Source organism: Budorcas taxicolor, chromosome 20 (assembly GCF_023091745.1).
Source record: "Budorcas taxicolor isolate Tak-1 chromosome 20, Takin1.1, whole genome shotgun sequence".
Taxonomy (NCBI): Eukaryota; Metazoa; Chordata; class Mammalia; order Artiodactyla; family Bovidae; genus Budorcas; species Budorcas taxicolor.
In genome coordinates, this window is record NC_068929.1 from 17,017,633 (window position 1) to 17,305,990 (window position 288,358).

At 37.8% G+C, this 288,358-nt stretch overlaps 2 protein-coding genes across 3 annotated transcripts; both read right to left on the bottom strand.

The window, feature by feature from the left end:
- Positions 1-497: 497 nt before the first annotated feature.
- On the bottom strand, positions 498-42,634 carry SREK1 (splicing regulatory glutamic acid and lysine rich protein 1). Of its 2 annotated transcripts, XM_052659202.1 has the most exons (12): positions 42,404-42,634; positions 32,256-32,389; positions 26,488-26,603; positions 20,016-20,180; positions 19,691-19,869; positions 18,505-18,635; positions 17,517-17,631; positions 11,931-12,050; positions 11,180-11,566; positions 6,971-7,066; positions 1,913-2,057; positions 498-855 (listed from the first exon to the last, which is right to left on the bottom strand). In XM_052659202.1, exons 1-12 carry the CDS (start codon positions 42,562-42,564, stop codon positions 706-708), a joined length of 1,899 nt encoding a protein of 632 aa, XP_052515162.1. In that variant the 5' UTR covers positions 42,565-42,634; the 3' UTR covers positions 498-705. The 2 variants fall into 2 exon arrangements, with proteins under 2 accessions (XP_052515162.1, XP_052515163.1); XM_052659203.1 differs by lacking the exons at positions 32,256-32,389; positions 42,404-42,634 and adding an exon at positions 26,885-27,078.
- Positions 42,635-89,611: 46,977 nt separating this feature from the next.
- Positions 89,612-214,455, bottom strand: ERBIN (erbb2 interacting protein). The gene is made up of 27 exons (XM_052659006.1): positions 214,171-214,455; positions 170,077-170,124; positions 163,692-163,889; positions 160,475-160,592; positions 149,922-150,000; positions 147,381-147,470; positions 145,212-145,268; positions 141,008-141,071; positions 138,486-138,560; positions 136,120-136,264; positions 134,702-134,774; positions 134,266-134,395; positions 133,841-133,956; positions 132,302-132,371; positions 121,211-121,310; positions 117,556-117,677; positions 116,036-116,209; positions 114,793-114,978; positions 111,243-111,357; positions 108,948-109,131; positions 105,701-107,246; positions 101,632-101,775; positions 98,926-99,045; positions 96,356-96,565; positions 95,186-95,278; positions 94,625-94,699; positions 89,612-89,767 (listed from the first exon to the last, which is right to left on the bottom strand). The coding sequence occupies exons 3-27, from the start codon at positions 163,878-163,880 to the stop codon at positions 89,660-89,662; spliced, it is 4,383 nt and encodes a 1,460-aa protein (XP_052514966.1). The 5' UTR covers positions 163,881-163,889; positions 170,077-170,124; positions 214,171-214,455; the 3' UTR covers positions 89,612-89,659.
- Positions 214,456-288,358: the final 73,903 nt, after the last annotated feature.

Below are 288,358 nucleotides of genomic sequence, written 5' to 3' on the forward strand. Positions count from 1 at the left end.
ATGTCATTAGTACTCCACACAGTTCTTCTTCCTTTTGAAAGAGAACAGTAGCATGCATTGTCAGTTGGTTTGTAGTCCACTTATTTAAGCAACTTTAATCTGTAAAACTATTTTAAAGAAAAACCACTGTCCTAAACTGTGAGCAAAAGAAAACACAACAGTGAGAATTTAACACAATCACTATAAATCCTGTGAAGTAAATGTTAAAACTTCTTACAAACTCTGCACTTACAAAGGTGTGTACATATTTGCACCGATTTCAAGCACATTATCAATCTGTATATATTGAACTTAAAAAAAAGGTAAAATAATACAAAATCAGTTTCTAGCATTTCTTAAAAGAGCCTCCAAAGCTTATCTCCAGTCTTTATGGATGGTATAACAAATTTAGATCTTTAATGTCCCATTTATTTGTAATGGTTCTTGGCAAACACTAACAAACCACGTGACAACGGTGTCGGCCGCCATGGCAACGCACAGATTTAGCGGATGAAGAGTTTGGGTCACACCTGTTATTTTCATGATGTCCATGCTTTGTTTTCTTACTCAGTATCAAGATGGCCACAAAGTCACCTAACAACTAGAAACGCCGTTAGCTCGCATCTTTATGCTCTACTGGATTTCTTCACTGTTTAACATCTTGTTGAGAGAATTAAAAGCTTTGGATCCTATTCCAGCGTGTGTTTAGAGGTGCATCTGCCGGGCCTATACTGCTTCTGCTTTGGCAGAGAGGCTCTCTTCGTTGGGCTGACAATTCCCATTTTGCTGTACTCTGTTTTCCTCAGTCCTTGGTGCATCCTTGCCATCTACTTCTTTGCCCACGCTTGAATCTGGTTCTTTATTGTGCTCCTTCTCCTACAATGAGTATTTAGGTATATATTTAATATTTTTCTCAAGAGCTGCCAGCTATTACATCTAGTTCTGGCTAAAATATGTAACTTTACCTTTTGTGAATTAGTCAAACTGGGTATTTTCTCCCATTTACCTTTTCAAATAAATAGTATATGCAAACATGTATCGATATGTCCTTTGTACTTCTGAGATGGAACAATCCATGGAGACTCATTGGAATAAAATAGGTACAGAGAAATTCTACAGAAGAATTCAACAAATGTTGCTGCCTGACTTGAAAAAGTGGAAGAGATCTGCTCAAAGTAAAACAGTTCCCATAGAGGCCAGGATAGACTTATAATCTGGATACCAAATAAGCAAAAACAAGGGAATGTAGAAAAGGAAGTCACTGTTCTTCCTACCAAAGACTGTTCGAGAACAGTCCAAATTCAGTCCTCAACCAAGAATTAAAGAGAACATGTGGAACAGTGTCTGGAATGTATCAAGTGCTCAGGAGATATTATCAATGTTACTGACAATGATGATAAACTTCTAGCAGTATGGGAATAAATAAAACTGTAAGATGAAAGCTTCAGACCTCATAAAACACAAATATTACTTACCAGTATAAGGAAAATAACCTAACTCACAAGTATTTACAATATTTATCCCCCCGAAAAATATCCTTACTTGATGGAATTTGGTTTCCATTAATTATTCTAATTCAACAAACCTAACGATTGGTATATTATCACAAAACCAATAACATCATCTGTCAAATTTGCTAAAACAAATGCAGGGAGGAAAATGGCAACAAGTAGAAATATTCCTGTACACTGTTAAAATTTTTACTGTATGCCATTCTGTGAATAAGGAATGCAACTGTCTACATTAGTTAACATTAATTAATTCTTATCTTCAAAAACTAGGTGAAAAAACTACTGATACAACAAATATTAAAAAAGTAGTACCAAAAACACTGTTGCCCTCAAGGAGCTTTGTCTAAAGTTACTACCTCTATGAAATAAAGAACAATCTCATATTTATTACTTAAACCCTAAAGATGGAAAGACCTGCTTACTTTAAGTGAAGTATTGTTCTTCTCCACCTTGTCCTTCCCTTCTCTATCATTAGAGTTCTTTCTTGTAGAAGCTGAACGTTCTCTCTCTCTTCTTTCACTGATGTGGTCCTTTTCTTTTTCTCTCTTTTTATCCTTCTTATTTCTGCTATAAGAGTATTAATAATGTCAGTTAACATCTTAAAAAGTAAACACCCAGTATATTGTTAATTAAATATTCTTACCTAATACTAATGCATTGTAAACAAGCATATCAGTAATCTGGTAGACCAAGTAACGTAAATGAGTCCTATAACCCACCAATTCAAGCCCACACCGTTAACTTTTTAAAGACATACAGTCATTTCTGCAGAGGCACAATTCTGTATTGCCAATTTCTTAGTTTTAAAACATTCAAGGTTTATTTATATACTGTCATTAGGACAAAACAAAATCAAATACATAATACTTTTACCCATTTTTTTCAAAGCAAAAAATGAATAACCAGAAAATAATAAAAAAAAAAAAAGATAAAAGAATCAGATAAGGCTGAATGACTTCTCAGGCAAGACTGCATGACTTACAAAAACCTGGAACTTCAAATAACCAATGACACCATGCGCCCTCCCTCCTCTCATCCACAAAGTCCCACCCACTAATCCAAGAGCAAACGCTAAGCAGAAGATGGACTGAACGCGTTCCATTTGCAAAAACAACATATCCCTAAAATTAGAGGGGAAAAAATGATGCACTTCATATCAGAAGCATAACAAGACATCTTCAACTCAAAATAATTAACCCTAATATAGAATTATTTGTCTTAATTATGAGTAGCTTAAAAATAAACACAAAGACCAGGCAAACAAAAACACTTAAGAAACAGACCCAAATACATATGAAAATTCAATAAAGCATCTCAAATCACAGGGAAAAAGATGGTCATTTATAAATAAAAGCCCTGGGTACAATTGGATTATTATTCAGAAAATGATAAAAGTGGGTCCGTATCTCATTCACATAAATAAATCCAAATGGATTAAAGACCTACATTTTTTTAATGAAATAATACAAGTACTACAAGAAAACATAAGTAAATTTCTCTCTAACTTGAATGAAAGCAAAGATTTTTTAACCATAACTAAAATTCCAAGTACAATAAAAGATTCATACATATGTCTACATAAACTTTTGCAAAGCAAAGCAAAAAAACACTGCTAGCATATTCAAAAGAAAAATGACAAACCAAGAAAAATATATTTACAACATACTTATGTATATAAGTTTATCTTTACATAAAACTCTTAAAAGTCAAAGAAACAACTGCAAAAAGAATGAGATTCCTTAGCAATATATTTAACCAAAAGGGCAAAAAATTTGCAAAAAGAAATAAATTCATAAATAAAATGGAAACACACCCCATGTTCTTGAATCAGAAGACTTAAATAGAGTTAAGGTAACAATAGTATTCAACGTGATCTACAAATTCAATGCAACCCCCATCTAAATTGCATTAGCACTGTTAGCAGAAATACAAAAAGCCCATCCTAAAAATCATATAGAATCTCCAGGGACATCAAATAGCCAAAACCATCTTTAACAACAAAATCGGAAGACAGTTCCTGGTGTTAAAACTTATTACAAAACTACAGTAAGCAGAACTTTTCTTGGTGGTACAGTGGGTAAGAATTTGCCTGCCGATGCAGGGGACATGGATTTGATCCCTCATCCAGGAAGATTCTATACGCTGTGAAGCAACCAAGCCCATGTGCCACAACTGCTGAGACTGCATGCTGCAATTACTGAAGCCTGCATACCTAGAGCCTGTGCCCCCAACAAGAGAAGCCACCACAATGAGAAGCCCATGCACTGCAACTAGAGAGCAACTTCCACTCTCTCCAACTAGAGGAAGCCCAAGCAAAGCAAAGCAGACCCAGTGAAGCCATGAATAAATACCTGTACACAAATGCTCACAGCAGCATTATTTACAACAGCAAAAAACCCAGCAATAATACTAAATGTCCATCAACTAATGAATGGTTAAACAACAAAACCTGGTTTTATCCATTCATTGGAATATTACTCATCCATTAAAAAGGAATGAAGTACTGATTCATGCTATAATATATATGAACCTTGAAAACGTTACATTCAGTCAAAGAAGTCAGATACAAAACCGCACATACTGGGAGTCTACATGAAATGGCCATAATAGGCAATCCAGAGACAAGAAGTAGGTTAGCGGCTGTCTGGAGCCATGCAGAATAACTGCCAATCGGTACAGGCTTTCTTCTAAAGTGAAAAAAAAGTTGTGGAACTAGCAGTGATGGCTAAACAAAATTGTGAACTCTTTGAGAAAAATGCAACAAAAATTACTAAACATCACTTAAATGCACATTTAAAAGGGTGAATTTTATGTGATGTAAATTTCTTCGCAATTTAAGAAATTTTAAGTCAAAATGGAACTGGGGTTGGGTAAAGTCACTGACCATATAAAGACACACACACAGTATATATTGTGAATGCTGTCTTTTGGAAGAAAAGGAAAAATTTAAATACATGTATCTGCTTAATTTTGCAAAAAAGAAACTCAAGGAAGGATAAAACAATTTATCACTTATAGAAAGTGGATGTTAAAGTAGAAGGAATCTGGAAGGAAGTGAAATGTTCTAAATATATCTTTTTGTCTAATTTGACTTTACAGTTGATAGAAGTTTTTACTTTCGTGAGCAAAGTATTTTTTAAAAATCTGTCCCACCTCCTCAATATCCTACACCTTCCTTTTGTTCTCATCTAAAAATAATAACCCACAAATAAACAAAAGATCTCTGCGGGGAAGCACATTCCTTCTACCCTGGGCAAAACCTTTTATAAATTTCTCTTTTCTCTACCTGGAAAACTAACTGAAAAACTATGACCTATTAGGAAGATAGTGGGATGAAAAAATATATATACAAAAATCACTAACCTTCCTATATATAAACCTAATCTCCAATTATATGACATAATGAAAGACTTTACTCACAAGAACAAAAAAGCAACATATATCTAAAATTAGACCTTGAAAATGCAAAAAATCTGTTTGAAATAAACACTGAAACATTCAGGAAAAACACTAAGGATGGCCTGAATAAGTAGGCCATTTTCCTGGATAGAAAGACTCACCTTCATAAAGTTTTATTAATAAATCTATTTATCAATTTCCCCATTAATAAATTTAATCATACTATAACACAAATTATCAGTAGGTTTTACTTCTAGAACACAGTCAAACTAACTCTTAAGCTCAAACAGAAAAATACACACAAAAGAATGATCAAGAAAGCTCAAAAAAAGAGAAATGAGAGGTATGGAAAAGTGTGTGTGTGTGTGTGTGTGTGTGTGTGTGTGTGTGTGTGTGTGCGCGCGCGCGCACGCACGCGCATGTGGGTGTCAGCATGTGGGTGCGCTCAGTCATGTCCAACTCTTTGTGACCCCACAGACTGTAGCCTGCCAGGTTCCTCTGTCCACGGGATTCTCCAAGCAAGAATACTGGAGTGGGTTGCCATTTCCTACTCAAAGATATATTCCCAACCCAGGGATGGAACCCGCATCTCTTATGTCTCCTGCACTGGCAGATGGATTCTTTACCAACTGTACCACCTGGGGAAATAAAGACCTTACTAAATATTTAGAAATACTATACAATCCGTATAATTAAAAGCACGGGGCACTACTGGTACACAGTCATCAGTCAAGCCAATCCAATACCACATAAGGCCCAGAAACAGACTCCAACACAAACAGAAAATTTAGGATATGACAAAGCAAACATGGGATAAGTGTTAAGAAAATTGGGTTTTTAATGATATTGGAAAACAAAGAAGCATTTGGAAATATAAAATCATATCCATGTGCAATATTGCAAACAAGGAAAAACTAATGGATCAAAGATGTAATGCAAAAATTAAAAGCATAAAAGCACAAAAAAGCAATGAAGGGTTTACTATAATCTTGGAATAGGAAAGACTTTTCTACCTGTAAGACTCAAAATGGAAAAGTCACAAAAGAAAAAAACTTGAGGAATTAAACTATATAAATCAAAATCTCTATAAAATTAAGTCTCATAAACAATTTCCAAGAAATGACAAACTAGGAATAATAACTGAAACCAAGTCACTGAAGAATCATCTCTGCAATACAGAAAGAATTCCTGAAAGTAGAAAAAATAAAAACAGACCCCATAAAAAATGGGCAATGTATACAATTCATAGAAAAGGAAATAAAAATGGCCTTCAAATATATGAAGAGATGGTCACCTTCACTCTTAAGAAAAATGCAGTGAAAATTACTTTATACTGGTACCATTTCTTATCTATCAGATGGACCAAAATCCACAACTCTGGAAACAATCTGCAGGAGCTACAGGGAAACAAGCATCTCAAATTGCAAGCTGCCACCAACCTTTATGAAGGACAATACAGAAGGAAATATCTCTCAAAACTACAAAAACACTCACCCCCTGGCCCACCAATACCATTTACAGAAACTGTCTCCACATACTGGTGTCATCCACAAATTAGCACGTGCCAGGGGCACTTGCCATCTACCTCGACAAGGATTAAATTGCGTGCTGCTGCAGCCGCTGAGTGAATTAAGAGAACCTATTCAGTTACTGTGGGCTGGTTTCATAACAGACAACGGAAGACTATGCAGTTGTAAAAAGGGATGAGCAGCACTCTGATGAGTACAGAAAGTTCTTCTGGTAGTTAAGTGACAAAAGCAACTGTACAACAGTGTACATTTTGCACTACCTTTTGAGGAAGATGAAAAAAAAACATTATATATTCTCATCTGCTCCTATATACAAAACTGGAAGGATATACCAAAAAAACTAATAAAGTCGTTACTTGTGGGGACAGGATAGATGGACACATCATGGAAGTTAAGGTCTATTCATAACTTTTTGTATCCTCCAGATTTCTAAACCAAACTAATATATTACATGTTATTCATTCAAAATATAAAGTTATAAAAATAATAGACTGAAGAGAGAAAACTTTCCCCCTGCTTCCTCCTCAGGTCTAGAACATGCTTTCAACCTACCTCCTGGGGGATGGAGACCTAGAAGATTTCCTTTTTATGGTTTTTGATGTTCTTGGTGACCTGGAAGAACTCCTGCTCCTCCTCCTACGCCTTTCCCTGAAAGTCAAAAATATCATTTTAAAAACTAGTAATTCCAGTAAGATTAATTCAAATACACAAAAGCAAAAGGGTCTGGAATGCTCTCAAGTGAAGAGTATTCTCTAAAAGTCAGTTTAAACTGTCTTTCATGAAAATATTCTATTATCTAATTTTAGTACAGGTCAAATGATGAACCATAAATTCAACAGACGAGTGAAAACATCTCTTAAGATTTCATATTAGAAAAGATGATCTCCTTTACATGTGATTTGGACGCAATTTCTAGAGCAGAAAAGATATTAATGGATGTTTCATATTCTCTTTTACGTTAAACATACTTTCTTCCTCAACACCTAAAGCACGCTGCTTTCCAGATCCTCTGTCATGCATCTAGCTCCTTGCTGCCCCACTGTGGACTGTTTTGGTTTTTTTTTTACAAGTTAATAGGCCCTTTTCAAGAAGTGAAAGATAAACAGGCTTGCAACATACAGACTTTCTAAACCCAATGCAGAATGCCTCTTTAAGGAGTATTTACATTAGTTCATTTCACAGATAAAAACTGCTTTTACCCACTCATCCACCTATCACTTCATTATTGTTGTTCTAGTCATTTAAAATTAAGCACACAAGTTACTTAGATATAAGGAAATTACTTAAAAACTGGGATTTAAATATGATGAAGTAAAAACTAATTATTAAACAGATTAAAATTATTAAAAACTTTATTAAAAACTATTTTGCTAAACATATTACTGAATGACATACTTTTAATAATTTTATGTGTGTGTTCTGTCACTAAGTCACGTCTAACACTTTGCAACGCCATGGACTGTAGCACACCAGACTTCCCTGTCCTTCGTGATCTCCTGGAGTTTGCTCAAATTTATGTCCACTGGGTCAGTGATCCTACCTAACAAATTACTTCATTCGTAAGAGTGGTCAGCTTAGAAACAATGAACTGCAAGAAGTCTACTCGGGTGATGAGGTATGACGATTTATTTCTTAAATGACTAATGTAGCCAACGATCTATCTCACAAGAAGCTTTGATAATAAGTGGCCACAGAACTGAAACAACCAAATCCTCTAGACTTCAAGTTCTCCTTATATGTCAGTAAGCTGATTCTAGGCTAACGAAATATTTTGTGTACTTTTTTCATCTATAAAATAAAAAACTAGACAATGCTTGTATGTGGTATACACAGTAGATGTGAAGACTGAAAGAGTTCAAGAACTTTGAGAACACAAATAAATTTCTGCTCTACCTAAGGTTCTTGCCTCCATTACCTAATTTTATCTCCAAGTCACCTCAAAATTATACTTGCTACTGTGGAAATTAGATGACATTATTCCATTCAATCAATACCATTCTGTAGCAGTACCCCTCTCCCCACCTCACACACTGCTGCTGTTGCTGCTGCTGCTAAGTCACTTCAGTCGTGTCCGACTCTGTGCGACCCCATAGACAGCAGCCAACCAGGCTCCCCTGGTCCCTTGGATTCTCCAGGCAAGAACACTGGAGTGGGTTGCCATTTCCTTCTCCAACGCATGACAGTGAAAAGTGAAAGTCAAGTCACTCAGTCGTGTCCAATTCTGTGCAACCCCATGGACTGCAGCCTACCAGGCTCCTCCGTCCATGGGATTTTCCAGGCAAGAGTACTGGAGTGGTATGCCGTTGCCTTCTCTGACTAGAAGTAACTTTTTTCATAGCGTAAGAATGCCAGTGTATCCCATTTTATACAAAATGGCTCCATCTTCATCAGTGTAACTCTTTACTTGTATTTCAGGAACACTGTGTCTGGGTGGACATCTAATAACTACCAGTTAGTGGTATTGAGAGCCAGGCTTGACAGACAACAATCCAGAATATCAGTTGGTGAGAAAGAAGCTATCAGCACTAGTAATAAGAATTGGACTTAAACAGGCTGACGTTTAAATTTTAGTTTCACACTTAACCAGCTGCATGACTAAGGTCATATTACTTAATCTGAGTCTTAGTTTTCCCAGTGGATAAATGGAGACAATAACTCAGGTCTCACTGCGCTGTTAGGAGGATTAGGGTAACATCTGTAACGTCCCAAGCCTAATGTTTGGTGCACAGTAGGTGCTCAATCAATTTTTCCTCTTGCCCTTTGTTGGTCTCATCCTTACTGACTGTAATTTCAAGCATTAAAAGTTCTTAAATATCAAAATTTTTTCTTTAAAAAACGTAGCTCAGAAGACAATGATGGAAATAAAAACATTAAGTGGACTATTTTTCTGAGCAGTTAACAGGTTTCCTATTCACTAAACAAATCAGAGCGCTTGTAAGGAAGAAAAATGCTAAAAGAAATTTTAACTCTTCCTTAAGCTCTTCTGAAAGCATGAATCATTTCAAACAACTGAACCAACATTAGTCAGCATTTATTCTCCAGGCCCCAGAGGTTATCTAAGGACTGAATATGACTATCCACACTTTCTTAAATATCAAGCAACTTAAAATAGTCCATGAAAAAATTAAATATTTTGAAGTCATCAGAAAAAGTAAATTCAAATGAATTTGAAAAGAATCAGGACACTACTTGGTGTTGTGAAAGGCAATGTCTAAACATAAACATCAAGAATGTGTGAAACACAACCAATAAAATAACTGCAGTAAAGACACCGTACGGCTTAACTGATACCCACAGCAAATGAGTGAAATTATTCAGGTTTTGTTTCAATGTGCTGAAATATAGCAAAGATCTACTGATTTGAAGTTCCATTTTAACATATACTGCTGCTTTCAACTTTATACTTCTGAGGCATTTTTTAAAAAGCCAGTACCAAGTACTAGTTAGAGTCTTCATTTAAACAATCACTAAAAAGAGAAAGAGCTACTGTACTACTACACTTCTAACTAAAGTGCAGAGCAGATGGAATATTTCCTCTGAGCTTTGGTTTCTTCATGTTTTAAAACCATGATAACAGTCTTCTCACAGGCTTACTGTGAGGATTAAATAAGATTAGTCATGAAAAACTCCGCTGAAACACAAAATCTGGCATATGGTAAAGCACTCAATAAATGCTAGAAATTATCTTCAATTAAGTAACCCAAGACTAGCATTAAGAATAAGCTATTAAAACAGAAAGCAAAAACATTAGGAAATGCACGTGCCAGTCTCAAATTATTCTCTATGAAAAACCTTTCAAAAGTATCTTTAAAACTTGCTAAAATATATTTTTAAGTATTTTTAAGATACAGTTTTTAACACAACTTAGGAACTTCCATTTGTTTATAGTCACAATATCATCTGAAGCAATGGATACAGGTTGAGATAATCCTGAATTAAGGAAGGGCCTTGTTTGCTGCTGTTACTATGGCAACCTGCTGCCACCTGGTGGCAGTGTGCGTGTGTGCGTGTGCGTGAGGTTGCTTCAGTCACATCTAACTCTTTGCAACCCTCTGGACTGTAGCCCGCCAAGCTCCTCTGTCCATGGGATATCCAGGCAAGCATGCTGGAGTAGGCTGCCATGCTCTCCTCCAGGGGATGTTCCTAACCCAAGGATCAAAGCTGTGTCTCGTATATCGTCTGCACTGGCAGGCAGGTTCTTCACCATTAGTGCCAGCTGGGAAGCCCTGATGGCAGTGCACCGATTAACAGAGTTCTAAGAAAAAGGGGAATCCTTAACAAATAAATGAAAACCAAAATTTACACATTACACATTCAACAAAATAGCACAGTAAAAATGAACTTAGATGACAAAAAGGACTAATACTGCAACCTTAAAAATAATTTTACATATTAAATTTACTACTCATTCCAAAGAAATACAGAAGCCTAATAAGCAGTCAACTTTTCCACATAAAACCAAGTCAAAAATAAAAAGCTTGCCCCTGCCATCCACCCTCCAAGAAAATAAGCAGCCACAGCAACAGCAGTCACTGTTAACACTGCCAAGTTAAAGGAGCAGATTACAAAGGACAGCTAACTTTTCAAATAACTGTGCCCAATATTATCTCTTCCTCCTCACTGGTTCAATACTGTAGCAATCCCTCTGCAAAAGAAATGTTCTACCATTATTTTACTGATTCCATGTATAACAATATTTTCCCTCTCACTTAAAACTGTCATCAATGAGCCTCTTGGTAAAAAGCTGAAGCATTATCAAACCTGCTGGAACTGCGAGATCTTCGTGATGCGTTGTAACTTCTGGGTGGTGTCCTGGACTTTTTATCCTTCTTTCTTTTCTCATCTGTCTCTTTGGATCTGTCCTTTTCTCGTTCCTTTTCTTTGTCTTGTTCCTTCTCCTTCTCTTTGTCTCGTTCCTTTTCGTGGTCTTTGTCCCGCTCTCTCTCTTTGTCCTTCTCTTTGTCCTTGTCTTTATCTCGGTCCTTTTCCCGTTCTTTATCTCGGTCTTTATCTTTGTTTTTACCCCGTTCCTTTTCTTTTTCACGTTCCTTTTCCCTGTCTCTTTCCTTTTCCCTTTCCTTTTCTCTATCTTTTTCTTTCACTCTTTCCTTTTCCTTGATTTTTTCTCGGGTATCTTTTCTTTTGTCCCTTTAAAAATAAAAATAAATAAATAAATTTACAACTAAAACAATTCTACTCCCCAAAAAGGACCTCAATTGTTTCCTCAACAATTATCAAAACAACGGATAACAGCTATAAGACATTACATACATATGTCTACATAATTTCTATGTACATGAAGCTAAATGAAACAATTACCAGGCTGAATTAAGTAGTCTGGAAATCTCATGAGTCATACTAACCATCCGATTCAAATCAATGACAATCGACATTAAATTATTACTTAAACGACTGGAAAAAAGTTCAATTTCTTTCATCAAAATTTTAAACTACAACAGATTTTTAACAAATGAGGTCATGAGAAAACTACCTTTAAATTAAAAAAACTCACCGTGAACGTGAGCGACTCCTTGACTTTCGCCTCTCCCTTGATTTAGAGCGTTTTTTATGAGGGCTCTTAGATCTACGTCTATCTTTTTGTCTTGAACGTGATCTATTGTGGGATCTACTCCTAAAGAAAGATAAATTGTTAGAGTATCAAAACTTAGTCTCAGAATTTCAATTTCAAATGGGAGAATTTTAAAACCAAACTTGACAGTATTTATCAGTATTTTTAAATTCTCTTTACATAACACTTCAGATAACTTATTGACATAATTTACTGGAAACTTTACCAGTTTATTGCCCAGAAAGACAGAAACACAAAGACAGAAATAGAGAAAGAATTTAAGCTATTTCTTATGTCCGACTTAAGCTGATGGTTTCGGGTGTGACCTTCCTTTGCTAAGTATTACATGCTTCAATTAGTGCAGACGATTTCTCTCGGTCTATATTTTCATATCATGAATTGTCTTTAACTCTTGACTTGCATGCAATATGACTGCTTGTGGTTATAACTTATCTTGACAGGGAATGGTGGTTGTATGGCTCAATGGTTTCTATCAACAGCCGTGTGCTCTGTCATACACATATTAAGAAGAATGAGTGAGAAAGCACAGTACTAATGATGGTGCTAGTGTGACAGGAGACCAAACGTCTTACTCATGAGTGAAAGCTACATATAATCAAATACTCAATTTGCAAAGGCCCTGATTTTATAATCACATATAGAGAAGTATTAAAAGAAACCATTATTACTAGAATTCTTGGAGGAAAAATAACTGTTCTTCCAATTCTAAAATTCGCTAGGCTCTTCTCCCAACTAAATAGCACATAGAAGTGACATTTTTCATACTGAGGTATCCTAGGAACTATTCATTAAAATTTGACAGAACTGAATGCATACAACAAGCGATGAGACTCAGTTGCTCTGGAGACAGTCTGGCTCTGACACTCAAGTTCTGCCACACAACAGCTGAGAGAACTCTGGTTAATCACTTAACCTCTCTAAGCCTGAGTTTCTTCATCTAAAACTGGAGTAAAAGTCATACCTACACCTCTTATGACCATCATAAGGATTAAAACAGATGATGTATGGAAAACTGACAACAGTTTCTGGTGCAGAATAAATGGTTAAAACTCCTACTCTCAATATCTACATCATCATCAACAATTAACATTAATGAAAAATTATTCCAAGAAGGTAAAATGAACTTCTGTAAGTATGCCTTACATAATTAAAACTCATCTTGATGGTAATATTTTCATGAATTAAGTTAAAACAAGTTTATAAAAGAAATACATATAGTTAAATGCTTATAGAATGCTATGAAAACAAAAAATTCTCCAAACAATCCTCAATTAATAATGAAATCTTGTTCATAAAACACGTTTTTCAGTTGGTTAAAATTTGTTTTCCGACAGTTACTCTTCAACTGGATCATTCATCTATTACATGGCTTTTAAAATTAAACTTTTATCTTTACGCTATTCAGTCCCTAAATCATGTCCAACTCCTCATGACACAGGAAAGCACGCCAGGCTTCCCTGTCCTTCACTATCTCCTGAAGTTTGCTCCAATTCATGTCAGTTGAGTCAGTGATGCTATCTAACCATCTCATTTATCTTCATATCACATTTTAATCCAAGAAAATAATTATTAGTTTGTTGAAATCTTTATCACTAACAACCTATGAGACACTAGGGTCAAGTAGTAGCTACTAGGGAAAAACTACAAAACTTACAACATTTTTAAGTCCATTTACAGACATCCACATAGGGTAATGTTTTACAGGGCCTTTGCCTCTATGTACTTAATATTCCTGTCAATTTTGCTAAAAAAAAAATAATAATTTTTTTTCCCTCAAACAGTGCTTTCCAGTCTTAATTAAGAAACTCTTTTAATAAAAATTAACCATAGCCCTAACAAATAAAAGTTAATAATAAAAAAGCACTCACCAAAAAAACAAACAAAAAAAAGAAAAACAAAACACAAAAAAGCAATGACCACTTGGCTTCCCACTTTACACTGTGGGTACTCAGAGTTTGAAACTCACTGCTCAAGAGTAATTATTGTATTTTAATTTTGACAATAAAGATTTCATGTCTGTATCACCCACTAGTTGCCTTTAAGTATTCTGATTAGGAAAGCTAAAAGCTTTAAGTCAAGAGCAAAACTACTCCAATCAAAGATAAAGATGTAAGCCATCATTAGCAGTTCTCATTTTAGCATAAATGTACAAAATTGCACTTACAGGTTAAACTGTAAATAAAGGGCAACTTACCATTATGTTGCATCAAAGCTCATTTGTAAGTCAGTTGCTTCCCATTAAAATATTATAAAATGTCTTACAGTTCCTATGCTGGTCTGTAAAAGTTACTTAACTTTACAATAGAGTACTACCCACCTTTTCTAACCCTGTCCCTATGAAAAAAAAAAAAAAAACAATAAAAATTTGGACAGAGTGGAAACACGTCTTCCCAGTTCTAGCCAAGATAATAACAAATAACTCCTTACTCCCTCCTACAGAGAGAAGGGAGGGAATAGGGAAAAGATCAGGGGAAGGTTCTAGAAGTATCAGAACACTGCTGCTGCTGCTAAGTCGCCTCAGTCGTGTCCGACTCTGTGCGACCCCATAGACAGCAGCCCACCAGGCTCCCCCATCCCTGGGATTCTCCAGGCAAGAATACTGGAGTGGTTTGCCATTTCCTTCTCCAATGCATCAAAGTGAAAAGTGAAAGTGAAGTCGCCCAGTCATGTCCAACTCCTAGCGACCCCATGGACTGCAGCTTACCAGGCTCCTCCATCCATGGGATTTTCCAGGCAAGAGTACTGGAGTGGGGTGCCACTGCCTTCTCCAAGGTAGAAAAAGATGGGCCTTTGAGAAAGGGGATCCTGGAACCTCCACTCTTGGCTAGGTCTAGTGGGCCAGAGAAAGAGCTGAATGTGCCCAATCCCACTAGAAGGGGAGGGGAACCACTAAATGTCTACATTTCCTACAGTGGAGAGGGGGAGAGAGTTCCTTAAGTCCAATGTTTTTGGTTGAGGAACCCTTTTTTCAACAAAATTCACCCTCTTTTACATTTCTTTAAGATTTTATTAAAGGCTTCTTGTATAAGAACAGTATATGCTGATAAAAAAGACATACAGGCATACCTCGAGAGATATTGTGGGTCAGGTTCCAGACCACAGCAACAAAAGGAACATCACAACAAAGCAAGTCCAAGGAACTTTTTGGCTTCTCAGTGCATATACAAGTTATATTTACTCTACAGTGTAGTGCATTAAGTGTGCAGCAGCACTGTGTTACAAAAAAAATAAGTACATACCTTAATTTAAAATGGGTTGGCCAGAAAGTTCATTCAGGTCCTTCCCTAACATCTTACAAAAAAACCTGAATGAACTTTTTGGCCAACAAGATTTAATTGCTAAAAAATGCTGATCATCATCTGACAATGCAGGACTGCCACAAACTTTCAATTTGGTAAAAAAAAAAAAAAAAAAAAAACAGTATCTGTGAAACCATAATAAAACCAAGTAACAAAATGAGGTATGCCTGCATGTGAGCCAGCCAAGAACAATTAATTTCTCACTCTATATCATTACACAGACCTCCATGAAACTCCCGTGAATAAAAATAATTAACAAGTTTTTAACCCTCCACTAACCCTTGGAAGGGGAAAATATCCAAATACACTTAAAATGATAAAAGTAAAAACCTTAAAATAGATAAATTACATGTCTCAACAGAGAAAGCTTCACAGAAGTTATCAAGAAAATAATGATATTAAATCATTAAGTTCTGCTTTTTTCCAGCTACAGAATACAACTAACATATTAGATTTGGAGTATGGCTCTACTAACACAAATTAAGAGTCAAGTCACTGGTCTTTCTCTTCCTCAGAAAGTTATTACTCTTTCACTCACTCCTATACTTTCTTGATCTCCTTTACTTTTACCACTCTGTCAACCTATAGAAATATCCATAACCTAGTACCACTGAGTTTCTGCTACACTGCCTCCTTCCTCGTACATGAAAAAATTTGCTTCTATTAGACATGAATTTGCCTTACTGTACAGCCTTGGATGGAGAGTAAAACCATATTCCAAAAGGAGTTTTGGAATCTAATAATAATAGGGAAGTATACACCAGTACAGCTAAAAGTACAGTTTACTAGTCTAATTAAGAATATCTGCAATTAGAGACTACCATACTGAGTGAGATAAGTCAGAAAGAGAAAAACAAATACCATACAATAACACTTACACGTGTAATCTGAAACATGATAAAAACAAACCTATCTATGAAAAACGGAAATAAAATCAGGGACAGAGAGAACAGTATGGTGGTTGCCAAGGGGAAGGGGGTGGGAGAGGGCAGGAGTGGTAGTCTGGGATTAGCAGATACAAACTGGTATGTCTAGAATGGATAAATAAGGTCCTACCATATAGCATAGGAAACTGTATTCAACATCCTGTGACAAACCGTATGAAAAAGAATGTATATATATGTATAACTGAGTAACTTCAGCTGTAGAGCAGTAATTAACACAACATTGTAATTCAACTACACTTCAATAAAAAATAAATTTTAAAAAAGAATATCATATTTTCCTATCTCATTGCCTCAATCTCTTTGATTAGCACAGGAAATTAAGACTAAACTGAGCTTGCTGATGAAGTTCAACAAAGAACATACTGGTCCTTTTTGCCCTCCCCTGAAATCCTTCTTCTCTAATACTCCCAACAAGCATGCACACACACTTTTCTCTATCTCTTCTCTTCAGAGAGTATGAATATGTATGTACATATAACGTACGATTAGGATCCACTGTATGCATTTTCACATTTCAGTAACAGCTCCCTCCTCATCTTAAAGAAGACAATAAAACTTATTATGTTAGACCTGATTCTTAGGTTACTTTCAATCAAGTTTATATTTTGAGATCCCCTTTGCACCACACTCAACATATTTTTAAAAGAACATTAAAATGACAAAGCCATGCTCAAAAATAATATAAACAGAATAGAAACGACGTTTAAGCACAATACAATAGTTGCCATTAAAACTGCAAGTTACTCCTATGTTTCAGGTCCCTAAGTGGGTGGAGGCAGCTCTTAATCACCAAGAGTACAAAGACGTAAAGTACTTCATTTGATGCAGAGTACTGCAGAAAGGCAACTACTTGAAATCTAGATCTGGGGTAGTACTTCCCAGACCTTGAGGGGAACAAAAAAAAAAAAGCAACTTTACCAGTACTTTCAGCACCATATGTTCCCTTTTCCCAACGTGAAGAAAGAAAAATTTCTGCCAATTCTTTATACTAGTTAATTCTTAGAAAAGTCAAGAACAGAACATCTTAAGATAAAAAACCAACTTCTAAAACTAAAATTAGTTGAAAGTACGTATTTACTAGATGAAACTTCATTCTTAAGTACAGTGCTATAATTAAAGCAATATCTAATAGTAACCATACTTTCTGGTGAACACGAGTGAAATTTCTAAACTCTGAAACTTGGACAAAAACTCAAGAAAATCTTAACCATGGTAAATACAAAAACAAAAAACATTCAAAATATGACAGCAGAAATTCTCACCTGTGTTTTGACTGCGACCTTTTCCTTCGAGAACGGGATTTTGAGCTAGACCTGGATTTTGAACGAGTGTGAGAACGAGATCGACCGCCTTTTCTTTCATTGCTCTTTCCAGACTCTGGGAGGAAAAAACCACTTTGCAGTGTAAGCTCAGAACAGTTAAAGATCCCAGTTAATAATCAGGCACAAGTGGAATGTACCACATATAGTGCAAGGGGCCTACTCTCTGTACATCCTCCTCCTGTGCAATTATCCTTCAGAAACATCCAAGAAAGTCATTGCATAAACTCGTTGAGTGCAGCCACCCTGCAGCAGTACATATAAACCAGATGATTATAAACAGCTGTTCGTAATATTTTGTTGCTGCCATAATGTACGATTATAACATGTCTGTAATTCCTATGACAGTGATTTTAAATCCTTTTTCCATTTATTTTCCTAGAATTGAAGTTTAAGTTCTGAGTGCTAATTTAGAAAATTTGCTCAAATGTAAACCATCTAGACATTTTTAGGTTGGATTTTTATAGTTAGCAACACAAAATATTGAAGAGATGTTCCTTTACCTTGCTAAAATAGTCTCTATTTTTCCTAAATTGTGGTCTCTGTTGTCTATTTTTAAAATTAAAACTTTGAAGGAAAATGAAATCTGCTTAATCATAACATTTAAAATATATTTATTCTGTCTTTAGTCTCACAAATAACATTTGCACTTTGCTTTAGGCAAATCAGTTCTGTACACTGATTTTGCTATTAAAATATAAAGAACTGATTTAACTCAAGCTAATGTACCTCAATTCAGTATCATGGAAAAAGACATTTGTGCTAAACAGTTCTTCAACCTTTGGTGCTAGTTAAGTCACTTACACTTTCTTGAGTTTCAGTCTTCTTATTGTAAAATGTAGGGACTGAACAGATAATTTCTAAAATTCCTTTCAGTTCTAAGAGTCTATGATCATCAACTATGGCCTTTGTAGCAACGCCGTGGCCTTACCTGGTTCAATAGCTGCTGAGATAAAGGACTGAGCCTCTCGCACTCGCTTCATTACTTCTTCTAACTCCTTAGCTGCAGCCTGAGGTGTCATCTCAGGGGGTTTTACTATTGCATTGTTGGAGTGATTTATTCTAAATTAAAAATATTAGCATATCACAAATACACACCATATTTTACAAAACCTGAAACAATTAACTGCTTATAAGGTACACATATTTACAAATCTGAGGACATCTCAAAAGCACATGAATAATAATATAGCTAAATATAGAATAACCAAAACCAACCTCAAAACCATGATTCATCTCATTTCCATCTGCCATCATCACTTGCTAACAAAGGCAAAAGCAAGGGGAAAAATCAAAAGAAAAACTGAACCCTAGCTAACTTCTTTGACAACCTGAACAGACCAGGACAATAGCTTTACCACGCAGCTTAGAATTAAAATAAATTAAAATGGTAACACCAGTATTAAAATGAGTCATTTCTATTCTTATATTATAAAAAACTCTCCCTTCATGGCTAAGAGTGGTTTCTCTGAGGCACATAAATGAATTTGGTGTGTCTCACTTTAGCATGGTGAAAAGACATTCACTAAGAACATCATTTCTTATCCTCTAATAGCAGACTCCTGACCAAACTGCATAGTTAAGATCATTATCTACAGAATTCAAATGAAATTGTCGCCTCAATAATCTACATGAAATAGAATTTCTGGTCTTGAGTATCTAAAAGGCTCTATCAATTTTTAAGTTTGTAAACAAGAATGCAGGCAAGCCTTAAAATGTATAAGTTTTAAACATTTCTGAGATTTTGGATTTACCAAAATTCTATTTCTATATCACTGTAAATTCAATTCATATGTTAGATTGCCCATTAGTCTAGCATAATAATGCAAAACTAACCTGACTTGTTAAAGCCTATGGAAAAAGAGCTACAATCAATATGTACAGTAGAAATATGCTAGTATTAAACTAGACCTTATAAACTAGAAAGTAACATGTCTTCAAATGCGACTTTAAAAGCTAAAATGGTAAATATCTCATGTGTTTCATTTATACTTAACACAGTCTTCCTTTCCACAAATTGCCAATTACTATTAAAAAGAAAAAAAAAACTTAATTACATAAAAAACACTTTAAAAATTTTCAGAATCATTAAAATTTCTTTGTTTAGTGTTTCTTACTTCAGTGGCCTGTCTCCAAACATAACTCCATTAAAAGCAAGGGCCCTTGGTACAGAATTTTGGTCTGCAAATTCCACAAAAGCAAACCGAGTTGGCTGAGTCTCATCACCTGCCATCCGAACAAACTTCACTTCTCCAACTTGTTTAAAAAATTCAAGTAGCTGATCAGCTGTGGTTGTCTGAAGAAACAAAGTAATAGTTTTAATAAAGTATATTCTTCTTTAAAAAAAAATCTGGTAAATATTACTTTACCAACTGATATGATTTTTAAAAAAGGTAAAAAGATAAAAGGTCCCAACACTCAATTTCTTCTTATATTAGTTACCTGGGAATTCAAATTGCCAACGTAGACTGTTCTCCTAATTTCATCAATTTTAGAAGGATCCACATTCCCCATCAGTGGTGGCTGTGGTATCTCTCCAAGGGTTGCAATGTTGGGGTCTAGTGCTGCTGCTGGTATAGCTCCCAAACTGCTAAGGGAAACGCCCAGCTATAAAAAATAAACGTAGCACGTAAACTGCCATTCTCAAGAAACCGAAAGAGAGGATATATGTACACATAGAGCTGGTTCATTTTACTGTTCACTAGAAACACATTACAAAGAAACTACACTCTAATAAAAGTTAATTTAAAAACAAAACAAGCAAACAAACGAACATTACCAGTCTCTCATCTTAAAGAATACTGATCAATTCAGTAAGACTGGGAAGAGACTAGGGACTCCTAATTTAAGCCAAGTGTGTGTATATATATATAAAAAATAATCTGAATTATTCAGGATAAGGTCACAGTGGTTTTCAAGGTAACAAGAAGTACAATGTATTTCTTAACTATCTGGGTATTTTAATTCTAAACTTAACATTAAAAACAAACAGCGAATTCTTACTTTTTTCTATTAAATGGTAGTTTTAGTGATAGAGAATTCTATTCTTTTCTGTTGACCAATCATGATACAATGATATTAACTGAATAACAGTTACATAGTCACAATAGTAAAAGATCAGTTTTCACAATCATTAACCAGACAAAAAATAAAAGATAATTACAACTGCAAGCCACAGGGAAGCATGATTAACCTAACAATATAAAATAATTACATACAACTTGGGGGATTAACTAGAGTGATGTTCTAAGTGCAAGTGCGTACATGCACATGTTCTCATCTGTCCAGCCAGTCTGTCTTTTGGTTGGTCCATCTAATCCATTTACATGTAATTATCACTATGTATGATCCTATCTGACCTTTTACACAGTTCACTATGTATGATCCTACTTGGCCTTTGACACAGTTCATGACGTTCTCATGGCAAGTATACTGGGTGGCTTGTCATTCCCTCCTCCATGCTGAAGCTGAAGCTACAGTATTTTGGTCATCTGACACACACAGACGACTCACTGGAAAAGTCCCTGATGGTGGGAAAGATCAAGGGCAGAAGAAGAGGGCGTCAGAGGATGAGATGGCAGGATGGCATCACCGATGCAATGAACTGAACTCGGGCAAACTCTGGGAGATGGTGAGGCACAGGGAGGCCAGGCGTGCTGAAGTCCACGGGGTCACAAAGAGTCAGACAGGACTGGGCAAGTGAACAACAACAATGATCCTATTACTTTTTTTTTTTTTTTTTTTTTTTTTAGCATTTTAACTGTTTTGAATTTATTCTAGTAGGTCTTTTCTTTCTCTTTTGTTTCCTGCCTAGAGAATTTCCTTTAGTATTTATTGTAAAGCTGGTTTGGTGGTGCTGAATTCTCTTTTAACTTCTGCTTGTCTGGAAAGCTTTTCATTTCTCTGTCAAATCTCAACAAGAGTCTTGCTAAGTAAACTATTCTTGGTTATAGGTTCTCCCCTTTCATCACTTTAAATATATCACACCATTCCCTTCTGGCTTGTAAAGGTTTCTATTGAGAAATTAGCTGATAACTTATGGGAGTTCCATTTTATCTTGTCATTTTTCCTTTACTATTTTATCTTCATTTTTAATTTTTATCATTTTGATTACTATGTGTTTCAGTGTGTTCCTCCTTGGGTTTATCTGCCTGAGACTCTCTCTGCTTCCTGGACTTGGTTGACTACTTCCTTTCCTATCTTAGGGAACTTTCAGCTATTATTTCTTCAAATATTTTCTCAGGTCCTTTCTCTCTCTTCTTCTGGGACCCCTATAGTGAGAATGTTGGTGTATTTAATGTTGTCCCAGAGGCCTCCTAGGTTGTCCTCATGTACTTTCATTTGTTTTGCTATGTTCTGTTCTGTGGCAGTGATTTCCGCTACTCTGCCTTTCGGGTCACTTATCCATTCTTCTGCGTCAGTTATCCTATTAATTCCCTCTAGTGTACTGTTCCTCTCCGTGTGTACTTTAGTTCTTCTAGTTTCTTGGGAAACATTTCTTGCATCTTCTCAATCTTTTCTTCCACTCTTTATCCAAGATCCTGGATCATCTTCACTATCATTATTCTGAATTCTTTTTCTGGAAGGCCGCCTATCTCCACTTCATTAGCTTGTTTTTCTGGAGTTTTACACTGTCCATTCATGTGAGACAAAACCCTCTGTTTTTTCATCCTGGTTAACCTTCTATGGTGTGGTTTTGGTTCTAGCCACTGAGGTATTGTGTTCTTGCTTCTTCTGTCTGCCCTCCGGTAGATGAGACTGAGAGGCTTGTATAAGCTTTCTGATGGGAAGAACTGGTGGCGGGAAAAACAGGGACTTGCTCTGGTGGGCAGGGTCATGCTCAGTAAAATTTTAATCCAATTACCTGCCAATGGGGGTGTTCTTCTCTGTTTGTTGTTTAGCCTGAGATGACCCAGCCAAACACAGGCTCTATGGTTGGGTTAATTGTGACATCCAAGAGGACTTACACCAAAGGGCCCTTTCCAGGACTGCTGCTGCCTGTGTCCCCATCCCCACAGCAAGCCACTGCCAATCCACACCACCACAGCAGACCCTCCAACACTAGCAGGTAGATCTGGTTCAGTCTCCTGTGGGGTCACTGCTCCGTCCCACTGGGTCTTGGCATACACAAGATTTTGTTTCTGCTAAGAGTGGAGTCTGTGTTTCCCCCAGTCCTGTGAAGTCCTGTAATCAAACACCACTGGCCTTCAAAGTCAGATTCCCTGCGGATTCCTAGTCCCTCTGATGGATCCCCTAGCTGGGAAGCCTGACGTGGGACTCAGAACCTTCACAACAGCGGGAGAACTTCTTTGCTATTACTGTTCTCCAGTTTGTGGGCTGCCCACCTGGTGGGTATGGGATTTGATTTTATCATCATTGTGCCCCTCCTACCATCTCATTGTGGCTTCCTGTCTTTGGACGTGGAGTATCTTTTTTTGGTGGGTTCCAGGGCCACTCCAGTACTCTTGCTTGGAAACTCCCATGGACGGAGAAGCCTGGTAGGCTGCAGTCCATGGGGTCACTAAGAGTCGGGCACGACTGAGTGACTTCACTTTCGCTTTTCACTTCCATGCATTGGAGAAGGAAATGGCAACCCACTCCAGTATTCTTGCCTAGAGAATCCCAGGGATGGGGAAGCCTGGTGGGCTGCCGTCTATGGTGTCGCACAGAATCGGACATGACTGAGGCGACTTAGCAGCAGCAGCAGCAGGGTCCTCCAGTGGATGGTTGTAGCTAGTTGCAATTTTGGTGCTTTTGCAGATGAGTGCATGTTCGTTTACTCTGCCATCCTGAACTGGAAACCCTGTCAATTATTACCTTTTTGCAGTAGTTTTTAGTTCAAACATTAAGAAACATGCTTTAGTGTGAATTTAAACTTGAAAAGATAGATCTGAGAATCTGAAAATGAAACATTCTGCAGAATCATGAGAAGACTTTTTAAGAAACAAAAACACTACTTTCATTTTCACCTGTGCAATTTAAGTCAATTAAGTTAACCAACTATATACTGTTATACTGTTGCAAAACTACTAAAATTTTAACAATACTTTCTAAAGGTGAAACTACTAGTTTGTGAAATCAGTATCACGCTTGTCATAGCAACCCATGTGTGATCTTTTTAAAACATCAAATCAAGTTTTATCTCTGCTTAAAACTCTTTAGAATAAAATTCAAACTTCTTTCTGAGGCCTAAAGAGCCTTACATAAGCAGTGCCCTTACCTGCCCCTCTAATCTCAAAACAACTACTACCCTACCTCCCTAAACCCCTACCCTGCCATCAAACCATTCTATACCTTGAACACACAAGTTTTTCTCACTTAGGGCTTTTTACCTGGCATTCCATCTACCCTAAAAAGCTCTTCCCTGAGCTTCTGCTGGCTGAATTCTTCAACCATCAGGTCAGTCATCCTCTCTAAGTTTTCCCTGACCTTATGGAGAGCCACATTTCCTCTCTACTGCATCACTGTTTTTTCCTTCATAGTTTTTATTAACATAATTTGTGGTATCTTGCTGCTAACAGACCTTAGATTTGTTGCTATCATCATTTCAAGTTATCATAACATTGTAGAAAATATCTTTAGTTCAAAACGCATGAATGATCTAGCCTCTTTCCACGTTGCCTCTAATGACACTCCTTTTTCTCCTATCTCATCTCTGATAGTCTAACATTCAGATGATTGAGGGTCACACCTTCAATTTTTTTCCTACTGTGCAAGAGAATTATTATATACAACTAAGCTAAATCACAGATATGAGTCTTACTAGTTCTGCATGCATTTTAAACAGACTTTTCCAGGTATTCCTAGTGGTCCACCCTTTGACTTAGAAATTTCTTCACTGGGACGTATAATTATAGATCTGGAATGGGCTTTTCCAAATCATCTAATTCAACCTCTTTGTTTCTCAAATGTAAAGATCATTCAGTCTTTTTTTCTTTAGAAAACTTTTTTTTGTCTCTCTCTTCTTTGCACTATACCATTCTTCAACACTTGTGCCATTTGACATGGTAACTACCAATTACATAGGGCTATCTGAATTTTAATTAAAATTCAGTGCCTCAGTCACACCAATCAAATTTCAACTGCTCAATAGCCAGACGCTGCTAATGGTTTCTATACTACATAGCAGAGATTTGGACATCTCCATCATAGCAGAAAGATCGACTGGATATAGCTGCTCTGTAACAATACAACTACCCTTCTTCAGATTAGTCTCTACTCTGGCCCTGGTCCAAACAACCTAAATATTGGATTAGCCAAAAAGTTTGTTCAGGTTTTTCCATAAGATGTTATGAAAAACCCACACAAACTATCTGGTCAACCCAATACTTAAGATAGCCCGTTCGGTCTTTGAGGAGATAAAGATGATCTGGACTCCCAATATAAAAACTTCTGCCTTCTGACATAGAAACCTCAGCCTCCCTGAAGATAACATAGACTTAATCTTAATCTCCCTATTAAGAAGAAACCTTATGAAAGGTTTCATTCACTGTTATCAAAGAACAAATCTTTTTAATGTCTAGAAAAGAATAAATAAATATTCCAAGGCAGAAATATATTTGGTATATCCAAAAAACAAGGTCAGTGTGACTGAAGTAGAGGGGAAACAAGTAGGGAAAAAAGGTCAGAGAAGTAGCCAGGAGCCAAATCACAATGGGCCTCCTTTCCCGTGTTTTATAACTTCATGAAGTAAGTTATATAATAATAGATTTCTACAGCGGAATTAAAAGGAATCATTTCTCATCAAAGCAACAAATTAAATAATAAAGACATATACTGTTGATAAACAAACCTAAAAATGTTCAAAATAGCAAGACAGTATTTTCTGAGGAGAGGGGGAAAAAAGACAGTGATTCAGGAATTAATCTTAAAAATGCCAAAACATACCCAAACTCAAATTTCTAAAAAGCCCAATTCAAATGATCAGATTGTTTAAGTAAAAAGCACTTTTCCCCCATGGATCATAACATAGGTCTCCAGTAGAACAATGGCATGTAAAAATCCCAAAATCTTGCACTTCCAAGTTTCAAAAATCACTTCTAAAACTTGGATAAATTAAGTAACTATAATCATAAAGTTTACTGGTTTACTCTTTAATAACCCAGTACCACAAAGCTAAATACAACTTTCAATTAAAGTGAGTTGTGCATTTTGTCTTGGGTTTATTTTTGCAGAAAAATGACTCTTCTTTTAAAATAAATGACCGGAGTCTTTTATATATACCAAGAACTCAGTAACAGCATGTCTTTTTTTTAACACCACTTGGAAATCACAGAAGGGGCATTAAATTACACTTAGTTAAAGAGAAACTATTTTTACCATGTTACATTTTCTCAGTATCAGACAAAAGCTTCTCTGAGATGTTTTTTTCCCATTACCAAGGTAGTAAATTATTTCATATTTTTCAAATGAATTTAGTCCTCCTGAACTGGGAAATACAGGTACCTAGACTCTCCAATTCCTCATGCTATCTACAATGCTTGGTTCCAGCAACTGATTTACTAATGAATAATAAACTTCAGTTCTCAAATTTAAATGAATCCCCAATTACTTCATAAGCAATTCCAAAAGGCATTTCACGTCAGTGACAACATGAGGAAAAAATTAGGCAGACATTTCAATCAAATCCTCACCATTTAAAAAATTGTATTTAAAAAAGAAATAGCGACTTGGCTGGTGGTCCAATGGTTAAGACTGCACTCCCAATGCAGAGAGTGCAGGTTCAGCCCCTGGTTGGGGAACTAAGACACCACATGCTGGGTGACGCAACCAAAAAATAAATTAATAAAAATAAAATAGAAATAGTTTTCTAAGCTCTTTACAAAAAAAAAGAACTTTCTAAGCTCTTTACTTAGCCGATTACACAGTTAAATGTTCACCCCTTTTAGAAGAGGGTGTATCATCTCATACTTACTGTAGTTAAGGGATTTGGAGTCGGTATGGGAAGCAAGCCTGCACCAGGCATCAGACTTGTCATGGTTGGAGCAGGAGCCAATAAAGAGAGAGCTTTGGCTTCCTCTGGGATTTTACCTGCAGAGGCAAGTTCCAAACATTACAGAAAGCAGAAACACCACACAGCTTTACACTATGATTTTACAATTACCCTTGCACTTAAAAAATAATAATAATAAATGAATCTATCAGATCCATATAAAGAAATAAATAAGAACTTAAGTCTTTCCTTTTACCCTGCTCTACTAGGAAAAATAAAAGTGAGCAAAATTTCAAAGACTAACAATCTCATTAATGGAATATTATTTTAAAAACTGAATAATGTAGACAATTATTTAACACTTTGAGCTATGGGTCACCTGTACTGGAAACTTAATGTTCATGAACCAAACGATATCAAGCATGGACGCTTTTCCAGGACGGTGTTTTCGCGGTGATCGAAAGTTGTGTTACACATGACAACCGTTCGTGTTGGCTGCATCACTAATAGCACACAGAACATCAGATACAGAAAAGAAGAACATTTTTTAAAGTTTAATCCCCAGAAATGGCAAATAACCAAATTAGTCAAAAAAAAGAAAAAGAAAAAAACAAATATGTGCGAATTGAAATTTATTCCCGAGTGTCCCTATCCTGTTAATTTAAACTACCTACTTGTGATGCAAACAATTTTGATAATCTTCCAATAGGCTCCGTTTAATTTCAAGTAGACAGAAAAAAACAAAAGCTACTGCATGTAACCAGCTTCAATTGAAAAGGAAGCCTACACCCATTCAGTTAACAAGGCATCTCACCAACAATGTCAGAGATGACCAAAAGAATCCAGTTCCAAAGAATACATACGCCTTGGGAAACTATCATTTTTGAAAATAACTAAAAAAACTTTCCTGAGTCTCAGGAAACTTCTTAAATTACTGACTTTTAGAACCAATTTATGTATACTTATCTGAAGAGGGGTGGTTAATGCCTAAATGTCTTCCTTATAATAAGCAGCTTAAGTGCCTAATAATAATAACAATAACATTAAAATAATCCTAGACACTAAGAAGAAATTCCTACAAGTAAAAAAATGAAAATTCACTCTGAATTAAGTCCATCAATTTGTCATTTAATTACTGAATTCTAATCAATCAGTTTTGATAAAGACTATGACTTTCACATTTTTTTCTGCTTTCTCTTAACTCTTTGAAAAAGAAAATTTCTAAGAAAAATTGACTATACATAGCAATTTCAGAAGAACTACTCATACATAATTATGTGTTATTTGACCAAACATTTCTATTATGAATTCTTCAAAGTAATTTAAAACACTGTACAAAGTCTCATCAAATTGCAACTAGCATATGGAGTAAATTTTCAAGAAAGCACAACGCTGGGTTTCAGCGGTAAAATTCTACTTAATACAACCAGATGTGCAGGGATAAATCTCTAAAAACACTTACTGAATGCACTTCTAAACGTGGATGGAATTCAAGATGAATTTTAAAATTTGCTTTAAATAGTGGTTATACCTTATTCACAGGAATAGAAAAATTACACTTTCTTAGCTTTAGCAAATGTCTGTCTATTCTAAGTCTATATAACCTTAATTTACTAATTTCAAAAACAAACTCATTTTATTATTTCAGTAAATTCTGCATAAGCACAGATTTTAACATGCATAAAGATTAAAAGGTGGGAGAATCTTACTTGAAGACATCAAATAATAATTTATTTTGTATTTATTAGTTACTAGCATTAAGACATGTATCTGTATACCCACATATATACTATACTATTTACACTGCTATCAAACCTATTTTATCTGTGAAAAGTTAAGTATTCTTTCTTTTTTAAATATCTCTAAAACCTGAACACATCTTGATAAATCAACTGAGATCCTAAGGTACAAATCCTACACTTTACTACCCTAATTCATGCACCTAAAAAACAAAGAATTCCAGTTTAGTAATGTCTCAATTTAAGATTACCTGTTGATTAAATAAGAAAAACTATACACACAAAATAGTGCAGAAAGACTATAACAACAAAAAAGGGTATTTAACCTAGGCCAAAAGCTGATTAAAGTCATTCATTCATTTTTGGCTTAAAAATAGTTGTCAGTAGGATATCTGACTCTCACTGACTCTCACAACATAATGAACTATTGCAAATATTAAGTCTAACTAAAATCACAATATTTATTATTCTTATTACCATTAAAGATAATCTAAAAGTCCCATTGCTTAATTTCCAAGATAAAATTCTACCAAATTTATCCTCCAAATACTATCAGAATGTATAAAAGCATAAAGCAAATTAAGTACTTAGCATTTTTCCCAAACTGTACTCATCAAAGACAACTGAGAGGAAAACAGTCTCTCTCATGCATCCTAATCTCAGAATCTATTTAGAAACAAGTAATTTCTGAACATTTTTCAACCAAAAATTCAAGCAAAGAAATACACACGCAAGTAAATATTCAACAGTTTCTCAAGTATTCATTCCCCACATAGGCAACTAAAAGTGTTTTGTTTCTAAATCAATGTTCTTTTCTATAATAAATATCATAAAAGTGAAAAGTCTCTTCTTGTTCTCTACCCCCAGATTGTTATAAGAAATTTACTTATTTTCCTTGATGACTGTACTGTGTATGCCTAAAATTCTAAGGGAGAAGGATGAAAATTCAAAGTTCTTAGTTGGTCTTTATGAGAGTTGCAGATGTGGCAGAAAACTGCAAAAATGTTACACTGAGATAAAAAACGTGCTCCTAAATAAGAATCTCACCACTGTTTTAGTGTTTCGGGAACAAAATGTAACCGATCCATTTATAAACACCAACTGAAACTAGCACTGAGCTTCACGAAACTGTATATTAATTTACTGTGAAAACTTATTTTATGTTGAGGATGAGTTCTACTAATCATCTCCCAATATAATTTGCAATGCAATGTTATGAACTCTTAATGGAATACCATTTACAAAGAACTGGAAAACCAGCTCACAAGTTAAAGTGAAAGAGATTTAACAAAACAAAACAAAACAAAACAAAAAAAAAAGGGACAAAATAAAGAAAAAGAAATGAAATTAAAGTAAAACAATAAAAAACAGAGACAGGGCGTCCATCTTCTGCGGTTCAGACTCCGATCTCATTTCCCCAATGAAGGTTTCACTTGACGGCAGGTTTAGTGGCATGGCAAACAATGCCTAACTCAGGCAAGTGTAACAGGTCTGCCTTGGCCAGTCTAGTCATCTAATAATGCACAAATATCACATAGAGAAAACATACAAAACCAAATTAATAGTCAAAATCCATCTACCAGAAAATGTGGACATAAACTTATGACTGATGATTAGGTTGACACCCTATCTTTGACCTTATCTTTTTCTAAGTGTTAACATTTATAAAAAGAAATCTGAGATGCACGCAACAACAAAGAGAGGTCATATCTGGACGAGTATAATGAAAGTAAAACATTTTATTTTGAAGTGGCATGTTTTATTAACAATACCTAATGCTTAGTATGTATGGAACTATTACACATCCAACATTACTTAAACAGCTTAGGATCTTCTCACGATACTACCATCTGAATTAAAAACGAACAAAAAAACAACAGCAAATTGAAAGAAACTGAAAAAAAAGTCTTACAACTTTTTTCTATGGCTCTTTCACTTCTTTCATAATGCTGTTTCTATAACATCAAGGAAAGAATACAATCAGTGAAGTAAACAGAAGACTGCTTACAGCAAAGCAGTACATCTCCTCTTACAGAACTTACTCCACTGGAACTCCTTCCTTTGATTTACTTCAAATTTACTTCCCTATCTTTTTTAATACAATATATTATTACTTTGCTTGCAGTGCATAATCAGATCTTTTAGTAGCTCACTGTGACATTCTTCAGGTTCTATGAATTCATCTCTGTTGCACTAGTTCAATGAAAAATGTGTATCTGAATGTTTTTCCAATATCAATTTATAGGTTCGTGTTCTAAAATACAACTAAACTGGAATAAAAATATGAATTTTCATGTTCAAAAATAGCGAAATTTTGTCTCAAAATGTTAATACTAAAAATATTCAAATCATTACAATAAATATGCAGTTAATTCTATCAAGTAAAACAGACAAAAAAAGGAACCTCTATATGCCCATAATCTTGAACATTTATAACAAACAATAGTCACTTTTCAAATACTTGAAAAATCCTATGGGAATACAGCAAGGTTCCAGCAGAGCCACACTAACAAAAGTCTTCCTTCCAGTTCAAATAATAAGCTAAAATCACATAGATCTGTGCTGCTGGTGGCATAATTTTTTGATACACTTAATATTCCCATTAATAAACCTTCTACTTATTTTTTTCCCATGCAGTTTACTTGGTATGAAATTGGTATGAACTTGGTATGCAAACTAAACCATTACCAGCTCTTTTCTCACCTTGTTCTCCAATTTTAGGGTCGTTGTACACTTACAGATTAGTAGATAAGAATAGATTTAAGCAAATAATTAACTTCAGTTCATTTTTATTCTCCCTACCCTACTCTAATCCCCAGGCATGGGAAAAACACTTTCAAATTTATCTGAAAAACTCCAGAAGGTCCTATTCTGGGACTTCAAAAATAACATCACTGTATCTGACTGTAATGTTTTTGACATCCCAGAACAGGCATTCTGAAATATGCAAAAAAACTTGAAAGTGCAGCAAACTGTTTACTATATACTATTTTAATGTTAGCCTGATTTCTAAAAATGGTTTTAAAACATTACATATGAAAACTCATTAGACTGTTTCAGGTAAAAATTTTATGTTGTAAAACAGTTACCACAAGCCACCAGTGAAAATATATTTTAAAGACATTTAAATTATAATAACCAATTATAAAATCCATGTACATATGCTACAATCAGTGCTCTGAATAAAAGTTAATTACACACCAGAACTTTCAAATTCAGCACAGCCTATTATATGTTACTGGCTCTGTAAACGTTAAGTTACTAAAAAAAAATAAGCATTAATAATAATTAGCTCTTAAAGCAGGTTAAGTCATAAATTAATGAATTACTATAAGGCCTTTGGCCTTGTTACCCCTTCAAACAACTACTTCCTTGATGGATGCTTTGGAAAATTGTTTTCCATTGTTTCTCCTTAACTGCCATCACCACCCCCAACCCTAGCCCCACCCCCCCCAACCCACCAGCCAAAGAAGTCAGTAAAATAAATTTCAGTTGCACAGCAAACAATTACAGTGAATAAGAAATAATGGTTTCATTAAAAAAGTAAATTACCTTAAGAAGATACTGTAAACCTTAAAATATGAATATTTTTCTTTAACATAATCCACCTAACCCCCACTTAGCAAAATGTGTACACTGTTTTTATTTATAAAATTTCATTAACACTGTATACACAAGGGCAAAGGATCACTTATTTACACATTTTAAATAATTTCCTCTACCAATTTAATTTCAGAAAGCTTGCTTTAAACTTGCAAATTAAATACAATAAAGCAAAGTAAACCAAAGAAGGCAAGCAATTAAAAAAAATTTTAATGTCTAGCTATCTCAAATATACATAATAAAGTAACCATTTTAATATATTTTATTATTAGGTAAAATCCTTTCCATCTCCAAATTTCATTCTTATACACACATACCATATCTACTTGCCAATTTCTAGGAAAGCCAGTGGTAGCAATGGACAGGACAGAGATTAAAATAACTTAAAAAATCATATGAGATACCAACCTTCTGCACAAGGAACAACTATCAGAGCTCTGTCAATAAAAACCGTGTTAGTTAGATGCTGGGCCACACCAACACTTGATGGATCACGAAACTTAACATAACATACTTTGGAAGAAAAAGCAAGAGGTGCGTTGCTGCAAGAGAAAAAGAAAAACAATTGGACTAATAAACATTAGGCTGGTTTTGTCATTTTCATTTACCGTTTCTTTTTTAGATCTTTACATAATCAAGACAGGAATTTCTGCTGCTAAGGCATGAAATACCAGAACGTAGTCTTTTAGATCTTTACATAATCAACACAGGAATTTTTGTTGCTAAGACATGAAATACCAGAACTTAGTCTTTTCATAGTGATTTGCTGCAAAGACTAAACAGAAATCTAGACAGGCCTATAGCCCTGTTTGTTAAAAATCCCAAACTTAACACATTCTTAATTTCAGTGAAATGTGAAAATAGCTGACTTAACCCAAGGATGTTTAATTGGTGCATCCACATCAATCAGCAAAATCTCTTTCAGAAAAAAAGCCCCAACTCTCAAGACTTCAAATTTTGTAACTACTTTCAATCCTCCCTAACATGATTCCTGACATTTAAAATCATTAAAAGCTTCACAAACATCTAAAAACAATCAGATAACCTGGAATTAAAATTAAGTTCTTTTGCATATACTAGACTACTTCAGACTAGGCAGCATTGTGGTTTTCCAGACAAACAATTCTACAAACAAAATTTATATATCTTATAGGCAAAAGAGAATAGATTCTTACAAGTCCTACTAGATTTAATCTAGGCAAGACTACATTAAAAAGAAGCCAGACACAGCACAGATGAAACCAATTTTTCCATAATATGAATCCATCATGTTAGAGTTCAAAATACACTATATCCTCATAAAGAATCATTTTCTCAACCTACCCATCCTGCTGCCGCTGCTAAGTCGCTTCAGTCATGTCCGACTCTGCGCCACCCCAGAGACAGCAGCCCACCAGGCTTCCCCGTCCCTGGGATTCTCTAGGCGAGAACACTGGAGTGGGTTGCCATTTCCTTCTCCAATGCATGAAAGTGAAAAGTGAAAGTGAAGTCGCTCAGTCGTGTCCGACTACTAGCGACCCCATGGACTGCAGCCTACCAGGCTCCTCGGTCCATGTGATTTTCCAGGCAAAAGTACTGGAGAGGGGTGCCACTGCTTTCTCCGATAACTGTATTCAATTAAAATCTGTAATTGTCTTTAGCAAGTGAAAAAAGGCACAACCTAGATATACAGCTAATGTTTAACATAAATGTACAATCCTTCAAAACATTCAATCTGTCACACTAAAAAAGTAAGATCATTTGAAAAATACCAAATATGACTTGGGCAATAACAGTAATTTAGTTGACAAAACAGGTCAAGGAAGTTGACTACAATCAAGATGAGATTTAAAGTCTAATTATCTAATTCCAAATCTCACGTAACCTTAATCATTCAGTTAATCAAGAACTTTAAAGCCACTTTAATGTACTATCTAATTTGTAATTCCATAAATATCCATCACTTCTTAAAATTAAAAACTAAACACAGCAAAAAATCCACTTTGATAACAGCTAAATGTAGTTATGATATTAACCAAACACTAAGATAAAATATATCTGCATTTAGAACTTGAAACTATATGTTGATATATTACTATTAACATAACTTAATCAGGCTAATCAAAGCCGCTAAAATAAAAATAAAACTCTACCTCTTTTTCACCCAACTGAATTCAATTCTTTCCTGCCTAAAGCCATCCAATTTGAGCTTCAAGCCAGTCCTTTTTAACCTCCCCCTACTCAACACATAAGTGAAGCACTGTATGGATTTGTCGTGAGATAAACACGTCTGTGGGCTTCCCTGGTGGTGCAGTGGTAAAAAACCTGCCTGCCAAAGCAGGAGATACGGGATGCATCCCTGGGTTGGGAAGATACCTGGAGAAGGAAATGACAACCTACTCCAGTATTTTTGCCTGGGAAATCCCATGGGCAGAGGAACATGCTGGGCTATAGTCCATGAGGTCACAGAAGAGTCAATCGTGACTTAACGACTAAACCGCAACAACAAACACGTCTGCATCCAGACTTAACTCACCTCTGTATTACCAAATCACCAATTCAGGCCTTCCTAAGAGCTCTAAACTCCCGTATCTAAGCGCCTGCTGGAACACTGCGTGGTGATGGTCACCGGGCCCACCACGGAACTTATTCTTAAATTCATCATCTTCCTCTATACCAATCCAGCACTTTGTCCTAATTTCATATCTCAGTTAAGGATACTACCACATCACCTAAGTCAGAAATCTGGGAGTTACTAATGTGACCATCATTAGTACTGTTCACCAAATATTTCCAAATTTCCTTCTGGCTACATAATAAAATTCTATTTCTTTTTTTCCTTGAAGTTAGGTATAGCTGTGCAATTTGGTCAATTAAATATGAGCAGAACTGAAACGTATTCCTATTCAGGAGTTTTAAGGGTCATTGCTCCATTCTGTCCCTCTGCCACAGTGACCAACAACATCAAAGAGATGGGTGGCTGATACATCAGCTTCATTACCAACCCCATCAATTTAGTATAAGAAATAATATTCTGTTTTTATTAAACTACTGAGATTTATGGGTTGTTTCCATCCTTGATCCTTCCTCCTTCTTTTTCATCCAATTGGTCTTTATATCCTATGAAAATGGCCTCCCAAATATTTGTCACATTAATTCTTAAAACTCAACATTTCCAAAACTACGATCACGGCTTCCAGTCCCATCACTTTCTGGCAAATACATGGGGACACAATGGAAACAGTGACAGACTATTTTCTTGGACTCCAAAATCACTGTGGACAGTGACTGCAGACATGAAATTAAAAGACACTTGCTTCCTGGAAGAAAAGCTATGACAAACCTAGACAGCATATCAAAAAGCAGAGACGTCACTTTGCCGACAAACATTCGTCTAGTCAAAACTATGTTTTTTTCCAGTAGTCATGTATGGATGTGAGAGTTGGATCACAAAGAAGGTCGAGCGCCGAAGAATTGATGCTTTCGAACTGTGGTGCTGGAGAAGATGCTTGAGAGTCCCCTGGACAGCAAGGAGATCAAACCAGTCAATCCTAAAGGAAATTAACTCTGAATATTCTCTGGAAGGCCTGATGCTGAAGCTCCAATACTCTGGCCACCTGATGCGAAGAGCCGACTCTGGAAAAGACCCCAATGCTGGGAAAGACTGAGGGCAGGAGGCAAAGGGGGGAGACAGAGGGTGAGATGGTTGGACGGCATCACAGACTCAACAGACACGAATCTGAGCAAACTCCAGGAGTAGTCAAGGACAGGGAAGCCTGGTGTGCTGCAGTCCACGGGGCTGCAAAGAGTCAAAATTCTTTCAATACTCTCATTATCAATGCCTTCATTCAAGTCCTTATCATTTCTCACTGGGATTACTAACCAATCACACTGCCTCTAATCTCAATTCTATTTAACAATCTTCCACAAAAGCTGTTAGAATAATCTTTCTAAATCCTAAATTTCTTCATGTCATGCTTAAATTTCCTCAGAGACACCCTTCTTTTCTTGCCTCATCATTTTAAAAATGCAGGCATAAAAATACTTGCTGTCCCCAAGACACATTCCGCACAAACAGAGCTGCCTTTGTGCCTGCTATTTCACTTGGCTATGATGTGCTCTCACTCCCCTTCCACTTTTCTTCAAGGCTCCAGTTTCAAAGTCTTCTGGAAAGTCATTTTAAAATATCAAAGTAACTAAGTACCCTCTTACATGTGCTACCAAGACATCCTATATATTTTCAGCAGTTCCCTTATGTGAAACCCGGAACAGACCTAGCAAGCTTTAAGACACAACTGATCAGTCACATGGCACAAGGGCCCATTTCACTGGCTAACCCCAAACCTATAATTTGGGAGGCCTGACCAAATGAACTTGAACAGTCACATTCTCTCTTGGGCTGGAAAGTTATTTAGAGTGTGGGTCTGGGCCAGCTGCCAGATGAGTGAGTACAGAACAGGTCTGCAGAGAAACTGAGCAGATACACAAAAACAACCAAGCTGACAATAAATCCTGACAGGAATAAGCAGACAGTTGCCCTGGATGCTGATACCTTTCTGGTTCCCATTCCCAGTTTCCCTGAGGCCTAGTCTGTATTTTACTACTTAGGGAAATCATCTTTTTAACAATGTCTCTTCCTGAGCTAGATTAGTAACACCTTCTGTCCGTGGCAGCCACCCCCCCAAAAAAAATCTATGATTATAAGGAGCTGTGAAGACCCTAGCAATTGCAACAAGTATAATCTCTTTTAGCACTTGAAGAAACTAACAAGCTACCACTGAAACTGTATTTCCTAAATTGACAGATCCTTCTGTAAAAGAATGGAAACATAAATCATCACTGTTGTAAACTATAAACAATTCCAAATACGCCTACTTGAAACATATCATTTCAAATTTAAAACACCCACAGGAATAAGAAATGTGGGACTGGTTAATAAACCATATGCTATGGACATTTAAGAAGCCCAAAACCTGGTTAAAAGATGCCAGTCTGTTCTGAACAGCATTACCGTAAAAGAATGGATCCTAGTGCTAAAAGCAATTTGCTTCACCATCTCCAATTACCTTCCTTGCTGCCGCTACGTCGCTTCAGTCATCTCCGACTCTGTGCGACCCCACAGACGGCAGCCCACCAGGCTCCGCCGTCCCTGGGATTCTCCAGGCAAGAACACTGGAGTGGGTTGCCGTTTCCTTCTCCAATGCATGAAAGTGAAGAGTGAAAGTGAAGTCAAGTAAAATCAACACAGTATCTACTTTATAAAAATGTAAGTGAAAGTGAGGTCGCTCAGTCATGTCTGACTCTTCGCGACCCCATGGACTGGAGCCTACCAGGCTCCTCCGTCCATGGGATTTTCCAGGCAAGAGAACTGGAGTGCGATGCCATCGCAAAAATGTAAACATACAAGCTTTTCAGGAGAAGTAGTAACACTACTTTATTTTGAATATTATAAGCTAAAAAGATACAGCGTGTGTACATGCTCAATCATTTGAGTCATGTCTGACTCTGTGACCCTATGGACCACAGCTCACCAGCCTCCTCTGTCCATGGGATTCTCCAGGCAAGAATACTGGAGTGGGTTGCCATGCACTCCTCCACGGATCTTCCCAACCCCAGGGAACGAACCTAAGTCTTCTGTGTCACCTGCACTGCAGGCAGATTCTTTACCCACTGAGCCACCTGGGAAGCCAAAAATGATACAGTGGCAAGCCTAAATACAGATACCTCAGCAAACAACTTTGTATTTATATTTATAAACAAATATATTTCCAAACGGAGAAGGCAATGGCAACCCACTCCAGTACTCTTGCCTGAAAAATCCCATGGACGGAGGAGCCCGGTAGGCTGCAGTCCATGGGGTCACGCGAAGAGTCAGACACAACTGAGTGACTTCACTTTCATGCACTGGAGAAGGAAACGGCAACCCACTCCAGTGTTCTTGCCTGGAGAATCCCAGGGACGGGGGAGCCTGGTGGGCTGCCGTCTATGGGGTCGCACAGTCGGACACGACTGAAGCGACTCAGCAGCAGCAGCAGCAGCAGATTTCCAAATCTTATATTTAGATCTTTCTCTCTAGTATATCCTATGCTACTAAATAAGGGTTACTTTTTTTAAAATTAAATATGATTATCATTTCAAATGTAATCCTGAACTACAGTTTTAATTTTTAAAAGGTCTAAACATATTTCTCTAAAAAAAGTAACAGTACTCAAATATAGCAGATTTTATACTGACCTCATTTGTTAAATCACCTTTTGTTTTTTTAAATAAAAACCTTCTACAATTACTTTTCAAAAAAAAATCAGAATTTTTCACTGAAAGTTTAATGCAAAAATCACAGAACCAACTTTTTGAGCATCAGTTAAATTTATTGGCCCCTAACTGGTTATCTGGACTTCCCAGGTGGCACTGTGGTAAAAAATCTGCTTGCCAATGCAGGAGCCACAGGAGACTCAGGTTCAATCCCTGGGTCAAGAATAGCCCCTGGAATAGGAAATGGCAACACACTCCAGTATTCTTGCCTGGAAAATTTCATGGACAGAGGTGGGGTAACAGTCCATGGGATGGCAAAGATTCAGACACGACTAAGCATGCACACACATAACTGGTTATTTAATTTTTCACTAAACATGGTGATAGCACTGTACAATCTTTAAAAAAAACTCAATGTGTTAACACCATGATTTTCCAACACTTTATTATATTTCTAGACGTCCTCTGAGAATCTATCAAAAAAGATATAATGCAAAGCGTGGATAAAGTATGTAGTTTTATGTATGAAAATATTAACTGATACATAACAATTTCTCAACAGGTCTCCAGTGATACTCTGGATGGCACAATTCTCCTTTCTATAAGATTTCCTTATGATTTACTGACACCCACTAAATGCCAGGGGCCCTCCAATCACTGTGGACAATCAAAAATACACATTCTCAAATACTTCTAGCTAAAACCCAATGGCAGAATTTCAAACACACACATATACACTTGAGACTTTACATATTATTACAATAAATAAAACACAGCAATATGAAAAAATGCTTACTATGGGCTGAGTAAAAAAGTTGACAGCAACAGTATATATATATTCTTTTGACTACACTAGATTGAGATAAAGGATTCCCCGATAGCTCAGTTGGTAAAGAATCCGCCTGCAATGCAAGAGACCCTGGTTCAGTTCCTGGGTCAGGAAGATCTGCTGGAGAAGGGATAGGCTACCCACTCGTCTTCTTGGCCTTCCCTGGTGGCTCAGCTGGTAAAGAATCCACCTGCAATGTGGGAAACCTGGGTTCGATCCCTGGGTTGTGAAGATCCCCTGGCGAAGAGAAAGGCTACCCACTCCAGTATTCTGGCCTGGAGAATTCCATGGACTGGGACTCACATAGTCCATGGGGTCACAAAGAGTCGGACAAGACTGAGCAACTTTCACTCAACTCATTCATATTAAGATAAATGCATATAAAAGGGACTGAAGGGAAACACATGGAAATGGAGAAAAGCTTTGATAGCGCCCTACGGTCACTGGCAGTGTTCCATTGTCTCTATTTTTCATAATGTGACTATACAGGTTATACTTTTAGCTATTTGACAGCTTTTACCTTATCAGTGCTTTTGAAGACCAGAGAAGAAAAGAAAACCCTCAAGCCAAAAAAAATCAACACGGGTTGATGATAGAAATGAGGCTAGGTTACCCTATAGGTATTATGTACTTGAGGGGGCATAGGAGAACTTCTAGGGCGCAGAGAATCCTACCCATGTGCTGGATGTGTTCACTTTGTGAAAATTCATCAAGCTGTATACCCTTACCCATGCACTTTTCTACACATTATACCTCTATAAAATGCTTACTGAAAAAAAGACAAAAATTTCTTAGCACTGTAAACAGGTTTTCAAGATGTATGAGATTCATTTGTACTAAACACTACTAAATTGCACTAAATTAAAAGTCTGGATATTTGTCATCTAGCAGCACAAATAAGAATTTTTAATATTTACAATGAATGTCTACTCCAATTCTTAAATGTTTAAATAGAAATTGAATTACGGCCTCATGCCAAAAAAAGAAAATTTAATTTAAAATCTGAATTTTCATATTAGCAATTGCATCCTTAAAATGTAAATGAGAAACTATTCTCACATTCTATTAAAGAAATATAGTTCCAAATTTAAAACAAATCAATTTCTACTCAGCTTTCAAAGATTAATCATAAAATACCGTTTCCACAATACTGAAAAAAGAATTCTGTCTTCAAAACACCTACTACTATTGCATATTTATACATTTCAGCCCAAATTTGCAAACAGAATGTAAGGACCAGCTTATGACAACTTAACTACAGAGCAAACAGAAAACACACCACTAGGAAAGCATGTTAATACTTGTGAAAAACAGGAATAGGAACTGCAAATATAGAATAACTGGTCAAAGATTTTGCCTGGCCTAGATGTATTACATTTATGCTACAATTTTGCAAAATGTATTACAGCTGGTGACACAGTAACTCTGTTTCAATGCACTGTTTAAGTAACCAGCTTTTTTATTCTTTTACACTTTAAACTCCAAGCAACTAACACCTGATTTCAAAAAATAGCTCATTTTACTAAATGGCAGATAACTGGCAGCATATTGCCACCCAAACGCATTTTTCAACCACGTGAGTGGTGTTATGTTCACAATGAAGAATATTCTGTGATGTATTTCTTCTGCCCATAAGACACATTATCACAACCTTGAAAGCAGGGTTAGCTTACAAAGGTTTATCTACAAAATATTTTACTATTTGATTCCAATTTGTTCAGAATACAGAAACCCTCCGAACAGTTCTCAATTATTCAGAAATGTTCTAAGTGTTGAAATGAAGAGAAAGCTTAAAGCACTTTCAAAAGTTATATAAGATAGCCAAAGCTATATATGTGATGACGAGTCAATAAAGATGTATGTGCACCCACTTATGAACTATTTTTGGCAAAACTGTATTACTGAATCTATTCATGTGGAAACAATTTATATAGCCAAGATGAATCATTTTACAACACAAATTACAAGACAAAATATCAATATCATGAAAAGCTTTTAAAAAGATGATTGGGGAAAAAGAGCGGTGTGAGGGGGCAGAGGGGGAGTAGTCATAGATTAAAGAAAATAATCAAACGTACTGAGTGATCTCTTGATTATCTCTAAATCAGAAAAAGAAAATGGAGAAAAGGCGTCAGACTAATTGAAAAAATTTAGATGTTATATATTGTCAATGTCAAATTTCTTGGCTACATTAACAGTACTGTGGTAAAGTAGGTCATATACATAAGAGATTTTCATTTACTTGTTGAGGAGTGAATAGTCAAGGGATGAGGGTGGGTGTGTGCGTGTATGTATGTAAAAGTGGGTAGTGGGAGACAGAAATCTGTGGCTAAATACAGATGAAGGGAACATGGGAGTTATTCTTTCAGCATTTCTGTATGCATGAAATACTTTGAAACAAAAATGAGAAGAAAAACTTAAGTAAAATTTAAAAATCCAAACACCAACTTTTATCACTATCTATGCAGCAGCAATGCGGTATAGTTAGAGAAACCTAAAGGAAAATAGATTTACATGCATCACTATGAAATACCCCAAAAAAATCAAACACAATTTTTTTAGTAAGAGAAATCTTAGGCTACTATCCCTTTCTTCAAAAGATTTTGACAAAATGAACAAAACACTGAGAAATTTTCATATTCTGGACACTAGTTTTTAAAAGTTTATGCCCGTAAGAAAATAAACAACCCTGAAACCTCTTACGAATTTTGTTAGCTGATATTACCGTACAAGGGAAATCTTACGTCAAAGTACACTACCTGGGAAGTGTCTGAGAAGAGTGAATGCCATCCCAAATCTGGACTTCTATAAGTATACAGCAGGAATAATCCTGCACAGATTACTGTTTTTTTCTGAAAGGTTTAGGGCAGTGTGACCTTCTAGGAGGAAATTTTAATCCGACGCCAAAAGGGTGAACAGACATGAATCTTTTAACATGGATGGGCTCGGTTAGATTAACCTCTGAAGACGCTAAATTGGTGAACACAGGCCTAGAACAACTATAACCCTAATTCTATTTGTCATCAGCCGCAGGCTTCCCTGTCAGCAACAACGGCCCGACACTGAGGCCCTAAGAATCGGACAGTTTCTCAGGCGCAGTCTCCGCGCTTTTCCATTGCAAAACCCCATCAGGCGCTTGCCATGAGGACTATTCCGGGCCCACCTGCGGCCATCTTAAGTTAGGGAAAAAAAGGGGGGAGGCCCGGCACTGAATTCGAGGACTCGGCGACGACCACTGGCCGGGAGGCACGAAAAGGCAACCCCTCTACGTCCTTTGTAAGGATTCTGTGCAAAGATTAACCTCCGAAAGTCGACTAACAAGGAAAACAGAAGCCGGGGGCTGGGGCCGCGGTGCCCCAATCAAACATGGGCACCAAGGGAAACCAGGTGGTCACGTGACGGGGCAGCGCGCCCCCGTCCGCGCTCTCCCCCTCGCCTGGGTTCCCGAGGTCTCGCTCGGGCCCGCGCCCCTCCCCCAGTCGAGCTCAGGACTTACTCGGGCGGGTAGAGCCGCAGCTCCTCGATTTCTCCTAGGAAGGAAAAAAGCGTCCGCATCTGCTCGCTCGTCACCGCAGAGGACAGATTTGTCACCTGAATCACCGCCGTAGGGGTGAGGCCGAAGCCTAAGCCCAAGCCGAAGCTGCCGGCGCTGTTCATCCTGATCCGCGCTGCCGCTGCCTCCCTCCCCAACGTCTTCAACGCGTCAGCGACGGAGCCGGGAAAGCGGAGATCGCGCGGCCGCGAGCGCGCTCCCGCTGGCGAATTCACGGCCACGGGCAGGTCTAGCCGCCCATTTCACAACTCCCCTGCTCTCCGGGCTGCGCGCGCCAGCCGGAAGCGTCGCCCTGGCAACCCGGCGGATCTCGCGAGGCTGCTGCCTGGGGCTTCCGGTTGTGTAAGGCTGTTGGTCCTGCTGCATTTCTCCCCGCCAAGATTTTGATTGAGGGTTTCCCCGGTTACGACTCCATCAAATTCTTGTGCTCCTGTAAACACAAGAGACCCACCTCTTTCCAGTCTTTATAGTAGCTAAGACTGGGAAGTCAAGAGACCTGCTGGTGCAAACCTGTTAAGAAGGGATGACTCTCGAGCATCGCAGTTAACTAACTTGGCTGAACTATAACGTGTCAGTATTATATTCACGCAGCTCCTCCTTCCCACCTATATAAAAAAAAACAAATTGACCGGCGTCCTAGTCATAGAAAAACTTAGAAAGTTTTACGAAACATGTAAATTTAGACGGAATTAAGGAAGAAGGCAGTATGATGAAGGCTATGAGGTTGTCGTTTGTAACATTTTTTAGTTCATTCCGCAGGTGAGTGTTATGTATCGAACAGACACGAACACATTAAGGACAGTTACAGAAGATCCACACAGACTTTGCAACCTAACGAGACGCAAGTAACAGTAGTATGTGAAAATAGGGCAGCTGTTTCCAAAATGCCATCCGCAAAACCTGGAAGGTCCTCAGGGGCCTTTTCAGTGAATCTGTAAGGTCAAAAGCATTTTCACAATATGAAGACTTTATTTCCTTCACTTTGTTGAGAATTGCACTGACGGTGTAAAGCCAGCACCTTAGCAAAAATCAAGGCAGTGGTGTCAAACTGCACAACTACAGTGAGTCCCTCTACATATCAGCTTTTGAGTTACAAACTTTGAAAGATGCCAAGTGTCCCTGTATGCCAGATATAGTGGCAGTACTACTACACTTTACAAGGTACTGTATTTTTTTGTGTGTTTATTAGCTTTTTATGTATTATTTGTGCATAAAGTATTATAAACCTCTTACAGTACAGTACTATATAGTCAGTTGCATTAGTTGGGTACCTAGGCTAACTTTGCTGGACTTATAAACAAATTGGACTTAAATGCTCTTAGAAGAGAACTTTTTCTTTATTGGGGGACTTATGTAGTGGAATTCGAGGACTTTCCTTTGGCTCAGAGGTGAAAGAATATGCCTACTATGTAGGAGACGCGGGTTCGATCTCTGGATCCGGAATATCCTCTGGAGGAGGAAATGGCAACCCACTCCAATATTCTTGCCTGGAAAACCCCATGGACAGGAGTCTGGCGGGTTCCAGTTCATAGGGTCATGAAGAGTCGGACACGACTGAGCGACTAACACTGTAGCGGTATTTTGTATTCACCTCCTTGCACTCATAGCATACACAATATATGATTTTTTAAAATAAGCTAGTTTAAGAATGCCCTTGACAGACTTCCCTGGTGGTCCAGTGGTTAATAATCCGCCTACCAATGCAGGGGACATGGGTCCCTGGTCAGGGGAAGATTCCACATGCTGTGCGGCAACAAAGCATTAACGTCCAAACTGCTAAGCCTGTGCACCCTGGAGCTCACGCTCTGCAGCAAGAAAAGCTGCCACAGTGTGAAACTTGTGCACCCAAACTGCCGAATAGCCCGTGTTTGCCACAACTTGAGAAAGCCTACGCACAGTAATGACTCTGTGCAGCCAAAAATAAATACATAATTGTCCTTGTAAAAAGTAGTAAAAATTATTAATTTTACTAAATCTTCACTTCCTAGCATACACCTATTTTCTTTTTATAAAACCTTTTTTTTTAATTTAGTTTTTACTTTGTTTTTTTGGCCTCACTGCGCAGCATGTAGGATCTTAGTTCTTCAACCAGGAATCAGACCCCACCTACACCTTCATTGGAAGCCCTGAGTCTTAACCACTGGACCAACAGGGAAGGCCCCCAGCTCTTTTTAATATGTGAAGAATTGGGAAGTACTTCTGCTGCATGCCCAAGCAGGATGGACATCTCCAGAAAATGCTCTTGTGCGATTGTTGGAGTTTTCACTCAAAAATGCAAATTTTTAAAAATTTGTATCCACCATCTAGAGCTTGACAGCTTTCTAGTATTTAAACGTTTCTGCTAAAAACACGACTGATATTAACAAAAGTGTTTTTTCACATTATATAGTGATTATAATTGCCCATTTGAAAATCTCTATAGCTCATAAGGCAGTTTTCAACAGAACCAATACATGCTATTACAAAATTAAAAAGAGTTATCAGAGTGGAAGATGGACCCATAGATTTTACTGTAGCAAAATACAGAAAGTTTACTGATATGGTTTCAGATTAAATCCACATTGTAATTGCACTCTAGGAAACCACCACATGTCCAGTTTGGGATAGTTATCAATCAAGATATCTCATATCATCTAGAAAGACAATGAAAATAGTTTCCCCTTTTCCAACAACTTATCTGTTTGAGACCAAATTTTCTTCATATGTTTCAACCTAAACATATCACACAGATTGAATGCACAGATAGGGAAATCCAGCTGTCTTCTATTAAGCCAGACATCAAAGAGCTTTGAAAAATGTAAAGCAATGCCACTCTTAAAGTTCTTTTTGGAAAATATCACTTTACCATAAAAATGCATAATTTAGTTCCACAGCCATTTGGGAGCAGGCTAAAAAATTTATCATTTATATAAGTACATAATGGGTTTATAATTATTTTTAAATGGGTTTTTAAATATTGAATTTTACAGATTTAATTTCTAAGGTGATAAATATGTACAGATACCCCATAAATCTTCTAGGGTCTTCAATAATTTTTAAGAGTATAAAGTGATCCTAACACCAAAATGTTTGAGAATTACTACCAGAGGGATCAGCACAGGGAGAATTGGGAACATACACTAGGCTGCTTAAACTTAGTGCCAATGGAAGGCTTCCCAGAAGAGATGCCATTTGCACTTAATCTTGAACAAATAGGAATTTTCCAGGCAAGGAGGGAGAGAGGAGCAGTGACAGACTTTCTAAACTGAGGTGAAGAATATGCAGAAATAGATATGAGAGCCAGGTGAGGTCCGCAATATTCAAAGTTTAGTATTGCAGTCCAAAGGCTGAAGAATGACTAGAGATACACATGAAAGAATAAGCCTTCATGAAATATACTGTTTGTCATACTGAGAGGGTACTTTATCACTAGTTGTTGGGAGCCACTGAAGATGTTTGAACAAAAGAGTGAATATGTCAGATTCCTAAAGTGATTGCCATCACTTAGAAATAGAGGTATGTTGAAAAGGTGGAAACTAAAGATAAAAGGGACTGGTTCAAAGGGTAAGTGATGGTAGTAATGAAAGCAAGGAACAGTTCTAAATCGGGGGATCATTGAACCCTTTTAAAAATAAATGAAGTAAAAGCCATTGATTCAGAAAAATATATATGTACATACACTTGGTTTTAGATACAATTACAAGTGCTTTTTGATCTTCCTTAAGCCCAACCATAGATCCCAGTATTAACTACCACTTGTTTAGAACACTGGTCCTCAGACTCTCATGTGCATCAAAATCCCCTGAAGGGCATGTTAAAACAGACCCAGACTGATGGGGACTTGCCCCGGCGGTCCAGTGGCTAAGACTCCGAGCTCTCATTGCTAGGGCCTTGAGTTAGACCCCTGATTGAGGAACTAGATCCCACATGCCACAACTAAGACCCTGTGCAGCCAAATAAATAAAAATAAATATTAAAAAAAAAAACAGACTGATGGCTCCATCCCCAGATATTCTGACCCCATTTTGAGCACCACTGGTTTAAAAGGTTATAAAACATTATTTAGTAGATTTAGTAATCTACCATTGATGGTAAAGCAGAGGGAGGATTTGTTTCTGGCCTGAGGGACTATGTACTAGTGCCATAGTTTAGGACCAGAAATAAAAAGGAAGAGCAGATTTGTAGAGAGGAAGGAAAAAATATTGAAATCCATCATGGACAAGTTCCTGAAATGAAATTTAAGGAAAATGTCTGGAACAAAGATAAAGTGAAAAAGTGAAAGTGAAGTCACCCAGTCGTGTCTTACTCTTTGTGACCCCATGGACTGTAGCCTGCCAGGCTTCTCCAGTCATGGGATTTTCCAAGCAAGAATACTGGAATGGGTTGCCATTTCCTTCTGCAGGGGATCTTCCTGACCCAGGGATCAAACCTGGGTCTCCCACATTGCAGTCAGACTCTACTGTCTGAGCTACCAAGTATGTGCTTTAAACTTGAAAGCAGATACAATTAGCCAGGCAAGAGAAATGCATTGAATAACATTCAAAGGACAAATACAGCAAACAGCCAAAAACAAAACCAAGCCAGGAGGGAAATTAGAAAGGAGGATAGTCACAAAGGTTAAAGGAGGAAAAAGTTTTAATGGGATAAAATGAAGAGAAGGGAGGAAAGAATGATTAAAAAGAGTCAAATTCTGCAGGGATGACAAAATCACGAATACAATGGGCCTATCTGTAGATGTAATGTGACTACTCAGGCAAAAACGACATGAACCAGTTCAGAGAAGCAAAGGTCACAGTGTCACTATTACTTCCTCTGATTCATCTATGAATCTCTCAAAAGGGTATATAGTTAACAGCTGCTTAAGTAGGTATTCAAAAAGGGGAGATACAGTTTAAGTCTTTCCCAATCCCTGTTTCTCAGCCACCTAGTTTCCCTTTCATGGGAAAATAAATTACATTGTTTGCTTAACATTCCTCTCGGTCAGATACTCAGCTAGGTGCCTAATTGTTGTTGTTTAGTTGCCAAGTTGTGTCCAACTTTTTTGCAACTATGGATTGCAGCCCACCAGGTTCCTCTGTTCATGGGATTTCCCAGGTCAGGATTCTGGAGTGGGTTGCTGGTTCCTCCCTCAGTGATCAAACCCGCGTCTCCTGCACTGACAGGCAGATTCTTCACATCTGAGTCACCAGGGAAGCCGTTAAGTTGCCTAATAAATAGGTCATAACAGAAGAATTTCAAAGTAACTACATCAAGGCTATGTTTTTTTCCAGTATTCATGTATCGATGTGAGAGTTGGACTATAAAGAAAGCTGAGCACAGAGGAATTGATGCTTTTAAACTGTGGTGTTGGAGAAGACTCTTGAGAGTCCCTTGGACTGCAAGGACATCCAACCAGTCCATCCTAAAGGAGATCAGTCCTGAGTGTTCATTGAAAGGACTGATGTTGAAGCTGAAACTCCAATACTCTGGCCACCTGATATGAAGAGCTGATTCATTTGAAAAGACCCTGATGCTGGGAAAGATTGAAGGCAGGAGGAGAAGGGGACAACAGAGGATGAGATGGTTGGATGGCATCACCGACTCGATGGACATGGGTTTGGGTGGACTCTGGGAGTTTGTGATGGACAGGGAGGCCTGGCGTGCTGCAGTCCATGGGGTCACAAAGAGTAAGACACGACTGAGCGACTGAACTGAACTGACATATACACAGAAGAGTGTTAAGACCAACATAAAGAGAGGTTTTTTGTTTTTTTAAATTAATATGTTTATTTCTCAATCATGCTATCTATCCTATGTTCCAGGGAATTCTGCTCCCCGTAGTTCCCACTGTATATTAACAAATCTGACATACAAGACAGTTTCTTAGCCTTTAGTATAGAATGTGGTCTTCTAATGAACCAAATTAAAGAAAAAATTTTTCCTGACCTATTTCAATAAGTTTTGGAGGAAACATCAAAGAAACATTTACTAAAACTTTTAAGGAATAAACATTCTTATAGAATTTATTCCCACAGGGATTCATAGGAATATTTGCAAATTTTAAGAGCAGCCATGTTATAGTCTTACCCTGTTTGACTATTTAGACCTAGCTGTCCTTCTTAAAAACTTAACAGAATAATAAAAATCGAAGTAGAATTTTCCACTATGAAATGCCCAAAGCTCTTCACTCTGCTGTCAGTAAAGTATAACTAGAAATGGATTTAGTACAAGGAATGCAACATGTTAATCATTCTTTTGGGTTTTTATGGAGGCTTTGGGGGTTTATGGAGGCTTCATTACATAGTCATGATTGATTGAATTACTGGTCTAGCCCCTGTCTCCTCCCCAGAGGTGAGTGAAGGAGTTGGGGGCAGACACTGACAGTTCCAATCCTCTAATCTTAAGGTTGAGTTGCGTGGCAACCAGCCCCCATCTTTAGGTTATCTAGATGCTTTGCTCAAAGTCACCACAGTAACATAAAAAAAGATACTTTTGTGTTTCTCATCACTTAAGAAATTCCAATGGTTTTGGAGCTCTGTGCCAGAAAACAAATAAATGTGTCTCATTATAAATCACACTATCACACCTACCCTAACTAAAGATTTGTATATGTAACTGGCTTCTGGTCATCTCCCCCTGAATGTCCGAAAAACTGTTCAAACTCAAAATGTCTGAAAGTGATCCATTTGTATTTACTGATGCCTATATCAAACCTGCTGTAATTTTGTACTTTTCAATGTCTTTACTTGTATATGCATGAGTTAGTCGCTCAGGCATGTCCGACTCTTTGTGACGACCCATGGACTTTAGGTCCCCCCAGCCCCCCAGGCTCCAGGCAAGAATACTGGTGTGGGTAGCCATTCCCTTCTCCAGGGTATCTTCCCGACCCAGGGACTGAACTCTGTGGGCATATTCCTTACTGTCTGAGCCACCTGGGAAGGCCCTTTACTTGTACACATTCCTTCAAACCCTCACCTGCCTTGCATGTTATGCTTTAGCCTTGTTAGGCTACATCTGTTTCCTCCAAGGTATCCCACTGTTATTCACACTTGTTGCAGAATGACAGTTGACCACATACATGACTTAATGCAATTCACAGAGCATTGTTCCAGACACATTCCAATGAGTCAATGAATGCTTGGCACTTACTGCTGCATGGACACAAAGGAAGAGACTGATGTCCTAAACACTCAGTTGCCCTTTCTCTCACTGCTGAATCCCGGCTAGAAGACTGTGTTCTGACAATTCTTCCTTCAAAAGGGATGCGGCTTCCAGGAGTTAAAATGTTACTTGAGCCTTCTGGACTCTGGGCTCTCAGATCCTAATCTCCTGCTCATCCCAGTGATAGCAGGAAGAGTGAAATTGGACCTTAGGGCACCATCCAGCCAAGATTAATACAGTTCTAATCACTTTCTTGTATTTTTTTCATATGATCTACACAGGAAATTGGGGGGAAAGGGGTCTCATTAGCAATGGTATAACTACTTTATGTAGGGAGACAATTTTTAATAAACAAAAACTTTCTTCTGATTTATGAGGGCCAGTAAACATTTTCTGATTCATGATATGTTTTAGCAGAAACATACTCCCAGTTTTGCCCCCAAACATTATTACATTCTTAGCTTCTGTTTCTCCAAGAGTAGGAAAACATTTATAAAGAAATAGTCATACTCCGGCTGATGCTTGCTTGCTTGTTTTCCTTCTAAAATGCTAAGTTAGGTAAACAAACAACAGAACTTTAAAAAATATCTTCTGCAGCCTATTTGCTTTGCTTTCACAACACTGCTTCCTCAATCAGGAATGCTGTAACAGTTTGATGGGCCTGCTACAACAAAGCACCAGTAGTTTTCCCATTATCTGTGGTTTCAGTTATCCACAGTCGATTGCATTCTGAAATTATTTAATGGAAAATTCCAGGAACAAACAATTCATAAATTTTAAATTGCACATCATTTGGAGTAACGTGATGGTGTCTCACACCAGCCTGCTCCATCCCACCCAGGACGTGAATCATCTCTTTGTCCAGCATACCTCACTCAATTAGTCACTTAGTAACAGTGTTGGTTATCAGATCAGCTATTATGGAAATGCAGTGCTTGTATTCAAGTAACATTTATTTTCTTTAATAATGGCCCCAAAATGCAAGATTAGTGATGCTAGATATTTGGATAATCTCTTATGATGCTTAATTATAAATCAAACTTTACAATTGGTGTGTATGTATAGGAAAAAACAGCACATATAGGGTTCATCATTGTCCTCAGTTTTAGGCATCTCCTGCAGATGGACCGTATCCCCTATGGATAAGGGGGGACAACCATATTACAAGCTGTGAATAACTGGCTTTAACAATAGCAATGTATCATCTCACAGTTCTAGGAGCTAGAAGTCTGAGATTAACATGTCAGGCAGCCTAACCTCCCTCTGTAGGCACTAGGGAGGACCTGTTTCAAGCATCACCTCTAGACTCTGGTAGTTCCTTGACTTTTGGCAGTCCAAAATCTCCATGATATTCTTCTTGTGTGTGTCTCTGTGTCCAGGTTTTTACTTTTTATAAGAATACCAGTCAGGACTTCCCTGGTGATCCAGTGGCTAAGACTTCATGCTCTCAAAGCAGGGGCCCCAGTTTCCATCCCTGTTCAAGGAACTAAATCCCACATGCCACAACTGAAGATCCCACACAGCTAACATTCAGCACAGCCAAATAAATCAATTAATTAAAATAAATATTTTTTAAAACTTAAAAATTTTTTTTACAGAATTAAAAAAATATTAAAGAAAAAGAATACCAGTCATATGGGATTAGGGGTTTGTCTTCTGGTGTAACTTCATTTTAATTACATCAACAGTGACCCTATTTGCAAATAAGGTCACACCTTGAGGTACTAGAGATGAGGATTTCAGCCTATGAATTCAGCAGCCACATGGTTCAACACATAACAAATGCGTTCCCTTGTTTGTTCCCCTGGAAATGCCTGCTCATTTTTCATGGCTCACAACATCCTCCATGAAGCCTTTCCTATCTTCTCTGGGCACTGTGAACAGTCCCTTCCTTTGTGGCCACACTGGGCCCTGTGCTACCTCTATCACATTGATTTATGCATTTTCTAGACTTTCTTCCCCTATTAGACTATAAGTTGCTTGTGGGCAGGGACCTCACTTGCTCATTTTTCACCCCTTAGCATCTAGCAGAGTGCTTGGACATAATTAATGTTACATAAATATTTGCTCTTTGAATGAATGAATTGAGTACGAAAGTGAAAAAAGTGAGTTAGTCCTTCAGTTGTGCCTGACTCTTTGTGACCCCATGGACTGTAGCCGGCCAGGCTCCTCTGGCCATGAGATTCTCCAGGCAAGAATACTATAGTGGGTTGTCATTTCCTTTTCCAGGGGATCTTCCTGACCCAGGGATTGAACCCAGCTCTCCCACATTGCAGGCAGATTGTTTACCAGCTAAGCTACCAGGGAAGCCCAGGCCAATTTAAATATGAGAGGCTTGCTCATGCTTAGTCACTCAGCTGTGTCCTACTCTTTGGGACCTCATGGACTGTAGCCCATGAGGTTCCTATGTCCATGGGATTTTTTTCCAGGCAAGAATACTAGAATGGGTTGCCATTTCCTACTCCAGGAGATCTTCCCAACTCAGGGATCAAACCCGAGCCTTCTGTGTCTCCAGCATTGCAGGTGGATTCTTTACTGCTGAGCCATTGGGGAAACCCAAATAGGAGAAGAAAACAAGCTAAATCCTCAGCATCTGTTTCAAAAAACAGAGAAATGAACACAGAACTTACTCAATTGCACTCAGCATTTGAGACACCCCATGCTGTTCCTCAACACAAATAAACTCTTATTGATCTAGACCGATCCAATATCGTTACTGCTATTTAAGTGTAAATAAATTAAAATTAAATACATATAAGAGATTCAGCTCACCAGTCGCACTAGCCATATTTTAGTGTTCAATAGCCACTTTGTGGCTACCATACTTCAGAGCACAGATATAATATGTGTATAATTTCAGTAAGTCCTGTAGGACAGTCTTGGTCAATAAACTAATCTCAGGGAGATAATCTTTTTTCAAAGACACAATTTAACAGTATTAATTTATCTTTTTATATGACAGTACTATGTTTGTTGTTAGCAAAAAACAAAAAATGAGTATGATTACTGTGATCCTCATTTCAGTGAATTTTTTAAAAATGTTTTTCCTAAGGAGAAATTTGTTACAAATTTGAAAAATCATCTAAAGCAAGCAGGAAATGTTTTACCAATGAAATGCTTTTTCACTATTAGTTTATTAAACTGACAACTTAGGTACCTGTGAAATTTATGGCTATCAGGCACACATGCTAAACACTCTGTCAAAGGTGGAATAGATCCCCAATTTGCTTACAAAACGTGTCCAAACTGAGATCTCTTAATTCAGTGTTTAAGATGAGTTTAAATACACATTTAGGGAACTTCCTGGCAGTTCAGTGGTCAAGACTTTGTGCTTTCACTGAAGCCACGGGACTCAGCCAAAAAGAAAAAGAAAAATACTCGTTTAGTATTTAGCTGTGTTTTAGAATCTTATGAAGCACAATTAAGCTAAAATAAATTACATTTTTTAAAGTTTATAAACAACCTCAGGAAAACTTTTACTACAATCAGGTCAGATAGGATCTGGGATCTGGTGAAAGTCTGGAGGCAAACAATTTCCCAATAACATATGGCAGAGCTCCCTCGGGCTTATAATTAGACCATAATAAAACCGAAGGTCACCTTATGTGTCACAAAGGGTGCTTGTGGAAACACTCAAGATGATCACACTGAATTACAAAATGGATATATTTATTAACTTACAGGCAAAGAATATTGGAGAGATTAAGAAAAATCATTGTGTATAGAAAATAACTTTCTTGTATAGGAAATTCAAAACCATAATTATGTTAATATTTCAATCCTTTTCAAAAGAACTGCCTTAAATATCATATTTGGTTTTGAATTATACGCAATGCCTGCTTTCATTTTTCCCAGCTTTACTTAGTTACAATTGACATAAAACATTATGTACATTTAAAGTGTACAAAACATTGACTTAATGCACATATATTGTGTAATTTCTCTCCCATAGCATTAGCTCTTGCCTCCATAGTATCACCTAATTATTTTTTCTATTTGCGGTGAGAACATTTAAGATCTACCATCTTTATTATATTTTTTCCTTTTTTTGTTTTCTTTAAATAACCACATGTCCTAAATGTACATTTTTTGTCAAGCTTTGCAACAGTTATTTCATACAGATATTTAATACTTAAGTTATCGTCTGTTTTCCTGGTAAGCAGATTTTCGAGGATTACTTTTTTGTATTATCAAAAAACACATTTGAACTTAGCATTTTAAAAAATTGCAATTTTCAAGTATGCAAAACAGTTTTATTAATTAGAATCACCATGCTGTACACGGGTGCACATCACTTTGTCAACAAAGCTCCATATAGTCGAAGCTATGGTTTTTCCAGTAGTCATGTATGGATGTGAAAGGTGGACCATAAAGAAGGCTGAGTGCTGAAGAACTGAAGCTTTCAAAATGTGGTGCTGGAGAAGCCTCTTGAGAGGCCCTTGGATAGCAAGGAGATCAAACCAGACAATCCTAAAGGAAATCAACCCTGAGTATTCAGTGGAAGGACTGATGCTGAAGCTGAGGCTCCAGTGTTTTGGCCACTTGGGGAAGGAGGACAGCTGACACACTGGAAAAGACCCTGATGCTGGGAAAGACTGAGGGCAGGATGGGGTGGTTGGATGGCATCACTGACTCAATGGACATGAATTTGAGCAAACTCTGAGAGATACTGAAGGACAGGGAATCCTGGCATGCTGCAGTCTCAGTTCAGTTCAGTTCAGTCGCTCAGTCGTGTCTGAATCTGTGCGACCCCATGAATCATTGCACTCTAGGCCTCCCTGTCCATCACCAGTTCCTGGAGTTCACTCAAACTCATGTCCATCGAGTCGGTGATGCCATCCAGCCATCTCATCCTGGGTTGTCCCCTTCTCCTCCTGCCCCCAATCCCTCCCAGCATCAGAGTCTTTTCCAAGGAGTCAACTCTTCCCATGAGTTGGCCAAAGTACTGGAGTTTCAGCTTTAGCATCAGTCCTTCCAATGAACACCCAGGACTGATCTCCTTTAGGACGGACTGGTTGGACTTCCTTTCAGTTCAAGGGACTCTCAGGAGTCTTCTCCAGCACTACAGTTCAAAAGCATCAATTCTTCGGCACTTAGCTTTCTTCACCATCCAACTCTCACATCCATACATGACCACTGGAAAAACCATAGCCTTGACCAGACCGACCTTTGTTGGCAAAGTAATATCTCTGCTTTTGAATATGCGATCTAGGTTGGTCATAACTTTCCTTCCAAGGAGTAAGCATCTTTTAATTTCATGGCTGCAGTCCCCATCTGCGGTGCTTTTGGAGCCCCCAAAAATAAAGTCTGACAGTTTCCACTGTTTCCCCATCTATCTGCCATGAAGTGATGGGACTAGATGCCATGATCTTAGTTTTCTGAATGTTGAACTTTAAGCCAACTTTTTCACTCTCCTCTTTCACTTTTATCAAGAGGCTCTTCAGTTCCTCTTCACTTTCCGCCATAAGAGTGATGTCATCTGCATATCTGAGGTTATTGATATTTCTCCCGGCAATCTTGATTCCAGCTTGTGCTTCTTCCAGACCAGCGTTTCTCATGATGTGCTCTGCATATAAGTTAAATAAGCAGGGTGACAATATACAGCCTTGACATACTCCTTTTCCTATTTGGAACCAATTTGTTGTTCCATGTCCATGTCTAACTGTTGCTTCCTGACCTGCATATAGGTTTCTCAAGAGGCAGATCAGGTGGTCTGGTATTCCCATCTCTTTCAGAATTTTCCACAGTTTATTGTGATCCACACAGTCAAAGGCTTTGGCATAGTCAATAAAGCAGAAATAGATGTTTTTCTGGAACTCTGTTGCTTTTTCCATGATCCAGCAGATGTTGGCAATTTGATCTCTGGTTCCTCTGCCTTTTCTAAAACCAGCTTAAACATCTGGAAGTTCACGGTTCATGTACTGCTGAAGCCTGGCTTGGAGAATTTCGAGCATTACTTTACTAGCGTGTGAGATGAGTGCAATTGTGCAGTAGTTTGAGCATTCTTTGGCATTGCCTTTCTTTGGGATTGGAAAGAAAACAGACCTTTTCCAGTCCTATGGCCACTGCTGAGTTTTCCAAATTTGCTGGCATATTGAGTGCAACACTTTCATAGCATCATCTTTTAGGATTTGAAATAGCTCAACTGGAGTTCCATCACCTCCACTAGCTTTGTTCGTAGTGATGCTTTCTAAGGCCCACTTGACTTCACACTCCAGGATGTCTGGCTCTAGGTGAGTGATCACACCATTGTGATTATCTTGGTTGTGAAGCTCTTTTTTGTACAGTTCTTCTGTGTATTCTTGCCCCTCTTCTTAATATCTTCTGCTTCTGTTAGGTCCATACCATTTCTGTCCAATATTGTGCCCATCTTTGCATGAACTGTTCCCTTGGTGTCTCTAATTTTCCTGAAGAGATATGTAGTCTTTCTTATTCTGTTGTTTTCCTCTATTTCTTTGCACTGATCACTGAGGAAGGCTTTCTTATCTCTCCTTGCTATTCAGTCTATGAGATTACAAAGAGTTGAATATGACTTAGCAACTGAACAACAGCAAAATTGGTGGTGATGGTGTAGTTGCTAAGTCATGTCCAACTCTTGCAACCCCAGGGACTGTAGCCTCCTCTGTCCATGAGATTTGCCAGTCAAGAATACTGGAATGAATTGCCATTTCTTTTTCCATGAGATCTTCCTGACCCAGGGATCAAACCTGCATCTTCTGTGTCTCTTGCTTGGCAGGCAGATTCTTTACCACTGAGCCACCTGGGAAGCCCATCCTGAACATTAGATCCCCACAACTTATTTGTCTTATAACTAGAAGTCTGTACCCTTTTACCAGCATCTCCCCATTTCCAGGCAAACTGCCTGGTGGCTCGGCCAGGAAAAAATCCACTTGCAATGTGGAAGACCTACGTTCAATCCCTGGGTCAGGAAGATCCCCTGGAGAAGGGAATGGCAACCCACTCCAGTATTCTTGGAAAGTCCCATGGACAGAGAAGCCTGGCAGGCTACAGTCCATGGGGTCACAAAGAGTCAGACACAACTGAGCGACTTTCACCCCATCTCCTCCCCCCACTCAGCCCCTGGTAATCACCATTCTGCTGTCTCTGCATGCTCAGCTTTTTAGATTACACATGTAAGTGATATCATACAGTACACACACTATCTCACATCCTTATCCAGTCATCCATTAGCAGACACTTAGGTTATTTCCATATCTTGGTTGTTGTGAATAATGCTTCTATGAACATGGGAGTGCAGGCATTTTCAAGACCCTGATTTCATTTCTCTTGGGTGTATACCCAGAAAAGGGATGGCTGGATCATTTCTAATCTCTTAAGGAATGTCCATACTGTTTTCCATAGTGGCTATGCCAATTCGAATTCCAACAACAGCACACAAGAATTCCCTTTTCTTCACATCCTCACCAACACTAATTATCTCTTATCTTTTTGGTGTAAGGTCGTATCCTCTTGTGATTTCGATTTGCATTTCCCTGATGATTACTAATATTAAGCATCTTTTTATGTACCTGTTGGTCATTTGTATGTCTTGTTGGGAAAAAATGTCTATTCTATTCCTCTGCTCATTTTTTAATCTTTTATATATATATATATATATATATATATATATATATATATAGTAATGTAGCATATGTATATAGTAATGGGGTTGTATGAATTCCTTATATATTTTACATTTTAACCCCTATCAGACATATGATTTGAAAAGATTTTCTCCCATTCTGTATGTTGTCTTTTCACTTTGTTGATCATTTCTTTTTCTATGCAAAAACCTTTTAGTTTGATGTAGTCTCATATATTTATTTATTTGGTTGCTTATGATCTAGGTTTCATATTTTAAAAATCACTGCCATGACCCATATAAAAAGGTTTTTCCTATATTTTCTTCTTGCAGTTTTATTATTTCAGGTTTTATATTTAAGTCTTTAATCTACATTGAGTTAATTTTTGAGTGGTGTAAGATAAGGATCCGATTTCATTCTTATGCAAGAGAGTATCCAGTTTTCCCAAAACTATTTATTGAAGAGATCTTCCTTTCCCTATTGTGTATTCTTGGCTCCCTTGTCAAATATTAAGTGATTGAGTATGTGAGGATTTGTTTCTGGGCTCCTGATGCTGTTCCATTGGTCTGGGTGTCTTTTTTTTTAAAGTTTATTTGTTTAGCTGTGTCAGGCCTTAGTTGTGGGGTGGAGGCTCAGTAATTGTGACACATGGGCCCAGCTGCCCCAAGGCACAAAGGATCTGTTCCCTGACCAGGGATCAAACCCATGTCCCCTGCATTGCAGGGCAGATTCCCAACCACTGGACCATGGGGGAAGTGCCCTAGCTGTCTACTTTTGTACCAACATCATACTTTTATTACAATAGCTCTGAGTATAGTTTGAAATTAGGAAGTGTGATGGCTCCAACTTTGTTCTTCTTTCTCAGGATTACTTTGGCTATTTGGAATCTTTTGTGATTCAATTCAAATTTTTAGGATTATCCTATTTCTGTCAAAAAATTTCATTAAAATTTTGATAGGGTTTACATTAAATCAATAGATGACTTTGGTATGAACATTTTAACAATATTAATTTTTCTAATATTTAATATTAGAATATTTTAGATATTATTTTAAATATTTGTTTAAATTAAAATAATTAATTTTTCTAAAATTTAAAAAATCTTTCCATTTTTTGTGTGTCTTCCTTTCTTTTCATTAAAGTCTTATATTTTTCAGTGTACAGATCTCTCATACCCTTAGTTAAAATTATCCCTAAGTAGTAATATTTTATTACTTTTGATGATATTATGAGTGAGCTTGGCCTCTTTATTTCTTTTTAAGATGTATGGCTGTTGGTGGACAGAAATGTAACTCATTTCTGTATGTTGATTTTGTATGCTGCAACTATACTGAATTCACTATTTAGTTCCAATAGTTTTTTTGTGGAATCTTTAGAATTTTCCATATTTAAGGTTATACCATCTGCAAACAAAAATAATTTCACCTCTCCTTTTCTGGTGTGAATACCTTCTATTTCTTTTTCTTGCCTGATTGTGCAAGTTAGAACTTCTAGTCCTGTGCTGAATAGGTGTGGTGAGTTTGGGTACTCATTTCTTGTCTTAGAGGAAAAGCTTTCAACCTTTCATCATTACTCATTATATATGAGTATAATGTTGGCTGTGGGTTTGTCATGCATGATCTTGATTATGTTAAGATACATTTCTTCTATACCCATTTTATTGAGTGTTTTTATCATAAAAGGATGTTGCATTTTATCACATGCTATTTCTACATCAAGATAGTCATACGATTTTTATCTTTCATTCTGTAATGTGGTGGGTTTAATTTATGTTTGTTGAACCATCCTTGCATACCAGGAATAATCCCACTTTGATCATAGTATAGGAGACTCTTAATGTGTTGAATTTGGACTGAATTTGGTTTACTGATTTTTGGTTGAGAATTTTTGCATCTATGCTCATCAGGGATATTGTTCTGTAATTTTCTTTTCTTATAGTGTCCTTGTCTGGTTCTGGTATCAGTATATTGCTGGCCTTACACAATGAATTTAGGAGTGTTTCCACCTCTTCAGTTTTTTGGAAGAGATTGAGAAGGACTGATGTTAATTCATCTTTAAGTGTTTGATAGTACTCTCCAGTGAAACCATCTGGTCTGAGCTTTATGTATTGGGAGGCTTTGAATTACTAAGTCAATCACTTTACTAGTTGTAGGTCTGTTCAGATTTTCTGTTTCTTCGTGATTCAGTCATGGTACTATCTATGTTGCCAGAAGTTTATCTGTTTGTTTTAGGTTACCCAATTTGTTGGCATATGATTATTCTTCTCTTTCCCAAGTCAATTCATAGAGACTGGAAGAGGGAACTGCAGTGTCCAGAAAGTCTGGGGGAGCAGGGGGCTCACCCTGTTCTTTTTTTCCTGGCCTGTCGAGAGGAACTCTTTCTAGGTGGCCAATCCCCTCTTGGTGGTCAGCTGTGCTGGCTTGATGGAGGGAATGATGCAGGCCAAATGAAGCTATCTCTCCTCCCCGTTATGGGGGCATTCTCAGGTCTTTTGTTCCACTGTGTTGCCAAAATTTCTGAAGTGAAGTCCAGGCTGCTCCTTGTTCATGCACTCTCTTTCTGAGGGATTGCTGGGGGAAGGCAGGGAGCCTGTGGATAGAGTCTCCCACGTCATCATTTGGGTCTATAATTCCTGCTTTCAACTCCTCTGCTAATTACTGGTGCTCAAATATTTGCTATCACATTTGGTAATGACTGACTCGAGACTTTTTCCCTGGAACATTTAGAAAAACAACAATTACCAAAAGTTATGATAATAGGGGAAGGACTTTCTACAAAGCCACATTCTGACCTTTATATAACATTTCTGTAGTGGACAATCATGGGATACATATAATTTTGTAAGTTGTCTTTGCTACTTAACATGATATTTATCTATGTTGCCTTCCTATTTTTCTATGCTGTTTTCTTGTCTTCCTGATTATCATTTTAATGATTTATGCAATAGACTAAGTACTTGGTTTATTTAATTATTCTCATATTATGGCCCACTTGGGCTGCTACAGTGTTTTGCTTTACATATAGTACTGCCATGAACACCAAAAGAACTTCGTACTGTTCAGTGACATCATGGTTCTCACTTTTGTCTGACAACAACCAGTTAAAAAGCCAAAATGCTACTTTGTAACCTGTCTCTTTTACATTCAGCAGAATTTAAAGCAAATTAGGCAATAAAAGCTTTTGAAAATTGTCCAGAAATAAATAATATCTAGATTATTTCTTATTGTTAAAGAATGCTTCTTTTTCTGGATTTTCAGAATGATGGAAGAATTTAGAATTTTGTTGTTGTTACTAACCAAAATAAAAGATGCCCAGGGAATTTATTAAATACAAATAAACCAACATTTTATTTTTCTAATGTACTAATCCAGTGGAATCTTTCCCTCTTTTTCAATATACATTATGTGTTAGTCGCTAGATGTGTCCAACTCTTTGTGATCCCATGGACTGTAGCCCGCCAGGCTCCTCTGTCCATGGAATTTTCCAGGCAAGAATACTGGAGTGGGTTTCCATTTCCTCCCCCAGGGGATCTTCCTGATCCAGGGTTGTATTTTATAATAAATGCTTGATAAATGAAATTCTTAGCTTCTTAGTAGTATCTTCAAAGTGGTAGCACAAATAATGATACTTAAAAATGGAAGATTACCTACTTCTTTATAACATTCTCTTAACACAGTAGCAAGAAAGTTTTCAAAACTATTGAGGGGGATTTCCTGGTGGTCCAGTGGTTGACAGACTGCCTTGCAATGCAGGGGACACTGGTTGAATCTTTGGTCCAGGAAGATCACACATGTCTTGGGGCAACTGAGTCTGTTGACCACGACTGCTAGGCCTGTGCTTTAGAGCCGAGGAACCCCAGCCACCAAGCCCATGTGCTGCAGCTACTGAGGTATGCGCACCCTAGAGCCCACGCTCCACGATGAGAGGGAACCCAGTGCAAGGAGGAGCCTGCACACTGCAACCAGAGTAGCTCCTACCCACAACTAGAGAAAGCCTGCTCACAGCAGCAAACACCTAGCGCAGCCACACACACACACACAAACCTTATTGAGGCAGAAAAGCTGATATTCTGTACCCTAGCATCTGTATCAGCAAATAATACTTGAAAAATGTCATCAGTTAAATCCAATCCATTTTTAAACCATGAATATGGTAGTTAAAGTAGAGAGTCTTTGCCTTTGTTCCTGAAGAAAATGAAACATGCTACTGGGTTGTAAAGAAACTGAGGATAGAGAACAGATGGGATTTTTGGCACAGGGTAGGCAAGTCTGACTGTCGGCAGCAGGAGCTGGCTAATGCTCTAGCATACAGTGCTGATAATACCTCAGTCAGTTAAAGAAGTGCCATCCAGGATTTGCCTGTCAGAAGACGTCTTAACTACTTTTTCTTAAAGCCAAGAGCAGATTCATTATAACCCTCTCTGGGGCTCAGCAGCCAATTTTGGATACACTTTTGACAGTCGGCTGATGGCAGTTTTTCCATGAATATATTCTCATGCTTGGAAATGTTGCTAATGTGAAATGTTGCAATTTGTATGATACCAAGTCACCATCTGAACAGCACCCGCATAATTTACTCATCATCTACAAATATTTATTGAACTGAAACATGGAGTGCTTTAATATGTACATAACAAAATTTTTGTTTTCAAAGCATGACTGGTCGTGCTGCAAGTCAACTTGGGGCTTCCAGTGAATGCCCATAGCTCGTTCTCCTACATCTCTCTTCTTTTCATACTCTCTCCCTCAGTGAAAACCAAACTCATCTTCACAATGGCCTAATAGGCCCTACACAAACATCCCATATATATCTGATCTCCTGACCTCTTTTCTCTCTCTTTCTCTCTGACTCTTTTCTTGCATGGATAAAGTGTAAAATCCATTGTGGAGCACCAACAGTCTGTTCTACTGTGTAGAAGTAGAAACACAGTACCTGCTGCAATACCCGCTGCAATGCCAGAATACCAGAGTGGATATAAAAAATTCTTCCATCAAGGGGTTTCCAATAGTTTTGCCAACAAGACTAAATAATACACATGACAATATGAGAATAAATAAATTGTTACTAAATTATGTGATATAAATTTTAAATACGAAATTCTTGGAAAGGTCAGAGTTCAGATAAGGCATGATGAGGACTGTTTCCTTGTGTCCTGACACCGTGATGATGGTAACAAACTGGAGGCCTCTAACACTCTCTCTCTCCTACTACTTTTCCTGAGTGCCAGGCGGCATTTCCAGATGCTCAAAACTAAGCAAGTGCAAGACAATCTATTATTCCTGGTTTCAGTTAGTGGCTTTACCATCTATCTTCCAACTGCAGTCAGAACTTGTCCCTTGATTTTGCCTTCTAACTGCCTTGTCTTCCCGTCCACATTTTGTCAACCTGGCCTTGCCTAAGTATGTTGTATATAGAGATCCCCTCCTCTAACTTCCATTTCCAGTACCTTGGCTGGTGCCAGTGTTGTCATCTCTGTTTTGAGTTTTACATCAACCACCTATCCATGTCACTAACTCTAAGCTGCTGCAGCGTGGTAAGTCGCTTCAGTCGTGTCCAACTCTTTGAGACCCCATGGACTGCAGCCCGCCAGGCTCTTCTGTCCATGGAATTTTCCAGACAAGAATACTGGAGTGGGTTGCCATTTCCTTCTCCAGGGGATCTTCCCGACCCAGGGATCGAAACTGTCTCTTACATCTCTTCCATTGATAGGTGGGTTCTTTACCACTGCTACTACATCGATTTTTATATACAGCAAAGTAAACTTTCTAAAGTTCAAATCAAATTATTTATGTCACTTTCTATTGTTCTCAAAATAAAATCCTTTGCATAGCATCAATGGTCCTGCTTGCTTTATATATCTTTTCTGGGTGACATTCTGGATGTTCTCATGTCTGATGGAAGGGTGCTTTCCCTATCAACACACCTAACAAGGCCTGCCAGAGCTAGTATCAGTCAGGAGGGTCTGATCCAATGGAGTGGGGAGGGGTGGGCGACTTTGCAAATGTGGTTCTAGGTACAAAGTTAAGGCCAGGGCTTAGACTCTCAAACAGGCTCCTCTCCAGCTCTTGGAAAGAAGATGTAGAAACTGAACTATGGCTAGATGTATTAGGTTTCTACTGCTGTGACTACAAACTTAGCAGTTTGAAACACCACACTTGTACTATCTCACAGTTCCTGTGGGTTAGGAGTCCCACCGATTGCAGTCAGTGCAGCTAGGCTGTGTGCTCATCTGAAGTTTGGTGTACTCTTCAAGCTCATTAAGGTTCCTAGCAGAATGCAGTTCTTCGCAATTGTTGAACTAAGGCATCTGCTCCTAGAGGCTGCCCCTCTCCATAGGCAGTTCACAATGTGGCCACTTCTAGGTCAACAGGAGAGCCTCTCTCTTGCTTCATGTCTCTTTTTCAAAGAAGGCCTGGTGTCCACCTGCCTGTCAATCTATCTGTCTATCTGTCTGTCTGTCTCTAACAAATATCTTGAATTCTGTAACTCTTCCATTTTATTATCTCTTTGTCTCTTATACTAGCTATAAAAACACAGTATGAAAAGAGAATTTTTCTTTCCTTTCTTTCTTAATAACATACTGACTGGATAACATGTCATGCATTAACTACTGCTATTCTTATTTCACAGGCTGGGAAATGAGGTACAGAAATGTTGAAGAATTTCCCTAGGTTCACACAGCCAGTGTTGGCTAAATGGTAGCTCTAGAATTCAAGACAGCTGGAGAGGGGACAGTGGGTAACCTATGCCCTACTGACAGTGGCTCTGCAAGAATGCTTGGGAAAAAGTAACTGGAGACAGAACTTGACTTTCTCCATAGAAGGAGATGTGGAAAGATTAAATTAAATCATATAACCATCTTTAAGTGTACAGTTACGTAGTGTTTACTTGCATGGTTGCACAACAGGTTTCTAGAAATTTTACTTGTAACATTGAAATGCTATACTCCCTCACACTAAATTAGCCCTCCTCCCTTCGTGTGGCCCTTGGTAAATATTAATGTATTTTCTGTTTCTTTTTTTAAAATTTTTTAAATTTAAATTTATTTATTCTAATTGGAGGCTAATTACTTTACAATATTGTATTGGTTTTGCCATACATCAACATGAATCCGCCACGGGTGTACATGTGTTCCCAATCCTGAACCCCCCTCCCACCTCCCTCCCTGTACCATCCCTCTGGGCCATCCCAGTGCACCAGCCCCAAGCATCCTGTATCATGCATTGAACCTGGGCTGGCAATTCATTTCTTATATGATATTATATATGTTTCAATGCCATTCTCCCAAGTCATCCCACCCTCTCCCTCTCCCACAGAGTCCAAAAGACTGTTCTATACATCTGTGTCTCTTTTGCTCTCGCATACAGGGTTATTGTTAGGATCTTCCCGACCCAGGGATCGAACCCAGGTCTCCCACATTGTAGGCAGACACTTTACCATCTGAGGCACCAGGGAAGTCTCTAAATTCCATATATATGTGTTAGTATACTGTATTGGTGTTTTTCTTTCTTGCTTACTTCACTCTGTATAATAGGCTCCAGTTTCATCCATCTTGTTAGAACTGATTCAAATGTATTCTTTTTAATGGCTGAATAATACTCCATTGTGTATATGTACCACAGCTTTCTTATCCATTCATCTGCTGATGGACATCTAGGTTGCTTCCATGTCCTGGCTATTGTAAACAGTGCCGTGATGAACATTGGGGAACACGTGTCTCTTTCAATTCTAGTTTCCTTGGTGTGTATGCCCAGCAGTGGGATTGCTGGGTCATAAGGCAGTTCTATTTCCAGTTTTTTAAGGAATCTCCACACTGTTCTCCATAGTGGCTGTACTAGTTTGCATTCCCACCAACAGTGTAAGAGCATTCCCTTTTCTCCACACCCTCTCCAGCATTTATTGCTTATAGACTTTTGGGTCACAGCCATTCTGACTGGCATGAAATTGTACCTCATTGTGGTTTTGATTTGCATTTCTCCGATAATGAGTAATGTTGAGCATCTTTTCATGTGTTTGTTAGCCATCTGTATGTCTTCTTTGGAGAAATGTCTATTTAGTTCTTTGGCCCATTATTTGATTGGATCATTTATTTTTCTGGAATTGAGCTGCAGGAGTTGCTTATATATTTTTGAGATTAGTTGTTTGTCAGTTGCTTCATTTGCTATTATTTCTCCCATTCCAAAGGCTGTCTTTTCACCTTGCTTATAGTTTCCTTTGTTGTGCAGAAGCTTTTAATTTTAATTAGGTCCCATTTGTTTATTTTTGCTTTTATTTCCATTACTCTGGGAGGTGGGTCATAGAGGATCCTGCTGTGATTTATGTCGGAGAGTGTTTTGCCTATGTTCTCCTCTAGGAGTTTTATAGTTTCTGGTCTTACGTTTAGATCTTTCATCCATTTTGAGTTTATTTATGTGTATGGTGTTAGAAAGTGTTCTAGTTTCATTCTTTTAGAAGTGATTGACCAGTTTTCCCGGCACCACTTGTTAAAGAGGTTGTCTTTAATCCAATGAATATTCTTGCCTCCTTTGTCAAAGATAAGGTGTCCATAGGTGTGTGGATTTATCTCTGGGCTTTCTATTTTGTTCCATTGATCTGTATTTCTGTCTTTGTGCCAGTGCCATACTGACTTGATGACTGTAGCTTTGTAGTAGAGCCTGAAGTCAGGCAAGTTGGTTCCTCCAGTTCCATTCTTCTTTCTCAAAATTGCTTTGGCTATTCAAGGTTTTTTGTATTTCCATACAAATTGTGAAATTATTTGTTCTAGCTCTGTGAAAAATACCATTGGTAGCTTGATAGCGATTGCACGGAATCTATAGATTGCTTTGGGTAGTATATTCATTTTCACTACATTGATTCTTCCAATCCATATACATGGTATATTTCTCCATCTATTAGTGTCCTCTTTGATTTCTTTCACCAGTGTTTTATAGTTTCCTATATATAGGTCTTTAGTTTCTTTAGGTAGATATATTCCTAAATATTTTATTCTTTTCATTGCAATGGTGAATGAGATTGTTTCCTTAATTTCTCTATTTTCTCATTATTAGTATATAGGAATGCAAGGGATTTCTGTGTGTTGATTTTATACCCTGCAACTTTACTATATTCATTGATTAGCTCTAGTGATTTTCTGGGGGAGTCTTTAGGGTTTTCTATGTAGAGGATCATGTCATCTGCAAACAGTGAGAGTTTTATTTCTTCTTTTCCAATTTGTATTCCTTTTATTTCTTTTTCTGCTCTGATTGCTGTGGCCAAAACTTCCAAAACTATGTTGAATAGAAGTGGTGAAAGTGGGCACCCTTGTCTTGTTCCTGACTTTAGGGGAAATGCTTTCAATTTTTCACCATTGACGATAATGTTTGCTGTGGGTTTGTCATATATAGCTTTTATTATGTTGAGGTATGTTCCTTCTATTCCTGCTTTCTGGAGAGTTTTTATCATAAATGGATGTTGAATTTTGTCAAAGGCTTTCTCTGCATCTATTGAGATAATCATATGGTTTTTATTTTATTTTTCAATTTGTTAATGTGGTGTATTACATTGATTGATTTGCGGATATTGAAGAATCCTTGCATCCCTGGGATAAAGCCCACTTGGTCATGGTGTATGATCTTTTTAATGTGTTGTTGGATTCTGATTGCTAGAATTTTGTTAAGGATTTTTGCATCTATGTTCATCAGTGACATTGGCCTGTAGTTTTCTTTTTTTGTGGCATCTTTGTCAGGTTTTGGTATTAGGGTGATGGTGGCCTCATAGAAAGAGTTTGGAAGTTTACCTTCCTCTGCAATTTTCTGGAAGAGTTTGAGTAGGATAGGTGTTAGCTCTTCTCAAAATTTTTGGTAAAATTCAGCTCTGAAGCCGTCTGGACCTGGGCTTTTGTTTGCTGGAAGATTTCTGATTACAGTTTCAATTTCCGTGCTTGTGATGGGTCTGTTAAGATTTTCTATTTCTTCCTGGTTCAGTTTTGGAAAGTTGCACTTTTCTAAGCATTTGTCCATTTCTTCCACGTTGTCCATTTTATTGGCATATAACTGCTGATGGTAGTCTTTTATGATCCTTTGTATTTCTGTGTTGTCTGTTGTTATCCCTCCATTTTCATTTCTAATTTTATTGATTTGATTTTTCTCCCTTTGTTTCTTGATGAGTCTGGCTAATGGTTTGTCAATTTTATTTATCCTTTCAAAGAACCAGCTTTTGGCTTTGTTGATTTTTGCTATAGTCTCTTTTGCTTCTTTTGCATTTATTTCTACCCTAATTTTTAAGAATTCTTTCCTTCTATTAACCCTGGGATTCTTCATTTCTTCCTTTTCTAGTTGCTTTAGGTGTAGAGTTAGGTTATTTTTTTAATTTTTTTCTTGTTTCTTGAGGTATGCCTGTATTGCTATGAGCTTTACCCTTAGCACTCCTTTTACAGTGTCCCACAGGTTTGGGGTTGTTTTGTTTTCATTTTCATTCATTTCTATGCATATTTTGATTTCTTTTTTTATTTCTTCTGTGATTTGTTGGTTATTCAGCAGCGTGTTGTTCAGCCTCCATATGTTGGAATTTTTAATAGTTTTTCTCCTATAATTGAGATCTAATCTTACTGCATTATGGTCAGAAAAGATGCTTGGAATGACTTCAATTTTTTTGAACTTATCAAGGCTAGATTTATGGCCCAGGATGTGATCTATCCTGGAGAAGGTTCCATGTGTGCTTGAGACAAAGGTGAAATTCATTGTTTTGGGGTGAAATGTCCTATTAGATATCAATTAGGTCTAACTGGTCTATTGTATCATTTAAAGTTTGTGTTTCTTTCTTAATTTTCTGTTTAGTTGATCTATCCATAGGTGTGAGCCAGGTATTAAAGTCTCCCACTATTATTGTGTTATTGTTAATTTCCCCTTTCATACTTGTTAGCATTTGTCTTACATATTGTGGTGCTCCTATGTTGGGTGCATATATATTTATCATTGTTATATCTTCTTCTTGGATTGATCCTTTGATCATTGTGTAGCATCCTTTTTTGTCTCTTTTCACAGCCTTTGTTTTAAAGTTTATTTTATCTGATATGAGTATTGCTACTCCTGCTTTCTTTTGGTCTCTATTTGCATGGAATATCTTTTTCCAGCCCTTCACTTTCAGTCTGTATGTGTCCCTTATTTTGAGGTGGGTCTCTTGTAAACAACATATATAGGGGTCTTGTTTTTGTATCCATTCATCCAGTCTTTGTCTTTTGGTTGGGGCATTCAACCCATTTATGTTTAAGGTAATTATTGATAAGTATGATCCTGTTGCCATTTACTTTATTGTTTTGGGTTCGAATTTATACACTGTTTTTGTGTTTCCTGTCTAGAGAATATCCTTTAGCATTTGTTGGAGAGCTGGTTTGGTGGTGCTGAATTCTCTCAGCTTTTGTTTGTCTGTAAAGATTTTCCTGCATATTTGAATGAGATCCTTGCTGGGTACAGTAATCTGGGCTGTAGGTTATTTTCTTTCAACACTTTAAGTATGTCTTGCCATTCCCTCCTGGCCTGAAGAGTTTCTATTGAAAGATCAGCTGTTATCCTTATGGGAATCCCCTTGTGTGTTATTTGTTGTTTTTCCCTTGCTTCTTTTAATATTTGTTCTTTGTGTTTGATCTTTGTTAATTTGATTAATATGTGTCTTGGAGTGTTTCACCTTGGATTTATCCTGTTTGGGACTCTCTGGGTTTCTTGGAGTTGGGAGATTATTTCCTTCCCCATTTTAGGGAAGTTTTCAACTATTATCTCCTCAAGTATTTTCTCATGGTCTTTCTTTTTCTCTTCTTCTTCTGGGACTCTTATAATTCAAATGTTGGGGTATTTAATATTGTCCTGGAGGTCTCTGAGATTGTCCTCATTTCTTTTACTTTGTTTTTCTTTTTTCTCTCTGATTCATTTATTTCTACCATTCTATCTTCTACTTCATTAATCCTATCTTCTGCCTCCATTATTCTACTAGATGTTGCCTCCAGAGTGTTTCTGATCTCATTTATTGCATTATTCATTATATATTGACTCTTTTTTATTTCTTCTAGGTCCTTGTTAAACCTCTCTTGCATCTTCTCAGTCCTTGTCTACAGGCTATTTATCTGTGATTCCATTTTGATTTCAAAATTTTGGATCATTTTTACTATCATTATTTGGAATTCTTTATCAGGTAGATTCCCTATCTCTTCCTCTTTTGCTTGGTGTGGTGGGCATTTATCCTGTTCCTTTACCTGCTGGGTATTCCTCTGTCTCTTCATCTTGTTTATATTGCTGACTTTGGGGTGGCCTTTCTGTATTCTGGCAGTTTGTGGAGTTCTCTTTATTGTGGAGTTTCCTCACTGTGGGTGGGGTTGTACGGGTGGCTTATCAAGGTTTCTTGGTTAGGGAAGCTTGTGTCGGTGTTCTGGTGGGTGGAGCTGGATTTCTTCTCTCTGGAGTGCAATGAAGTGCCCAGTAATGAGTTATGAGATGTCAATGGTTTTGGAGTAACTTTGGGCAGCCTGTATATTGAAGTTCAGGGCTGTGTTCCTGTGTTGCTGGAGAATTTGCATGGTATGTCTTGCTCTGGAACTTGTTGGCCCTTGGATGGTAGCTCAGGAGATGAGGTGTTTGGCGAGTGTGGTTGCTGTGACTTATCACCTCCCCGGTCCCTGCCGCTCGGTTTTCTGGGTGTACAACCGGCACACCTTGTCAGGCAGATGTTGAGTATCCAGAACCCCAAGAAGTCTTAGTTAGCAAAGAAGCCTGCTTGCAGTTTGGTAGATAATGTCTCCCTGGGGCTGCGATTGCCCCTTTCCGGCTCTGGCTGCCTGTCACCAGAGGTGGGTGGTCTGCAGCCGGCTATTTCTGTTCAGTCCTTTGTTCTGTGAGCGGTCCTGGTGGTGTCTTAGGTTAGGGCTTTTCACATGTTAGCTATCCCACAGTCTGGTTTGCTAGCCCGAGTTAGTTCACTCTGATTGCCCTCAGGGGCCAGATCCGTACTCTAAGCAATTCAGCTCGCGCCTCCCTGCCCAGCCCATGCTTGCTAGTGGCGGATGCAGGTGTCTGCACTGCTTCTCCGCTGGGGGGGTTACCGCTGGGCTCGTAATCTGGGGGTGTTAATTATTTATTTATTCTTCTTCCCTGTTATGCTGCCCTCTGTGCTTCCAAGGCTTGCCACAGACTCGGCAGTGAGAGTATTTCCTGGTGTTTGGAAACTTTCTCTTTTTAAGACTCCCTTCCCGGGACGGAGCTCCGTCCCTACCTCTTTTGTCTCTTTTTTTGTCTTTTATATTTTTTCCTACCTCCTTTCGAAGACAATGGCTGCTTTTCAGGGTGCCTAATGTCCTCTACAGGCATTCAGAAGTTGTTTTGTGGAATTTACTCAGCATTTAAATGTTCTTTTGATGAATTTGTGGGGGAGAAAGTGATCTCCCCATCCTATTCCTCTGCCATGTTAGGACCGCCCCTGTTTTCTGTTTCTATGATTTGAATGATCTGACTACTTTAGAAACTTCATATGAGTGGGATTATACAGTATTAGTCCTTTTGTGACTGGCTTATTCCTCTCAGCTTAATGTCCTCAAAACTAATCCATGGTATTACAGGGTTTCTTTCCTTTTAAAGATGGCATCATATTCCATTGTTGTTTATGCCACATTTCTTATCCATTCATTTGTCTATAGAGATTTTGGTTGTTTCCACATTTTGGCTACAGTGAATAATGCTGTGATGAACATAGGTGTGCAAATATCTCTTGGAAATCCTGCTTTGAGTTCCTTAGGATATATATCCATGGATATATATACATGCACACACACACACACATGCATATATATATATGTGTGTGTGTATATCTCCCCCAGATTGCAGGATCATATGATAATTCTATTTTAATTTTTTAGAAACTTCCATACTGTTTTCCACAGTAGCCCCTCAATTTTACATTACCACCAACAGATAAACAGAATTCCAACTTCTCCACATCCTCTTCAACACTTGTTCGTTTTTTGCTCTTTTGACAGTGACCACTGGATGGTCATTAGGCGTATTTCATTGTGTTTTTGTTTTGAATTTCCATAATGATTAGTAACATTGAACATCTTTTCATGTTCTCAATGACCATTGTTACGAATTTGTTTAATCAACATTTTTAAAGTGGATCACAGAATGCTGAGCCAAGGTTCAGCAAGATAAATTGAAACAGAAAAGTCTATTACAGATTTGGGGGGAAGTACACTGCATGCCCCCAGAGATCACAGAGGGAGGTCAAAGCCATGTGCAGGGAGGCAGAACTTGGAACACATGCCTCTATTAAGAACTGGGTAAAGTGGAATCAAGATTGCAGGGAGAAATATCAATAACCTCAGATATGCAAATGACACCACCCTTATGGCAGAAAGTAAAGAGGAACTGAAAAGCCTCTTGATGACAGTGTAAGAGGAGAGTGAAAAAGTTGGCTTAGAGCTCAACATTCAGAAAACTAAGATCATGGCATCTGGTCCCATCACTTCATGGGAAATAGATGGGGAAACAGTGGCAGACTTTATTTTGGGGGGCTTCAAAATCACTGCAGATGGTGATTGCAGCCATGAAATTATAAGACTCTTACTCCTTGGAAGAAAAGTTATGACCAACCTAGATAGCATATTAAAAAACAGAGATATTACTTTGCCAACAAAGGTCCATCTAGTCAAGGCTATGGTTTTTCCAGTGGTCATGTATGGATGTGAGAGTTGGACTGTGAAGACAGCTGAGCACTGAATATTTGATGCTTTTGAACTGTGGTGTTGGAGAAGACTCTTGAGAGTCCCTTGGACTGCAAGGAGATCCTACCAGTCCATCCTAAAGGAGACCAGTCCTGGGTGTTCATTGGAAGGACTGATGCTGAGGCTGAAACTCCAATACTTTAGCCACCTCATGCGAAGAGTTGACTCATTGGAAAAGACTTTGATGCTGGGAGGGATTGGGGACAGGAGGAGAAGGGGCCAACAGAGGATGAGATGGCTGGATGGCATCACCAACTCGATGCACATGAGTTTGGGTGAACTCTAGGAGTTAGTGATGGATAGGGAGCCCTGGCGTGCTGTGATTCTTGGGGTCGCAAAGAGTCAGACACGATTGAGCGACTGAACTGAAGTTAACTGAAAGTGCTTGGGTTTCTTTTTCTAAGGATGCATTGATTAATTCAAACCAAAGAAATGTGGTTTTTATAAGCCTCTCAGGGGCTGTATGTAAGGGGCACATAAAGCATATAGACGCTGGGATGCAGAGCAGACCTAATCATAGGTCGTTGGGGAAATCATATTAGGACTTGTATTTGCTTGTGACTTTGTGGTCACAATCTAGGGCATGGGCTTGCATGCATAGGCAAGCAGAATTTATGGTCTCTGAAGGCCACTTGACTAAACAAAACGGATGCTGAGGCAGCAATACCATGGAGTAGCTCAGCTAAGCACTCACTATCCATCTGCATATCTTCTTTGGAGAATGTTTTTTCAAGCCCTTTGTCCATTTTTTTCATTGGGTTATTTGTTTTTGTTGCTGTTGAGTTTGTAGAAGTTCCTTGTATGTTTTGGATATTAACCTCTTGTCAGATTCATGATTTGCAATTATTTTCTTCCCTTCCATATGATGCCTTTTCATTCTGCTGATTGTTTCCTCTAACGTAAAGAAGTTTTTAAGTTTGATGAGGTCTTATTTGTCAATTTTTTATTTTGTTGACTCTACTTTTGGAGTCATATCAAAGAAATCATTGCCAAATCTAATACCCTGAAGCTGTCCCTTATTTTCTTCTAGCAGTTTTATAGTTTTAGGTGTTATATTTGGGTCTTTACTTCAAGTTAATTTTTATATGATATAAGGTAAACCATCTAACTTCATTTCTTTTGCATGTGAATATCCACTTTTTCCTTAACTGTTTGTTGTCCTTTCCCTGTCTTCGTATCTTTGTCAGATATTATTTAACCACATATGCAATATTTTTTTTTCTGGGCTTTCTGCCCTCCTCCATTGGTTTTTATATCTATCTGTATGTTGGTCCACAGTCTTTTAATTACTAATGCTTTGTATTATGTTTTGAAATCAGAATGTCTGAGATCTCCAACTTTTTTCTTCTTTTCTAAGATTGTTTTGACTATTCAGGTCTTTTTAGATTGTATATGAATTTTAGGATGGTTTTTCCTATTTTTGTGAAAAATTCTATTGGGATTTTGATAAGGATTGCCCTGCAGTGGCACCCCACTCCAGTACTTTTGCCTGGAAAATCACATGGACAGAGGAGCCTGGTAGGCTGCAGTCCATGGGGTCGCTAAGAGTCAGACATGACTGAGCGACTTCACTTTCACTTTTCACTTTCCTGCATTGGAGAAGGAAATGGCAACCCACTCCAGTGTTCTTGCCTGGAGAATCCCAGGGATGGGGGAGCCTGGTGGGCTGCCATCTGTGGGGTGGCACAGAGTCGGACATGACTAAAGCGACTTAGCAGCAGCAGCAGCAGCACTGAGTCTGTAGATTTTTTGGGGGTAGTATGAATATTTTAACAATATTATACTTTAAAAGATGCTTGCTCCCTGGAAGAAAAGCTATGACAAACCTAGATAGCACATTAAAAAGCAGAGACATCACTTTACTGATAAAGGTCCATATAGTCAAAGCTATGGTTTTTCCAGTAGTTGGTGATGGACAGGGAGGTCTGGCGTGCTGCAGTCCACAGGGTCACAAAGAGTCAGACATGACTGAGTGACTGAACAGAACTGAATGGTTTTTCCGGTAGTCATGTATGGAGGTGAGTTGGACCATAAAGGAAGCATAGCACCAAAAGCAATCAGCATATTTTATACTTTTCAGTGAATGAGTCTTTCACTTCCTTAGTTAACTTTATTCCTATTTTATCCTTTGATACTTTAGTAAATGTGATTGACTTTTGGATTCCGCAACTTTACTGAAATTGTTAGTTGTGATTGTGAGTGTGTGTGTGATTTTTAGAGATTTTGATATGTAAAATTATGCCATCTGCAAATGGAGGTAATTCGCTTTTATAATTTGGATGACTTTTATATATTTTTATTGTCTAATTTCTCTGGCTAGAACTTCTAGTGCTATGTTGATTAGTCGTAGTGAAAATGGGCATCCTTGTCTTATTCCTGATCTTAGATGAAAAGCTTTGAGTCATTGAGTATGATGTTAGCTGTGGGCTTTTCATATATGGCTTTTATTATATTGAGGTAGTTTCCTTTATTTGTAGTTTGTTGAATTTTTTTTAATTACAAAAGAGTGTTGAGTTTTGTTAAATACTCTTTTTTGCATTTATTATGATGATCAAATGGTTCTGATCTGTTTTATAAAATTACATGTGTAGTACAATGATTATTTTCATATGTTCAAACATCCTTCATGCCAGGTATAATCCCACTTAGTCATGGTATATAAAACTTATAAATGTTGAATTTTGTTTGCTACTATTTTGTTAAGATTTTTTGTGTCAATATTCACAGGGAGATTGGTCTGTAGTTTCCTTTTCTTCTAGTATCTTTAATTTTGGTATAAGGATAATTCTGGCCTCATAGAATGAGTTTGGGTGTGTGCTCTCCTCTTCAATTCTTTGGGAGAGTTTGAGAAGAATTGGTGTTAATTTTTCTTTGAATGTTTGTTAGAATTCTCCAGTAAAATCACCTGGTTCTGGGCTTTACTTTCCTGGGAGGTTTTTATTACTAATTCAACCTTACTCTCTTTACTGTTTATCGCTCCATTCAGATTTTGCTTCTTCATGGCTCAATCTTGATCAATTGTCTATTTCTAGGAATTTATCTATTTCTTCTAGGTTATTGAATTTGTTGGTGTATAAATGTTCATAGTTCTCTTACATGTGTGCATACTCACTCAGTCATGTCCAACTCTTTGCGACCCCATGGACTGCAGCCCACCAGGCTCCTCTGTCCACGGAATTTTCCAGGTAAGAATATTGGAATGGGTTGCCATTTCCTCCTCCAGGGGATCTTCCTGACCCAGGGATAGAACCTGTGTCCCCTGCACTGGCAGGCAGATTCTTTACCACTGCACCACCTGGGAAGCCCCTATAAATTATCTTATGATCCTTTTTATTTCGTGGCATTAGTTGTAATGTCTCCTCTTACATTTTTAATTTAAGTCACTTGAATCTTCTTTTTCTTTTCCCTTAGTCAAGGTTTGCTATTTTCATTGATCTTAAAAAAAAAACAAAACCAACTCATGGTTTCATTAACTTTTTCCTTAATTCCTTTTTTCTGTTCTCTATTTCATTTGTCTCTGCTCTAATCTTTAGCCCTAATTTGCTTCCATCTGCTAACTTTGAGTTTGTTCTTTTTCTAGATCCTTGAAGTGTAAGATTAGGTTGTTGATTTGAGAGTTCTCTTCTTTTTTCACGTAAGCATTAACTGTTATAAACTTCCATTTTAGTACTGATTTTACTGTAAGTTTTCATATGTTGTGTTTTTGTTTTCATTTGACTTCAGATATTTTCTAAATTTTTTCATGCTTTCTTCTTTGACTCATTGGTTGTTTAAATGTGTGTTGTTTAATTTCCACATTTTTGTGGATTTTCCTGTTTTTCTTCTGCTGTTGATTTCTAGCTTGATTCCATTGTGGTCAGGGAAGGTACTTATCTGATTTCTGAACGTTTCTTCTCAGATTTAAGATTTGTTTTTATCATTTAACTTGTACTCTATTTTGAAGACTATTCCACATGCACTTGATAAGAATGTGTATTCTGTTGTTGTTAGGCGCATTTTTCTGTCTGCGTCTGTTTAGTTCTGATGGTTCCATACTGATGGTTTTCATCTCTTCTGTTTCCTTATTGATCTTGTTCTATCTATAAATGAAAGCAGAGTATTGAGTTCTACTCCAATTATTATTTTGCTATTTCTCCTTTCAATGTTTGGGAGCTTGAATAACAAGCATATCTCTTTATAATTGCTACAGTAGCTTCCTAGTGAATTGACCCTTTTATGGTTATATAAAGTTCTTCCTTGTCTCTCATGACTTTTTTTGTCATAAAGTCTATTTTGTCTGTAAAGGTATTGCCACTCCTGTTTGTTTGTTTTGCCTTTTCATACTGTTAAAAAAAAATTATCATGCTTTCTTTCTTCTTTGAAACCAGTCAATCCTAAAGGAAATCAGTCCTGAATATTCATTGGAAGGAGTGATGCTGAAGCTGAAACTCCAATATTTTGGCCACCTGATTCCACCTGATGTGAAGAACTGACTCATTGGAAAAGATACTGATGCTGGGAAAGATTGAAGACAGGAGGAGATTAGGATGACAAAGGATGAGATGGTTGGATGGCATCACTGACTTAATGGACATGAGTTTGAGCAAGCTCCAGGAGTTGGTGATGGACAGGGAAGGCTGATGTGCCTGAGTCCATGGGTCACAAAGAGCTGGACACAACTGAGTGACTGAACTGAACTGACTCCTGTTCTTAGGTTCCCATTTGCATGGAATATCTTTTTGTACCCTTTCACTTCCAGCCTATGTGTGTTGTCCTTAGATAAAGTGGAAACAGCATGTAGTTTTATCTTTTTTATCCACTAAGCCCATCTACATCTTTTAATTGGTGCATGTATTGCTGAAAGTTTTACTTTTATGTTCAAAGGATTCATCAACAAACCACTTGTTACACACATAGACAATTTCAATTTTTATAGAAGATTATTTGGTTTAATCTGGACTCCCAATTGAGAAAGAGTCCTGGGCAGTACATAAACTCAAATTGCAGCTTTGGGGGCTCCTTCTTAAAATCCCAGGTTGTAGAATGATATTACCAGCTTGTAAGCAAAAATGCAGCTCTGGTTTTATTTTAACCCTTTTTACAATGTTGTTTCTTTCACCTTGTGAGTCAGGATTTTGTTAGACCCCAGGGGCTTGGCCAGACCTCTTGGGGCTCAAGAATTCCAAGAACCACTCCCTTTCTTATCTAAAGTGTTGACTGACTTATTGTGCGTGCAGGCAGGCATGGAATATGGGCAGTGTCTGGGCAGGTGAGCCGGTCAGAGGCCCACTCTCCTGCTTCTGAAGCCTGAACAAGACTTTCTCCTTTTTAATTCCCCCAACAGTGCATTTTATCCATTTACATTCAAAGTAACTACTTGCAGAAGACTTACTATTCCCATTTTGTTAATGGTTTCCCATATATCCTATAGCTTCTTTATCCCTCCTTTCTCTCCTTGCTACCTTTTCTATTTCATTGATTTTAATTTTTTATAGTGATTTTAATTTTTTATGTGTTGATCCCCTTCTCATTTCTCTGTATGTATACTATTTATTTTCCTTGTGATCACCATTGTAATAAAATAAAATATAAAAGTCTTAACAATCAATTTTAAACTGATAACATCATGTTTACAATTTATTCATCCATTCATTTATTATTTGGCTGTGTTTAGTCTTAGTTGCAGCATGTAGGTGCCTCTGTTGCGATGCATGGGCTTCTCTTTAGTTGTGGCACATGGGCCTAGTTCCTCTAGGCATGTGGGACCTTAATTCTTCAACCAGGGATCTAGCCCATGTCCCTTGCATTGGAAGGCAGATTCTTAACCACTGGACCACCAGGGAAGTCCCTAAACAGATAACACCTTTCATTGTATATAAAAACTTGGGCTTCCCAAGTGGCACAGTGATAAAAAATCCACTTGCCAATGCAGGAGATGCAAGAGACACAGGTTTGATTCCTGGGTCAGGAAGATCCCCAGGAGTAGGAAATGGCAACCCATTCCAGTATTCTTGCCGGAAAAATTCCATAGACAGAGGAGCCTGGTGGGCTACAGTCCATGGGGGTCACAGAGTCATATACCACTGAGCACACACACACACACAGTCCTGTATATTTCAGAAATATACAGGACTTCTTAATATTATTGATGACAAAATTAGCTTCTTTAAAATACTGTGCATCCATTAACAGGGATTTATAATGACTATTTTTTAAAAGTATTTTCCAGATAGTAAAGTTATTTACACACCTACATAAAATATTACAAGATTCTGAATTTGTCTATGTATTTTCCTTTACCAGGAGCTTTATATTATCACATGGTCTTGTGGTGTTGCTTATCAATTCTTTCACTTCAACTTAAAGGACTCATTTAAGCATTTTCTGGGCTTCCCTATTGGCTCAGCTGGTAAAGAATCCTCCTGCAATGTGGGGGACCTGGGTTCAATCCCTGGGTTAGGAAGATCCCCTGGGGAAGGGAACGGCTACAATTCCAGAATTCTGGCCTGGAGAATTCCATGGACAGAGGAACCTGGTGGGCTACAGTCCATGGGGTCACAAAGAGTCGGAAATGACTGAGCGACTTTCACTTCACTTAAAGCATTTTCTATAAGGCCAGTCTAATAGCCATGAACTCCCTCAGTTTTTGGTTATCTGGGAAAGTCTTAATTTCTCCATTGGTTTTAAAGGACAGCACTTGGTTGCAGATTTTTTTCTTTCAGTACTTTTGAATATATTATCCCACTCCCTTCTAGCCAGCAAGTTTTGTGTTAGGAAATCTGCTTATGATCTAGAGGAATTGTATGTGATGAATCATATTTTTGTGCTGCTTTCAAGATTCTTTGTCAGTGTCCTATGACAGTTTATGATGTGTCTTGGTAAGTCTTGAGACTTATCCTAATTGGAGTTCTTTGAGGTTCTTGAATCTGTATATCCATCCCTATGTCAGATTTGGGAATTTAGGAGCCATTATATCTTAAAATAGATTCTCTGCTCTTCTTCTCTTTCTTCTCCTCTTGGCACTCCAATAATGCTTATGTTTTTCTGCTTGATGGTATTTCATAAGTCCGCCAGGCTCTCTTCATTTTTCTTCATTATTGTTTCTTTTTTTTCCTGCTCTGCCACAATAATTTCAATATCCTATCTATGAATTTGCTGATTCTTTCTTTTGCCTGGCCAAAGTTGCTGTTGAGTCCCTCTAGTGAATTTTCTAATTCAGTTATCGTATGTTAGTTTCAGAATTTTTGTCTTCATTGTTTCTCTTGGTCAGTATTCTCATTTGGTTAATGAATCATTTTTCTTTTCTTTAGCTGTCTCCCTGTGCTCTCTTTTAATTCATTGAGCACCCCTATAATGGTAGTTTTGAGTTGTCTGGTAATTCGTATGTCTCCGTTTCTTTAAGGTCACATTGTGAAGACTTCACTTGTTCCATTAAATAAATGTACCACGTTTCCTTGTTTCTCTGCATGTTTCTTGTTGGGATTTTGGCATTTGACAAATCAACAATCTCTTTTAGACTTGCAATTTGGTTCTGTATAGAGAGGATTTTCTCTACTCAAACTGATTAGAGGTTCTGGAGACCTCTCAAGCTTTTTCTGTGGATGCATTCTCTCTGGGCTTATCTATGTAATCTCCTAAATGAGGAGTTAGCTGGTTTCTACTCAGGAGTTCTCTTGCGTCTGTCCTCACTAGGGACTCTCCAGTGCGATAGTAAGCAGTGATATCATTGCTTCTTGCAGTTCCACATGTCTGTCTGTGGTACTGCACTCTGGTGTATACTGATTGTTCTCTAAGACTCACAGGCTTGCACCTTGTTCCTGCCTGTGCTTAGATTCAGGCGAGACAGTAATCAGTCCCTCATACAGCACCCACTAAAAGTCAGAATGTTAGGGACTTCCCTGGTGATCCGATGGCTAAAACTCCAAGCTCCCAATGCAGGGGGCCCGGGTTTGGACCCTGGTCAGGGAACTAGATCCCACAATGCTGCAACTAAGATTTCACATGCCACAGCTAAAGATCCCACATGCAGCAACTAACAAGTAGCACAGCCAAATAAATATTTTAAAAAGTTAATTAAAGTCAGAATGTTAGACGTATGTTCTATTCTTTTCTCTCCCCAGGCAGTAAATGGGATCTGAGGGTTTTCTCCAAATCACACTGCACAGCATAAAGGGCTCTGGCAAATTCAGTTGAGTTCAGTTCAGTCACTTAGACGTGTCCAACTCTTTGCAAGCCCATGGACTGCGGCATGCCAGGCTTCCCTGTCCATCACCAACTCCTGGAGCTTGCTCAAACTCAGGTCCATTGAGTCAGTGATGCCATCTAACCATCTCATCCTCTGTTGCCCTCTTCTTCTCCCGACTTCGATCTTTCCCAGCATCAGGGTTTTGTCCAATGAGTCAGTTCTTCATATCAGGTGGCCAAAGTATTGTAGTTTCAGCTTAAGCATCAGTCCTTCCAATGAATATTCAGAACTGATTTCCTTTAGGATTGACTAGTTGGATCTCCTTGCAGTCCAAGGGACTCTCAAGAGTCTTCTCCAACACCACAGTTTAAAAGTATCAATTCTTCGGTGCTCAGCTTTCTTTATAGTCCAACTTTTACATCCATACACGACCAGTGGAAGAACCATAGCTTTGACTAGACAGACCTTTATTGGCAAAGTAATGTCTCTGCTTTTTAATGTGCTGTCTAGGTTGGTCATAGACAATGCTTCCGAGGAGTAAGCGTCTTTTAATTTCATGGCTGCAGTGACCATCTGCAGTGATTTTTGAGCCCAAGAAAATAGTCTCTGTTTCCATTGTTTCTCCATCTATTTGTCATGAAGTGATGGCACCAGATGCCATGATCTTAATTTTTGAATGCTGAGTGTTAAGCCAACTTTTTCACTCTCCTCTTTCACTTTCATTACGAGGCTTTTGTTCTTTGATTTCTGCCGTAAGTGTCCCAGATTTTCATACCAGGGTTTGATATGGTTATTTTTGCACCTTGCGTGGGGTGCAGGAGCCTTTTAACTTGTTTTCTGCTCTCTCACATAAGTATTTGGTCTGTGTACTGTTGGGCATGCACAAAAGGATGAGAGTCCAGGGCTTCCTATTCCACCACCTTACTGATATCACTCTGGTTTTGTATGTGTGCGTGCTCAATCATGTCTGACTCTGAGCGACCCCACCAGGCTCCCCTGTCCATGGGATTTTCCAGGCAAGAACACTGGAGTGGGTTGCCATTTCCTCCTCCCCATGATCGTCCTGACCTAGGGATCGAAGCCATGTCTCTGGTATCTCCTGCAGTGGCAGGCAGATTCTTTACCACTGGGTCACCTAGGAAGCCCATTACTTCTGAGCTTGACCCTCTTTTAAAGTTCTCATCTGATTAGGCTGGGTCCATAAAGGATAATCTCCCTTTTGATTCATTTAAAGGAATCTGATTAGGTATTTTAATTTCATCCACAAAACCTTTACAATTTGCTATATTCGATTAATTAGAAGCCAAATCACAAGTTCTACCCATATTCAAGGGGAAGGAATTACACAAAGATATATATGTCAGGGATCAGAACCATGGATACTTTGTCAGAATTCTGCCTCCCACACCAGTCATATCTTATGTTGGTGATATGGGTACTTCCAGAAGGCTAGAGTCTAACCTCAAGTGCTTCCAGGACCTATAGGAAATCTTGGCATAGAACTGTTCTCTGACCCCTCTTAAAGGTAAAAATGGAACACTTGTTCTAATGCCACTCTCTTCTCTCATTAGCTAAGGATGTAACAAAGGCTGAGTACACGAGGCAGGCTCTTACCAAAGATTTTATTTTTGAGTAAATGACTACATTTAAATTTTCTGGTGTTTCACAACCCAATAGCTTCACTCCATTGTTCCCTGAATGTCCCACATCTCTGAGCCTTTGTTTGGAAAGTTTTATGTACCACTGAGTTGTACAAAACAGAAACCTACTCAAGTGAGCTTCAGAAAACATTAGAGGATTTTTAGTGTGGCTCTAGAGGAAACTCCCAGAATCCAAGAATATTAATTGGGTTTTATCAGGGACTGAAACTAATATAGATATATATAGTTTTAGTTAATAAAGAAATGTAGTATATAAAATACATAAAAGCTAATATAGAAAAATATTAATGGAAAAATCTAGATGATGTATGTTCCTTAAAAGCTTTTACACTTGCTGGGGGAAAAAAAAGTGTAGGTATAAGAACAGAAAAACAGACCAAAAGAATACTATACAGAGCTTGGAAAGTCTGTGTATGCAGATACATCTGATAGATAATAATGACTGCAACACAGATCAATAGAAAGACATAAGCTTGTTTAGTAAATGATGTAAACAAGGAGGCTGATCCCAACATTAGATCATATACCATGATGGACTTCAAAGGATTAAAATCTGAATATTAATAATAAATAGCTAACTAGTAGAAGTAAATGTGAGAAAATAGCTTTTTGATACAGCAACAGGGAAGACTTAAGAATAAAGCATGCTAATTTGTCTTCATCTATGTTAAAACTTTTTTTTCTAAAACACACCATTAACAAAGTTAAACAAACTAGACTGGGAATAGATATTTGCAATGCCTAAAATGAAAGGAGAATAATATTTAGACTAGACAAGGACCTACTACAAATCAGCCTTGTAAACATCAGAAAAATGGGCACGGGAATAGGATAATTATATAATGGTAAACCTTAATGGCTAACAAGTCTATGTACTTGTCAAACTCACAAGTAATTAAAGGAATGAAATGTAAACCAATGTCAAATAGAATGTTATATTCATCAAACATGCAAAAGTTAGAAAGTCACATAATACTATTTGCAAATACGTGGGGAAATGAGATTCATATTTAGCTAGTGAGAGTATCAACTGATGCAGACTTTGTGGAAGATGGTTTTAGTGGTATTCTGTGAAATTAATAGTATATATGACTAAGCAATTGTACTCCTAGGTATATATTCTAGACAAATTTTCAGTTTCAGAAGAATGAAATGAATGCAGATACTCACCACTGTGGTGTTTATGGCAGCAGGGAGGTGATGCGGAGGCATCAGAAGCATACTTCACTATGAAAATGGATAAGCCAAAGGTAGTGGAGTCAAACTGTATGTATACACATCATGTGTGACAGAAAAGATCAAGAGCTTGTTGCATTTACTTGTGTAAATAGAAAACACAAACACGCATAATACTAAAAGTCTGTTCTTTGTGCTATCACTATTCACCACATGAATTCCAACTTAGAATCTTCTATTTCACACGCACATAATTCCCAGTGCTGCTGCTGCACCACATGAATTCCAACTTAGAATCTTCTATTTCACACGCACATAATTCCCAGTGCTGCTGCTGCACCACATGAATTCCAACTTAGAATCTTCTATTTCACACGCACATAATTCCCAGTGCTGCTGCTGCTGCTGCTGCTGCTGCTGCTGCTGAGTCGCTTCAGTACTAAGTGCACTCATCTCTGCTCTACTACAGGGGTTTTGGTTCTATTATTTCTTGGATCCAAATCTACTTTTGAGATTAAATTTTCACTTTATTCCAATATATGCCCTAGCACATCTTTTTTGTTTACATTAAAAAAATTTTGTCTGTACCATGCAGCATGTGGGATCTTAGCTCCCTGACCAGAGATCAAACCCATGCTCCCTGCAGAAGCAGCACAGTCCTAACCACGAGACCGCCAGGAAGTCCAATCTTCTGGTAGACCTTTTGGAAAGGTTATATGGGAGGTAAATTTTGAAACCTTGGATTTCTAAAATGGTATTTTGTTCTCAGACTGAAACAAAAGTTTTGGAGATACGGTGATGAAAAATTTTGAAGTCAATCTGATTTTGTTCAATTTGCAAGTAACTTCCTTCACATTTTGGAACTTTGCATGGTGTCCTTTTATCTGCTGTGAATGTCACGAAGATGAATTTAGAAGTGTATGCAAGTTACAGTTTTTGTTAAGTTATGAATGGACCAAATTTGATCTGCAGACCTATGTTGTGCTTCAGAACTTGGAAACTTTTGAATAATTTCAAATGAGAATGATTCCTCATTCTGAATCTATCGCCTCTCTTTCCTATTGGATCCAAGTTGGAACATGAAGACTTATCTCACATCACACTATTTAATTATTTTGCCTTCTATTCTATGGGACCCAAATCTAGATGGAGTGACTTGCTCTTTAGATGTCTACTTCCTACTTCTCAGCACAACTGTTGAATTTGTGGCAAGTTCTACTTTATATTATAAAGATATTTAAATGTTCCTAAGCTTGTTTTGTAAATTCAACATTCTCACTTATCCATCAGAAGACACTGCTCTCAAATACTGATTTCTTTGCTGACTTTCTTCACGCTGTTGTATTTCAATTGTTTGCTATTGTTGTCATCGTAGTATCTGATTGCAACAAGTGAATAACCTTCTCAAAATACCTGCACTGATGGTGGATGAAGGGGACATTAAACAGCCACTTCAAAATGACCGCACTCGTTTCTTTCTAATCTATGCATCCACACTCACTGCTGCTGGCCTGAGGCAGACGTCTCCTACACACTGCTTGGCATAAAAATGGTCATTATCCTGAACAGTCTCATGATACAGCACCCAATCATTACAAGAACTCTTTCTTCATTGTCCCTCCCTACTTTTGAGGTTTCCTTGAAGTCAAATTCACTTTCCGTGGTAGTCTTCTGTCCCTATCTGTCCTAGGTCTTCCAACAACTCTTCAAAGTTTATCTGTCCACCGCACTCATTTCCCCAAACTTTGGAAATTTAAATACTTTCACCTATCAGAGTATTCATAATGTTAGTGATTTCTCGGGGTGTGGATGGGAGGGGAAGCAGAAGCATGAACCAATATGCAACCTTGAACAATTTCCTTTGGGAGATAAACCTGCACATGGTTCTAGGGAAAACCAACACTCTTTTGAAGGATGATCCTAATATGAAAGAAATGTTTTACTATCCATTCCAGGATGACATTAGTTCTGAGCATTAGGTTTTACCCTTCATGAAGAAGAGGGGCCCTACAATCATCCATCCTAAAAACTCATGCTCCACATACTAATTTTTCTTTGACTTTATTTGATTTCTTCATTTTCAGTTTATTTTTCTTAGTGTTCTGTCAAGGAAATTAGTTGGGAAGAACACATAAAAAGATCCTTTAAAGCTCTGCCTTGGAGGAACAAAATTGGTTTGATTAGATTTAAGGAAGGTAGTTAGTGGAAAACTATTTGTCAGCAATCTTCTTCATAGAAAATAAAAATAGCTCTATTAAATCACAAGGTGGTGGGGAAGAGAACATAATTTTATAGCTTATACTTTTTAATTCACCAGTGATATATGAGCTTCTCATACTTCATCCTGAAATTACACTGAGGACTGTTTTAGAAGTTATATTGGCCAGATGAAATCCCATGAGACATTGTAATTGTCCCTCCTTGTTATATCTGAAGTGGGAATGGTATCAGTAATATCATTTTTCAGCCTCTTTCTTAAGACTCCCACAGAAAGGTTCAGGAGTACCTTAATCATTCTCTAAAATAAAACCTGAGTAGCTTCTACTGAGGTATTTTTCCCAAATAAACTTTCAGTTTAGAATTCTGCTTAAATTTTAGGACTGTACCTTTTTGAAAGCGAAAGCATTAGTCACTCAGTCCTGTCTCTTTGTGACGCTATGGACTGTAGCATGTTAGGCTCCTCTGTCCATGGAATTCTCCAGGCAAGAATACTGGAGTGCGTAGCCATTCCCGTCTCCAGGGGATCGTCCCAACCCAGAGACCAAACGCAGGTCTCCCACGTTGCAGGCAGATTCTTTACCATCTGAGCCACCAGTGAACATTTTTGGGGACTATAATTTTTAATTTTGCAAACTGCTTCACAAAGAGAATGTGAAGTACTAAAAAGAAGATAGCATTCTCTTACACATTTTCTAAAGCTATAAATGACTGTGCTTGCTATTCCCGGGGCTTAAAAGTTCTGCAGAGGTAAAGAAACTATAGCTTTAGATGTTAAGATGGTCAACCTTGTCTAAATTCTCTTTTAGAAACAAAGGTTTGAGCTGGCTGTTTATATAATCTAGCGTACTTTTAAAAGCAGTTTCTTGTTCTCTGTAAATCATCAACTATGTGTATTTATTAATGCTTTTGACAAAACAAAATTAATTTTAACTTTAATCTCTTTCATAAGAAATCTATTTATTATACATTAGATAAGATGGAAAGCTAATAAGAACTTCAAATAATGAAAAAAATATCTTTTCAATAAGATATGCCTGATCACCAATCTTGAACTAAGTAAAAAACATTTCCATCTCCACCTATGGCTTCCTTTGGAAGTAAAAAACAGTAAGGTAAACCTGTATTTCCTTCATACCCAGGAATACAAGGGACTAAATGGTTAAAGAAAACAGCTGTCTTTTTATGACAATTTTTCTCACCCTGAATTTCTAAATCACACTTTAAATAGCATTAGTTTATTTATCTATTCACTGTGCTATTTCTAACAATCTAGATGTATAACAAAAGTTTAGAATGTTTTACAAACGCTAATAGGATTTTCTTTTAAGCACAGCAAATATCTAAAACTTTACTTCTGTTCATGGTGATGTTTGTGTTTGAAGAATTTTTCAAGTATATATACAACTTTAAGTCCAAAGAGATCAGAAAAATATTTACAAAATAAGTATGTAGGGAATTTTAGAATTTCATAGACCCAGAGGAACCAATGATTCTTTAATGAGTCAGCATAAAACTGTAGTTTGTGTAAACAATTCTATTCTGGACATATAATTTTTAATTAAAATTTTAGGGTGGTCAATTTTAAACACTCTTATTAAAAATAAGATAGTTTTGGTTTTAATGACTTGCTATATAATACTTATTAAAAATAAGTATGCCAATTATGGGCATGGGCTTTAACTACAAATTACTCATCAAATTTCTCTTCAGAAGATTTAAATTATTTATTACTTTTATTCAAATATTGAAATTTTGTCACTATCAAAACAAAAATTCTAATGAAGCGTTATTATTTAATTCTAATTTTCCAGTAGTTTAGAAAAAAACTTTGGCTATACATTTAAGTACAAAACTATTTTTAGTTTATATGTCCTATTATTTATCTTGGTAACAAACTTTCTTACTTGACTATGTGTTATGAGAACATTAAAAAAATTTTTTTAATTAACTAGAATACTAGTGCATATACTTGTTGCACTTGTAGTATTTCAATATAATATGCAGACAACTAACTTAAGTTTGATCACTGATAAATCAATTGTTCTTTGTGGTCTATTTCCCTTTCCAAAATCATAGCTTGTGTATCTGATTCAAGCTAAAGAAGTAAAACGTCATAATTATACTTATTTTTATGAAAAGCGAAAGTAGCTCAGTTGGGTCCAACTCTTCGCAGCCCCATGGACGATACAGTTCATGGAATTCTCCAGGCCAGAATACTGGAGTGGGTAGCCAGTCCCTTCTCCAGGGGATCTTTCCAATCCAAGGACTGAACCCAGGTCTACCAAATTGCTGGCGGATTCCTTACCAGCTGAGCCACCAGGGAAGCCCAAGAATACTAGAGTGGGTAGCCTTTCCCTTCTCCAGTGGATCTTCCCAACCCAGGAATTAAACTGGGGTCTCTTGCTTTGCAGGCAGATTCTTTACCAGCTGAGTTACCAGGAAACAGAATATGACTGTGAAAAATCGACTGAAACCAATACAAGATGGGAATAATTTAGAATGCCAAAATTAGTATTTTTAAATAAACTATGAATAAAGGGGACACCGAGTCTTGTCTTAAAGAAGCTGTTTGTCATTTTTTTAGAGATTACAACACACATACAATAAATGAATTTTATCAAAATACAGCACATTTTTCTACTATATTCATAAAAATCAATTCCTATGCAAATAGTACTGAAAATCAACTAAAATGAGTTAAAATTTACAAAGAGTTGTTAAAGGGTTTCAATCAATATTATTAAAACTATACAGTACAATAATCAATTGATAACATCTTGAAAGAAGTGCAGTATTGGAGTTCACATCTTTTAAAAAGTACTGCCTATTTACGATGACTAGCAAGAAACAAATGAGTTCAACTCACTTACGCAAAAATAATGTAGATTACTATTTTTGCTAGTCCTATAAAAGACTTTACCTTCAAACAAGGTTGAAGAACAAAGCATAACAGATTAAAAATACCAAAATTATATTCTTAGTAATTAAAAATGAATTGTAATAACTGAATATTGCTCTAAAGAAAGGCTCCAGACTAGCCTCAACTAAAAACAGTTCTTGGTCTTCTATGGCACTTTTTTCTGGTCCAAATAACTATGCGTTAATTCTCACCACTGCATGTTATTCAAATTTTATTTGATTACATAGAACAAAAAGAAATAAAAGTAATGGTCTGAACACAATTCATAAACTCTATCAAACATTTGTTACACTAACGAGGAACAAAGGCAGTTGGTGGTAAAACACGATCACACATACACTTAGAAACCCTTTAAAGACTCTGGAGTGCCGAGTTCACACTTCCTGTTGCCTGTAGGAACAGCCCTTCCTTGAACGCCGTCTCACACGGGCAGGCTCAGGGCCCGCCCCTTTGCTCTCGATTCTCCACAGCAGTCCTCTATCGCTATGCCAGTTTCACAGACTCGCTTTGGTTTCCTAGCTCCATGCGCACTGTTTTCCTTCTACTTTACCAAGGCAACGTGAGGCCAAACAACATCAAGAGGCCTTCCAAAATCTTCTTACATTTTCTGTTACAGCAACACTATCTCAAAACTGGCCATTTTAGTTTCATTTGTTGCTTAAAGTAAAAATTATAAATTAAGTTTAAAATGGAGTACTAATTATAAAACAGATTGCAAGTACCACCATTTGCAAAAAAAAAGAACAAAAAATCAAGGGATTTCTGCAACACAGAAAATGCATGGACCAAAAAAAAAAAGAAAGAGAATCCATGGACATTCATCTACAGTAGAGTTAAAAATTTCCTTTGACTAAAAAATTGAAAATTGATTCACTAGTAGCAACTGTATAGTCAAAGGCTATGACAAGAACAAATCCTATAGAGCTCATAAAACACAATTTATTGTCTTTTTTATTTCTTTAAAAAGACATCACATTTTATTGCATTATTCTATTAATAAGAACACATTAACAACTGTTTTTTCATTCTTTGCTTCCAGATTTTTATAGAAAATAACTGTTTTAATCTGGCCTTGGAAAGGGAACCCACCTGCGCCACCTTCACCTACTCACTCTTCAGTTCAATATGCACATAGCAAAAGCCAACACTTCAAATCTCTTGCCCACATTAAAAGAAAAGTTTCAGCGAAAAACATTAATACAAGTTGAATAAAAATAAGAGCATAAAAGCTATGAGATAGACAGCTCTGCCATCTGTCTCTGGGCTACAATCAAGGCTAACTAGAGCCTTGCACAGAGTTCAATCATGAGTATGAAATCCAAAAATAAACCTACACTCTATACAAAAACAACATACATCTGTTTTTGTAGCCTTGATTGCTATGTTTAAAAACCTAACGAGAAGTTTTATATGGTATGAATTCAATAGTCTCCCCCATATACTGTACAGTGGTTCTTTCCCTCTAATCACAAGTTCCATTATTTCATTAATGTACAAATTTTAACATAATTTTTTTTGAGTTCTTCTTTATATATAAAAATAGTCAAAATATTAATTTCCCCGCAAGTATCTTCCAATAAATCTTGCTGTCTCTCCGTTTTTTTAGTCCACGGCTCTTATGAGGAAACCTCTCTTAAGATGATGAGTTCTACTGTGTTCTGGAAAGTTTTTAGCAAGGACACTGCTTGTCCATGTTCAATATTGATAAAACTGTAGCCGTTAGCCTAGAAGAGAGAAGAAAAAGACTTAAAAACTTTTTTCATAATAATTTGTGTTTGCACATTTAAATTTCTGCCAGGTAGTCCACAAATCTGGCAGAAAATAAGAATCATTTTGGCAATTTAAAACAACATCTACACTCCTGGGCTCCACCCCATCTCTATGGAAATAAAAGCTCTAAAGGTAGGACCGAGGAACCTGGATCTTGTCCACTTTTTCAGATGATTCTTATGTAGCAATCCTGGTATTAGGAAGCACTTGTCTAAGACATAGTGTCAGACATGGCATTGAGTGTATACACACTACAGTGAAGCTGAGGTTGCCAAGTTACAAGGGTGGTAGAAGAGGCACAATAAAGGACAGAAATGGCATGGATCTAACAGAAGCAGAAGAGATTAAGAACGGGTGGCAAGAATACACGGAAGAACTATACAAAAAAGATCTTCACGACCCAGATAATCACGATGGTGTGATCACCAACCTAGAGTCTGACATTCTGGAATGTGAAGTCAAGTGGGCCTTAGGAAGCATCACTGAACAAAGCTACTGGAGGTGACAGAATTCCAGTTGAGCTATTTCAAATCCTAAAAGATGATGCTGTGAAAGAGTTGCACTCGATATGCCAGCAAATTTGGAAAACTCAGGAGTGGCCACAGGACTGAAAAAAGGTGTTTTTATTCCAATCCCAAAGAAAAGTAATGCCAAAGAATGCTCAAACTACCACACAATTGCACTCATCTCACACACTAGTGAAGTAATGCTCAAAATTCTCCAAGCCAGGCTTCAACAGTACGTGAACCATGAACTTCCAGATGTTCAAGCTGGATTTAGAAAAGGCAGAGGAATCAGAGATCAAATTGCCAACATCCGCTGGATCATCGAAAAAGCAAGAGAGTTACAGGACAATATCTACTTTTGCTTCACTGACTATGACATGGATTGTGTGGACCACAACAAACTATGGAAAAATCGTCAAAGAGATGGGAATACCAGGCCACCTGACCTGCCTCTTGAGAACTCTGTATGCAGGTCAGGAAGCAACAGTTAGAACTAGACATGGAACAACAGACCAGTTCCAAATAGGGAAAGGAGTATGTTAAGGCTATATACTGTCACCCTGCTTATTTAACTTCTATGCAGAGTACATCATGAGAAACGCTGGGCTGGATGAAGCACAAGCTGGAATCAGGATTGCCGGGAGAAATATCAATAACCTCAGACATGCAGATACCACCACCCTTATGGCAAAAAACGAAGACAAACTAAAGAGCCTCTTGATGAAAGTGAAAGAGGAGAGTGAAAAAGCTGGCTTAAAACTCAACATTCACCAGATGGTCAACACCGAAATCAGATTGATTATATTCTTTGCAGCCAAAGATGGAGTAGCTCTATACAGTCAGCAAAAACATCACCCAGAGCTGACTATGGCTCAGATCATGAACTCCTTATTGCCAAATTCAGATTTAAAGAAAGTAGGGAAAATCACTAGACCATTCAGGTATGACCTAAATCAGATCTCTTATGATTATACAGTGGAAGTGAGAAATAGATTTAAGGGACTAGATCTGACAAGAGTGTCTGATGAACTATGGACAGAGGTTCATGATATATTGTACAGGAGGCAGTGATCAAGATCATCCTCAAGAAAAAGAAAGGCAAAAAGGCAAAATGATTGTCTGAGGAGGCCTTACAAAGAGCTGGGATAAGAAGAGAAACAAAAGGCAAAGAAGAAAAGGAAAGATATATCCATCTGAATGCAGAGTTCCAAAGAATAGCAAGGAAAGGTAAGAAAGCCCTCCTCACTGATCAGTGCAAAGAAACAGAGGACAACAATAGAATGGGAAAGACTAGAGATCTCTTCAAGAAAATTAGACATACCAAGGGAACATATCATGCAAAGATGGGCTCAATAAAGCACAGATATGGTATGGATCTAACAGAAGTAGAAGATATTAAGAGGTGGCAAGAATACACAGAATGTACAAAAAAGATCATGTCGCAGATAATCACGATGGTGTGATCACTCACCTAGAGATAGACATCCTGGAATGTGAAGTCAAGTGGGCCTTAGAAAGCATCACTACAAACAAAGCTAGTGGAGGTGATGGAATTCCAGTTGAGTTATTTCAAATCCTAAAAGATGATGCTGTGAAAGTGCTGCACTCAATATGCCAGCAAATTTGGAAAACTCAGCAGTGGCCACAGGACTGGAAAAGGTCCGTTTTTATTCCAATCCCAAAAAAAGGTAATGCCAAAGAATACTCAAACTACCACACAATTGCATTCATCTCACACGCTAGTAAAGTAATGCTCAAAATTCTCGAAGCCAGGCTTCAGAAATACGTGAACTGTGAACTTCCAGATGTTCAAATTGGATTTAGAAAAGGCAGAGGAACCAGAGATCAAATTGCCAACATCCACTGGATCATCGAAAAAGCAAGAGAATTCCAGAAAAACATATATTTCTGCTTTATTGACTATGCCAAAGCCTTTGACTGTGTGGATCACAATAAACTGTGGAAAATTCTTCAAGAGATGGGAATACCAGGCCACCTGACCTGCCTCTTGAGAAACCTATATGCAGGTCAGGAAGCAACAGAACTGGACATGGAACAACAGACTGGTTCCAAATGGGATAAGGAGTACATCAAGGCTGTATACTGTCACCCTGCTTATTTAACTTCTATGCAGAGTACATCATGAGAACGCTGGGCTGGAAGAAGCACAAGCTGGAATCAAGATTGCCGGGAGAAATATCAATAACCTCAGATATGCAGATGACAGCACCCTTATGGCAGAAAGCGAAGAACTAAAGTGCCTCTTGATGAAAGTCAAAGGAGAGTGAAAAAGTTGGCTTAAAGTTCAACATTCAGAAAACTAAGATCATGGCATCCGGTCCCATCACTTCACGCCAAATAGATGGAGATACAGTGGAAACACTGGCAGACTTTATTTTTTTTGGTTCCAGATGGTAGAGATGCAGCCATCACTGCAGTTGGCAACTGCAGCCACGAAATTAAAAGACACTTACCCCTTGGAAGGAATGTTATGACCAACCTAGACAGCATATTAAAAAGTCACTAGCAGAGACACTACTTTGCCAATAAAGGTCTGTCTAGTCAAGGCCTTGGTTTTTCCAGTAGTTATGTATGGATGTGAGAGTTGGACTATAAAGAAAGCTGAACGCCAAAGAATTGATGCTTTTGAACTGTGGTGTTGGAGAAGACTCTTGAGAGTCCCCTGGACTGCAAGGAGATCCAACCAGTCCATCCTAAAGGAGATCAGTCCTGAGTGTTCATTGGAAGGACTGATGTTGAAGTTGAAACTCCAATGCTTTGGCCACCTGATGTGAAGAGCTGACTCATTTGAAAAGACTGGTGCTGGGAGGGATTGAGGGCTGGAGGAGAAGGGGATGACAGTGAATGAGATGGTTGGATGGCATCACTGACTCAATGGAGATGAGTTTGAGTAAACTCCAGGAGTTGGTAATGGACAGGGAGGCCTGACGTGCTGCAGTTCATGGGGTTGCAGAGTCAGACACGACTGAGCGACTGAACTGAACAGAAGATCATGGCATCTGGTTCCATCAGTTCATGGCAAATAGATGGGGAAACAGTGGAAACAGTGACAAGACTTTATTTTCTTGGGCTCCAAAATACTGCAGATGGTGACTGCAGCTTGAAATTCAAAGACACTTACTCCTTTGAAGAAAAGTTATGTCCAACCTAGACAGTATTAAAAAACAGAGACATTACTTTGCCAACAGAGGTCCATCTAGTCAAAGCTATGGTTTTTCCAGTAGTCATGTATGGATGTGAGAGCTGGACTATAGAGAAAGCTGAACACTGAAGAATTGATGCTTTTGAACTGTGGTGTTGGAGAAGACTCTTGAGAGTCCCTTGGACTCAAAGAGATCCAACCAGTCCATCCTAAAGGAAATCAGACCTAAATACTCTTTGGAAGCACTGATGCTGAAGCTGAAACCCAATACTTTGGCCACCTGATTTGAAGAACTGACACATTTGAAAAGACCCTCGTGCTGGGAAAGGTTGAAGGCAGGAGGAGAAGGGGATGACAGAGGATGAGATGTCTGGATGGCATCACTGATCAATGGACATGAGTTTGAGTAAACTCCAGGAGTTAGTGATTGACAGAAAGGCCTGGTGTGCTGCAGTCCATGGGGTTGCAAAGAGTCAGACACGACTGAGTGACTGAACTGAGAAGAGGTTGAGGTCCAGTCTTCCCACTTGCCCAGGAGCCATCAGAGCAAGAGCACTATACTTCTTGTGATAGGTTAAACATTTAATGAGGTCTTACTCTACACCAGATACACAGTTCTAAATGCCTCTCAGTGCTTCTTAAATTAAATCTTTTAATTCTCATAACACACAAAAGGGATTCTTTCTCATCTTATTTTAGAACAAGCTAACATTTGTAACTTGCGCAACTTGTTCTTGCCATTGATGGTTGGATGGCATCGCTGACTAATGCACATGAGTGTGAGCAAGCTCCATGAGATGAGGAAGGACAGGGAAGCCCGGTGTGCCGCAGTCCATGAGCTCCCAGAGTTGGACACGGCTGGACAACAACATTCATAAACTTAATCAAAAGGCTAGGATATATTTCAAAACTGCTAAGGTGTCTTTAAAATTATTAGTATGATTTTTCAAGGTATAAGGCAGAAGTATTTTAAGCTATGAAAGCACTAGAGAGTAGCCTATAAGAAATGCCTCTGTTCAATCACAAATATCTAAAGATAACTTCATAAAATGCTTACTTTCTAATCTGGCATTTGATGAGTTCAGATATTATTTAAAAAAAAGAAAAGAAAAGAAGATAATGAAAGATGTATCTTAAGTTACCTGAATAATTTTATCACCTGGCTGCAATAATTTTGATGCTGGTCCTTCAGGCTGTACCCTTGTTACAAATATACCCTTTAATAACAACAAAAAAAGATAATTATTTATTGGAAAGAAGTATGCATAAAAAGAAGAGTACCAAGGAGCAATTGTTTTTATAGTATGCAAATATTTGAATTGTGGTACAAGTTTTCTCCCTGTCTTCTCCAATACTGTGATAATGCTATGTTATTTGTGCTTCTGGTGATTCTTACAGTAGTACAGTGATTTTTTGTCAAAGTGATAAAAAAGTACATATATAGATGTGTAGAAAAGTATTAACAATTAAAATGTCACTTCACAATATAAAGAACATTAATATTTTGGAGTTAAATTTGTATTCCTCAAACAATTAATTTGTAGCGATCACATTTCAAAATTAAAAGCTGAACAGGGAAATCATAAGGTGACGTCTATCTAGATTTAAATAAATATCTGTTAGATTTTTACTTATGCATAAAAGGCATTAATTTAGTGAATAAAAATTAATGGGCATTTCAAGGATATATAAACAAAACTCACATCGTCATCAGGTCTGAATGGGTTTCCTCTTCCCCCAACCCCTCCTGATATGCTAAATCCAAGTTCCGGATCCTTTTCAACTCTTACTCGAATCTGAGTTAACACAAAAATAAACTTATTGCTGTTATCAGGAAAAGTTACAATGATATTCATATGGTAAATTCAGCTCAAGAAAACATAAATATGTAAGAATTCACCAAAAATAAATACTTGGGCAGATGAAATGAAATTACAATGTGAAATAATATGTTAATGAGTTAGTGAGTTAAAGGCACAGCTAAGATTATAAAGCATAGCTCCTAAATCAATCTATTGCTATCTTATGAGGATTATGCAACCGATTAATGCTGACTTTATATATTTTGGACATCACAGACTCTAATGACATAGAGCATACACACAAAACATGTACTTTATCATCAATTTCCATTTGCAAACATCTAAATTACATAGTATTTCTGACTATGTTTCATAAGACATATAAAAGATCCCTGGGTGGTTGTTAGGAGGCTAACTTCTTTCCTTAATCTGTTTATACCCTTTAAAGGAGCTAGGATTGATGATCAATTGGTATTTTTACAATCAAGCTATAGAAAAAGAGGCAAGAGCTAAATTTTGTTGTAAAACACTCTCTTTCTCCAGAAACTAAAACAAAATGAATGATACATTTCTCTAAGTTTCTAATGATATTATTTTATTAATAAACTATCAAAATACATGAATATATGACTGTTGACTTTGAAAGTAGTTTCTAAGATTTAATTCTCAAAGCTCTTTGGAGACTATAGTCCAGTTTCAGAAACCAAGTATCAAATAGCAATTAGCAGATATAATACACCCTTAAAGTTTAAAGGTCTACTATTTATATTCCTGAAGAACACTTGATTATTGGAACATTATCAACCAGTTTGGAAAAACAACCACCTTAGGGAAAATAAAAATCATGCCCTCAACGCTATATCCTATGTCAATTTATCAGAATGGGCGGGGGAATCATACAGTCAAGTTAAACCACAAAGTTTAATACCTTATAAACTACATGAAAACCAAACTATTAAAATGGTAAAAACTATGTTAAAATTCTATATGGATTTATTGCTATAATTAAATAACCTATAAAATACATTAAAAGCTTAGTCTCATATTCCAAATAGTCTTGATCATTCTTACCTCTTGCCTTGCCAGTTCATGGCCTTGTCTAGGAGAGCAATGGGGCTGTGTGTATGGAGGCTGGTGGGCCACTTTCAGCATCAAGTAATCAATTAGTTGTTCTCTAGAGGGATGCCTTGCCACAGATGCCTGAGGAAGGGGGTGATGTATTTGACTATAATTTGCCTGAGGCCTGAGAGGCTGGCCCATCTGTCCATTACTCAAAGGCATCTAAGAAAAACATGAAGTGTCTTAAAATGACCAATAATAATGTCTTATAACAAATATTTGGATTTTCTTCTTGGAGCATTACGAAAGCACTTGAATTTAACATTCTAAATCACATTATCACGCCATGTATGCCATTTTTTTTTTTCTGATTTTACACTTTTAAAAGGAAAAGAAAAACCCTGTTAATGTCTTTATTCTAAGTCTGCCTGATGCTTGCTGATAGATTCACTCTTTTAAAGCTTCAAATTAATCACATCTACATTTAAAACTGTTTGCTTTTCTATAACCGTAACCCAGTGTTAAAATGATAAAGTATGCCAAAATTTTAGAATTTAAGTAAGCCATTAAAAGGGAATCTTTTCCTATACTTAGTCTCTCACATATACTCAAAAGATGCATTTGCTGTTTTTTTGTGGTAGAATTTTTTCATAATCTGAGTATATTCTTCTACCTCTGTTCTTTCCTTTCCAGAATTAAAAAGCCAGTCCAGCAATGTAACAGAAAACTGATTCATTCCTTTAGTGTGTGTGTGTCTCAAGTTATGAAATTTTAAACTCTCTAAATACTAATTCCATAAAATGTGAGCCACAAAAGTTAAACCTTGACATTTTACATTTCACAGACTAAACAAAAAAAGTCCAGATTATTCTGTTGCTGTTAAAGAATTATCTTTGTTTTAAAGACTCTTGTCTTTTAGACTTAAAAATAACCTTTGTGGAAATGTGGTAATAGCTTATTCTGTTAGTATGAGGAATCTGTCTGAAAAAAAAAGGGTTATATTTACATTACAAATATATGCATATAAAGAGATTTTTGCATAGAAGAGGAAATAAATATATTTAAGCTATTCAATCATTCAAAACTTCACTGTTAACTATTAACCCACAAGGAAATTACAGAAAAACTGTTGAGGGAAATTATTTGAGTCCCATTTCCCTAAAACTACCCAAAGTAGAAAAGTTTGGGAAAAGATTATGACAACAATTTCAGAACCATTTATTTATTTATTTATGTGCATCATGCTGAGGAATACGAAGTGTGGTTTTGGTGAAGAATATTTTTACTTAAACAGAAAGTTCTCTTTTTCACCGTATTATACTTAAGAACTTAGTAAAATATGAAGTCTGGGTATTTTATGACAAGGCACAAAGATAACCCTCTATCACAAATCTTATATTGGTTAGAGGAGAAAGAGGTCCTGTATTCTGTTTTTTAAACTGTGGTTGTTTACCACTTGGTCACTAGACTTGAAGCAATTAATCTGTCCAGGAGCACTTAAATACTGTGTGTGTGTGTTCAGTTGTTTTTGCCTCGTTGCAACCTCACGTACTATAGCCCTCGAGGCTCCTCTGTCCATGAGATTGCAGCTATTTTTTTATGCATACTCTGCAGATAGCATTTGCTTTTCTCCATGCTAATACAATTTACTCCTATGGGCAGATTCAATACCTTTCTCCTAGGAAGAATACTCTAGACAATAACTACTTCTGACCCATTCTTAAGACTCCCTGACACACAGAACTTAGGCATACTTGACATTCTACACCAGTGTTAAACATAGCCATGGAATATACTAAGCTATGATTAGCAGGTATCTCAGGAGAATAAGACACATAAGACAAACTCGGTAACCAAAACTACAAAATGGTATTAAAAAGAAACTGGATAGGAGAGCTCAATTACAAGAAAAGCATCCAAAAAAGGGTAAAATAAATAAATATGTGCAAACTTAAATGGGTGGGTTCCTACTCTCAAGCACAATGCAAAAGTTTATATAACTGTGCTTCACAATTATATCTGGTTATACTAGGGATACAGGCTTAGTTAAGATAAAAGAACAACTGAGGAAAATACTAAAGAAAAGAATTATGTATCCAGCACTGGAGACAAAAAAGTACTCTCTAAATGAGTGATGCTTTAGTTTAAAAGTAATAAGACTATAACCATCATCTATTTTATCATATATAAAAGTCTTTCAAAGTGATTTCCAGTTACATTAGAAGTATTATCTGTTAAAATGCCTTCATCATCCAATGACGAACTTAAGACAGGTTCATTTTTAACTCTCCAAATAGTTTACCATCAGGAATGCCCAAAAGCCTTTGATTCAAAAGACAAGATGATACTACAGTAATCCAAAATTAACAAAATGATTCTTCAGTGTGGACAAAATCATGGAATAAACTAAGAAACAGCAGAGTGAAATTTTATATCTTATTTCTCAATTCTTAAAAAAAAACTTACTAATCAAGTGGGAAAGGTCCTCGCAAAAGCATTTTCAGTGTTAAAACATATTTCTAGTTGAAAAGCTGTAAAACACAGTAAGCTCACAGATACTACTTCATTCCCTGAGCACCTACTTTCATCAGGCTGTCTGGAAGAACATCTTTGTGACTAAGTGTAGCTGATGGGTAGTTCTGCTGTCCTGAAATGAATATATCATCTTGACAAGGATCTCCTGGACAAGATGTTTGGAGATGCTTCAAATAAGGGGGAAATAAAAAATAAACAAATAATGATCTTTAAGATGTGAAACCAAAACAGTGATGACACTTAGGAGATACTGCTAGACAATGGAAAGACAAAGAACTAAATCAAACGTTACCATCATAACTGCATCTTTCTAAAGGCTGGTAACTAGATTTATTGTGGTAATCACTGTACAATACATACGTGCATCAAACCATCATGATGTATACCTTCAACTAAAACAAGGTTATATGTCAGTTATATCTCTAAAACTGGAAAAAAATTAGTACCTTTAACAGTCTTTCAAAGTTACGTGGCAAAATGTTTATTCTTATAATGTGTAAAAAGTACATCTGAATATATAGTTAAGATATTCCTTTATGATGTTTTTATGATTTTATTTACAGTAATACCTAGCTTTTAACATTTGCAGCAATAAGTTTAGTTATTAATCCAAATTAAGAGGCCCAAATTTTAAGAGCAGCTAAAATATATGTACTCCTGTTGAGTACAGCAAAAAGTTTCAGTTGAAAAGAAAAAAATTAACTGCTGTTCTTTTAACAGCATAGTGTCATCCAGGATTTACTTCTTAATGATGAGCAATATCAATAAATATACAGCCTTCTGTGCCTATTTTTCACCTTAATTTAGTTCTAAACACACCAAGCTTTGTTTTAGAAAACTAAACAGATTCTGATAAATAGCAGTATCGTTACCTTCAAAAAAGTGTTATGGCTGGCAACACAGATATGCAAACTACTACAAAAGGCGTCATGTAAAAACCCAAACAAACTTTCTGCCCAACTCAATGTATCAGCATGTTGAAAACTAATGTGAAATCTACTTCATTATTATATGCCACAGGATACATACAAATCTAAGTGTTTGTAATTTAGTCTTAGGAACCATATCTGTGACAAAGCTATCATGTGCAGTCTATTACTAGTTCAAATTATGGCTTAGTGGGTTTTTGTTTGTTTTTTGTTGTTTTGTTTTTCTTTTGGCTGTGCTGTACAGCATGTGGATCTTAGTTCCCTGGAGTCTTAACCACAGGACCACCAGGGAAGTCCTGGCTCAGTATTTTTAGATGTAGTTTGATCTGATTTTGTGTATTTATACAGTGAATACTTTATTTGCCTTTTCTATTTTTGAGATGTGTTTTCAGAAATGTGTAATCATCAACTTAACTCACAGCTTGAAGTTTAAACTCAAGTGTGAATGTACAACTATATCTTTAAATGAACAAGTACATTACAGATGAAAAAGTCAAAGTGCAACAGACTCAAAGACTCTGAATTTCATAATAACAAGCAAAAGATATTACTGATCAAGAATTTGTAAAAAACAATTGCTCCAGATGACTATAAAGATTATCCCTGAGTTAATAACCTCGTGGCTTCAGCTAGGAAGAGCACCAGAAAAGCAGGGCTTACTAGCCATCATCTCCTCTCTCCCTGTTTCAGACTGCTAAGTTACAAAATGATTGCTGCCACTAACGTGTAACACAGAAACCGAGTGGCAGCAGGTGACAGAGGACAGCAAGATGAGTGAGGTCCAGGCAGAGTAAAGTGAACCCAGGATACTGCTTCTATCCGAGAGAACAACAGACTAAAGCCAGGAGTGTATGAAACAGCAGTAGGGGTCTGGGGGTGGTAAGAAAGGGGACGCTGAAGTCAAAAGCAAAGAACCCAGAAGCAGGGTCAGTATGGAAATAAAACTATGTGGGAGAGAATAAGCTCTACAAAGGGAGAAAGGTCTTTTCAGGATGGAAGGGCAGAGGAAATATTTACTTAGAGGTCATGCTACCACCTCAAGTTGTTATGGAAAGACAAATTTTATAAGAGCCAGAGTTATTCTGTTCTTTCTCCTTTTCTACCCTTCTTATCTCCTACCCTTAACTTTCATTAAGAATAAACCTTCCTTCTTCCCACAAATGATTAGGTGGGTGTTAATGGATTTGGGTTTTGCCTTTTCACTGGTACTTATTGCAATCTCTCCTGCCTCACATTTAATCATATTCTGCAAATTATGATTAAACTTAGTTCCAGGTATTTATTTGCCAACTCTCAGTCACTAAAGTGAAAATTATTCTTTTTTTAATTTAAATTTATTTATTTTAATTGGAGGCTAATTCCTACAACCCCTCTATGTATTACGCATGGCACAGCATTAAAACTCTGAGTTAGGGAAAGCAAGCTAATTTTGAGAGAGCACTGCAGAGAAAAAGAATTTTTAAAAAACCTCTTCAACTCCTATTGCTCATCCCTTTTTACATAAATAAGAGCTGACTACACCTTTAGTTATGACCACTGAAACTTAAAGAGGTAAAGCCTAAATCAGCTTTGCAGAGCTTTACAACTAAGCCACGGAAGAACTGGGAGGTAATCAAGGTATTTAACCCACAGTACAGATTTACTTTTCTAGAACTGTTAACACATTATTGACCCAGGGATTTTTGCAGAAACTAATGCCTGTGGCAGGTGATTTGTTATGTAAGTGGATATTCAAACACTCTGGTCAATAACACTTGGGTAACATGAAATGTGGGCTTCTTTCTCATTTATGTACTGAAGTACTGATCTACTGCAGGTACTCACTCGAAAAGTGTGCCCACCAGAACCTCTTCCGTCTGCAACACTCAAGGCGAGACTGCCCTGGCTGCCATGCAGATCCCTAGAGCTGCCATAGTGAAAGTTGCTTACAGCAGTGAAATTGGAATTAAAGGACCTTGACAGCATGCTCTGAATAAAGAGGGGATAGATTTAACAGAGATTAGTGTAGCATGCAAAATTCACAAGACACGTTATACACATAGACATATATACAAGTAACCCCCAGATCACGCAGGAATACCATGCAACACTGAATTTTCAGAGACACTGAAAGAAATTGGCACCATTTACCATATATTTACATGAAAACATATATGTATACACACATAAATTATATGTAAACCCAACCATTTACATGTTTAAACACCAAAAAAGAAAGTGCAAACATACAGCTGGCTCTTAGGCTATTATGTTTTACTTCTAACCTATCTGATTAGAAGTTCATCAGAAAATAGGAATTGATGTCACATCCAGATGTATTTGTATGTATCTGGTTACACACAGAATACAAACTAATTTCTTTGTAAAGACAAACTTTACTAACACTCAGTTATTTCTAACTCAAAATGGTTTCATAGAGAGAATGTTTCATTCTATAGAAATTGTCTTATTAAGTAAATGGAGAGTTTAAACATACATAATATAGCACAAAATGTATTTGCAAAAAAATATTTGGCTCTTGTAATTTCTAATAAAAATTACCTTCCACACTTAAAAAATGTCTTAAAGAAAAGTTTAACACACACACAGACTTTTAGGGTATAATATTTAAAAGGCTCCTAATGCTCTGCAATTATCAGGAAAAAAATTCCAATAAATCTGTAAAATGAACATGCAAAGCTCTTTTCCCATCCAAATAGATATTAAAGGTGACTGTATTTTTCGAAGTCAGTAGTGGCTCTGCTGTTTAACCGTGAAGAAGCCTTCAAGTTTCACTGATAGACGCCTTCCATGACTGAGTTTACATAAATGCCTAATCGCCAATCCCAGAGTTGCCTGAACAATGTACTTCAATAAAAGCACTGTCTGATTCTTCCTGTTCTTGCTTGGTTATTCCTGTAGTTCACTATTGTCCTTTCACATGTGGATGCTTTTAGTCATGTCCCTAAACACTGAAGGTCTGACTGATGGTCAAACCAAGAGAAACCTCATTTTGAACATGGCTTCTTAGTAAAAAATACACAAATGCTTGTTATGGCCATAATAAGCATCTCTGTATTACTCTTAGGAAGAATTTACTTTCTCCAGATTATGAAGTTGATCTCTTATACAAAGAAACAATATGACATTTCAGAATGAAAAGAATCTATAAAACTACAACGAACAAATTTAGGTATTTTGTGAATTCTAAAGTAAAGACCAAGGAAAAAGCTGAATAGAGCAGGCTTGTACTTTCTCAAAGCATTTCACAAAGAATAAGGATTTGGCAGAGGCAATTCATAGGTTCCCCAAACATCTGATTAAAAAGTAAAAATAAATTATACACATAATCACACAGAAACATGTAAAAAACACACGTCCATGCATTGTAACACAGTTTTACATGTTAACTTGAGTGGTCTGATTGACTCTTTTTAATAATATGTTAATCTTGGAACAAAGTCTTTGCTGTCATCTTTGAACATACATGAGGTTTTTATAAATATTTCACTGAGTAAGAAGGCTACAAGTTAGGAATAGGTCTGACTTTGAATTTAGGCCTGTACAGAGACATCCACATAAAACTGCACCCTATCCAAACACATCAACATATTGTGCAAAGTTCAATTAAGTGCTGAACACATGTCCTGGACATTGTTTACTACATGCTAATAGTTGTATAACAGCAAGTAAAAATGGAAATCATCATGTTGTATTAATCACATGGAGTGCTTCTTATCAGTTTTTAATATAATAAGGAATACTGGCAAATGTTGACATTAGGAATAATTTTACACAGTTTTATTCCTTTGCAATATCTGTTGATATGTTTAATTCAGTCAGTCTTGAGATTTCTGAGGTAAGATCTATTTTCTATGTTTGTGTTCCAGGTACAGTTTTTGGGGAAGTTGGGAAGGAGGGGTTACTACTTAAAAAAGCCAAGTAAGCTTCAATAACTAATTGCTTTCTGTTTTACTATTAAACTCCCAGCTGGGCAGAGCAGCACCTTTTCCTCTAGAGGTAGGGCAGGCATTGTGAAATCCCCTGAGGAGAATTTTCAAATGCCCATCATGCCATTAGAATTATGTTTAAGGAAGAGAGGGGGAGATGCAGAGGAACAGAGATCTCCCGTAACCCTCCATCATTTTCGGCCAATGCTTTCAAGTCTGGGGTCTAAATTATGTTGCCCTGTGTCTTCTAAAGGTTTTTCCTAATTTCAATGAGTTGATTCTCATCTCTAAATTACCAGTGGGCACAACTGGGAAACTACTGTCATGTATTCTCCAAGCAATCATACAGTAAATTCTAAACATAAAGAGCAGAAAAGTACAAGGAACAATGAGATGGGTCATCCTTGCTTCCTAATTACTAAAGTCCAGACAAATCTCTGACAGACAGGAAAGTAGTGGAGAATAGCCATCTGAGATGTCAATAACATTAAGATAACCAAATTCGTCTAGTCCTCCAAATCTACTATTCCTCATCAATATCTAGTTAATGGCATTCCCCAAAAAATAATTATTCAAGGTACCCATCTCAAGTTTAATCCATTTTCCTCAATGAATGATTACAGGAATATTCCCATCAGAGTAAACCCTTATAAAGTCTATCTCAGAATTGCCTCTTGAATTTATTTTTTTGTCTCAATTCCACTGATACATTTCTCCTTCTACTTATTCTCAGGACTGTCAGACAGTCTCATAACTCAATCAACTTAACTATAACTATGGCTATAGCTTCTTCCTCCTCAAATCCAGTTCCACACCATCACCAGAAGTTTATTTATAAAACAGCTATGTTACTCCTTTACTTAAGAAAGTTCCAAATTCCTCAGATAAAGTACACAAATTCAAGAGCCTCAACAGAATGTACAGAATTACAGCTGAAACAAAATGGATATATGACAATGAAGTTCCTAACGCTATAGATGCTCAGTTATTTAAAGCTACAGAATTTAAAAGAGCTAGTTATTACAAACAAAGGTTCATTGTGAATTGATTTAAGGTATTAATCCTTATTTTAGGCATTGATTTCCAAACATTTTGACTTAAAGAATTTACTGAAGTTCTATACACTTAGCTCCTTTTAAAAACATCTTATATCAATAAACAAAGCTGAAATAATTCTTGGGTAAAATCTGCTGAGAGACATGAAGCTGAATCTTGCAGAATGAATATGCTTTATACATTTGGGCCACAGAACTGTCCTAATATATCAGTTTTAAGGTTAATTTTTTTTAAAACATTTCTCTTTTCAAAAAAGTAATATTTAAAGTTATAAGAGCTCATCTACATGAGCTTAAGTTACTTAACAATCTCCTAACTCTATTAGAGCCACAGACACCTGAGTTCAAATAGGCCAGAAATGCAATACAGGAAAGTCAATAGTAAATGCCATGCCAGAAGCCATCTGAGTCAGTGACAGTGTTAGTTATACAACATGAACTGGGAAAAAAATCTTAGGGGAAAGATATACATTTACAATACACTTCGCATTATTTTGTTAACTATATAGTGAATTGCTGTTTTTATACACATATTTACATAATTAATTATTAATAGATCAGCAGGAAGTCAGGAAATACTGAACAGAGGTAAACATGTATATACATGTATTATTTGTAGTATGTGCGACGCAATCTAAGGTACACAGAAGAATGTAAGCCCATTAGAAAACATTAAGGAGTAACAGGAAAGAAGTTCCTATCACTCTCGCAACTATTCTGAGTCTGGGTAACTCTCAACTTGGACCTCTAATCTCACTACCAAGGAAAAACCTCTAGAATATAATAAGTATGTATTCAATAACTCAGAGTATCTTATTTAATCTGTTTAAAAAACAAAGTATGCCAAAAATTTTAAAGGAAAATTAGTAAATTCATAAAGAGGCAAATGAAAAATTCATGTTTAATTACCTTTTCTAATTTTTTGGCCTCAATGTGTCGTAGTACTTGTTCTCGCCAATCATGAGGAACTTTACTTTTTCCTGGAGGATCTAGTAACGAATGCTCAGAACCAACCCTTGTATTTGGTCTTTTTGAAGGACTAGTTCGTGAGTAACTGAAGTCACTAACTGACATAGTTCTCTCTGGTATCTCACTAACAGAGGGTCGAGCACTCTGAGGCCTTGAGGCATTTGGACCATCAACGCTGTAGGTTCGTGCAGAAAGAGGTCTCTGTGATCCTGATATCACTGGAGGAGTTCGTCCCACTGAATGCAACTCTCTGTATGACAAATAATCTCCTTCAGGAACTTGGGTCCGCCTCGTGGATCCTGGCTCACCAAGATTTACAGAGGCTGTTGAGGACACACTACTCTGTCGCTGAATTGTAGTTCGAGTTGCTCCAGGAATGAGTCGGTCATTTGGTGAGATGGCCCACATGTCCCCATGTCTTCCTGGACCAAGTCTCTGGTGTAAATGATACCCAGTATTAGCTCGAACATTGTTATGATTAGAGAAATTCATATTGGCAGAATGTTTAGCATAACTGTGACTTTCTGTACTCTCTGATCTAGGAAAGCGCTGTGAGGGAAAACTGACAGGATCTACTTGGGGATTTTGTTTGGAGTGCCACAAAGTGTCCTTGACTGCGCCACTGCTGCTGTACTGAATATTATACTGTGGAGGACCATACATCTGAGGCATAGACTGTGGGCCGCTTGTTGTGGGACCTCTTGTATTTGGTTCCTCAGGATTATGATTTGAATCAAACTTGAAAATTGCCTTTGCACCTGATATTAAATCAGAAGATGAAGAAGAACCAGTAAATACTTGCAATGGTTGATCATATAAAAGTGTAGCTGACTTGCTCCTGACTATATTTTTTCCATCAATAGTAGATGTTACTTTAGCTGTGGCACTTGGCTGCTGAGGTCCATTATCACTCAGAATGTCATAGATTTTTAGCCCTCCAGTTTCCATATTAGTTATGCTATGAGATTTCACAACAGATCCAATTGGCCCACTTTTCTGAGGGGAGAGATCTTCAGTGCTTTTAGAATGACCCACATCAACAGAAGAATCAGTGTCATGTGGTTCAGTCCTCCTAGGAGACTGGGGAGTTTCCTCAGAATGTCCATTTACCTTATTTATGCATTCAACATTAGGAAACTTGTTTCCGTTTTCCAAGTGCTCAGCTTCTCCTTTAGCATTATTGCTTAAAAAGCTCATTCCAAGCGCTGTATCTTGTGTCTTTGATCTTTCTACTATCTCTGGTTGAAATGTATCATTAGTTATAAGTTTATTTAGATTCATATTGATATGGTCTAATTTTTGAGATTCATCAGATGTGGCTGTTGAGTCAACACCTTTTTCAATAAGAACTAACCTCTCTTCAATATTCAAATCATACTCAGGTAAGTTAAAATCTTTTTTATCAGGAACATTGATTTTTTCCTCTGTTGAATGATTTAAAATATCTCCATTTTGTAAAAGGCTGTTAAAATTTTCATCTTCTTGCCTAAAAGAAAGATAATTTTATCACAAACATCATAAAGCCCAGTTTTTAGTCATGGGGAACATTAACAACTACCTACTGCGTAGATACACAGAGATAAGAGTGTTGATGGGAGTCACAGATAAAAGACATTTAGTATCAAGCATGTAACATTAAAATATTATTGTAACAGTCAAATAATAGAGATTTATATTAAATAGAGACAAGTAAAACATACTAATCAAAATGCACAGATAAGATTAATTATTGCCACTATCATAATCGCTGTATCACAATACAGTTTAATAGAGCTAAACAATGAAGAAAAATGTGCATATTTTATAATGAAATAATTCTCTTCTACTGCTGTACCTTTTCATGAATGTTCTAAAATATGACATGCTTGAAAGATAGGCACATACATGGAGATAAGGTCAATAAGTGGAACAGATGAGTAAGGGCACAGAATATTTTTATGAATAATTCAAAACCTCACAGTATTGATCAATTAAGTATGTATTATTAGATCCAAATATATATAAGGAAATTATACAAAGAACTAAACAATCACTCAAAGATCTACGAAGTATGAAGATCAAACGAGAAACTAAATCTAATTACTCTCTTAAGTGACTACATTGTGTTTGGCAAATATTTATAAAACATGCCATTCCAAAATTATAGAAGATATTTTATTTCTAGTTGATAATATGAAAACATATTTGTGTTCTTTTGTGTAAATATGCAAGTTACATTTCAACAAATATTTTTTAATACTGATCTTCTGATTAGATAATAGAAAATAGTATTAGAAATACAACCAAAGAAGGTATGGCTATATCCCTTTCTTAGCCTTTATTCCATTACAAAACACATGATTTAGAAAATACTGAACTACTTGCCAACGATATCAAATTTTACTTTTCAACAAATTAACCATTATTTTAATATCCAAGAGGTTATAAAAGTAATATTTTACCACACTAGATTTTAGCCGCAAATTCAGAAGAAGGGTATAAGTGATTAATCTTAAATACAACTACATAAGAGTTTAAAATTCAATGTGAGACATAAAATTCATCTTCCTTTTAAAGTAAAGCAAATCAATATATAGAAAAATCTGACTTAAATATACCCAGAATTTAAGTATTATATAACTCTAAAAATCAGTTAACAATATCCATACAATAAGTTTTGGATTCAGCAGTAATCCAAATCCTTCTATCAAACATAACCCTTTAACTTGAATTATTCTAAACAGGCTATATTAAAAAACATTATAAAACTGTTCAACCTTTTAATGAAGAGAATTAGAATATATTTTAAGTCTTTTCATTTAAAAGACTAAGAGGAAAATGTATGTGCTGTGCTGTGCTAAGTCACTCAGTTTTGTCCGACTCTTTGCAACCTCATGGACTGTAGCCCGCCAGGCTCCTCCATTCATGGGCAATCTCCAGGCAAGAATACTGAAGTGGGTTGTCATGCCCTCGGCCAGCCAATCTTCCCAATCCAGGGAAATGTATAAAAGCTAAGTAATTATAATTAGTAAATAAACTGGGGAAGAAATTACATACTGTCTGAACCACTTCTATAATATTAATTTGCAAAGTCTTTTATGTTTTAATAATATATATTTAATAATATAATATAAATAGCATATATTTATTTGCCTTGTCATCTCTATGTATTGTACAAATAAATTATCTCATTAAGATGGTCACAAACCTGATTTTGGAATTAATACCCATGTGAGTTTGTTTCACTGGAGAACAGAGTGAGGTATCTTGACTGCTATCAGTATTAAGAGAAACTGAATCAGACATCCGAGATGGAGAAGAACAGTTGCTGTTATTCTGATTGCTATTGTGTGTAACTTCATCTGATAAAGAATCTGTATCCTTTGTATCATCTGTAAGAAAAAAAATTAAGCTACTGATAAAGCCACATAGAATTTCCAGTAATGACAAATGGCATTTATATTGTCTTGGTTCAATATATAAGGAATTATATGGATAGAAGATAACCAGAGGCTCACCTCAGAAAATTGAGTCCTAATACATACAAAGATTCAAGAATTTAAAAGTAGTGATACCTTCAGTTAGTTTTTAGTGATACCTATAGTTTTTTTTTTTTTTTAATATGAACGACGATAGAGTTACCCAGAATCTGATTTAAATTGACACAAATGTTATCACATAATGTTTTTAAGGGCATTTTAGGCCATTTTAGTGAATATTGTTTTCCATGAATTTAGTTTTAAAAAGTTGTAACAGTAAGAAATATATACTATAGTTCACAACCTCAATAAACTTACTATCTGGGGTATAAATGATTTCATACATGTATGGAATTGTTTTCACCTATTCTGATAATAAAAATGAGCAGCATAGGTAACCAAAAAAGAAACACCACACAAATTCAGAAATTTTCCCAAGGTCAGCTTTCCCCTTTCTAATATCATTTCAAAGAACTATATATGAATAGTGAATTCTCAATACGTGAGATGGTTTTGCAACAACTATATAAACAAATGCTAAAGCTGAAACTCGGGTACTTTGGCCACCTCATGCAAAGAGTCGACTCATTGGAAAAGACTCTGATGCTAGATGGCTGGATGGCATCACCGACTCAATGGACATGAGTTTGAGTGAACTCCGGGAGCTGGCGATGGACAGGGAGGCCTGGCGTGCTGCAATTCATGGGGTCGCAAAGAGTTGGACATGACTGAGTGACTGAACTGAACTGAACTGATATAAACAAACAGATAATATTCATAGTCCACTATAGGTAGGTAGTAATAAAAAGTACCATTTTTTAAAAGCAGTGATAAAAAGATAATAACTTAGTATGTTTACAACCCTACAGGCATGGTAGCACATGGGGCTCTGTAACTTCTGCTTTAAGGTGTTTGGGTCTGAGAATCTGAATTTTTAAGATACTGTTAAACTACATGGCACTTAAGTTCTCTCCTATTTATATTCTCCTGCTTCCTTCTCATGTGGTAACTGTGACAATTAGATAATAATATGGAAACTATTTAGCATAGTAAGTAACAATTAGTAACAAATATCAGTACCATTATTATGAAACCCCAAGCTATCCTGTAAAGGGGAACCTTGCCAGTAAGTTTCATCAACGACATAAAGGTACAGACTGGATAAATAATGTGGACATAATTTATCCAGTGGAGATAATGTAGACATTTTCAGATATTTGGTGGAGAAGAGTAAGGGAAAGATAAAAGGAAGGGATAGCTACTCTCCGAGTTGTCTTTCATTTCTAAGAGTCTGAGATTCTGTTAGGTGGGGGTGAGGTGGTATGCTAAAAAAAAAAAGTTCCTTAACAGATGAAATAACAACAAGCATCTGTTATACATAAGGTACTTTGCTAGATCTGAGTACACTAACCCAATATATTTGAAATTCTCAAAATCTTTCATTAGCTTCATTGTATGTCTAGTTAGATGCATGCGGGCTACATCCCTTCAGTCATGTCTGACTCTTTGCAGCCCAGTGGACTTGTAGCCCACCAGACTCCTCTGTCCATGGGATTCCCCAGACAAAAATACTGGAGCGGGTTGCTATGTCCTCCTCTAGAGGACCTTCCTGACTCAGGGATCAACTCCACATCTCTTATGTCTCCTGCACTGGCAGGTGGGTTCTTAACCATCAGTACCATCTGGGAAGCCCAGTTAGATGTATAAACATGGACAAAAGTAAGGAGCTTAAAGATCGTATAGCAAATAAGTGGTAGAGAGGGAATCATAATCTAGGCTTATCTGCCTAAAAAATCCATGTCATGTAAGTAAACGTGCATGAACGAAGGAAGAGATCCATCAAGATTTTTCTTTAAAAATGAGAGACAAGGAATAGACCCTTTACAAAGACAGGTTTTAAAAATTGCTTCTGAAAAGTATTTTAAATAACATAGTAACATTTAGTGAAATTTATTTGAAAAAAAAAATTATAGATTTTATTCAGTCCATTTCTGTTTTTAGTGAGCTTTCTTTTGACATCTAACCTTTTTTGTTACTACTAAGTGCTACCACTTTGGGCTGGTTAATAGAGGTTTCAATTAATGGTGGTCGCATCTCTGCCATTTTCATCTCTTCGTCAGAAGAAAGTTCTTCAGATTCCTAATTTAAAGAAAAAAGAGAAAAATATTCACAAAAATAAATTTTGGTTTCTTTAAATGAATAAATATTAAGTTATATGAACTTCAAAGAGAAAATACTTGACACAGGCATAAAACCTTTTTGCAGTAACTGAATAAAACTAGTATGTGACTTAAATTTTTCAAGACATGGCAATAAAACTACAGAAATTATTAACACTACACCAAAATGTCTCAGGTATAATTTTCTGTGTGGTCCTTAATTCAACTGTATTAATGATTAGTATATACCTGGTACTATATCAAGTGCCAGAGAAACAAAAATGAGTAAAACACAATCCCTGCAGGTGAAAAACTCAGTTTAGTGAAGATGCTCTAACAAAAACTGTATTCCTAGTTCTTAAATTTATTCCTTCAAGGATCACCAGGTTCCAAGGAATCAGAAAGACTGAGATGCTCTTCCACCAAGATAAATTAATGGCAATTTCTGCCCAATTTGAAGACAGAATCTTTTATTACTCTCCATGATTTTTTTCTCTGATATTTGGCAACTGTCCCATGCAATTTACCATTGAGTACTATTAGCACACACACAGAGACTCTGCTGTCAACAAGTATTAATAGAAAGATTTTTTTTAACAAGTATTAATAGAAAGATTTTAACATTGTATATAACAGACATAAAATCAGATCATCTGCAGTTTATTTTTAACTAATAAAATGAAAATAAATAAAATGTCTTAAAACAGTATTCTATTAAAAATACTAAGATTTCTAAGTGCTTTAAGTGTCATAATAAAATATGAACTGAAATCAGAAAACTATTTCAATAAAAAGGCCAGACAGTAAATATTTTATACTTTGAAAGCCACACATTCTGTTTCAACCAACCAATCCTGTTGCTGTGGCATAAAAGTAGCCACAGACAATATGTAAGCAAATTACCATGGCTGTGTGCCAGTGAAACTAAATGTCATCTAATTTTTAATATTTCACAAAATATGCTTTTTCTTTTGACCTTTATTCAATGTTCAATAATGTAAAGCTGTTCTTAGCTTGCAAGCCATATAAAAATAGGCAGTGGGCCAGCTTGGGGCAACAGGCCATAGTCTGCCAACCCTGTTCCAGACTGTACTACAATGGAGTTAGACTGTTAAGTAGTTAAGGGAGAGAAATGTAAATTGGGTTTAGTCTTCAAGGGTAAGTTAAGAAGTAAGTAATATTCTGAGTAGAGGAAAACATGGAAATAAGAAAATGTATGGCAAGTCAGCTCCACGAAGCTGAAATTTAGGAAAAGGGACAGGAGAGACAGAAAAGGCAGACTGGATTGCATAGTAAAAGGTTATGCTCTAAGTTTGAACTCAATTAAGTACATGCTGGTCATTACTGAAAGTTGCCAAGCTAGAAACTCACAAGGCAGATTATCTTTTAAAATAGTAACTCTGGTATTAAAAGTTTATGGAAAGAGAGACTGGCAGAAAGAAAATTGGGTATAGTAATAGTCCTGAACAAAAAAGACTGCATCTGTCCTGCAATGGCAGTGATAGCTAGTACAGGAAAAAAAAAAGAACTGGGGAGAAATTTTATCACCATTAACAGAACTTGACTGGTAGAATGAATACAAAGAGTGAGGTAACAGGACAAGGAGGTTTGTCTCAGCCTTTTGGTATCTGCAGCATCTAAAGTGCTGACCAGACCCTCTTCATCATGAGACTATATTATACCTGGGCTTCTGCGAACTCTAGTCTCCCAAATCTCCCACCACCTTTCTGTTTCCTTTGCTCATGTCAATTAATCTTCCTGCAGTTTGCTCATATTCTTTCCTTTCTTATTCTTTCCCCCAGCTACTGCATTTTTTCCCCAATGATTATGTTTATTTTCTTAATTAAAAGTTTTTATTTATTTATTTTGACCATGCCCCACAGCATGTGGGATCTTAGCTCCCCAACCAATGAGCAAACCTGCGTCCCTTGAATTGGAAGCATGGAGTCTTAACCACTAGGCAACCAGGGAAGTTACAGTGATTATGTTTAATGTAGATAATTCCACTAAAAAACGTTCAGTGGCTCCCCAAAGACTATAGTACAGAACATTAAGTCGAGACTTCTCAGCATAGCTATCAGGAAACAATCTACTCTACTAACTTTATTTCATTAACTATACCCCCTGATATATTTGGTCAGATGGTCTGACCAATGCTCTTTCCTCCATTTTCTAAAGGAGGTTCTTTTGCTCTCATTATTCTTTTCACATTTCATTCAATTCTCCTATTTCTGTTAACAGAAATACTTCAAAATACAAGTTAAACGCTTCCTTCACCTTAAAGTATCTGTGGTTCTTAATAGCCAGAAAATACCTCTTCCTAAATTTCCATAAAACTTAATACCTCCAGCAGTGTATGAGGGGAATGTAGAATGGTGCAATCACTTTTGGAAAACTGGCAGTTTCTCAAACAGTTAAACAGAGTTATCATACAATCTAGCAATTCAACTCTAGAGGAAAGAGGATGTATTTTCTTTGGGTATAATCTATACCCAAGAGGAAAGAAAATATATATCCACACAAAAACTTGTATACAAATATTCAAAGGAACCTCACTCATCATTAGAGACAAAATGTGGGAATAACTCAAATGTTCATAATGGACGATGATGATGAAATACACAGACATTAAAAAAAAATGGATGAAATACTGATATGTGCTACAATATGAATAATCTTGATGATGATATGTTAAATGAAAGAAACAGTTACAAAGATCACATACTGTATGATTACATTTATACGAAATGCCAAGAACAGCCAAATCCAGAGGCCAAAGACTACCAGGTGCCCAGGCCTGGGGAGGAGGATATGGAGGTTGCAGGGAGACAACTAAGAAGCACGGCGTCCTTTCAGGGTAATAAAAATGTTCTCAAAGTGTTTGTGGTGAGGGCTGCACAACTTTCACCACGCTAAAAGCCACTGAACTGCACCCTTTATTTAAATGAGTGAGTTGTATAGTATATGAGTTATACCTCAATAAAGCTGCTTAAAAAAAAAAAAGCTTTTATTGATCCAAAGGAAAAATCTCTTTAAAAAGTCTCAGATATTCAAGAAAAAAAAATACAATCAATGATAAATGCCTAAATAAGTCAAATTATTATTTGGTAAACCAACAGCAACTTTTTCATTTTTAAGTTACTGAGATTAAATCAATTGCTATTATAAATTTTACAGAATTAGAACTGCCACAATCTAACTTAAATAGTCAAAATTTTTATAACCTCTATACTCCAGTGTTGAAGCTTAAGTGATAAATGAGTGGTAAAACAAATATTATGAAATTCCTCAATGGCAAACTATATTAGCATATTTTCTGCTATTGGTATCAGGTTTCCCCTACCTTTAGTTAGCAACAATGAAATGTTAAATTCTTATCATTTAACATTACTCCAGAATAATCATAAAGCCATACCTCAAAAACATCATCATGATTAACAATATGCTTCAAGTTCTCAGAGGCTTTCACATTTGCAGTCACTGGCAGATTTCCAGAACTGACCTCAGCTTCAGGTTCACTGGTCTTCTGTATAGAGTTTCCTATCATAAACTTTTCTCTTTCATCAGCTTTGCTTCTTACTGGAGTGGTACTTTCAGAAGTCTAAGCAAAAGAAAAGATAAAAGAACTAACATTCTTTACACCTATTACTGTATTAAATTTCAGATGAAAATTTAAAAGTATCTTCCTATTATGGGTAAATTGAAGAAGTTTTAAACACAGAAATCTGTAGCACCGAGAGAGAAAATGCTCACTGAGGGAACAGGCAGTCACAAAGGTCCATGAGCCACATTAAACTTTATAATTTAGCTAAGGTTCCATTTCATCCTAGAAGGTGCAAAGCTGGTATTTTTGAGTGAGTCACTTGGCAATGTGCAAACTCAGGAAGGCTCCATTTTTTCCTGCTCTTTGTGGAATGAATAGAAACTTCAGTGACAGAATAAAACTTCTGTTTCTGTGATACAGATGCAGAGGGGAAAGTTCATTAAAGGAACACACAATTTAGGGATTTGTGTAGGTTTCGGAAATATCCTAGGGAAACGTCAATGATCTGTCATAGTAATTACATTTAAAATGAAAACTGGGTAGAATAGATCAATATTACCAGAGGAAAAAGTATTTCTATAACCATGAACTTTCTGACATTCGTTTTCTTATTCTTTGTTCAGGCAATGTTAGTTCAAAAGCTATGCTGACACTCTCCTGCCCACCTGGACAGTCTGTAACCACAACTGAAGTGGTATAATAGTATTTCAGTTTGCTCACTATGACAGCTTTTAGTTCAGGTATCTGAGAACTCTGGTCACTGATATGAAGATCTGACTCACTGGAAAAGATCCTGATGCCGGGAAAGATTGAAGGTAGGAGGAGATAGGGGCAGCAGAGGATGAGATGGTTAGATGGCATCACTGACTCAATGGACATGAGTCTGAGCAAACTCAGGGAGATAGTGAAGGACATGGAAGCCTGACGTGCTGACATCCATGGGGTTGCAAAGAGTCGGAGATGACCAAACAACAACAACAATCTGAGAATATTCCCCAAGTCTGGGAATATATTTTGGTGTATACAAAAAGGATCATTATATCAATTATCATTTAAAAATTTTAAAGAACTGGAAATAGACTTTAGTCAATGTTTTTAAATTGAGCTTTCTAACCTTCACACCCACATCATTATTTGCAACTTGCTGATCTTCATGCCGTTTCAAATCTTTTCCAGAGTCTTCATTAGTCTCTTCATCTTTTAATCTATGTACAATGGTTTGAACAGTTTTGACCATATTCTTAAGCTCATCCGGGTATGGTGTTGGATATCTCTTCAAATTTCCCTCCTAGAGAAATAAAATAAGAGATAATTTTAAATTATCTCACAATTCAAAGTCCAGGTATTTCTTTTTTAAAAAAATTTTATTGGAGTATAGTTGATTTACAATGCTGTGTTATTTTCTGTTGTAGAGCTAACTGAATCAGCTACACTTATACATAGATGTACTCTTTTTTAGATTTCCCATATAGGCCATTACAGAGTATTGAGCAGAGGTCCCTCTGCCATACAGAGGGTTCTTATTAGTTATCTACAGATAAATATTTCCAACATCAATCTCAAAATTTAATCTATAGTCCATCTTAATTATACTATATACCTAGCTCATAAGGTAACTGTGAAGACAGATGATAGGCTTTTGAAAGCATTTTAGATCAATAAATGTACGGTTTTATTGACAGTAAAAAAAAACAAAACCAACTTCACAGTTAACAGATTTCACTGTTTTTAAAGCTTTTTTAGTAGACTTAAATATATTCCATTTGGAGATATATGGTATGGATATTGCCAACACTGTTACTTAGCTTTGAAACAGATACATGTTTTCCAGCTAGATAATTATGCAAACAGACATAAAATTCCAACATTATGATGACTTACATGCCAGAAACCAAACACCTCTAAGATCAGCCTAATCATCATTTTCTAGAATTCAGCCAGCTTTATTATACAAGGGAAAAATAATCACATCCATAACTAACTTGGAAATGTGTATTTGCTACTTCTATTACTACAACAGTCTCATAAAGAAACAAAATGTTCACCTCAAAGAGTTGTTCATCTCTTTAATATATAAATAAATCATTAAAGAAAGAAAAGGGGGAAACAAGAATCTGTTTTGCTCTTATATTTATGTACACTATGAAATTTGGTTTTTATTCACACAATTTTATATTATTCTCAAATACTTTCACATCATAAATGTACTGGATCAATAAAATTTCAAGCACCTTGAGGGTAAGGAATGTAACAAATACTTCTTTGTATCCCTGAAAATAGCACAGATGAGCTATATAGCACCTAATAAATGCAGGCTTCCCAGGTGGTGCTAGTGGTAAAGAACCCGCCTGCCAATGCAGGAGACAGTAGGAGACATAGGATTGAGAGGATCCCCTGGAGGAGGGGTCCCCTGGAGGAGGGATCCCCTGGAGGTGGGATCCCCTGGAGGTGGGATGCCCTGGCAACCCACTCCAGGATTCTTGCCGGGAGGATCCCATGGACAGAGGAACCTGGCGGGCTTATGGTCCATGAGGTCGGAAAGAGTCAGACATGACTAAAATGATTTAGCATACATGCACCCAATAAATATCAGGAGACTTGTTTAAAATTTGAAGGAAAAAAGAATAGACTCACTCTGGGAGGTGCCTCCCTTTCATCTTTGTCTTCATCACATTCAAATGCCACTTGAGCTCGCTGTTTTCTCTGTTCCTCCCACAATGAAGGATTAAAACTTTCATTATCTGATATAAACATAACTAGAGGAAAACAGAAATAAACAAAACCCCACTGTATTTTACTATAATTATGAAAAACTATTACTTGCTCATAATTTTATGAGATGTTCATCACAATAAATCAAGACCGGTCAATGTCAGGAGCTACAAATGCTACACTAACAACTAGGCTGCATTTCTAACATTTCTTCACAACAGCAATTCACACATCTTCTCTTTCTTAAAGCTGATTTGTCTTTTTTTTTTTTTTTATGAAAAAGATTCCTGAAGAGAATACAATATAATTAACACACTATAGATATGTAATTGTGTGTAGTTTCCTACAAAAAATAACACGGCAATACACAAATCATTTCATCCAAGTTTTGGCATTCAGAAATCTTAATTCCAATATTGTTTATTATGTATTAGAGGAGGGGCGTTAACACAGAAAAAAGGAAATATTTTGGTAAAAAATGACTACCCTTATGGCCCCTACCTGCATTAAACATTATACATACTTTGACTATGTAAACAAAGTGACTGCAAGATATTCTTTATATCAAAACTAAGGAAAATTTAAAATTTAACACACTCAACACTTACATATCCTGCTATCTGATACAATATGAAAGACTTAACACCTGTCAAAGTTTTTTTGCTTCCTATTAGGCAACCAAAACAAAAGGTAAGGCTTAAAAAATTAATCCATTTGACTAATATATATCACCTTATAGAATTCTGTGCAATTAAAAAAAAAAAATCACAACTTATTTTCTGACCGTTAAAAGAAAACAAAAGAGATTTAAAAGCACCTTTTTAGCTAATAGAAAAATCGAAAACCCAAATACAGTTTGATTATTTCCACAAAACCAGCATAATTATCATTTATTTTTAGTCCTTCTTCTGGGCTTCTTACGCTTCTTTAAGCTGATATCCACAGGAAGAATACCATGAAACTAAATACTAACAACAGGAATAAAGCTTTATTTACCTTTTTCTTTGTTTTAATTAGTTCAAAATTTTTTACTTGCTTTGTGTTGTTGCTTAATATTAAATGAATTACAGTGTTTGTTTGTGCAACGAGGTTCAAATTCCTGGGAAGCCTTCCTGACATACTTTTTGTGGTATACTGGGAAAGGCAAGCAGACCCAAGCAGTTTCCAACAAAGTCTACTTCCAGGATTGAGAAAGAGGATTTCCCCTCCCATCTTAGGATTGTTTTGTTACCCAAAGGATTCTTGAAGAGAATCCAATAAAACATTACAGATGTGTGACTTTGTGCAATTCCCTACAAGAAGTAACATGGTAATTATATAAATATTTCATTCAAGGTTTGGCACTCAGAACTAGTCTTCCTAATTCCAATACTGTTCATTATGTACTAGAGGTGGGGATGAGGGTGAAGACTCCCATTCATCAGCCTAGCCCAAATATCTCTAAGAGTTTTAGATTATATCAAAGCAATTTTACATCAGAATTTTTTCAGAACCCCAAGGAAAGTAACTTTTACCATTCCTCTCACTCCTGTCAACTTCTGGTCACCTATACTTTCTACCCTTTAGTATAAATCTCACATCTTTTGAGATTCAGGGCATCAGGTAGTAACATTACTTTTTCTGCATTTTAGAGGCCACTAGATCTGATCACACTAGCATATTCATTCGGGATTCTAGCGTTTGCATAGCATGTTTCTCTCTATGTATGTGTCATAAGTGAAAGTCGCTCAGTTGGGTCCAACTCTTTGCAATCCCATGGACTATACACAGTCCATGGAATTCTCTAGGCCAGAATACTGGAGTGGGTAGCCTTTCCCTTCCTCCAGGGGATCTTCCCAACCCAGGGATTGAACCCAGGTTTCCCACACTGCAGGCAGATTCTTTACCAAATAAGGCACCAGGGAAGCCCAAGAATACGGGTAGCCTATCCCTTCTCCACCGATTTTCCTGACCCAGGAATCGATCCGGGGTCTCCTGCACTGCAGGCAGATTCTTTACCAACTGAGCTATCAGGGAAGCCCTATCTACCTAAGACCTGCCAAAATCCTGAATGATGACAAATGTATGATGACTCCAACAATACAATACAATTTCGTAATTTCTTGATGTCCTCAATTTCAATGTCCATCTGCATCGCACCCATGTGATTCAAAATCATGGTGGTACTCAAGACCTTAACTTGTGTAATACCTGACCACTCTACTTGTCCTTCTAAATCATTCACTTATTGTTGCTGGTAAGTGTTGAGTTCCTTAACCTCATTTCCTTTTCTTCCTGTAAAAGCATCCTTTTACTCCCTTCTCTATTCACCTTAGATTTCATGACATATTATTTCTACCACTCTCATCTTTTCCCCCCCTTTCCTTAAGTCATACCTACCCAGTAAATCCTGTAACATGCTATTTCAATCACCTACCTTCTGTGCCCTGGAATTCAACCAGAGAAAAATGATATAACCTTGTGGTTTAGAACCGCTACAAATTTATGGTATTCCTTACTCTTGGTTCCATCTTCAACACTGCTCAGGAATTCATTCCAAGACAGCCTGCTCTCCGACACAAAATCACCACCACTTACCTCAAATGCCCTCCCCTCAACCTTTACAGGTAATTTTCTTTGACATCACTGAGAAAGTAAATATAATAAAAACCCTCAGACTGATACTGCTCCCCAATATCCTGTTATAAATTTATTGTTATATGGATCCATTCCTTCCCTTTTTCCTGTTTAAGACTGATGCCTCTAACTAAGCTCAAGATACCACACCTTCTTTTTCAAATTTATCCATCATTATCCCCCTCTCACATCATAAGCTTCTTGAAAGTAAGTATTTAAGATTTAAATACTTAGATCTGGGACTTCCCTGGCGATCCAGTCGTTAAAAGACACTCTGCTTGCAATGCACGGGACATGGGTTCAATACCTGGTTGGGGAACAAACACCCCACGTGCCTCAAGAAGCAGCCAGGGGTGGGGCAAAGATCTTAAATACTTAGATCTAACACAATGCCTGGCACATGTGGGGTAATAAAAATAGAATGAATTAAATGTGAAGTGTCTACTCTCAAAGTATGAAAAATTCCACCTTTAGCACATTATGTTTTCTGACTCATTTACTTCTCAGACACTGTGATAAAGGAAAATGCTTCTCTTTCAGTTAAAAAGAAATTCAGTTGCCTGACCATACAAAATGTAGTTTCTGATTCAGTACTGTGAGTATACTAGTTATAGCGCTCTCATAATACCCATAGTGAAATACTTTACATATGAAACTCTAAGAGGACTCAGAATATTATAAACTTATACTTTTCTGTTGAAGTCTCCCCACACTAAAATGCATCTAACAAAATCAAAGGAATCATTTAAGGAGATATGGTATAGATATACCTCTAAATTCAACTATATATAACTCTGAGATGCTGCCTTATTTTCCTGTTTTCAGAGAACTTCATTAACCATATCTCTAAATTTTCTTCAAGCTAGTAAAACTCTTTGAGACTTAAAATTCAATTACATCTCTGTTCTACTTTATCAGTTATTAGTTTGTTTTAAAAGAAAAGAGATTCTTAAATTCCTACCATCCTCAGTTCTTGGCTGCTGAGGGAACATGTAGTTAGTAAGCACCGTTTTCTGGGTCTCTGAATCAGTCTCTTTTTGAAGAGGTATCAGGGGTTTGGACTAGGGAAAGAAAATAAATATTTAATTTTCAATAATCCTATAGCAAATACATATTGAGCAATACTTCTGAGTAAGTACTCACCGTTTTTTCTATTAAGTATTAATGTGTAGGTTACAAAAAATTTTAATATACATAATAAAACTTTAAACATTGATTTGAAACCTTGTACAAAACTAAAAAATAAAATTTAGCTTTTAATACAAGGCAAACTCATACTGTATTGCAATTATCACTGTCAATAATTTTAAAAGTTCACATGTATTAAGTACGTTACATATATCCACAGTCCAATAATTACTTATCACAGTGATTTTAATAACACCAAAAACTAAGCCTCTTCATTTTATGTTATTTTGCCCGTACTAGCATTCCTCTTTGAGAAGATGCTTTTGCAGAAACAAGTTAAGAGGTTTAGTCTAGTTATTTGCAGGTTTATTTTAGCTGAAAACAGAGTATAAACAGTAGGCTGTAACCTTTTCTCTTCTTTATTATCCCCTGTGTCTCCTTTCTCCATTAATGCAACACCAAGTTACTCACTGGCAGAGCTGGAAACTCCAATTATTTCAGATCTCATTTCTCCCTAAGACTTTTTCCCTAACTAGTTATTAAGTGTTCTCCATTTACTTCTTAAAATAACTAATACTTTTGCCAGCCTACTGACCTAACATTCTACCAATCTAAGCCTTGGCTAACTCCAGACAAGCAGAACAATCTAATTCTCCCCTCAACCTGCCACTCCATCCATTAAGTCTTTGGACTTACTCTTGTGGAAACTGCTGCTAGCTAATGTTATCCTATAATCTTACTCCCATTCAGACATTTCCTCTGTGCCCCTGTCCTTGTTCCATAGTAAAGATACTGCCCTGTGTCTCAAACATCATCAGTGAGACCTTTCTTGGCCTCCTCAGATAATAGCAATGGTAGAGGTACTCCCTTCCCAAAGACAGCACTGCCCTGAAGCCTTTTCAGATACAAGTTGCTTCTTCTCCCACACTGCATAAATCCTAGTTCAGTAAGTGGAGATAGTTTACAAATGGTACAAGATCATTACTCCTCTTTCAAGTATAAACACCCCTTCTTTTGAGAAAGATTAAGCCCTGCTTCACTCAAGCTCCTTTCCTAATATGTCTCTCAATGACCTTCTAGTAGTATCCAACTACTTCAGACTCTTTTATGCCAAATCCTTCAATAGTAATGGGTAATTCTATAGATATAAAAATGACACAGCCATACTGTTAGCCCAGTGATTTCTCAGTAGATGAGGAGTGGGTTGGAAGAAGCAAAGAAGTCTACTTAGGTGGATATATCAAAATTATCTGGGAAGGACTTCCCTGGTGGCCATGTAGTTAGGATGCTGGGCTTTCACTACTATGGTTCAATCCCAGGTTGAGAACTGAGATCATGCAATTATCTGGGAGGGGGAATTTTCCAGCAGTCCAGTGGTCAGGGCTCTGGGTTTGATCCTTGGCTGGGGAACATCACATGTTATGTGATGTGACTAAATAAATAAATAAATTTTAAAGGTAAAATTTACGTTAAAAAATTATCTGAGAGGCTTCTAAAAAACTAATCACACTCCTAAAAAAGTTCAAAATTAACTGTGGCAACAATTGTCCAATTCTATGAATATATTAAAACCTCAGAATTATGCACTTTAGGTGAGCTGTACAGTACGCGATTTATATTTCAATAAAGGCACTCTAAGAAAACGAATCATCTTTTATTGAGAGCAGACAGAAACAGATTGAGAACTATTTATTCCCTAAATACTTAACTCTCCATTCCCTAAATACTTAACTCCAATGATCTATTTCATTTTGGATACTCATTCTACTTCTTTGTCATAATTTCTCTAATATAGCCTGTTAAATGTTCCTTCTCTGAAACCTAAAATTACTTGTTCAACAAGTATTTTCTAAGTGCCTCCTATATGCAAAGCACTATGATAGGCACTAGGTATAGAGTGATGAGCAAACCATCTTTACTGATTCTGTAGAGCTTACAATACACAAGAGGAGGGACAGAGACAACAAAATAAATTACAATACGATGTAAGAACTAGGTAGAGAGGGTACAGGGTGCTAAAAAAACACAAAGAAGGAGGTATTTGCTTACCACAATCTTGAGCGATGAGGAAAGCATTCCTGAAAGAAAGCCCTCCTAGATGAGGATGAATAGCCATTAACAGGTAACAAGAGGGAGGAAGAATGCTCCAAGAGCACAGAACTCATTTGGGGAAATGAGAATGAAGATGTGAGGGGGGGAGATAAAACTAGACAATAACAAGGGTAAAGGATCAGTTGAGTTATAGTGTGGTTCTGAATGAATTAGGGTGATAGAAGATTAGGGGTTGTGGCTACACTGGAGAAAGAGACCTCTCAGGAAGCTATCTCAATGATCTTAAGTCAACACTATCCAACAGAAATATAATATGAGATAAAAAGTGAGAACCATAGATAATTTACAATTTTCTGGTAGCCATGTTTCTAAAAAGAGATTAAATTAATTTTGACAATGTATTTAATCTAAACTTCTTCAAAATACTGTCATTTTAATGTGTAATCAATAATAAAAACTCTTGATTGATTTTACACTCTGTTCATACTAAGTGTAGAAAATTTGGTGTGTATTTTACACTGATAGCACATCTCAATTTGGACTAGTCACAATGACTACTGTTTTGGACAGAGTAGGTCTAACTGAAAGATGATGGTAGACTCTATTTAAGGGAAGGAGGAGCAGGGATAAAGCAAAGCACAGAAACATCTGATATATTAATAGTTAATGGTTAAGCCTAGACAAGAGTTTGGTGATTCACTGCACTGAAGTATAGGGAGAATCAGTAGTTAAGAATTACATTCTCAGATCTCGGTCTCCAGCAAGTACTTTTTACTGACCTAGGGAACCCTGGAAAAGAAAAAGATATGAAGCAGAAGATGAAATGTTCAGCTTTAGGTTGGCTGAATTTGAGACATCTAAGGCACAGTGTTAAGCAGACAGTGAGTGTGAAGTTAAGGAAAGAGAACTGGGCTGAAGACAATTAAGAATAATGATGATATAGTCAGTAACTGGTATCTGTAGCTCAAATGGTAAAGAATCTGCCTGTAACGCAGGAGACCTGGGTTTGATCCCTGGGCTGGGAAGATCCTTTGGAGAAGGGAATGGCTACCCACTCCGGTGTTCTTGCCTGGAGAATCCCATGGACAGAGGAGCCTGGTGGGCTGCCGTCCATGGGATCACAGAGTCGAACACGACAGAGCCACAACACTACTAAGAGAGAGTCAGTAACTGGTATAGAGAAAGTAAATTAAGCAGAGCCTAGAGCACCAGGAGGGGCTTCAACATAAAAGATACTGGCAGAAAAAATTCCTAAAAAGGAAACTAAGGAGTGCTCAGTCAAAAGACAACCAGCACAGCAGGTAACATAGACTTCATGCAGACTCCTCACTTCATTGCTTCTACATACTTGCTCATCAATCCCACCAAGACTGTCACTCTCTTCAGCTTTCAACTTTATCACTATCATTCTTTCCTGTCTTCGCTTCTCTTTTCATACCTCACCTTATCTCTTTATAACCAATTTCCTGCCAATTACCAAGACCTCCTTGTTGCACTGGCCTTCTCTTACACCTGGGCTGATAAAGTACAACCCAGAATTATTCCAACTGCATGCTTTCTCTATATCACACGGTTGAGCAAATTCGTATTAACAACAAGGTTGTGGTAAAAACTTCAACAGACTCCCAATGCTGCTTGAAAATTCTTCCAAACTTCCTAAATTGAATTTTGAAGAAGAAAGTATCTTTGAAAAAATTTTTTAATAAAAATAGGATTCAAGAACTGCTAAGAGTTTGGAAAATGTTATGTTCTAAGAATTTTACCATGTACATTTTTAGCCCTTTCTCTCACAAACTTCACACCCAAGATCCCTTCAAGAATGTAAGAATACTTGCCAGAGCTTTTGATTCCATCAGCTTCCACTCCAGTTATCCATCACTCTCTAATATCCTTAATCCCAATCTCCTAGAGCCTCTTTCCAACAACTTATAAACATGCTCTCTTACCTTGCCCCTAGTTACCAATTTCTTTCTGTTCTATTCCTTTTCTTTCTTATCCAATCTTCTTAAAAAACTAATCAATAACCACAGGTTTCCATTCAGTCATTTATTTATTCCTTAAACTACTTCAATCTGGTATTTGACATATACTTCTAAAACTGCATTAGCTATAGCCAAGGTAAGTTGGCAAGACAGGTGACTTGCCAAAATATAACTGATGTTTTTCAGACTTCATTTGAACTAACCTCTCATTAGCATTTATCCTGTTGCAACTCCTTTCTTCAGGACAGCTGTTTCATCCTTATCTTAAAAAACACTGTCATATAGTTCTCCTTCTACCTCTGTAGCCACTCCTTCGAAGCCTAGTAACTTGTTTGTCACTTAAATGTTAGTATTCCACAGGATTAACCCATCCCTAACATTAAAAAGAGAAGGAAATGGCAACCCACTCCAGTATTCTTGCCTGGAGAATCCCAGGGACAGAGGAGCCTGGTGGACTTCTGTCTATGGGGTCACACAGAGTCGGACACGACTGAATCAACTTAGCAGCAGCAGCAACATTAAAAAATTAATGACAACAATCCCCTTTGAGAAAATAATAAAAAGCTATGAAACCACTCCCAAGAAAAAGTGATTAAGATGATGGGTTGATATCTCTTCTCACGCTACAAGTCTTCTATGAATCTTACAAATAAAAGGAATAAATGTATAGCAGTACTGTGAAAAAAGAAATTAGGTCTTCAAGAGCAATTTTAAGAAATCCTTGGAGGTTAAAAACGAAAAGAATGGAGAAATCAAGAGCACAGAAACCTTAGTTTAAAACAAGGTGGCAGGTAGTGGTTCAAGGTCACTCGAATTGTTCTCTGAGTGTCAACTCAATATACCAAAGGTACTTCAAACCCAATAAACCTAACTAGAACTTAATACATTTATATAAACATATTTCCTTCTCTTGTGGTTCTCCATTACGGAATCAACATCCACCTAGTCACTCAGGGTACACCTCTGAGGCTGATCTTTGCCTTTACTCCTTTTCTTCTCACATACATGCATTTTCCACGCATTCTACTGATGTGATGTTTAAAGTTATGTCCTAAATAACAGTCTTTTCACTGGCTCTGTCATCACCGCTTTACTTCAGCCAACATTTTCTGTTGACCTGAGTATGGCAATGGTCTTCAGTAGGCCTTCCCATTGGCATCAGCCCTGCTAAATCCATCTTCCATAATGCAGACCCCAAAGCCTTTCTACTAGGTCCATCTGACCATACCACTTGCCTGCCTGTGTGTTATACAGGTTCCTTATCGCCTACAGTAGTGCTGGCATGTATCCCAGGATCACTTCTCTTAAACCGATTATATACATGAATAATTGATTATGACTATAATGATCAAACATTCAATTTGCCCGGGACATTCCTATTTTTACACTTACTATTCATTCTGACAATTATCATAGAGGACCCTTTCACTATCAAGTGTCCTAGTAAAGCTGATAAATCACACTGAACCTAAGCACAACAATTTTCCTCTGAGCCTAAATATGGCTTTAGAATCCTTTTAAAAATTATAATTTATCAAAGTTGACATGTAAAATTTAAAAAATCTGTTTGTCATCCTTGATATATAATGCAAGTCCCTTTGTATGGCATATAAGATCCTCCATGACCTGGTCTGTGTCTACCTCTGGGGCCTCATGTCCAACTCTTCCACCTTACACGTTATGCTCTAGTCATAAAACCACTTGTACAGACACTGATTACACTGCTTTACTAATAAGTGCTTAGGCTGCTGATATCCCTTCTAAGCAGAACACTCTTCCTCTTTCGTCGTTTAATACTATTACTCTCTTGAGAAGATTTATTCCTCCTTTAGGCACAGCAGGCATTTCCTCCTCTGGGAAACTGGCCTTTATAGCCCCAAGTGATGTGCCGCTTTTCTGATCCTGAAGCCTATCAAGTTTTTTACCATACTGTATTAAAACAACTTTCTTAATATCTGTATTTGGCCCATCTTAGTTTGCCTGGCATAGAGTAGTTGTTCAATAAGTGGTTCCTGATTAAGAATGACAAAATGAATGAGGGATGAATGACCAACTGTTCTGCTTGGACCTTCTAGAGACTTATGAAAGATTATGGTACTGCAGGTACTGCCTATAGGTTTATTTTCTTCATGGTCAGTGAAACGTCCAAAAGCAATTTATTTTCATAATTTATAATCAAACTACTTTCACATATTTTTCTCCCCTACATTTCATCCTTTAATATGGAAATGAGTACCTCATACTGTAAGGGAGGTTTTATAGCCACATCACATATGTTTTACTATTTATTACTTTTCTACACTAGGGAAAACAAAGCCCCATATCATCATAATTTTTACTTTAAAGTAATTTACAAATGAAGTGCAAGAAGAGGTGAATGAGCGAACACTGTACAGACACTAGGCTATTAATTTCACCTTAATAAGTCATCTGGTATAATTTTCTGGCACAGATTTATCCACAGCAGTTCTAATATACTAACAGTTCAGAGTCCTCAAGACCAAGAGCCATGTCTCATTCATATTATTGTAATAGGTACTTGAGTCAGAGCCCAGCAGATGTTTAAACGTTTTGTGAATCCAGCAGCTAAACTTCATATTAGACTTAAACTGTAAATATTCAAGTAAGAGAGATATACATATATATATATACACACACAGGTATATATACATGAACTGACACATTTAATAGATGTAGTAATCACTTGTGTTCAAGTTCTAATGAAAACAAAAGTATCATCATTTTAATACTTCTTTCTCATATTCGTAGAACAAATAGATATACAGACTGATTCGTAAATGTGAGGCGAAAAGCAAAGGAGAAAAAGAAAGATATAAGCATCTGAATGCAGAATTCGAGAGAATAGCAAGAAGAGATAAGAAAGCCTTCTTCAGCGATCAGTGCAAAGAAATAGAGGAAAAGAACAGAATGGGAAAGACTAGATATCTCTTCAAGAAAATTAAAGATACCAAGGGAATATTTCATGCAAAGATGGGCTCGATAAAGGACAGAAATGGTATGGACCTAACAGAAGCAGAAGATATTAAGAAGAGGGGGCAAGAATACATGGAAGAACTGTACAAAAAAGATCTTCACGACCCAGATAACCATGATGATGTGATCACTAATCTAGAGCGAGACATCTTGGAAAGTGAAGTCAAGTGGGCCTTAGAAAGCATCACTACGAACAAAGCTAGTGGAGGTGATGGAATTCCAGTTGAGCTGTTTCAAATCCTGAAAGATGATGCTGTGAAAGTGCTGCACTCAATATGCCAGCAAATTTGGAAAACTCAGCAGTGGCCACAGGACTGGAAAAGGTCCGTTTTCATTCCAATTCCAAAGAAAGGCAATGCCAAAGAATGCTCAAACTACTGCACAACTGCACTCATCTCACATGCTAGTAGAGTAATGCTCCAAATTCTCCAAGCCAGGCTTCAGCAATACGTGAACTGTGAACTCCCTGATGTTCAAGCTGGTTTTGGAAAAAGCAGAGGAACCATGATCAAATTGCAAACATCTGCTGGATCATGGAAAAAGCAAGAGAGTTCCAGAAAAACATCTATTTCTGCTTTATTGACTATGCCAAAACCTTTGACTGTGTGGATCACAATAAACTGTGGAAAATTCTGAAAGAGATGGGAATACCAGACAACCCGACCTGCCTCTTGAGAAATCTGTATGCCGGTCAGGAAGCAACAGTTAGAACTGGACATGGAAAAACAGACTGGTTCCAAATAGAAAAAGGAGTACGTCAAGACTGTATATTGTCACCCTGCTTATTTAACTTATATGCAGGGTACATCATGAGAAACGCTGGGCTGAAGAAACACAAGCTGGAATCAAGATTGCTGGGAGAAATATCAATAACCTCAGATATGCAGATGACACCACCCTTATGGCAGAAAGTGAAGAGGAACTGAAAAGCCTCTTGATGAAAGTGAAAGAGGAGAGTGAAAAAGTTGGCTTAAAGCTCAACATTCAGAAAACGAAGATCATGGCATCCGTCCCATCACTTCGTGGGAAATAGATGGGGAAACAGTGGAAACAGTGTCAGACTTTGTTTTTCGGGGCTCCAAAATCACTGCAGATGGTGACTGCAGCCATGAAATTAAAAGACGCTTGCTCCTTGGAAGAAAGGTTATGACCAACCTAGACAGTATATGCAAAAGCAGAGACATTACTTTGCCGACTAAGGTCCATCTAGTCACGGCTATGGTTTTTCCTGTGGTCATGTATGGATGTGAGAGTTGGACTGTGAAGAAGGCTGAGCGCCGAAGAATTGATGCTTTTGAACTGTGGTGTTGGAGAAGACTCTTGAGAGTCCCTTGGACTGCAAGGAGATCCAACCAGTTTATTCTGAAGGAGATCAACCCTGGGATTTCTTTGGAAGGAATGATGCTAAAGCTGAAACTCCAGTACTTTGGCCACCTCATGTGAAGAGTTGATTCATTGGAAAAGACTCTGATGCTGGGAGGGATTGGGGGCAGGAGGAGAAGGGGACGACCGAGGATGAGATGGCTGGATGGCATCACTGACTCGATGGACGTTGAGTCTGAGTGAACTCCGGGATATGGTGATGAACAGGGAGGCCTGGCGTGCTGCAATTCATGGGGTCGCAAAGAGTCGGACACGACTGAGCGACTGAACTGAACTGATCAACTTAAGGTTTTTAAGATATTATTAAGACTTAGGGGGAAAGGGTTTCTTAGTTAAGAAGTTTAGAGAATTCTGAAACAAGAGGGTTTCTTTACTATCAGAACACATCAGGGTTGCTAACATAATCCAAAAGAGGGATATAACATGTCTCCCAAGCAAATTTGATGATGGAATTTAGGACTATCATATGAGACTTGTGTATCTAAGCCTTGTGTTTTCCATGGGTAAACACAGCTTTAGATAAATCATAAAGTATTGCTCAAACACTAGGCATTAACTTATTAAAGGGATCAGTAAATTTTATATTTTGTTTAAAAACATTTACTAGTAAGAAATACTTGAGAATAGATACAGAAAAAATGGATTCCTCATAATTACAGATGAGACAGTCCTTATTCTTTTCTTTTTGTTCAGTACCTACAATCCATTACTATGGTGACATTATACAAGAGATTTCTTATCCACTAAAACAAGCTTAACAACAGTGTACACAATGAAATTTAGCTAGGCTACTAAGATTCATTGCCCCAGCCTTCTTTCTTTCCATGCACTATAATACACTTAAATCAAACTTTAACCCCCACCATTCCACTAAAACTATTACTCTTCAACATCAGTAATTACTTCTATATTAATAAACCCGATGGCCAATTAGCAGTCCTCATATACCGAATTCATCAACATCTGACTTAGTTGATCTTTCCTGAAGCACTTTCTTCATATCTCTCTCTAGATAACATTCTCTTGTTGGCTGTTGCTCTTTATTTTCTTTCTGGGATCCCTTTCTGAGTTCAATGTTTGATCTTCTTGTCTATCTTTTCTCTCTAGTAATTAAATGTACTTCCACAGTATAAAATTCCCTTTGCACAATGCTGACTCCCAAATTTTATCTCCAGCCAATACCTCACTTGCAATTATAGATACTCAACTGATGACTTGACATTCATAAAATCAAACTATTAAGTTTATCCCCAAACTTACTCCTCTCCCATCTTTCCTATCTCAGAAAATGGAAACTCCAATATTGTACTTCCTTAGGTTAAAAACCTAAAAGTCGTAGTTGTTTCAGTTCTTTCTCTGAATTTCCACATTTAGTTCATCAGTAAGTCCCTCTGACAATAGCTTTCTTAAAAATGCATCCCAAATTGAAGCTCTCCTCACAATCTCCACTCTTATCGTATTACGTAAAATCCAGCAACATGTCCTTCTAAACTAACTGCAACAGCTTTCTTACTTAACTTTTGCTTCCAATAGAGAATATCCCATCCTCACCCTCAGCACCCATAGTCCATTCTTCACAAAGCAGCCAGAATGATCTTTCAAAAATGTAAACCGTATCTCATTATTTCCTGGAATGAAATACTTCAACAGATTTCATTCTACCTCAGAGTAAAACCCCAAGGGATTAGTATGGTCTACAAGGCCCCAGGTGATCTAGTCTCAGTTTTCCTCTCCTGATCTGATTGTATATGTTTTCTCCCTTGCTTACTACATTCCAGTCCTCTGGGCTTTCATCTGTTCCTCAGTCACACTGAGCTCATTCCAGTATTGGGATCTTTATTCTTAGTATTATATGCACCCCTCACTCAACTCACATCATGGCTCACTCTTAATTTCATTTGAGAAACTGCTCTACTGTTCCCTTCTTCAGACAGGTATTTCCTAAATCACTCAATTTAAAATAGTATATTTACTCCAACCCTGCTGCTGTTCTAACGCCTAGCAAACTCTTTCTCTGTAGTTCTGAAACATTATTACTTAGTTATTAATTTATCTCGAGTGTCTTCCATGAGAATGTAAACTCAATGAGAACCTAAGAAGATTCTGTCTGCTTCATCAGTATAACTCCGGCTCCCAGAGTCATTCACGTTCTACTATAAGCTTTCAATAAATGTCTGCCAAAGAAAAGTTCAAGGAACAACTCTTAATTCCTTAGAAATACCTCTCTAAGGTTTGTCAAGTGTTTGATTAGAAACATAAATTATCAAATGTATACAGATATAAACCACAGAGAGTTTCTATAAAAACATTAAAAATTTAGGGAAGATTTTGTCCTCATCTATCTTCTTACAAATTTATGAGGTCAGGCCAAAAAGGACTTCATAAATCTACACATATTTCACAAAAATGATCTGTATCTGTATGTTTTTACATGTGTATCATATTAGAACTACTCTTAAATAGTCCTAAATAAATTAGAATGCATAATCAATTTACAAAATCAGAATGCCTACCTGATTATCTGAGAGCCACATAGCAGTCAATTGCTGTAGCTTTGTAAAGCTAAAGGGCAAATTTTTTAATCTGTGGGGAAAAAAATGCAAACAAAAATTAAACTTTAAAAATGAGAAATGTTAAAATGAGAACTGGATTTAATGGTCTTCTAAATAATGTTATGTTATTGCATATGAAAATAGGAGAAAAATATGTAATTCAGGAGAAAATCAATTATAGGTCTTTGAACAGGACGTAAGACATAATACTATCCCGTTTTATAAGAATTAATTTTAAAAATACAAATCTCCCATTGAATCAATTTGGTTGGGGGGAAAACTGGATAATTTAATAACCTCAAAAAAATTACCTAGGAAAATCTAGCAACTATCCATACTTTAGTGCAAAGGCAAGGACAAATTAAACAATGTTTTATAAAATTGCTCTGGATGTTTTATTTGCATTTAGAGAGAACAAACTGTTATAGGAACCACTCTTAATCAGAGTTTGTTATGTTATAAATATTGCACTCTTTTTATTTCACTGTGAGCCAGCACTTTCATACTCAAGACTATTTTAACATTATAATGAGTGAAAATTAAGTAACAGAGATATTTAGTACAATGCTACTTGAAAGAGGACCCTATTAAAAACAAAATGACTACTTAAACTTTCCATCTTATGTTTTTCTATTCTTCTATGCCGAATTTCAAAGGAACCTAAGGAATTTAGGTCTCTGAAACTCAAGGTGTTGGAACTTAGGGCTCTAGTTTTAGGGTATAAAGTATGAGCTGAAAGAATTTAATTTTAAAAGGGATTTAGTTTGAAACCACACTGCATAGCTATAATTAACAATTTAAAAGGAGGAAGGTGTGAACAGTCTGAATACCCTACTCAGAAAACCGAGTTTACACTAAAAGCTCTATTTTATAAGCAATGTGAATCACCTTAAATCTGAGTCTTTATTTTTTTCCCTCCATAAAATAGGAATACCTGTTTTATTATTAGGGTTATTTTGAATACTTTTAAGATACAACAAAAACAAAATGTAAAAATGCTCTACAAATATTCTTTTATCACTATTAGTCTCTTTACACCAGAAAAAATTATAGACATTTGTTCTTAACTTAAACATTGCTTTAATTTAGCATCCCTAGTGATCTATTTGCTTTGTACCTTGGCTGTGTTGTCCAAATTATTTGAGTGGGTGTCTAATCACACATCTGCCCAGATTAATACAAGGAGTAGGTAAGATTAAAAGCTGCTTTATTCAACAGCTGTATTAGAGCAAAAATCTGACTTTAGGAATAAAAATTGCTATCATAAGAAGATAATTAAGACTATACAGCAAAAGTCAACATAAAATAAACCATAACAACCACTGTATGATAATTAATACCAGGTAAAATTATTCTTTCAAATAAAAATTCTACACAAAACCCAAAACTATATATGCAAAGAAAAACATGTATTAGATTTTCTATCACATATAATGGAACTTTAATATCATCCAATAGATGTCTTCTATAAGCCAAATGATGAATTATACTGTTACAAACCTATTGTCACTCAAATTGATGACTTTTAATTTTTGCATATCACCCATTTCCTCTGGAAGTGTCTCGAGTTTATTAGAATGGAGAAATAGCACAGTTATATTTTTCCAATTTCCAATCTGAAAGAGAAACAGAGAATTATGGATTAAAACTTTAGCCTACTGCTTAATAAATGTAACTGAAGTATCATTTTCAAAAGTAATAAAAGTACTCTTCTCATGTATAAAAGTAATTACTTTTTTCCTTTTCAATTATTAACTTTCACATGAATAAAAGTATTAGCAAATCAATATAACTAATTATTATCCAGAAAATACATAACTTAGTTACGTAATTATCTCTGAAAGAAACTAAAGAAAACCACACTGGACACCTATAATTAATAATTAGAAAAAATAAAAATTCAAAATAAAATTTAAATACAGTACCTCTGGGGGTAACTGTTGTAAGTAATTATGATCCGCAGCAAAGGTTCTTACATTAGTAAGTTGCCCAATAGATGAAGGCAAAGCTTCAAGTTCATTGACGCTACAATCCAGTTCTTCTATTGATACTAACCTTTAATTAAAAAAGAAAACACATATTTTAACAAAAAATTTCCTGTATATAATCCAAAACTCAAGAACATATGACCATTTGAACTTGACTTTAACAAACCTACAAAAAAATCTATTTCTACTAAGCTAAAGTTCACCTGTAGAAAAACTGGCCTATCTTGATTATAAATAAATCCAACCTGCAGCTAATTGCTTATTTAAATGCTTTTAGAATCTCCTATTGATGTTAACAATTATCTGAAAAATTATATAGGATGCTGAACTGAAAGAAAAATCTTCTAGTTCTTTTAATACACAAAAATCTTACCCTCCTATAGAGTCTGGTAGATACATTAACTGATTTTCATCTATTTTAAGAGTTGTTACATTCTTCAATGAACCTATTAAGGGAAGAAATAATATACAATTTTTCATCTTGAATTAGAAGTCAATCAACAGTCAAGTGAGCACATATTACATTTGACATGAATCATAAAGAACTTTTAAAAGCCAAGCTATCTCACAGAGACACCACCCCAACCCTACCATCTCTCCATGCCCTTACCCTGTATTTACAATTTTCACATACATATTACCTCTGAACATTAGTGTATATTTACCCATTTAGGCCTCACTAAAATGTACGCTTCATAAGAATATGTACTTTTTGTCTCCTTTGCTCACTGTTGTAGCCATGCTCCTTGAAACAATTCTGTGACATCACAGTGAAGATACACAGCACAAACTTATGGTATCAAAGGATTAAAGATGTGGTAGTTCAAAAGTAGTTTTTTCTTAAGAGTATAACAAGCTATTCTACATACTGTAAGTATACTAAATACTAAAACAATAAAAATGGAGTTTAATTTAAAATAAAAAGCACTGGAAAAATTACAGTAGAATCTGCAAAACACAACCTGAGCTATAACAATTATATGTAATTCAATTGAAAAATACGTAAAAATATTTCTGATTTTTATATTCAAACATCATGGAGATGCTAATATGTAAGTTTTTGGATTTTGATAGTTCAATTCCCTTGATGCACCACCAGATAAGTAACTACATAAATACAGTTGACCCTTGAACAACACAGGTTTGAAGTGTATGGATCACCTTACATGTATGTGAACTTTTCAATTTACTACTACAGTACTACATGACCCACAGTTGGCTGAATACACAGAGGCAGAACCATGGATAGGGAGGAAATACAAAAGTACATCTATAAACTATATGAGATTTTCCCACTGCAGGCTGGCCCCCTAACGACCGTCATTGCTGAAGGGTCAACCGTATAATTTTCAAAGGATTTTGCTCATACAGCTGTCTTCTTGTTAAGTCTAAAATGAAGTTAAAAAAAAAAAAAATTAAAAAAAAAAATAAAAATAAAAATTAAAAAAATAAAATAAAATGAAGTTAAGATAGGAAAAAGTTACTAGGTAAGGGCCATGATCAAGAATTAAAGTGAATTTGGGTAAATTAATCTTTTAAAGGATTCAAACTTTATTACAGTGACAAAAATGACATTTCCTTAAAGAAAAACAGTAATGCCAACAAATGAGTAAACTGAGTCACTGATCACAACAGGAAAAATTCAAATAGGATCTGTGACTTCAGAATACAGTAAAACTATCTTTTAAATAAAATTTGATATATGGAAGCTTTGAATCAAGCAATGGCAATAAGTTTCTCAGATTGTATACTAGTAAATTTTAATCACATGAATTAGAAATCAATACAAACCAATAGTCTCCGGCAGTTGTTGAAGTGAATTGCTTGATAATAGAAGATCTTGAAGGTTTTCACATCCTGAAATTCCTTCTTCAACCATCTCAATATTATTTTTAGAAATATCCAAATATGTGAGCTGTTTCAAACTACCAATAAACTGTAAGTTTAAAAAAAAGGAAATTTAAGGACTGTCAATAGCAGTTTGTGAAAAGTTTAGATAAGAAACTTAGTGACAAACTGTAATTTATAATTAAATGTTTATATGAGAGGTTCATAATTTTTAATGCCATTAGTTAGATATAGTCAGTAAAAGCTAAGAGCTCCTACTATTTTAGCCTAGCAGAGTGACAAGTACATAATTTTCTTTGGGAATTTAGCTGGCCATCATTTGCAAGGGAGTTAGCACATATGGGAATTCATATGGCTTTAGGTCTGAGAATAAACACAATGTCAACTGCGAAGAAACTACATGGAAAATAGCCTATTTCAACAATTCCCTGGGCAAAATGAAACAGGATACAAAGTCAACTGCAACCCCTGGGAAGGACATACTCCATGACATTAGAAAGAAACTTTAAGTTGACCCTTGAACAACACAGAACTTCACAGACCCATTTACACGTGGATTGTTTTCAACAGTAACTACTACAGTACTCCACTGTAATTGGTTCAATCTGTGGATGCAGAACATCAGGCCCTGAGGAGGAATCCTTGTTATGAAGGAATTTCAAACAGGGAAAGCTGACTATAAATTACACAGATTTTTTCACTATGTAAAGGGTTGGTGCCCCTAATCCCTGAGTTGTACACAAGTCAACTGTTTTACAAAAATTTATTACAGAAATATAAAAATTTTAATCAAGAATGTATTGACAAACCCAATCGAAAAATGCGTGGAAGATCTAAACAGACATTTCTCCAAAGAAGTCATACAGGTGGTTAAAAGGCATATGAAAAGATACTTGACATCATTAATTATCAGAGGAATGAAAATGAAAATTACAATGAGGTATCACCTCACATAAGGTCAGAATGGCCATCATTAAAAAAAAAATCTATAAATAATAAATGCTGGAAAAGGCATGGAGAAAAGGGTGCCCTCATACCCTGCTGATGGAAATGTAGATTGGTACAACCATTATGGAGAACACTATGGAGGTTAGAGGGTCCTTAAAAACCTAAATATAGAACTACAATATGGTCCAGCAATCCCACCCTGGGCATATATCTGGATAAAACCACAATTCAAAAAGATACATGCACCCCAAACTTTACTGCACTTTTACAACAGCCAAAACATGGAAGCAACCTAAATGTCTATTGACAGAGCAATGGATAAAGATGTTGTACATATATACAATGGAATATTACTCAGCAATCAAAAAGAATGAAATAATGTCATTTGCAGCAACATGGGTGAACCTAGATACTGTCACAACGAGTGAAGTAAGTTAGACAGAGAAAGACATATATCATACGATATACTAGTATGTGGAATCTAAAAAAAAAAAAAAATGGTACAAATGAGCCTATTTACAAAACAGAAATAGAGTGACAGATGTAGAACAAACTTCTGGTTACCAGAGGGAAAGAGATCAAGGGATAGATCGGGAGATTTGGATTGACATATATACACTACTATATATAAAACATGTAACTAATAAGGACTTATTGTATAGCACAGGCAACTCTACTCAATACTCTGTAAAGATCTATGTGGGAAATAAGTCTAAAAAAGAGTGATATATGAATATGTATAACTGATTCACTTTCAGTTCAGTTCAGTCGCTCATTCGTGTCCGCCTCTTTGCAATCCCATGAATCGCAGCACACCAGGCCTCCCTGTCCATGATTCACTTTACTGTACACCTAAAACACAACACTGTTAAAAAAAAAAAAAGTATCGACAATAAAAAATGTAATTTGCTTCTATCTAACAAGTCCCTTGGACTGTAAGGAGATCCAACCAGTCCATTCTGAAGGATATTAACCCTGGGATTTCTTTGGAAGGAATGATGCTAAAGCTGAAACTCCGGTACTTTGGCCACCTCATGTGAAGAGTTGACTCATTGGAAAAGACTCTGAAGCTGGGAGGGATTTGGGGCAGGAGGAGAAGGGGACAACAGAGGATGAGATGGCTGGATGGCATTACTGACTTGACGGACATGAATCTGAGTGAACTCCGGGAGTTGGTGATGGACAGGGAGACCTGGCGTGCTGCGATTCATGGGGTCGCAAAGAGTCGGACACGACTGAGCGACTGAACAGTATTAAGAATAATCATTTTAAACTGATTAAACGTACTTAAAATGTATAATTCGTAAAAATGCAAAGGACAGACAGAAATAAGCAAAGTCTTTAAAATTTGATATACATACCCCTGGAATAAAAGTCAGTCTATTACCATCCATCCAAAATTCTTTCAATCCACTTAGCTGCTCAAGTACTTCAGGCTGTTTAGATGGAAGTGGAGGAGGAGATACATTAATTTATTTGAATATATTTATTTGGCAAAAGAAGCTCCCCTGGGTATTTCTAATAATAACTTTCAGTATTAAAGACATTTTTTTAAATTACGAGGGGGAAAAAAGCAGAGGCAAAACTCAAGTCTTTCCACCGTGTAATAGTTATTACACAAATATTACTAAAGACATTCCATAATAGCATAAATTAAGCTTCTGATTATGTAACAGGCTAAAGTATTTACACAATTAATAAGATCCATTACTTTCAAGAATACAATAAAAGTATACTCTCAATCATTATCCACAAAAAGATGTAGACTTTTAGGAAATCTTAAAGAAAAGCTATTCCCTGATGACTAAGAGGGAGGAAAAAAGAAATAAGGCAAGCTACATCTTAAAAACCCAATCATAAGCAAAAGTAAGTAAACCAAGGCATAATCATATGATAAACCTATTGTGTTATTTTAAGCTTCTAGTAATTACATAGTAGACTATTGTTTATAATAAAATGTTGAGGACCAAAAAATTAAAGTGATTTAGTGGACCTGGTATTCAGGCAAAATTTACCCTAAGGTTATTCACCCTTGGAGGCTCTTCTGAATGAATCCTTTAAAGATATTTCCAGTAACCCACAAACCTGTGTCCAATCATTGACAGTATGATGGCATTGAGGTGTCATCATATCTCATCACTATAACACGAGTAACACATACAAGGCATGTCACTCAGATTTACTGTTAACATATAAGTAAGAATTCTAGATTTAATTTGGATTAAAAAAATCTCTTTTTGTGCCTTGCATGTGTGTATGCTCAGTTGTATCCAACTCTCTGCGACCCTATGGACTGTAGCCTGCCAGGCTCCTCTGTCCATGGGATTTCCCAGGCAAGAAAACTGGAGTGGGTTGCCATTTCCTTCTCCAGGGTATGTTCCCACCCCAGGAATTGAACTCGCGTCTCCGGCACTGGCAGATTCTTTACCACTGAGCCACCTAAGAAGCCCCTTTTGTGCATTACCTGTTAAAACTGTAATAGTAATTTTTTAAAAAATGTGTAATGCTCGAAGAAGGAAATGGTCCAAAATTTAATGATTTTGAATTCTGCTCTGATTTATAAAATTAACAGCAATTTAGAAACTTAAAATAGTTAATATGGCAACAGATTAACACATGTAAAGACAAATACTGAGGAAATATGTAACAGATAATTTACGAAGCACAGAATATGCATTTTTTTAAAAAGAGTAAAAACATCTACAAAACACAGTAAGATTCATCATATATCAGCTTCAATTAAAATACAGAATATAAAAGACAGTATTTTAGAAAAAATATGAGATACCCCAAACCACCACGCTCCTCCAGTGACTTCAGCTGAAAAGCTATTTAGTGAGCTAATACAATTTCCACAGGACAATTATGCAGCAACAGCGCTGAGAAACTCTTGTTTTTGAGACTAGCACTTGAAACTTGCAACAATTAAAACAAACTTGTAAACACAGTATAAAAATTTTAATGATGATTTTTTCAAGTTAACGAGCTTCTCTTCAAAAAACAAATATCTAGCTTATTATCTGAGTTCTCCTGAAGCAATGACTGGAGACAACAAATTGCTTACATTCTTCTTTTCTTTTTGATTCAGCATCATACGACTTTGGAAACAAAGCAAAAACGCAATCCAGAGGTCTCATTATCAACTCGAAAATAACAGCTGTTTCATTCAATGTTTTTCTTTTAGCTATTAAGTAAAATTATAGAGAAGCATGCTGCTGCTGCTGCTGCTGCTGCGAAGTCGCTTCAGTCGTGTCCAACTCTGTGCTACCCCAGAGACGGCAGCCCACCAGGCTCCCCCGTCCCTGGGATTCTCCAGGCAAGAACACTGGAGTGGGTTGCCATTTCCTTCTCCAATGCAGGAAAGTGAAAAGGGAAAGTGAAGTCACTCAGTCGTGTCCGACTCTTCGCGACTCCATGGACTGCAGGCTACCAGGCTCCTCCGTCCATGGGATCTTCCAGGGAAGAGTACTGGAGTGGGATGCCATTGCCTTCTCCGGAGAAGTATGCTACCACTGAATAAATTCCTAAGCAATATTCCCATGAAGTTATTTTTGACTCAAGTTCTTTTCCTGATGCATTCTAGTCTGATGAAAGCTTTTCCCTTATAATCTTTCAAAATTTCTACTTTCTGTGCCAAAAACTATTAATTACCTTTTCCATGGGCTTCTCATTAATTTTACATTTTTACCCTCACTCCTATTAGATGTTGCTATCTGTTTAATTATCCTGTCAAAAACTTTTATATCTTGTCTCTCCAAAATATGTGTGTATCTTTATCCGATTTTATACTTTAAAAATGCAAAGAAATAAATACCTTAATTTTCACATTTTTTTTCTTGATCAAATGAATGACTTATGGATAGTAAGCTTGGTGAGAACTTACCACTTCTGTGAATTCATTACTTCCCAAGTCCAGTCTTTCCAGCTGGGTCAGTCTATTCATGGTTCTATGCACAATGGAGTAATAAGGAATTAAGTATACAAAAGTAACAATTACAAGGAAACTTGTAAAATATTCTTATGTATTACCTAATAACATATAGGCTTTCAAATGTTGGCAAAATAAAAATAATGATTTTCTAAGAAACAAGTCACATTTAATTTCTAAATAAAAATGAAATAAGTTATTAGTTATTCTCTGACTTTGGCTTCTCTCCAGGTTATTTCTATTCTTTTTTATTTTACTTTTTGGCCATGCCACACAGTATGTGGGATCTTAGTTCCCCAACCAGGGATTGAGCCTACGCCCCCTGCATTGGAAGTGTGGAGTCTTAAAACACTGAGCCATCAGGGAAATCCCAGGTTATTTATATTCTTAAGAAGTAATTGCAGTAATTACACAGACCAGAATACCAGTAAGTGACTTTCCATTTTTGTTTTTCTTCACAGAATAACTTCTCAGACAGTATAAATCAACTAATGATTAGATTGTTAGGTAGCTTCATATTAATTACTACCATTTTTCAAGACTGATGGTGTATTTGTAAAAAACTTTAAGATAATTAACTAAAAATTCCAAGAACAGCAAATATTACAGTGTTCTCCACACTTTCAAATTAAATTCAATACAATTCACAACAAAATTTTATATGAATCAAAAATATAATTAGAAGACTGTATTTATTTTAAATTAAAGCTACAATATACCATTTTTAAACTTTCAACTCAATACCAACAGTTCTCTGCCATTACAGAAACTTGAATGTACAAACTGATTTCATGATGAAATAAACTAAGTTGCATTTTATATTCCTTCAATAAAGGCACTTCTTAAACTGAACTGTTAATTAATTCAAATATATTTATACTCTAAAATTATTATTTTTAGAAAAACCTATTATTTAATAGATTGCTACCAGGTAACCAGATAGGAACTACATTAAATTTAAAAAAAATTGGGGGGCACACCATCCCACATGGCCTGCAAGAGATTCCCCAACTAGAAACTGAACCCTGGACACAGCAGTAAAAGTGCTGAATCCTAACCAACAGACCACACTAGGAAACTCTTTAGGAACTATATTAACTCTTTTTTGCATATGGCAAAATACAATCATCATAATATCAATATATCAATGTGTTAACTGGAAAATTAACATCATTAAAAACCAACAGACTCCTTAAATTATGACAAAGAACACATATTATTTCTATCTTCTCGACATTCAACAAATAGAAAGTAAGATAAAATCAGCTTAAATCTCTCTGGTTTTTTAGTGAAAAAGAAAACATATAATAATTGTAAAGTAATGTATTATGTTGTGCATATGCATGCTAAGTTGCTTCAGTCGTGTCCAATTCTGTGCGACCCCATGGACTGCAGCCCACCAGGCTCCTCTGTCCATGGGATTCTCCAGGCAAGCATATTGCAATGGGTTGCCATTTCCTTCTTCAGGGGATCTTCCTGGCCCAGGGACCGAACCTGGGTCTCTTATGTCTACCTGCATGGCAGGCAGGTTCTTTACCACTAGCGCCACCTGGGAAGCCCAATTATTATGTTACTCACCTAATATTACAGAAAGCTAATTTTCCCAAACCCTTTCATTTTAAATATGCCATTTTATCAACACTCCTTTAATTTAATTCATCTCCCAGTACCAATTTTTCTCAAAGCTGCTTTATTTAACTTTGATTCTGAGTGCCTATTTTCAGGTTCTATGAGATATAAAAATTTGACTTCCTTTACTCATATCTGTCTTTGTCCAGAAAACCTGTAATTCAGTTCCAATTTGCTTTATTACAAAGTGAAAAGGTGTTTCCAGGATCTTTCTCAAGAAAAGATTAGATACTAATTTCTATGTCCATAATACTACACTAGGTTGATATGTGAGAAAGGTGAAGAGAGCTGTGCAGAGGGAGTAAGACTGAAAAAAGAAAAGATGGTCTTATTTTTCTTAATTCAATACTGTTATAATGGTAACACAGAAAATTCACATGTAGCAATTCACTTTATATCAACAAGGGTAAAAATTTTTTTTTAAGGATATAAAAACCTTTACACTGGAAAACTCAATTACAAACAATATCCTTAAAAATCTAAGTTTTAAAACTGATTTAGGAAAACATAAATGACAGAGATATGTAATAAAAAGAGGAAATACATTGTAAAATTTTAAAAGTGTCTCCATCTCAACTTGCTGTAGCTAACATGGGCATATTTGGTCCTACTTCATTTAAGATCCAGCTTCCTACTTAAAGGAGAAAGTAAAAGCAATCATCCCTCAAACTTCCTTCTGCTTATCTCTAAACTTTCTTCATATTTAACTCATTTTTACCTTCTCTTCTCCTGTCTCAGAGGGGAAATACACATCATTTGGTTTTTTGGTACTGGGCCCTCCAGGATTAACATGGTATTAAATTTCACTGAACTATATATTTAAAACAGCTTTTTCACTGTTTGAATCTTTGATCATAAAAAGATCTACTCACATAACCTGAAAGCACAAGACTTTCCTGACACATAAAACCATGGCCTCTTTTTAATTTGTGAGGCCTCAAATATTGTAACCATGTCTTTAAAAAAGCAATAGAGTTACATTTGCAAATACATGAGAGTCCAATCTGAGGTTAAAATTAAAATATAAGGAGATAAAATAAGTGAATTACCTATGATATCAGAGACACCATATTAATGGTAAGCTTAGCTATTTCAGTAAACAATTTATACCCAGATTATTCAAATCTCTTAACAGTCAAGTTCTGAGCTAAGGATTCATCAATGCCAATACCAAATCTCCAAAAAGTCAAACCTTTTTGAATTTTAACACAGATAATTCTCATTTTAATTTATACTAACAACCAACAATATACACGGTAATCATTCCAGTCTTTGGGGAATCAAAACCATGTACGCTTCTTGCCCTCAGAGATTTATACTCATGGGTTGGAGTGGGGAAGAAGGAGGATCAAGAACACGTGCACATGAAAATATGCTAGCCAGGCAGGAAGAGAGTAAAATGTATTTTAAAAATTAGACTAATGTGGTAAATATCATAACTGATATAAATAAGATGCTACAGAAGTTGAGTACCCAGAACAACTAACTCCTGGAAAACCACAGATGCTTCTAACAAGAGGTGCCAACTCTTGACAAATAGATTGCCACAGGAGACTGGGAAGTTTTCTGTAAGGGTCAGATATTTTAAGCTCTGCATACAATTTCTGTCACAACTACTTGACTCTATCACTGTAGAGCAAAAGCAGCTATAAACAACATGTGAGTGAATGAATGAATGTGCTTCTTAGGAAATTTATTTAGAAAAAAATAGGCACCGGGACAAACTTAGCCAGTCTGTAGTTTGCCACTTGCCTAAACTACAAAAATGCAGTAGTGAATCAGGATATTTTAAGACATATCTTCAATAAAGGACGTAGACTAGTGCATTTTGAGTCTGTAGATCTGTTTTCATTTTATTTTTTGCTCTTGGACTGTCATCTCCTCCTGATGTTAGCTTACCAGTAGGGGGCCTTCCATCCCATTTCTAATTTAAAACTGACTAAAACCATACAAGTTCTGAGAACTAGAGTTAATCAGACTTCACAGAGAAGACTTTATGGATCTCTTTAAGGAGCACTAAGAACTCCAGTACAAAAATGGGGACCTTTATTTGGGACGCAGGTGAGCTTTACATACTTATTATTTTGACTTTTGTCACACAAGACTGAGTTTCAGAAAGCTATGAAATCACTAATAAATACTAAGAGATGTATTAAGTGAAGTGAAGTGAAGTCGCTCAGTCGTGCCCAACTCTTTGCGACCCCAAAGACTGTAGTGTACCAGGCTCCTCTGTCCTTGGGATTTTCCAGGCAACAGTACTGGAGTGGATTGCCATTTCCTTCTCCAGGGGATCTTCCCAACCCAGGGCTCGAACCCAGGTCTCCCACATTGTAGACAGACGCTTTACTGTCTGAGCCACCAGGGAAGTCCAAGAGATGTATACTGAACTCCACTAATTAAAATACAATGACCACAAATGTCAGTCTTTTAAAATAATCTGTACTGATATTTTAGATAATAGAAAATTAATATTTCTCTAAGAATTTAAAATGCTGAAATAAATTCTGGAAAAGATAACACCTTTACTTACTTTGGCAACATTTTCAACTGGTTTTCTCTAAGTTCTAATATTTGGAGTTTAGTTAATCTGCAAAACAAATAAAATGAATTAAGCATCTATGACAAAGATAAGAATTTAATTAATGAATTAACATCATTCTCTAAAGTTTTAAAGCAACCAATATTTATTGTGTAATTACAATGTGTAGAATCTAGTGTTAAAAATTACACAAAAATACAAAGACAGAAAAGACTATTTTTGCTCCTCAGAATTAATGGGGGAGAAGCTTCAGTAAATATTTCTAAACATATCCAAAGCACAAAGTAATTGTCCCCTAATGTCAATCCTAATAAACTATGTGCATTTTAATGAAATCCTCCCCCCAATTATTAGTCATTAGTAGATTAGAGAACAATAATTTAAGTCTAGAGTTGAGGTCTGAGAGAGAAAAATAAAGAAACAAAACAGGACATGGAAAGGGAGAAATCCTCTGGCACTTCAGTGATGCATGTTCCAATTTAGAGGATAAATGAGCAGAAGAACCGGTCCTGAAGTGCTTGCTAATGCTACAAGTGGCAACCATATTACAATATACAACAGATCAAGTCAGCAGGGTGTATACTTTAAACTTGTAGAGTGTTACATGCCAAATATATTTCAATTTAAAAAGTGGTCCAAATGCCAGACACAGAAATCTAACAAGTACATGAAATGTATGTATGTACACACATACACTATGTGTGTATGTGTATATATATGTGTGTACATAGATCCATATATATGTGTATGCACATAAAAATATAAAGCATTATAATGTGGGTCCCACAGTTTACTGGGCTACAACAATGTCCCAAATTCTTTTTTCTTTATTGAAGTACAATTAACAAACAACACTTTGTTAGTTTCAGGTGTACAACATAATTATTTGATATCTGCATATATATCGTTGAACATGGGCATCAGAAGATGGAGTAACCACTTGAGCTAAAGTTAACCCTCGGTTAACCCTCGAAAAACAGGGATTTTGATTGTGTGAATCCACTCCTATACAGATTTTTTTCCCCAATAGTAAATACTGTGGTACCACACAGTCTGTGGTTGGTTGAATCTAATGGATTTGGAACCCTGGATACTAAGAAACTATAGATATGGAGGGCCAACTATAAATTATATGCAGAGTTCTACTGTGTTGGGAGGATCAGCACCCCTAACCCCCTGCATTGTTCCAGGGTCAACTACATTGTGAAATGGTTACCAAAACAAGTCTAGTTAACATCTGTCACTATACTTAAATATTAAAAAAAAAAAAAAAGTTTCTTCTTGAGATGACTTTTAAGATCTATTCTCTGAAGAAATTTTCAAATACATAATATAGTATGGTTAACTATAGTCACCATGACATTACATCCCCATGATTTATTTTATAAACTGGAGGTTTGTATCATTTGACTACCTTCACTCATTCTTCCCATCTCTACCCACCACTCCACTTCTAGCAAACACCAATCTTTTCTCTGTATCTATGAGGTTGGGGTTTTGGTGGTTATTTTAGAATTTACATTTAAGTGAGACCATATGATATATCTCTCTTTAAGAAAAAAAAAAGAACACTGCCATATTAACACATACTTGGATAGCACTTTCTCTATAATTAATTTGAACACAATAATAATTTAATACCTACTGTTCATTTACTGATTCATCTTTTCATTAGAAAAATTACTCAGGGACTATATATAATACAACAAGAAGCACAAATTTAAGCAGGGAGCAACGGGCTGGATCCCAGAAACACATTTTTCTTTTCTCTAGAACTTCAATTCCAGTGAAGAAGACAGATAAACCAGTAATTAGATCATTTAAACAATATGTAAGTGCTGAGAATAAAGCATTCCATCAAAAATAAACAAAAATTATCCCAAGTTAAACTCCTTATTTTTACGTACTTTAAAACCAAGTCTTAAATTACTTTTTTTCTTTAAAATTTTCACTGCTTATTTTTATTTGGGAAAATAAATTCCAAGTCAAAATAACAAGTGCTGAAGAAACTACAAAAACTACAATGCTTAGAAATAATTACAAAAGAGCTCACGAAACTGTAATTAACAGTATTGCTAAAGCAGCCTGTAGTCTGGTAAACTTTGCAAAAGTTTTGCTAAGAGCTAACAAGAGAAGGTTTTAGAAGAAACTATAACTTACCTGCCAAAATTAGCTGGCAAGAACTCAAGGAAAGCATCATTCAGATATAACTGGGTTAAGTTTAACAGCTGAGAAAATCCATCAGGAAGCCTATATAAAATAAACAGGGTTTAAATTTAATTCATATGCAGAATTTTAGTCTATTAAAATCTAAGAAACAGTCTAACCAACACATGTTCTTAACAGATAACAGCTATCTCTTTTATGAGTGATCCTCATATTGAGATTTACCTTTTATAATAACTTACAGCTTCAATGTTTGTATCTTCATCATTTTGAAAAAAGGAAGTAAAGCAGTATTTGTCTCAATAAGATAAAATCTGCACATAACAGTCAACTATGAATGAACCTCAACACAGAGAAATGTATTTAGGACATGACTATGACATCAGCACCTTTCCCTGGTGGCTCAGACAGTAAAGCGTCTGTCTACAATGCGGGAGACATGGGTTCAATCCCTGGGTCGGGAAGATCCCCTTGAAGAAGGAAATGGCAATCCACTCCAGTACTATTGCCTGGAAAATCCCATGGACAGAGGAGCCTGGTAGGCTACAGTCCATGGCGTCGCAAAGAGTCAGACACGACTGAGCGACTTCACTTTCACGACATGAGCAGGCACTCTTGAAACTTACCTTATCTAACATAAATTGAAAGGATTAAATAAATTCTAAACTTTGACAGTATTGACTTTTGTTGTTGTTGCTTAGTTGCTAACTCGTGTTCAATTCTTGTGATCCCATGCACTGCATCCTGCCAGGTTCCTCTGTCCATGGGATTTTCCCAGGCAAGAAAACTGGAATGAGCTGCCATTTCCTTCTCCAGGGAATCTTCAGGACCCAGGAATTGAACCAGCAACTCCCACACTGGCAGGTGAATTCTTTACCACTGAGCTGCCTGGTGAGCCAGCTGACTTTTAGGGCTGGATAATTTCGTGTTGCCAGAAGGCTGTCTTCTGCATTAGCATCTTAGCCTCTAAATCACTTGAAGCTAGCACTTCCCACCACCGTAAGTCGTGTAAACCTCTAAATCACTTGAAGCTAGCTAGCACTGGCCACCACAAGTTGTGTTAACCAAAAAATGTCTTCAGAATTTACCAAATGACTGTCAACAGCAAAACTGTCCCCATTTGAGAATTACTGGTTTCAATTATTTTCCATTTCAATATTTGGTTCCTAAATAATCAAATAAAGATCATATAACTTTATAATGACCAAATGAGAACTAATATTAAAAGCTGAATGACATTTAGGGTCATATAAGAACCTATGAATAACTTTGCTTTTATTTCCTCTGGCTAACAAAAGAAATTACAGATCTAGAACCTGATGCTAGAATAGTATTTTCAAGTAAAGGTAAAACATCATCTTTACGTGTTTGCCTTTACATGTTTGTCTATGTTTGGAAAAACCTGTTAAATTTGTACAGTAAGTCCCTTACATACAAACCTTGAAGTTGTGAGCTTTCAAAGATGCGAACATGCATCTGCAGGTTCAAACATAAGAGTTCACGTGTCTGGAATACACTGTCATAAGCATGTGTCCTCTACAACCGGTTGTGCTTCTGTGTACTTTACTGAAGAGTATTATATACAGTACAGAAGTAGCATGGTATCTTTATTTCAAGCCCAGGATGTGCAGAAGCAAGCATAAAAGCAGCACTGATGTAGCTGGTAGTACTGTATTTTTCTAGGTACTGTACTGTAAGATTAAAAATGTTATCTTTATATTTTATTTGTTTATGTATTATTTGTGTGAAAAGTATTATAAACCTATTACAGTATAGTACTGTATAGTCGATTGTGTTAATTGAGTAGCTAATCCCAGGGACAGAGGAGCCTAGCGGGCTGCCATCTATGGGGTCTCACAGAGTCGGACACGACTGAAGCGACTTAGCAGCAGCAGCAGCCTTATGAATGTACTCTCAGAATGCAACTCGTTCATTTATAGGGGATTTACTGTAATATGTGAAAGCTGGTTTCAACTTTCATTTTAGCTATACTAAGCTATGCTTTACAATATTCATCTTTTGCTTTGTCATTCTGTTTTTTTCAAAATTTAACACCTCTGTTACTAGGAAAGCATTCTGCCTCAAATCATTATGATCACAAAAGAATATATGTGACCTTTGGTATATAATACAACCAATCACCTAGCTTTTTCCTTTTTTTGTTTTTAGCTTTTTGACTTTTCAGTTTCTCTTATTTTCAAAAGTTTGAGTGTGCCACACATTGGATGTGCAAGTGAAGACATTCTTATATTGTACAAGTAACACTGAGCTAAGGAGGCCTAGATCCTAGTCTCATTTTTGACAATTACTAACCATGGGACTTGGAGAACACCACTTGTATTATCTGTATGGATGTCAAATTTACCTTTCTAATATACGGGGTTGGAAAGAGCATTAAAAAGGTTCCTTTTCAATGTAAAACTAAAATTTTGTATAGATTTAAGATTGATATTAACTGCTGATTAAAATGTAGAAAGTAGTATTCTACTTTATTATAGTTGCTTTATTGACATAATTCAACAGAGAAGAACTTACTTGGAAATAGGATTTACACTGGCCTCCACAACTGTCAAAACTTTACAATTTTTTATATTTTCTGGAAACTCTTGTATTCCTAGAAAATGAACAAATAATTAATCATTAAGTGTAAAGAATCTATTACAAAGGAGAAAATCATAACAATATTAATAATTAACGTACACTTTACAGATTCAAAATTTACCAACGGAGTAGAATCTTGATAAACTGACAACACCAATGTCAATCAAACAGAATCACCTCCACAAAAATTTCTAATTATTAAATTAAAAACTTTAAATCTCAAAAAAAAAAAATTTCTCTCTTCTCTTTTGCCTCTTTATGACTACTGCTAATTATCAGACATGACTAAGAAACTAAACAACGACAAACTATCTTGTTTAGTTTTACCCTCCTTTCCTTCTCGCTGTTCATCAGAAAATCAGTGCCTTTTCTGTGTGGTGTTAGGGACCCAAAATTCAGAATAAACAGCATTCTTTCTGTGTTTTCACATAAAAAGACGCACTACTTTAAAATATTTTTCATTGGAGTATAGTTGATTTATAATGTTGTGTTACTTTCTGCTGTACAGTAAAAGTAAATCAGTTAAACATACACATATATTCATTTTTTTTAAGACTCTTTTCCTATATAGGTCATTACAGAGTATTAAGAAGAGTTCCTTGTGCTATATAGGAGGTCCTTATGGTCCTTATTATTTATCTAATTTTTATATAGTAGTATATAAAAGAGGCATTACTTTTTAAATCCTGGGTTCCAGATTGAGCTGGCCTCTAATACATCTAGGGTAACAAAGCTGAAAGCAAAGCTGAAGATAGAAGAGGTATTGATAGAGAATATGCATCAGATATGCCAATGGACATGCCTGAGGCAGTTATACACCAATACTTCTGCAAAATACAACGCAAACGTGACAAGTGGAATTATGGCAGAAGTTTCTAGGCACTTAATCTTACCTCAGCTTATCTCAGCAAAAATATAGCAACAATAGTTGAGTTAGCAACAATCCACAGACCAAATTTAAGTAGTACTGTTGTAATCCAGATTAGAGGAATGCAAATTAATAACTTAGAAAAATGTTCCCAAAATTCTATTAATAGAAAACTCATTCCTTCACTAACACAACATGACTATTCAAAAGGGCTGACACTAGAGGATCACTTAAGGCTCTGTCAACTTCATGAATGTATGATTCTAAGCAAGTTTATTACAGAGCCAACCACAGAATTTCAGATGATGAAAAATGAAATGATACAAAATCATCAACTGGCAAATACTACAGCAATAACTGATCAGTCAAAACTTAGCAATGGATGCTAAAATTAGTGGGCAAAAGAATGAAGAAAAACAGTGTATCAATATAGTTTCAAAGCTTCTCCCCCAAAACACATACTAATTTTTAAGAGGGGAAAGAGTAAAGAACTCTCACAGGCACCAACCACTTCAACCATTTAAAGGCTAGCAGTTGCCAGTATGATCACAGTGCAATTCATCTTCAGATGCACTGAGAAGGGGTGCAGCACCTACTGTCACATTCCTTCCCAAACACCAACCCAATTTAACCACAAGCAAGTGTCAAACAAGTCCAAATGAAGAGAAATCCTACAAAACTGGCCAGTAATCATCAAAACCATCCAGGTTAAAAAAGCTAAAGAAAAACTGAATAACCACCCAGATAGAGGAGACCAAAGAGAACTGCCTATGGTAAACATCTAAACCTACTACTACACACACACCTGCAGGCACATGAACGGAAAAAAAGCCAAGCAAGACCGGGAGACCGTATCACTATCAGTCAGCATCACTGCTGTTCTGTAATAATTGCAATTATTATCAATGGGGGAAAGTAGGTGTTAAGTACAAGAGTACCAATTTGTACTGTTTCTTAAAAATGCATGTAACTCTACAATCATCTCAATAACAACTTCAAAAATCTGGGCTCAATGGTTCCTTAAGGAAAGGTTTTTATCGTTGTTGTTATTAAAAGTCAATTTTCCCTAAAAGTTTCAAGATGATTCAGTTTAAAGAACTATTGCTAGAATTTACAGAGTTCATGTAACGGTTCAAATCAGAAAATGTTAACACTGATGGATATCTAATGGTATTAAGGAATTACTGTTAGCGGTTTTTCTATAAATTGTGGTAACAGTAGAGTGGCTTCATCTTGAAATATTTGTGTATGAGAGAGACTGTTTGGCAAAGTATGAGGTATACATGTAACATACTGATTGGTATGTTACAGTCCTGGTTGACAGGCACATCAGGTCTACTGTATTATTCTCTACGTAGATAACAAGATTTTTAAAAAAGGACTTTAAAACAGCTATGGTACTTAAAGGGAAAAAAATCAACAAAATGATGGGGAGGAAAAGGTTAAATATAAGAAATGGAAACTTTACAAATGATAAAAACAATACATCTAAATGGAAAAAACCACAGGGTAGGATTTAAAGAAGATTAGTCACTGCAGGAGAAAATGTCAATGAGACAGAAGACACAGCAACAGAAACTAGCCATTCTGAAACACAGAGGGCAAAAAGTAAAGAAACCCAGTGATATCTGGGACAATGTCAAGCAGATTAACATATTTATCTTTAGAAGTATTTGTTCTCTGAGAGGAGAATCTTTGCCTCTCTTGTGCACTAATGGAATAGGACATGGTACATAGTTATCAGTGTCACTCAATAGCTTCCAAATTCTTTACTAGGGTGGCAATATCAATTTTCATACTACAATACCTATTTATATCTTGTCAACATTTGATGGTATCTTTACTTTTTCCCAATAAACACTTTCTGAGAGGGTTGAACCTCACAGATATAAATGAGATATTAACTAAAACTAGATATTTTCCTGATATTTCCTAGAAAGTGAAAGTCGCTGAGTCATGTTCGACTCTTTGCAACCCCATGGACTGTGCAGTCCATGGAATTCTCCAGGCCAAAAATACTGGAGTGGGTAGCTTTTCCCTTCTCCAAGGGATCTTCCCAACCCAAGGATTGACCCCAGGTCTCCTGCATTGCAGGTGGATTCTTTACCAGCTGAGCCACAAGGGAAGCCCAAGAATACTGGAGTGGGTAGCCTATCCCTTCTCCAGTGGATCTGCCTGACCCAGGAATCCAATCAGGGTCTCCTGCATTGCAGGCAGATTCTTTGCCAACTGAGCTATTTCCTAGAAATGAACACATTTTCACATTTATTGATCTATTTAAACTTAAGTGTAGCTGATTTACTGTATTACATCTTAGGTGTACAGAATAGTGATTCAGTATTTTTTACAGATTATACTCCATTAAAAGTTATTACAAGATAAAGGCTATAGTTCCCTGTAATATAAAATATATCCTTGATGCTTACCTGTTTTATACACAGGTGTGCCATGCTAAGTCACTTCAGTCATGTCTGACTCTGTGCAACCCTATCCACTACAGCCTGCCAGGCTCCTGTGTCCATGGGCTTCTCCAGGCAAGAATCCTGGAGAATGCTGCCATGCCTTCCCCCGGGGGACCTTACTAATGCAGGCACTGAACCCACATCTCTTATGTCTCCTCAAAGGGCAGGCAGCTTCTTTCCCACTAGCACCACCACACAGATTACATTTCTTAATCTCATGCTCCTAACTAAAATCAATCGTCCTGACTTCAGACTACACTACACAGCTACACTAATAAAAACAGTATGGTACTGGCACAAAAACAGAAATACAGATCAATGGAACAGTATAGAAAGTCCAGAAATAAACCCACATACCTATGATCAATTCATCTACAACAAAAGAGGCGAGAATAAACAATCAAGAAGACAGTCTCTTCAATAAACAGCACTGGGAAAACTGTACAGCTACATGTAAAATAATGAAATTAGAACATTCTCTAACACCATACACAAAAATAAACTCAAAATGGATTAAAGATCTAAATGTAAGACCAGAACTATAAAACTCCTAGAGGAAAACATAGGCAAAACACTCTCCAACATAAATCACAGCAGGATCCTCTATGGCCCACCTCCCAGAGTAATGGAAATAAAAGCAAAAATAAACAAATGGGACCTAATTAAACTTAAAAGCTTTTGAACAACGAAGAAAACTATAAACAAAGTGAAAAGACAGCCTTCAGAATGGGAGAAATAATAGCAAATGAAGCAACTGACAAACAACTAATCTCAAAAATATACAACCAACTCCTGCAGCTCAATTCCAGAAAAATAAATGATCCAATCAAAAAGTGGGCCAAAGAACTAAACAGATATTTCTCCATAGAAGACATACAGATGGCTAACAAACACATGAAAAGATGCACAACATCACTCATTATCAGAGACATGCAAATCAAAACCACAATGAGGTACTGTTTCACGCCAGTCAGAATGGCTGTGACCCTAAAGTCTACAAGCAATAAATGCTGGAGAGGGTGTGGAGAAAAGGGAACCCTCTTACACTGTTGGTGGGAATGCAAACTAGTACAGCCACGATGGAGAACAGTGTGGAGATTCCTTAAAAAACTGGAAATAGAACTGCCATATGACCCAGCAATCCCGCTGCTGGGCATACACACTGAGGAAACTAGAACTGAAAGAGACACGTGTTCCCCAATGTTCATCACAGCACTGTTTATAATAGCCAGGACATGGAAGCAACCTAGATGTCCATCAGCAGATGAATGGATAAGAAAGCTATGGTACATATACACTATGGAGTATCACTCAGCCATTAAAAAGAATATATTTTAATCAGTTCCAATGAGGTGGATGAAACTGGAGCCTACTATACAGAGTGAAGTAAGTCAGAAAGAAAAACACCAATACAGTATACTAACGCATATATATGGAATTTAGAAAGATGGTAACGATAACCCTACAAGCGAGACAGCAGAAGAGACACAGATGTATAGAACAGTCTTTTGGACTCTGTGGGAGGTGAGGGTGGGATGACCTGAGAGAATAGCATTGAAACATGTATATTATCATATGTGAAATGAATCGCCAGTCCAGGTTCGATGCATGTGACAGGGTACTCAGGGTTGGTGCACTGGGATGACCCAGAGGGATGGGATGGGGAGGGAGGTGGGAGGGGGGTTCAGGATGGGGAGCATATGTAAATCCATGGCTGATTCATGTCAATGTATGGCAAAAACCACTACAATATTGTAAAGTAATTAGCCTCCAATTAAAATAAAATTTTAAAAAACATAAAAAAATAAAAATAAAGTGCAAGTCAGATCATGCTCTGAATGACCTGACTCAAACCCTTCCAAGTGATTCCACTTGAATGGGAGTAAATGTCAAAGTACATACAAATGCCTATAAGGCTCTACACTGTCTTTCTGCTCCAAATCCCGACCTTTCTGACCTCTATTCCTATCACTCCCACCTTGCTCACTATGTTTAGCTACTATAGTCTTCTGTTTCTCATACATGCCATGGACACTCTCACCTTACAAACTGTACACTGGCAGTTTCTTCTTTCTGGTACATTCTTACCTTAGATATCTGCATCACTAACTTCCTCACTTCCACCAAATCCTTGTTCTCACTTTCTCAATGAGGCCTAAGCTCAATGCTTGTGTTAGCTTGTCTCCAAAGATGGCTCTTTCATCCTCATACATAAAGTATGCATAACCTGAATTTTATCATGAATTCCTTAATTCTTTAGCAATTTCAACTACCTGTTCCGCTTTCATTCTTACTTGACTTCAACGGTATTGTTTCTTTGTCATATACTCTTGTCATAAAAACTTGTCTCTGTTGTGAAAATTTAATAAAATGAACATACTATTAAACATGGCTATCCTGCTCAGATTAATCTATTTTGGTTCTACAGAAGAGTTCTCTTTTTACTGCTGAGAAAGAGAAAATGCCTCCTGGAATCTAATCTAAGAACTAGCCTGGTACTATCAGTTAGTCCTTGGTCTTTCTATGAACAAGATGCAATCAAAGGGAGACCGTGGTATTTCCCTGTTGAACTAAGCAATTTCACATAATACCAATACTAAAGGAGGCCATTCTTTAACCACAAGAGATCAAGACCAAAGCGTATTTGTAATCACGACTTAACAAAGACAAAATGTGAATCTTGTCCAAGCCATCCCTTCTTCTAACGTGTGACTGCTGCTGCTTTAGTGCTTATAGCTTTAGCTTTGCTCTAATCTGCCTTCCTATAGATAACATTTATTAATATTCTCAATCACAGAATTATACTTCTTGACAGAATTCCATCCATAGCAAACACTCATATTCTTAAATTCTCTTCCAATCATCAAGTACAAGCCCAAATCCTGTAATAAAGTCTTTTAGCACCCGCTGCGACTCCCCTTCCATCCCCATGGCTCAATCACAGGTAATCCTGAGGATCTTTGTTCAGAGGGCATCAATATCCCTCCAATGACCCAAATGTACAATGTAAGTTAATAGTGGTTCTTTATTGTTTCTGTATTTTAAAGGCTATGGTAACAAATAGTATAGAATGTAACACTGATTTCCAGTCAAGAGTCTGAACCAGAAATTGCAAACGTAAATGATCATAGTGGCTAGGGTATAACAGACGTATGGTTAGCCTCAGGTATAACACAGTGAGTGCTAAGGCCTATGGTAAGGCACAGGGACTGCAGACCCCACTTCTGGTCCACATTAACAACACACTTAGCAGTGACCAGCAATCACCAGACTATGTTTTTTAAGTTCCATGTCAGTTTAACGCATGATTTTTCTTCTTTTGTTATCTTAAATAAGCTGATTTATTAAAACAGCTGAATTTAAGCAACATTAACTATTAAGCAAATCAACAACTCTAGAAATTTTAAAAGAGAGAAAAATAAGTGACTTCCCCAGTAACTGATAATCCCTTGTAATCAATATAACTTCTGTGAACTTAAAAGTGATGTGCCTTTTCCAGTATTCTGTCCCCAATCATCAGATTTTCTCAGATTCAAGGAACTACTTCCTGTTTTGATTCATAAACTTTCAACCTATTCTTTCTGAATGTTTTAACTCAGTTTTTAAAAAGGCCTAATTAACCTCTCCAGCATTCCCATATCAGACAGAAAGATCTGAGCTACTCTTTCTGGTTTCTCTGCATTAAAATTCCTAGTTTTTATTCAGTGTGCTTATATAGAGAGAACTGACAGCTAGATAGTCTTCATTTCTTTTCTCTCTCCATCAGCTTTCTCTATCAACCCCTTTTGCAAATAATCTTAATCATCATCCCTAATAGTCTGCTCAAGAAAACAGGCCAGGACTTCTCTGGCAGTCTAGCGGCTAAGAATTCATCTTGCAATGCAGGAGATGCGGGGGTTCAATCCCTGATTAGGGAACTAAGATCCCACATACTACAGAGTGCAGCAATAAAAAAAAAAAAAGAAGCCACTTGAACACAATGGATGTTAAATGTTAATTTCTCTAACACCAGTTGCTATTTACAGTGACTTGGCATAGCAGCCTGGTGAGATTTTCTTTTCTTTAAAAAGCTAACAATAAACCAAAACTTTAGACAAGAAAAAGAACAAATTAACACTCATAAATTAAGACTTTAGTTTTATCATCAAATGATAAAAAGTGAATTCCTTACAAAATGAAGACAAATATCAGCATCTTAAATTTATATACTTCCTGTATACACACTGGTCCACAATGTGGTTAGCAGTCTCATGGGGCAGAATAGGAAGTGGTAATATTGATGAAATTATGTATAGTCTAACTGAGAATGAGATTAATTTCCAAATATAGCAACATGGCAAATAAACAAAGAAGTAATGATCAAAACACAATTCAATTTTTCTCTTTCTAAACAAATGTTTTAATCACTAAGCCATATTACTTGCCAGTGAGAAACACTGGAAGAAATATCAGAATATCAGAAACTAAGAAAATATGAAAGTAAAGAATCCTAAAACAAGTGCTTTTAAATAAATACAGCTTGCTGAAACACTAATAAAGTATGCCACAATGTTTCCTGCCTCCTTCCAAGCAGGGGTCATATAGATAGTAAACATGAAAAAAATATCTGTTATATTAAGATAGAATATCATTAGATTGAACTGATAAAAATACCTAAAAGGATAAGAATACTAGAACTTGGATACAAGATTAAAGCCATCTTATGCAACATTTAACATGATGAGATGTTGTAACAGAGAAAATATTTAGGGGTCTATTTAGGGGTAATTCAATTTTCTCATTCAGAATAAAAGATGAAACTCATCCATCTCTAACATAATGGCCATCTTAATACTAAATGTAATTAATTCCAAAATTTGATAAACACTGCTTTCATTTAGCGTGCTATCCTTTCTTTTAAGCAAGCTGTTAACTTAAATGTACAACTAATGAAACTCAAAATTCTCATAATCAACCACATCACCCTGTAATATGCATAATGTAATCCTGTTTTCAATAATGTAGACTTGGAGTTCTCTGGTGGCCTAGTGGTTAGGATTCTGGGCTTTCACTGCCGTGGCCTGGGTTCAGTCCGTGGTCAGGAAACTGATATCCCACAAGTCATGAGGCACGGCCAAAAAGTAATAGTAATGTAGACTCGTATAAGCATATACTTGAGGGTTACACAAGTTAATTAAAATACTCTCAACTCTATATAAGCAAAATGGGTTAATTACATCAGTTATAATGATGACTATTAGATTAGGAATTAGAAGTACTAGAATTTTTGTCAGTCAAGGAATGGCTCTGACATAATCATAGTTTCCTGTCTCTCCTCACTTACTTTGTTCATCATCAATGAAACGCAGTCGCATTTAGACATCAGTGTAAGACTAAGAAGAGACGAAAACAAATAAAAGGCAAGGGACTGATTCTGCCATTTAAAAAATAGATGAGATCACGTAGAAAGAGAACAAAAGAATAGACAAAATCAACTTAATTTTTAATGAAATAAATTGTAAGGTTTTATTGATAACAATAACTAATGCCATTCTCTTTCAGAGCAGAATACTTAAGTGCTTATCCTAAATCTTTTGGTCACACAGAAATTCTCTCTAACTCTTCAAAAAACACTCACAAGCTGACAGAATTGTATAAAGCAGGTTTTCATTAATTCACAAAGAATTGCTGAAGCTAGAATGAAAAAAAGAGAGAAACACTACAGTCCAAGGGGTTGTCATAACTCAAACACGTTATTCTTTGTATGAAAGTCTAAGATACTGATTGAATGATGTTGTAGGGCATAATTGCACAATTCTCAAGTTTAGAGAAGTATAAGTCTGGAATTACTGCATTTTCAGGAGGAGAATAAAGCATGTACATTATTGAGCCAAGGAAAAGTTTCATACTATGAAGACTAATAACATTGGTTACTAGCCTTTCCCAGGTGTATGTAATTTTATCAGTTAACACCAAAAAGTAGAAGACACAACCCTTCAGAGTGGAAGGTTACACTTAATGACTTCTAATGTCACAATTCCAAAGTTCTACAATGCTACTTAACTGTCAGTGTATGTACAGCTACAATGGTAATCATCAAGTTCATTTTCTTTGGAATTTACACAATACTTGCCACTCTATTAAGCATGAGGAATGGAAACAAATTTCAAACTGCCCTTGAAGAAGCTGAGGAAATTAACTAACCTAAAATAAAATCACGAGAAGAAAACTCTTAACAACTAAATATCAGCTGATCTGAACTCTACAAAAATAACGTCACAAAAGATGGACAAGCTAGTTTTAAAAGATCAAAGAGACACAACTGAAAGCTATGTGATCTTTAACTTGGTGTAGGTTGGGCAAATAGCTAAAAAGGCCATTATTAGGCAACCGGGGAAAATGCGGTGTCAAATTTCTTGAGTGATAATGATATTGTGGTTATGTATAAGGATTTCCTTGGTCTTGGGAAATGCTTATTCTATTATTCCAATATATTATAATATGCTCACTCTAAAATTTTTAAGTGTTACTTCTCTCTCACTTCAAGGTAAGGAATCAACAATTTGGAACATCTCTTCCACACTTTAATGTTTATCAAACTAAGCACACAAAACCAAGACACTGTATCCCAAGAGAACAGTGACTATGTCCTTTTACTTTTCATCGTTAATTTGTAATCCAAGCTCCTAATAAAGTATTTGGCACAGAGTGGTCTCTCAATAAGTACTTGCTGATGTTCAATTCATTAATGTAGCATGACTTTTTTTAAAACTTTACACTGTAAATATTTTACGTCAATATCATTAGGAGCTACATTACAGTCCATGCTTACAGATGATCCAAAATGTGTTATCAACAACAGACATTACAGCTAGTTGTTACTAATTTCTCATCATCACAAACATGGCAGTAAATATATATATGAAAAAAGCAGATTTAAGGACACATATGTGCATGCACATAGCCACAGCATTTCAATTAAAGCTATTTAAAAATGTTTACACTTATTCTTCACTTTGCTTTAAATTCTCATAAATTTATACATATATATAAAAAACCTAATGTAACAGACTGCAATCTAACTCTTAAAATTCTTTTTTATCTGGTAAAATACAAAAGAAATTTTATTTATTTAACATGTTCCCCAAACACAAAAAGTCAGAAAGAAAGAATCTTACCATTCTTGCTGACATCCAGTTCCCTGAGATTAATGAGATTTGCAATAGATGCTGGTAATGCTGTTAAATCATTATCTGGCAAACTCAGTTTGTGTAGAGACTGACAGTTAAAAAGTTGCTGTTGAAACAAGGTAGAGAAGGATTTTGATTATTCCTTCAGTTTCCTTAAATATTTCATTTATTAACCTTTAGAAAGACAAATATTATTAATGTCATTAAAACTGAATGAATTATACCTACACACATACCAGAGAAGACCTCTTATTATTTTATGCTATTATAGATCTGAATACAATTGGACTATTCAGAATGATTTATATCCTCACACTTCTACCCTGGGCAAAATGCACTTAACAAAATCTAGCATATGGTGTATTTTTTGTTAGAGTCATAAGAAATAAGTGGCTACTAAATACAGTAAACTAAAAGGGCTTCCCCAAGAGCTCAGATGGCAAAGAATCTGCTTGCAATTCAGGAGTCCCAGGTTCAATCCCTGGGTCAGGAAGATTCCCTGGAGAAGGGAATGGCTACCCACTCCAGTATTCTTGACTGGAGAACTGCATGGACAGAGAAGCCTGGGGGGCTATGGTCCACAGGATAGCAAAGAGTCGGACACAACTGAGCAACTAACCCTTTCACTTTCACTTTGGATTTTATGTTTCAAGCATCCTTATTCCAAAATGTAAGTTTATAAGTTATATTTATATAAATTGAAATATGTAAAATTGGTTTTAAATGAATTAAAATATAGAACCCTGATTCGAGAGAAAAATAAAATAAGGGAGCAAACATACTGTTATGCTAAAATCACAATAATGAAAATGTGACTTAAATATATTTAACCAAAGGCAGTAAGTACGTGGGCTACTTCTAAGCTTCATACCAAAAAAAACCAAAAAAACAAAAAAACAAACCTTTGCAGAGTACAGAGGATTTTTAGGGTACTGAAAATACTATGTTTGATTGCATAACAATGAATACATGTCATTATATGCATTATGCTATCCACAGAATGCACAACACCAAAAGCAAACCATAACATAAACTATGGACTTTGGGTGATTACGATTTTTCAACACAGGTTCATCAGTTCTAACTTCTGTGGTGGTTTAACCACTCTGGTACCAAAGCAGGGATGTTGGTAACGGTGGAAGCCATGCATGTGTGGGGACAGGTTACATATTTGGTAAACCTATGTGCATGTGTTAGTCACCAGGTCACATCTAACTCTTTGTGACCCTACAGATTGTAGCTGGCCAGGCTCCTCTGTCCATGGAATTCTCCAGGCAAGAATACTAGTGGGTTGCCATTCCCTTCTCCAGGGGATATTCCTGATGACCCACGGATTGAATCTGGGTCTCCTACACTGCAGACAGATCTGTTACCATCTGAGCCACTATGTGGCCTTGGGAAATCTCTATACTTGCCTCTTAGTTTTGCTGTGAATCTAGAATTGCTCTAAAAAGTAAAGTCTTTGGGAAAAACCAAAACTGCCTGCAGGATGGCACTGGATAAATGCTATTTAAGGAGAACAGTCTTCCAAAAATGGAAAATTGCTAGGCATGATAAGTGATTTAGTTATTTGCACTATCATAGCATCCCTCTCTCTTTTCAACACAGTCCCCAAAATGAGACCTCACTGGTGGTGATTAGAAAATGGGACCAATTTTGGTCTTCCATTTTCTCTAGGAGACCTAGCTAAGGAAGACAAATTCTCTGCTGAAAAATAACATGCAAGGAAACAGTCAATTACAAAGTACCCTATCACAACCTAGGGAAGAAATTCATGAACATGCAACTCACAACTTCTAATATTTTATCCACAGCTATATAAAGATTTCTTTATAAGGCAACCTCAGATGGTGCTGGCTTTCAGAATGATTTTACTACTATACTAGCCACCCAAACAGCAACTCTTTCAAAACAATGCTGCCACCCAGGATGTATATAAACACACACATAAATCTAAAACAAATATTTTATGTTACAATAGATACATGCAACACTCTATTTTTTACTCTATGATAGTTAGGGTTACCAAATAAAATACAGGATGCCTGGTTAAACTTGAAGTTCAGACAAACAATAATTTTTTAGTGAGAGAGATGTCCTATACACTGCATGAAACACACTTATACTAAAAAATTACTATTTATTTGAAATTTGCAATTTAATTGGATGTCTTGTATTTTTTGTCTTCTAAATCCACCAGTCCAAATAAAGAGTTTATTTTTTGGAAATGCCCCATACATTGAATTGATTTTTATGAGCCACTAATGAGTCTACACCCACAGCTTAAAAAACACTGTCGTTTGGGTGGTAAACTATTGCAACTTTCTCTGCAAAAATAAGAAACTGAATAGGGGATGAAGTCGGGCTAGAATTTAAGGAAAAAAAGAGAAGTAACAACAAAAAAATTTTAGCAAGCAAGTTGTTAATGGGAGAGGATGTTTCATGCCAACAAACCAACTTTCTCCTGCTAGTTGTTCCTACATTTCAGAAATATTAAGTCCTCCAAAGCCTTTCCGAACAAAATTGAAATGGGGAAAACAGAATCGCACCTCTGCAAAGCTGTTAAAAAAAACAAAATTCTGACATGATAACTAAAAGGACAATTTATCTTCAATTACTATAATGTAGATCAAGGTCTCATGGAAACTAGAAAAACATTAATTTCAATTCTTTGTCTAGGTAAATCTGTTGGCTGCAGAAACTGTAGTGTCTTATTATCTACCTTGGGCTTCCCTGGTAGCTCAGCTGGTAAAGAATCCGCCTGCAATGCAGGAAACTCCAGTTTGATTCCTGGGTCAGGAAGATCCCCTGGGGAAGGGAACTGCTACCCACTCCAATACTCTGGCCTTGAGAATTTCATGGACTGTATTATATAGTCCATTAGGTCACAAAGAATTGGACATGACTGAGTGACTTTCACTTCACTATCTACCTTAGTGGCTTTAATAAGACAGGAATTAAATATAAATTTTTAAATTATTTGCATAAATAAGCAATTAACTTGAAAAGATAAAGCAATTAACTAGAAGAGATAAAGGTTAAAAATTCAATTTAAAAAATCTGAATTCTGTTACATATCCTAAAGATGAAATTAAACCAAGACAGGGGCAATAATATGTATTAGCATTATGGCAACATTGGGAATATCATATTTCTAGGCATAAAAATAACCAAAGGCAATTCTTGAAAGACCAGATTAACATACTTTTGGAAGCTCTTCAATCTGATTAGCATCTAAGTAGAGCTCCTCCAAAGTTTTCTCAAAAGTGAAAATCTCTTTGGGAACCTGTTCCAAACTGCAATGAGAATAATCAAGAGTAGTGACAGTCTCCTCTTCTCCTCGAAGACAACGACATGGTACCAACCGCACAAATAAACTTCGTTTTGTAGTCATTTTTAGACACTGAAATATGCAAACAAAAATAAGTTTAGTAAAAGCATTATAACAATTGTTCAAAACAAACTAAACATCACAGATAAATATTCCCTTCTGTAAGCACACTCAACAGAATGCATTTACACTGCTTTCCTATCAAATCTCATATATTTGTTGCTTTGTTCAGTCACTAAGTCCTATCTGACTCTTTGTGATCCCATGGACTACAGGATGCCAGGCTCGCCTGTCCGTCACCATCTCCTGGAGTTCACTCAGATTCATTCATGTCCATTGAGTCAGTGATGCTATCCGCACATCTCATCCTCTGCCGCCCCCTTCTCCTTCTGCCCAGCAACAGGGTCTTTCCCAATGAGTTGGCTCTTTGCATCAAGTGACCAAAGTATTGGAGCTTCAGCTTCAGCATCAGTCCTTGCAATGAATACTCAGGGCTGATTTCCTGTAGGATTGACTAGTTTGAACTTGCAGTCCAGGAGACTCTCAAGAGTCTTCTCCAACATCACACTTCGAAAGCATCAATTCTTCAGTGCTCAGATTCCTTTATGGTCCAACTCTCACATGACCACTGGAAAAACCACAGCTTTGACTATCCATGCCTTTGTTGGCAAAGTGATGTCTCTGCTTTTTAATATGCTGTCTAGGTTGGTCACAGCTTTCCTTCCAAGGAGCAAGTGTCTTTTTCATGGCTACAGTCACTGTCCACAGTCAATCTGGAACTCAAGGAAAAAAAAATGTCTGTCACTGCTTTCACACTTCCCCCTTCTATTTGTCATGAAGTGATGGGACCAGATACCATGATCTTAGCTTTTTTAATGTTGAAGTTTTAAGCCAGCTTTTTCACTCTCCTCTCTCACATTCATCAAGAGGCTCTTTAGTTTCTCTTCACTCTCTGCCATTATGATGGTATTATCTGCATATCTGAAGTTGTTGATATTTCTCCTGGAAATCTAGCTTGATATTCTAGCTTGATTCTAGCTTGATATTCATCCAGCCCAGCATTTTACATGATGTACTCTGCAGAAAAGTTAAATAAGCAGGGTAACAATGTACAGTCTTGTCTGATTACTCTCCCAATTTTGAACCAGTCTGTTGTTCCATGTCCAATTCTAGCTATTGGTTCTTGATCGGTTTCTCAGGAGGCAGATAAAGTAGTCTGGTATTTTCATCTCTAAGAAGTTTGTTGTGATTCACAGTCAAAGGCTTTAGCATAGTCAATAAAGCAGAAATAGATGTTTTTCTGGAATTCCCTTGCTTTCTCTATGATCCAACAAATGTTGACAATTTGATCTCTTGTTCCTCTGTCTTTTCTAAATCCAGCTTGTACATCTGGAAGCTCTTAGTTCACATACTGCTGCTGAGGCCTAGCTTGAAGGACTTTTGAGCATAATCTTCCTAGCATGTGAAATGAGCACAATTACACTGTAATTTGAATGTTGTTTGGGATTGGAATGAGAACACATTTTCCAGTCTGGTGGCCACTGCTGAGTTTTCCAAATTTGCTAACACGTTGAATGCAGCACTTTAACATCATATTCTTTCAGGATTTGAAATAACTCAGCTGGAATTCCATCACCTCCATTATCTTTATTCGTAGTAATGCTTTTTAAGGCCCATTTCACTTCACACTCAAATTTATAGTGAATTTAAAAATAAACTCAAGCACTTTGTACTTCACAAAATGACCATAAAAGTAACCATTTGTTGTTGTTTGTTCAGTCACTCAGTTGTGTCCGAATCTTTTCAATCCCGTGGACTGCAGTACACCAGGCCTCCCTGTCCATCACCACCTCTGGAGCTTACTCAAACTCATGTCCATTGAGTCGGTGATGCCATCCAACCATCTCATCCTCTGTCATTTTCTCCTCCATCAATCTTTCCCAGCATCAGGATCTTTTCTAATGAGTTGGCTCTTCACATCAGGTGGCCCAAGTACTGAAGCTTCAGTTTCACCATTAGTCCCTCCAATGAATATTCAGGGTTGATCTCCTTTAGGATTGACTGATTTGATTTCTGTGCCGTCCAAAGGACTCTCAAGAGTCTTCTCCAACACCACAGTTCAAAGTAACCATTTATATGCTTCTAAAAGAACCATTTCAGAATGACACCTCCCTTATGGCAGAAAGCCAAGAGGAACTGAGGAGCCTCTTGATGAAAGTGAAAAGAGGAGAGTAAAAAAGCTGGCTTAAAACTCAACATTCAAAAAACTAAGATCATGGCATCCGATCCCATCATTTCATGGCAAACAGATGCGGAAACAATGGAAACAGTGACAGACTTTATTTTCTTGGGCTCCAAAATCACTGAAGATGGTGACCGCAGCCATGAAATTAAAAGCCGCTTGCTCCTTGGAAGAAAAGTTATGACAAACCTAGACAACATATTAAAAAGCAGAGACATTACTGTGCTGACAAAGGTCCGTCTAGTCAAAGCTATAGTTTTTCCAGTAGTCATGTATGGATGTGAGAGTTGGACCATAAAGAAAGCTGAGCACCAAAGAATTCATGCTTTTGAACTGTGGTGTTGGAAAAGACTCTTGAGAGTCCCTTGGACTGCAAGGTCATCCAATCAGTCAATCCTAAAGGGAATCAACCCTGAATATATTCATTGGCAGGACTGATGCTGAAGATGAAACTCCAATACTTTGGCCACCTTTCAAAGAACTGACTCATTGGAAAAGACCCTGTTGCTGGGAAAGATTGAAGGCAGGAGAAGGGGATGACAGAGGATGAGATGGTTGGATGGCATCACTGACTTGATGGACATGAATTTAAGCAAGCTCCGGGCAGGAGTTGGCGACGGATAGGGAAGCCTGGAGTTCTGCTGTCCATGGGATCGCAAAGAGTCAGACACAACTGAGCTACTGAATGGAACTGAAAAGAACTATACTTTATAAGTCTCCTCATCAACAAGAAAAACCCTAATATAACAAAGATATTTATTTAACTTCTGATTAAGAGCTGCTTCTTAAATAAGAACTTGACTATATGCAATTTTGAGTAGAAAAGTGGGAGTGTAAAGATATTTTCAGGTCTCTCTAACCAGCCATTTAACTTTCCTGTAACTCTCCCACATCAAAATTCCAATCTATGCTAAGTATATTTTGTTTCAATTAATGTCATTCTTTTAATTTTTCTAAAGTTTACTAGAGCAGAAACCTGCTTCAATAAAGTACAGACTTCATTATTTCAATATAACTGGGGGAAAGATTCAATTCTGAATTAGTGAAAATCCTCAAGGCTATTAAGAACACATACATACATACAGAGGTTAATTCCAACTAGAAGGCTAACATTAATTTACTAAAAAAAAAAAAAAAAAGCCCACCACAATAAAATAAGAATGACTTCTAATTAATGTTATCAATTCTCTGCAGAATAATAATAAATTCTTGCCTTAGGCAGAAGACTCCATTACAGTATTAGATTACTTCTACCCAAAGCCAAGACTAGGTTGAAGCCAGTGAGGCAAATGCCTCAGACACAGTAAAACCCTTCAGTAATCAAATTAAATATTTTAATGCAACATTTTTGTAAAAAATCAAACTCTTGGAAAAATAATTCATTAATCCATGGTTAATTTAAAAATAAAGACAGAATCAGTATGACTAATTTTTCTCTTTTGCCTCAGGCTCCAACATGAATCTGCAAGGCACTGCTTCTAACTCATCAAATTATATCTTATTCTTAAAAGTGCTTGACAGTAAGCTTAAGTAGTTCCCTAGCAAGTAAAGAAAATAAAATCTGACTATTCTTACTTAATCACCATGTGCACCAGGCATTGTGCTAAATTCTTCAAATAAACTATATGCTTATTCTCATTTCATCCTCATATATCTTAAGGCATATACTATTATCATCCCCATTTTCCATAAAGAAACTGATTCTGTACTCATACTGCACTACACTATTTCTCAATATATTAAGATATACTCATCTCAGAATTCAAATATCAATAGGTCTTCACTACATACTCCTTTAGGGTTTACAGAGACAAACAACTGATGGGAGTTAAAGACAAATACGGTACTCGGAATACTTAGTGTTTTAAACTAAAGGAATTTGAGAAAACAGCAAAAGCAGGAAGGTCACTCTGATCTCTGCGCCTTTCCTCCCGAAACAGGTCATAAACAGGTTTCTGTGAAACGTGTCCTCTTTATACTAGAAGGTATCTCTAAAGACAAAGGGAGAGAAATTCTAATGAACAGGGCCTGCTAAATCTCCTCATTTACTACATGTACTCTTTGATCTATTGTATTTCTAGTCCACTTCATCAAACATCACATAAAAATACTCGTTTAACTGTTTCTTTGGGTCTTCCTTTCCTTACAAAGGCTTCCTGTGTCCTTTAATACTTAAACAAATGTATACATTTTTCTCCCGATAATCTGTCTCTGTCAGTTAAATTTTCAGACCCAGCCAGGAACCCTAACAGGAGGAAGGGAAAATTTTTCCTCCCTTACACTAATAATGTCAAACATCAAATGTTTCTATCTAAAATTTCTGTGTCATGGGGATGTAATGTACAGCATGGTGACTACAGCTAATAATACTGTATTGCATATTTGAAAGTTGCTAAGATAGTAGATTGAAAGCTCTTGTCACACACACACACACACACATACACACACACAAATTGCTTCTATGTATGGTGATGGATGGTTGCTAGACATATTGTAAAGATCATTTTCCAACATATACAAATACTAATCATTATGTCATATACTTGAAACTAATGTAACATTATATATAAACTATACTCAATAAAAAAAAAATTACTGTCAATAAAGTTTACTGAATATGCTTAACCTACGTTTATATGAAGGTGTATTTTACTCAAAATAAGCATTTTATTGATATTTAATCACTAAAGGGGAATTTAGCTTATACTTGTATGTTTAATGAGATAATGAAAAAAAGATTCTAAAAATGAATATACACTTTCTTTTTCAACTGATAATGACTAAGGGGGACACTTAAGAAAAATGGGGAAAAACTATATGCTTTTTCCAATATGGTAGACAGAGTGGCATTTTAACCTGAAAATTCAAATTAAATCAAACGAAATTTTAAATCTAGTTTCTCAGTCTCACTGACTATACTGTAAACACTCAGTACTCACAGGTGGCTAATGGATACCAAACTGAGTAAGAAAAGATAAGGAACATTTTTCTATTACTACAGAGACAGCACTAATATAATACTTCAAACTATTACTCTGGTTCATATTATAACTACAATATGCTTATATTTATATATGATAGTATTCAATAATTTACAAAATACGGCCTTAAAAAATCCATTTTCCAGAAATCATAATGTATTTGAAAGCATACCTCCCAGCTGAGAATAATGGACATGACATGCTATTACCAAATACAATGATTTAAGGGTGCGGGGATTTCCCTGGTGGTCCAGTGCTTAAGACTCCACACTCCTAATAAAGAGAGCCTGGGTTCAATCCCTGGTCTGGAAATTAAGATCTCATGTGCTATACAGAGTGGTCAGAAAAAAAGAAGAGTATGTTTATTTTAGTATATTATTTCAATCATATGTGCCGGGCATTTGAGGTAGAAGGCAATTTGCAGGGCAGAATAATTGTTAATGGAAGTAAGATGACCTCTAAGACGTTTCTGTAGTCCTAATCATACTGCAGAACTTCTCAGAAAAGAATGTGAATTCAGAAAAAAAAATTAGATACTTAGCTCTAGGAAACTGCAAAGAGTTTATATCTAAAATGAAAACTTCCAGAATTAAAACAAAACAGAACTTCCTGTGGACAGAGGCAGTGAAAAGAACAATTGAGACCTCTGAATAAATTCAGTGGTCCTTGAACAAATACAAAAATGGATGCTAATTTAGCAGACTAAATCTGCTGATTGATAAGAAAGGAGGAGGACCTTAATGAGGTCAGAGAAGGAAAGCACCACATGAGAGAGAAATGAGTAACGAAATCCAAAGAGATCCTCCCTTACACAATACTGCAAGGAAGTAAAGCACAGAGAGAAAGACTGACCTGATCTGAACAGGAAGTGATCCACACGGGGACTGTTCATTAAAATTTTAGTATTGTGATTTAAGAGCCACTTTATAAATCAGGATTAAAACGGCAGATACAAAAACAGTGGAGGAAGAGGTGCCAATAAAAGGCATAATAATAATGGAAACACTTTCTAACAAAAGAAATTAAAACTACTTACCACTGGGTTGAATTTATCTCCCTGATGTTTCTTAATTGAGCCAACATTCTATGAAAAACAAAAAAGAAACAAAATTAACAATAAAAATAATCTTTATGACTTTAAGGACCATCTCTTCCAATTTCTTATTTATCTCAAAATCTAAATTAAAATCCTCGATAATTCAGTCACATAAACTCACACACACAAAATCACTAATTTCTCAATAGTCACTGGATTTATTGTTCATAACACATTTGTAGACTATTGAGAGCCCTCACCTATATTAAGTAACAGATACCACTCTATCTACCATTAAAATCCCATTTATTTGAGCTTATTGAGAAATAATAAAAGTTTTCCCAAGCAAATAAACTCTAATCACCAATTATATTTAAAATTTAGTAGTTTTTGATGGTTCTTTGTGGCAAACACTGTTAGCTGCTTATTAGTCTTTTCTCTCTTTTCAGAAGTTTCTTTTATTCAAGGTGGTAATAGACCTAGCTAAATACCCACTTTTAGCTTTCCAAGAAGGGTGGACAGGTGACAGATGACACAGTTAAGCTCAATGACACATACTTAGAAGTCTACTTTGTCACTCAACATACTCCCACATACGTGGTAGTCTGAAAAAATGGAACCGACAATGAACTGATGGAATATGGCTACAGAAGGAGGTTAGAGAGAAGAAAAGTTTGTATGTGGAGCCTTCAGTTTGAAATACCTGAAAGCTGTCCTAGTGGGACCCTATGTAGACAGCTGCATGAGTATTCAGAGTGGAAAGAAATCCAAACTGAGACTGTAAGTTTGGAAGTTATCTGTTTAGAGATATTTAAAGTAATGAAATTAGGGACTTCCTTGGTGGTCCAATGGTTAAGAATCTGCCTTTTAATGCAGGGGACACAGATTCGATCCCTGGTCAGGGAACTAAGATCCCACATGCCACTGAGCAACTAAGCCCACATGCTCTGGAGCCCACAGATCCTAAGTGCCGCCAACTAAGACCTGACACAGCCAAATAAATAAATAAACATTTAAAAATAAATAAAGCTATGAAATTACATGAAAGAATCAAGGGCATCAATGTGGAGAGAAGAGTACACATTCAAAAAGAAAGGAATGAAGGAAGAAAACAAATTCAGTGGTTGAGCCCCGAGATACTATAAAAATACAGGTCATAAAGAAGAGAAGAGAACCAGCAAAGGACACTGAAGAGAGGCAGTGAGTCAAGAGAAAGCACCCCTCATTCACCCAAAGTATGATATTCTAAAAGCTAAATGGAAAAAATTATTTCAAGGAGGAAGTTATCAACTATGTTTAATAAGAACCTTAATTGCCACTGTTTAATAAGGTAAAGGTCACTGATTATCTTACTGAGGAGTAACAGAGACAAAATGCTGTTTGTAGGGGATTCAAGAAATAGAAGGATAACATCATAGCAAATATAGACAACCCAGAAAGTTCAGCTATAAAGGACACTGGAAAAATACAGGAGGAGTGAGACTGATGGTGAGTCAAGACTCACAGTAGTGGATGTGCAGGGAATAATCTAGTAAGAGAAAGATAGATTTATATAAACAGATTTGGAAAACCATTCATAGACCACCCCAACAAAGTTTCCAGCCAGTTAAAAGAAAAAAGCTGCTCATGGACCCAAAAGAAACCTTGGGTGCCACGGTACAGCTTAGGGTTGTTTTTCAAAACTACAGATTACTGTAGCTTCTCCCTTACAGATACTGATTTAGAAGATTAGCAATAACTCAAGATTCTTTATCATAAAGAAAATGCTGATATGATTTTTTTTTCTAACAGTTTCAACAATAATCCACAGTCATCTATACTCAAATTACCATCTTTTCCCCTTCCCATTCTTTTCTGATAAACTCTCATTTGGGAAATATTTGAAACTGAAAAGTGAAATCACTATAAAAGTTTTTTAAAAATATAGTATGTATACTTCCCTATGGATCTGAAGAGATCACAAGTTATACTTGGCTAGATTTAAGAGAAATCTTATGTTGGAATGATCTTTTTAAATAAAAGCTCACAAGTTAAAATGCACAACAAAGGCTCCTCAGGCATGCCCATAGCTATTAGATGGTATTTAGTTGTTCTGAAAGATTTTAGTTTAATCATGGCTCTCATACTTGCTAATCTGTATTTGATACAATCTGTGCTTAGTTCTGAGGAACTTTATGGACATTATTAACCCATTACCTGTAAGTACATGCTAGTAAACAACAAAAATAGTTATATGTAAAAGAATAAGAATAAAAAGGTAAGAAACTTATATAATGAAAAAAAAATACTGTGAAGGGCACTTGATCCTGAAGGATGAAAACAACTGTATATATAAAATGCACTATGTCTTACAACACATACAGCAAGAGATAAGGAAAGAAGGCTGCTAAAATAGATACACGTCACACTCTCAAGGTCAGCATTGCTGTCTGACCCCTGCTCAGTTCAGTTCAGTTCACTCAGTCATGTCTGACTTTTTGCATCCCATGAATCGCAGCACACCAGGCCTCCTTGTCCATCACCAACTCCTGGAGTGTACTCAAACTCATGTCCATTGAGTCGGTGATGCCATCCAGCTATCTCATCCTCTGTCGTCCCCTTCTCCTCCTGCCCCCAATCCCTCCCAGCATCAGGGAGGGAGTCAACTCTTCGCATGAGGTGGCCAAAATATTGGAGTTTCAGCTTCAGCATCAGTCCTTCCAATGAACACCCAAGACTGATCTCCTTTAGGATGGACTGGTTGGAGCTCCTTGCAGTCCAAGGGACTCTCAAGAGTCTTCTCCAACACCACAGTTCAAAAGCATCAATTCTTTGGCACTCAGCTTTCTTCACAGTCCAACTCTCACATCCATACATGACCACTGGAAAAACCATAGCCTTGACTAGACGGACCTTTGTTCGCAAACTAACGTCTTTGCTTTTTAACATGCTATCTAGGTTGGTCATAACTTTCCTTTCAAGGAGTAAGCGTCTTTTAATTTCATGGCTGCAAACACCATCTGCAGTGATTTTGGAGCCCTCCAAAGATAAAGTCTGACACCATTTTCACTGTTTTCCCATCTATTTCCCAGGAAGTGATGGGACCAGATGCCATGATCTTAGTTTTCTGAATGCTGAGTAGAAAGTTTCGTCTTGCCAGCAACATTACCCAAACAAACTTTTATATCAAACAATGGTTAGCATATATATGGTAAAAAAATCTTAACGTGTAACAAAGCAGTTGACATATACATTGAAGTTATAAGGCGTTCCCACATTTGCAGAAATTTCCACTTTTATGTTTTTACATAATTTACATAATAACATAGACCTTTGGAGTATAGTTTGGCAAATGCATACATCCATATAACCAACAGCAATCAAGATATAAAATCTTTCCTTCACCCAAGAAAATTCCCATGTGCCACTTTCCAGTCAATACTCTCATCAAGACAACCTGTCCTAGATAAGAGTGCTATGACATTTGTGTACAAGTATTATGAGAATGTAAGCTTCAGTTCTTGCAGATAAATAAAGGGTAGTGAAACTGCTAGATCACAGTTCATAAAGAAAGCTGAGTGCCAAAGAATTGATGCTTTTGAATGGAGGTGTTGGAGAAGACTCTTGAGAATCCCTTGGACTGCAAGGAGATCAAACCAGTCAATCCTAAAGGAAATCAACGCTGAATATTCATTGGAAGGACTGGCGCTGAAGCTGAAGTTCTAATACTTTGGCCATCTGATGCAAAGAACTAACTCTGGAAAAGACCCTGATGCTGGCAAAGACTGAAGGCAGAAGGAGAAGAGGATGACAGGATGAGATGGTTGGATGGCATCACCGACTCAATGGACATGAGTTTGAGCAAGATCCAGGAGTTGGTGATAGACAGGGAGGCCTGGCATGCTACAGTCCATGGGGTCGTAAAGAGTGGGACACAACTGAGTGACTGAACTGGAGTCTATAAGCATGTTTAATTTTATTCTTAAACAATAAACAAATCATTTTACAAAGTAGTTTTATCACTTACCACTCCCAGAGTTCTAATTAAATCCTCACCAAAACTTGGTATTCTCAGTCTTTCTTAATCTTAACCTATGTAGTAGGTGCAGATCAGTATCTCATTGTATTTTTGTTTTGCATTTCTCAGGACTGGAAAAGGTCAATTTTCATTCCAATCCCAAAGAAACGCAATGCCAAAGAATGCTCAAACTACTGCCCAATTGCACTCATCTCACATGCTAGTAAAGTAATGCTCAAAATTCTCCAAGCCAGGCTTCAGCAATACGTGAACCGTGAACTTCCTGATGTTCAAGCTGGTTTTAGAAAAGGCAGAGGAACTAGAGATCAAATTGCAAACATCTGCTGGATCATGGAAAAAGCAAGAGAGTTCCAGAAAAACATCTATTTCTGCTTTATTGACTATGCCAAAGCCTTTGACTGTGTGGATCACAAGAAACTGTGGAAAATTCTGAAAGAGATGGGAATACCAGACCAACTGACCTGCCTCTTGAGAAACCTGTATGCAGGTCAGGAAGCAACAGTTAGAACTGGACATGGAAAAACAGACTGGTTCCAAATAGGAAAAGAAGTGCGTCAAGGCTGTATATTGTCACCCTGCTTATTTAACTTATATGCAGAGTACATGATGAGAAACGCTGGGCTGGAAGAAACACAAGCTGGAATCAAGATTGCTGGGAGAAATATCAATAACCTCAGATATGCAGATGACACCACCCTTATGGCAGAAAGTGAAGAGGAACTAAAAAGTCTCTTGATGAAAGTGAAAGAGGAGAGTGAAAAAGCTGGCCTAAAGCTCAACATTCAGAAAACGAAGATCATGGCATCCAGTCCTATCACTTCATGGGAAATAGATGGGGAAACAGTGGAAACAGTGTCAGACTTTATTGTGGGGGGCTCCAAAATACCTGCAGATGGTGACTGCAGCCATGAAATTAAAAGACGTTTGCTCCTTGGAAGAAAGGTTATGACCAACCTAGATAGCATATTCAAAAGCAGAGACATTACTTTGCCGACTAAGGTCCGTCTAGTCAAGGCTATGGTTTTTCCAGTGGTCATGTATGGAAGTGAGAGTTGGACTGTGAAGAAAGCTGAGTGCCAAAGAATTGATGCTTTTGAACTGTGGTGTTGGAGAAGACTCTTGAGAGTCCCTTGGACTGCAAGGAGATCCAACCAGTCCATTCTGAAGGAGATCAGCCCTGGGATTTCTTTGGAAGGAATGATGCTAAAGCTGAAACTCCAGTACTCTGACCACCTCATGCGAAGAGGTGACTCATTGGAAAAGACTCTGATGCTGGGAGGGATTGGGGGCAGGAGGAGAAGGGGACAACAGAGGATGAGATAGCTGGATGGCATCACCGACTCGATGGACGTTGAGTCTGAGTGAACTCCGGGAGCTGGTGATGGACAGGGAAGCCTGGCGTGCTGCAATTCATGGGGTTGCAAAGGGTCAGACACGACTGAGCAACTGAACTGAACTGAATTACAAAATGGCATAGCAGAGCCTTATCTGTACTTAGACCTCAGCTAGATAAGAAAGATATTGGACTTAAGTCTGACATGACACCCTAGTGAGAAGAGTGAACAGATTTTGTATATGGGAAGAATGCATATTATTGTGCAAGATACACTATATAAGAAAATAATTCTCCATGAGCATCTCACATTTCTGGGTTCTCTGAGCAATGTCATTTACAGCCAATTTAAGATGTTTATGTAAGGATACATTCCAGATAATAACACTCAGCAACACTGAGACAGTTCAGTGTCTTCTCTCCAGAGATCGTTGTTCATTGTTTAGTTGTTAAATCATGTCCAACCCTTTGTGACCCCATGGACTGCAGCACGCCAGCACACCTTCCCTGTCCTTCACTATCTCCTGGAGTTTGCCCAAATTCATGTCTATTGAGTTGGTGATGCTATCTAATCATTTCATCCTCTGCCGCCAGAGAAGATTTGTTTAAATTCCAGAGTAAAGATAAGGTTTCTATCTCTCACTCTTCTGAGGAGAGGACAGATCATGAGTGGTCCTACATGTGGTCAGGTTTCCTAATTCAGGGTTCCCCTTCTACAGTGCACACTACTACCTGTGCAGGTCCCATCCAACCCTCACTGTGAAGCCCTATGAAGATTCAGGCTCAAGTAACCAACACAAGTACTGCCCTGGTGGCTGCTTGCTTTCCAGGGAGTAATAAACCCTTTCTTTGTCTCTGGTTTGTGTTTTCTGGCAAGTTAACACAGTAGCTTGTAAAGAGGGTAAAATCCCAGCCCCTTGACCTGAGATTTAATAACCACTATGAATTAAGAAACATGGCCACAATGTCTTTCACCGCCAAGATTAAGAGATCCAGAGTCTACTTCCCCACTCCTTGAAATTGGGCTGACTGGAGGAGGAAATGGCAACCCATTCCAGTATTCCTGCCTGGGAAATCCCATGGACAGAGGAGCCTGGCAGGCTGCAGCCCCATGGGGTCACAAGAGAGTTAGAAATGACTTGGTGACTAAACAACAACAATGACTTGCTTATACCAACTCAATGTGGCAGAAGTTAAGCAAACAACAGTGCCTCTGCCTCAAGATTTACTACTACTGCTTTTACCTTCTTTGAATACAGCTCTGAGGACATGATGCCATAAAGAAGCCAGGGATAAAAGACCAAATGCTGATTCACAAGTTCAAGAGTTACTTAAATTGCTCTAAACATCAAGTTCACCAATTATACTGATTTTTTTCCAATGAGAAAATTTTACAATTTGTTCATTTACATGGGATATTTTACATTTCGCTCATTTCCGTTTTCTCTATATTTTCTGCCTTTTTATTCATTTTGAATTTGTCTTTTTCTCTAGGCTAAAACTTATTAAGTAATTGATTCTAATATTTTCTTCTTCAAGATTTAAAGCTATAAATTCTTAAGTTCACTTCATAAATTTTGATATGTTGTCTTTCCATTTGTTTAAAATGTTCATTTTCCATTTGATTTATTCTTTAACCATGAGTTATTCAGAATCACCTTAATTTTAAAACATTCAGATTGGGAATTCTCTGACAATTCAGTGGTTAGGACTCTGAGCTTCCACTGCCAAGTGCCTGTGGGGTTCAACCCTTGGCCGGGAAACTAAGATCCCGCAAGCTTCATGGCATGGCTAAAAACAACAAAAAACACCACCATTCAGGGATCTCCTAATTCCATCACTTTACTGCAAATGGATGGGGAAACTATGGAAAAAATGAGAGACAATTTTGGGGGGCTCCCAAATCACCACAGATGGTGACTCCGGCCATGAAATTAAGAGACTCTTGCTCCTTGGAAGAAAAGCTATGACCAACCTAGACAAACTATTAAAAAGCAGAGATATTGCTTTGCCAAAAAAGGTCCGTCAAGTCAAAGCTACGGTTTTTCCAGTAGTCATATATGGATGTGAGAGCTGGACTATAAAGAAAAAGAAAGCTGAGCGCCAAAGAATTGATGCTTTTGAACTGTGCTGTTGGAGAAGACTCCTGAGAGTCCCTTGGACAGCAAGGAGATCAAACCAGTCAATCCTAAAGGAAATCAGTCCTGAATATTCTTTGGAAGGACTGATGGTGAAGCTGAAAACGCCAATACTTTGGCTACCTGATGCAAAGAACTGACTCCTTGGAAAAGACCCTGAAAGAAAGACTGAAGCCGTGAGAAGGGGACGACAGAGGATGACATGGTTGGACGGCATCACCGACTCAATGGACATGAGTTTGAGTAACCTCCAGGTGATGGACAGGGAGGCCTGGCATACTGCAATCGATGGGGGTCACAAAGAGTCGGACACAGCTGAGCGACTGAACTGAACTCTCATTTGTTACTGATTTCTAACTTAATTTCAGTGTAGTCAAAGAAAATATTATAATTTCAAGTCTTCCACAGTATGTTAAAGTTTTGATACCCTCACATGAGATCTACCTTGGTTTTTCATGTATATTTAAACGTCACATTCTGCATCTCTTGGGCTTAGTGTTCAAAAAAAGTCAGGTGAAACTGATTGACAGTGGTGTTCAAATCTTCCATACCCTTCCTAATTTATGGTATTCTTTTTCTACTAATTACTGAAACGTACTGAAATCTCCAAGTATAAATGTCTATTTCTCCTTTTATTTCTATCAAATTTTATTTCATGTATTCTGAATATCTTGTAAATATACATTTAGGGTTCTTATATCTTCTCGATAAATGGATCCTTTTATCATTATAAAATGTCCTTTTACTCCACTAATAGTCCTTGTTTTGAAGTATATTTTGCTATAACAACTTTCTTTTGACAAGTGTTAGCATACCTTTTCCCACTATTGCTTTAACCAAATTTGTCTTTAAATTGCCCATTTGTACAAAGCATATAGTTGGTTCTTGCTATTTTATCCAACCTGACAATTTCTATGTTTTGATGCTTGGCTTAGACCATTTGTATTTAGTATAATTGCTTGTATAATTTAAGTTAATTGCATTATATTTAACTTGTTCTTTGTTCCTGTTTTCCTGCCTCCAAATATAGTTATTTTCCTATATAATCTCACTGTGTGTACTTTTAAGTCATACACACACAACACATGTATTTTGGCTGCTCTACAAATGTACAGCACATACTCTTAATTCATCATAGTCCACCTTCAAATAATATTATACTATTCTAATTACGTATGTAATTTTATATATAACAAATGAAAAAGAGTATAATTTGTTTATACTCTCATACTTCATGCTATGGTCATAAATTTTACTTCTATATATTATAAATCCCAGGGCTTCCCAGGTGGTGCAGAGGTAAAGAATGTGCCTGCCAACACAGGAGACATAGAGTAGGAAATGGCAACCAACTCCTGTACTGCTGCCTGGAAAATTTCATGTCAGATGAGTCTGTCAGGCTACAGTCCATGGGGTCTCAGAGTTGGAAATACCTGAGTGTGCACACATGCATGCACACACATATACACACACACACACACACACACTCACTGTCATTTATATAAATTTGAAGACCAGAAAACAGACTTCCGTATTTATTCACACATTCACCATTTCTTACAGTCTACTTCCTATAACAGATTTGCTATCAAGTCCATTTGAGCAGTGTTTTTAAAGATACTGCATTTTTTAGTTCTAGAATTTGCATTTGCTATTTTTTCAAAGTCCCCATCACTCTCCTGAAATACTCAATCCCTCACATGTTATCCTGCTTTAAAATCACTGTCTCCTAACTCATTGACTCCTAACTCTGGGTCATGTAAGAAGTCTGTTAACTGTTTTCTCTTAATTATATAATCATATTTTCCTATTTCTTTTTATGTTTCATAGTTTTTCATAGTATTCTAGATCCTTTTTATAAAATGATGGTTGAGAAATGAATGTAAAACTGTTCTGTCAAGTTTTATTTATTTCTCAGAGAACCTATGCTCTTCTCTCAGTTAGGACGCATGCATGCATGCTCAATCAGTCGCTCAGTCATGTCAGACTCTTTGCAACCCCATGGACTGCAGCCCGCCACGCTCCTCTGCCCATGGAATTTTCCAGGCAAGAATGCTAGAGTGCGTTGCCATTTCCTATTCTTGCATCTCCTGTATTGGCAGGCAGATTCTTTACCATTGAGCTACATGGGAAACCCCTAGTTAGAATGAGTCACGGATAATTCAGATTTCTAGCAGATGCAATTTGAGCTGAAACTGGCTGCAGCTTTCAGTTCTGCAGCTTTCAGACTGCAGCTTCAGTCGCTCAGTCGTGTCTGATTCTTTGCAACCCCATGGACTGCAGCACACCAGGCTTCCCTGTCCATCACCAACTCCCAGAGCTTACTCAAAATCATGTCCATGAGTCGGTGATGCCATCCAACCATCTCATCCTCTATCGTCCCCTTCTCCTGCCTTCAATCAGAGTGAATTTTTCTGTCATCAATTCAATTCCCGACTTCTCATTCTCAACCACAGTCATGTCTTTGTGATCTTGTCAAAATCTGAGATAGGAAGAAACTGGGCTATAGTTCTACATATTTTGGGTTTGGTTTACCTTTAGATTCAACTCCAGCAGTGTCCCATAATTCAAGAACCATTAGAATTTGCAGATCTATACATTTCTTTAGGTTTTTCAACCCCTCCTATACTCTTTATGGCAAAATTCAAGGCAGATAAAATTATCAGGCTTAATGATTTAATTTTGCTTTGGGGCTTTGTCAGATACCTACCCTTTCCCAAAAGCCCAGTGTCTCTTGAAGATTGGATGACTAATCTCAGCCCTTCAGTCTTTCCATTTACAGCATGTCGTGCTTCATCCTATACTGAAACCAGGCTGGAAACTGCCACACTCTTGACGCACCGATGAGAAGTTCACGTATCTCTGGAAATCAGTTCACCAAGGCTTCCTTGATTCCACTGGTTTTTTGCTACCTCTAATTTTTTTTAATGCAATTTTTACTCTTTACAGGTTTTTCTTATTCTTACCGGGGGACCAGAAAGTTTTTGTGTGCTCCTATATTCGGAGAAGGCAATGGCACCCCACTCCAGTACTTTTGCCTGGAAAATCCCATGGATGGAGGAGCCTGGCAGGCTGCAGTCCATGGGGTCACTAAGAGTTGGACACGACTGAAGTGACTTAGTAGTAGCAGTATATGCTAACTCGCATGACAGACTGAACAATACGCTACTAGAAGCAGAAAAGGAGATGGCCAGTGTAGATAAAACAGTTCTGCTTATAGGTAAGACACTCCCATGGAAGAGATTCAGTCTGTTTCACCCTGTTGTGAAACAAATTTGGTAAAGGTAGAAGAAAAATCCTCAAAATTCTCCTCTATCTCAGATTAGAAGGAATTACAATTTACGAAACAAAAAGAGGGCCTAATTATTCTTACAGAAAGGTCTTCATTCCAAAATTAGAAATAAGACTACAAATGCAAACATCCCAGACAGAATTGATTTATTTAACTCTGAAAACCTAACATCAGATCATTCTAAAATCAGAGGGAGGAAGTAGAGGGAGGTTTTAGTATGGCTCAGAACCAAACTTAGAGAAGGTGAAAATTGTGCCAAAAAAAAGGAATACTGAAGGTCTGTGAGTAAATTGCAGCTTTTTATAACACACAATTGGTTCTTTCAACAACAGATCAATAAAAGCTGTGCACAGACACTGTAGAAATATGCACCACAAACATATTCACAATGATGTTGCTCTTAATGTGATAAATTAAATCTTGGCATTATTTCAAACCTAGAAATACTTTCTCATATAGCCTTGACCAGATTCTAAACTATTCCCAAACAGGAACAGTGGCAGGACTAACTTCCTTGTACGTATTCCCTTATTTCTCTTTACTTCCTGGTATTCATCTCTATGCCAGAGTAAATCCCAATCTTCTTAGATTCTGCTAATGACTTACAATTCCTTTTCCTTTGCAAACTCATTACACGTGATTTGTAAGCCTTGATGGGTACAGAACAAGATGGTCAAATAAACCAAAGAGAATGTTAATTCTCTGACATATCCTAAGAATCAACTGATTTTGACCACACACAGCAATATGAGACACTGAGTAGGTGTATTTTCCCTCTCATCTTAAAAGGATCTCTTCTGAAGATATCTCTCCAGTTATCAACCCATTTCTCAGCTCTCCTTTACAACAAAATTCCAAACAAGTTGTCTATATACACTCTAACCAATTATTTCATCAACTTTTCTCAAACTCACTTGAATCACACTTTTGTACCCCATCACTTCAATGGAAATTTCTTCCTAGGTCATTAATGGCCTCAGTTCAGTTCAGTTGCTCAATCATGTACAACTGTTTGCAAACCCATGAACTGTAGCACGCCAGGCCTCCCTGTCCATTACCATCTCCCGGAGTTCATCCAAACTCATGTCCATTGAATCGGTGATGCCATCCAACCATCTCATCCTCTGTTGTCCCCTTCTCCTCCTGCCCTCAATCCTTCCCAGCATCAGGGTCTTTTCAAATGAGTCAACTCTTCGCATGAGGTGGCCAAAGTACTGGAGTTTCAGCTTCAGCATCAGTCCTTCCAATGAACACCCAGGACTGATCTCCTTTAGGATGGACTGGTTGGATCTCCTTGCAGTCCAAGGGACTCTCGAGAGTCTTCTCCAACACCACAGTTCAAAAGCATCAATTCTTCAGCGCTCAGCTTTCTTTATAGTCCAACTCTCACATCCATACATGGCCACTGGAAAAACCACAGCCTTGACTAGACGGACCTTTGTTGACAAAGTAATGTCTCTGCTTTTTAATATGCTGTCTAGGTTGGTCATAACTTTCCTTCCAAGGTGTAAGCATCTTTTAATTTCATGGCTGCAGTCACCATCTGCAGTGATTTTGGAGCCCAGAAAAATAAAGTCAGCCACTGTTTCCCCATCTATTTGCCATGAAGTGATGGGACCAGATGCCATGATCTTCATTTTCTGAATGTTGAGCTTTAAGCCAACTTTTTCACTCTCATCTTTCACTTTTATCAAGAGGCTCTTTAGTTCTTCTTCACTTTCTGCCATAAGGGTGGTGTCATCTGCATATGTGAAGTTACTGATATTTCTCCTGGCAATCTTGATTCCAGCTTGTGCTTCCTCCAGCCCAGCATTTCTCATGATGTACTCTGCATGTAAGTTAAATAAGCAGGGTGACAATACACAGCCTTGACATACTCCTTTTCCTATTTGGAATCAGTCTGTTGTTCCATGTCCAGTTCTAACTGTTGCTTCCTGACCTGCATACAGGTTTCTCAAGAGGCAGGTCAGGTGGTCTGTTCTGATCTGTTCTGTTTCAGAATTTTCCACAGTTTATTGTGATCCACACAGTCAAAGGCTTTGGCACAGTCAATAAAGCAGAAATAGATGTTTTTCTGTAGATGTGTTTATTGTTTTTTTTGTGTGTGCAATAAACATTAATGGTCTACCTATTGCCAAATCCAACAGACAACTCTAAGCTCATCTCTCACTTGACTTAATAGTAGCATTACTTCCCACTACTTCAGGTATTTTCTTCACTTAGCTTCCAAGATATGACATCCTCCTGATTTTGTTCCTACACCACTGGCCACACCACAGTATCCTTCAATAATTACTCTGCTTTATATCAACCTCAACACATTATAGTGATGGAGAATGCAGATATTAGCCCTCTTCTCTATCTATACTCATACTCTTGTTGATGATCCAATTTCAAATGTTGAAATATTACCAAGTCTTTCAATACTAAGCACTCTAATGATACCTGTCTTAGTTTGGGTTCTCTCAAAAACAAGGGCTAAGATAAGGATTTGAATGCAGATAGTCCATCTAAGAAACGACCTAAACAGCAGTTAGAGTATGTGATAGGGAGGAAGAGCCAATATAAGAAACAGTGTATTATTGAAGTCATCCCTAACCTAAGGACAACTGGGGTTCATTCTACTTAAATTCTCTGAGAAGCACATACGGGTCTCAAAATTGTCTGTCCCTAAGATGAGAGGCAAGCTGTTATACATCTGCTCCTGTTTCCTACTGGTTAAGCACTGCTTCTATGGGTGTTAACTTTCCCAAACTACTAGTAGCTCTTGCTTGCTTTCTGGTCCAGCTGGCCTCCCACAGCACAGAAATCACTGTTGTTCACTTTCACTAAAAATACAAATAACAAAACGTAACAATGGGCAAAGGATTTGAAGAAGCATGTCTCCAAAGATATGTTAATGGCCAATATGCACGTGGAAAGATGATCCACATCATTAGTTGTTAGGGAAACAGAAATTAAAACCACAAAGAGATTAAAATTTTACACCAACTAGAGATAGATTAATAAAGCCAGGGATCAGGACTGATGTGGAGAAATTAAAACCCTCATACATCACTGATGTAAATGTAAATTACTGCAGTCACGTCTGAAAAACAATTTGGCAATTCTTCCAAAAAGTTAAACATAGTTACCATCCCCACCCCCTCATTCAGAGGCCAATCTCGGCCTCCAGTGAAACTGAAAGTGAAGTCGCTCAGCCGTGTCCAACTCTTTGCAACCCCGTGGACTGTAGCCCACCCAGCTCCTCCGCCCATGGGATTCTCCAGGCAAGAATACTGGAGTGGGGTGCCATTTCTTTCTCCAGAGGATCTTCCCGACTCAGGGATCGAACCCAGGTCTCCCACATTGCAGGCAGACGCTTTAACCTCTGAGCCACCAGGGAAGTCCCCATATAACCCATCAATTCTATTCCTGGGTATTTAATCAAGAGGACTGAAAACATCTGCTTTCAGAAAACCTTGTAACTAATGTTCATAACAGCATTATTCACAGTGGACAAAAAAGTAGAAATAATCTAATATATACATAAACAATGAAGGTTTTCTATTCAAGCAAAATGTTTTATATTCATACAATGAAATATGTATTATTCAGCTATTATACAAAGAGATGAACTACTGATATATGATACAACATGCATGAACCTTGGAAACATTATGCCATGGTAAAGAAGCCAGATACAAAAGGCCATATATTTTGTAATTTCATTTTTATGAACTGTTTCAAACAGGCAAATTAATAGAAACAGAAAGCAGATTTGTGGTTCCAGGTCTAGGGGCAAAGGAAAACAGGAGTGACTGCTAACATGTATGGGGCTTGGGGCAGTGATGAGATTTTTTGGAATTAGATGATGATGGCTGCAGGACCTTGCAAATGTACCAAAAATTACTGGAGTGTACACTTTATAAACAGGTGAACTTTATCATTTATTATTTGGGCTTCCCCAGTGGCTCAGACAGTAAAGAATCTGCCTGCAGTGCAGGAGACCTAGGTTTGATCCTTGGGTCTGGAACGGATCTTTCTTTCCACAGAAATTTATTTTCCTATCTTCCTTCTCCCTTTAAAAACTTAAGTTACTTCTATGCAACCCCCTAGTCGAATCCCCATTTATAACTTTACTGTGTCAAAGCTTTGCTCAGTACTTTTACCTTACTACTGACCCCTCTTTTCCACCTAATACTTCACTATGCTAATTACTTCTCTGGTTCTTTAAGTGGTGTTTTAAATAAAGTGACGTGAAGTGGCTCAGTCATGTCTGACTCTTTGCGACCCCATGGACTGTAGCCTACTGCGCTCCTCCGTCCATGGGATTTTCTAGGCAAGAGTACTGGAGTGGGGTGCCATTTCCTTCTCCAGAGGATTTTCCTGACCCAGGGATCGAACCCAAGTCCCATGCACTATAGGCAGATGCTTTACTGTCTGTGCCACCAGGGAAGTCTATTTTAAATAAAGCTGTCTATAAATAAAATGCTTTTGTGCAATGTGTACACTGCCCTAGAAACAGCGTCAAATCTGTTGAAAAGCGTGACCTGATTTGTGGATCCTTGACTCAAGTGCCATAGTGCTTGAAATTCCACCATTAGTTACTTATTATATTTTGGACTTTCTCCAAACAACCTCTATTAGAATGCAACCTACTTAGTGAAGACAAGGCCCTAACTTCCTAAGGTAATTTCTTTTTATTCTTTCTTAAGTTCAAGAGAAAAGACGCTTTAGAGAAGGAACCATGAGCAAAGAGCAGAAAAAGACAGAAATCAGTAAAAACACACACCTATAAACACACGAGGCCAGTATGAAATCATTATTTTTCTGTAAAACTAAAGTGTTTAACTTAGCCTGATTATTATTACAACCACCACAAACCTTTCAAAGAAAATCAATCAGTCTTAACACCTTGCAACAGAGGATTTTAATTATTAATATGGTGGCACTAATGGTAAAGAATCTGCCTGCCAATGCAGGAGACCTAAGGTCTTACTTACTTTTGAAGGTACTGTCCTACCTATACCTAAATCCTCTTGGGCGTATCCAATATATAATGTGTGAAATTAGCCTTAGGTTTTCAAACATTACTTTTGAAAACACTGTTTTGTCTTTTAAATATTTGTTTATTTGGCTGTACCAGGTCTTAGCTGCAGTATGTGGGATCTGTTTCGACCAGGGATCGAACCTGGGACCCCCTGCATTGGGAGTGCAGAGTCTTAGCCAGTGGACCACCAGGGAAGTTCTGAAAATTGTTTTAAGTAACAAACTTCTTTAAAATTTTCTGTAGAAAAGAAAGTGGGAAAATACTGTTAGAACAGCTAAGGACTGCCAGGTGCTTTGTGCCAAGTTCATTCACATACTGAACTCTGACATCCCTCCAAATTAGGTATTATATACACATTCAAATATAAACAAAGGTTACAGGACAAGTAAGAGGCAAATCTGAGAGCTCCAAGTGTAACAGTGTTTCATTTCATCAATGATTCTCAATGAATGTAAGGACACCTTAGGTCCAAAACTGTCAAGGACGGACATGATAAGAATTACACTTTCAATATTCTTAAGAAAATACTTACAGGCATATGAGTTTGGGAGTCTTTTGCAATAAAACCCCATGGCCTAAGGGTAGAAACTATTCTAAAATTTCAATAGAAATATTCTCTATCAAAATGGATGATGGGGGAAATGACACAGCAGACGGCAGTCGAATAACCTCGCAGTTCATAATGACCCTTCCTTTTTCCGGAAAAAGGCAACCACAAATCCATAAAATATTACCTTCATACAATTTAAACAATATGGCCCTTAAGGTGATACAAAGGCACCAGTCTTCTCAACAAATGGTGCCAGGACAATCAATCACATGCAAAGGAGTGAACCTCAACACAGACCTTAGAACTGTCACAAAAATTAACCCCAAATGGACCACAGGCCTAAAGGTAAAATATGAAACTATAAAACTCCTAGAAGATAACATAGAAGAAAACCTATATGACCTTGGGTATGGTGATGATTTTTTTCGATACAACATCAAAGGCACAATCCATGCAAGAAATAATTGATAAGGTGGACTTCCTTAAAATAACAAATCTGCTCTGCAGAAGACAATGTGAAGAGAATGAACGACAAGCAACAGACTGGCAGAAAACACAGCTAATCCTTCATAGTCACAGTTTCTGTACTTTGAGATTCAACCAACCTTGGATATTTGAAAAAAAAAAAGTCCAGAAAATTTCAAAAAGCAAAACCTGAATTTGCCACAGCTTGGCAACAACTTACATAACATTTACACTGTACTTACAACTATTCACACAGTTTTTACATTGTATTAGGTACTATAAGTAACCCAAGATGATTTAAAGTACACAGGGAGGATATGCCATGGTTACATGCAAATACTGTGCCATTTTACATAAGCGACCTGAGCACCCTCACATTTGGCATCTTGGGGCAAGGGAGGGTTCTGGAACCAAGCCACTGCATATGTGAGTGGGAGGACTGTATTTGCAAAAGATACACCTGATAAAGGACTGTCATCCAAAATACACAAAGAACTCTGAAAATCAAACAGTGAGAAAACAAACAACACGGTTAAAACTTGCCAAAGGTCCTAACACTCTCACATCACCAAAGAAGATATACAGATGAAAAATAAGCATATGAAAAGATGCTGCACATCATAAGTCATCAGGGAAATGCAAATTAAAATGAGAAACCATTGTAAACCTATTTAGAATAGCCAAAATCTGGAACACTGACAATACCAAATGCTGGTGAGGATGTGAAACTCTCATTCAATACTGGTGGAAATGAAAAACAGTACAGCCATTGTGGAAGACAGTTTGGTAGTTTCTTATGAAACTTAACATACTCTTACCATACAGTCCAGCAATCATGCTCTTTGATATTTATCCAAAGGTACTGGAATCTTATGACCACAAAGAAGAAAAAAAAAAACCTGCACACAGACGCTTATAGCAGCTTTCTTCATAACTGCCACTACTTGAAAGGAACCAAACTGTCCTGGTACACAAAGACAGGTGACTGGTACACAAAGACAATGGATTATTCAGAGGTTAAGAAGAAATGTGCAATCAAGCCTTGGAGGAACCTTAGAGGTATACTGTGAAGAACTCTGAAAAGACCATACACATACATGTGATTCCAAACACATGATATTCCAGAAAAGGGAAAACTATGGAGACAGTGAACAGATTAGAGGTTTCCAAGAACTGGGCATGGGAGAAGGATGAAAAGGCAGAACACAGAGGATTTTTAGGGCAGTGAAACGACTCTGCATAGTACCATAATGATGAATATATGCCATTATATATTTGACCAAATGCCTAGAATGCACGATACACAAAGAGTGAACTCAAATGTAAATTAAGAACTGTGGGTGATAATTATGTGTCATTGTAGGTTCACTAACCATAACAAAGTACCACGCTGGTGGGGGATGGTGATAATAGGGGAGGTTATGCAAGTGTGGGAACATGGAGTATATAGGAAATCTCTGTACCTCTGTACCTTATGCTCAATTTGACTGTGAACATAAAACTGCTCTTAAAAAAAAAAGTCTATCTTAAAAAAGAACAACTAGTCCTGATGTTTTACTTACTATGGAAAAAAGAATGGAGGTACATTAACTAGAACAATTACAATCTCTTGTCAGTGGTCCTCATTCCAACATGCAACCACTTAAAGAATATCTGAGTCTCATTTCAGTTCAGCCGCTCAGTCATGTCCGACTCTTTGTGACCCCACAGACTGAAGAATGCCAGGCCTCCCTGTCCATCACCAACTCCCGGAGGTTACCCAAACTCATGTCCAGCAAGTTGGTGATGCCACCCAACCATCTCATCCTCTGTTGTCGCCTTCTCCTGCCTTCAATCTTTCTCAGCATTAGGGTCTTTTCCAGTAAGTCAGTTTTTTGTAGCAGGTGGTCAAAGAACTGGGAGGTTCCACTTCAGCATCAGTCCTTCCAATGAATATTCAGGATTGATTTCCTTTAGGATGGACTGGTTGGATCTCTTTGCATTCCAAGGGACTCTGAAGAGTCTTCTCCAACACCACAGTTCAAAGGTATCAATTCTTCAGCGCTCAGCTTTCTTCATCATCCAGCTCTCACATCCATACATGACTACTGGAAAAACCATAGCCTTGACTAGACGGACCTTTGTTGCAAAAGTAATATCTCTGCCTTTTAATATTCTGTCTAGGTTGGTCATAGCTTTTCTTCCAAGGAGCAAGCGCCTTTTAATTTCATGGCTGCAGTCACCATCTGCAGTGATTTTGGAGCCCCCAAAAATAAAGTCTGTCACTGTTTCCATTGTTTACCCATCTATTTGCCATGAAATGATGGGATCGGATGCCATGATTTGTTTTCTGAATGTCGAGTTTAAAGCCAACTTTTGCTCTCTCCTCTTCCATTTTCATCAACAGGCTCTTTAGTTCTTCTTTGCTTTCTGCCATAAGGGTGGTGTCATCTGCATATCTGAGGTTATTGCTATTTCTCCCAGCAATTTTTTTTTAACTATAGTGTTTTCTTTTTTAATCAATTTATTTTTTATTGAAGGATAATTGCTTTACAGAATTTTACTGTTTTCTGTCAAACCTCAAAGTGAATCAGCCATCAGTTCAGTTCAGTTGCTCAGCCGTGTCCAACTCTTTGCAACCCCATGAATCACAGCACGCCAGGCCTCCCTGTCCATCACCAACTCTCATGGTCCACCCGAACCCATGTCCATTGAGTCGGTGATGCCATCCAACCATCTCATCCTCTATCATCCCCTTCTTATGCCCTCAATCTTTCCCAGCATCAGAGTCTTTTCCAATGAGTCAGCTCTTCGCATGAGGTGGCCAAAGTATTGGAGTTTCAGCTTCAGCATCAGTCCTTCCAATGAACACCCAGGACTGATCTCCTTTAGGATGGACTGGTTGGATCTCCTTGCAGTCCAAGGGACTCTCAAGAGTCTTCTCCAACACCACAGTTCAAAGCCATCAATTCCCATAGATATACATATATCCCCTCCCTTTTGAACTTCCCTCCCACCTCCCTCCACATCCCATCCCTCCAGGTTGAAACAGAACCCGTTTGAGTTTCCTGAGCCATACAGCAAATTCTCATTGGCTATCTATTTTACATATGGTAATGTAAGTTCCCATGTTACTCTTTCCATACATCTCACCCTCTCCTCCTCTCTCCCCGTAAGTCTATTCTCTATGTCTGTTTCTCCACTGTTGCCCTGTAAGTAAATTCTTCAGGACCAGTTTTCTAGATTCTTGTATATATGTGTTAGAATATGGTATTTATCTTTCTCTTTCTCACTTCACTCTAATAGGTTCTAGGTTCATCCGCCTCATTACAACTGACTCAAATGTGTTCCTTTTTATGACTGAGTGATATTCCATTGTGTATATTTCCCACAACTTCTTTATCCATTCATCTGTCGATGGACATCTAGGTTGCTTCATGTTCTATTGTAAATAGTGCTGCAATGAACAATGGGACACATGTATCTCTTTCAATCTTGGTTTCCTCAGGGTATATGCCTAGGAGTGGGATTGCTAGGTCATATGGTGGTTTTATTTCTAGTTTTTTAAGGAATTTCCATACTGTCTTCCATAGTGGCTGTATCAATTTAGATTCCCACCAACAGTGCAAGAGTGTTCCCTTTTCTCCACACCCTTTCCAGCATTTATTATTTGTAGACTTTTTGATGAGGGCCATTCTGACTGATGTGAGGTGTTATCTCATTGTAGTTTTGATTTGCATTTCTCTAATAATGAGTGGAAACAGTGTCAGACTTTATTTTGGGGGGCTCCAAAATCACTGCAGATGGTGACTGCAGCCATGAAATTAAAAGACGGTTACTCCTTGGAAGGAAAGTTATGACCAACCTAGATAGCATTAAAAAGCAGAGATATTACTTTGCCAACAAAGGTCCGTCTGGTTAAGGCTATGGCTTTTCCAGTGGTCATGTATGGATGTGAGAGTTGGACTCTAAAGAAAGCTGAGCACCGAAGAATTGATGCTTTTGAACTGTGGTGTTGGAGAAGACTCTTGAGAGTCCCTGGGACTGCAAGGAGATCCAGCCAGTCCATCCTAAAGGAGATCAGTCCTGGGTGTTCATTGGAAGGACTGATGCTGAAGCTGAAACTCCAATACTTTGGCCACCTCTTGAGAAGAGCTGACTCATCAGAAAAGACTCTGATGCTGGGAGGGATGGGGGGCAGGAGGAGAAGGGGATGACAGAGGATGAGATGGCTGGATGGCATCACCGACTCAATGGACGTGAGTTTGAGTGAACTCTGGGAGATGGTGAGGGACAGGGAAGCCTGGCGTGCTGCGATTCATGGGGTCACAAAGAGTCGGACACGACTGAGCGACTAAACTGAACAATGAGCCATGTCTCCCAGCAATCTTGATTCCAGCTTGTGCTTCATCCAGCCCGCCATTTAGCATGAGGTACTCCACATATAAGTTAAATAAGCGGGTGACAACATATAGCCTTGATGTACGCCTTTCCTGATTTGGAAACAGTCTATTCTTCCACGTCCAGTTCTAACTGTTGCTTCTTGACCTGCATACAGATTTCTCAGGAAGCAGGTCAGGTGGTCCCATCTCTTTAAGAATGTTCCACACTTTGTTGTGATCCACAGTCAAAGGCTTTGGTGTAGTCAATAAAGCCATCATAGTAATGCCACCTGCACCTCTTTCAACTACCTGAAAAATTTGTCTCTTTTTTAAAGACAACTCAAACAAACGAGACATCATGCTGCCCCAAATCTGGCATTCCCTGAGACTATAAGGATTTTTTTTTTTTTTTTTACAGTAGACATGTGATTGTTCATACTCAGGAATCTTGAAAATCCGTTAGTCAAAATCATCTGTACCATATTGTTTGGTATTTTAGTGGTTTCGGTAAAGCACCTGCATTAGATGCCAATAACAGCTCTAAACCTGCCTCCTGAGGAAACTACAAGCTTTATAATAGCAAGTACCCCTTGTAAAGAAGGAATACTGGCCAGTCAGATATAAATGCCTACCAACTTTCTTAAGCTGACAATAAACATACCACTTTCTCAATGATTTCTGAAGCTAAATTAATAAGAATATAGAATTCTGACATGTTGTTCTTTCATTAGAAAGAAAAATCCTGAAATTGTCTGCTTCTCAACTAGCAAAACTACAAATTAGAACAATGATGGTTAAGAGGAGTATAAGAAATACTGTCTGCATCTATGTATATTTTGACCTTATCAAGTAAGAGTAGCAAAAATATATGTATGTATACATACATATGTATGTATATGCTTTGTGTGTTTGTGTACATATGCACACGTAAAATTTTGAAACACATTAGCCCACCCTCATATATGATCCATCTTTACTAAGATTTTTTGGTTTATAATCCTATTTTTATTAAAATATATACATTAAAAAAGAGTCTGAGAGCTATAGAATATGTGCTATTAAGTTACTGTCAACAATACTGTACATTCATTGCTCAATAGCTCTTACATAAGAGAATTCACATTTTAGAGATCATTTAGAATTTAACGCAAGGAAAATCTTCCAATCCTCTGGATAATTTGTGATGTATTGGGTTGTGATAGGCTGGCCATAAGTTGCCTTTGGTTTTTTCCATAAGATGGCTCTCATAGTGCTTAGTTGTCTAAAACTTCATTCAAAACAACTCTGTTAAGAGTGTATTGTGACAGCTGTCACAGTAGTGTACATTTTTTTAAAAACTTATCAACTGAGTGAATTTTTGTATAGCCATTTTAATATTGAAGATGGAAGAGGAAAAAGCAACATTTCAGCATATTATGCTTTATTATTTCAAGACAGGTTAAAAACACAACTAAAATGCAAGAAAAAAAAAAGACTTGTGAAACGTATGGAGAAGGTGCCATTACTAACTATACAAGTCAAAAGTGTTTTGCCAAATTTCTTGCTGGAGATTTCTCACTGGACAATTCTCCATGGTTGGGAGGCCAGTTGAAGTTAATAGTGATCAAATTGAGAGATTAACTGAGAACAATCAATGTTATACCATGCAGGGAGATAGCCAACATACTCAAAATATCCATATCAAGCACTGAAAATCATTTGCACCAGCTTGATTATGTTACTCACTTTGATGGCTGGGTTCCATGTAAGTTAAGTGAAAAAAACCTTCTTGACTGTGTTTCCACATGCGATTCTTTAGTGAAACGTAATGAAAACTCTCCATTTAAAAAAAAAACTGTGATGGATGATGAGAAGTGGGCACAATACTGTGGACTGCACAAGATGATGGGACAAGTGGAATAAACCACCAACAACCACACCAAAGGCCAGTGTTCATTCAAAGACAATGATGTATGGTGGGATTGGCAGGGAGTCCTTTATGAGTTCCTTCTAGAAAACCAATTAATTCCAACAAGTACCGCTTTCAGTTAGATCAACTGAAGGCGGTATGTGATGAAAGCATCCAGGATTAGTCAACAGAAAACACATAACAGTCCATCAGGATACTGCAAGACCTTTGATTTGACAACCAGTCAAAACTGTTACACCTTGGCTGGGAAGTTCTGATTCATCCACCATATTCACCAGACATTGCACCTTCAGATATGCATTTATTTTGGTCTTTACAAAATTCTCTTAATGGAATAAATTTCAATTCCCAGAAGACTCTAAAATTTGACACCTGGAAGAGTTCTTTGCTCAAAATGATAAAAAGTTTTAGGAAGAAGGAATTATAAAGTTGCCTGAAAAATGGCAGAATGTAGTAGAACAAAATGCTGAATATATTGTTCAATAAAGTTCTTGATTAAAATAAACAATGTATCTTTTATTTGTACTTAAAACACCAAATGGCAACCCACTCCAGTACTCTTGCCTGGAAAATCCCATGGATGGAGGAGCCTGGTAGGCTGCAGTCCATGGGGCTGCTAAGAGTCAGATACGACTGAGCATCTTCACTTTCACTTTTCACTTTCATGCACTGGAGAAGGAAATGGCAACCCACTCCAGTGTTCTTGCCTGGAGAATCCCAGGGACAGGGAGCCTGGTGGGCTGCTGTCTATGGGGTCACACAGAGTCGGACACGACTGAAGCAACTTAGCAGCAAAACACCAAAAGAGGTTTTTTTTGCCAATCCAATATTTCTTTATTTAGGATAAGGCTCCCAGGAAGCTAAGTCTGATGTTCTATCACAGCTAAATTATCTTAAAGTTATAAAAGGTATATATAACTCACTCTTTTCTTTGTATCTGATTTTTTTATTTCTATTAACTAGTATTCACATCCTATTAAAAGTCACCTCAAATCTTATTTTTAAGAAGAAACAAAAAAAATTTAGAAAAAAATTTAAAAAAAAAAGAAAAAGAAAGGTTAAACTAAACAGACAGGGATCTTGATAAATAATTACATCATACGGTGAAAAAATAGAAGAAAAAAATGTTAAAGCTGCCTTTGAATTATCATTTGAAAAGATCCCCAAACAGATCCACAAAATGCTAGAAAGTCACAAAGAAAACTAATAGCCTACATACAGAAGCTGAATGACATAAACAATCCAGGCAAAAGAAGGCCTATGTGCCTCAGCTCACTTGTTCACCAGATCAAAGGTAGGGCTACTTATAGACTAGGCAAGTAGGACCTCAAATATTTGTTCTTTGCCCTCTCCTGAGCTTACAACAGTTCTTATTCTTAGCACAAAGTAGATGCTCATGTGTGTAGTTATATCTAATATCTAAAGCTAAAAGAAGATATAATCTAGACTTTATATTATCGACCAAAAATTTACCTTAAATCCTTGCTCCTACATGGTGAGCAAACGCTATAGGAGAAGCAGTACAGTGCAGACAAAAACTGTACCCCATAAACTGATACACTGGAACCTTTTCACCTTGTATACAATTCAAAGAATAAACACTCTATTCTCAATACTAGTTTATAATCCAATGCATGGCAGAAGACAGCAACTTAAAACGTGGAACTTTGTTTTGTCTTTTTAAGGTATGATGAGTAGGGCTAAATTAATTTATGAAGTATATGCTGAGAATCTATTATGTCTTAAATACTATGCCATGAAAATAATGGATGGAAACACTATAAAATCCAATCAATGATACACTACACCAGAGTCGCATAAAAGAAAATTACACAATCATGAAAATGGTGTCTTTTTATGCAGAAATGGAAAACAACTCATAATTAAAAGAGAACAAAGTTAGGAACAATTTTTTTTTTAATGGGAAGTATATACTCATATATACACACAGGCTTAAGAACAGACTAGAAACACACACATAAAAATATTAGCAGTAATTATCTTCGCGGTGAAACTGCATGTGATTTTTACTTTCTATTTCACACCTCTCCTTATGTCACACATATATATTCCCAAGCAATTCAAGAGAGGAAGAATACAGCCTTTTCAAGAGATGATGCTATAGCAATTAGACACCCAGAGGCCAAAAAAATATCCTTGACTTAAATCTCATACCTTATTAAAAAAAAAAAAAAAACTGGGTCAAAATGGATTACAGATTTAAATGTAAAATGATAAACCTTTCAGAAAAACACATGAGAAAATTTTCAGAATATAAGGATAGGCAAAGTGTATTAAGCACAAACCATAAAGAGTGATAAATTCAACCTCGTGAAACTAAAACCTTCTGCTCTGCAAAAGACTTGGTTAAAAAAAAAAAAAGACAAGACAAGCTACAGAACGAGGGGAAAAATATTTACAAACCACATATTAAAAAAGATCAGTTCCAGAATTATAAAGAACTCTCAAAATTCCACGGTAAAAAACAAACCCAATTAGAAAGTGGACAAAAATCATGGACACTGCACTGAAGAAATAAACAGATGACGAATAATCACATGGAAGATATTCAACATCATTTGCTATTAGGCTAAAAGTAAGATATGATGAGATACCATTATGTACCAAAAAAGAATGGCTAAGACAAAACTAGTAAGAAAGGAAGAAATAGTAACACCATCAAATACTGGTTTTAAAAAAAGTGGAAAAAAACTGGATCTCTCATACACTACTGGTAAGAAGAATGCAAAGCAGTATGGCCACTCTGGAAAACACGCTGACAGCTTCTTATAAAATTAAAACAACACATTAATTACACTTTTTGACATTTATCCCAGAAAAATGAGAATTTACCTTCACAGAAAAAACCATACACGAATACTCATAGCAACTTTATTCATAATAGCCCAAAACTGGAAACAACCTAGATGTCCTTCAATGTGAAATGGTTTTACAAACTGGTAGTGCTTTCAAACTGTGGTGCTAAAGAAGACTCTCAAGAGAGTCTTCTCTCCAGAGAAGGAGAAGGACGCAAGGAGATCAAACCAGTCAATCCTGAAGGAAATCAACCCTGAATATTCATTGGAAGGACAGATGCTGAGGCTTCAATACTTTGGCCACCTGATGCGAAGAACTCACTCACTGGAAAAGACACTGATGCTGAGAAAGACTGAGGACAGGAGGAGAAAGGGATGACACAGGATGAGATGATTGGACGGCATCACTGACTCAACGAACATGAGTTTGAACAAACTCTGGGAGACAGTGAAGGACAAGGAAGCCTGGCGTGCTGCAGTCCACGGGGTCACAAAGAATCGTACAAGACTGAACAACTGATCAACAACAAGGCATCCATACTGTGGAATACCACTCAGCAATAAAAATCAATGAGTTATTGCTATAAGCAACAAGGCTGATGAATTCTCCAGGGAATTAGGCAATCGGCCAATCCCAAAAGTTATATATGATTCCACTTACGCAGTTTTGAAAAGACAAAAATGGAGGGAGAGGAATGGGAGGAGGAAGTCATTGTAATAATAAAAGGGTGACAACAACAGAGATTCCTGTGACAATGGATCTATTTTGTATCCTATCAATTTCAAAATCCTAGTTGTGATACCATAATATAATTCTTGAAGATACTGCCTCAAGGGGAAAATCTCACTATATTATTTTGTAAAACTGCAGGTGAATTTATAGTTGTTTCAAAATAAAAGGCTTAATTCAAAGAGAAGCCTGAAAAGCAGTATCTATATAAACTAGGGGAAGAGAGAAGAACACTAGCATTTTCACTTTGATTTTAGAAAGAAACAATTTAGTTAAGCAAATCAAAATATCCAAAAATAATAGAAAACAATACGAAACAGTCCATATTATTTAAGCTAAACCCTTGTTAAAAGTTACAAATCCAAACTACACTCTTGAAAGAAAAAAAGGGGCAAAACTTCCCAATACTGGATTTGGCCATGAGTTACTGGCTATGACACCAAAAGCAGAAGCAATAAAGGAAAAATCAGACAACTGGATTTTATCAAAATTAAAAAAGGTTTGTGCCTCAAGCCACTATCAACAGAAAAAAACGCAACACACAAAATGAGACAAAGTGTCTGCAAATCATGTATCTGGATAAGGGATTAAAATACAGAATACAGAGCACTCTTAAAGTTCAACAACAGAACAACACGATTCAAAAATGGACAAAGACATTTCTCCGAAGAAAACATACATAAGCACTTGGAGCTATGTACAATATTGCTGTCATTAAGGAAATGTAAATCAAAAAGATGAGATACCATCTTCACACACATTAGGATGGCTACTATCCAAAAAACAAAATAAAACAGAAAGTAAGTGCTGACAAGGATGTACTGAAATTAAACCTCTTTTTAGACCACTTGGGCTCTGCTGGCAGAAATGTAAAATAGTACAGCCAACTGTGGAAAATATGGCAGTTAATCAAAAACCTAAAAATGAAATTATTATATGTTCCAACAATTCTGTTTCTGGGTATATACCCAGAAGAACTGAAAGCAGGGTCTCCCGGGAGGGGGTGGGGTTAGTGAGTAGGAAGGAAGGATTTAGTTTGGGGGAATCTAATGCACAGCACTGTGACTGACTATAATTGACAAATACTATATACTTGAAAATTGCTGAGAGTGGGTCTTAAATACACAACAAGGAAAAGGTAATTACATGAGGTGATGGAGGTATTAGCTAACTCCAAGATGGTAGCCATACTGCAATATATGTGTATCAAATCAAAACGCTTACATGTTAATTACATCTCAGTAAAGCTGGGGGAGGGACAGGGAAGATGAGAACTTAAAGAAGGCAAAAATAAACATTTGGCAAATTTTTTAAAAATAGTGCTCTTCTACAGAGACTATTTCAGAACATATCTAGGAAAATTCTGATATAAGAGAAAGCCACAGAGTCAGGGAACTTGGATTTTTTTTGGGTGCCAAGTGGTTTGTGGGATCTTAGTTTCCTAACCAGGGGCTGAACCTGGGCCCACACCAGTGACAGCACCCCTGGACTGCCAGGGATTTCCCTAGATTTATTTTTTCAATCTCATTATGTCAGTAATAAACTACATGACCTCTAGGATTTCATCCCCCCCTCTGGACCAAAAGTTTCCTCTTCTGTTAAAGATAAAAGAATGATTACCTAGATTAGACTGTTTCTAACCCACTTTCAGTGATAAAATCCACTGAATCTAAGGACAATATCACCATTCTGGGGACGTCTTTTATTTACACCAAATTACCTATTAGACACATATTTTAAGAAAGGATTGGATCAAGGTCATTGATATATGAAACTAACAAAAATAAACCCAACGGCAGGGGTCCCCAACCCCTGGGCATGACTGGTACTGGTCCGTGGCCCATTCAGAATCAGGCCACACAGCAGGAGGTGAGCAGCAGGCTGCTCCCCATCACTCAAGTTATCACCTGAGCTCTGCCTCCTATCAGATCAGTGGCAGCATTAGATTCTCACAGGACCCCAAATCCTACTCTAAACTATGCATTCAAGGGGTCTATGTTGCACGCTCCTTTTGAGGATCCAATGCCTGATGATCTGAGGTGCTGAGGTGGAGGTGAGTCACTCTGGGGAGCGGCTGCAAATATGGATATGAGCAGCAGAGAGGTTTGACTGCAGAGACCATAATAAATCAATAGCTTGCAGACTCCTATCAAAATTTTATCCACAAACAGCAAGTCACAACTGAGCTGCATGTGGTGGCAGACTTTATAGTGGCAAGTGAGTTGATGTACTTCGATTATACAGCTACATCTGGTGGCAGGCTTTAAGTCAGAATCCAACACTTACTTCAGTGCACACGTGGCCTGCCAATTATTTACCATTTCTGTCCATGCCTCCTCTCCTGCACTGCATACTTATCCCAGTCACAGTTTTTGTCAGCCCATAAGCTAACTCTAGCCAAAATGAGCAAAACACAAACAAAGCTTCTTTGAAAAGAAGGAAAGATCCGATGATGAGACAGCAAAAGACTCTAAGACTGCCAACAAAAAGAAAGTTGGATTTAAAAAGAAAATACCAAGAGTCCTACTTAATTGTGGGTTCACTGCAACAGGTGATTCGCATTCTCCAAGCTCCTTTGACTAATATGTGGTGACCAGCTATCCAACAAAGCCATGAAACCTTCAAAACTGCTTCGCCACATGGAGACCAAGCACTCTGCATTAAAAGACAAGCCTCTGGAGTTTTTCAAACATAAAAAATGTGAATACGAAGAACTTCTCAAAATAAAGAAACATGAACATGATGAACAGAAGCAAGTACCAAAGTCCACCTCTTCATCAATTGTGTCTACACTGACAGCATCATTCTTAGTGCCTAACCACCTTATTAAAGCAAAGAAGCTTTTACTATTAGCGAAGGGAACTCTTTAGGAGAGGCTGCAATTGAAAAGGTGGCATGCGTTCCTCTTATGGCTAGCACCGTTAACTAGATGGACTGATGAAACAGCAGGGGATGCTGAGGCACAACTGTTAGAGAGAATTAATGAGTCACTGTGGTAAGCAATCCAGGGTGACAAGTCTACCGATGTTGACAAGGAAACAACACTTGCTTCTGTGAGCTGTATTTTCAGGAGGATGTGCACGAGGATATGTTACATGCACTTTTGTTGCCAACAACATCACAGTTGCAGAGTCTTTGAATGGTTAGATATCAGGAAAACTGAATAGGTCATTCTGTGTCAGCATATGCACGGACTGACCAGTTGCCATGACTAGACGGTTACTCAGGTCAAAGACGGACCTTCAGAATGAGAGTCTATGCACTGTGTCATCCATAGAGAAATGCTGACTAGCCAAAAAAAGTCACCTGAACTTAACATTTTGCAAGATGTGATTAAAATTGTCAACCACCTTAAAGTATATGCCCTTAACTCACGTCTGTTCATGCAGCTCTGAGGACATGGATGCAGGGCACACAAATCTTCTCTTATACACAGAAGTGAGATGGCGTTCTAGAGGCCAGAGTTTCTAAATTACGAGAGTCACTCCACAGATTTCTTTTAGAAAAACGGTCACCACTGCAGCACATTTCAGTCACAAAAAATGGGTCGCAGAACTTGCCTGTGTGACACTTTCAACCTGCTCAATGGACCCTGTCACTTCAGGGGAGAACAGATGTTCCAGTCGGCAGATGAAGTGGCTGCACTTGAAGCCAAACTGGAACTATGGGCGATGAGTGGACATTGGGATTTTTCACGTTTCAAACATTAGTAGCGATTTTGAAAGAGACAGGCTGGGCCTTCTTTCTCCCAAGTCACGTATCACCTATGTCAGCTTTCAAAATAGTTTGAGCATTACTTCTCAACCACAAACGACCCCAATACTGGAAAAGAATGGATCCACAACCTATTTGTGAATGAGGCAGGTGAACTGACTTTGTCCAAGCTAGAAAAGATCAACTGCTGGAGATTGCAAATAACAGTGGTCCTACAAGTATGAGACGACTTCAAATCTCCATCCACTCTAGATTAAAGTCAAGGCAGAATATCCTTAGATTTCCACAAAAGCACAGAAAAGCCTGCTTCCGTTTTCAACATCCTATCTTTGTGAAGCAGGATTTTCTGCAGTGACAGCAACCAAAACGAGATTACAGAGTAGACTGGACAAAGACTGGACACACTTTTGTGTCACTGTCTCCCGTCACCCCCACATGGGACCGTCTACTTGCAGTAAAACAACCTCAGGGATCCCACTGACTCTGCATTATGGTGACTTGTACAATAATTTCATCATATAGCACAACTTAATAGTAATAGAAATGAAGGAAGTGCACAATAAATGTAATGCCTTGAATCACCCTGAAACCACCCTGCCCCGACCTCCAGTCTATAGAAAAATTGTGTTCCAGGAAACTGGTCCCTGGGGCCAAAAAGATTGGGGGCTGCTGCCCTAGGGTGCAGTAAGCAGTGGCAAAGATCTCTTGGGAAACATTTACTATGTGTATAAACTACATAGCTGGAGTTTAATATTATAATCAAATAAAGGACCAAAATAACTATCATTAAAAGATATACATAATTACTACTGTGCATCACAGTAACATACTAAGAGTTCAAGGGAAATGTTTATAAGTAGTAGCATTTTTCTCAGAAATAAATCAAAAAGCAGTCAAGGAAAAACAATATTCAAGAAGCCATTCTCATACCACTGAAGTTACTGTCAACAGGCAGTTAAAGGGCAGAACAGTGATAGAAGAAACCAGCTTCTACTTAAATCAACCTCAAGAGTTGATTAGCAAGTTTTCTTGTTCCCTTTCCCATTCCTTCAGTCAGACAATGCTAGAGGAAGAAAGTGTAGTATGATTAAATGGAAACTCCTAGGCAATAATAAAAATCCCCCTTTCAAAGATTAATCAGACTGCTATCCTAATCTTCGAGGATGATCTCAAGCAATGAAAGAAAACGAGGGAAGAATTTCACAGTTAAAAAGATAGGTTATTAATTATGAAACATGAGAATATACAATTTAATAATTTATTATTCAATTTTTTTTAAAGTGCTATTACTGGTTCATTTATAATTATATACCTAGAAGATCCAAGCATACCATCTAAAAATCTACTAGTGATTTTTTAAAGTCTTCAGTAGAATGCAGTAGATAATAAACATGAGAAATCAATCTCCTCCTTCTATTTAAGTATCCAGATAAGAATACAATTAAAGAAATAGCCCCATTCACAGCAACAGCAGCTCTCACCTTCCCCTCAAGTTTTTGGAAATAAGCTTAACAACAACAACAGAAACCAACATAATTCCTCAGTATTACACATACTAATAAAAAAAAAAAAGCCACTGGATGTAACAAGAAGAAAATCATAAAATCAACTGAAGAGCATAAAATGTTAAATAAATGGAAAATTTACTTTCTTAGAAAGAGCTATGCTATTCCAATGGTATCAATTACTTTTTAAACTAATCTATAAATTCAAGCATTCTCAATCAAGATACACACAAGAAGTATTTTTTAGAACTTAATGATTCAAGTCCACCTGGCAAATTTTTTCAAAAGTAGAGTAATAAACTTAACACTTCCAGATATTAATACTATAATGGGGGAGGGGAGAATCAAGATAGCATAAGATTAAAAAATAAATAAATAACAAAGAAAACCTTGATATAGATTAAGTGTATTTGGGAATTTACTATTGATTAAGGTAGAATTTTTAGAAGTAAAAAGATGATTTATTCAACAAATGGTGTTACACCTGGTTAGAAATGTGGAGAGAATCAATCTAGATAATTACTTCACTTCTTAAGCCAAAGTAAGAAAACAAGTTATTATTTTTATAATCCTGGCATCAATCCTTCCTAGAATACCATTAAACCCAAAAATGCATAAAAACTGACAAACTTGACTATATTAAAATTTAAACTACTATATAGCAAACAACACAACCAAAGTGTATAAACAGCAAATCAACGAAATTCATGTAGAAAAAAAACACATACAAATACGTAGTATTTCTAAAATAATTTTTACCCTTAACTTGGCAGACACAATCAGTAAATAGCAATCTGACTCCAAAGCCTAAATTATACATAAGCCATACTACACTGCCAGTCTCAGATTTATACAAATATTTTAGGATAGCTAATATCCAATTTGTTCAAGAATGCTTATAGTAAGGTACTCTCATATACTATTGGTGAAGTATAAATGGATACAAACTCTTCAGAGAGAATCTATCAATCAATTTCAACTACACATACAGCAAATGTACTTTTGGTATTTATCCACCGGGAAAAAAAAAAAAAAAATATATATATATATATATATACACACACACCAGTGTAAAAACTTACACACAAGGAATACAAGAATAGGGGCTTCTCTGAGGGCTCAGGGGTAAAAAATGTACCTGCCAATGCAGGAGACAAGGGTTCAATCCCGGATCTGAGATCCCACATGCTGCGGAACAACTAAGCCCACGTGCCCCAACTACTGAGCCGGTACTCTGAAGGCCGGGAGCCGCAAATACTGAGCCCATGTGCTGCAAGTACTGAAGCCTGGGCGCCCAGAGCCTATGCTCCACAACAAGGAAAGCCGCCACACTGAGATCCCATGCCCCTCAGCTAGAGAGTACCCCCTGCTTGCCTCAACCACAGAAAAGCCTGCGCAATGACGAAGACCCAGCACAGCCAAAAATAAGCAAGTGTAATTATTTTTAAAAAGAGTATAAGAATAAACTTATATTTCGTACAGCACTGTCATGAATATGAAATAAAATTAGTATTTATGCCAAGAAAAATTTAAACATAAAAATTTTCTCTACCCTTTAGTCTCCTCTGTGCGTTGTGTATCCTCATTTTGCATTGACCAAACCTCCCCTATCAACAGGCATACCTGCTCAACCATAAACAGCAACATTCTCCTGGACGTCCAATGGTTAAGAATCAGCCTGACAATGCAGGGGGACACTGGTTTGATTCCTGGTCCAGGAAGATTCCACACGCCACGGGGCAACTAAACCCATGGGCTGCAACCACTGAAGCCTGCAAGCCCGAGAGACTGTGCCTGGCAACCAGATGAGCCCCCACCATGAGAAGCCCATGCACTGCAGCCAGAGAGCAGCCTCCACTCGCCACAGTTAGAGAAAGCTCATGCAGAGCATGGAGAAGGAAATGGCAACCCACTCCAGCGTTCTTGCCTGGAGAATCCCAGGGACGGCAGAGCCTGAAGCTTCGGACACGACTGAAGCGACTTAGCAGCAGCATGCACAGCAATGAAGACCCAGTGTAGCCAAAAAACACACCATTCTCCCAACAACAGGACAACTCAAAGGATACTATTCCTTCTTGATCTTATAAAGGGTCACATGACCCACCACGATGGTGCTTAAATCTGGATTATGTAAACTGCCAATAATACTTCATTTAATGTACAGCCGCTGTCTCAAAATAGCTTATATAAAGCATGTGTTGACTTCTAATGGGCGGGACAGTTCTCAGAGCTTTCTGAGATGCTCTTTCTGGGTTATAGTCCTTAAATATGGCGCGAATAAAATTTTCCAATTCTTAGACCAACTGATTAATTTTTCATCAACATGGGAAACCACCTAGAAATGTTAATGCTAATTAACATATATACATACCTACCTACTATAATCTCTTACATTGAAATATTTCATCTTCCATTTTATCTAAAGATACTTAGACATGCACATATATGTACACTTACATGTTAGAATACATATAGAAGTCTTCAGAAGAACACACAACACACTGAGAATCCCTGGGAGATGGAAGTATATGGAATTTTCACCTTCTATACTATAAATTTCTGTATTTTATCAATAAAAAAAATTAAGGTAAAAGTCTCTCACTGCTTATACCTTGTCCAGCCCTCCAAGCCCGAAAAGTGTTAATTGCTCGGTTGTGTCCGACTCTTTTGAGACCTCACGGACTGTAGTCCACCAGGCTCCTCTATGGAACTTTCCAGGCATGAATACTGGAATGGGCCGTCATTTCCTTCTCCAGGGATCTTCCCGACCCAGGGATCAAACCTGGGTCTCCTGCATTGCAGGTAGATTCTTCAGCATCTGAGCCACTAGGGAAGCCCTACCCTGAAGTATTTTACTCTACACATACCTAAAAGACAGAACGGATAGAAATGGTACTCATTTTGGTAATCAAGTTCAAAGAGATAGAGAAGACAGACAGACTCAAAGAGTTTCTAGTTTAGGAACAGTTTTCAAAAGGAAGAGCAGACAGGACATTATGTTGCTATCAGGTATCTCTGATGGGTTGAACTGCATCTACTATACACACGCGAATATTCTGCAGTTAGCCCCAGGACAATCAACTAAATCTTTTGACGTCTCAGAGATTAACAAGGCACCCAAAGAATCCATTTGTTGCTGCCAGGACCCTTATCTTTTCCTAGAAGACTAAGAATAAATCTATTCTAGTCACAAAATAATATCCCAATATACCTCTACAATCAATTCCATAATCTTCAGAGATGGGGCTAGTCAAACTAACTTATTCTAGACTAGGTGATAACCATGGCAAGGAGATTCATTTTGAGATTACAGGTTTCCTGTGTTAGCCCTAACACAAATGACACAACTTTCTCTCACCCCACCCCACAGGATTCTAGAATTGGTCTACTGGTCTACAGATTGAAATTCCAAGGACACAATTATCAAGAAGGTAAGGTAAGGTAATTCCAAACTTTGGAATTATGTAAAAATAAAACTTTCATATGGAAAAACACAGTTGCACCAAAACCACTGCATTCATACTAAAATCAAGCCCCAACATCATCTCCACAAGTAACACTATATTACACTATAAAAGTACTGATTCATTCCATCCCCCTTTCATACAGTAACCTGGAATTACTAAGGAATATTTCACCCAGTGTATTTTACAATGTGCTACATTTTAGAATTTTATTCCTTTATAAATACTTCAAAAATTAACTGAACTATAGGGCCTTGTAGCTAAAAATGTCTGTCTTATCAAATGCTTACCTCATCTCACTCACAAAAAAAAAGTACAGAAACAAAACTAGTTCTCACTAGCAGAGAAAAGTTACAAATATGGAAAGGGAAAACACTAGAGTGAACTCTTGGTGCTAGACTAGAACTGGCAGTATCATTGTGAAATCAGTCTGTTTTTACAGAAACATAGATATGAATGTGTATGTCTGCACACATAAAAATATTCCCTAGTTCTACATACTAAGAAGGCCAGGAGCAGCAACACCCTAAGAGCAGCAAGTACAAGAAGTGCCCTGATTTTGGCTTCTAAGTACCACTTTCCACTAAAAATAACTGAAGCAGCAGGTTTGAAGGTAAGTCTGGAACAGCATATTGCACTAAATACAAAAAAAAAGTGCTCAAAGAAGGAAGAAGGAAAATACAAGTACATCAAAAGAAAATAAACCAGCTGAAGGGGTTCTCACCAGCAAAATCAACAAGAATTTGAGCATCACAATAAATGATAATGGAGTATAAATCAGTGAATATAACAGGTAATCATGAATAGACAGATGTAAATAAATTAAAAATCTGATGAGGAACAAAATATTTACATAGTTTCAACACTCAGTCCCAAAATATTTAATAATTACAAATGAAGGAGTACCCTGACATAGATGTCTAGCAGTTACAATCTTAATTACATAACCAATTCCTATCAGTAATGGGACAACTGAAATTGCTTGCCACCTAATAAGATACAAGAATCCAAAATCACTTCCATGATAATCCTGCCATGAAACTCTAATCAAAATCTAATTAAAATGTCAGAAAAATGCAAATTAAGGTTTACTTTTAAAAATAGATCTATAACCTTTAAAGTATCAAATCCCCTGAAAGTAAAGATTAATTAAAATTGTTCCAGATTAAACAAGACTAAAGAATATAACTAAATGTAATGTATGTTTCTAAACTGGATACTTTTAATCTAAAAGACATTAGAGTGACTTGTCAAACTGAGATGTTGGTAATGGAGTATTAACTTCCTAATTTGGATAGTTATGATGTTATTATGTAGGAGAATGCCCTTATTTGTAGGAAATAAGCATTATTTAGAAGTGATGAGGCATCAGGTTGACAAGAACAAAAAAGTTATTTGCACTATGCTTCCAACTTCTCTGTGTATCTGTCATTGTTTCAAATTTTAAAATATGAAAAAAATTACCAAAAAAATCCCTGGACAGGAGGGTGATTGGGGGAGAATCACCCACATCACGGGAAACATGTACACATACGGCTGAGTCCCTTCCCTGTTCACCTAAACTACAACCACACTGTTAATCAGCTGTACTCCAACATAAAATAAAAAGTTTCAAGTTTGGAGGAAAAAAAAGAAAATGCTTTCCAAGAGTTTGCCAATTCCCAAAGCATGGACTTTTACGCTACAGCAATAAACAAACTTATTTCTCATTGCCAAAAATATGTTGATTGCAATGGTTCCTATTGTGATTAATAAAGATGTGTTTAAAATTTATAAAAAAAACAAAAAATATCCGTTCAGTTCAGTCGCTCAGTCGTGTCCGACTCTTTGCGATCCCATGAATCGCAGCACGCCAGGCCTCCCTATCCATCACCAACTCCCGGAGTTCACTCAGATTCACGTCCATCGAGTCGGTGATGCCATCCAGCCATCTCATCCTCTGTCGTCCCCTTCTCCTCCTGCCCTCAGTCCCTCCCAGCATCAGAGTCTTTTCCAATGAGTCAACTCTTCGCATGAGGTGACCAAAGTACTGGAGTTTCAGCTTTAGCATCAGTCCTTCCAATGAACACCCAGGACTGATCTCCTTTAGGATTAACTGGTTGGATCTCCTTGCAGTCCAAGGGACTCTCAAGAGTCTTCTCCAACACCACAGTTCAAAAGCATCAATTCTTTGGCGCTCAGCTTTCTTCACAGTCCAACTCTCACATCCAAACATGACCGCTGGAAAAATCGTAGCCTTGACTAGATGGACCTTTGTTGGCAAAGTAAAAACCTAGGAGCAGTACATCTTCAGATAAGAACAGAAAGGAACTTGCACAAAAGAAAAAGTGGATTGGGACACGGAGTTGGTGGGGGGTAGGGTAGACAACAAGCACATTTGAAGAACCAGATACACAAAACAAGCATAAAGTGGGATCTCCATAAAGGGTAAGTTTTCGTAGCAAGAAGAATTGGGAGAAGTGTGTCCTGGGCAGTGAGCCAGGTAATAAAACCACAGTAGAAGAGCTGCATGGCTAAGGCCTCCAGCCATAGAGCTCTCTCTATAATGTGGGAGATACGACACTTGGACAGTTTAACTGTGAAAAGAGGGGAATATTATCTCCCGAGGGACAGGAAATACATGTAAGAGGACAAGCTACCCTAAGGAGAAACCCATTAGCTAAACAGACCAAAGACAGAAGAACAGGGACTCTCTTGGCCTGGGGAAATACTTAAATGACCAATACGGTATAGTCTGGACCGTAATATAAAACTTTGAAAAATCTAACATCCGAGGAAAAACCAAAAGCATGATATAAATTCCAAGCACAATAGGTACAAACTTCTTATATTTTTAATGGAGCAAAAACAAGATAATGTAAAAGTAATATGTATCTTGACTGGGTTCAATCCCTGGGTCAGGAAGATCCCCTGGCAGAGGAAATGGCAACCCACTCTAGTACTCTTGCCTGGAAAATTCCAAGGACAGAGAAGCCTTGCAGGCTATAGTCCATGGGGTCAACAAAGAGACGGACACAACTGACCACACGCGCACACACACACTATATATATATAGCAGAGATTCAAATACATGTCGACCAAAAATAACACTAAAAAATAAAAATCAATTCCTACTAAAAAAAAAAAGCAAGAGTTCTTAGAAACTCTACTTTTCTTCCCCAAAAGTAATGAAATAATTAAAAAGAACTGAAGACCAAATTAATGAACTAAACAATCAAGCCAGAGGATTCTCCCAGAATGGGGGTGGGGGGAGGGAATCAAATAACAAGAGCTCCACAATCCCAACATCCACCTAAGTTCTCAAAGTGTGAGCAATGGACCAGGGAAGTCCTGAGACATGTTCAAGGAATTTTCAAGGTCTAAACTATTTCATCCTAATATTAAAATATCATTTACCCTTTCCCACTATACTGACAGCAATGGTAGGTAAAATCTCTAGTATCTTAGCACAAAGGCAGTGATATTGAGCTAGACTAGCAGCATTATATACTCACAGATTTCTTTTCAAACACTTAAGGATATCTTTAATGAAGCAGTAAAAAAAAATAACTTTTTTAAAATTTGACCATTCGGCATGGATCGCATTTGGACCATCAGCAGTAAAAGCATAGAGTCCTAACCAATGGACTGTCACAGAATTTCCCCTCCAAGAAAATAATAATTTTATCTATTCTCAACTCTTCAATATGTGTCTTCTTCATATTCTGTAGAGAATTGGCAATCTTGAGGAAAAGGACTTAGACTTAAAAAGTAAATTAGCCTTTTTTTTTTTAATGAAACAACATTTTGACCTTAAAGAGAATGAGAAACTATGGTTATACAGATTTAGGAATTTGGCAGACATTTTCTCAAAAATAAACTAAGTAAGCCTGTAACTTCAAGGGGAGAACATTGACAGTATTTGTTACCAATGATTAGTATTTGAGCTTCCAAGTGAAAATTTAAAATTGTGGAAAACTTATATCTGCCACCCTGAGCTTGACAGCTTCATATTAATGAGATCACTTGTGACATTAACAACTTTTCTGGTTTTATTACTGCAAAATGCAATGTGTCAACTTTGGGGGAAAAAAATGTATTAACTCAACAAACCAATATTTCCCAAACAACCAATACATGGTGTTACAAAATCGTAAACAGGTAAAAGATTCATTCTTGTTTCAGGAAACAAGAAATGGAAATTCATTGATATGATTTCAGATTCAACACTGCAGGTCTCCTTTAAAAAACTACCACTTGCCAAGTTTTGGCTAAAATACTTTTCCAACCATATGTCTGTATGATACTGGATTTTCTTCATATACTTCAACCAAAACAGTATACTGCAAGATTGAATGCTGAAGCAGATACGAAAATCAAACTGTTTTCTATTCAACCAGACACAAGAGCCTTACAAATACATATAATAATGCCACTATTTGTTTTGGGAAACAGTTATATTTTTGTTAAAAGTGTTACACTAACACACAATGATTTAATTAATTTATAAAACTCTGTAATACAGGAAATAAAATAAATATAACCCATGTAAACTAAAGCTCTGTGGGATTCTCAGCAAATTTTAAGAGTAAAGGGATCCTAAGAATAAAAAGTTTGAAAACAGCTGCTTTAGGGCTAATTACTATTACTTGTAATTTTACTATACTATAACTGAGTGAATCCTCCTAATGACAAATAAAATGTATACAGCACTCTTCCCTAAAGCAAGCTGAGACTATTCTTTAAATTTTTTATTTTTATACAATTTTTAAAGGTTACTTTCCATTTAGTTACTACAAAACATGGGCTATATTGCTTGCAATGTGAGACTATTCTGTTTTCTAAGTTAGTCTTTTTTCTACTTTTCTATTCTCTCATTGTATCATAGTCCCTAGCTTCATGATGTTGTCAATGTGCTTTCTCACCTCTTCTAGTACATGAAAGGCAAGAAATAGCTCAGTATAATCAAAAACAAATGCGCTGTGAATAAGGATGCCCCTATGAATGAAGCCCCCAGATTTTATTACATCTATTTTGATTACTTAAATCTTAATTATTTTCAAATTTTTATACCACATTCTATAGGTAAATAATCTCCAGATAAGTAGAATCTTCTTTTATTAACTTAATTTTTAGATATTCTTTTCTACTGTCTCATACACTGTCAATTATAAAGCCTGGCATGGCCTTCATCCAATGGTACCTGGAAAAATTTGAAGTGAGAAGAGTAAAATAAGTGATAGAATTTCATGCTATTTCATAACAAGATAAAAGAAGGCAATTTCAAAAATTTAGACACTGACAAATAAGACACCTAATCTGAGAAGAAGGAAAGGAACAAATAGAGAAGAGAGATACAGAAGTATAAGCTTTAGTGCTGTAAGAGGCCAAAAGCATAAGAAAGCAAGAAGTTGTAAAGGGGGTTAATAAACATAAGAATACATAATAACATGATATTATCTTAACAGAGGTAATTTTAGGGATATTGAAGAGAAAAAAGAAATGAGGAAACAAAGTAAAATTAAAATATACTGAGGAGTATTAGGTTAAATATTGGCATGTAAATTGAGTGGGAATGAAAAGGGATGTTGAAAGTTCAGTGGAACTGACCAAATAAATGTCTCCTACTCATCTTTTAAACAGTTTTTGAAATGGTCAGCATAAACTGGTAAAGTTCAGAAATGGGAGACGAGCAAAATATAATTAAAAAACAGAAGCTGAACATGGAGAGAATAGGGGAAGTAAATGAAGCTAACTATAAAAATAGGAAGATAAAGGAATTAGAGAAGAATGCTGAGTAAAGCTAGATTTCTCCTTTACAATTAGGAAACAAGACAGAAAAAGTTAAAAGTTAAATCTGAAAAAAATGGGTGTACTACCATTCAAGTGATTTCAGGCACAAAAAAATAAAAAATAATAGGGAGTAAAATCACAGAAAAAGTGGAAAGCAGAAATGCTGAGCTTATTTCCTTAGACAATTCGAAAGTAGGTATTATAGAGCGTAATTCACACACAGATTTTTTTCATGGTAAATAGTGTGCGTTCAAAAACTGAATAATTTCTCATGAAGAACTAAACACAAGTACAATATATGTTTTCAGGAAAGGAAAAGAGAAAGGCTTCTTTAGGAATTTATAACACAGGTATTCCCTACCCCCAAAAAAAACACGAGGTGATAGAGAAATGGATGAGCAAAGGTAATAGTCAAAATAAAAGTTCAGTCAACAAAGTCTGTTTAAAGACAATCTAGATAAGTAGCAATTACAAAAGGAAAAATTACTTTCCTATCCAACATTACTAAAATCTGCATTAGCCCAAATACTTTATAAACACTGCCATAATTATTTCTAAACCGAAAACAACTTAAGCTCTAAACTGTGTCATCTATAAGCAACTATTTAAAATAAATGGCCAAATATGCACCTAATTTTCTGAAATTTTCATGTCTTTCTTATAGTAAGGTGTTGTTTCTACCAGGAGCTCAATACCAATATCACTAAAATAGCTGAATTTTAGAGATTTACCAACAATACATATGAAATATCACTAATTATAGTTACCACTTTATTAAGAAAAAACATGCAATAAAAAATTTGCTTTCTATACCTGAACCTCTGTAAGCTTTTTAGACATGAAAAAATTTGTAATAGTTTGTTCTCAAACAACAGGCAGACTTCATAATATAATATTTGAATCCATTAGTTGAAAGATTAAGTTTATCACCATGGAAAACTCCTAAGTACCTTCAATAAACAGTGCCATTCAGTGTGCATTTTGTACAGACACCTTGGAAGTACTCTAGATTTGCCAATTTAATCCAAGAAAACTCTTAGAATATTAAGAATATCCAAATTTTAAAGCCATTTTAAAATATTTTAATTATCATTTTTTTTAATCTTTTTAAACCACTGTCACATTTTAAACAAGATTTTGAAAAATATAGTTTGATAATACATTAAAACCTAAAATTCATTTAAGTTAATTCAACACCAAACTAAGTCTGCATTTAAACATACTATTGCTCCCCCAAGGGAAAAAGAAAAATCAAGAACTGTATCTAAAAACAGGGATGTAAGTATTTTCCAGGGCTATAATACTTTTTATAAGTAAAATTTACTAATGCAGAGAAACATATTTGCAAAGTGATAGCTCTCTATAAAAGACTTGCTCTATTAAGGCTTTGTTGCTCTGAAGCCAAGTATAAACCATATAAGGAGACTGAAGTTCAATGCCATTTATTTTGTTCCCCTCTTTCAGCTGCCCAAGAATAACCTCTTTCGTTGCCTAATGATATGTTCCAAAATCATAAAGCAGATCAGTTAACTACTTTAAATTTCCTGATAAAGTTACTTTGACTTAACAGGAATTACCTGATGGTTCACAAATCTTAGCAACAATTTAAAAAAATTTTAAAGGCGTTCTAGAGATTAAGCTTTAGGGAAAAAATTCAAAACAGAGATGAAAGATTGCCATTTTGAAATGTATTTGTGAAATAATTTGATCTAGTCCTTTATGACCTAACTTTTCTCTCCTCTGAACTAAAGAAAGCCAACTATTCTTTCTTGAGGTAGCATGGGCAATTAAACATCCATTTATATTTAAGATATACCTACCAACTAAATACCATACTTATTTAATACTTATTCAAAAACATAGTATAATCTTTCACCTCCCTTTACCACAAAAGTACAAACGGAAAAAAACCAACCTTAAAAAGACACATTAAAACACCACTGAAGAAACCGTTTCGGGTTTGCTCCGACCAAAACTGGTTTGATCTATAAAGACTATCGATTGGTTCAGAAGTGTTTGTATTTATGACTGACTGGTGGAATGTCTCCCATGCTTCAATAACCCCTGCCACCACCGTAGATATTCATCACCTCTGAGGCGGCCAAAACATTCGGGCCAACACAAAAATGTAAATACTGTACTATTCCAAAAGCACAGATGTTTATCACAATCACTGTGATGCCCATGAAAATTGTTGTAAGCGTTTTACTTTCCTTTCTCTGTGTCCTGTTCTGAACTGCACCTAAGTCCCAACAAACCAAACTACTTCACAGGTGTTTACGTGTGTTTTTAATCGTAACACTCTTTATCGACAATACTTCCTCCCTCCTTTTTCTTTCTACTCTCAGTAACAAGAAAAATCTAGCCGACAGTTGTTTTCAATTAATTAACCAGACAAGTATTATCAAGTTCTAAATGTCTGAAAGGAACAAGTTATTGAAGAAATCTATTTATTACCCACCTAGAAAAACGACTGAGAATGGCAAAGGTTTCTGTTTTATAAAACTCAATGAAATATATCCATAAAGACTGCTACTAAAAACATATTTATATAGATACAATTAAACGCAAAGGCCAAGTAATCGGTAACAGTATAAACAAATGTGGCAGCCATCTCGGAAGCAGCAAATCGCTCCCCGCAGTGACCTAACTTTCTTCCAAAACAAAAGTTGCCAGGTTCAGCAACTTAATGAATCAGAAACATACACAGTGTATATGTTCCAGGAATCTAAGACTTCTGGACCTTGTGCCAAACAAAGGCACTCTTCCTTCGGATTGCTTAAAACTTTTCGTCCCACCTCATTCTTACAACCTCTTCTAAAATAACCAAAGAGGGAGTAACATCTTACTATTCAGCACCTAAAACACTATCCCGTTCGACATCAGAAAAGGAGAATTTAGGGGAACTTGAGAAAAAAACCGAAAAACACTAAAGTTTCCTCTCTTTTCTGGCCCGGGAGCTTTGTGGCTCGTAGACACTTCTCGTGAAATTTACCTTTCGGTCGGGCAGTGTCTCAAGGCAGCTTTTTCAAGGCTTCGCCTGACATGATTTCCTTCCCTTCATTAGTCACTTCGGATCCAGCCCAATTTCACTCTCCGGTGAGAGCGGATGTGGAGTGGCCTCCCGCAGAAGGAAGAGTAGGTGGCTTCGGTGGGGGCTGGGACGCGCGGGCTGGTTTCCCGGTCTCGAGTTTTGCAGGAGTTTCCCAGCCCCAACTAGGATCTCCGCCGAAAAAAAAACTTTTCACTCGTGACACCGCCCGGAATTACCGTGCGAAACTCACTTCCTGCCTTGGCGAACAGCAGGATCCAGCTCGGGCCAGGGGAACCCGGAAAACCAGCTCCACGCGCGCCGGGGAGGGGGAGGGGAGGGGGCGTCCGCCCCGAGCCTGGGACTCCGGGCGACCCGCGCGCCCCGATACCCGACGGCGGCCGAAGCCGGCCGGCGGGGGCGAAGACGTCGCCGCGGCGCTGGGAGAGCCGCGGTCGCGCTAGGCCGCCACCTCCTCCTCGCCGCCGCCCCCGGAGCCGGGCGGCGGGGTTATTGTCTCGATAGAGCCTGCCGCGCCCTTCGCCTGCGCCGCCGCCGCCGCCGCGGCCGCCCCGAGCCGGAGCCGAGGGGCCGGGCTGGCTCGATGGCGGCCCCCTCCCCGGGCCGTCCGTCGGGCTGTCCGTCCTTCCGTCCGTCCCTCCCCGCCTTCCCTCCTCGCCCTCGAGCCCTCTTCTCCTCCTCCCGTCTTCCCGCCGCCGCCCCCTCGCGCCCCTCCTCGTTCTTCTTCCCAGGCGGCGGTGGCTCCCCCGGGAAGCGCAAAGGCTGAGGGCAGGCGGCGGCTTCGTCTCCTCAGGAGCTCGCGGGGCCGCGGCAGGGGCCGAGGCTGCGTCCCGCGCCGCCGCGCCACATTCACTCGAGCGAGAGACTGCGAGGGGCGGGGAGGGGAGGGAGGGAGCGGAGAGAAAGGAGGAGGAAGGGGGCTGGGGCGCTGGGGAGTCACTGCCTCACAGGCCGCGGCGGCAACAGCGCCACCGCCCCGGCGGCGAGGGGGGAAGAGCAGCGCGCGGCGGCGGCGGCTCCGCGGCGGGGGCGGGGCGGCCTCCCGCGGGCTTCTCCCCCGCCGCCTAAAGCCGGGCTGGAGGCCGGCGCGAGCCAGTCACCGCGCGCGGGGGCGGTGCGGGCCGACGTCTGCGGCGGGGGGCGGCGGGCCGGGGACCGGGGGGCGGGGCTGGTGGCCGCCGGGGGTTCGCTGGTGAGGCCCGCTGCAGCCCAGGCCTCAGAGGCCTGCTGCCGCTCCCCGGCTGCCCAAGGTGGGGGACTCCGACGAAGTGGAGCCCGGCTTGCCCGGTGCCCAGCTTGGGAGACCGAGAGTCTCCAGGCCTCCTCCACCCCGGCCGATTGAGTTTCTTTGTACGACAGTGATCGGTTCAAGTCCAACCCCGATTTCAAGGCTGCAGGTATCTCTTTCAACTGCAGCACTCCAACTTCCTCTAATGGCACGCTCGGTTTGCAGGAAACCACAGCGGCAGCTCGGAGAAGCTTCCCACGCCGGCCCTTTCTCCGAGCTTGCTCGCTCAGCAACGCAGCTCCTCCGAGTCTCAGCCTCACACCGGTGGGGAGACAAAGCTGGCCCTGGGACGGGGGAAAATGGCCCGCGAAATTGCCTCAAGATAATGCCTTTGTTAGAGGAAATATTGGATACACTCCGATACGCGACGTAGGCTTCCAACCCTGGAGGTTTCGGTCGTGCAGTCGTTGAATTTCGCTGGCCCTAGTGATTCAGCCTGGCAGCGTTTGCGTTTATTGCGGAGAGAGCTGCTTAGGCATTCTATCAACACATATGGCATAAAACGCCTCAACCATAACATTGCACAGTTTTTGCAGTTACTGCCTTACATATGTTAACAGACAAGACGGCCTTGTTTTACCCCGAGAAGGAACGCAATAGATACGAAACAAACCATTCCCCGCCCCCAGTCTCTGCTGTACTTAACAGCGTACAAGGATGGTAATTAGTCTAACTCTGTGTCCCTGAAGTCATTGCTTCAGTTCTTCCTTCTGTGTTCCAGAGATAATTATTTATAACCAAGTTTGAATAAAGAGCTGTATGCCCTACAGATGATTTTGGCTTGGATCCAAAGGAAGGAGTTGATAAAGTCCATCAAAGAATTATTTAGCAAAGTGAGTTGTACTCTAGTGACAAATACTTGAAATAACTCGGGAGACTTTCAAGACATTCTATGAGAGTGGGGAGCTATTAACTACTTCAGGACTACAAGAATTAACAGACCTAGGGCCTTAGCCTAATAGCAGAAGTTGAAGGTTCACAGATAGTGCCAAAATGTTCAGGTTTATTCAGTGCTGAACTGAAGGTAAAAGCATTAAACTGGAAGTTAGGAAGAGAAACGGCAGCCGGGTATACTAGACCAAGCTAGTTATCCATTTTGGCCATTGTATAAAAGTTAGCGTATTATATAAGCTAATTTTAATCATCACAAGAAAAATCTCCTACCCCACTTTCAAAAAGTGCTTTGAGTTTGCGCAGACTCAGTGGTAGAGCTCTCTCTCCTAAAGCAAGCCAGGATGGAGAGTCTCCCAGATCAGCGCGAGACTGGATGGCTTCTGGGATTTCAGTGTTGCATCTGGTCTCAGGTTGGTTCAAGACCTCTTTGAATGTGGCATCATAAATTCAGGTAGACCTAACGTCCCCTTCCCCGTCCCAATCCTCAACCTAAATAAATAGGACCAGCCCAGTCTGTGGGCTAGAACCTGCCCTGTCCCCCAGCCCCTTTTTGTTTGTTTGTTTGTTTGTTTTAAACCTTAGACTCCTACTGGTTCAGATAGGTTCCAATCTGAACCTATCTGGGCGATTACTATGTAGGCTTAGAAAAGTACCTATAACCCAAAACCCCTCCTACAATTCACCTGAAGTTTTGCCACTAGAGTTTAATCCCTTGAGTGGTTTATTTCTCTAGCACAAAGACATAATCCAGGGGAAAGGTAATATTTTAAGCCTTATTAGTCGTTTATACCAATTCATCAGATTGTTTCCCCAAAGCAGCTTTTGATGGAAGGGAATATAGAGATAGCATATGCTGATGCTGAGTAGGCAGGAGAGGGAAATGGGGTTTCATTCTTTGGGGCCATCCACAGAGTGGTAGAGACAATAAAGTGCCCCTCTCCCAATTGATTGTTAAATAAGTCCAACTTACTCATACTGCTAGAATGAGCCCCAAAACACTGGCCTTAACAGAATGGAAGCCAGGACACACTTACTGATGTTACCCATTTGGGACAGTTCCCTAGCCGTCCAGTAGTTAGGATTTGGCACTTGCACTACATGGATCTGAGTTCCATCCCTGGTGGGGGAACTAAGATCCCACAAACCATGTGGTACAGACAAATTTAAATAAATTTTTTTAAAAAACCTATTTTGACATATTTCTTTAATAGCCCCTTTGCAAAGTTTCTTCAGCAGAAATTCACACAGAAAGGTGAAAAGACAGCCCTGTGATCAGGGTACTCAAAAATAACGATTCATCTTTATTATTCATCAATGACTACTCCGTTCTAACTCATAAAAGCAGCACATACAGAGAGAGCTAAATCTTCCATTTGTTCTTTTTATACAAGGCACTTCTGTTCTGTGCTATACAGACTAGTTTGTTTTAAAAATCCTACTATAGTTTACCTAAGATGGACTTAACATTTCAATTTATGCTTAAAAGGAGAACTAAAACCCCACTTTAAATACGAATGCCTGTGATTCTGTCATAATTAACTGAACTCCAGAACCGCCGTAGAGAGTAAACTAATGAATATTTGTTGATAGCTCAATCTTCCCCATTGTGATTCTCTAAATAATTCTCTGTGAAAGCAGGAATTCCTTCTTAGGGATTCCTCTTCCCAATGGCTGGGCTCAGGAAAGGTCTATCAGAGATAAGACACATATCTGAAGGAGAGCTGTAAGACCTGAAACGTTCGAGGGAATGCACATAGCCTGCATGTGGTGGCGGGGTGGAGGGGCTGGGGGAGATGCAGAAAGCCTACCCACTGTTTTAAAATGAATTCCCCTGTCATTTCCCCCATGCCTGCCCAGCAGCTGTGCCAAAGCACTGTGGGCACAAAGTTAGCAGAAGGTGAGGAAAAGTTTAGGGTGCTCATTCTTCTTTTCTCCCGTTCTCAACAACTGTAAATAATTGGTTACCTAAAAACCAAAGTTTTTACCATAGCAGTTTCGGGAAAAATTAATGTTTGAGTTAGAATAGTGTTATACTTGGGGGAAGATATGTCTAGAAGCTTTAGATGAAGTAGATCAAAATGCATTATAACATGTATTTTTAGTAGGAACTACTTTCCTATTTTCACTTCCATCTTAGTGCCTAGATAGAGGGGGCAAGAGGTTAAGGTGGCAAGCGTGTGAGAAAGGACTTTGGGCTCAAAAGAGGAAGTACATACAGGAAGCAAAACTAAGAATTTTATAATATACAGGGAATGGAATCGTCCCTCCCATAGCATATTTCTTTCTTTCACACCTATTTTCAATAATATTCTGTGAATCACAGGGAAGTCTGCCTCAACTTATGAAAAGTTTTGAAGTATTCCCCCCAATATATGCTTGATAATTTTTTTCTATCTTATACATTTGGTAGCCTATTTTTTCAGACATCTAAATTTTCAGATGTCTTATGAAATTTTTAAAAGTATGGAGAATATAAATGGTGCATGGTGATTATCCTTGTGACCTCTGAAACAAGACTGCTTGAATTAGGAATGGCTACTGTATAACCTTGGCCAAGTTACTGAATATCTATAAACATAAGCTTGAGCTCCCTCATCTCTAGAATGGGAACTATAATACTGTCTCATAGACTATTGGAAGGACTATGTAAGACAGTGCTCACAGATTGCTAGGCAGACTCAAACGTGTTAGCTGTTATTAGTAGTGCAATTAAAATACACTGATAATATTTACCATGCTGCCCCCACTTCTAAGGTGACCATACTATGTATCATCCAACATAGAACACTTTTGAGAGTGAAAACAGACAATAATTACATGGGGACAAGAAATGTAAAACCAGGACTGTCCTGAGCCAACTGAGGCAAATAGTCACCTTAATAATTTCCAACTTTATTACCATATTCTGATACACTTCCCCTCTCAGGTCTTCCCTGATATGAATCACAATCTGTTTCAATTATATCACAATATGCACACTTCTTTCTAAATGATAACAGTGTTAAGTCAACAAAAGAAAAGATTAAATACTGCTGCTTATTGTCCTTCCATGCAGGCTTTCACTTAATATTTCCTTTGAGTAGTGAAATTGCTGTTCTCCTACTCATTTAAGGCCACTTATAACTTTACATTTTTTTCTATGCATGTGTGCGTGCTGTCGCTTCAGTCATGTCTGACTCTTTGCCACTCCATGGACTGTAGCCTGCCAGGCTCCTCTGTACATCATCCAGGCAAGAATACTGGAGTGGGTTGCCATTTCCTACTCCAGGGGATCTTTCCCACCTAGGAATCAAAGCTGTGTCTCCTGGTACTCCTACATCGCAGGCAGATTCTTTACCACTGAGCCACCAGGGAAGCCCTTTTTTTCTATAGTACTTAAAAAAAAACTGTTTAACATCAAAAAAAAAAAAAAAAAACAAAGCCAGTACGTGGGTATTAAGCATAACTTGAGATGTAGGATAAGGCTAAATGCCCTGCTCTGAAATGCCAACTGTGTTTCATAAAACCTTGTTTTCGTTTTTTAGCTAAGCAGCAAATTATTCCTATATCAAAGTAAAATATCATATCTGTTTGTTGATGATGGCCATATAATCAGAATACTAAATAAATCTCACCTAAATCTAGCTTAGTCAGTATTTGGAAAATAATGTATCTCAATTGAATTTTCTATAATAATTCTGAATATACTTTAACTCATACTTTCTTCCTTTGGAAAGAAATTTATTTTCTGGGAATTGACTGCAACTATCCTTCAAAAATGCTGATCTGGATAGCGTATTTTAAAATGTTTCCTCTCTGTTTTCCTTGTCCAATCTCTGTTTTTATGCCATTAAATTTATGTCAACCGTCAGATAATAGAGTATTCTAGTTCTCTTAGTTTTTAATTACTTTTAATTTTCTTGTTCTTCCATTTTTTCCTTTAAAACAGATGCTACATTTCTCTTCCTTCTATCTTGGGAACCTCCCTTTGAGGGTTTTTTGAGGGTTTTTGTTTTCCTATATAAAACTTTATATGGTATGTTTTTCATATTTCCTGCTGTACCACATACCAAACTACTAATAAAAATGTCATTTCTTTTCAAAAGGTTTTCATTTCTTTACAAAGAAGTAAATATATTGAGAAGAAATAGCCTTCAAATATTTTATAATTTTCAATGTAATTTTTCTTCTTCATTCTTGACATTTTCTTTCATTTACCTGATTTCTAGCCACCCTTAGTCACAGACAACTGATATTTCTATTTTGTCTTCCTTAGTAATGAAACCTAGACTATAGATTCTTTCTTGTCAATATTGTCATCTTTCAGAAAAGTTCTGGCAGAGGCATTAGCATTTACTAGCTGGTGACCTTGGAAAAATCATTTAATCATGTGCAATAGTTCATGATCTATCAAATGGAAAATAAAGCTCTGTCTTATCTACCTCATAGGGTTATTGTGGGCACCAAATGAGATGATGGACTTGAAAGCATACTATATAAACAAAAGCTATTTTTTTCTCTTACATCAATAGTGATACATTTCATCATCATCATCAAATAAAATATCATAAGCCATCAGTGTCCATTGACTTAGTAGCTCTGTGATATGCATATTTTAGATTACATATTAAATGCAGTGTCTGTTCTCTATAAAAAGTTCACCTGCAATGCAGGAGACACAGGAAATGCAGGTTTAATCCCTGGGTCAGGAAGATCCTCTGGAGAAGGAAACGGCAACCCACTCCAGTATTCTTGCCTGGAAAATCCCATGGACAGAGGAGCCTGGCAGGCTACAGTACAAAGGGTCACAAAGAGTCAGACATGACTGAGCTACTAAACATATTTTCTTTAAAAGTCTATATCCTATAAGAGCAGGTAGATATAAACATCAAATTTTATATAAAAATTTAAGACATTAATTCAGATGCCAAAAATTCAGTTTTAATAGTTTGGACACTGGCTAGATTTTACACTATGAAAATGTCGCTAGGCAAATTAGAAGTAATAGTTTCAGGGAGAATGTTTGGCCTACTTAAAGAAAACAAGCTTTTGAAACTTTAGAATCTAAGAATTTTCAGTAGTGTTTGAATATGCACGAAGTAGACCTTAGAAGGCAATGGCACCCCACTCCAGTACCTTTGCCTGGAAAATCCCGTGGATGCAGGAGCCTGGTGGGCTGCAGTCCATGGGGTCGCTGAGGGTTGGACACGACAGCAACTTCACTTTCACTTTTCACTTTCCTGCATTGGAGAAGGAAATGGCAACCCACTCCAGTGTTCTTGCCTGGAGAATCCCAGGGATGGGGGAGCCTGGTGGGCTGCGGTCTTTGGGGTCACACACAGTCGGACACGACTGAAGTGACTTAGCAGCAGCAGCAGCAGCAGCAGCAGACCTTAGAAGTCATCTGGTATCTAGTCCAGCTCCATTTTATATAGATAAGATTAGATTTGAAGATTAGTACCCCACTCCAGTACTCTTGCCTGGAAAATCCCATGGACGGGGGAGCCTGGTAGGCTGCAGTCTATGCGGTCGCGAACAGTCAGACACGACTGAGTGACTTCACTTTCACTTTTCACTTTTCATGCATTGGAGAAGGAAATGGCAACCCACTCCAGTGTTCTTGCCTGGAGAATCCCAGGGACAGGGGAGCCTGGTGGGCTGCGGTCTTTGGGGTCACACACAGTTGGGCACGACTGAAGCGACTTAGCAGCTAGTACTCTTGCCTGGAAAATCCCATGGACAGAGGAGCCTGGTAGGCTGCAGTGCATGGGGTCGCGAAGAGTCAGACACAACTGAGCGACTTCACTTTGACTTTTCACTTTCATGCATTGGAGAAGGAAATGGCAACACACTCCAGTATTCTTGCCTAGAGAATCCCGGGGACGGGGGAGCCTGGTGGGCTGCCGTCTATGGGATCGCACAGAGTCGGACACGACTGAAGCGACTTAGTAGCAGCAGCAGAACCATAATTAAAACCCGGTTCTCTTCCTGTCCAGTATATGTTTAGTGTATATCACTTTGGCAGCACATAGAAATTGCAACATGAAAAGATACCATAAAGTTAAAAGACAAATGGCAGTTTGAGAGAAAATATATATAAGAAAGAATAACTAGCATCCACAATATGTAAAGAGTTCTTACAATTCTAGAAGAAAGTAACAATCCGATATAGAAGTATTTACAAAACATATAAACCCACCAATACACATACACACAAAATACAAAAAGGAATAAACTTTTGAAACGTGTAAGGGCCTTGAAAAGCAGGTGAAGAGAAACTCCAATTAAAAACCAGCATAACTGAAACCCTAGCTAGGTCTTGCTGTTGTTATTGTAGTTGGGGTGATAGCTCATTTTCAGTGAGCAAAAGGAACTCCAGTTGGATGCATCAAACGGCACTCCTGTGACCTTGACCTTGAACCAATCTAATGACAAGTAAATAGGCATTAAACTCAGTGAAACATGGTCCCAGAAGCTAGACACAGTATTTCTGGCATCCCTGTCCATGGACATGTGCAGAGAAGCCCAGCATCACCACATCAAAAGGGTCAGGCCTCAGCACACGCTTGCAAGCCCCTCTTGCAGCATATTCCCCTCGGCCAGACCACCAGACTTCTGGATGTGTATCTGCCACAGTTTGCCAGATTTCAAAGATATATACTTTGGAAGCCATGGATTTTAAGATTTTAGTTTCTGCACATGGTGAAAGTGAAGTTGCTCAGTTGTGTCCGACTCTTTGCGACCCCGTGGACTGTAGACCACCAGGCTCCTCCATCCATGGGATTCTCCAAGCAAGAATACTGGAGTGGGTTGCCATTTCCTTCTCCAAAGGGATCTTCCCGACCCAGGGATTGAACCCAGGTCCCCCACATTGCAGGCAGATGCTTTAACCTCTGAGCCACCAGGGAACATGATGAGATGGTAGCAAATTGTCCTAGCAAATTGAAAGTGCTGTTTGGGCAGGTAGTAATAAATTAGAAGCTTGAGATTGACAGGCTTCCCAGGTGGCTCAAGTGGTAAAGAACCTGTCTGCAATGCAGGAGACGCAGGAGATGTGAGTTCGTTCACTGGATCAGGATGATCCCCTGGAGGAGGAAATGGCAACCCATTCCAGTATTCTTGCCTGAAATATCCCATGGACAGAGGAGCCTGGTGGACTGCAGTCCATAGGGTTGCAAAGAGTTGGACATGACTGAGCACACACACATACACACACAAACACACAGGATTAACACATACACACCACTATGTATAAAACAGATAATCAACAAGGACCTAATGCAGAGCACAAGGAACTATACTCAATATCTTGTAATAACCTATAATGGAAAAGAATCTGAAAAAAGAAAAAGAATATATGTGCATATCCATATCTGAATTACTTTGCTGTTCATCTGAAACTAACACAATATTGTAAGTCAACTATATACTTCAATAAAAAAAAAATTCAAATGCTATTTGTGTAGTGAGTTTAAGGCCCTGAAAGAAATTAATCCCCAGTTCCCCCAGGTCCCTGGAATAAGGTTCTGTTGGGGCTGGAGACCCCTGTGAAGGATCTGACGCAAGAGCAAGAATAACACGGGACAGAGGAAAGGAACAAAAGGAAGCCTCTCTTCTGCTCTGTAAGGGGGACTCTCAACCATTCCCACTTCTTGAACTTGCTTCCTGCCAACAATTATAAAGACAAGTAATAGAGACAAAATATGGAATCAGGTAGGAGTAATTGAGAAAAAAGTAGGCTTAAAATAATTTCTTAAAAAAAGACTGATGCAGGGGCTTCCCTGGTGGCTCAGTGGTAAAGAATCTGTCTGCCAATGCAGGGGACTTGGTTCCATCCCCAGTCCCGGAAGATCCCACATGCTGCTGAGCAGCTAAGCCTGTGCACCACAACTACCGAGCCTGTGGTCTAGAGCTCGGGAGCTGTAACTACTGAGTCCACATTCCACAAGAAAAACCTTTGCAATGAGAAGCCTGCACATTACAACTAGATGTAGCCCCCGCTCGCCACAACTAAAGGAAAGCTTAAGGTAATGAAGACGCAGCACAGCCATAAATAAAAAGATAATTTTTTTAAAAAAGATAAATGCACACCAAAAACTATGAATACTAGGAATAAGTAAAATATTTTTAAAAGATTAAAATGTTTGTATGAAACACAACAGATTAAGGGAGAAGAAAAATGAGAGTTAAAAACCACTAGAAAGAGCAAGTAGAGAAAAAATTTTTGTTTCAACTCTCCTAAAAGCCAGAAAATCAGATTCATTTCAATATACTATATATGGGGGGGGGGGGTAATTTTTAAAAAATCACACTGATAGTAAGAGGAGTGTGGATAAACTAAAATAAAGAGTCTAGGGAATCCCTGGCAGTCCAGGATTCTGAGCTTCCACTGCAGGGGTCAGGGCTTCAATCCCTGGTGGTGGAAATAAGATCTCACAAGCAATCCACTGGTGTGGCCAAAAGAATTTAAAAAAAAAAAACCTATAATGTATCCCTTTATCCGTCTATCAATCAACAGTTATGAATTGGTTAAAAAAAGAATGAAAACTTCTAGAGACCATTCAGTTTCTGAGTGAGTCTGATATTCCCGGGAAATGGGGTCCTACCGCACCAGGAGCCCCCCTAGGTAGAAAAGTCCTGGAACCAAGGGATACTCTGAAACTGCCTTGGGACACCTGGAGCCTTATGGCTCCCAAGTGTCCTTCTCAGCTACTTACGGAAGCAAGTACAGTCTCATCCATGGTTCCACATCTGTGGGAACCGTTTTATAGAAGGGACTTGAGCATCCGCAGATTTGAGTATCTGCAGTATCTGCAGGCAGCCTGGAACCAGTCACCAACCCCCCCCCTCTCCCGCCCCTCGCAGACACCAAGGGGTGGCTATTTCTGACTCCTGCAGCTCGTCCAGGCAGCACAGCCTGGCCTCTGAAACCTTCTCCCAAGCTCTGCACTCCTGCCTCTTCTTGAATCCACCCTTATCAGAATAATAAATTATGTATCTAGTTAGTAGATAACCTCCTGCAAGATCACACAGGTAGGAAGTTGCAGAGCTGGAATAAGCACCCTGCAATCTGAGACTAAAGTGTTAAGTGCCAGCTACTCAGTTCTATGCAATACTGTGAGTACTTTTTATACCTGTACCAATAGGTTTTCCACATCATATAGAAGCCAGCATTTTCACTTTTAGTCACAGGGGATTTTTTTTCTCTTGTAATTCACAACCATCTGTAAAATAAAAACAAAAGCAGCTTTAATTTCATCTCAAAATACTTCCTGTTTCTTTGTCTTCCTCTTCCTCTGCTCCTTTAAAACAAAAGTTGGTCTCTTGCTTTTCTTCTCTTTGTTCTTTCTCTTATAAAGGCAATGTGTACGTATTGCTGAAAAGCATACGAAATAAGTGGAAAATATCCTATCAAGTACAGACTACTAAAAATAAGAACCTGATAATGGTGTTATTCAACTGCCTGGGTATAACTCTAGAGGCTAGGTGATTTCAAAGACTTTTCTCCAGAACATAATGCTCATTATTTTGTAGCATCAATAAATGATTGTGCTAGATCTTTAACTAGAGTTGTCACACATTCTTTATTTGTGAGACTGAGTAAAAAAGAGCCATTCCAATTTGATACTACAGTAATTTACCTCGATGCGTTTATCAGACTGTGTTTCCTCTTGACCCCATCTATAATCATTCCATCTCATTTTACCAAAAAGCATTTGCATTGGAATCTTACTGATAGTCATTCTTTACATATGTCTAATGGAATAAAACAAAGAGTAAGCATGGCTTCAATGTTGATATGCAAAGTGGTGTCCAGCATCTTGGTGTTCTCTTTTTCTATAGTGTATATATGACTCATTGATGCTTCTGAGTCAGTAGTAGAGGAGATAGTTTAAAAATCATTATCAATGTAAATTTTCATCTACAGACTCTACCTTTTACTTTCTCACACCACTTCATTTAAAGTCTTTTGTGTTGAGAAGTTTGTAATAGTCCTAAAAGAAGGTATTATGTGTTTCATCTGTTGTTCCAAAGAAGCAAAAAACTAGACTATTAACCCGCTGTGTAATCCCTGCACAGTCTACAAGGCTTTTCAGTGGGAAGCCAGGCTCTGCCAAGAGTAGGGAGGATTGCAGTTTAAACATTACAGGGTCAAGTTCAACATTTGTTCCATTCACAGAACTCCCACTGACATCAATGAGCATTTTGTGCAGAGTAGAATTTCTTCCTCAGTTAAATGATTTCTGTAATGCTTTCTATTTTGCCAGAACATATCCTACAAATAATGTAATAAAGAAAATATATGTAGAACTCCCCCTTTTTTTTTTAGGTCTACCCTTTATTTCAATAAAATGTCATCTACAAAATGCATTTTTCTCATAGAACATGATTTAAAAGATAAATAAGACATTTTGCAGAGAATGAGAGACTTTTAGATCATTTTAAACTCATCTGCTTGCAATTATATATATACATGGTGGCTCAGTGATAAAGAATCCGCTTGCAACGTAGGAGCCGCAGGAGACTTGGGTTCGATCCCTGAAGCGGGAAGATAATGTGGAGGAGGGCACGGCAACTCACTCCAGTATTCTGACCTGGAGAATCCCCTGGACAGAGGAGCCTGGTGGGCTACAGTTCATAGGGTCACAAACAGTTGGACACAACTGAAGCAACTTAGCATGCATGCATATAAGAATATACATATATATACATAGAGAGAGAGAGTTTTGCGTGCAATATAAAAATCACAACTGAATTCAGTCAGAAGGCTTTGACCCTCTGAAATTTTATGCTGTATGATATATCATTGATTGGAAGCATGGAGTTCTTAAACTTATTAGACCAAGATATGTGGAACTAAATATCAATTACACAAATATTTCAAGGTAAATAAAATCATCTAAATAGGAAAAGTGAAGGCACTGAATTTTATATAATGGTTGAAAGGATAGGCAGTCTATATCAATGAAGAGCATGAACACACAATATAATTGTCAAGTAAAACAGTAATGTCAATGAAAATTAACCAAGTATTTTAGTTAATTGTATAGTCATAACTTACAAATGTATAGTCAAAACAATTAGCCCATTGCTTATGTGACTTATAATTTTAAAGGCACTTTAAGGGGAAAGAAAATATTAGAATAATAAGTATTAAATTTTAAGGGAAAGAGAATATTAGATTTTATTTCCTTGCATAGCTATAAAAATTATCTGTATTGCTTCTATCAGTTTGGGAAATTGCACATTAATTTATATTATGAATGAATTTCACCATAATTTAAAAAGTCATCTTTGACTTTTAAAATTTAAAAAGAAAATCTGAAGCTTCTTATAGACACGGAAATCTGGCATATGTTTTGCTTAATCTTCAGAAATATTTTAAAACAGATTGCATTCCAAACATCATTAGTATTCTATAAAAAGCATGGGCATGACACATTCCTACTTCACATAAGGAAGATGCTCTTATTTTTTGGTAGCTCAGGAAAGTTTATAAAAAGGTAATCAGGGAAAGGAGAAAACTGATAGAACGTAAAAACAAAATGGAAAAGAAAATAGGCACTCTGGCCTGTGCAACAACTCACTTCTTGTTATCTCCAACGATCACCCAATTGCAACATTTTAGAATGAATTTTAGTTTCTACAGAGGTTCCATTTCTCCTACAAACTGTAAGGATGACTAGCCTTTCAGAGAATAATGAGGTCACCCCAACTATAACTTATTGATGGTATGCTCACCATTATGAAATTCAGTAAAAGCTTCCAAGTAATTTAAACATGTATCAGATGTCACCAGCATCTGTGGACCCAGTAGTGGGCCGAACATTTCACATGTGGTACCTCATAAGGTAATTTAAAAGACACCGAGTTATGAAGTTTTAAGATTACTCTGTAAACTATATGGGAATTTCAGAAGGAATCAGTTGTTCCATGGTCTTAGGAATCAGAAAAAGTCCCTAGTTATGAATAACTATGATAAAGAGACTGTCAATTCTTTTGTGGTCTTTTGCTTTGAGGACTATTCACCAGATGTGTGGGATGATGTGGCAGTTTTTAAATACGTCTAGAAATTCTTTGACATTCCTCTCACCAAAAAATGCGGTCTATGAACTTTCTCCTTGAAAATGGGCTGGCTCTTTCTGCTGTTTCAACCACTGGAATACAGAGGAAATGACACTCCTGAGACTTCCCAGGTGAGGGCATAGAAGGAAGTGTGCTTCCACTGTGCTCACTGAAATACTGGCTTTTGAAAACATCAGCTGCCAAGTAAATACTCTATCTGCCCTCACACTTAATGGAGTGTGAGAAAGGTCAAATTCGCCCACATGGAGAGGCCCTATGGTGACATATAGGAATTGAGAAAGAGAGAGAGCTGCCGGCCCGTCTCCAGCTATTCCAGCCTCTCTGGCCACTCTGCCCTGCACTGCCCATGTCTCCCACCGCAGTTCTGGTGCAGCTCCAGCCATCAACACACAATAAACTGTGAGAGCCAGGACTGCCCAGACAAGCTCTTCCCAAACTTCCGGCTCAGAGGGTGATATATCACATAGCAACAGTAACCAAAGCAGATAAAAACTTTTTAGTTAAAAATTTTGGTAGGGGTATTGAAAATTTTCAAATACATTCTGGAGGTCATGTAATGAACTTTCATGTGTAATTACCCAGATTCAACACACTGAAGTTTTTCCCACACTTGCTTCACCTGTTCTCCACATATTTCCCTTTGCTGAAATGTTTTAAACTTTATTACAGATACCATGCCACGCCAAGTGTCATATGATGCCTCAGTGTGTGCGCGTGTGTTCAGTTGCCCAGTGGTGTCCAGCTCTTTGCAGACCCACGGACTGTGGCCCACCAGGCTCCTCTGTCCATGGAATTTCCCAGGCAAGAATACTGGAGTGGGTAGTTATTTCCTCCTCCAGGGGATCTTCCCAACCCAGGGATCAAACCCGCTTCTCCAGCGTCTCCTGCATTGCAGGTGGATTCTTTTAGCGCTGAGCCACTGGGGAAGCCTGATGTTTCAGTATGAATATCTTTAAAAACAGACATTTTCTTACATAACCAATATGTCATTATCACACTTAACAAAATTAACAGTAATTTTCTGGGATCATTTAAAATCTAAAGCATAATCAAATGTCATGATTGCCTCAAAAACATGATTTTACATGATTTCTTAGAATAATGATACAAATAATGTCTACACACAGTACTTGGTTGCTGTGCCTCTTTGCCTCTTTTCATCTAAACAGTCCCTCCCACTCCTCCCCTTTTCCTTCTGCCATTAACTAGTTGCAGAAACTAGATAAGCAGTCTTAGGAATGTTTGTTTCCTTGCAGTGTCATTTAACTCGCTCCTTTATCCCCTGTAGTCCTGTAAATGAAAGTTAGATCGAAAGGACTGATTAGATTCTGAGTCAATTGTTTGCCCTCCACAGGGATACTTGATAAGTATTGTATTGTTAGCAATGTGTCACTTCAGGAGGCATGCGATATCTGGTTGTTCCACTTTTTTTACTCTTGGCCATGCCACCAGGCTTATGGAATCTTAGTTCCCTGACCAAGGATCAAACCCGTGCCTCCTACAATGGAAGAATAGCATTCTAAACACTGGATCACCAGGGAATTCTCTGGTTGTTTCACTTTTAATGATGCTAAGATTGATTCCAGCTGAGCTATTTAAAATCTTAAAAGATGATGCTGTTAAAATGCTATACTCAATATGTCAGTAAATTTGGAAAACTCAGCAGTGGACACAGAACTGGTAAAGGTCAGTTTTCATTCCAGTCCCAAAGAAGAGCAATGCCAAAGAATGCCCAAACTACTGTACAATTGTGCTCATTTCACATACTAGCAAGGTAATGCTCAAAATCCTTCAAGATAGGCTTTAATAATACATGAACCCAGAACTTCCTGATGTACAACCTGGATTTAGAAAAGGCAGAGGAACCAAAGATCAAACTGTCAACATTCGTTGGAACATAGAAGAAGCAAGGGGATTCCAAAAAAACATCTGTTTCTGCTTCATTCATTCTTCATTCCACAGCAAACTGTGGAAAATTCTTCAAGAGATGGGGATACCAGACCACCTTACCTGCCTCCTGAGAAACCTGTATGCAGGTCAAGAAGTAACAGAACTGAGCATGGAACAATGGATTGGTTCAAAACTGAGAAAGGAGTACAACAAGGCTGTATTGTCATCCTGCTTATTTAACTTCTATGCAGAGTACATCATGAGAAATGCCAGACTGGATGAAGTACAAGCTGGAATGAAGATTGCCAGAAGAAATATCAGCAACCTCAGATATGCAGATTATACCATTCTAATGGCAGAAAGTGAAGAGGAACTCATCAAGAGCCTCTTGATGAGGGTGAAAGAGGAATGAAAAACTGGATTAAAACTCAACATTCAAAAAACTAAGATCATGGCATCTGGTCACATCACTTCATGGCAAATGGGGAAAATATGGAAACAGTGGAAGATTTTATTTTATTGGGCTCCAAAATCAGTCTGGACAGTGACTGCAGCCATAAAATTAAAAGATACTTTTCCTTGGATGGAAAGCTATGACAAAACTAGACAGTGTATTAAAAAGTAGAGACATTGCTTTGCTGATAAAGGTCCATATAATCAAAGCTATGGTTTTTCCAGTAGTCATGTATGGATGTGAGAGTTGGACCATAAAGAAGACTGAGCACCGAAGAACTGATGCTTTCAAATGTGGTGTTGGAGAAGATGCTTGAGAGTACTCTGGACATCAAGGAGATCAAACCAATCAATCCTAAAGGGAATCAATCCTGAATGTTTACTGGAAGAACTGATGCTGAAACTGAAGCTCCAGTACTTTGGCCACCTGATGCAAAGAGCTGACTCATTAGAAAAGACCCTGAAACTGGGAAAGATTGAAGGCAAAAGGAGAAGGGGATGGCAGAGGATGAGATGGTTGGATGGCATCTCTGACTCAAGGGACACGAGTTTCAGCAAACTCCTGGAGATCGTGAAGGACTAGGAAACCTGGGGTGCTGCCGTTCATGTGGCTGCAAAGAGCTGGACCCAACTGAGTGACTGAGCAACAACAAGGACTGATCAGCCGTGCTCCCACGGCCTTATTATCCTGCATGGTAAGGTTCCCATCCACCATTCAATGAACAGTTTCATTCAGTAATATTGTTTCCTGAATCAAGCATTTTGTAATTGCTACTGGGTGTCACTGCTTCTAGGCCTTTTCAGTAGATATAGTAGGAAATATCTATACTTGAAAAGGAAAAAATACTGATAGTAATGCTATTTCTAACTCAAATATGACATTAAAACAATGTAATCCTGTAGGATTTATTTTAACTTAGATTCTTTGATTTTCTATTTGTTTCTCTTACATTGAAACCTTTATTCCTAATGTCAACATAATTACTTATTTGCGTTAACCTATAGTATATTTTAAATAGTTTCAATATAATAATAACAATTTTGCGTCTAACAAGTAAATGCAGAATGCAGTTTGTGTTTTCTTTGTACCTTTATTTGTTCTTAGAACATGTTCTGGTAAGGTATACTGTTGAAATAATTATTTTTCTTGTATCTTTTTAGTTGTCCCCCTTTGTGTTACTGATTTGATGTTGAGTTTATTTGTTTCAATTCATTAATTTACTTCATGTTAGAGTTTGGTTTGTTTGTTTCAGTCTATTTTTAATTTTTATAGATTGATTTAAATTTTCTTTTTCAAATACGTGAAATATTTATATACATTACATGGCCAAACTATATAACAAGATACTTTCAGAGAAGTAATTTCATTTCTTTTCCGACCACCCTGTTTGTTCCTTTTTGAGATAATCATTATTAGGTAGGGTTTAAGTGTTATGTTTTTAAAAGATTTTCATTTATTTACTTGCTTTGAGACACGAAGAGGGATGGCAATTAGACTTCAGGCTGATTTACTACAGGAATTCTTAGGATCACAACAGCTGTAGATTGAGGAAAAACTAGTCTCTAAATGAAGCAGTCTTTATAAAAACAAGTCATTTTTGCCTTTCTCTCATTGCTTCCCTGTCAGTCTCTTTTGAAGTGGAAAAGTAATTCTCTGCTTCTCCTCTTAGTGGTCATTTGCCCCAGGTGCTGTGTATCATGAAGCCAAAAGATTTTTTTTAATGGTTAGAAAATAGAATTCATAATAGCATTCCATTATATATATGCTTGCAAGAGGAAAATTTGTGATATGATATACTAAAATATTAATGTTATATATTTGTGAAGAATGAAATTTCCAATGATTTATTTTCATTTTTACCTCTATTTCCTAACTTTCTATAATGATGATATACATACTCAGTATGTATGTATGTATGGTTAGTTAGTATGTATGTATGTATGGTTAGTATGAGATGGTTGGATGGCATCACCAACTCAATGGACATGAGTTTGGGTAAACTTCGGGAGTTGGTGATGGACAGGGAGGCCTGGTGTGCCACAGTTCATGGGGTCACAAAGAGTCAGACATGACTGAGCGACTGAACTGAACTGAACATACACAGTAGTAAAGAAAATGTGATTATCATTATATAAAATATTTTAAAATCACTTTAAAATAAAACATAAATTATTGCCATTGTTGTGTTAGTCACTCAGTTGTGTCTGATTCTTTGTGGCCCATGGACTGTAACCCACCAGGCTCCTGTGTCCGTGGAATTCTCCAGGCAAGAATACTGGAGTGGGTAGCCATTCTCTTCTCCAGGGGATCCTTGAGACACAGGGATCTTACTTGAGTTTCCTGCATTGCAGGTGGTTTCTTTACTGTCTGAGCCACTAGGGAATCTCCAAATTATTGTCAGAGGTATAGAATTTTTGTTTGGGATGATGAAAAAGTTCTATAAATGGATTATGATGATGGTTGTACAACACTGTGAATGTAATTAACATCAGTGAATTGTATTCTTAAAAATAGTTAAAATAGTAGGTTTTATGTATATTTTACTACAATAAATAAATGGGTTAAAAAAAATTACTCCAGATTCTCTCTAGTCATTAAATTAAACTTACTAAATACCATGATCTTGCCATACTTATGTTCTGTTAACAGGTATCCAAAGCATGATTACTTGCTTGGTATCTAGGAGAAATAAATGTAAACTAATACTAAGGGACTGAATAGGATTTTATACACAGTAAGTCATTTAATATTCTCAAAAGTCCCTGAGATAAGTACCATTATTGTCTCCATTTTGAATGTGAAGTTAAGGCTCAGAAAGCTGAAGTCATTTGTAAAAGATCACTCAGATAGTAACAAAATCAAGGCTTGACCCAAGGTCTATTTGACGCCAGATCACTGCCCTTAATACCGCGTTATAACAGTTTGACCCTGCTGGCTCTGCACTGCCATATGGAGCTTACAACACAGCATCTTTGTGGTTAGAAAAAGTCTTTCAAAACTTTCCAGCTATAAGTTTACTTAATAAGTCTCCCACGTTTACTTTTAAGCTTTTGTGTTTCTGCTATGTTTAAAATTGGTTAGTTGAGCTTTCATGGAAATCATTGCCATGATTATAATTATTTTTCTAGTCATGTCAAATAATGATAAGCATGGTACACTTACTCTATTTCCGTTAGAGAAAATGTCGACAAGAAGGTACAATTTTTCCAAGGTGGAGTCAGCAGGTTTCTGGAAATGCTGGAGAAAAAAAAAATCACATAATTATTTTTCTGTACCCAGTACCTTCTGCGTCTCCAGGGTCTAGGGTGAGGACCAGGGTTCAGGTTAGGCCTGAGTTTAAGAAACATAGCGCGGATGGACCTGGAGATTACTAAGAAAAGAAAATCAGAAGGATAAATACCATATGATATCACTTGTATGTGGAATCTAAAATGTGACACCAATGAACATATCTATGAAACAAAAACGGATTTATAGATCTAGGGATTAGATTTGTGGTTGCCAAGTGGGAGGTGGGATGGGAGAGGGAAGGACTGGAGCTTTGGAATTAGCAGATGGGAACTTTTATATATAGGATGGATAAACAACAAGGTCCTATTTAGCACATGGAACTATATACAATATCCTGTGATAAACCATAATGGAAAAGAAGATGAAAAAATATATTAACACATGTATAACTGAGTCATTTTGCTGTACAGCAGAAATTAAACAAAACATTTTAAATCAACTATAACATCAATAAACTAAAAAAGCAAACAAACAAACATAGTCAACTCACATATTCTCCTTCCAACTTAGAAGCTTAAATTGTAGTTTGTTAGTATATTCCCAGGGCAGCACGCTGGCTCTAAAACCTACTCCCTACTTCTTGCTCATACTCCAAAATCATCAGATGTGAGTTTTGGTTAAGAGTTTGTAAAATGTGGGCCCCCTCTTTTTTTTTTTTCAGGCATGGCTTAGAGCTCCTGAGATGGGGGTTCAATGGGTCGGGAAGATTCCCTGAAATAGGAAATAGCTACCCACTCCAGTATTCTTTCCTGGAACATCCCATAGACAGAGGAGCCTGGTGGGCTGCAGTCCATGTAGTCACAAAGAGTTGGACATGACTGAGCACACACACCACCGCAAGAATCCTAGAACCAATCCCTTCCTTTAGATGGCATTATAAATGTCAAATCTGAACCAGTCCTGCGGGGATGAGTAATAGCAGCACATTTCTTTGGGAATTTTCACTGACCTTCAGACACTGAAGACTCAACTTCGCAATGCAGTAAGCTACTTAGGGTATGAAGTGCAAACAGCCACAAATGAAGAAAATGTCTCTACAAGGAGCATGCTTATACTTCTACATTGTATTGACTTAATCTTTCCCAAATAAAATTTGATTTATTCATTTAAAAGAAGAAATGCTCTTTCTAGAACTGTTGAGATAAATCTCAATTTAAGAGCACTACAAGCTCACTTCTGAAAGAAATGTGGAGTCATTAAAAATTATTCAATATTAACAACACTTTTAGAAGGAGGATGAGAAGGTTAGGTTCATTCCAGGAATTTGTCCAATCATGCAGAACTGAAGTCTGAGCATGCAAGAAACTCAGTTAATCAGGGTCAAAAGAGGAGACTGAAACAGGTCTTTGGGGGTATAGAATGAACACATAAAAATTGGATGAGTGTTCAGAAACCAAAGTATCCAAGAATTAACCTTTTTGAAGTCCAAAAGACTTAATGTTGAGAATATTTTCCACACTCTTGGTTAAGGCTCTATGAAATGTTCATGTGAACTTCCACTACCCATAAATATGCCTCAGCCATCGTGCAAATGCCCAGCATTAGACATTCTCATTTGAAAAGAAGGGTTATCTCCCACTGAAAGGTGTGCACAAGGAATGATGAACGTATAGTCAGTATTCATTTTCCTTGTTCATAGAGGAAAGCAATGGAATGGAGAATCGAACACAGAGGATAACTCCTGCTACTCATACTTCAGTTTGACATGTATTTGTTAATTGTAATCACTCCCCTATTTTATCCTTATTTACCAGAATTTCTCAGCTTTAAGGCTATTGACCTTTTGAAACTGATAATTCTTTGTGGGTACTCTGTGCATTATGTGATGTTACCAGCATCCCTGGTTTCTATCACCAGATGTTAGCTGTGACAACCAAAAATGTCCCCCAGGGGGGACAAAGTCAGTCCCAATTAAAAAGCACTGATTTACAGCAATATCAAAATTAGTGTGTTATTTCTGCTGGCACATACCAGCAAGATGGGAGGGAGAGTGACCTAAGAGACTACAGCAAGAAGCTGGCCCAGCATAAAGAAAATTTATTGCCGTTAATTTGCAGTGGAGATGAAAGTAATTTACAGAAATTAAATATAGGGCTGGGACCAACTATTTAGAACCAAGGCTCTCAACTGGTACGCAGTGAGTGATTAAGGTTGATATAAATACCAGACATAGTTACAATCACCATCCTGCCACCAGACCCCAGCCACTGAAGATCAAATCAGTATTCCTTTTATAGAACGGAATGACTTGATACACATTGTGCAATGAGAGCTTGCTTGTTTTTCATTCATTGACAGCTGGTCTAGCAGAAAGGCTGCCAGATGCTTTGGTCATGCAACCAAATCTCAAAAAGCATATTGGGCCTGAGAAGATAGATTGGTGAAAAGAAAGGATTTTAAGAAAGAAGTAATAATCACATCTAACTTAAACATAAATTGGGTAGTATTGCTGACTTATTTAGGCAAAATATGGTTTAGTCTTCTTTGCATTTCTTGAATATATTTTGTGGAAAAAAATCTTATTTCCATCTGAAAGTCTTAAGCAGGATGGTATACGAATCAGTACTCTGAAGACCTGTACTACGAAATATAGGCTAAACCTCCCATGTCTCCTTTCAGTCACGACCTCCTCCAAGGATACCACTAGACTGATTTCCATCCTACAGATAACTTCTGCCTGTTTTTATGCTTTAAGTGGAAAAATTTAATGGGTGTTATTTTGTTCTGGGGCTTCCCAAGAGGCATTAATGGTAATAACCCATCTGCCAATGCAGGAGACATAAGAGACAAGAGTTTGATCCCTGGGTTGGGAAGATCCCCTGGAGAAGGGCATGGCAACCCACTCCAGTATTCTTGGCTGGAGAATCCCATGGACAGAGGAGCCTGGCTGCCTACAGCCCATAGTATCACAAAGAATCAGATATGACTAAAGTGACTTAGCATGCATGCACACTTTATGTCTGGCTTCTCTCACTCAACATTATTTTGTGAAATTCATCCAAGTTGTTGTGTGTTGTTCTTTTCATTGCTATGTATTATTTCAATGAGTTAATATATCACAATTTCTCTACCATTCAGTTGTTTCAAGTTTAGGATTGTTAAAAACAATGATTCTCTGAACACAACACAGGCTAGAAAATATACATTCTTTAGGAGAATACACATATTAATGCATTTCTTCTTGTTCTTCTATTAATCACACTGACTGGTCCTGAACTCTGTTGTGTGTAAAATATTTAACAAAATGTTGTATAGATGTGTCTGTGGACTGGGAAAATGTTTACTCGGTTGTATTTATGTCAGATCCAGCAATCATACTCTTTGCATGTTCAGTAACAGATTTCTATCTACTTACCCACCTAGAGAAAAAGTTGAGGTTAAGAGATATGTCTTACTATATCAAGTGGTTTATCCTTGAATTTAAGTGTGAATTAATGAAGACCTCTGGAAAGGGCATCTATTGTGCACCTAACACAGTACAAGGTGCAAGGAAAGCGCACATTTGTTGAATGGATGAATAATGGATGGATGGCAAAATGGAACAAAGTCAGTACCATTAGTAAGAAATAAATGTTATTTAAGAAAATAATATTAGCAACGTATTTTTCCCAAGAAAGAGAGCCAGATAATGGATAAGCTGAGTTCTGAGTTCAGGCTGTCTAATTTCAAAGCACTTTACCTCTAAACCAGGTAGAAAGATTAGAAAAGAAATGCTAATAAGGATGAATATAATTTCCTGGATTTAAGAGGAAGAAGAAATTGCAAAACTGCAGAATTGTGTACTGCTGATAGCCACAGTTCATACAAGAGACCTGAGAGCTTTGGCTGACTGCAATCTCAGCTGAGTCCATTGTGTGATGTGCTACTGAAAAAGTGACCACCGTATGAGGCTACATGAATCAACGCAGAATATCTTGCTTGAAGTAGTAAAAGTCCTGTTCAAACCAGCTCAGCACGTTTCATTTTTCTCTCCCTGACCAATGTCTTGGACAGGATGTTGTAAAAAAGATTCAGCTCCTTGTCCCAGTGTTTCTGTGCTTTATTGTCACTGGAACTTATAGGGTTCACTTCATACAGACAAGAAGTGAACAGATTAAGGAACTCCCATTTAACCATTCTGAATTACTAATCTTTTATTTCAGGTCCAGTTCTCGCCCTCTGACTATTCCCCTTACTTGACACTTTGGATTGTCTCTTACTTCTGTTCATACTTACATGGGAAGTGGCCACTGAATGTCTGTTTATAACTCAGAGGCACAAGCCAGCAAGGTTCACTCCCACAGCCAACCTAAAAATCCTGGCCTGGATCCAGCCCTGGGTAGTACTAGTGAGGAAAGGGGATTTACTCTGTGATGGAACATTGTATTTGGTTATGGGAGTCCTGCTAGGCCAGATATTGATAAGTAAAAATATAAAATAATCAAGACAATGAATTATCTAGAAATACCTGAACACAACTGATCTTAGCCTAAAGACTAAAAAGGAATGTATTATCCAAGAAAAAGGTGAAGAAACTAGAAGAGGTTTACCCGGACATGAACAGCCAATGTGTGTGGGGCATGACTGTGGGCTGCACGTGAACAGCTGTTATACAGAAAAAGGAATTACTCATTCTGTAAGGAAGAAATGCAAATGGGTGGAAACTTTTAGGGGGCACTTTGGGTCACTGAGAGGAAGAACTCAACCATTAGGAGGTATCTATTGCAGTCATGTTTACACACTGAGGAGAAGGTACTTTTCTTCAAAAAATTCAGAGAGTTCTTGGACTTGAGAAGAAAATGGAGCAAAAATACAACAGAGGTAAGGAATCTATAATATCCATGAGTCACTTTAAATGATCTCCAAAGGTTGGGGCGTTTTAGGGTCAATTTCTTGAAAGACATTGAGGTTTTTTTTGTAAGTATTTTGAAGAAAAGAACAGAGATGATTTTCAGGGGGAAAATGGCAGACTGTTTCACACAATACAGCTGGGGTTGAGAGAAGAGAATATTGGGTGCAGTGAGGGGCCCTCTGTTTAACTAGACTTGAACAAGAAGTGTACAGAAGAGTGAAAGAATAGGGAATTTGAGACAGTGGCAGGACAACTGATAAGTATATCTTATTCTAGCCTTCAAGGTATTTATGAAACATTTTAGGTCATAGACTCCTAAAAGTTCCTAAATATTTATTTAAATGTAAAATAAGATCTGCTTATCCAGAAAAGAATTATATTGTTGTCAAAAATATACTGATATGTTATGAAAATTTCATATATCATTGAATAATTTGCCAAAAATTTTATGAGGATATTCATAGACCTGAAATTTCTAAAGAAAATACTAAATATCAAGATACTATGCTATAATATATGTCTCTTTATGTATAGCATATCTTTGGAAAAAGATACAAGAAATTGGTAGTAATTGCCTAGGAGGGAGACCTAAAGGGCAGGTGTTGGGGTGGAAAAGAGAATTTTCATTTTATTCCTTTTGAAACTACTTGAAATTCTATAACATGTGTATGCATTACTTATTCAACTTAAAATTATTAATAAAATAGTAATCTTTTATTCATCCAACCAGTCCATTCTGAAGGAGATCAGCCCTGGGATTTCTTTGGAAGGAATGATGCTAAAGCTGAAACTCCAGTACTTTGGCCACCTCATGGGAAGAGTTGACTCATTGGAAAAGACTCTGATCCTGGGAGGGATTGGGGGCAGGAGAAGGGGACGACCGAGGATGAGATGGCTGGATGGCATCACAGACTCGATGGACGTGAGTCTGAGTGAACTCCGGGAGTTGGTGATGGACAGGGAGGCCTGGTGTGCTGCGATTCATGGGGTTGCAAAGAGTCGGACGCAACTGAGCGACTGAACTGAACTGATTCCTGTTTAAATCAATATCAAAAGTTCAAAAGACTCTATATACATATTCCCATCCATCTGACTGTTTTAATTTCCCTCTTTTCCCACATAATTTGGATCCTGTTTTAACATGTTCCTTTTCTGGTGGCTCAGATGGTAAAGAATCTGCCCGTAATGCAGGAGATGCGAGTTTGACCCCTGGGTTGGGAAGATCTCCTGGAGAAGGGAATGGCAACCCACTCCAGCATTCTTATTTTTAAAAAGAAAAAAAAAAACAACTTTTTTTTGCATCACTTATTTGGCTGTGTTGGGTTTAAGTTGTGGCACATGAGATCTAGTTTCCCAACCAGGGATCAAACACATGCCCTGCTGCACTGGGAGTGCAGAGTCTCCCACTGGACCTTGAGGGAAGTCCCCCACCCCAGTATTCTTGCCTGGAGAGTTCCATGGGCAGAGGCGCCTGGGGGGGTCACAGAGTCAGGCACGACCGAGTGACAAACAGTGTAAGGTGAATGCCTCTCAATGTGTCCAATGTTCTCCATTCCCATCGCGACTACCTTAACCTGGGGTATCAGATAACCTCTCGTGGTTACCTCCCCAGACTCCTCAGTGGTCTACCTTTAGTCTCCTTTCTCTCCAGTTGATTCTCCACATTGTGGCCAGTGAGGTAATCATGTCGCCATTGTCCTTAGGAAGAAGTCCAGACCCAAGTCTTTCAGGATGCGTCTCCTGCCTCTTCATCGTCATCTCTTGCCACCCTCACTTCTATGCTCCAGTCTTCCTATCCTTGTCCCATTCTTACTCCTGCAAAGGTCTGTTATACCATTTTGCCTGGCTTGTTCCTATTCTTGAGCTCCTATAGATATCATCTCCCCTGGAAAGCCTCTCAACCCCCAAACTCTGGGCTAAGAAGCCCTCCCAGGTATCTCCAGACTTCTCTGTACTTCCTTTCATTGTCTATTATTTCATTACCCTGGACTTTTTTTACTTTTCTTGTTTCCCACACTAGACTATCACCTCCATGAAGACAGGGGCTGTATGCTTGTGCTCACAGTTACACCCCTAGACCTTAGCACAAATCTCAGAATGGATAAACACTTGAGTCAAGTAGAGGACTATTCAGGAGAGAGGAACTATTCTTTCTTATGTGTTGAAAAATAAGACTGTCATATTTGGTAACAGAGACTTGCCTGACAGGAACATCAGATAAGAGGGATCTTATCAGTTCAATTTATTAAATTATGTTAATATAGTTTTGTTCATGAATATTGTCTTTGGTGAATTCCTGGAAGGAAAGCATTAGAATGCTTCCTCCCCACTGAGGATATATTTGTGTCCAGGACATTTATTAATAAGGCTGGCTCTGCTGTTAGAGAATTCTATGGTATAAGAATACCCGGACATCTAATTGTATTTGATTAGAAATTCATGAAATTTTCCTGAAATTACCTTTTACTCTCCACCACTCTTTTTCTTTCTTTTGAAAAAAAAAAAATTGTTTACAGTAGGTCCGTATTATTTATTTTAAATTTAGCAGTGTGTACATGTCAAGCCCAAACTCCCAGTCTAGCCCTGCCCATCACTCTTTTTCTTATAGTTCCTACTTCTCCCCAAAATACTCCAAAATAAACTTTTTCCAATTTATCGTATTTTGTCCTAATATGAGCACATACTTTTACCTCTGAATAAAATAGTTGAAACTCAATTCCTATAAAATCGTAAGTTTGTAGTTTCCCAATTTTAAGATGACAAAGATTCTTTTTTCTTTACAAGGCAGAAGCAAACATGAAAATATAATAGCCATCAATTTTAAAACTCATCATAATTTCAGATACATTATAATATGGAAGAATCTGTGTCTTAAGTACATGCATACACACAAAAACATGCATTCATTTGAAGAAAAAAATGGAAGAAAATGCTGTAAAATGTTAACGTTGCTGGGATGTGGAATTATGATTAATTTTTCTTTTCTTCTTTCACTTTTCCCCAGTGTTTCTACAAGAGGAAGGGCTATATTTTTTATATCGTCAACAGAAATTAACAAACTTTAAAAAGTAAGTATGTTGTGGGGCTTCCCTTGTAGCTAAGTGGTTAGGAATCTGCCTGACAATGCAGGAGACACGTGTTTGGTCCCTGATCCGGGAAGATCCCACATACCACGGAGTAGCTAAGCCTGTGAGCCACAACAGCTGAGCCTGTGCTCTAGAGCCCTGGAGGTGCAACTTCTGAGCCCACGCACTAAATTACTGAAGCCCACGCACCTAGAGCTGGTGCTCTGCAACAAGAGAAGCCACTGCAATGAGAAGGCCGTGCATTGCAGCTAGGAAATATCTCCCCCCTCCCAACTAGAGAAAACTGAGGCAAGCACAGCCATAAATAAATACACATTTTTAAAAGTACACTGTATTGAACACATTTTCTGCTGCTCTGCTAGATGCTTGCAGTCTCTGAGTTCTCCATTTATGAAATGCATCAACACATTCTTGTCTTAACTTTGGGGCCCATCCTCTATCTCTTTGAGCTTAGTATTAATGACTCTGCTTCTAGTCTTGCACAATATTGCCAATCTTCCTTCCAGGTGAAATTCCATAGAAAGCTTTAATATAGAGGCTATATTCCTTTGTTTTCACCTGTTCTTATGTGTTTTAGTATAATCAGAAAATGAATTAGTGTCTCTGACATAACTGCCCTTTCTAACACAAATAGGACATTATAGAAATCACTTTCCGAGAGTCGGCAGATGGTACTAGATTTGGTGACTAATTAAATTTATTTGTTAATGGTGGGAATCTTGCTTAGGGGGTGTTCAGTAAATGTTCTTTCCTTCTCAGGCTCAGGGTGCCTGAGAGAAAAACAAAATGACTCAAGAATAGTTTTTTCCTTCTGTTTCTTTTGTCTGTAACATTTCTTGTGCAAACAAAATTCTCTAAATCTTATGTATCCCTTCTCTTTATAAACACATAAACAAGCATCTTGGAAAATGGCACTTTGAGTAAAGCAAAGTTAACTTCAGTTCTTGACAGTTTGCCTCAGAGCTGCCTTACTGGTTCAAAGGAGCACTTAATTCCCTGAAGGGACAGGACAGAAGTTTTACCTTAGGGAGAAAGAGCCAATACAATCAACATTCGAACATCCCAAAGCACTTTTTAAAAAGCTAATTAAGTAGAAGAAACATGGACTCCCTCCTTTAATAATGTATCGTATGATGTATGAGGAGTCGTTCAGTTGTGTCCAACTCTGAGACCCCATAAACTGTAGCCCACCATGCCCCTCTGTCCATGGGATTCTCTAGGCAAGAGTACTGGAGTGGGTTGCCATATAGAGCTCTCCAAACAGAAAAAACTCTTTTTTGTTGTTGTTTAATGATTTTTTTTTAAATTTTACTGAAGTATAGTTGATTTACAATGTTCTATCAATTTCTTCTATACAACAAAGTGACTCAGCTATGCATATATATTTACTCTTTCCCATATTCTTTTCCATTATGGTTTGTCACATGACAGTGAATATAGTCCCCAGTGCTATACAGACGGACTTTGTTGTTTATCCATTCTAGATATAATTGTTGGCATCTGCTAATCTCAAACTCCACTCCTTTCCTCCCCCACCTCCCACCCCCTTGGCAACCACTAGGTTGCTATCTATGTTTTTAAGTCTGTTTCTGTTTTGCATATATGTTCACTTGTGTCGTATTTTAGATTCCACATATAAGTGATAGCACATGGTATTTGTCTTTCTGACTTACTTCATTTAGTATGATAATCTCTGGGTTCACCCATATTGCTGTAAATGGCATTATTTCATTCTTTTTGATGGCCAACATTCCATTTTATATATACATACATATATATGTATATATATACACACACACCACATCTTCTTCTTTATCCATTCACCTGTCAATGCACCTTTAGGCTGCTTCTATGTCTTGGCTATTATAAATAATGCTGCTACGAACATAGGGGTACATGTGTCTTTTTGAAGTGCACTTTTGTTGATTTCATTTATTGAGGTATAATTGACATATAATATTATATAAGTTTCTGGTGTACAACAGAAAGATTCATAATTTTTAAACATTATACTCCATTTATAGTTATCATAAAATATTGACTATATTCTCTGTGCAAGAAAATATTCTTACCTACTTGCCACATGGTCATTTTATACTTGCTGAATCTTGGGCACTTAGCCTTGAACTTAAAAGACTGTAAATTCTGGTAGCAATAATGGTACACTGCTTCAGTGTTGTCTTTTGGATAATACATTTATATTGTTAGCCATTTTCATGAAAGAGAGTGGTGTTTAAAAAATTAACCAGTTCCTTTTTCCAACATGCCTCCATGAAGAACAGTGACTCTTAACCCACTTCAGTGGCTACAGCCACCATCTCTATGCCAGGGGCTCCTGACCTACATCTCTTGCTCAGATTTCTCTTCTAAGTCCAAGATGATCAACTGCTGGCTAGACATCTCTATTTGGATATGCCAACACACTTCACACACCATATATTCAAAATTCATTTTCTTCCCATACCATTCTCTCATCTTTGGTTTCCTACCTAGGCGAATGGCCTCACTATCAGCTAGTTTCCCAAGCCAGCCACCTATCATCTTTGACCCATCCCTGTCCATCATCCCTCATATCCAGATGCCAAGTCTTGCAGCTTTTACTTGCTAAACATAACCCGAATCACTTCTTTCCATCACCACTGCCACTAATAGTCCAGGCCACTAACATTTCTCACCTCAGTTACTGCAAAAGACTCCTAAATCATTTCCTTGCCTTTGGTCTCTATCCTTGAAGCTCTAATATATACATTATGGCTAGAATGATCATTCTAAAACACATGTAATCATGTCACCCTTTTGCTACAAATAATGTACTAGATAGCTGCTGCCCTCAGAAATAAATCCAAAGTTCTGAACCTAGTTTTATAAAATTTTCATAATCTGGTCCCCACTTATTTCTGAGCTTCATCCCTTCTTATCTCCCCTCCTCTCAGGCCTTGCTATATAGCCAGTGAGTTTCTTTTTCATTGGCTCTATAATTTCCTGGTCTTTGTATATGCTACACTTGCCACTTGGAACACTCTGGCTTCTCTGTATCATCTAATTTTGGTTATCAACTACACTCAGTCTCAGAGCTTGGTGTAAGTGCCATGTTCCCCGGGAAGCCTTTTTAGTATTATACCCTCCCTAGACTTAGTCAGGGGCCCCTTCTTACTCCTGACGCTCCATACTTACTCATATATATATATATATATATATATATACATATATATATATGTATATATATATATATTTTTTTTTACTTCTCTGTGTTCCCCTACTAAATTTTTAGCCCTCTAAGGACGAACACAGTATCTTTTACTTTTTTATTTCTTGTAAAGTGATCTTGTCTTACAAAGAAACCAGTAAAGTTCTGTAACCAGTAAGCTCTCAATTGACATTTGTTGTTAAAGTATTGCACTCAATATGCCAGCAAACTTGGAAAACTCAGCAGTGGCCACAGGACTGCAAAAGGTCAGTTTTCATTCCAATCCCAAAGAAGGGCAATGCCAAAGAATGCTCAAACTATTGCACAATTGCACTCATCTCACATGGTAGCAAAGTAATGCTCAAAATTCTCCAAGTGAGGTTTCAACAGTACATGAACCAAGAAATTCCAGATGTTCAAGCTGGATTTAGAAAAGACAGAGAAACCAGAGATCAAATTGCCAACATCTGTTGGATCATAGAAAAAGCAAGAGAGTTCCAGAAAAACATCTACTTCTGCTTTGTTGACTATGCCAAAGCCTTTGTGTGGATCACAACAAACTATGGAAAAGAGATGGAAATACCAGACCACGTTACCTGCCTCCTGAGAAATCTGTATGCAGGTCAAGAAGCAATAGTTAGAACTGGACATGGAACAATGGACTGGTTCCAAATTGGGAAAGGAGTATGTCAAGGCTATACATTGTTACACTATTTATTTAACGTCTATGCAGAGTACATCATGGGAAATGCTGGGCTGGATGAAGCTCAAACTGGAATCAAGATTGCCAGGAGAAATATTAATAACCTCAGATATGCAGATGACACCACTCTTATGGCAGAAAGCAAAGAGAAACTAAAGAGCCTCTTGATGAAAGTGAAAGAGGAGAGTCAAAAAACTGGCTTAAAACTCAACATTCAAAAAACAAAGATCGTGGCATCTGGTCCCATCACTTCTTGGCAAATAGATGGGGAAACAATGGAAAGTGACAGACTTTATTTTCTTGGGCTCCAAAATCACTGCAGATGGTGACTGCAGCCATGAAATTAAAAGACGCTTGCTCCTTGGAAGAAAAGCTATGACCAACCTAGACAGTGTATTAAAAAGCAGTGACATTACTGACAAAGGTCCATCTAGTCAAAGCTATGGTTTTTTTCAATAGACATGTATGGATGTGAGAGTTGGACCATAAAGAAAGCTGAGTGACAAAGAAATGATGCTTTTGAACTGTGGTTTTGGAGAAGACTCTTGAGAGTCCCTTGGACTCCAAGGAGCTCCAACCAGTCAATCCTAAAGGAAATCAGCCCTGAATATTCATTGCAAGGAGTGATGCTAAAGCAGAAACTTCCAATACCTTGGCCACCTGATGTGAAGAACTGACTCATTGGGAAAGACCCTGATGCTGGGAAAGATTGAAGGCAGGAGAAGGGGACGATGGAGGATGAGATGGTTGGATGCATCACCGACTCGATGGATGTGAGTATGAGCGAGCTCTGGAAGATGGTGATGGACAGGGAAGCCTGGCGTGCTGCAGTCCATGGGGTCTCAAAGAGTCAGACACGACTAAGCTACTGAACTGAACTGAACATTTGTTGAGCTAACAAATAAAGTAGAAGTAACAGTTGGGACAGTCTCCCTGGCTGCTAGAACATTTGTAAATAAAGCTTGTCACAGAGAAGGAAATGGCAACCCACTCCAGTATCGTTGCCTGGAAAATCTCATGGACAGAGGAGCCTGGTGGGCTGCAGTCCATGGGGTCACAAAGGGTCGGGCACTACTGAGCGACTAACACACTTACTCTGACTGCTTCCATTAGCAAGTAAACCTTCAGACGTAGGCCAGATTGGGGAAAATCAGGACTCTGACTTTTGATGGAGGGCCTAATCTAGATTAAGTTCCCGTATCAGTCTGAAGCATGTTACTTTAAAAGCCCTTAATTCCTGATTCTGACAGAAGCAACTTCATCTTTAAAATGGGTTAGTAACTAGGTAAAGTGAGTCTCCTATTGTTCTCTTCTTTGGAGCATTCTTCTATGGATTAGATGGTTTCAACCTTAGATTCCACAAAAACAGATAGGCCAGAAGAGATAAAGATTACTGGTAGAGAACAATGCAGTGACTGAGTTGTTGAATGCAAGGACTGAATAGTTAGAATATTTTTACAGGAACATATCAGAAACAGAGGTGAAGAAGAGACAAAGTCCCTACTGAATAAAAGAGAAGGGTCAGATGACAGACGCATAAATCAATAAAATAAAATCAGAAAGTGATCGATGCTGTGATGTCTGAATAGGGCGATGTGCTAGGAGGTAGGGGTGGGAAGTGGCTGCTGACAGTAAGGGGTCGGCTAAGGCCTCTGAACTAAGGTGACATCTGAACTGAGATCTGAATGGTGAAAAGGAGATGGGCACGTAAAGAAATGAAGGAAGAATGATCCTGTTGGAAGAAATAGCAAGTAAAAGGCTAAATCTGCAAGTTCAAGGGACAGAAGAAAGAACAGTGCAAACAAGGGGGGATGGGTACAGATGAGAGCAAGGAGGTGACGGGCTGGCTATGAAAGGCCCATGGCCAGTGCTAGGGACTTTGGGTTTAATCATCAGTGCTCTGGGAAGACAGTGGAGGGTTCTCACATGTAATTGACTTTACCTAAATATTCTTAAACTTATAGACTGAGGAGGAAGGAGTTAAAAGTGAAAAAAAAAAAAGACAAAGTTTTTTAACTTCTTTTCCTTAAACGAAAACCATACATCTGTGCTTTGCAGCATTTCAATACTCACAGTGAATTGCTGGCTTATTGAAATGCATTTATTATACATTTTATTTCCTTAATTGAAGGAAACTTAAAAACATCCCCTGCATTAGTGAGTCTAGCCGAAGAATCAATATTCCCTGCACACTTTTATTTTTTCACCGTTCCTACCCAATGGGAGATTAGAAAGTAATTTTGTTTAAGAACTAAAGTTAATTACAAATTTTAACCTATTCTGCTCCCAGGTGGTTATCACAATTAAAATCAGAATTTATAACAATCACATCCAACCAGAACTCAGGTTTTAAAACCTTTCACTCTAGACCTTTAAGTGAACAGCTGAAATCTTGCAAATCTTCTCTGTTTAATTACAATTTATACAGCCTTTCTAGTGAAACTGTGAGGTTTAAAGGTGAATTGAATCTGAGTGCAATTAAAGTTATTTGGACAGCATTCCTTGCTAGGGAATGTTATCAACATAGTGTTTGTTGATGATTATAAAACTTGATTTGTTATCTATAATTCAGAAACTTTGTATGGTTCTGTCAAAATAAAAATGTAATATACTGATGCACTGAAAAAATATTTTTTTTTCCTGAGGAGCTCAAAGCACTTCACCAGTGTTTTCTCATTAGTCCTCATCATTTCCCCGAGGTAAGTGCATGGAAAGTGTTACGCACATTCAAAAATGGGGGAACAAGGCCAAGAGAAATGAATGAACATGCCCAAGGTCATAGAATACGTCAGAGGCATGAGAGGGATGAATCTCAGGTCTTCTAATTCCCAGGGATCTGGCATTTTGTAATGTAGGGCAAGGTACCAAACCAGTTCTTCTTTGGTTCGGTATATTTACATTTCCACTTTTTTTTTTTTTTTTTTAGTATTAAGTTTTTTATTTTTTTAATTTTAAAATCTTTAATTCTTACATGTGTTCCCAAACATGAACCCCCCTCCCACCTCCCTCCCCATAACATCTCTGTGGGTCATCCCCATGCACCAGCCCCAAGCACGTATACAATTATAGCGAACTAATAATAAGACATCTGCTCTAGGATATATCTCTATATTTGTTTGGTGTTTACACTGGCAGTGACTGAGTTATTTTTAAATGACTACATCTGAGGGATCTTAAAAAATGCGGTAAGATTAAAATATTTATTTCATATACTGCATGTGGGCTGTCTGCTAGGAACCTATCTGGCTGTATGATCGTTATCATTTTGCTGAAGACTGCATTTGTTGCCTGCTATTTAAGGACTTAGAGATATAAAAATATACACATACACACAAATTTCATTGTATCATTCTCTCATGGAATGCTTTTCCTCCATAATAGACTATTTGGAACTTGTGAGCTCCTGGAAAAAATTAAACTTGTCTAAGCTTAGGTTTTCAGTTTTCAAAGTTTATATGCTCTTTCATATTAGTATATATTCATACTTGGCCTTTTTCTCTCTCTCCCACATCTGAACCTTTATTGTAAAAAAGTTCCAAACACAGATAAGCATAGCAATATAGTACAATAAACCTCCATTTACACCCTAATTACAGTTATATGTAATTCTAATTATAAAAACGTTGTGATCTTTTTTGCGTCTGCCAAACTTTCATAAAGTAAGTCTCACTCCTGTGTGCTTTACCTATGAAACTCTGAAAATAAAAGTTTAAAATCATAATCATAACCAAAAACTTTAAAAGTGCACCTTCATATTATCTAAAATCCATTCCTTAATAAAATTCCCAGACTGTTCAAATCAGGATCCAAACACGCGGCATTTGTTTATTGTTCCAGCTGTTCCCCTTTATCTTCATCCACTGCTGTTAACTACAGTGGACCCTCCATATCTGTGGGTTCTGCATTCTTGGATTTAACCAACCATGGATCAAGATTATCTAGGAGAAAAATCCAGAAAGTTCCAAAAAGCAAAACTTGAATTTTCCACGCACTGGCAACTACTTTCATAGCATTTACAACTATTCGCATAGCTTTTGTCTTGGCCTTGGTATTTACCTTGCACTAGAATTAAACTATACGGGAGGATATAAGTTGGTTATATGCTAATTCTTTACTATATTATATAAGGGATTTGAGCTTTCTTAAATTTTGGTGTCTGGGGGGTGGTCTTTGAACCAATCCCCTAAAGATACCAAGAGACTGTAGTTTCAGAAATGAGTTAAGTTGCTGTGAAGAATATCGCACATTCTGAAATTATCTGTTTGCTCCTTTGTGATATTATTCAACTTATTTCTCTGTCTCCCACATTTCCTAATTTGTAGAGCCTTGTTTATATCCAACTTCAATTAAAAAAAGTGTTGCTGCACGAACACGACTTGGGAGATACTGGGAGTCTTCTATTACGTCATACAAGGAGGCCCACAATGTCTGATTGTTCCACTCTTAGTAATGCCAAGATTACTAAAGGGTTCATACGATGACAGCCTGCTTCCTCCACGGTAAAGTTCTCCATCAGCTTTTCAACTAATGGTAGTAACCACAGATGATCTTTGCTTGGACTAGTTTTTCACGGGTTTCAAATAATTATTTCTTATCATTCCTTCTACATTTATTAATAGAAATTCTTCTGTGAAGAAGAACCTTTCTTCATCAACTAAGCCTACCAGGTTAAAGAAAATTAATTCTTAATTTTTTCTTTTTATTTGACAAGCGGTTGGTGTCCTAGATACTTTCGTTTGTGTCCAACTAGGTTAAATTTCAATGAAGCATTCATGATTTTTCTTGATGCTGAATTTCATGCACTGAATTTTTATTTCTAACAACAGCAAATAGTGAAAGAAAATAATACAGGTGGAATACTAGGGGACATCAGTGGAACAGCACATAGACCTCTGCCTCTAGCACAAAGCATTTCACCATTTCAGCTGAACACTGTCTTTTGCTTCCTTGGGCTTTCCTCAGCTTAGGGGTATGAATGGGATATAGAAACCAAAGAGGAGAGAAAAACAGAAGAAAAAAGTCAGGTAGAATTAAGAGGGGGAGTATTGTGATTAATGGTCCAAAACCAAGAAAAAACAAGCATTTCAGAAAATACTTCTATACTACCCAGGATCTCTTGAAGGAAATAAACAACTACAGAAAGTTCTTTATACCTCTGTTCAAGGCATATATAATGAGCTCTATCAGTATTTTGCTTTAATAATTATAGAATTAATTGGTGAAAGTAGCTAAACTGGGGAGATGCTGATCATCAAGACTTCTGACAATGATGAAATCTTTCATGTTATACATTAAAACAAGATCACTAGGGAGAATACCCTTATAAATTCGTGAGCCAAGGTGGATTGTACTTTTGGTTTCCCCATGAGCCACAGGGTTTGTAGGATACTAACATTAAAAGGGAATGTAGTCCTGTTTATGCAACCACCACAGGCCTAACTGGTTAGATAACTTCTTTCTAATAAACAACCTTTTATTCTATAAGAATATATTTTTTATTGTAGGTATCACAGATAATTTTATCTTTTGTTCAAGTACAAAATGAGATGGGAGACTAGTTTTCAGAAATGAAATTTATAACATTTTAATAGTTTTAATATTAGAGACATTTACATAATATGAGATATTTACAAAAATGTAAAAGGTAAGGTTGATTCACAGTGTTTTTTGAATGGCCCAAAAATTCAGGTTGAAAATCTTCCCTCAGAATAAGAACACTTGGTTTTTCACTCTCCTTCCTGTAATGGATATTAATCTAAGGTGTAATACTTTTGTCTGCCCTGCCAAGTTACACATTCTTAAAATCAAATACAGTTTGACTTTCCTCAAAGATAAACAACATTAGGGACAAAGGTTTTAGAATATTTGAAGACAAAGTAGAAGTAGTAAATCACTGACCTTTTATACAGAACAGGCTTAAATAGTTTAAAAAAAAAACAGTTGAAAAGAATCTTGCCATCAATTCTGCTATCTTGCCATCAATCCTGCTGTTCTAGCTCTTGTGGAGAAAGTTATCCGAAGGTTTGTGGCTGTTGTTCAGTCACTAAGTCGTGTCTGACTCTTTGTGACCACATGGACTGCAGCACGCTAGGCTTGTGTCCTTCACTGTCTCCTGGAGTTTGCTCAAACTCATATCCATTGAGTCAGTGACACTATCCAATCACCTCATCCTCTGTCACCCACATCCCTGCTTCCTGCCCTCAACCTTTCCCAGCATCAGGATCTTTTCCAACGAGTCGGCTCTTTGCATTAGGTGGTCAAAGTATTAGAGCTTCAGCTTCAGCATCAATCCTTCCAATGAATATTCAGGGTTGATTTCCTTTAGGATTGACTGGTTTGATCTTCCTGCTATCCAAGTCTTCTCAAGCACAATTCGAAAGTATCCAAAGGTTAGATTGGGAAAGTTTGAATAATGAGTTCCCAGAGGTTAAAGTGGAAATAACTGATGTGTGGTGTCTTGACAGTATTTCTCATCCATACATAATGGACAGATGAGAATGGGCATGAATGTAAAGATCTTTGTACCACACATCAATGCCCACTGGGGACAATTCACCATGCAAGAGATTCTAAGCAACCCAAGAGATAAGATGACTTCGCTGGTTGACGTCAGTCAGTCTACGTCATCTGCCAGACCAGTGCTGATGTAATGGGCACATGAACACACAGTCATGGGGGACAATGGAGGCTCTGTATGAACCCAGTCTCACAGGCTGCCACTTGCCAGATCGGATCTAAGTGGCACCGACAAATGGGCAACATGTCAGCAACAGAAACCAGCAGAGTCACCGGGCGAGACTATCCCCGAAGAGACCAAAGCGCCACTCAGTGAGAAGGTGAATACATTGGGCCCCTTCTACTCAATATTTTCCTGTTAATAAGAGACAAATATTCTGGATATATGTTAACTTTTCCTGCTTACACAGCCTCGGTCAGCATAGCTCTCCAAGAGTTTATGGAGTGTTTGCTCCACCAACACAAGATCCCTCATAACAGTTGTGAGATCAGGGGAACCCACTTTACAGCAAAGGAAATGTGAGAGTAGGCCCATGACCATGGAATTCTCCAAACTACTTGTCACTTATACCACCAACCAGAAGGTGCTGACCAGAAAGAGAACTGGAAGATTTGCTAAAGATATGCTTGAGTGCCAATTCAGAGTCAATACTTTATAAGAGAGGGGCATTTTCCTCCAGGGTTCAACATCTCTGCTAGGAAAATTCATGGAACTGGGAACCAAGGAATCAAAGCAGGAATGACCCTAGTCACCATCACTCACAATAACCCGCCTAGGGAATTCATGCTGTTCATTCTCATTACATTTGGCTCTGCAGGGTCAGAGCTTCTGATCCCCAAAGGAGGAACAGTTCCCCTAGGAAACGCAGTGAGAGTCCCATTGAACCAGACAGAGGCTATGCCTGAGCATTTCAAGCTCCTTGTGTAGAGCACCAGCAAGCAAGAAGAGTCCCTATTTAGGAAGCGTCATGAGCACTGGAGCCCTACTCCAGGGTTCTTGCCTGGAGAATCCCATGGACTGTAGCCTGCCAGGCTCCTCTGCCCATGGGGTCGCAAGAGTTGGACACGACTTAGCGACTGAATCACCAATTAAGTCTGATGGTCAAGAGGAGACAGGGTCGCTCCTATACAACCAGGGCATGGAGGAACATATTGTGGAGCTTAGGTGATCTCCTTGAGCACCTCCTGTTATACTCTCACCAAAGTATGATGAAAATAGACAAGAGAAGTATCCTTAGCCAGGGAAGGGCATAGAGATGAGGGTCTCACTCTCCTCAGGAATGAGAACTGGATCATGCTGCCATGAAAATCACCCAAACCGTCAGAGGTGCTAGCTGAGAACCAGGGTTTCCTATAAAGATTAGTGGAGGAGAAATTAAAATAGAATATCAGTGACAGGACCAAGACCAGTCTTATCAGCAAGGGGTATTGCTTGTTCCACCAGCTTTCCCCTTTTAAGGGAGAGAGGCCCACTGGACACACAGGATGTGGTGGATCCAAGTAGCACAAGGGGTAGTCTGGACACGCGACTGTCAGGTCTTGTAGGGGTTGCATCGGCTGCAGAGATCCACTCTCCCCCATCTGGGGTACCCATATCCAGTAACTGATGGAGGGGAGATCAAGGCCTGGCTAATGTGGCCCAGTTTGGGACAACTTGGGGAAATGGTTTCTGCTCCAGAGCTCCCCAAGGAATGGGCTAAAGCTGCCAGACTTGCATTACAGCTTGACTTTCCTTTCTGCCCAATCCTCCTTTCTCTCCTTTAGTGAACATCCCTAACACTAAGCTCTGTCCCAGAGTGCACCTCCCGGTGTTCCCAAACTGTGAATACTGGTTATAGGGAATCCTGCTTTCTTGAGTCCTCCTCGGACTACAAACCTCTTTTTACTTTTTAAAAAACATTTATTTTTATTTATTTGGTTGTACTGGGTCTTAGTTGCAGCATGCACGGTCTTCAGTCTCCGTTGCAGGATGCAGAATCTTTAGTTGCGGCATGTGAACTCTTAGGTGCATCATGTGGAATAGTTCCCTGACCAGCGATCAAACCCAAGCCCCCTGTGTTGGGAGAGTGGAGTCTCGGCCACTGGACCACCGGGGAAGTCCCTGCCAACTTCTTCTGCTAGCTGTGTCCGTGTGTGTCCATAGATGGCCCAGGCAGGGCTGGCCCTTGGCCTCCCTGAGTCTCCATAGCTCTGAGTGTATTCTTTTCACTATAGCACTTACCACGTCGTGCTGAATTGTCACTTATATCAGCATGTCAGTCTGCCTCTCCAGACTGTCAGTCTCCCTCTTGAAACCAAGGATCCTTTCCTCACTAACCTTTGTCTTCCCAGTGCCCAGTGCATAATCAGCTCTCAGACAACGTGGCTGAATAGTAATGAATGAAGGGAAGAGCCTTATCTTTCAACAAGGCTTTTATTTCACTCCTTCTTGGAGTCCTAAGCTCTTTATAAAACAGTGACCAAAAAAAAAAAAATAAGACTTCATTAGAACATCCTCTCTATTTGCCTCTGTGTCAAGGAAAGTTATACTGAATTTATTTTCCCTTCGTGTTGGGTATGAATCAAGTGACAAATGGCTACTGGCACCAGAGCAGCCATAGATTTTCCAAGCCAGGGTAAAGGGTAAATGAGTTCTGTCTGCTCCTCTGGTCCATGTCCTGGAAGTCTCTGCCTTTCTGCTGACACAAGAAGCTGTCTTGCACTGAGAAGCTGATTTTTCACCAAGTACACGGCTAGGTCAGGAGTCAGACAGGAAAGAGAGTCCTATTCTAGGAAGGCTAATGAGGAAGACAGATGAATAAATATTGTACAGCTTGGGTGTAGATTAGCCAAGTTCTTCTTAAATCACCTGTGACAACATCAGTACCAGAATGACAGTGAAGTGTGAAGGATTCTTCAAAATGAAATACTAAAAGCCAACAATAACTAGAGTTCCATTGGAGACACACACATACCCAGAACCATCCCCCACCTCCTGAACACATATACATTTTTCTCCATAAGTAAGTAGCTAAGGAGTCACCTTTCCAGCAGAAATAGTTGTAGAAAAGGTTGGTTACTTACTGGGAAAAGAAATTCAATGAAGAAGTGACAATGAGGGATTTGTGCAACAGAAGTTCTAGGAAGATTGAACCAAAGATGAACTAAAGGCTGAATAGAGGATGCCAGAAGGCCCCTGTTCTTTTTTTCTCTGCTCCACTTTGAGGGGGATGTGCAAGCAGGGGATAGACAGAGAAAAGAGTGGAATCGTAGTTCCATCTTATAAAATGAGAAGCTATCAAAATAGTTTTATCTAACAGTATTTAAATGCATAGGATAGGAGGAATAAAAAGCTTTTTACCAGGATCTGAATTAATTACTTACACATGGAAAAAGAACAAAGTGTCTGAAAGCTAATGCATCTTCTGGAAAACTAGCACAAGAGCTGACATCAAGATAATAAATTTTTGCTAAATTAGTGTGCTGCCTTTTGTCCACAATAAGGATGCTATGCACCACTCCCCTTCAGTAGGACTTGCTCTTGGATGAATAATAGTGGATTTTATCTAAACCAGTTATCCTCTTTGATTTCTTGGTCAGGAATGAGAACAGTAAATAGGTTAGGAATTAGCAGGATCTATAGTTAGACATTCACAGAAAATCACACGCTCTGGGGAGAACCATGAGCATGCGTCACATTCAGAGGAATGCAATAAGGGAAGATAAGTGAAACAGTCTAATCAAGGCAAGATGGAAAATGTGCTTACCATCCATGGGCCTCCTCCGATACTCCAGGAAAATCACTATCAAGCTTTGGTCCTAAAGTCTGCATTAGAATCACAAGTCCTACAGCTGGGTAAATGGTGGGGAGGCAGAGACCACTTCTCCTCTGACCTAAGGTCTACCCCGAAAGTATGCTCTCTCCTCTGGTCTCAGAGATGAATCTTGGTTTCACCACCCCAATGGGGAAATGAGCCAAGGGGAGATAAGCCCAAGGAAAATTAACCAATTAAAAGAACATAGACTAACAACATGGATCTCAACAGACATACAGTGAGCAAGAGAAGCCAGACATAAAAACAGCACACTGTGTGATTCCATTTATATCAAGTTCAAGAACAGCAAAACTAACATATGGTGATAAAAGTCAGAATAGCAGTCATCTCTGAGTCCAGGCTGGTGGGGCTGTTAGACATGCCTGGGAAGGAATTCAGGACATCCTCCTGGGGTGTGGGAAGCATTCCATATCTTGATCTGCATAGGGATTACCTGGGTGTCTCCAATAAGCAAAAATTCATTAAACCAAGCATTTAAACTTGTATGCTTTCCGTGTGCATGCATGCGTGATTGGTCATTCAGTCATGTCTGACTCTTCGTGACTCTATGGACTGTAGCCTACCAGGCTCCTCTGTCCATGGGATTCTCCAGGCAGGAATACTGGAGTGGGTTGCCATTTCCTTCCCTAGGGGTTCTTCCTGACTTCGGGATCAAACGTATGTCTTCTGCACTGGCAGGTGGATTCTTATCACTGTGCCATACTTTACGTATGTGTTGTGCTGTGCTTAGTCGCTCAGTCATGTCCAGCTCTTTGCGACCCCATGGACTGTAGCCATGGGGATTCTCCTGGCAAGAATACTGGAGTGGGTAGCCATGCCCTCCTCCAGGGGATCTTCCTGGCCCAGGAATCCAACTGGGGTCTCCTGCACTGCAGACAGATTCTTTACCAGCTGAGCTACCAGAGAAGCCCCTTATGGATGAGACACTTCAAAAAGAAGTAGAAAAAGAATCTACTTATTTTTAATCCCATTTCTTTTATACATACACACACACATGTGCACTCATAGCACACAAGTTATACAGCCCAAATACCCTGGCAAGTTTATGTCTGCACTTCTCTTCCTCAGGAAACAGCCCGGGAGGGGCAATCTTGCCTTTGCCACAGTGTTTGGTGCCAGGGATGCAACGGCACATAAGACAGTCCCAGACAGGGGGGCTGGGTATAGATGGAACTCCGTTTCCTGAAATTTGGGAGTGAGAGGGGCATACCTGGAGCCCCAAAGCAAAGGGTTATCTACAGAGACAAGACCAGGTACTTATAGAGACCAAAGAGACTTGGCCACAAAAAGCTAGACCAGAGTTCTTTCCTGCCTGGAAGTTGCCAGAACAAAAAAGGATCAGAAACAGCAATGATTTTTGTGGAATACCATGAAGCTAATAGGCCAGGTTCTGTGATTCCCTGGTCTAAAAACAGGGTTAGCTCCAGAATCTGCAGTGGAATTAGACTACAGCCAAGAATTGTTCTGTGGCCGCATTTTTGTGAAAGGAGCCAGAATAGTCATTAGAAATACCATCTGCAGCCGCAGAGACCAAAGCAAACTAACTCTCACCAAGGGATTAACCTGAAACCCTAGACCCATTAGCACTGTATTTTAATCAAGTGTCTTCCAAAGAGGTAACAGGCACTCAAAACAAAAGCAATATTGAACCTTTTTAGGATCTGAGACTTTGTTCATTGCCTTCAAAGCTTTTAGCTTTCAGAAAAACATGTGTCACTGGCATAGGAGGGCTGGATGGACCCTCACTGCAATCGGTAGACCCATGCATATAAGCAAGGCTTGTCTCAGATCAGACGTAAATGCTATTGTAACCAGAAGGACAGAGTGGCTCTCATTTAAGTGCAGTCATTTAAGGACAACGTTAACCATTTTAGCAAGCAGAGGGAACAATGCTGTCAGAAACAACAGCTGCATCAGAACCACACTTCTCAGCAGAGACCAGCACCAAACTGGGCAAGCAAATAGAAGTCCAGTAATTAATTTAGAAATTGCCCCAAGCTACCTACTGGTCTTATTCGTCAATGCCATTTATTGGGAAGCATTTTTCTTTTCAGCCTGTCCAAGAGTACCTGTTTATGAAGGTGAAAATACTTCGCCTAGGGATGCCGGGAACTGCTGCTGGATTTTCCTTCCTGAAATACCGTTTCCAGGATGTTCCTCCTCTGCTCACAATTGTTCAAGGCTCATCTTTCTGGCATATCAAATCTGCATCACTTTAAATGTTTTTCGTGATACTCCATTTCCGGCCTTATTCTCTGTAGCAATCAATACTCTAATGGCTTACTTGACTCCTTCTGGTTTGGCCTGTGTTTAGAAAGCCTTTGCTGTTGCTGTTTCCTTACTTGGACCATCCTCTTGGCTTCCTTCTCACTCACCCGTTTGACCCCTGAGCAGGCTGCAGAACCCACTTCTAGGTTCCCCTTCTACAGAAGTGCAACTATTCTTGATTCAATCAACATTCATTGAATTCATCAAACCTCTCAGCCCTTAGCCTTCCCAGACAAGTTAACTCTTCATTTTATGGGAACAGTCTTTGGGTTTTGTTCTTGTTTGACGTAGTCTTTTCCAGGACCTGAGAAACCCCATATGGCTGTCTCTTTCCACCAAGAAAAACCCTGTAGTAAATTTTTGTGGAAGAGTTTCTCTAGAGTATGTACCTAGGAATGGAATAAATTGTAAAGCATATGCAACTTCAGCTTTATCAAGTAATTCCAAACTGTTTTATAAAATACGGATGTAAATTTACATCCGACCAGGGAAGTAGAGATTTTGCGTGGAAAGTTTCTTAGGGAGTACTCTTAGGATCAACACGTATGGAAGGGAAAGGATTGAGGTGGGATAGGATTAAGGGAGAAGTTGGACTGTGATACAATCTCAAGCAAAGCCTCAGCTCACCAGGCAAGGAACTGGAAAGCTGAGACACCAGAGATGACCCATTTGGACTAGAGGGCCAGATCTTCATAATCCCACTTGATCAGGGAGAGTACATAACTCAGGGCAAGACAAGCTTTTTTAGCTGTTTTATGACATTTTGTCATAATGTGTAGTTTTGTTTCCAGGCTCTCCACCCTGTTCCACTGGTCTGTAATTTGTCTATCTACCAACACCGTGTTGTCATAATAGTATTCCTGCACTGTAGCCACAAATCAGTTTTATGAGAATATTCTTAAAATATTGAGTCTTTCTACCTAAGAAGATGGTTTACCTCTCTGGATATTGAAATCTTCCTTAATGTCGCTCAGTAAGTTTATAATCACCTCTGTACAAGTATTTTACAATTTTTACTGTTATTGTGAATGGTGTTTTGCAACAGCTTGCTGCTGGTGTTTACAAATACAACAAATTTTGATTTTTCTCTAGTAATCTTACTAAATTATTTTATTAATTCTAATAACTTTTCTGTAGATTCTTTTTAGTATTCTAGTAATGCAATTTATCTATTCCATATTGTCAAACTGACAATATGTTTCAATAATAATTTATTATAATAGTGCATGTTTAGTCACTCAGTTGTGTTGACTCTTTGCGACCCCGTGGTCTGTAGCCCACAAGGCTCCTCTGTCCATAGGATTCTCCAGGCAAGAATACTGGAGTGGGTTGCCATTTCCTCCTCCAGGGGGTCTACCCGACTCAGGGATTGAACCTGCATCTCCTTGTCCCCTGCATCACAGGTGGATTCTTTATCAACTGTTCTATCAGGAAAGCCCGTTATAATTCAAAAATACCTAAAAAAAACAAAAACAAAAAACCTATTTTCTTCCTCCCCTGCCATATTCTTCATCTTCCTGAGTTTCCAGCCTTCTGTGCTTGTCTCCTTATTTATTCACTATGTGTACCAGTAGGCAGGGGTAGGTCTGTGGGTCGTTGGCCTTTACTGGAATAGACTATGACAAACATTATTCTGCGAACTTTTTTTTTACCTGCCGATTAAGAGTTTCCCTAACTTTTCCTAACATATACATTTTACATAAATGATCTCAAATCCTATATGCTGGCTGGGGTTTTGGTTTCCTGATTATTTGATTGGTTGGTTGGAGTGCCTCACTCCCTAAAGAAACAAAAAAATGATTGTGAATAATCAACAGATCAACTATGAAGGCTTGACTCTCAATCAAAAGGTTGCTGAACTAGTTACCAATGTAAGTTTCAAGTTATTTTTTCAATTCTTATTAGAGTGTAGCAGACTTACAATGGTGTGTTAGTGTCAAGTATACAGCAAAGTGAATCAGTTATATATATATATATATATATATATATATACCCACCCATACACACGTGTGTGTGTGTGTATACACAGTCAATATATACAGTCCAGACTACAGTCCATGGGGTCACAAAGGGCTGGACATGACTGAAGTGAGTCTTTTTTTAGATTCAATTCCCATTTAGATCATTAGAGTATTGAGCAGAGTTCCCTGAGCTATATAGTAGGTCCTCATTAGTTATCCATTTTACATATGTGTGTGTTAGTCGCTCAGTTGTGTCTGACTCTTTGCGACCCCATGGACTGTAGTCTGCCAGGCTCCTCTCTCCTTGGGATTCTCTAGGGAAGAATACTGGAGTGGATTGCCATTCCCTTCTCCAGGGGGTCTTTCTGACCCAGGAATTGAACCCAGGTCTCTTGCATTACAGGCAGGTTCTTCACCATCTGAGACACCGGGGAAGCCCCCTTTTACATATAGTAGTGTGTAAACGTCAATCCTGGAGAAGGCAATGGCACCCCACTCCAGTACTCTTGCCTGGAAAATCCCATGGTTGGAGGGGCCTGGTGGGCTGCAATCCATGGGGTCGCTAAGAGTCAGACACGACTGAGCGACTTCACTTTCACTTTTCACTTTCATGCATTGGAGAAGGAAATGGCAACCCACTCCAGTATTCTTGCCTGGAGAATCCCAGAGACGGAGGAGCCTGGTGGGCTGCTGTCTATGGGGTCGCACAGAGTCGGACACGACTGAAGCGACTTAACATCAGCAGTAGCAGCAGCAAACGTCAATCCCAATTTCCCAATTTATCTCTCTCCTCAAGTTAAAGAATCCACTTGCCAAGATAGGAGATGCAGGAGATATGGGTTTGATCCATGGGTGGGGAAGATCCCCTGGAGTAGGAAATGGAAACTTACTCCAGTATTGTTGCCTGGAAAATTCCATGGACAGGGAAGCCTGGAAGGCTGCAGTCCATGAGGTCACAAAGAGTTATACACGACTGAGCACACACACGCACACGTCCAAGACTGAAGTTTAAACAAAATATTTAAGGCTTCTTCGTATCCTTTTTTCACACTTTGATTGACTTTCTGGATTACTGGACACAATTGGAGTTATACACTGCTGAGGGACAAAGTCCGTTTGACTATAAAGTACTGAGCAAACACACAAACCAAATAAGAAGCCGTGCTCAGAAAAATATTTTTTAGGCCTCCAAAGAGAAAATAACAATCTGACTTTATTTGCTCTAGGCTAATGTACTGTATCAGGTGACTCCAGTTGTTTCAATGGCACTGTGCCGTGCCACACAGATCATATCTGTCCGGTGGGATTAAGTGGGAACAGAAACTGTTCCAATCAAGCTGCCAGTACCTTGACTGAAATTTGAAGGCTATAATCTAGCAGTGATTTTGAACTGGACAATGTGAGGAGCTAAACACAGCAAGACTTGGTCATTCCTGCTGTGTCTCTGCACTAGAGCATTCTATTTCTGTGACAGTGTATAAAGTCCCATTATGTTAAAATTCTAGAGCACATGGAGCCTTCTGCAGAAGCATGATGTGCTATCTGCCAACAAGAGACTAAATAAACCAAATTCATCTGGTGTTTTCTGTAAATAATTCACTAGTATTGTCTAGCATCTTGTATGTATTGACTATGTTTGTGAAAACAGAATTCAAAGAATGATCTATCCCTATTTTCTGTGATTTCACTGAAGAAAATATATTGTTTTATTTGTATATTTCATCTCAGTAATGTTTTACTGTGATAATTCCATGCCTTGTGATAATTCTTGGTGCCTTGAAGTCATAGTATTTTCCAAACTAAGAGATTTATTTCTTTGAAGGTTAGAAGGTTATGTATATTTCATAATCTTCTCTGTCACTATGAACAGTAAATATGAAGTGTGTTTCATATGGAGCTCTACTACACAGAGTTTGGAGAAGGATGCTAGTATACATGATATGCAGTTTCTGCCATCCAGGATTTGACCATCTAGATGGAGAGAGGACATGTCAGTAGATGAAAAAAAGATAATCATAATGACAGTTTTTGAACTATGAATTACTATGTTCCGGTGTTGTCTTAAGTACTTTTCATAATTATCACAATCCTCACAATAATTTAATGGGTAGTATGTCCCCATGTTACAAATGAGAAAACTAAACAGAAACTTGAACTTGGCTGTGAAGATTCATTTCTTCATTCAATAACAATTTTGTCGAGTATCAGATATTGCATAATATAGGAATTCATAGGAGGGGGAGTTCTACTTGATCTGAGCTTCCTTGTTCAGTTGGATTTTAGTGAATGGAGAGTAAGAGTGAGAGAGCATTCCAAACAAAGAAAGGGGCACTGCCAAAGGTTGAAAACATGAATGCAAATTTGGTGAGAATAGTTGGGCTTAAGTGAGTATAAGCAGGAGAGTGAAGGTGAAACTCAATTCTACCCACAAACTTTCTTAAAGATTGGCAAAAGTAGTTTGGAGACAAATTGTTGAGTGCTTATAAAGCTAAGGAATTTAGACTTTATTTTAAAGAAAATGGTGAGTCAGAAATGATTTAACACATTTAAATTATTTAAATTATGATAGTAACATGTACATTGAAACAAATTTAAGCAATACAGAAGTGTAGAAAGACGAGTCAAAAGTTCTCCTCCCTCGCATCAGACCGTAATTTTACTTATCAGAAATAATCACTGTTACTAGTTCGGGTATTACCTTCCAACCTTTAAAAACTAATAAAAATGTAGATTTACTTTTAAACATTAGTGGATTATACTATACATACTGTTTACTTGCTTTGCTTTTTTTTTTCACTGAGTAATATATCATGAATACTTTTGCATGTTAATACATGCCATGAAGACCTTTGCACAGCCTCAAGCATTTCAAAACTTGGATGCAGTAAAATGAAAAAAAAAAATCTAGAAAATATATATTAATATAGCCAATGTTGCAATAAATATCTTTGATTATCTTCCTACACTTGCCAAATTACTCCTTTAGGCTAAATTCCTAAAAGTGGAATTGCTAAATATACTCATATTAAAACTTGATATAAAGTTTCAAATTTTCCTCTGAGAAAATTGTATCAATTTATGCTTTCAAAAGTGTTTAAATGCTTTTTTCCCTGTACCTTCACCAATACCAGATCTTATCAACAAAGAAACTTTTTGAGTGAGAATGTGACATGATCATAGCTGTGGTATGTGAAGTAGCTGGCTTATTCTAGATCATTCTTTGTAATGCATGATTCATTGTCTATTTAAAGTCTTAAAGCCAACAACTGGGTAATCAGACACTAAGGAAATGAAGGTTTCTGATGTATTAGGAAGGTGACTAAACAGAACAAATCTCACCTGGCAGAAAACTAATCTTATTGCTTTAGGTCAATGGTTCTCAAACCTTGGTGCACATATAAATCATCTAGAGAGCTTTAAAAACTATCAATGTCTGAGTCTCATGCCCCCAATTCTCATTTTAATTGTTCTGAGCCTGAGATTTCTTTTCTAAATCCCCCTTACATGATTCTAAAGGGAACCACAATCAAGAATTCCTGTTTTAACTGACAAGGGCATAATCTCCAAAATATACGAAAGGCTCATTCAACTCAGTAACGAAAAACAACCCAATCAGAATATGGGCAGAAGACCTAAATAGACATTTCTCTAAAGAAATACAAATAGCCAATAGGCACATGAAAAGATGCTCAACATTGCTAGCTATTAGAGAAACACAAATCAAAACTACAATGAGGTACTACCTCACACTGTTCAGAATGGCAGTCATTGGTGGGATGGGGTGGGAGGTGGGAGGGAGAGTTAAGAGCGAGGGAACGTATGTATACCTATGGCTGATTCATACTGATGTGTGGCAGAAACCAACACAATATTGTAAAGCAATTATCCATCAATTAAAAATAAATAAAATATGTTTTAAAAAACCTCTCCAAATGCTAGAGAGGATATGGAGAAAAGGGAACCCTCTTGCACTATTGGTGGGAATGTAAATTAGTGTAACCACTATGGAAAACAGGATGAACTTCCTGATGTTCAAGCTGGTTTTAGAAAAGGCAGAGGAACCAGAGATCAAATTGCAAACATCCGCTGGATCATGGAAAAAGCAAGAGAGTTCCAGAAAAACATCTATTTCTGCTTTATTGACTATGCCAAAGTTTTTGACTGTGTGGATCACAATAAACTGTGGAAAATTCTGAGAGAGATGGGAATACCAGACAACCTGACCTGCCTCTTGAGAAATCTGTATGAAGGTCAGGAAGCAACAGTTAGAACTGGACATGGAACAACAGACTGGTTCCAAATAGGAAAAGGAGTACGTCAAGGCTGTATATTGTCACCCTGCTTATTCAACTTATATGCAGAGTACATCACGAGAAACGCTGGGCTGGATGAAACACAAGCTGGAATCAAGATTGCCAGGGGAAATATCAATAACCTCAGATATGCAGATGACACCACCCTTATGGCAGAAAGTGAAGAGGAGCTAAAAAGCCTCTTGATGAAAGTGAAAGAGGAGAGTAAAAAAGCTGGCTTAAAGCTCAACATTCAGAAAAGGAAGATCATGGCATCCGGTCCCATCACTTTATGGGAAATAGATGGGGGAACAGTGGAAACAGTGTCAGACTTTATTTTTGGGGGCTCCAAAATCATTGCAGATGGTGACTGCAGCCATGAAATTAAGACGCTTGCTCCTTGGAAGAAAAGTTATGACCAACCTAGATAGCATATTCCAAAGCAGAGACATTACTTTACCAACTAAGGTCCGTCTGGTCAAGGATATGGTTTTTCCAGTAGTCATGTATGGATGTGAGAGTTGGACTGCGAAGATGGCTGAGCACCAAAGAATTGATGCTTTTGAACTGTTGGAGAAGACTCCTGAGAGTCCCTTGGACTACAAGGAGAGCCAAACAGTCCATTCTGAAGGAGATCAACCCTGGGATTTCTTTGGAAGGACTGATGCTAAAGCTGAAACTCCAATACTTTGGACACCTCATGCGAAGTGTTGACTCATTGGAAAAGACTCTGATGCTGGGAGGGATTGGAGGCAGGAGGAGAAGGGGACGACAGAGAATGAGATGGCTGGATGGCATCACTGACTCGATGGACATGAGTCTGAGTGAACTCCGGGAGTTGGTGATGGACAGGGAGGCCTGGCGTGCTGCAATTCATGGGGTCGCAAAGAGTCAAACACGACTGAGCGACTGAACTGAACTGAACTGAACTGAACTGAAGGAGGTACCTCAAAAAACTAAAAATAAAGTTTCTATATGATCCAGCAATCCCACTCCCGGGAATATATCTGGACAAAACTATAATCCAAAAAGATACATGCACCCTTATGTTCATAGCAGCACTATTCACAATAGTCATGACAGGGAGACAACCTGAAGGTCATTGACAGATGAATGGATAGAGAGGATGTGGTCCGTGTGCAGGAGGGAATGCCACTCTGCCAAAAAAGAAAAAAATAGTGCCATCTGCAGCAACATGGATGGACCCAGAGATTATCATACTAAGTGAAGTAAGTCAGAAAGAGAGAGACAAATACCATACGACATCACTTACGTGTGGAATCTAAAATATGACACAAAGGAACCTGACTATGAATCAGAAACAGACTCATAGAGACAGAGAACAGGCTTGTGGTTGCTAAGCGGAGAGGGCTGGAGAAGGGACGGACTGGGAGTTTGGGGTTAGGAGATGGAAGCCATTATATAGAGAATGGATAAACAACAAGGTCCTATAGTATAGCACAGAGGACTATATTCATTACACTATGATAAACCATGATGGAAAAGAATATTTTTTAAATGTATATATTTATATGTATAACTGAATCACTTTGCTGTATAGCAGAAATTGACACAACATTGTAAATCAACTATACTTCAAAAACAAAACCCCCAAACCCAAACCAAACCAACAGAAAAAACTTAGCTCAAATAAGAATACCTGTGTCACTGTGGAGGAGAAAGAGTTCCTGCTTTAAATGTTAATCCAGAGAGATGATATGGGGTGGGACGTAGGAGGGGGGTTCAGGATTGGGAACTCATGTACACCCTTGGCTGATTCATGTCAATGTATGGCAAAACCAATACAGTATTGTAAAGCAACATAAAGAAAACATAAAAATTTAAAAATAAATAAAAGCTCCTGAACTCCATGCCCACCCATCTCATAAAGATGCCTGAGGTAGCTTGCTTTTCTGAGGCTCCTTGAAAGCATGGTATGGATTCTATGTTCGGGAGATGTCTCACTAGTGTTATAGTACCAGTCTGAAAGAATTTTTACTTCTTTTCTTGGCAAAGACACTGGATTGTATTCCAGGGCTCAATTTCACTTCTATACCTTAAACCACAAAGATAAAGAAACCTAAGTATTCATGGACTTGAGTCAAACAGTAGGTAAGCCTCAGGTGAATTAAATAGAGGCCTGGTAAATCTGCAGAAAACAAATAAAATAAACATCATTGTTTGAACATTCTCTGGAAGATGAAATGTACAAGTTAGAGCAGCTTTGGCCTGGCTGATATACAGAGAAGGCAGGATTTACACAAGGCAGTATTAGCAGAATAATGAATAACCCAGTCTAGTGGAGAATTGTTCTTCGGTGCATGAGGTCTAATTTCTCCCGTCTTAGTAAAACATAATCTTTAAACATATTCATTGTGATTAATAATACTGGAAGGAAAGTCCCATAATACTTCGAGGGATGAATGTCTCCTCACTTTGCTGACCAGGGGAATGAGTCATTCACTTCCCATTATTTTAGCGTTCCATGTCACCCATCACTGCCAAGCAGCAGCTGACACTTTAAAGTGAACTTCTCCCTTCCAGAGAGGGAAACCGAGCCCTAAATATTGGTGTTCTGATTCTCACATTCACCTGGGTTGCTGATTTTCTAGGTATGATGAAAAGCAGTTTGCCATTCATCAATGGCGACAGAACATCAGGCCTGGGGTTGGTTTCCTGACATTTCACTGGCTACAGGATGGCTTGAGCCTAGGTATGAAGGCAAACCAGAGCTTTGGGGAGGAAACCAGTTGTAAGGGGGTGAATCTGCAGCGTTTGCCAACTTCTGTGGTGTAAATACACCCATTGTGGCTAATTTTAGGCCACCAAGTTGTAAAAATCTGCCCTCAAACTGCTAAATATTTAACAATTGTCTCTCTCCAGCTGCTCAAGCGTGCTACTGGTTCTACCTCACTAAAAACCAACAGTCTTGGTTTTCTGGTGGGTAATTATAGATTTACAGCTAAAATATAGTATAGTTATTAGACTTGAGGTTGTTTGTTGTTCAAAAGTCAGCCTAAGCGAGCAGCAAAGCTCAGTATCCACCTAGATGACAAATTTCACAGCATCTACTTCCAAAGACTCTAAGAGTCTAGCAGTGTGAAAGCTCAGTCATTAGCACTTTGGAATATTTGATTTACAAGAGTGTAAAAATTACAGTCTAAGGACTTTCCTAGTGGTCCAGTGGTTAAGACTCTGTGCTTCTAGTACAGGGGTTCTGGTTCAATCCCTGGTCAGGGAACAAAGATCCCACATCTGAGGGGTGGGGTCAGAAAGTGAAAAAAAAAGAAGAGAAAGAATTATAGTTTCAACCAAAATGGTTATTTTGGGCTGGCACCATGAGATGGATTGAAAATTAAAAGATATTTAGCATAACAACGAAATCAATTTTCTCAGCAGTAATGAGAAAGTTGCCACATGCTTGACCACGCTTCATCTTTTCTCATGAAATTCAAATGCTCATTTAGGAGTGAGCAGCTCTTCCACACTCCATTTTATTTGACCCAAATAAGAGCTGTAATCTGCTTGGAAGAAAGGGCTCCTCTGTTTCTCCTGTGAAAGTCTGTCCATCAAATGGATGGCTTCTAGACTAGAAACAAGAGCCATTGGTTGGCCTGGCTCCTGTTTGAAAAAGGAGTCAGTCCCATGTTTTCCTAGAAAATGATCGTTTTTATACATACATGTGTAGAAGGTAGTCATTGTTTTTATTTAGTACTGTTCCCTTAAAAATATCAGAAATGAATATGTAAAACATGTCAGTCCATAACTTTGAAATAATTACACAGATATTCTTTCTATATCACCATGCCATTAAAACTCACTTATGCTATTAACATACAAAATAATCATAATAGCTTGCATGTGCAGAGATGTTAAGAGTGATCTGGAGTCTGAACAGATGTTAATTTGTATCCCCACTTGCATCCTCAATTTGTAAATCAGTACCCACATTTGTGGGCTTCCACAGGTAGCTCAGTGGTAAAGAATCTGACTGCAGTGCAGGAGACCCGAGTTCCATCCCTGGGTCAGGAAGATCCCCTGGAGAAGGAGATGGCAACCCACTCCAGTATACTTGCCTGGAAAATCCCACTGAGAGAGGAGCCTGGTGGGCTACAGTCCATGGAGTCACAAGAGGGTCAGACAGGACTTAGTGACTAAACAACAGCACTTTTCGTGCACTTCTCAGCCAAGCAAGTTATTGTATCCTAAGAATTCCAAAGAGCTTATACTAACAATACATCAGCTATGCATATCAACTTTGCAGGCAACTATTAACTTTCATCCTTATTTATAAAATAAAAATAAAAATAGTAACTACTTCATGGGATTATTGTGAGGATTAAATGAGATAATGTAAATGAAGCACTTAACATAGGTTGAATGTTTAGTATGTAAACAATAATCAAGAAATTATTATTTTTATATAGTTATTCTTTTGACCTTTTGCAAAGTTCATTAACCCAATGTTACATGATCTTTTACAATAGTTTCATGCTAAGTATATAATGTAAGCATTATGATAGCCCTTTTTAAAGATAAGAAATTGAATTGAGAATTTTCTTAGCAGCTACATGGCAGAGTTAGGGTGTGTTTTTCATTGTGTTATTTATAATAAATAGATCAAACTGATACTCTAGTCAGAAGATTTTTTCACTCATGAACAGGGTAAATATTGCTAGCTACTGATTTGGGCAACACATCACTTCATGGAAAATAGATGGGGAAACAGTAGAAACAGTGTCAGACTATTTTTTGGGGCTCCAAAATCACTGCAGATGGTGACTGCAGCCATGAAATTAAAAGATGCTTACTCCTTGGAAGAAAGGTTATGACCAACCTAGATAGCATATTCAAAAGCAGAGACATTACTTTGCTGACTAAGGTCTGTCTAGTCAAGGCTATGGTTTTTCCTGTGGTCATGTATGGATGTGAGAGTTGGACTGTGAAGATGGCTGAGCACCAAAGAATTGATGCTTTTGAACTGTGGTGTTAGAGAAGACTCTTGAGAGTCCCTTGGACTGCAAGGAGATCCAACCAGTCCATTCTAAAGGAGATCAGCCCTGGGATTTCTTTGGAAGGACTGATGCTAAAGCTGAAACTCCAGTACTTTGGCCACCTCATGGGAACAGTTGACTCACTGGAAAAGACTCTGATGCTGGGAGGGCTTGGGGGCAGGAGGAGAAGGGGACGACAGAGGATGAGATGGCTGGATGGCATCACTGACTCGATGGATGTGAGTCTGAGTGAACTCCGGGAGTTGGTGATGAACAGGGAGGCCTGGCGTGCTGCGATTCATGGGGTCGCAAAGAGTCGGACGCAACTGAGCGACTGAACTGAACTGATTATACCTTGAAAACAACCACAGGTTTATTAGTAGCAGCAGCAGAAACTATTTCCAAGTGTTTTCTGTGTACCAAGCACTATGTTAAGCACTTTATATGTTCCGTCCTTTTTGCACTTTAGAACAGCTCCTTATGGCAGCTTTTATGTTCTCTTCACAGATAATCACAAGAGCTAACATTTGTGACCACTTGGTCTGTGACAGATATTGTGCCAAGTATTTTATATCCATTAATCTCATTTATGACTTAGCGACTAAACAACAAAAACCTCATTTTACCCAACCCAACAAACTTCTGAGATAGGCAGCCACTATTGTTATTAGTACTGTAGTTTGTCAATAAAGATAATATATAGATAAATTTGCTGTTAGACTTTTAGAGCAGGAAACTTTTTATGAAACATTATCTCTGTGTATTATAGAGTTTAAAGGTGCTGCCAGAATTATCTTGCTAGACCCAGTCCCTTTAAAAATAATCACTGAGGTAGAGATAGGAAAGAAACGGTTGTTGGGTTAAAGTTATGTTTCAAGCGTGTTTGCACATTCCTTTGATACAATCCCCTCTCCCAGAGTTGTAAATTAAAAGACAGTTTGTGGAAAACTTGAATTTGGGGGAGTCATTGTATTAGTCAGGCCCCATCCAGTTTGAGTAGAAATAAATTCAGTTTGGCAACTGCACTCTGAAGAATAAACTATTCTTAACACCTGGTAACACTTTATAGCCTTTCTGAAGATAAAAACGGTGATGGGGTCAAAGAAGGATGTTATTTCAGGGCATGTGTTGCTAATAATAAAGCAGTCTCTTTGCAGGAAGTATACACAGACAGCTCACAAAAACAGGAAAGTCACTCAGGAACCTGCTATAAAACTCCTGGTCTAAACTCGTGAAACTGCCCTAAAGTCACAAGGAAGAGGTACCCCACATTAGAAGTCAAAGAGAGGAACACAGTTTTTCTCATACTATAACCTCAACAACACGGTGTTTTCAATCCTGTGAAGACTGATCTAGACAGACGAAGGAATAGACCCTTCGACACCAAACCTCTAAGCATGCACACACCCATCGTTTTTCAGATAAAGAAACTAAGACCTCAGCTGGAGGTGATGAACATCTAGTGTTTCCGTCTGCCCAGAACCAATTTCCCTTCTGGTAATAATCCACCCCATGGAATTTTCTTTGGTGCTCTTCCTTGACTCATGATCTTTGGGTTTGGAGAGAGCTGATCACACCCCTAGTTCCAGGGGTGAGCACAGAGCAGGTGTGGACAAACGGAGTGATACCAGAGCATTCAGGGGCAGCACAAGGCAGAATCTGACCTGATTTAACACAAAGGTTAAAGTAAACCCCAGACCACACAGGTGATGCCAAAGCTAGGACTGTACCCCAAGGCCAATGGTCTTTTCATATTATGATACCACATAACTTATACAAGTTAAAAAAAAAATTCTTACTAACTTAAAAAAATAGTTGTAGGTTCCATTTCGGTGCTAATAAGCCAAGCTGTCTCAGGGACTGTGCTACTTCCTGGTTATATATTAGGTGACTGCAGCTGTACCCACATTTTCTTCTGTTTCCTTAAAGAGAGCAACACTTTATACCAGGTTAAGGAGAGGACAATGATAATTTACTTTATATTCAATTTCCTTTAAGGCCTTTAAAATATTATCTTATGCCACTAGGATACCACTATATATTTTATTCTACTAATGATTACAGTATGGTTTATAGCTATATCAAAAAAGGGGCTAGGAAAGAAATTGATAGAATATAGTATTTCATGATGTTTACAGTGGTTGCACTGAAGTGACTGGGTTATAATTCCCCTCATGCCTTAATTTTCCCATTTTGGGGTAAAATTATATTTCAGAAATAAATAAGCTTATTTTTTCTAATAATCTAATTATTCTAAGGTCAACTATGTGTGCTTCAAATTATTTTTTACTCTCTTACAGCTGTTTCTATTTTGACCATTAATCTCCTCCTTAATTCTGCTGGGAGAAAAAGATAAGAGAATCAAATTAGACAATAATCTGCCTATCCTGGGTGGAATTTTCCTATGAGCATCCATGTGTTAAGTGTGGCTGGGTCAGAGTTGGTGCAACAGGGCTCCCAGGAAATCAGTGAACATTGAAGAGAAGGTTTAGAAATTATCCAGATCAGTTTTAATTAACTATAACAATATGGTTTTTCATTACTTCAGGAAAATTAAAGTCAGCATCTCTGAAAATCATATTTGGGAGTCACACACAAAATGTCTGAGCTGAATTCCTTATGTTCCCCTTTCCAAAACAGTTGTATACTCAATACACCCACATCTCTCAATTCTTCCTTAGCACCTACCTTTACTAGTAATCAAGTCTTAATATGTTTTTGTCGCCATTCTCATACTGCGAAATGGCAACCCCACTCCAGTACTCTTGCCTCGAAAATCCCATGGATACAGGAGTCTGGTGGGCTACTCTCCACGGGGTCGCAAGAGTCAGATGTGACTTAGGGACTAAACCACCATAACAAGTGACGTTTGGACTATCGCTTCATAGCCAGCAGTCTCCTCTTCCTCCCTTTAATCCTCCACAAAGATCTTTAAAATCACAAATCCAATTCTTCCATCCCCCTGTCCCATCTCCCTCCACTCAAAATCATTCCCTGCTTCCTTATTTTCTTCAGGATAACACCCATACTTCCTAGAATGGCATTCAAAGCCTTTCAGGATCTGGCATATAGTTACCATTTCAGCATCCTCTGTCAGCAGCCCCTGAACACTCCCTGACTTCACCTCAGTCAGTCCCTGAGCTACCTGGATTATCTAGCTGCAGATTTACAGTCCACTCTGAACAAGTTACTGCCGGAAATACCTTGACCATTCTTTCTGAGGTTGATTAATTCACAGTTGTTGACCAAAGAGTTTGTATGGTGTTGTGGTTTTGGTGTAAACATGAGAAACATATATATATATATGTTTCTATACACAAAGTGTATTTCTGGAGGAATACACAAGAAACTGGTAATATTGGTTGCCTCTGGAAAGGAGAACTTTGAGATAGGGATGGGAGAGATAATTTTCACTAGATAATCTTTTGTGCCTTTTCAATTTTTTTTTTGCTATTTAAACACACCAACAATTTGACTAAAGCTGAAGATATGTCCATTCTGTGACCAAGCAATTCCACTCCTTGGTATATACCCAAGAGAAATGAATGCATATGTCCACCAAAAAACATGTATAGGGATATTTACGGCCACTTTTCTCATAATAGACAAAACCTGAAAACAACCTAAATGTGCCTCAATGAGAGAAAGCATATATAAGCTAAAGTATATTTATTTAATGAAATAACCACATAGCAATAAAGAGAACAAACTATGATATAATCCATCAGGGACAGAGCGTTGAGCTAAAACAGCCAACATAAAAAAGTAAATAATGAATGATTCTAGTTATTTCAAGTTCAAAGACAGGCAAAACTAATCAGTTGTAATAGAAACCAGAAAAGTGATTACCTCGGGCAAAGGTGGGGCATGGGGAGCTAGGTAAGAAATAATTGAGCTCTACACTGTAGATTAGCATATTTTATACTGTATGTATATTGATAACATTTTCAAAGTTTTAAAAAAGCATAACAAGTATACATAAACAATTTGAAAAATGTAGATAAAAGAATTAAAAAAGAAATCTCACCCAAATGTCGAATTCTCCCTTTGCCTTGATAAAAGTCAATGCAACTTCCATACTGGGGGTCAATTTAAACCAAAAAAAAAAAAGAATAGGGAAAAGAGTAAAAATTTCTTTAAACTAAGAGAAAAGAGAAACGTTTGAAGCAACAATTGATTGTAAGAATAAAATTTTGATTGTGTGCCGTGCTTAGTCCCTCAGTCGTGTCCGACTCTTTGCAACCTAATTGCTTCCCTGGTGGCTCAGGGGGTAAAGAATCCGCCTAAATACAGGAGACCTAGGTTCGATCTCTAGGTTGGGAAGATCCCCTGGAGGAGGGAATGGCAACCCACTCCAGTATTCTTGCCTGGAGAATCCCTGTGGACAGAGGAGCCTGCCGGGCTACAGTCCACGGAGTCTCAAAGAGTCAGACACGACTAAGGGACTCGGCACTGCCAGCACAGACTCCTCTCTCCATGGGGATTCTCCAGGCAAGAATACTGGAGTGGGTTGCCATTTGCTCCTCCAGGGGATCTTCCCAACACAGGATCAAACCCAGGTCTCCTTAATTGCAAGCTGATTCTTTACCAGCTGAACTACCAGGGGAGCAATTATAAAACAAACAAAAAGACTCCAGAATTTTCTATGATGACCATATGGCCTCAAAGTCTATAACGGAATGCTTCAGCCCACCAGGGGCAAAAGGTTCTTTTACAAATTTATTAAGCAGCTTTTATAAATATAAGCGATATGATTCAATTTAGACTGGCATTTTATCAGGAAATGCCATGGTAACTCAGAGTGAAGAGTTCAATTTAAGGGAAAGTGGAAGCTAGAAATGGAAGTGATGGGGCAATACTGAGTAAATAAGGTTTATCTGGTCTGCCGAGAGGCAGAACAGTGGCGATCTCTGTAGGTAAAAGGACAGAAGAACCAGGCAGATAAGACAAAGGGAAAGAAGCAAGGAAGAGATAGGTCTCTAGGCATTCTAAATATTTACAAGGGAATTTTAAAAGGTATGTGAAGCTGTAAAAGAAGCTGCTTTAGAATATTTCAGGTGGGCTCAAGAAAAAGAGATGGGAGGGGGAGAGTCTCCCAAAATGAAAGCAACATTGCTGCTCTTTTAAGAGTCCTTTTCAGTTCAGGAGAGGCAATAAGGTGCCAAGAGAAGGTGTTTAGCTCAGCCTCCCCACCCCCCCCCACCCCCCTGCAAGATTTAATAATCTGAACATCTAATTTGTCAGGTGTTTTTCTCTCTTAATAAAGATTTTTTTTTTAAATTAAAAAGAGCCTCACACTTCCCTGGTGGTACAGTGGATAAGAATCTACGTGCCAGTGCAGGGGACACAGGTTTGATGCCTGGTCTGGGAAGATTCCACATGCTTTGGAGCAACTAAGCCCATGGGCAAGCCACAACTACTGAACCTGCTCTCTAGAGCCTTCAAGCCACAACTGCTGAAGCTGGAGTGCCACGACTATTGGAGCCCACGCGCCTACAGCCTGTGCTCGGCAACAATGAGACGCCAACACAATGCAAGACAGAGAAGACCCGCTTACCGCAACTAGAGAAAAGCCCACACACAGCGATCGAGACCCAGTGCAGCCAATAAACAAAAAGCCTCATCGTCGTATATTTAGAAAATACAAAAAAATTTTAAGGAGAAACCAAAAATTACTCAAGAGATGACCACTTTAACATTTCAGTGTGGGACAATTTCTAACTGGCAGAGAGATGCAAAAAAAGAGCAGACTGGAGGTCCTCCTGCCTAGGAACCCAGATGTGTTTATTACTGGAGCTTTGTCTCTGTTATTTTACTGGTGCGCTTTTTCACTAGAAGCTTTGTGAGGGCAGAGATTTTTGTCTGTGTTGTTCATGGCTGTAGCCTGGTGCCTCACACTCCAGAAATATTTGTTGAATTAGATATTTTTTTCCACATTTACTTATGAAGACTAGCTGCTACTTTTTTTTCCCCCTTAATTATTAAAGCAGTTAAAGTCCTTTTCATGTTCTTTCATGACTTTATCAGAACAAGCCAGTTATTAAATGAAAATGTCTTTTGAAGTTTAGGAAACTGTACGCAAAACTTCATTATTCATATTAATATCACATTGCATTTCCTCTGTAATGCCTTAATGTTCGCTCTCCCTGAATACTCGTGGAAACAATTCCTTCTGTTCCTTAGGTTAATCTATTGCCCACAAAACTTATTAAAAACCAATTTAACATTTGGGGCTTTGTCGCTGCATTTTTCTTGAAAACCAGGGTTTCTTTTCCAAAATTTGAGTTGAAATATTATATTCCAACCCCTCCCCCCCATATTTAGGACTTGTCTTTGAAGAGTGAAAAATGATGGAGAAGATGATGCTTAGAAGTCTAGTAAAGGAAGTTAAGAATATTGAATATTCCTGCAGGAAAAGTTTTTAGAGAGGGCAGATGGAATTACTCAAGCTTGAAATGTAGCCAGAATTCTGTAGTCAACATTCCCTCACTTGGAATTAAAATGAGACCCTTGCAATCTTTCATAATAAGAAGTAGGCAAGGCCCTTCAACCATTCCAAGGCAACCAAGGTCTCCAGAGGCTACAATGCAGTTATTTTGGGGAAAAAAATGCTACATAGTTAAGCAAAAAGTGGTTTTATTGGTTCACATAATGGGAGACTGGAGGAGGAACTAAACTGGACTCTGGGTACAGGGGCTTTCATAACATCAGGGTTCTCTCAACTTCCATGTGATCAAATCTAGGAGACCCAACGGTCTTGCTTGGATCATGTACTCTATGCTGGATCACTGATGTTGTTGTTGTTCAGTTGCTAAGTTCTGTCCAACTCTTTGCAACCCCATGGACTGTAGCATGCCAGGCTTCCCTGTCCTTAACTCTCTCCCAGAGTTTGCTCAAATTTATGTCCATTGAGTCAGTGATGCTCTCTAACCACCTCATTCTCTGTCACCCTCTCCTACCTTCAACTTTTCCCAGCATCAGGGTCTTTTCCAATGAGTCTTCTCTTCACATCAGGTGGCCAAAGTAATGGAGCTTCAGTTTCAGCATCAGTCCTTGCAATGAATATTCAGGGTTGATTTCCTTTAGGACTGACTGGTTAGATCTTGCAGTCCAAGGAACTCTCAAGAGTCTTCTGCACCACTGCAATCTGAAAGCATCAATTTTTTTGGTGCTCGGCTTACTTTATGGTTCAACTCTCGTACCCATACATGACTACTGGAAAAACCATAGCTTTGACTATATGGAACTTTGTTGCAAAAGTAATGTTTTTTTTTTTAAGATTCTGTCTAAGTTTGTCTAGGTTTGAGTAAACTCGAGGAGTTGGTGGTGGACAGGGAGGCCTTGCGTGCTGCTGTTCATGGGGTCACAAAGAGTCGGACACAACTGAGTGACTGAACTGCACTGAACTAGGTTTGTCAAAGCTTTCCCTCCAAGGAGCAAGTATCTTAATTTCATGGTTGCAGTCACTGTCTGCAGTGATTTTTGAATCCCAAGAAAGTAAAGTCTGTCAATGTTTCCATTTTTCCCCCAATTATTTGCCATGAAGTGATGGGACTGAATGTCATGATCTTAGTTTTCTGAATGTTGAGTTTTAAGCCAGCTTTTTCATTCTCCTCTTCCACCTTCATGAAGATGCTCTTTAGTTCCTCTTCACTCTCTGCCTTTAGAGTGATATCATCTGCATATCTGAGGTTTTGATATTTTCCCCCACAATCTTGATTCCAGCTTGTGATTCATCCAGCTCAGCATTTTGCCTGCTGTACTCTGCATATAAGTTAAATAAACAAGGTGACAATATTACAGCCTTGATGTATTCCTTTCCCAATAGTGAAAGTTGTTCCATGTTAGGTTCTAACTGTTGCTTCTTGACCACATACAGGTTTCTCAGGAGACAGGTAAGGTGGTTTGGTATTCCCATCTCTTCAGGAATTTTCCATCATTTTTCGTAGTCCATGTAGTCAAAGGCTTTATCATAGTCAATGAAGCAGAAGTAAATGTTTTTCTGGAACTCTCTTGCTTTCTCTATAATCCACTGAATGTTGACAATTTGATCGCTTGTTCCTCTGCCCTTTCTAAATTCAGCTTGTACATCTCAAAGTTCTCGGTTCATGCACTGCTAAATTTTTGGGCTCCAAAATCACTGCAGATGGTGACTGCAGCCATGAAATTAAAAGACACTTACTCCTTGGAAGAAAAGTTATGACCAACCTAGATAGCATGTTGAAAAGCAGAGACATTACTTTGCCAACTAAGGTCCATCTAGTCAAGGCTATGGTTTTTCCAGTGGTCATGTATGGATGTGAGAGTTGGACTGTGAAGAAGGCTGAGTGCTGAAGAACTGATGCTTTTGAACTGTGGTGTTGGAGAAGACTCTTGAGAGTCCCTTGGACTGCAAGGAGATCCAACCAGTCCATTCTGAAGATTAGTCCTGGGATTTCTTTGGAGGGAATGATGCTGAAGCTGAAACTCCAGTGCTTTGGCCACCTCATGGGAAGGGTTGACTCATTGGAAAAGACTCCGATGCTAGGAGGGATTGGGGGCAGCAGGAGAAGGGGACGACAGAGGATGAGATGGCTGGATGGCATCACTGACTCGATGGACGTGAGTCTGAGTGAACTCCGGGAGTTGGTGATGGACAGGGAGACCTGGTGTGCTGCGATTCATGGGGTCACAAAGAGTCAGACATGACTGAGCAACTGAGCTGAACTGAACTGAACTGAAAGCCTAGCTTGAAGGTTTTATAACCTCGCTACCACGGGAAATGAGCCCAACTGTACTGTGGTTTGAACATTCTTTGGCACTGTCCTTAGGAACTGGAATGAAAACTTTTCCAGCCCTGCTGCCACTGCTGAGTTTTCTTAATTTGCTGGCATATTGACTACAGCATTTTAACTGCATCATCTTTTAGGATTTGAAATAGCTCAGCTGAAATTCCATCACCTCCATTGGGTTTGTGAATCACTGATGGTAACCAAAAAATAAGATACTTGAATTGGCAGGGCATGGGTAAAGCCTGGGCTGGACACCCTTCCATATAAGGAACCAAGTGGGATCCACTTCACTCAAACCAAGTGAAGAAGTGGATTCACCACAAGGGATGTTCTGTTACCATATGCAGTGGCCAAGGGTATTGTGACAATATTGAAATCACCTAAACCCCTTGCTCTTGGAACACTATCTCCTTATACACACACCTACTCACCTTTGTGTTGCAGGGAATGTTTTATGGCAAAGAACCCCTACCCACATGACTTAGACAGGACTCAGGACCCCCTTGTCTACCTATGACAAGGCCAGACATAGACTCTCTAACTTCCTATTCTTTGTCTCAAACTGATTAGCTGAGCTGTTAGTTCCACTGGCTAAGCCGGGAAAAATACCTGCTAACTCAACTTGAATAAACTTTAGTCAAGTTTATCTCCTTCACCCTGAACTTGGTCCCAGAACTCCACCTACCACTGAGCATGAGAACAGGGAATTAACCCCTCTTTAACTGCTCCTTCTGACAATCAGCTGATCTCTGGGGAAAAATCCCTGACCGACTAACTGTCCGATAACTCCATCTACCATCCCAATCTCGCATACCTGATTCTTTCCATCATCATTTACTCCTTGCACAGGGAACTCTGCTCAGTGCTCTGTGATGACCTATATGGGAGGGAAATTCAAAAAAGAGGGGATATATGTATAGGTATAGCTGATTCACTTTGCTGTACAGAAGAAATTAACACATTAGTAAAACAACTACAATTAAAAAGAAAAAAAAAGGACTGATAAGAGAGACCTTTGAGATGTTTTCAGACCTTACAGCCTATGATCGAAGCACTCTCCCTACTGCAACAGTCCTCCACCCTTGTTGCAATCATCCTTTTGAATAAAGTCTCTCCTTACCTCAGTTCATACTTGTGCTTTATTTGACACTGGCCAGACAAAACAAGGAGACACAGGAGATGTGTGTTTGATCCCTGGGTTGGGAAGTTCCCCTGGAAGAGAAGGAAATGGCAACCCACTCCAGTATTGTTACCTGAGAAAACCTCATGGACAAAGGAGCCTGGTGGGCTACAGTCCATGGGGTCACAGAGCAGCAGACAAGACTGGGTTACCATTTCCTTCTCAATTATTTTTTAATCCTAAAAAGGATGGTAAAGTTAACACATGCTACAGTATGGATGAACCTTGAGGACATTAAGCTGGGTGAAATGAGCCTGTTACTAAAGGACAAATACTATATGATTGCACTTATCTGAGCTATCTAGAGTAACCCAATCAACAGAAACAGAAAGTATAATGGTGGTTTGTCTGAGCTGGGAGAAGGCGGAAATGAGGGGCTGTTGATTAATGGGTAGAGAATTTCAGTTCTAAGAGACAAAATAATTTCTGGAGACTGCACAACAATGTAAATATAATTAAAACTACTAAATTAGTCACTCAGAAATGGTTAAGATGAAAAATTTTGTTATGGGTTTTTTTTATCACAATAAATTTTTTAAAAAGTCAGCTTCATTACTAATAAAGGTAGTCAGTGACATAGATCTGTAGTTATATGGGCTCACTAATACTTCATTGAATTAAATTTCCTAAAACATCAGGCCTTTTCAAAGGACATGGCTTATTCTAGTAATCTTATCACAAAGTCCTCCAAGGACAGGCCACTCTGAAAGGAAGAAGGACTGAGTAATACAATAATCCCTTCCTTCAGTTTTACCAAAGAAAATGTTTTTTTTTTTCCCCAAGGAGCAAGAGAGTAAAGGGGGAGAGGCCCGAAGGCTGTCTTGGGGAATAGATAAATGTGAAAGTGAAAGTCGCTCAGTCAGTCAAACTCTTTGTGACCTCATGGACTGTAGTCCATGGAATTCTCCAGGCCAGAATACTGGAGTGGCTAGCTTTTCCCTTCTTCCAGGGATCTTCCCAACCCAGGGATCGAACCCAGGTCTCCTGCACTGCAGGTAGATTCTTTACCAGCTAAGCCACCAGGGAAGCCCAGATAGATCTGAGTGGGACACAAATTCACTCCTAACCAGTACAATGCAGGAAAACATAGTAGAATACAGACTAGGAGGGAATATAAAAAACTGTGACATTTTTGTAGTTTTGTTACTACGATAACCGAATTTGGAGTGATCTTTTTCTTTTCTCAAAACAGTATAATTGGTATGGCTTAAAAAAAAATTAATTTAGTTTTAATTGAAGGATAATTGCTTTACAGAATTTTGCTGTTCTCTGTCAAACCTCAACATGAATCAGCCATAGATATACATGGTACGCCTTTTAAAAAACGTAATTTGCTAACATTGAGAGTATCACATTTATAATTATCTAATACACTCAATTTATTAAGTGGCTAAAAAGGAAAAAATAAAAGGGATTATTAATGTACAGTTTGCTTTTTATAATTATCTTTACTATTTTCTGGCTTTTTATCATGTCATATTCATTAATACTGTCAGTGAAGCAGAACAATTTCAAAATGCTTTTAATTGATATTCATGCCATAACAAGAGAACAATTTCACATAGTAAAACATTCATCTGACTTGTACATTTTTATTTGAAAAAAAACCCTCCCTTGGGCACCAAAACTTCAAGGTCAGACATAAGTAAATTCAATATATTTGACTGGACACATATTTATTTAAATGTATAATTCAAATCACTAGAGTACTGGGACATCCCCCTCTTTTCAACATCTCTCTGGAGAAGGCTGAACACTTTTCGTATTTCTAGATTATCAGATGAGGAAACAGCATATCGTGTTATATGCTTGAGATCTTATATTCAGGATGTGAAATAGCAGAATTCAAAGCTCTATTCTTTTTTTGTGTGCTTTCTCAAAGACAGCATGTTTAAATATATATTCCTCTCTCCTTAATTTGTGGTGAAAGGGCTATCTTAAAATGTTGCAGTTGTTTACAATCAGATTTTAAAGAGAAAAATTTATTCACATTGAGTATAAATTATGCCTCAACTTAAAATTTTTAAAATCATACAACCAGGTTAGGAGAAAATTCCCCTGTAGGAATTTCCATCAAATAAATGAGTACATTCAGAATAGGCTATAGTATGATACTTTGGATAGTATAAAAACACTTTACATCTTTTAAAGAAAGATGGATACTGTTGTGTAAAAAAAAATGTATCTCCTCTATCAACCCAAAGCACATTTGGTTTGAGTAATTTCTACATCCTCAGAGACATTCTCTAAGGAATCAATTCACTTAGGAAATTACTTCCTAGAACTTATACTTGAAAATGAGGAGGGCTTATCTATCACATTTGCTTTGAGGGGAAAATGGTGTGCTTCAGATAAAACAGTATAGTGACCAAAATACTTCCCATCTGTCAACTTTATTTTCCTCCCATTTAGTTTCACATCATGCACATTGGCAAGATTCACAGGAGAAAAATAGACAAGAACAAATTTTTACTGTTGTTGAAAGTATGCCAGTTTGGCAAGGGTGTGGAACAATGGGCATTCTCAGACACAGTCAGAATGTCAGCTAGTTCAGCCTTTCTGGAAGGTAGACTGGCAATGTACAGGCTATCAAAATTTTAAATATGCATATCCTTTGGCCCAGAAATTCAACTTCTGGGAATTTATCCCAAGTGAACAAACTGGACAAAGATGCAAGACCTACATAAAAGGTTTTCATAAAGCACTGTTCACAACAATGATGAGTTAGGAGCCACCAAAATCTTTTCTCACTGGTGATACATCTATTCAATGGAGAACGTTGTAGTGCGTTAGAATAATATGAATATCTGTATGTATTGTTAAGGAAAAGTTCTAATCTGTGTTGTAAAAAATTTTTCCACATTCTTAGGATAAAACCTGGAAGGATATATACACCAAAATATCCTTTCATCTCTGAGTTGTGGGGTTTTGAGCAGCTCTTGCTTCTTTATTCCCTTGGCTTTTTGAGAAGTTTTCTGAAACTACACCTTGAGCACGTGTCACTTCTTTAGTCATAAAATATACGTGTTCTGCAAAAAAATTAAAACCTGTCAACTTAACCGTTTTTCAGGAGAAAATATTTGCAACTCATATCTGAAAAGAAATTAAAATCTACAATACATAAAAAACTCCTACAATTCAACAACAACAAAAAATCCCCAAATCACCCAATTTAAAAATGGGTGAAGAACCTAAAAAAACATTTCCTCAAAGAAGATGTATATAAACAGACAATAAGTACATGAAGAGATGCTCAACATCACTACTGATTAGGGAAACGCAAATCAAACCCACAGTGAGGTATCACTTCACACCCATTAAGATGGCCATTATAAACAACCAAGCAAGATATCAAGTGTTGGTAAGAATGTGGAGAAATTGGAATCCTGCATGACTGATGGGAAATGCTGCTCTGGAAAACAATATGGCAGTTAAAAAAAAAAAAGACACATAAAATTAACACATGATCTAGCGATTCCATTTCTGGGTATATAACCAAAAGAACTGAAACCAGGAACCTGGGCAAATATTCACCCATTAAAGTTCCTAGGAGTATTACTCACAATCAATAAAAGGTGAAAACAACCTGAATGTCCACCAACAAAATGAATGGATAAACGAAATGTGGTATATTTATACGATGGGATATTATACAACTTTAAAAAGGAAGGAAATTCTTATACATGCTATGACATGGATGACATTTGAGGACATTATGCTAAGTAAAATAAGCCCGACACTAAAAAATAAATACAGTATGATCTCACTTAAATGAGCTATAGAAAGCGGTTAAATTCTTAGAGTCAGAAGTAGGGTGGTAGCTGCCAGGGGCTGAGGGAGGGTGGAATGAGGAGTTGCTGCTTAGTTTGTATAGTGGGGACAGTTGCACAATAATGTGAATATACTAGAAACATTGAACTGTTTACTTAAAAATAGCTCCAGTGCTAAAGTTTATGCTATGTATTCTTTTACCACAATTTAAAAAGAAAGAAGGGAACTATATTCAGTATTTTGTGATAACCTATAAGGGAAAAGAATCTGAAAAAGAATATATATAAATATACATACAGTTGTTCTTGTTCATTTGCTCAGGCATGTCTGAGTATTTGTGACCACACATGCCAGAGCACAGTAGGCTTCCCTGTCTTTCACTATCTCCAGGAGTTTGCTCAAACTTGTGAGTCGAAGATGCCATCCAACCATCTCATCCTCTGTCACCCCCATTCCCTCATCCCCTCAATCTTTCCCAGTATCAGGGTCTTTTCTAATGAGTCAGTTCTTCGCATCAGGTGGCCAAAGTATTGTAAGTTTCAGCTTCAGCATCAGCCCTTCCAATGAATATTCAGGGTTGATTTCCTTTAGGATTGACTGGTTTGATCTTCTTGCTGTCCAAGAGACTCTCGAGCATTTTTCCAACACCACAGTTTGAAAGTATCAATTCTTCAGTGCTCAGCCTTCTTTATAGTCCGTCTCTCACATCCATACACGACTACTGGAAAAACCATAGCTTTGACTATATGCACCTTTGTCAGTAAAGTGATGCCTCTGCTTTTTAATATGCTGTCCAGGTTTGTCATAGCTTTTCTTCCAAAAAGCAAGAGTCTTTCAATTGCATTGCTTCAGTCACCATCCATAGTGATTTTGGAGCCTAAGAAAATAAAGTCTACCACTGTTTCCATTTTTTCCTCTTCTATTTGCCATGAAGTGATGGGACCGGCTGTCATGATCTCCGTTTTTTGAATGCCTAGTTTTAAGCCAGGTTTTTCACTCTTCTCTTTCACCTTCATCAAGATGCTCTCTTGATGAAGAGAAGTTCCTCTTCACTCTCTGCCATTAGAATGGTGTCAAGTGCATTCCTGAGATTACTGATATTTCTCCCGGCAATCTTAATTCCAGCTTGGGATTCATCCACCCTGGCATTTCACATGATGTACTCTGAATATAAGTTAAATAAGCAGGGTGACAATATACAGCCTTTATGTACTCCTTTCCCAATTCTGAACCAGTCCATTGTTCCATGTCCAGTTCTGAATGTTGTTTCTTGACCTGCATACAGGTTTCTATGTACGTACATGTATGCAGTTATACATATATATTCATATGTATATATATAACTGAATCACTGCTATATACCTGAAACACAATATTGTAAATCAACCATACTTCAAAAAAAAGGAAAAAACCCAGGACTTCCTCCATGGTCCAGTGGTTGAGAATCAACCTTGCAGTTCAGGGGACACCAGCCTGATCCCTGGTCCAGGAAGATCTCACGTGCCTCAGAGCAACTGAGCCTGTGCTCTGGAGCCTACGAGTCACAACTACTGAGCCCACGTGCTGTAACAGTTGAAAGCTCCCGCATCCTGAAACCCACGAGCCATGACAAGGAAAGCGATAAGCCCGGTGCACCACAGCTGGAGAGCAGCCCCTGCTTTCTGAAACTAGAGAAAAGCCCATGTGCATCAATGAAGACTCAGCGCAGCCAAAAATAATGAACACATATTTTAAAAAGTTGTTTTCTACACAGAGGTATTCATTTCTATCATGACTAAGGAAGATCTAACTCGTCAGAAAAGTATCTATAGACTTTAACAACAGAAAACATATATTCACTTCAATTCATATTCTCTTTCACACTGGCCTACATTGGAAGACATGTGACATTAATCCAAATCAATAGGAACTGAGTTAATCCTCTTTATTTGCCTCAATCCAATTAGGTTTATTTATACGTGACCCTTATTTTTCCAGACTGCACCAGATACCTGAAAGACGAGGAGAGATTGTGGGGTAATGACAGGCAGAGATGCATGCCAATTACGTCAGCTCTTGCAGCCCACCCGATGTAGTCTGGCTTGTAAGTGGTTACAACTCTTGGAGTTCTCAGAAACTGATGTGGGGCTTCCTACGTTTTGCTGAGTCTGACTCAGAGGTTCTCAGTTTGATCCAGTTCTTCCCTGTGTGAAGGCAGCCTCCAGATGAGTGGCCTGTTGTTTATTCTTGTCCCCTTTGCTCCTGAACATGGTCCCTGCCACTAAGAACTTAGAAGGCAATATTGAAGTTGAAATGTAGGCATCCCTAAGTTCCTTCTACCTTTTGCGGTTTCTTTTGTATGTTGGGGGCGTTCTGACCAATACAAGTCATTCTGACCATCTTTAAATTCTCTGGGGCCTCAGGATCTCTATCTGTATGTTGCCTATAGGCTTATACCTATGCTGTAGGCTTTAAAAACCCTTTCTAGAAATTCTGAAGAATCCTCATTCTGTTCCTGCTATACGTCCTGTGCTTTATTAAGGCTTCTCTGTTTTGGCATCCCTTTTTGTAATCCTGCAAGAATGCAATTTTGATAATGCTCAAGTTTTGGCCTATCCCCAGGATTCACATCTCAATAAGGATCAGCTGTTGTATAGCTATGCTTGCTGCAGCTCTCATGGGGTTGCCAGGGGTTTCTGAATGTAATCAATCCACTACCTCCTGGCTTTATCCAGCACTATTCTACATTCTTCTGAAGTGAGGGTATTTAATAAATTTTTTAAAATCTGCCCAGGTCCGGTTGTGGGTTGCAAAAATCAATGAGAAAAGATTTTCCATTCTCTTTGAATCATCTCTAAAAGTTGGCATAGTGTTCTCCTAATTAAATAAACTTGACATTGAAAAGGGCACTTGGGACCCAGATAGACCCTATTGGCCGCCCTGTCTCAGCAGTCACTCCCCCACTGGGGACTTGCCTTAATGGATATTGTGCTCCACGAGCTTGGGTAACTCCCTGGCCATATGCAGTGCCCTGGTGGGTATAAGAGAAGGAGACCCTCCCTATTTTTTCTGAGCCTCAGATCCTGAGGTGGGAGTAGTGGGGGAGCCTGAGGCTGTGGCTTAGGTGCTGCAGAAAAGGAGCTGCAGCACAATCACCATTGCATGGGGTACAGGAGGAGTGGTCTGAGTGTTTGAATGGACCACAAGCCGTCTTTCTTCTCACTAGAATCAAGCACAACAGGAAAACAAATTTCAATCTTCTCTGCACAGGTTTATTCTGACACAACCGCATAAAAGACTGTACACAATGTATTTCATCCCATTTTTCTTCCCTTTACAAAATAAATCTAGTTGCAAATGTTGTATTGTAATTTAAGGATCCGTTTTCAGGCTGTTTTTCTCTGGAGTCTCAATGGTATGCAGGGTTAACAAAAAATACCGTCATTTTCTTTTCTGTGGGCTTGTAGCTGAAAGCCATTCAGTTCTGGAGAAGGAAGCCTAGAGGGCTACAAGAGAGAACTGAATTAACTTTTCCCATTTTGGGGTTTGCTTACAGGTGGTTGATGCAAAGCAATCTCTCTATAGGTCCTTGCCACTGACATCAAGAAGTTCAATCACCAGCAGCCCATTCTTGGCAATTAAGACAATCAGAAATAGATGGACATAGACAAAAGAGACCAAAAAAAAAAAAAAAAAAGCCAAATAAGACCCAAAACCAAAGACCTGGGGGTCTCTAACCCAAGTATGAAATATCTTAGCGGGGTAACCTTTTATATTTTCTGCCAAACATAGCAAAATCCCACCAGATTGTACCCAGTTGGAGGATCAGTGGTTCTATCCAGTTTGAGCTCGGCTCAAACTAGACATAGCTGACTTCAAGTTCTTAGAAAACAGCAACTTTATGTATCTCATTGCTCAGGTTATGTGCCCTAGGAGGTTATGTGCCATGTTAGGAGGACATGCAAATGGTAAAATGACCTTGATTACTGAAAGCGATGAAATAGATTTGTCTAATATTTACCCACAGTTTCAACGCTCCCATTCTCATTGATATTTGAGTTTACGGAATTTAGCATATACTTAAAATAAGCTTCTATGATTAAGCACTATGGGTTATTCAGCAAAATAGCCAGTTGAAAAATAATCTAATTTCTGAAAATAAAGTCACAAAGTTAGGTGTGTACACACAGAGAGAATTTTCAGTCTCATCATTGGAAAACTGGGTCCTACTTGCTTTTGGAAAAGGCCTTATTCTCTATGATTGAGCCATTCGTGGTTAACTGAAATTGGTCTTTTTAACCACCTCTTATAGTGTTTGCCATGAAAATTGGAAGCCTGGTGCTTTGCTGCGGCTGCATGGAACTGGTAAGGTGGGAAAGTTTTAAGATCTGCCTGTCATGGTTGAACAGCAAAATGGACCTGGCTGCAAAAGTTGACTCCAGAAGCTTAGGCAGCTGGGACAGGGAAAGCTACTTATGCCATGTCCAAAGGTCACAGTCGTGTTAATTCCAGATGTGGTGACCACTGGCTTCCTGATAAAGGAGGCTGGGTACAGTAGCAGGAAATTCAGATGGTACTCACTACTCAGGATTTAGACTAAAGGGTGAAATAGTGGAAAGGGTTAAAAGGATAGGAAAGGGCTTAAGTCTGGTATAATTTGGGTATAGTGATCAACACAAAGCCCGTCATAGGCATGGAGGGAAGAGATGGTAATATATCCATAATCATTCATGTAGACACCCCAAGTCCAGCTAACAATATGAATACCCAGGGAATAATTAACCCCAGAAATTATCATTAGAACACTAACAGTTGGAAGAATTCACGTTCTTTCAGCATTCCTGCATGCCTTTCGTAAGTCACATACAAACTTTCTCTCTCTCACACACACACA

What these genes read in the sequence shown, in the direction of transcription:
- SREK1 (XM_052659202.1), bottom strand. Translation starts at nt 42,564, where the DNA reads ATGAACAGCGCCGGCAGCTTCGGCTTGGGCTTAGGCTTCGGCCTCACC. An exon ending in TTTGGAGACAGGCCACTGAA is followed by an intron (nt 18,636 to 19,690) that starts GTAAGAAACACT and finishes TTTTTAATTTAG; the next exon opens with AATAAATCACTCCAACAATG. An exon ending in AGAACAATACTTCACTTAAA is followed by an intron (nt 856 to 1,912) that starts GTAAGCAGGTCT and finishes TACTCATTGTAG; the next exon opens with GAGAAGGAGCACAATAAAGA.
- ERBIN (XM_052659006.1), bottom strand. Translation starts at nt 163,880, where the DNA reads ATGACTACAAAACGAAGTTTATTTGTGCGGTTGGTACCATGTCGTTGT. An exon ending in ACTGGATGTCAGCAAGAATG is followed by an intron (nt 150,001 to 160,474) that starts GTAAGATTCTTT and finishes TTCATTTTCTAG; the next exon opens with GAATACAAGAGTTTCCAGAA. An exon ending in CAGTTGAAAATGTTGCCAAA is followed by an intron (nt 141,072 to 145,211) that starts GTAAGTAAAGGT and finishes CATTGTGCATAG; the next exon opens with AACCATGAATAGACTGACCC.